General features: G+C 40.3%; 5 protein-coding genes and 1 non-coding gene across 19 annotated transcripts; 3 read left to right on the forward strand and 3 right to left on the reverse strand.

Annotated features, from left to right (window-relative positions):
• Positions 1-8,296: 8,296 nt before the first annotated feature.
• CRACD (capping protein inhibiting regulator of actin dynamics) lies at positions 8,297-166,232 on the forward strand. 5 transcript variants are annotated; one of them, XM_021670341.2, is made up of 11 exons: positions 8,297-8,443; positions 24,144-24,227; positions 100,887-101,052; positions 131,183-131,318; positions 140,604-140,768; positions 143,660-143,728; positions 146,200-146,382; positions 147,035-150,044; positions 158,483-158,673; positions 159,226-159,385; positions 162,962-166,232. In XM_021670341.2, the coding sequence occupies exons 2-11, from the start codon at positions 24,146-24,148 to the stop codon at positions 163,120-163,122; spliced, it is 4,323 nt and encodes a 1,440-aa protein (XP_021526016.2). In that variant the 5' UTR covers positions 8,297-8,443; positions 24,144-24,145; the 3' UTR covers positions 163,123-166,232. The 5 variants fall into 5 exon arrangements, with proteins under 5 accessions (XP_021526016.2, XP_021526017.2, XP_021526018.2 ...); XM_021670342.2 differs by lacking the exon at positions 24,144-24,227 and having other exon boundaries at positions 8,371-8,443; XM_012441178.2 differs by lacking the exons at positions 8,297-8,443; positions 24,144-24,227; positions 100,887-101,052 and adding an exon at positions 133,890-133,911 and having other exon boundaries at positions 131,258-131,318.
• On the reverse strand, positions 120,924-121,030 carry LOC135272076 (U6 spliceosomal RNA). The gene has a single exon (XR_010340183.1). It is a non-coding gene; the product is annotated as a U6 spliceosomal RNA (small nuclear RNA).
• AASDH (aminoadipate-semialdehyde dehydrogenase) lies at positions 165,116-209,564 on the reverse strand. Of its 5 annotated transcripts, XM_021670337.2 has the most exons (16): positions 209,447-209,562; positions 208,724-208,904; positions 206,475-206,746; positions 205,153-205,273; positions 198,498-198,814; positions 193,259-193,451; positions 184,562-184,803; positions 183,799-183,905; positions 183,137-183,309; positions 182,503-182,695; positions 180,484-180,599; positions 178,421-179,216; positions 174,315-174,478; positions 172,420-172,542; positions 171,482-171,613; positions 165,123-168,127 (listed from the first exon to the last, which is right to left on the reverse strand). In XM_021670337.2, exons 3-16 carry the CDS (start codon positions 206,702-206,704, stop codon positions 167,738-167,740), a joined length of 3,297 nt encoding a protein of 1,098 aa, XP_021526012.1. In that variant the 5' UTR covers positions 206,705-206,746; positions 208,724-208,904; positions 209,447-209,562; the 3' UTR covers positions 165,123-167,737. The 5 variants fall into 5 exon arrangements, with proteins under 5 accessions (XP_021526015.1, XP_012296483.1, XP_021526012.1 ...); XM_012441060.3 differs by lacking the exon at positions 172,420-172,542 and having other exon boundaries at positions 165,122-168,127; positions 209,447-209,564; XM_021670338.2 differs by lacking the exon at positions 206,475-206,746.
• A 9,418-nt stretch (positions 209,565-218,982) lies between these two features.
• Positions 218,983-261,790, reverse strand: PPAT (phosphoribosyl pyrophosphate amidotransferase). Of its 3 annotated transcripts, XM_012441057.2 has the most exons (12): positions 261,524-261,776; positions 240,133-240,158; positions 233,447-233,513; positions 232,602-232,808; positions 229,454-229,566; positions 229,205-229,350; positions 228,307-228,370; positions 227,525-227,676; positions 226,982-227,109; positions 225,388-225,609; positions 222,427-222,547; positions 218,983-221,369 (listed from the first exon to the last, which is right to left on the reverse strand). In XM_012441057.2, exons 1-12 carry the CDS (start codon positions 261,617-261,619, stop codon positions 221,173-221,175), a joined length of 1,539 nt encoding a protein of 512 aa, XP_012296480.1. In that variant the 5' UTR covers positions 261,620-261,776; the 3' UTR covers positions 218,983-221,172. The 3 variants fall into 3 exon arrangements, with proteins under 3 accessions (XP_012296480.1, XP_012296479.1, XP_012296481.1); XM_012441056.2 differs by lacking the exon at positions 240,133-240,158 and having other exon boundaries at positions 261,524-261,790; XM_012441058.2 differs by lacking the exons at positions 225,388-225,609; positions 240,133-240,158.
• PAICS (phosphoribosylaminoimidazole carboxylase and phosphoribosylaminoimidazolesuccinocarboxamide synthase) lies at positions 235,717-286,105 on the forward strand. Of its 4 annotated transcripts, XM_012441051.3 has the most exons (16): positions 235,717-236,098; positions 241,760-241,846; positions 244,384-244,818; positions 247,088-247,177; positions 255,063-255,128; positions 257,499-257,626; positions 262,463-262,529; positions 267,780-267,977; positions 270,433-270,611; positions 271,841-272,020; positions 272,118-272,231; positions 275,092-275,175; positions 276,032-276,212; positions 278,062-278,220; positions 283,426-283,481; positions 283,754-283,922. In XM_012441051.3, the coding sequence occupies exons 1-16, from the start codon at positions 235,717-235,719 to the stop codon at positions 283,820-283,822; spliced, it is 2,475 nt and encodes an 824-aa protein (XP_012296474.2). In that variant the 3' UTR covers positions 283,823-283,922. The 4 variants fall into 4 exon arrangements, with proteins under 4 accessions (XP_012296474.2, XP_064223436.1, XP_064223447.1 ...); XM_064367366.1 differs by lacking the exon at positions 283,426-283,481 and having other exon boundaries at positions 283,754-286,105; XM_064367377.1 differs by lacking the exon at positions 283,426-283,481 and having other exon boundaries at positions 244,441-244,818; positions 283,754-286,105.
• On the forward strand, positions 273,304-275,060 carry LOC105709237 (probable ribosome biogenesis protein RLP24). The gene has a single exon (XM_012441059.3). The coding sequence runs from the start codon at positions 273,570-273,572 to the stop codon at positions 274,059-274,061; it is 492 nt and encodes a 163-aa protein (XP_012296482.1). The 5' UTR covers positions 273,304-273,569; the 3' UTR covers positions 274,062-275,060.
• Positions 286,106-288,358: the final 2,253 nt, after the last annotated feature.

The raw sequence follows: 288,358 nt of genomic DNA on the forward strand, positions 1-288,358 counted from the left end.
CCTCCCACCTCAGCCTCCCAAGTAGCTGGGACTACAGGTGCACACCACCACACCCAACTAATTTTTGTATTTTTTTCTAAAGACAGGGTTTTGCCATGTTGCTCAGGCTAGTCTCGAACTCCTGAGCTCAAGCCATCCACCTGCCTTGGCCTCCCAAAGTGCTGGGATTACAGTCACTGCGACAAGAATGTTAAGAATATTGTTAATCATTAGCCATTTAGTCTGCAGCCAAGTATCAGGGAGATGAGTTTGTTTCCTAAGATGTGCTTGTGAACAGTTGCCTTTGAGACGTTGAAAATAAAGAAGCAGATCAGTTTACTCATCTGTAATTCAAACAACCAGGAGGGGTATTTATCTGGTGAGCTACTTTACTGAAAAGAATTGCATGAGTTCAGTTTATGATACTCAGGTTCTGTTTGTACTTTCACTGAGCAGCAGAACAACAACAACAACAACAAAAACCGTCCTTTTTCCTTCCTCCTCTTCCTCCTCTTCCTCCTCCATCCCCTGTAATGGAATCACATTCAAATGCCAACATCACAAACACAGAGGACCCTTCCTTTCTTGGCTTGCCACTCCCTGCCTGTCACATGCCTTCTGGTTTGACTGGAGTAATAGATCCTGGTAGAATCCACGTAGCTCTGAAGAGTGGGTACTCTGAAGAGTGCAGGTTATTTGAAGGGATGATACATGTTCAGTTGCTCTGTTGGGAGTGGGAACCATGAATCACAGTGGTAGTGGCAATGTTAGGTGGAAGGTCCAGGGAAAACCAAGGGTTTCCTATGCTGCTCATTGAGAATAAGGAAGCTTAGAGACCTGGGTATCATTTTGGATACTTTTGGTATCCAATATAGTAAAGACACTAATTTTTTCAGAGTAGGGAATTTGTGATGGGGGCTGGTAGGTATTGGGTATAGAGAATCTAGGCTAGGTAAAGGGGGAATGGATTGTGAGGGAACTTGAATGGCAGACTCTGTTAGAAATTTGTTCTATGAGTAGACTGAGCACAGTGGTTTGCACCTGTAATCTCAGCATTTTGGGAGGTGAAGAAGGGAGGATTGCTTGAGGCCAGGAGTTTGAGACTAGCCTTGGCAATATAGTAAAACCCTGTCTCTACAAAAAAATTAAAAATTAGCCAGGTGTAATGGTGTGTGCCTGAAGTAGTCCCAGCTTGAGGCTGAGGCGGGAGGATCACTTGAGCCCAGGAGCTCAAGTGACCTGTGATTGTGCCACTGCACTCTAGACTAAGCAACAGAATGAGACCCTATCTCTTTAAAAAATTATTATGTGAATAATGGGGAGTCATCATGTGTTTTGTAAAAAGGGAGTTATTTAACACAAGCAGAATTTGCTGAATTAATCTGGCAGTAATGTTTAGGGTTCAACAGAGTCAGATGAACTAAATAATAGGATGTTGCAGCAAGTCAGGCATGAGTAGATGAGAGTCTGGATCATGGTGGTGACAGAGATAACAGATTAAAGGGACATTCAAAGAAAGAAACAAATCAAGATTTTAAAAAATGCTAACCAGGCATGGAAAATGACAAAGAATGAAAAAGCAGAATGACAGACAGTCTCAGAAAGACTATGGTTATTGTAGCTGATGAGGAGCAGATACTTGCTTTGAATATTTATCAGTGGAGGAGAAAAAGAGCATGTAGAGTGTTAAAAGCAACCAGGAAGACACAGTACCCAACAAACTAAATAAACAGTTTCAAGTAGTGTTGTCCAGTTGGTGGCATCATAGATTAGGGGGGCTGTAGATCAGAGACTGGTGGGTATCAAAACAAATGCAAATTGAGCAATGGCTTTTATTGGTAACTTTCAAAAGTGCGATTTGAGTAGAATGAGACAAGGAGTGAGGTGGGGGGCTGAAGGAGTGAACAATGCTGAGATGGTGAAGATAACAAGTATGGACAGTTTGCCTCTGAAGTTTAACAGCGAAAGGAAGAAGATAAATAATAATGAATGGTAGTAAGCTTGCAGACCACCAACACTTGTAGCTTAGCTAAGAAATGTTCCCTGTGCACACTAATCGTAGAACATTGTAAGATCTAGGGGTGGTGGTGGGGAATTTCAACTGTATGCCTGCCTCTCTTCTGTGGTTAAGGAGCCTGTGAAGATGTTTCCATGTGCTCATGGTTTCAGATGTTCCACCTTTATAGCTCCAACCATACGGCTTTAAGGAGATCTGTTGTACCTGCATGTTCTCAGAGGTTCTGTTGGGGAAGAGGCTGGGGAAGGCAGGACATGAAGTAACAAAATTTCTTTACTCCTGCTCGGGATGGAGGTATCTTTTGGGTTTTTTTTTTCAACTTCACAATATAACTTTAAATCTAGCCAAGCCTGGAAATGGGTCTCCTGTCCCAAAGGTTAGATCATTCCTGCAGTACCTTCCTGTTAGGTTGGGAGTCTTAGAGGAATAAAAGGAATATTGTATCACTATTTACGTCCCACTGTCCACTAAAACTGCTTCTTTTGTTAATTGCTATCGAGAATGGGCTGAGAAGACACTGCTCAAAGTGACCTTGTTGTATCTGCCTGAAAAACAGAAGCCGTTTTGATAGGAACCTAATTCCGCCTGGTGGGAAACAGAAAGCAGCACAGTTACCACTGTTGGGCAAAAACCTTCTGAGTAATTCATCTATATTTTTTCTGTTACAGTCTGTTCTCAAGTGCCAGGTCACAGGCATCATGATTTGCAGAAGTAAATGAATCTTGGATATGTGGTTCTAACACCCAGCCTTTCTTTTCTTTTCTTTTTTGAGATGGACTTTCGCTCTTGTTGCCCAGGATGGAGTGCAATGGTGCAATCTCAGCTCGCTGCAACCTCTGCCTCCCAGGTTCAAGTGATTCTCCTGCATCAGCCTCCCGAGTAGCTGGGATTACGGGCATGCACCACCACGCCTGGCTAATTTTGTATTTTTTTTTTTTTGAGACGGAGTTTCGCTCTTGTTACCCAGGCTGGAGTGCAATGGCGCGATCTCGGCTCACCACAACCTCTGCCTCCTGGGTTCAGGCAATTCTCCTGCCTCAGCCTCCTGAGTAGCTGGGATTACAGGCACGCGCCACCATGCCCAGCTAATTTTTTGTATTTTTAGTAGAGACAGGGTTTCACCATGTTGACCAGGATGGTCTTGATCTCTTGACCTCGTGATCCACCCACCTCGGCCTCCCAAAGTGCTGGGATTACAGGCGTAAGCCACTGCACCGGGCTTAATTTTGTATTTTTACTAGAGATGGGGTTTCTCTTTGTTGATCAGGCTGGTCTCAAACTCCTGACCTCAGGTGACCTGCCTGCCTCGGCCTCACAAAATGCTGAGATTACAGGTGTGAGACACCATGCCCGGCCAGCACCCAGCCTTTCTGACTGCTAGACTGAAAATTTGAAATGCAGGCAACTTTCTCTTAGCACTTGTTTTTTAGGGTGACCCCACAGACAGCGTGAGCTGTGAAACATCTTATTATACACAGCCAGAGCAAATGGAAAAAGTTAAAGGAGTTTATCTTTGAGTACACATGCGCTGAGTTCACTGAGGATCACTTTCTTCCTTCTCCTGCAAAATATACATTACCTCATTCTTGCTGATTTTGTTCTTGTATTTAAAAGTACCCAGGTATAGTCATTCTTGAGTTATAGATTGTTAACATTTCAAGTGTTCTGTGAAGTTCTCCCTGAGGATATGAGAAAGGAAATGAGTAGAGATGGGTGTTAAACTCCAAATATGAGCATTCAACAGAGAACAAGTTGAAAATTGCTACCTTATCAGTAAGTTGGTTTCCATGAAGCTAGTTAAGTTTAGCTGACAGTTTGCTACCCATCATTAAATATGTTTAGAGCTTCATCAGGCCTATTTTGCCTAAATGAAAAGAAACTGAAGAAAGGAAAACCAGATTTCAGACTTGGAACCATGTATAGACATATAGTCAAAGCTCATTATTTATGGATTCTATATTTGTTAATTTACCCACTTGTTAAAATGTATTTGCAATAATTAAAATAAAAACTTATTTGCTTTCACTTCCTTTGCGTATATGCCCAGAAGTGGAATTGCTAGATCATGTGGTCATTTTATTTTAAATGTTTTTAGAGACACCATACTGTTTTTTGTGTCCACTGTGCCATTTTCCGTTTTCACCAACAGGGTACACCAAGGGCTTCATTTTGTCTGCATCCTCACCAACACTTGTTATTTTCTGTATCCTTGTCTTGTTCAGAGCTTAGAGGAAAGGCTTTCCATTTCCCCGTTCAGTGTGATGCTATCTGTGGGTTTGTCATACATGGCCTTTATTGTCTTGAGGTATGTTCCTTTTATACGCAGTTTCTTGAGGATTTTTATCATAAAGGAATGTTAAATTTCATTGAATGCTTTTGGTGGGGGGGCATCTATTGAAATCATCATATGGTTTTTGTCTTTGACTTTATCAATGTGCTTTATTGATTTGGGTATGTTGATCCATTTTTGCTTCCCTGGGATGACTCCCACCTGATCACGGTGAATAATCATTTCAATGTAATGTTGACTGGGGTTTGATAATATTTTGTTGAGGATTTTTGCATCTTTTTATGCCTTTGGTTTTTGGTATGAGGGTATGACCTTGTAGAATGAGTGTGGAAGTATTCCCGCCTTTCCAATTTGTTGGAATAGTCTGAGTAGAATCGGTATTAGTTTTTCTTTAAATGCTTGGTAGAATTTAGCACTGAACCCATGAGGTTCTGAGCTTTCTCTAATGAGAGACTTTTTATTGCTACTTCAGTCTTGTTACTTTTTTTTTTTGGTACTTTAGGTTCTGGGGTACATGTGCAAATCATGCAGGATTGTTGCATAGGTACATTCATAGCAAGGTGGTTTGTTGCCACCATTTTCCCATCACCTATACCTGACATTTCTCCCCATGTTATTCCTCCCCCACCCTCCCTCCCACTATCCCTCCCATAGCCGCCCCCAATAGACCCCAGTGTGTGATGCTCCCCTCTTTGTGTCCAAGTGTTCTCATTGTTCAATACCCACCTATGAGTGAGAACATGCGATATTTGATTTTCGGTTCTTGTGTCAGTTTGCTGAGAATGATGATTTCCAGGTTCATCCATGTCCCTGCAAAGGACACAAACTCATCGTTTTTTATGGCTGCATAGTATTTCATGGTGTATATGTGCCACATTTTGTTTGTCCAGTCTATCATTGATGGGCATTTGGGTTGGCTCCAGGTCTTTGCTATTGTAAACAGTGCCACGATGAACATACCTGTGCATGTGTCTTTTTTTTTTTTTTTTTTTTTTTTTTTGAGACGGAGTTTCGCTCTTGATACCCAGGCTGGAGTGCAATGGCGCGATCTTGGCTCACCGCAACCTCCGCCTCCTGGGTTCAGGCAATTCTCCTGCCTCAGCCTCCTGAGTAGCTGGGATTACAGGCACGCGCCACCGTGCCCAGCTAATTTTTTGTGTTAGTAGAGACGGGGTTTCACCATGTTGACCAGGATGGTCTCGATCTCTTGACCTCGTGATCCACCGGCCTCGGCCTCCCAAAGTGCTGGGATTACAGGCTTGAGCCACCGCGCCCGGCCGTGTCTTTATAATATAGAACAATTTATAGTCCTTTGGGTATATACCCAGTAATGGGATTGCTGGGTCAAATGGAATTTCTATTTCTAGATCCTTGAGGAATTACCACACTGTCTTCTACAATGGTCGAACTAATTTACACTCCCACCAACAGTGTAAAAGTGATCCTATTTCTCCACATCCTCTTCAGCATCTGTTGTCTCCAGATTTTTTAATGATCACCATTCTAACTGACATGAGATGGTATCTCAGTGTGGTTTGACTTGCATTTCTCTAGTGACTAGTGATGATGAGCATTTTTTCATATGTTTGTTGGCTTCATATATGTCTTCTTTTGAAAAGTGTTCATATCCTTTGCCCGCTTTTGGATGGGTTTGTTTTTTTCTTGTAAATCTGTTTCAGTTCTTTGTAGATTCTGATATTAGCCCTTTGTCAGATGGGTAGATTGCAAACATTTTTTCCCATTCTCTTGGTTGCCGGTTCACTCTAATGATTGTTTCTTTTGCTGTACAGAAGCTGTGAAGTTTAATTAGATCCCATTTGTCTATTTTGGCTTTTGTTGCCATTGCTTTTGGTGTTTTAGTCATGAAGTCTTTGCCCATGCCTGTGTCCTGAATGGTACTGCCTAGGTTTTCTTCTAGGGTTTTTATGATGTTAGGTCTTATATTTAAGACCTAAGGTCCATCTGGAGTTAATTTTAGTGTAAGGTGTCAGGAAGGGGTCCAGTTTCTGCTTTCTGCACATGGCTAGCCAGTTTTCCCAACACCATTTATTAAACAGGGACTCCTTTCCCCATTGCTTGTTTTTGTCAGGTTTGTCAAAGATCAGATGGTTGTAGATGTATGGTGTTGCTCTGGAGGCCTCTGTGCTGTTCCATTGGTCTGTGTCTCTGTTTTGACACCAGTACCATGCTGTTTTGATTACTGTTGCCTTGTAGTATAGCTTGAAGTCTGGCAGCGTAATGCCTCTGGCTTTGTTCTTTTTGCTTAGGATTGTCTTGGCTATGCAGGCTCTTTTTTGGTTCCATATGAAGTTTAAAATGGTTTTTTCCAGTTCTGTGAAGAAGGTCGTTGGTAGTTTGATGGGGATAGCGTTAAATCTATAAATTACTTTGGACAGTATGGCCATTTTCACAATATTGATTCTTGTTACTTTTTATTGTCTGTTCAGATTCTCTATTTTTCAATCTTGGTAGGTTGCATGGATGTAGGAGAGTAATCAGTTCATCTAGCTTTTCTGATTTATTGTTGCACAGTTGTTCAAAATAGTCTCTAATGAGCCTTTTTATTTCCATGGTACCAAGTGTAATGCCTTCTTTTCTGTCTCTGATTTTATTGATTTGAGTCTTCTCTCTTTGTTTCTTAGCTTAAATAAAAGTTTGTCAATTTTGTTTATCTTTTTAAAAAGCCAACTTTTAATTTTATTAATCTTTGGTGGTTTATTGTCTCAATGTTGTTTATTTATGCTCTGATCTTTATTATTTCTCTCCGTCTACTTATTTTCGGTTTGGTTTGTTCTTGATTTTCTAGTTCTCTAATGTGCCAATGTCAAATGTTGATGAGGTTGTGTAAATTGGAATTCTCATATATTACTGATGGGAGTATAAAATGATACAACCACTTCTGACAAATGTTTCACAGTTTCTTACAGAGTTAAACAGAGGCAGAATGTTGAGCTCATTTCCTTGCATTTTCCTTATCTCTGGGATCTCCTCAGCCTGTGAGCTGGACAAAGGTTCACTCACTTTATGTTCCTCTAAATAGCCACTTTCTGTTAGGCTTCTCAGCAGTTTCACTCTGTGCTTCCTACAAAACCAGTAGGTGTCTCAAAGGAAAAATGGTACAAAATGTCTGACTTTCCTCAATTTTATTTCCCTTCTTCCTTAAGATCATGGCCTCTCATGTCCTGGCTGCCTTGGTAGTCCTTCAAAGCCTTTAAACAGGTTTTAAAAATAACTTTTGCCAACTGTTCTAGTTGTATTCAATGGGACATTGGTCTTCTAGAAGCTAGTCCCTCATAGCCAGAACTGAGAATTCTTCTCTAAGTCCATACAGGCCAACCCCCATTAGGGCCTGACACCCATGTCCATCCTGAGATTTGGAGTGATTTCTTCCTGTATCATTGCCCCAGAATGTTGTCTTGTTTCACAGGGCTTTGCAAAGGGCCTGTGTTAATTTAAGGTTGTTTCTTGGACATTTCTTCTTCCATCCCAGCTAATATCTACATTCGTTACATCCTGGTTTTCATTCAGGCAGCTTTAGAAGGGATTGCACACTCTACCCATGGGGAGCTCATTAACCTAGTTAACTCTGTGATTTGTATTCGAGTAAAAAGGTGCCTTCACTAGGAAATAACCTAATGATTACTGCCTTCACTTGTCTGCTAAATTGGATTTATGTCTTCCAGCTTCTTGAATTTTAGCTAAATTACATGAAGAATAAGTGTGAGAATCCTGTATGTAAGCATATGGAAGTCTCAGTATTCAGGGATGTGATTCTTTTAGTCCTCTCAAAAGGGGGAACTGTTAATAATAAATGCTTTTAAAGCTCTGTAGTAAATTTTGGCTAACAATGCAAATCTAATATTACTAAACCAAATTGGAACCCTCATGGGGGGAAGAAACCTTTTTTGTACTAACTTCTGCCAAGGATTGGAAAAGAGATTCATTTTAAAGGCTTCCCAAGAGAAGATTGAAGACATAAAGTCCTTGATGTTTTGTTTTTTTCTCAACAGCTTACAAGAGCAGTGATTCCCAGGCTTCCTCAGCAATGTGCCCCGTTTCCTGACATTTACGGCTGAAGGCGAATTTTCCTTTTTGCGAGGAGAAAATTTTGGTGGAGAATTATCCAACAAGAAAAGGACTTGTGGCTATTAAAATAGGTAAGTATTTTATAGAGAGTATGGAGAGGGAAGTAGCTTATGGAAAAAATGCTAAGGAATGTTTCATCTGTTGTGAGGGGGATTCTAGGAATAGTGTGTATTTCACTGAATATCAAGAGAGATGATCTTTGTCATCAATGATCTTCTAATCCTAGATTGAGTTCCCAACTCTTCTACTTACCAGCTGAGTCAACTTGGACAAGTGACCTAAATTCTCTGGACCCCAGTTATTTTATCTATAAAAGAAAATTTCATGGGAAAAGATTTTGTAAATGAGAGGACATGTAATACAAAAATGTGGTTATCAGTCAGGTGCAGTGGCTCACACCTGAAATCCCAGCACTTTGGGAGGCTGAGGTGGGCAGATTACTTGAGGTCAGGAGTTCCAGACCAGCCTGGGTGACATGCTGAAACCCATCTCTAATAAAAATATAAGAGTTAGCCAGGTGTGGTGGTGGGCACCTGTAGTCCCAGCTACTCAGGAGACTAGGCAGGAGAATAGCTTGAACCTAGGAGGCAGAGGTTGCAGTGAGTCAAGATTGCGCCACTGCACTCCAGCCTGGGCGATAGAGCAAGATTCCGTCTCAAAAATATATATATATATTGGTTATCATTGTTCATTGTTTTGTTGCTATTAGAAAATTCTATGGAAATAGTTAGTGGCCTTGCGTCTCATGGTGCTTTGGGCCATAGAGCTTGGTCCTGTGAGTTTGGGCAACTTTGTCTTCTGAGTGCTGGGAGTGGGAGGCATTGCTCACCGCTGCCTCCCCTGAAAAATAACATCATGGCAGCCTGGTGTGGTGGCTCACGCCTGTAATGCCAGCACTTTGGGAGGCTGAAGTGGGCAGATCACAAGGTCAGGAGTTTGAGACCAGCCTGGCCAACCTGGTGAAACCCTGTCTCTACTAAAAATACAAAAAATTAGCTGGGCATGGTGGTGTGCGCCTGTAATCCCAGCTACTCAGGAGGCTGAGGCAGGAGAATTGCTTGAACACGGGAGGCGGAGGTTGCGGTGAGCCGAGATCGCACCACGACACTCAAGCCTGGGTGACAGTGTGAGACTCCCATCTAAAAAAATAATAATGATAATATCATGTCATTCTTTTGACTGCAGATATCTGCCACTTACTTTTTGTAAGTTGAGGGAAGGGATGAATGTTAAAGATAAGATGAAAAGAAATAAAATAACAACTGCCTATTAGTTGTTATGACCACTACCTATCAACAAAGACCTATTATAATAACTACCTATTAATAAAAACTACTCATTAGTTGTATTAGTTGCTGTGGTAAGCATTGTATTTAGTATTTGGTTACTTTATTTCATTAAATTCACACAGCAAGCTTTGTAAGATGAGTGTTACCCTTACCATGGGATTTCTCCTGGACTGACAGGACCCCTTAGGGAATCACTTAAAGAAGTTAAAAGTCAGTCTGATTTTTGTAATGTGAGAGGTTTGATTAGATGGTGGGAGTTTGAAGCTTTTAATTTTTTCTAATTTATTATAATGAACTCAGACAGCTTCTGTAATAAAGTGGTCATTTTAAAATGAATGATCGATTTTTAGAAAATTTTTTCTTAAGCACCTACAGTGAATGAGGTATTGTTTTAGATGTTTGTTCACATCAGTGCATGGAGCTTAGTATTGTAGCCTGGATGGAGATGATAAATAATGCACATAATAAACACATGAGTAGGATATTAGAATCCACTGAGAACATGGAGAAAAGAAAAAGTAAAGTAGAGCAAGGGGGGTTGGGAGTGCTTAGTGGGGTGGGCGTGCACATTGCAGAATGGGCCTCACTGAGGAAAGGCAGGAAGTCAGGAGCTGGCTCTAGGCATGTTCCAGGTAGAGGAACGCAGCTGGGGTGTTCCAGCCACAGCCAGGAGCCAGTGCTGGAGCAGCGTGAACAGGAAGGTCAGGTCCACAGGAAATGATGGCACTTCTTGGTTTAGATGCATAAGAAAGGTTGCCTTGTCCTTGTTTTCTTCCTGTCTACCTGATTTGTTCTGTTTCCTCTGCAGTTACAGTATACTTACTCCCCCCGCCCCCAAAACACACACAGAAGATAAATATATTAGGCCTCTAGGACCATATTAATTTGCTAGGGCTGGCATAACAAATTAGGCAAACAGAGAGAGCTTAATACAACAGAAATGTATTGTTTCACAGGTCTGTAGGCTAGAAGTCCAGAATTAAGTTAGGGCCATGCTCCCTGTGAGACACGTCAGAGGGAAACCTTCCTTGGTTCTTCCTGGCTTCTGGTGGTTATCAGCAATCCTCGGCATTCCTGGGCTGCAGCTGCCTCCCTCCAATCTCCGCCTCTGTTGTCACCTGGCATTCTCGCTGTGTGTCTGTGTCTTCACATGGCTGTCTTCCCTCTTCTTATAAGGACACCAGATATACTGGACTAAGGACCCACGCTACTTCAATGTGACCTCATCTTAAACTAATTACATCTACAACAGCCCTATTTCCAAACAAGGTCAAATTCAGTGGTACTGCAGGGTCAGGACTTCAGGTTACTTTTCGGGGGATACAATTCAAATCATCACAACTACCTTAAATAATAAGGAATAGATATTACTATTCCCATCTTACAAGTGGGGAAACAGGCTTCAGAGTCAGTTATCACAACAGCCAGGTTGGCTGGATGTGATGGCTCACACCTGTAATCTCAGCACATTGGGAGGCTGAGGCAGGCGGATCAGCCTCCCAAAGGAGACGAAGAGTTCGAAATTAGCCTGGGCAACGTGGCAAAATCCTGTGTCTTGAGCCGAAGAGTTCGAAACTAGCCTGGGGAACATGGCAAAATCTTGTCTCTATAAAAATCACAAAAAATTAGCCAGGCATGGTGGTGCGTGCCTGTGATCCCAGCTACCAGAGAGGCTGAGGTGGAAGGATCACTGGAGCTGGGGAGGTTGAAGTTGCAGTGAGCCGAAATCTTACCACTGCACTCCAGCCTGGGTGACAGAGTAACACCCTGTCTCAAAAATGAACAAACAGAAAAAGCAAAACAACAACTCCAAAACACGGAACAACAAAGAAACAAGAAAAACAGCCAGGTCTAGGCCAGGCATAGTGGCGGTACCTGCAGTCCCATCCACTCTGAAGGCTGAGGTGGGAGGATTGTCAGCTCAATTTCACCATGCTGCTTATGTGCTACTAGGGCCGTGATAACGGGCTGGAGCTGACAAGGCCCTGCCCTGACCCAGGGCAGGAGTTGCACACGTACAGCATTGCAGTCCCTGTCCAAATTGTTTAACCCCAAGGTGGCTCACAATTGATGCTCTACCTCAGCTTTCCTATCAGAAGCCACTCCTCCCTTCTATTTATCTGCAGCTATGAAGACATAGGAAATAGATGCTTTTTTCCTCTTTTAGGAAGTTTTCCAGGGAAATCATACTGTAATTTTAAAAAACATGTAGATCATTAAATGACTTTTTCTCACACAACATAGGAAAAAATAATATATATGTGTGTGTGTATATATATATGGCTCCGAGTCGTTGGCTTATTGTAGTAGAATTAGGGGATTTTGAAAGCATTGAATATACTTTGGCTTTCCATTAAGTTTAAAGATTCCCTCTGAACATGAGCCGTCTAGCCATCTGTGTCCCTTGGCCTGCAGCTGCACCGCTCCAGTCAACTCTAGAGCCTCATTTTAGGCATGGTCTTGAGGGCTGCACCCAAGGAAGAAAGGCTACACTGAAGCAGAGCTGAGCACTTTTCCATGTGTGCATAGGCACATGGCATAGAGCAACATCCTGGGCTAGGCTGAAGGTAGAAGAAGCGACCACAGGCGGTCATGCTAGAGAAATGTCTAAATCCTGGTTAAGGAAAGCAAGTACTCAAAGCTAAGTGTTAAGTCTGGGAGGCGACACAAAGCCATAGTAGGAAAACCATGCCTGACCTCAAAACCTGGAAGATTCGAGGTTTCTCAAGAAGTAGAGCATGAGGCAAGGTGTGAGTGGTGCAGAGGTTGGCTAGTGAGAGCTTCGGGGGCCTGTTTGTCCATGGCTCTGACTGTGCCGTGTGGGAGTGAAAGGGGAGGGTGTCAGGAGAGACCGGGCAGCCCCCACCTGCTTTTCCTCTGTATGCATTCAGCCATGTTTTTGTTTACATAGCCTTCAAGGTCCTTTTCTTAAACCTCTGTTCTAAATGTGTTTTTATTCGCTCTAAGCTTTTGGGCTTCTCTTTGCACTTAACAGCAGATTGCTTTGGATCTTCATCTTAGAATAAAGAAGGAAAAAGAAAGCTGCCTCTCATCTAAAGATCCTCCTGTTCTGTTAACATTTCTTCTTTTTTTTTTTCCAAGATGGAGTGTTGCTATGTCGCCCAGCCTGAAGTGCAGTGGTGCGATCTCAACTCACTGCAACATCTGCCTCCCGGGTTCAAGCAATTCTTGTGCCTCAGCCTCCCAAGTAGCTGGGACTACAGACATGCACCACCATACCCAGCTAATCTTTATATTTTAGTAGAGATGCATGTTGGTCAGGTTGGTTTCGAATTCCTGGCCTCAGGTGATCCACCCACCTCAGCCTCCCAAAGTGCTGGGTTTACATGCACGAGCCACCACGCTTGGCCAACATTTATTTTCTTTGTCCTAGAAGTATGTGGAAATAGCAAGGTGATCATATTCTTCTAGTTAATTAAAATGATCTGTAGTCTTTGTCTGATGTCACCACCACCAAATGCCACTTCCCGGGACTACCTTCGTCACACAGGTCTGGCCAGGATTCTAGAGTCTAATCAACAGAGGTCTCCTTGATTGCCTTTTGGTTATCTAGCTGGCACTTCATAGCTGCAGATAAATAGCTGCTGCTCTTGCTACTCCTGCAGCTGTTGATTTCGAAGTTAGACTACATGGGCCCGGCAAATCCGGGGTCATTGGTTTGAATTACTTTTCTGCTACCAACATTTGGGTAAGTACTAGGCTTTTCACAGGAAAGCCCCAAAGATGAGTAATACTAGAATTTAAAGACTTATTTAATCCCTCTTTTCACTATAGAATGGAAATAAGATCCTCCTTTTTCCCCAGTAGTGGTAGATTGTTGAGCAATGAGAAATAATTAGTCCTTTAATTATAACACATTTAAAAATATTCAGGTGAAATTCACATAGCATGAAATTAAACATTTTACAGTGAACAATTGAGTGGCATTTAGCATATTCACAGTTTTGCAACCATCACCTCTGTCTCTTTCTAAAACATTTTCATCACCCTAAAATAAAACACTGTACCCATTAAGCAGTTACTCCCCATCTCTCTCTCCCCTCAGCCACCGGCAACCACCAATCTTTCTGTCTATGAATTTACCTTTTCTAGATATTTTGTGTAAATGAAATTGTACAATATGTGATGTTTTGTGACTGGTAAAATGCTTAATTGTTATTACCAATTATTTATTTTTTCAATCTTCTATCATTATGCTGAGAGAGCTGGGGTGCTATCAGAATATTAATATCTTTCTAATTAGGACCTCCAAAAAGAAAACCCCTCCAGAGCACCTGCTTCACTGTAGTTGCTGGTGGGCTGCTCTTCATGAGACAGAAAGCAGTTTAGAATTTAGTTACTTAATCTGCAAGGATAGGGAGAATTATGACTTTACCTTATTTCACTTCAATCATGGGGCTCAATCCCTTTGGGTACCCTCTCTCCCCACCCCTGACTTATGTCATTGTTCTAGTGTTCTGAACTCCAGTTTATCCCATCATCCAGATGAACCTGTAATTGATATTTTGGCATTGGGATAGCTAGAGATTATATTGCTAGGCTAGGCAACAAAGCAGCCTCTCCCAAGGGAGTTAAATGATACTAGCCGTTGAAGACAAAAATTTGAGGAATACTTTACACTGTCATCTCTTGGGGAGGCTGATCACATCCATCCCTCCTTTCTTCTGTCCTTGGTGAAACAGGCTGCTCAGGGAGGGCTCTGGGATGCAGACAGCAGAGGCTTGAAATGAGATTCCTCTCTCCATCTGCCAGACGTAACCCAAGATGAGTTGCACAGATGAAGCTGGCAGAGAAACGGGAAACTGGATGGCAAACGAGGTTCTGAGGGAACCGACATTCTAGTTAAATCCTTTTGTGATAGCAAAAGAGCTCTTGCTCTAATAATAGAGAACTTAAGAATTAGGTCGGTGTAGTGCTAGTGATTCAGCAAATGCAACTTCTCTGCATGTCTCTTTTCTGTAGACTTCCTGGGAGTGTAGTGTTTGTGAACAGGTGCCATGGGACCACAGTTAAACACAGGACAAATGATGACTTGTCTCTATCAAATGTCATTATTGTATACTCTTACTATACACTAGGGAGGACTGAAGCATCAACTCTGTGCTCTAAGATATCTTTTCCCAGAGCTTGAAAACACCAACTTTAGAGTAACTAGTTTGACAAGCATAGCAGAGAGATGGGGATGGAGTAGGAGCGTTTTGTTGATTTCTTTCCTCTTCCCTCCCTCCGTTAACATTCATGGAGTTTTTTTACATGCCAGACATTGTACTGAGGGCTAAGGATATGAAGTAAGGCCATACTGTCCAGGAGTTCATGGTCACTTCCTCCTTCCTGTCATCTCTCTGCTACCTCAGGCTCTCCTGCTCTTAGCAGAGAACTGTAGGTAGTTGTATCTTGTCTGTCCTCCATGATAAAAAGTAGCTTCTAAAAGCCAGGGGGGGCCGGGCGCGGTGGCTCAAGCCTGTAATCCCAGCACTTTGGGAGGCCGAGGTGGGTGGATCACGAGGTCAAGAAATCGAGACCATCCTGGTCAACATGGTGAAACCCCATCTCTACTAAAAATACTGGGCATAGTGGCACGTGCCTGTAATCCCAGCTACTCAGGAGGCTGAGGCAGGAGAATTGCCTGAACCCAGGAGGCGGAGGTTGCGGTGAGCCGAGATCGCACCATTGCACTCCAGCCTGGGTAACAAGAGCGAAGCTCCATCTCAAAAAAAAAAAAAAAAGCCAGAGGGTCAGGCACAATGGCCCATGCTTGTAATCCCAGCACTTTGGGAGGCCATGGCAGGAGGATTGCATGAGCTCAAGAGTTCGAGAGTAGCCTGGGCAACATAGTGAGACCTCATCTCTATCAACAAGTTTTTAGAAAATTACCCAGGCATGGTGGTGTACCCCTATGGTCCCAGCTACTCACAGGGAGACTGAGGTGGGAGGATGGCTTGAGCCTGGAGTGTTGAGTCTGCAGTGAGCCGTGATTGTGCCACTGCACCACTCCAGTCTGGGCAACAGTGCAAGACCCTATCAAAAAAAAAAAAACAAAAAAAACAAACCCAGAGCTCTTGAATTTGCCGTTGAACCTTTGAATCTAGCATTGCCCTAGCAAATACTTAGGGCATTGCAATGGGAATTGAACTTTATTGAATTGAATTCAGATATGTAAACAGATAACCAGGGAAAGTGTGATTAGTGATATTTGAGAGAGTTTTGCACAGAGTGCTGGGGAACACAAAGGGCAGCGTAAACAACCGCCACAGGGAGCCAAAGGCCTCCCAGAGGTGTCATTCGAGCTGTCTTGAAAGATGAGAGGGTGTTTGCCAGACACCCGAGGGGGGCACACAATCTCCACAGGTCACACTTATGTGAACATGTTTCTTAGGAGAGGCCCTTGGATCCCCTAAATCCTGTCCTTTCTTTCTTTAATGTAACTAGAAAAATGAATGCTTGATTCACCAGCAGCTTTGGATCAAGCCTGCAGACAGTCCAGGCTTCTCTTCTAGCAGATGATCATCTTAGTACTTCTAGAGGATAAAGCCAAAAAAAACCTCCAAACCAACCAAACAAATAAAAAAAAAAGCTATTGAATTTATTACCCTTACAATCCCCATTTTAATCTTCTTTTTCCTTATTAAAATAAATACATAATTTTTTTTTTCTTCTAAATTGCCCAAGTGAAGCCAAGATTTCAGTCCCATGATCCTTTCATCATTTCAGCAGACACACACTGAATGCCTCCCACAGATAAACACTGCTCTGGACTCTAGGCTCACAAAGAACAATCAGCAAGACAGTTTCTGCTCCCACGGAGACCAAGACTAACACCAAACAGAAAGCTAAAGTCAGCACGGAAAATGTCCTCCACTACTGTTTACTGTTAAAGCATATCTGTTGTTCACATCCATGCACACAGATTAAGTTTCTTGAAATAAATGACTAATTCTGAACTGAAGTTCAGAGTTCCGAAGAACAGTGAAGAAGCCTATCCTTATGACTGGAAGATTTACCAGGAAGAGGAGAAAGCATCTTTAGCCTAAACTTCACTGGGCACATATTTTAAGAAGCCTCAGAAAGTTAATTCTATGCAGAAAAATATCCCCCAAAAGGGGCATTTAAGATAGAATTCAAATTTTATATTAAGGACTTGGTTATATATACTTATGTATTTTTAAAAATCTGTATCATTTTATTTCCATTTCTTTGTGGTAAATTTTGGTATTTTTACTATTATAGAACTAGAACGCCAATTTCTAATAATTCTTATTATTGGTCTAATAATACAAAACTTAAGAATTAGGAGACAAGGGACATAGTTTACCCAGGCTTGACATGCTTTGCCCATCCAGGAACTGCTTAGTGCTTGAGTTGGGGAGGGCCTGTGATCGATGAGATTGCTCACCCTGATGCTGCCAATTCCAAATGCCCATCTTCTCTTCTCCTTTTCTGGTCAATAGCTTAGCTGTCCTTAAAGGATAAATTTAACACCAACACAGTTTATTCTCTGATACCGGAGTGTTTTATGTTTTCCCTCCAGAATCCTACAGCAGCTCATTTATATCTGTCTAGCCATCTCTCTCCTCTCTCTCTCTCTTTCTCGCTCTCTCTCTCTCTCTCTGTCTCTCTCTCTCTCTCTCTCTCTCTCTCTCACACACACACACACACACACACCCCTTAACATTTTCTACCTGGCTTATAATTTTTGGTAAATATGTCATATCCCCTACTAAATGATCATCTCGTTGGAGTCAGTGCTATTTTGCTTCATGTCTTTATTTCTCATTTCCTCCACCCTCATCCCAATACCTATCTCAATATTAAACCATAATGGGCTGGGTGTGCTGGCTCACACTTGTAATCCCAGTAATTCAGGAGGCTGAGGCAAGTGGATCACTTAAGGACAGGAGTTCGAGACCAGCCTTGCAAACATGGTGAAACCCCACGTCTACTAAAAATGCAAAAATGAGCCAGGTATGGTGGCATGCATCTGTAGTCCCAGCTACTTGGGAGGATGAGGCATGAGAATCGCTTGAACCAGGGAGGGGAAGGTTATAGTGAGCCAAGATCATGCCATTACACTCTAGCCTAGGCAATGGGAGTAACACAACTGTCTTAAAAAAAAAAACCAAAAAACAACAAAAATCAAAAACAAAAAACAACAACCCATAATGGACACTCAGTTGTAATTCAGTGAATGACTTCAGTGATTGAGATTTCAGCTTAGATAAATGTATACAAGAATGTCTGTCTCTCTTCACACTGCCATTATCCATAGCATAACTCTTAAACCATTATTTCCCAAAGTAGATTCCGTGGAACAGTAATTCAAAGGAATATTTAAAAAGCATTTCTTAATTTTTGAGGTGGAGTCTTGCCCCGTCGCCAGGCTGGAGTGCTGTGGTGCGATCTCGGGTCACTGCAACCTCCACCTCCCGGGTTCAAGCGATTCTCCTGCCTCAGCGTCCTGAGTAGCTGGGCTGGGACTACAGGTGTGTGCCACCAGACCCAGCTAATTTTTTTGTATTTTTAGTAGAGATGGGGTTTCACCATGTTGGCCAGGATGGTCTCGATCTCCTAACCTCATGATCCTCCCACTTTGGCCTCCCGAAGTGCTGGGATTACAGGCATGAGCCACCGCGCCCGGCCTAAAAAGTATTTCTTAAAATGTTTATGGTTAAATACTTTGGGAGATTCTGAATTAAACAAAGTTAAATAGGATTTTTTAATTGCAGGATGTATTGGTCTGTTCTCACATCTAGGTCACACTGATGTAAGAGGTGGGCTTCTGTGGCTTTGGACAGCTCTGCCCCTGTGGCTTTGCAGGGTACAGCCCCCTTCCTAGCTGCTTTCACGGACTGGCGTTGAGCATCCACAGTTTTTCCAGGCACATGGTGCAAGCTGTCTGTGGATCTACCGTTCTGGGATCTGGAAGACAGTGGCCCCCTTTCCACAGCTCCACTAGGCAGTGCCCCAGTGGGGATTCTGTTGGCAGGGTGGGGGGGAATCCAACCCCACATTTCCCTTCCACACCGCCCTAGCAGAGGTGCTCCGTGAGGGCTATAAAAAAATAAATAAACATACTAAGATCCTGAGAACAGCATGGAGGAAACCACCCCCATAATCCAATCACCTCCTACCATGTCTCTCCCTGGACGTGTGGGAATTATGAGGATTACAATTCAAGATGAGATTTTCATGGGGACACAGCCAAACCATATCACCAGACTTCTCAAATTGTAGGCATTGAGGTGATAAAATGAATAATGTATCCCAAAATTATTTGACCAGAGAAATGTCGATAAATTTTCCTAGAAAGTGTATTAATTTTCTGTTGGCACTGTAACCAGTACCATAAATGTAGTGGCTTAAAACAACACAAATTGTAGTTCTAGAGATCAGAAGTCTCAAATGAGTCAACAGACCTGGCCACTCCTGGTGGCTCTAGGGGAGAATCCCTTTCCTTGTGTTTTTCAGCTTCTAGAGGCTATCTGCCTTCTTTGGCTTATGGCCCCTTCCTCATCCTTCAAAGCCAGTTGCATAGCATCCTCCAGTCTTTCTCCCTCCCTCTCTGTCTGTGATCTCTGCTTCTACCATCACATCCTCTCCTGTGATTCTGACACTTCTGCCTCTCTCTTATAAAGACCCTTGTGACCACACTGGGCCCACCCAGATAATCGAGGCTCATCTTCCCACTGCAACATCCTTAACTTCAACACATCTGATCCCTGTTCACAGTTCTAGGGATTGGAAAGTGGACTTCTTTGGAGAGCCATTATTCTACCTGCCCCAGGACATGTGTTCTGCAGCAGCACTGCCTGCAGTCAGGGTGTTCACCTCCATTCTGAGACCTGTGTGGGACACCCAACCACCACATATGACGCTATTTCTAAGGGAAAATGAATTCTGCATAGTGGAACAAAAGAAATCAACATCTGTGATACACAACTATGGATAAACTGTGAACTCTTTTTGTAGTAACCTTGGCAGCTATAATAAAATAAAGACCACTAAAGGCCTTCTTGTATGTGAATCTGCTTAAACTCCCTTTTCTCAGTCCCAGATGTAGAGCTCTTGTTTTCACAATACATCAGACAAATTGTGTGCTAGAACTGCCCAGAAGAATTGTTTTCTGTCAAAGTTAAGACCTTTTAAACTGCATGTAAATATGAACCTACTGTACATTGAAATAAGAACAAAACTCATCATTTTGTGATAAGTTTACTCTTTGTTCAAGAAGGTATACTGGTCAGGCACAGTGGCTCATGCCTATAATCCTAGCACTTTGGGAGGCTGAGGTGGGTGGATCACCTGAAGTCAGGAGTTCGAGACCAGCCTGGCCAACACGACAAAACCCCATCTCTACTAAAGATACAAAAATTAGCCGGGTGTGGTGGTGCACACCTGTAATTTCAGCTACTAGGGAGGCTGAGGTGGAAGAGTTGTTTGGACCTGGGAAGCAGATTGCAGTTAGCCAAGATCTCTCCACTGCACTCCAGCCTGAGCAGCAACAGAGTGAAAATCCATCTCAAAAAAAAAAAAAAAAAAACTATACTGTGCTGGGAATTGGAACTTTTAACCCTGTCATGGCCAGTGCCCAATAAACTTCAGCAACATATATCTAATCCTGTAGTCACTAAGAAGGGCATGATACAAATGTGAAATCTAACATGAAGACTTGTGGGAAGAGGTTCACAAAAAGTAGAGAACTGAAAAAGAAAAAGTAGAGAAATGAAATGAGAGTTGACAACTCAGACCAAGGGTTAGAGAAAGGATTAAAGTCTAACATATCATGTCATAAAAATTTTGTTTTAAAATAAGATTCAGGAAAGAGAAAAAAACATAAACATTATCGTGTGCAGAAGAAACAAAGTACTCAAAGAAAGATACTGAATTTTAAGCAGAACGAGTAGAATGAGAAGACCTTTTTCTGATCTCCAAAAGGTGAACTTTTCCCTGCAAAACAGAGGCATGAAAGATCTTTGAAATTCCACATAGGTTCATGATATCTGAAATTAAACAGAATGGGATAAGATTGATTAATATTAGCTTCTCTTCACCCCACACAGACGACACTTAACACAAGACTATGAGTTCCTCCATGGCAGGGGCAGTGTCTGATTAATCTTTGAGTGCCCTGCTGATTAGTCTGTTCTCATGATGCTAATAAAGATATAACAGAGACTGGGTAATTTATAAAGAAAAAGAGATTTAATGGACTCATAGTTCCACTTGGCTGGGGAGGCCTCGCCATCATGGTGGAAGACAAAGGAAGAGCAAAGGTACATCTTACATGGCAGCAGGCAAGACGGCCATGCAGCGTCACTCCCCTTTATAAAACCATCACATCTCACGAGAGTTATTCACTATCACGAGAACAGCATGGAAAAAACCTGCCCCCGTGATTCAGTTACCTTCCACCGGGTCCGTCCCTTGACACATGGGGGTTATTACAATTCAAGGTGAGATTTGGGGAGGGGGACATAGAGCCAAACCGTATCGCCAGCCTCATGATCCACCACATAAAACGATCAGAGTTTGTTACCATAGCACTGATCCATTTGGGGAAGACTGTTTAAAAGAAGCCGGCCAAAGAAAGGGTGTGTGAGAAGAGAAAAATTAAAAGTATGGTATATAGTAGACTGTTGAGATTTTCAGAGGACATGTCTGGAGATTTTCTTTTTTCCCAAATTGTTCATTTCACTCCAGCATATAATTTTCCCCAAAAAACATATGCAGTATGAGTAGAGAATAACAAAAGTATATTGAGATTCAGATGTTGATATTAAGTTTTGAGAATCATTCTTCAACAAAATTGCAAATTGCTACTTGTTGTATACCCGGTGTCATACACATAATCAATCTTAGAGACTCACTTACAAATAGTCAAATTTGCGTATACTCATTCAAAGAATGCTTATAGGCTACTATGTTTTATTTAGAAGATCAGGAAAAAGAGTTTCTATTTTTTTGTATTCCCAAACTGGAGCATCCTCTATCCTGCTTTTGTTGGGGTTGTAAAATCACTGAAGACAGACTATGACTTCCTTTTCTATCCTCTGTTTGTGTAGTTTGATATTGTGGGCTTTGTGGGCACTCAGTGAGTAGTTGATGACTTGGATTAAATGGAAAAATATAACAATACGAGCACTATATAAGTCAGCATGGGTAGGTATAAAATGATTAGGAATACATTCTTTTCCACAGTGAACTACATTGATATATTTTCCTATCTCTTTACTAATATTCCGTTGTTAGGTGGGTTGATTGTAAAGGACAAAGGCACAGGCATTACTTTGCAGTATACTCTGGCAAAAGATTCAGTAAAAGGAAACATGTAACTGATTTCAGACCAATCCAACAGGGGGCATTTGTAAGCCAGGCCCAGGAAATATTCAAAACCAATAATGTGCCATTCACAGCAGTATGACAGTGTAAAGAAAAAAAGTAGTGAAGTTTCAAAATACCCAGTGCTCTAGGGTGATGGGATTTAAGGTGAGCAACACGGAGTAATTAAGCCAAGGAAGCAGCTAAGAGATACATAAAAGGAATCAAAATTGAGTAAGGAACCATGAATGTTATAGCTTACGTTTCAGAGGCAAGCAAAATGAAAAGTAGAACCATGATCTGCATGTTTTTACTCCCTAAAATTCTTATGTTAAGATGTTAACCCTCAAGGTGATAGTATTACGTTGTATAGCCTTTGGGGGATGATTATGTCACAAGGGCAGAGCCTTTATAGATGGGATTAATGCCTTTATGAAGGAGACCCAAGAGAGTTCCCTTACACCTTCCGCCACACAAAGACACAGTGAGAAGGCAACATCTAAGAACCAGAAATTGGACCCTCACCAGACACCGAATCTTCTAGAGCCTTGGAATTTCCAGCCTCCAGAACAGTGAGAAATACAAAAATTTCTGTTTGCAAGCTATCCAACTTATGGCATTTTGTTATAGCAGCCCAAATGGACAGAGACACATGGGACATAGAGGTAGTTCTCTGGAAGTAGATTGACCCTCTCCAGTAGTTTGAACCTCTAGGATAGATCTGGCTAAATCCAAATGGAGACATTACATTTATGCAGAGACTGTGTTGTAGCAATAAGTTTAGTAATGTTAAGAGAGGGATGGAAGTAATAAATTTAGGACTTTTAAAAGTGAGACTTTTTGTGATATTAATAGAAAGTATTTACTTAGATCTTTTCTACCTGAAATTCTTCATGGATAATGAGAGTCCTTTAAAAGATTAAGACTTTGGGATGGAAGCGGTCAATAAAAGGATATTTTGGGTTAAGGAAATACTTTATGCTGTGATGTGCATGTAGGAGGACACATGGCTTGCTCAGTACAAACAACCAGCATTCCAGCATATGGGAGTTTCCAGGCTTGGAGGGGAGGGAAGCCAGAACATGGCTATAAATATGCAGAGAAAAGATGCATCAATGCTTCATGGCAAAATATTGTAAGAAATAGCTGTCAAAGCTGCACAAATTCTGAAGATCAAAAGTTTAAAGTTTATGGAAATGCAGAGAAATGAATGCTTCAAAAATATGGTTAGTCCTAGAAAAAGTATAAGAAAGGCTAAAAAAAAAATGATGTTAAGGTATTAAGACAATTTAGGTGATTACACATATCAAGTAGGAAGGTATGTGTCAAAGGAATCTACGGGCATATGATAGAAAAGCACATGAAATTTAATTTTTCTAAGGAAACAAAACTTAAAAATGGAAATGTTTCATAACTCACAATACAGGAGGACAAAGTTGACCTTATATAAATGTAAATGTTTCAAAAATTATTTTTGCCTTTGGTTGTGAATACAGGATACATTTTCCTAATAAACAAACAACCTCTATAAGAATGAGTATCTGTGAAAACTTTTGAGTTATTGGGAAAATAATGGTGGAATAATAGAAAACATTATTATTATCCTTTGTTATAAACCTGTTCTCTTACCCTAGGAATATTATGAGAAATTATACTGTAATAACAGAATACAAATCTTTGGATATTAGAGATCATTTTGAAATGAATAGATGCAATGTGAGAGGGTTGTAAATTTGGCAAGATATATTTTTCTTATGCATAGTTTAGGGATTAAGTAGTTTCATGTTAATACTAAAAAGGAAAATGTCCCTGAAATAACCCTACCTTTCCTTTTCAGGTAGGAGGAAGACAGTAAATTTCTCCATCAGCATAAGGGTCAGTAATTCGATGGAGACTGTAATTCAGTAGACATGCAATTTTTATAGACTGAAAAGCAAAATAATGTCAGTGTTTTATTACAGGTATCACTTTTTCCTCCATATCTTCCATTTTATTGAATATTATGTGATCACCGTGATGAAAGGTAATGTACTTTCTTTCACAGAAATGGAGGACACAGGACAGAATTGATAACTGTGGGACACTCCCCCTGCCAATTTCATAAGCTTCGTGCTCATAGATTTGCATGCTGTACTTTTTATTTCAGTGATGTTTAACAAAATCACGGCCATGGAGGAAATTAAACTTACAAAGAAGGTCCATAATGAGGCTGTGAGTGCAGATGTTTCAGGTATGGTACAAAGTGGTGACTCTGAGTTGCAAATTAAAGAGACAGAAGCCCTCTATTCTATAGATTGTTTTAGTATAGAAAAATACTTGGATTTACCAGTAGATAACTTGTACAAAACACTCATCTGTCTGGGATGCAGCAAAGCACCCAGATATAAGCAAAAGCAGCTAAAACAGATGCCATCCATCCTCTGCACTAAACTCCTCAGGGAGCTCTAAGGCTCCTGCTTAGCATCTAGTAACTCTGTCTTTACATATAATTCTATCATGCTTGATTGTCTAATTTCCTATCTCATAAGCACAAGAAGCAATAAGTTAGAAAGGAGAAGCAATTACGAGAATCAGACTCACCAAACTAATAAGAAATGACAATTGAAATGTGAAAGGAAGAGGCAGAAAACTTACTTTAAAATGGCACCAAAATACTTTAAAATAGAGGACCATTGATAGGGACAGACTATTGTATATTTAATTCAGTTTCTCCTTAAGACACCATTTTATTGCATGAAACCTTAATAGCGATGGCCCTGAAACATCCAATATTCCATTCAGTATATGATCTACTATAGAAAAATTTCCTTCCAAAATGCTTTAATTTTCAAAAATGTTGATGCTGATAGGGATGGCATTAGTTAACATCATCCTTCAATAATACCAGATAAATAAGAATTATCATAATATATTACATTGAATAAGCCCTAAAATATATATATTTTATTAGTAGTGATCAGAACATTTTGATTTTATATTCCTATTTCATTTTTTTTCTTGAAAAATTCCTTCCAGTAACTTACAGGGCTGATTGGATTTATTGCACCTTCTTGGCAGAGATAAAAAAAAATGTACATTCGAATTCATTCTTGCCAATTAATTTCCCCCATGGGGTTTATTTTTGCCTTGTTTTAGTTCATTGAAAGCAGAGTTTCTCTCCCTTTAGAAAAAATAGTAGGTTGAAAGTAGCTTATTTAGATGTTACACACTTTTCTCTTTAGGAAAGTGGAAATCAAAATTGGGAACAGGGGAGCGAGGAAGACATTCTGCAACATGCTGACACTAAACTTCTCCTCCTTCCCTCCCTCTTACCCCACACCACCAACACCCACCCTCTGGCCAATATATGACTTTACAGTGTGTTTGTAAAAGCCTAGCCCAGCATAATTTTCTATGACTCAGACAATGAGGCTTTTACCACATCTCTAGGGAGGCTACAGAGCCTTAGACCTCTCTATTTCCTTATTGTGTAGGGTGATTTCTTTTTTTAATTTAAGAAATGTATTTTATTTTTCTTGATTCCATGACTTATTTGATTACATTATTTCTTATCTTTCCTCATTAGAAATCACTAATTTACTTTGCTGTGTGATTCATCTGCACAGTTCTATGGTTACTTGTTGGTATTTAGGAGCATAAAGGAGTTGATCTCTTACTTAAATCCCAAATAAACCAGATTCCATTTTTGGAAATCAAAAATGTACATGTAAAATGGTGGTCCACCCCCCCATACATCTTAAGCTATCATTTCTTTGAAATATAAGAAAATGTGCAGCCCACTGACCATGAACTTCAAAGAGAAGGGAGAAGGGGCACTTTGTCCTGAGGGAATTTGTGGTGTTGTAGGTCTTTGACATTAGAAGTTGGCTCTAGCATTAATCAATGAAGAAGCAGACCCATAATAGTCTCATTCCTACTCTTGTATAATACAGCAAGATGCTCTACCCATCTGGTCCTGGAGTGGGGTGGGGGCTAGTGTTTAGTGTGGAAATATTAATAGGTTGGAAACAAAACGATTAGAAAGTATGCCCTGAACTACTTTGTACCTGTGAAGAAGTAGAAGCATAAAGCCTTCCAAAGAAGAGCTCTCATTCTCTACGTATGATAGTGTTATTATCTACTGTGTGCCAGGTACTATGCTCTATGTTATTTCACAAATATCATTTTTCTTAAAGTCATGGCCATGTTCCTTTAGTGTCTGTGAGATGGAAAGAGAAAATGTGTCCCTTCCTCATGCTGACTAAAAGTAAACCAAAAAAGACAATAAAAATGTGTGCTTTTAAAGTTGAAGGGGAAAATAAATGGTGTAGAAAAAATAATGTATTTTAAAATAAGACCAAAATATTGTTAGGGGACTAGTTTTTGTTTTGGTCACTCGTGATTCAGATTTCATAAAATCTGAGGAGCCATGGATTATGTAGTGTTCAGTAGTCAGTTTCCTGTTTTTCATTCATTATTTACCTCCTTACTTTTTACCAGCTTCTAGGTTTTTGTTTAGGTTTTGTGGGCTCCTTTTCACTACCTCTGGAGTGGAGTGGCATTTCAGGGGCAGTCAGCCCTGACTCCTGATGAATATGCAGCAGGCAAGCCCACGAGTTCTTTAGGTGTGGCTGTGCCTGATACATATGTGTCACAGGTGTTCCTCCTGAGTTACACTGCCATGGAAAGATGATCAGGGAAAAAGAGCCACTTAAATGAGATGTAGCCCACAAAAATACTATCAAAGTAGCATATCGAAAGTAGAAGTGCTGAAATGTTGTGGCAAATAATGTATAACGCAGGCCACTAGCTCCAACTTGCAAATCTTTGGTTATATAGATATTTTTACTCTCATAGCATCTTATTCATGCTTTTGTCAGTAAGTTAATTTAGGTGTGAGGATCAGGCTTAGTTAAAGAGAACCTAATATTTCTTTATCCCTTTAGTTTGAAATCTAACCAAATTGCTGTGCTTTATGCCTCACTCCCTAAGAACTTGTCAAATTTCCTTCCAGAAAGACATTTTCTCTTCTTTGAGCTTCCAAAGACAGATTTCACATCACTGCAAGTTAAACTTCTGACTTTTAGGATCCCAAGTTGGGGATGGTTATTTCTTTCCATAGACTAGACAATGACATAGAAATATTCTTTTGTTCCCACTTATCTGGGGAATAAAAATGGATTTCATTTTTATATTTCTTTTCAAAGAGTAGAAACTTCAAACATTCAGAAGTCTCTTATTTTTTACCAAATTCATTAGAGCAAAACAGTTTCACCTTTATCTTGGCAATCATGCTGGCTTCTCTCTGAGCATTCCAGATGCAGTATTTGTTGTAAGTTCTCGCTTTCTTTGTGGCTTAGCATGCAAATAGAAAGTTCTAATAGAATAACCAGTCCCCAGAGAGCTCTCGTCCATTACACTATGATATTGATAAATGGAATTAATTTATTCTCTGTGGCTTTTTAATTAAACTAGAACCTCATTTTTAAAATATGAAATAGTTCAACACAATGAAATCTTCATTAATCATCAGTTGGGAACCCAGAACCTGAGTCAGATTAGAAAGAAAAGGAATGGACATCTCTAACTATACTTTCTCTCTCAATATTAATACTGTTAGTTCTAATAAGCATAATGAGAGCATTAATCACTCTACACAGAGGTCTGTAAGTTGCCATAGGATATGAGTCACCCAGAAGTTTTTTAATATGTGACACTTGTTTCACTGATCCTTTAAGAAGCCACTTTCATGCTCATCAGATATCATTACCAAGAACAAGAAATTGGAAAGAGGTTTGTCCTGCTATAGCTTTTATATATTCTACTACCGTCCAGAATTTTAAATATAAAATTAATGGGAAATTTACAAAGAATACACTGTAGTATTTTTTAATAGACTTTATTTTTTAGAGCAGTTTTAGGTTCGTAGCAAAATAAGTAGAAAGCATACAGAGTTCCCCTACACCCTCTGCCCATACAGTATAGTGTTTTAACTTTTAAAATGCATTTTCAAAAGTATAGCAACTTTACTGAAATATAAAGCACATATCCTAAAATTCATCTTTTAAAAATATGCAAGTCCGTGTGTACCAGTATATTCACATATTTGTGCAACCATCACTACTAATGTCAGAATTAAAGTTTACTTTTAAAAAATGAAATTAAAATACCGTTTAGGGAGTTTAAAGAAAAGGAGAAAAAAATACTCATTTCTAAAACTCATCATTCAAACCAAACTCTTGTTATTTTTTGGTGCATTTTATTTCAGCTTTTCTTAACATCCAGATATTTTTATATATACTAATGAAAGAATTATATGTAATTATTTTTAAAATTTCTTATGAGCGTCTTTGGCTCTGTCTCTTTAAGGCTACTCATAGTGTGCTGAGGTGTGCTGTGATTTTACTGCTGTGTGTACACATGAAAACATTCAAGTGAAGAAAATAACTCCATGGCTACGTATGCAGTGGTGTGACGCTTTCCAAAATAAATTGTCTCTTTTGTACTTAAACTTTCCGGAGCACTGTTAAAGCTTTAGACTTTTGTTCATTGGTAGTTGATAAATGTCTTTTATTCCTGCATTCTGGGACATGAAAACAGTAAAAGCTTAAATTAATTCATAAAGCTGGTATGTCTTTAGATGATGCTCTCCCCTTAAACTAAGGGCAAAGTTGGCAGTGGGCATTGTGGAGTGATTTCCACTAGCATAGATGGGAGGACTGAGCAGTGAGCATGTATGAGGGAACAACAAGAGAAAGACAGTCAATGGGAAAATAGACAGTGGGTATGAAGTGCATTTACAAAAGTTTCACAGGTGGCCAAAAAATACATGAGAAGATGCTCAGGAGATGTGAATGAAAACAGTTTTTCAAGTCCACGGAAACAATTTTGAAAATTGATAATGTTGAGTGCAATGAAGGATTTGGGCAAGTGGATACCCATGCAGTAAGAGAGTGTAATTGATTGACCCTATTAAGAGGCTGATTTGGTAGCATGTATTAAGATTTAGCATTCCTAGTCTCTTAATTGAGGAATACCACTCTTAAGAACTTTGCAGAAGTAAAAGCATTTATAAAAACACATGTACAGGGTTGTTGATTGAAGCCATATTTGGAATAGTAAGAAGCTGGAAACAAATTATTGTTCAGCATTAGGAAAACTCACTAAATAAATCAAGGTACAGATGGCCGTTAAAAAGTATGTGGTACCTGTCTATGTACTGCTTGGCGCACGTGTGCATGATGTTATGTGATTGAGTGGAAATTACAATTCTCCTTTTATTTACAAAATACATTTATAGCTAAAGTTGTTTATGCATGGGAAAACTGGGATGAAAGATATTTCACTTTTTATTTTGTATGTTTTTTAAAAATTGACTAGAATATGAGTGGTTTTTACTTGTTTTCTTTTTCCTGTTTTTCAAATGACATTCTTTTTTTTTAGGCAGAGCCTTGCCTTGCTCTGTCACCAGGTTGGAGTGCAGTGACATGATCTCAGCTTTCTGGCAACCTCCACCTCCCGGGTTCAAGCAATTCTCCTGCCTCAGCCTCCGGAGTAGCTGGGACAGCAGGAGCCTGCCATCACGCCCGGCTAATTTTTCTCTTTTAATAGAGATGGGGTTTTGTCATGTTGGCCAGGCTGGTCTCGAACTCCTCACTTCAGGTGATCTGCCCACCCTGGCCTCCCAAAGTGCTGGGATTACGTGAGTCACTACACCCAGCCTCAGGCGACATTCTTAAGGTTTTCAAAGATGAGAGATTGCAACAATTTGATCTAGGCTAACAAAGTATTGCCAAGTAGAAGTCTTTGAGAAACAAACTTCAATGAATAGGTTAAAAAATTCTAATTAGTATATCAGCAGCTTATATAGAAAAAGATGTTTCTAAAGTATATGGAAATAGTTTTTATTGAGATTAAACCTTCTGAAATAACTTTTTTTTCTAATAAAAGTATTTTATGATCACTATAAAACATTTTGAAAAAAAAATAAATATTATAACAAAAATCACCTGATTTTATCACCTAGAGATAATAGTAGCTATATCTTAAGACTAACTTATGGTATCAATGTGAAATTTAAGAAGATTTTATTTTCACTACGAGAGTTTGCTTCACCCTAATCAATTTGTCTAATTGCTGAATTAGCTGGGGGGATATGTACAATATTAATGAAATTTTCTGAATGATTCCTATAGAAAAATCAGCTTTGGTAATATTGCATGTTGCAATAAGAACTAGGACAGAAATGCTGCAAGATAAAAAGAGGGAAAGAAGAAGGCAGACGAGCAGGTCAACCAAATTCCAAAACTTCACATTATTAAAGAAGACAGTCGACATGTCTGTGATCCAGCCAGCAAGTAAAGAAATTTCCTTTTGTTTCTTTCCCCTGCTGTCTTGCACTGGCAGCCAGCCATAATCAGCAAGGGGCTGGCCAGGTATGGAAGGGACCAGCTCCGACCACCTGGAGCACCTGTACTATTTTGTACCTGGAGAGTAATTCTCTGAGTGATTCCTCAAAGTATAGTCATAGCTGTAAGAGGAGCAATTGGATTACAGAGTTAACCATCAGAACCAAAGCTTCTGACCCTGGCAGTATGACTTCAGTGTTCCTCTTTTCATGATGGACCTGGATGCTCTACCATCATCAGTCCATAGATTACAGGCAGGTCTGGGCAGTAGCTTCTTAAGTTTCCTTCCTTCATTCCACTGTCCAGAATTGTGTATTGAACTGTGCTCGCAGAGGCTACAGCACTGAGTAGTTTCTAACTCCTCAACACTTTACTCTGGCATCCTCACCTTTAGGAAAGGCTACATATTTTGTGGGATCCAATGCAAAATAAAAATGTGGAGTCATTTGTTTAAAAACTAAGAACTTAACGAAAGCACAGCTTGAAAACAAGCGTGGGTTCTTTGGGACTATATAGATTGCATGCCCGTGAAGCTGGCTCTGCCCACCTTAACCTTACCTCCTGACCAGAGGTAACCTATCACCAAGAACAGGCACGTAGCTAGTACCTCCAAACCTCCTTTTCTTTGCTGAGTTCTTCTAGTATCTACCTCCATACAAGGCCACTGGCCTTTTAACCCCTGGGACAAAAACTGCTCTTTGAGAATGAGAGACATGTGTCCTCTGTAGACAGATGCAGCCCCCTGGCCCATGACTTGAAGCCTTGTGCATATTCAAAAAAGACTGCCCTTCTTTCAGATGGACACAGCCCTGTGCTGGGACATGTAGCTGGCACTTGGTGAGTGGCAGCAAAGCTGGATTCCATCTGCCTCCAGCGTTCTTGGCTGGGCATCCTCATGTAGGGAACAGCCTGCATGATCCCACACAGTCGCCTTGACCAAGGAACAACCTAACCTGGTTGGTCCATTGCCACGGAGTGACCAGATTGCTGAGCGAGTATGTCCTTTCTCGTTAATAGTTCCCACATGACAATCAAATCCCTGGATTTGGGGTCCTTGAGTACCTAGGCTTCTCTGGTTTGCACTAGGCTGTAGCTTTGCACTTTTTATTGGTTATTTTGTTCACTTATTTTTAAAATTCCTTTTCTTGTGATTAAAAATTATCTGTTATTGGGATGTGATGTTTCATCTGCCTACCTTTGCTGAATGAGTTTCTTTAGTAGCAGACACAGAGATCCATTAGACTCTTCTTCTGATTTTCCATTCCAAGTTGGTGGGTGTCCCAGTCCACTTCGGACTAAGACACTTTGGACTGCTATAACAGAATACCCGCAGACTGGATAACTTGAAAATAAATTTATTTCTTACAGTTCTGGAGGCTGGTAAATTTGAGGTCAAGGGACCTGCATCTGATGAGGGCCTTCTTGCTTCATCATCCCAAAGTAGAAGGCAGGTGGACAAGAAAGCACATGAGCAAGATAGAATGGGCAGAACTCATCCTTTTGGTCAGGAACTCTCTCAATAATGGCATTAGCCCATTCATGAGGGCTTGGCCCTTATGACCTGAGCACCTCTTAAAGATCCCACCTCTTAATGCCATCACAATGGCAATTCAAATATGAGTTTGGGAAGAAACATTTAAATCATATCAGTGGGGTTTTAGGTTTTATGCCTAAGATAATATACTTTTCAGGAAAGAAAATAACTTAATAAAAAAGAGCAAAATGGATCATTATAATCTTTCTAGTCTTGTGTAGTTCCTGGCTAGCTTTGCTTGAGAGTAAGCTGGGGAAAGGTGAGGAGTGAGGTAAGAGAAGAAAAGAAGTAAAGTCAGGTTCTTGAGAGGCTTTTAAAACTGGATTCTGATATTAAAAATTAAAAAGACACCCAGGTACAGTGGCTCATGCCTATAATCTCAGTACTTTGGTAGGCCGAGGCAGGAGGATCACTTACATTGAGTTCGAGACCAGCCTGGGCAACATAGCAAGACCTCATCTCTATAAAAAATAAAAACTTAACTGGGTGTGATGGCATCCTCCCACCCCAGCTACTTGGGAGCCTGGGGTGGGAGGATTGCTTGAGCCTGGGACTCATAGCTTCAGTAAGCTATGATCACACCACTGCACTCTAGCCTTGGCAGCAGAGTAAGACCCTGTCTCAAAAATAAATACATAAATAATTAAAAAGAGATCAAATTCCCTTGCCTTCCCATGCCCCCCCTCCAAAAAAAATAAGTAATGCACACATCCAGAAAGAGTAATGAGAGATGGAATGCTGTTCACATGGGCCCTTTAAAACCCTATACATGTTCCTACTGTGAAATTATATTAGGGTAGCAGAAGAGTCATGCTGAGTTGCTACTTGACCATCTGGCCTGATATTCAGACTTCAGTAAAGCCAAAGAATGGATTGAGGAGGGACAGGGACCATTGGGATATACCTTGAAAGAGCCACAGTTGTCAAAAACGGAATAGCAAGCCCTGATAAACTGTTCTAAGCAATTTTACAATCTGGTTAAATGTTTTGTTTATATGCATATGTGTGTGTGTGTGTGTGTGTGTGTGTGTGTGTGTGTGTGTGTGTAATTGCAAATGTGTGCATATGTGTGTATGTTGGGGAGAAGGCTGAGAGTTGAGTCTATTTTTGAAAAAAAAACTTATTTATTAAAAAAAGATAGTATTTATTGATTTATTTATTTAGAGATAGGATCTCGCCATGTTTCCCAAGCTGTTCTTGAGCTCCTGGGCTCAAGTGATCCTCTTGCTTCAGCCTCCCCAAATGCTGAGATTACAGGCATGAGCTACCATGCCTAGCCGAAAAACATACTTTATTTTATTTTATTTACTTGTTTAGGTCCTCAGATTTGTTTGTCTTTGTCTTTTTTTTTTTTTTTTTGAGATGGAGTTTCGCTCTTCTCACCCAGGCTGAAGTGCAATGGCACAACCTTGGCTCACCACAACCTCCGCCTGCCAAGTTCAAGTGATTCTCCTGCCTCAGCCTCCTGAGTAGTTGGGATTACAGGTGCGCACTACCACGCCCAGCTAATTTTTTGTGTTTTTAGTAGAGACAGGGTTTCGCCATGTTGGCCAGGCCAGTCTTGAACTCCTGACCTCAGGTGATCCACCCGCCTCGGCCTCCCAAAGCTCCAGGATTACAGGCATGAGCCACTGCGCCCAGTCTTGATTGTGATTTTTAATGGTAAAAATTTAGGATTTATGATTTTGAAACAGATTTTGGTAATCCTGTGGCTCAGTATTCTACCCATGGACTTAGAGATATTCTGTGTGAACAGATTGATATAAAAAGATAGATCTGTATGTGTGCTTGCTTCCCTTTTCTCTAGGTCCATCTGGAATTTATAGAAATAGGGGGTTCTCACCATGAGAAGTGTTTAAAGCTGACTAGAAAGATATTTTCTTTGATTTGTGTTTGGAAACGTCCTTTTACTCTTCCGTATTGCTTTGTTCCTGATAGTAGAACTAGTTCTCTAGGTTAGAATGAATTAATATGTGCCTGTTTTTCCTGTTAGGCTGTAAGCTGACCATGAAGAGCAGAGACTGAAAATAACAGTAGCATGAATAACATGATTTATTTCTCTCTCTTATAACAGCTCAGGGACAATCTGGTGGCTTCACTCCATAAGGACATTTGGGACCCAGGGTCCTCACTCATGTGGTCCAAAATGGCTTGCCACCACGTGCGTGCCCTGAGAAGCAGGATAAGGCAAGGGAGGAAAAACAGTGGATGCCTTCCCTTTAAGCATACGTCCTGGAAATTGCTTGTATCTCAGTAGTTGGAATTTAGCCATAAATGTAATGGCAGACAGCCAGGTGCCCAGCTACAAATCATGGGCATTTAACATTATTACTGTGGTCTGTCTCTGTTACACTTATCTTTGACAATATGTTCTGCTCATCACATCACTTTTTACAGGAGATGAACAAAACCTGGTCTGTTTTGAACCTATTTGCGTCCTTAAAGTTCCAGTTTGATTATGCTGCATTTAGCATGAGTCCATCTTGGTTTGGTTTTGTCTGTTAGGGCCTAGGGTACAAGCTCAGTCCAAAACAATGGCACCCCATACTTCTGTTTAAAAATTCTTTTCTTAGGTGAGAGTGTAACCCAAACTGAAGGCTTTAGTGCCACTCTCATTTATCATCATTTTGGGTTTACAGTCTCAGCACATCATTCATAAATTACTGTGTCCTCATGGTCACACATTTCTTTGTTTTTCTTGTTTCAGTCGAAAAGACACCATTTAACATTCTAGAGATGGTTACGTGCAAATATTTAAAACTTGTAAGAGAATACAGTGCACCAGAGAGACTACTGTTAAGACTGTCTGGAGGGTAATACCACGAGTTTGGAGTATGCTCCCTGGCCAAAGTTCCTGTGAACCAAACCAACTAAAATCAAATAGATCGAAGAATGAGCTAGATAAGGATTCTTCTCATTAAGAAACAAAAACAAAAACAAAAACCAGCCTGTTCAATTCCTTACAACTGAATCTCTATGATACCCAACATACTCCTCCATGCGCAACGAGAAGTATCAGCAACTGTACAGACACCTCTCTGTTTAGCCAGTAAGTAATCTAGAGTAATTCTATTATTTAGCATAACTTTAGCAAGAGAATTTAAGAGAATTTAAGATCTGTCTATAACTATAGCCTTTACAGTAGAATCTGCTATAGAGCCTATGATGAGAGGTAAATTTCTAATCATTACTTCATTTTCTTCAAATCATGGAGAAAGAGACCTAACATGATGCCTATCCAGAAAAGTGAAGGCCTCCTGGAAATGTTCTCTTTAACCTATGATGTGAGTTAGGGGAGTAGACCAGTGTTCTGTTTCTGACTGATCACGAAGCAACAAAGGTACCATTAAAGTTTCTTGGCCACAGTGGCCCTTCATCTTTCATCTATCAAAGTATAAGGTTGTCCATGTATATGACTGGCTGCAAAATCCTCCACAAATAAAAACATAATCCACAAGTACACACAAGAGATCCCTTTTTCAGATCTATTCATAGAAGCTAAGCAAGGAAAACATTGAGAGATAAGAGTTCTCGTGATATCAGAGAAGTCTTTTTTTCTTACATATTTAAAACTTTTTTCTCATATATATATATATGTTTCTTTTATTTTTTATCTTATTTTATTTTATTTTCGAGACAGGGTCTCGTTCTGTCACCCAGCCTGGAGTGCATTGGCACTATTGTGGCTCACTGCAGCCTTGACCTCCTGGGCTCAAGTGATCCTCTTGCCTCAACCTCCCTGAAGTCACTGGGACTGCAGACACATCATGCCTGGTTAATTAATTTTTTTTTTAGATAAGAGCGTCTCACTGTGTTTCCCAGGCTGATCTGTTGGCCTGAAACAATACTCCTGCCTCAGCCTCCCAAATTGCTGGAATTACAGACGTGACCTACCATGCCTGGCTGCAGAGAAGTCTTGATTCATGATCTTGGGAAAAAGCTGTTTATGTCTCAGATGCCATGTGCTTTTGGGGAGAAACTTCCTGGTTAGCTTTACCTTAAGGTCTCCAATGGACATACAGTTCCAAGCTGTGAGATTACAAACCCGAGGTTCAAGGTCCTGAAGTTTTGCTGCAGTGTGAGTGGCAAGGGCATCTTTCTCTGATGACATTCTCAGAAGACCCAATCTCCAGGTTCTAGATTGTGAAGGGGTTGATTGTTCTCAGTCAGTGGACCGTGAAAAGCTTTCTTTACCTGGTGAAAATACATTTGACATATACATTAAAGCATTCCAGCATTTAGTTATATCAGAGTTTAGTATTGGAAGGTACAGAAGGTTCTATTATTAGGTACACAGGCCTTCCAGTGACCATTTCACAAGGTGTCAACTTAAGCTTAATTTACACTGGAAGTGGATCAGATTGTCCTCAATCTACAATATCTTTGACCAAGGAAATCCAGTCAGTTCAGTTGATTTTGCCTAACGCTATTGTATCTGTAATACCTTATTTAACTGTTTTACAACTTGTCCAGTGAAGCAAGTACTTCGGTCTTTGGAAATTTCTCCAGGACATCTCATGAGGAAAACATTTCCTAATAACGTTTTATGACATATTATATGCCATGATGATGTTATAGTATCAGCCTTCTTGCATGAGAATGCTTTTATACAACCAGAAAACATACACTGAAAAAGACAATTGAATAAAATCCCTTTATAAATGTTTACATGATCCTTCAGGTAGCAGAAATGTACCTGAAGTTTTGATCATCTTCCCAGGATTAACGATTTGACAAACCAAACATTGGTTATAAACTATTTTAGCAATTTAGAACTGTCACAACACACACACACACATGCACACACACACACTCTCTTACATAATTTGTATTAAATATAAATATAAATAATATTTATATTAATATAAATAATATAGATATTTATATTAATATAAATATTTAATTGGGATTATTTTATCTCTTCTATGATGAATCATGGAATGCAGAACTTTTCATAATGGAATCTTTCAGAACTCAGGAAGGACCAGGAGGCTGTTAAGGCTCTCCATGCCTCCCTGCATAACATTGAACTACATACTCTTAAGTACCAGATTTGTTTCCCCATTTTAGATACATAGTACTGATAAGTCATGGGTTATCATAGGTGATTTGACTTGGACCCTGGAATTCATTCAAATTGCATATTTTAATAGTTTAAGTGCTGGCTGATTTAGCATGAAAATCTGGCAAAGTATTTTCTTTTTCTTAATTTATTTTTTATAATTTATTTATTATGCTTTAAGTTCTGGGGTACATGTGCAGAACATGCAGGTTTGTTACATAGGTATACACGTGCCCTGGTGGTGGTTTGCTGCATCCATCACCCTGTCATCTACGTTAGGTATTTCTCCTAATGCTATTCGTCCCCAATCTTCCCACCCCCTAACCCCCACCCCCCAGTCCCCGGTGTGTGATGTTCCCCTCCCTGTGTCCGCGTGTTCTCATCGTTCATCACCTACTTATGAGTGAGAACATGTGGTGTTTGGTTTTCTGTTCTTGTGTCAGTTTGCTGAGAGTGTTGGTTTCCAGCTTCATCCACGTCCCTGCAAAGGACACGAACTCATCTTTTTTATGGCTGCATAGTATTCCATGGTGTATATGTGCCACATTTTCTTTATCCAGTCTATCATTGATGGCCATTTGGGTTGGTTCCAAGTCTTTGCTATTGTAAACAGTGCCGCAGTGAACATACATGTGCATGTGTCTTTATAGTAGAACGATTTATAATCCTTTGGGTATATACTCAGTAATGGGATTTCTGGGTCAAATGGTATTTCTATTTCTAGATCCTTGAGGAATCGCCACACTGTCTTCCACAATGGTTGAACTAATTTACACTCCCACCAACAGTGTAAAAGTGTTCACATTTCTCCATATGCTCTCCAGCATCTGTCTCCTGATTTTTTAATGATCACCATTCTAACTGGCGTGAGATGGTATCTCAATGTAGTTTTGATTTGCATTTCTCTAATGATGATGAGCTTTTTTTCATTTGTTTGTTGGCTGCATAAATGTTTTCTTTTGAAAAGTGCCTGTTCATATCCATGGCCCACTTTTTGATGGGGTTTTTTTTTTCTTGTAAATTTGTTTAAGTTCTCTGTAGATTTTGGATATTAGCCCTTTGTCGGATGGGTAGATTATAAATTTTTTTTCCCATTCTGTTGGTTGCCAGTTCACTCTATTGATAGTTTCTTTTGCTGTGGAGAACTCTGAAGTTTAATTAGATCCCATTTGTCTGTTTTGGATTTAGTTGCCATTGCTTTTGGTATTTTAGTCGTAAGTCTTTGCCTATGCCTATGTCCTGAATTGAATGGTATTTCCTATATTTTCTTCTATGGTTTTTATGGTGTTAGGTCTCATGTTTAAATCTTTAATCCATCTAGAGTTAATTTTTATATAAGGTGTAAGGAAGAGATCCAGTTTCAGCTTTCTGCATATGGCTACCCAGTTTTCCCAACACCATTTATTAAATAGGGAATCCTTTCCCCATTGCTTGTTTTTGTCAGGTTGGTCAAAGATCAGATGGTTATAGTTGTGTGGCATTCTTTCTGAAGCCTCTGTTCTGTTCCATTGATCTATATCTCTGTTTTGGTACCAGTACCATGCTGCTTTGATTACTGTAGCCCTGTAATATAGTTTGAAGTCAGGTAGCATGATGCCTCCAGCTTTGTTTTTTTGTTTTTTGTTTAAGATTTTCTTGGCTATGCAGGCTCTTTTTTGGTTCCATATGAAGTTTAAGGTGATTTTCTCCAATTCTGAAGAAAGTCAATGTTAGCGTGATGGGGATAGCGTTGAATCTATAAATAACTTTGGGCAGTATGGCCATTTTCATGATATTGATTCTTCCTAACCATGAGCATGGAATGTTTTTCTATCTGTTTGTGTCCTCTCTTATTTCCTTGAGCTGCGGTTTGTAGTTCTTCTTGAAGATGTCCTTCACATTTCTTGTTAGTTGTATTCTATGTATTTTATTCTCTTTGAAGCAATTGTGAATGGGAGTTCACTCATGATTTGGCTCTCTCTTTGCCTATTATTGGTATATAGGAATGCTTATGATTTTTGCACATTGATTTTGTATCCTGAGACTTTGCTGAAGTTGCTAATCAGCTTAAGGAGATTTTGGGCTGAAACAATGGAGTTTTCTAAATATACAATCATGTCATCTGCAAACAGAGACAATTTGATTTCCTCTCTTCCTATTCAAATATCCTTTATTTCTTTTGCTTGCCTGATGATCCTAGTCAGAACTTCCAATACTATGTTGAATAGGAGTGGTGAGAGAGGGTATCCTTGTCTTGTGCCAGTTTTCAAAGAGAATGCTTCCAGTTTTTGCCCATTCAGTGTGATATTGGCTGTGGGTTTGTCATAAATAGCGCCTATTATTTTGAGATATGATTCATCAATACCTAGTTTATTGAGTTTTTAGCATAAAGGGCTGTTGAAAATTTTGTCAAAAAATTTTGCCTTCTCTGCATCTATTGAGATAATCCTGTGGTTTTTGTCTTTGGTTCTGTTTATGTGATGGATTAGGTTTATAGATTTGTGGATATTGAACCAGCCTTGCATCCCTGGGATGAAGCCAACTTGATTGTGATGGATAAGCTTTTTGATGTGCTGTTGGATTTGGTTTGAGTCTGCCAAAGTATTTTCTTGGTGTTCAATTAAGTTTTCTCCTGCTTGGGTTAGCAGTTTCATAAATTAGTCAGTCTCTTCATTAGAGTCCTAGGAATTCTTACCCAGTCCAAATTACGTGATCCAAAAGTTATCAGGAACCTGTATTCAAGAGTGTTTGTCAGAGTCCTTTCCATCTTTTTTGTGAACTTCCTTGAAGACACAATACTCTAGAATTTTACTTGCTTATGAAATTTTCAGAAACTGCTCCAGAATTAAGCCTTTAACTGTGGAAATGACTTAAAATTGGCATAAAGACACAGTTGGAGGCCAAGCGTGGTGTCTCATGCCTATAATCCCAGCTCTTTGAGAGGCCAAGGTGGGTGGATCACCTGAGGTCAGGAGTTTGAGACCAGCCTGGCCAGCAAGGTGAAACCCCATCTCTACTAAAAATACAAAAATTAGCTGGGCATGGTGGTGGGCACCTGTAATCCCAGCTGCTCAGGAGGCTGAGGCAGGATAATTGCTTAAATCTGGGAGGTGAAGTTTGCAGTGAGCTGAGATCAAGCCATTGCACTCCAGCCTGGGCAATAAGAACAAAACTCCATCTCAAAAAAAGAAAAAAAAAAAAAAGACACAGTTTACCAGGAAATGGGTTATTTTATGGCCTACAGTAATTTAACATAACAACCATACTTAACAACTGATAGCATATACCCAGACATACAGAATTTTAGGAATCTCATATCATTTTATAACATATATTAATAACATATTCAATAAAATACACCTTAAAGAAGGTTAAACATCATTTATTATTTGGCAATGCTTCCCATATGATTTAACATATCAATCCCGTTGTCTCTCTTATGGAGGTTTCAGGGGTTCTCTGTAGTATTCCAAAATTAGAGGTCCAAAGAGACTAAATTTTGAAGTTGAAATTAGATTTTGCGAAGCCTGACAAATGTAAAAGGTTTAAAAGACTTGATCAAAATAGGATCACAGGTCATCATAAAATAATAGTCATTTATTTAGGCAAAGTGATAAAAGATTTTAAAAAGCAAAAATGTTTACTCTCTGCTAGGGGAGACTCAGTTTTCTAACAGTCGAAAGACCTGAGAAAGACAGCATGAGGCAGGATCTGTCTCTCTCCTCTTTTTTATTTTTTGCAGTTTAATCAAAAGGTGAACAAAAATATCTTGCTATCACTTATTAATGCTATACAAAAGTTTTGTTCAAAAGAGAAATCCAATTTTACTTTTGTATTAGTGTATTATCAATAAAGCTGATTTTAATAAAAGCTTATAAAGAAACTCATTCAATCTCAGTCAGCTTTTGACCACACAGATTCCCATAACCCTTTTATAATCTCTTACAATTAAAAATTTTTTCAACTTTTTATATTTTAATTTTATCTACATTCTTTTTATTCCTTCAATTTGAAACAAGCTTTAAGTAGCATAAGTAACCTTTAACTAACTTCAAACTAGACAGAATTCAAACTAGACAACTCTAGTAACTTCACCTAGACAAAAATTTTTTAGCAAATATACATTTTATGCCTTTATAACTTCCATCATTAAAAGCACATCTTGCTTTTATGTGCTATACAGAATTGTTTTCTTACATCTAGTCATTTTAATTACGTGTATTAACTACATTAACTCTTTAACCCTAGTTTTTAGTGAAATCCCTAGGAAGTAATTTTGAACTGTTTTATATCAGTATTTGTAGATAAAAATTATTTTATAATTTTTTAGAAAGATGTTTCTTTCTATATTTTATTAACAGATGTAAATATATTTAGCTTCTCTATTTCATATAAAAATAAGATGACAAACTATATAAAGTTAAACTTAGTTTTAATAATGAATGTTTTAATATTTCAACTTACAAATGATTCCAATTTTGTGATTATTATTTAATATAACATCACTTTAAGATTTTAAATTACTGGAAAGCATTTTGAAAGTAGGACACAGGTACCCTCCCGAATGTCTTTTCCAGTCCTGGTGAGTCTCAGGTAGCCACGCAGCATCCAAAGTGGCTATGAAGGGCAGAGCTTATCTGAGTCCTGAATTTATAGGCCAGGAGGAGAGCCCAGGACAGAAGATAGGGCTATGAAGTTGATGCCCTAGAGGATCCAACCCCTCTCAGAATAGCCAGGGGCAAAGATTAGGCAGGAAGAAGGGGCCATAATGGGCTTGACTCTGACTTGTAGCTGCTGGTCAAGGCACTGAGAACATGTTTCCAGACTTCACTGTGGCTACCTATGCAGAACCCTCAATTCGGAGGCTCAAAACTACAAACACAAGATCACAGTAAAATCCAGCAAGTATAAAATTATGTTTAACTGATAATTTTGAAACCATTCCTATTTTTAAAAATGCCTTAACCTTTATTTTAGGTTCAGGGATATATGTGTAAGTTTGTTATATAGGTAAACTCTTGACTTGAGGGTTTGGTGTACAGATCCATTTCTCTGTTAGCAACAATTGAAAAACTAACTGTACTTAACCACATATTATCACATGTGCATGACACATATAGACCTAACAGACACAAAGACAGAAGCAGATCTTACAGATTTGTAAGATTCCTCATTTGCCCGTTTTCAAAGTTTCTTCCCATTGTGAATCTCTTGATTAAGTATTTTATGCCTAAAACAATTGTTAGAGAGGCAGCTCTAAATCTGCAGCTCCAAAGAGAGGACACAAGCAAAACAAGGTAGAAAGTTTACATCTGAAAGCACAGAACTCAGGTTTAAATAAAGGCAGGGTTTGTTAGACAAACATTAATCCATTGTCTTCCCCATAATTAAAGTTCCTAGTGGTTTAGGTGCAGAGACAGAGATACCTTACAAATGAAGATTTCCTTTATAGATGTAAGTTTATTTTACAAAAGGATTTGAAGATTGCCAGTTAAATGAAATAAAGGTATATGTGAGTTCTGTAAGTGGTCTCTTTAACTTAGCTGTAATTACTGAGTTTAGGGTGGTACCCATTAAGGAATAGGGCAAAGAAAGCATTCTCCATGCCTGGTCTCTGCATGGACAGATCTGAAAAAGAAGCAAACCCACTTTACCCTAAGGTTTACCTTACCCTAAGGTTTACCCTAAGGTTTGCCTTTTATGAAGAGTCTTTAAAAAACATTAAAAATATAGAAATCTTTTTAGAAGCTTCTGCATATCAGTAGCCATCCCTAGATGAGACTAATTTGGGAGCCCTCATTTTCAAATGCATTTCTTCAAGTTCAATGTTGTTCATTTGTAACAATCCATTGTAATTTTAAATGACCTTTAGTAAGATTTTGCCATTTCTAAAGCAATTACTGCTTCCAGGGCCTAATATAATACTTACATCAGAGGACTTTGAACCAGAGTAACTCAATCTTGAATAGGGGCTGAATAAAATAAGGCTGAGACTGAAAAAGGATTTTTCCCAGTCACTTTGCAAGCTGGGCCAGCAGTGCCCCTACCCAGGCCTAGCTTGATCACACTGCCTGCCACAGGAGGCAGCTTGCCCACTTGGCCTGCCCAGGCCATGCCTGCCTTGAACACCAGCTCAGCCTGTGGCTATGCCAGGTGTGCCTCAACCCATCTTTGTTATAGCCTGTATCCATCTTTGGCAGTTCCCGAGTTCTTGTCTCATGTCCAAGAAGAATGAGTATATGGTGACAACTGAGGAGTGAGGAAGTCAGAGAAGAATTTTATTGAGCAAGGAGACAGCTCTCAGTGGAGAGTGGATGCTGAGGGGGGTCATCCACTCATGGTTGGCTGGGTTCTCCCCCAGTGTGGCTTAGTCTGGGCAATTATGGGTTCAGAATTGGGGAATGAATGCTGATTGATTTGTGAGTATAGAAAAAAGGTTAAAACAAAGGGACCACTAAACATGGGCATGACAGTATAAAACACCAATTAGGGAAGGGTAGGTATATGTAAAATAGGTGAACGATAGGGACTAATTAGAGGAAATCATGCCAAGTGGGAAGACAGGTTCTCAGTCTGGTTCACGGATTTGACTTGTAACTTGGCTTTCAGGCTTTAAACTGTCTTTGGCCTGGAGGTGGGGTTTCACTGGGGACACACCCCAAAATACCTAATTTGAGTACCTTCTGCTGAAAAAAGACCTGCTGGGCTGTGTCCCCAGGAGGCTAGGCATTTTTAGTCACAGGATAAGGCAGGAGGTTGGCACAAGATACAGGTCACAAAGACCCTGCTGATGAAACAGGATGCAGTAAGGAAGCCAGCCAAAACCAGCAGAACCAAGATGACAATGAAAGTGACTTCTGGTCATCCTCACTGCTCATTATATGCTAATTATAATACATTAGCATGCTAAAAGACACTCCCACCAGCACCATGATAGTTTACAAATGCAGTGGTAACATCTGGAAGTTACCTTATATTGTCTAAAAGGGGGAGGAACTTGCAGCTCCAGGAATTTTTCATCCTTTTCCTGGAAGACACATGAATAATCCACCCCTTGGTTAGCATATAATCAAGAAATAACCATAAAAAGGGCTGCTCTGCAAAGTAGCTATTCATTTACTGCTTTACTTTTTTAATAAACTTCACTTTCACTTTATTCTGTGGACATGCCCTGAGTTCTTTCTTGTGCCAGGGGTAAGCACCCTCTCTTGGGGTCTGCATTGGGATCCCTTCCCAGTAACACTTACACGTGTAAATGTAGGCATAGCTGGACAGTGGAGTAGTTAACTCTTTCAAAATTAAGGATCTCATTTTTACCTTGAATCTTGGCTTGGGCTCTCAGATCACCTTGATCAACTTAGCCAATGATTTTCCCTATCAAAGTACACAAGAAAAAAGAAAGGGGGTAGAACACAAAAATACCTGCAAATTTGCCACCCCTGCAATATTGCCATTTACTACCAGTTTCTCTCTGACCCAGTCGGATATCCAATGCCTCCAAATGGATCCAAGCCAGTTGATTATTGGATCCAATCTCATCCTGGACTCAGTCCAGTTTCTGTCATGACTTCCAAACCCAGTTTGTGTCAAACAAACTCAGATGACTCATAACACAAATCTGTGGAGCTTTGGAATCCAAGAGAGAAGTTACCATGGCCTCTAGTTGCTGCAGGAAAGCAGTGGACACAATGGGCCTAGCAGGTAACCTGTCTTGGTCACTTGATGCTCCTGGGAGTCTCTGGAAGCTCTGCTTTAGGTCTCAGTTTAGATGCCATCTGTTAAAAGACAAACTTTAGACAAATTAGAGAGTAATTGAGCAAAGAATGATGCATGAATTGGGCATCACCCCCACTTCCCCAGACTTTACATCCCCAAACCCCAGGCCAGAGTAGATTCAGAGACTCCAGTGCAGCCACATGTTGGAAGATGTATGGACAGAAAAAGGAAAATGACATTCAGAAAATGGAAGTGAGCTGCAGAAACAGCTGGATTGGTTACAGTTCGGTGTTTGCCTTATTTCTGGGTTGGTTACAGTTTGGCATTTGCCTTATTTGAACACAGTTTGAACACTTGATCACCTTGGATTTGCCAATACTTGGTGATTAGCACAAGACTAGGTTATGCTCTGTTTACACATACAGTTAGGTTACAGTTTACTATGGAAAAACCTTTAGGCTCAACTTAAAATATGTAGGAAGGCAACTTAAGGCTAAACCTAATTTAACAACTGAAATAAACCAACTGAAATAAATTTTTAGGTGAACATTCAGTAAACCTGAAGATAATAAGAAAGTCTGAATGGTCACATTCAGGGTAGAAAGGGTGAGAAACAGGTTGGTAAGACTCAGGTAATTTTCTCCTTGCTGTGAATTTCTTGTCTTAATCCAGTCAGCTGTTTTAACAAAATACCATAGCCTGGGCAGCTTATAAACAACAGAAATTGATTTCTCACAGTTCTAAAGGCTGGAAAGTCCAAGATCAAGGCACTGTGATATTTGGTGTCTGATGAGGGCCTGCTTTATTGTAGATGACCATCTTCTCACTGTAACCCCACATGAAACAAGGGGTGAGGGGTCTCTCAGATTTTTTTTTTTTTGTAATTAAAAAAAATAACAAACCTGCACATGTATTTTTTTATTTAAAAAATATAACAAACCATTATTTTTTTTAAGAGAGTGTACTGGCTCTTTCACCCAGGCTGGAGTGCAGTGGCGCAGTCATAGCTTACTCTAACCTCAAACTCCTGGGCTCAAGCATTCTTCCCACCTCAACCTCCCAAGTAGCTGGGACCACAAGCACATACTCAGCTAATTTTTTTAATTTTAGAAATTCTTTAAAAATTTTAAAATAGTTTTTAAAGAGATGGGGTCTCACTACGTTGCCTAGGCTGGTCTTGAACTCCCTAGTCTCAAGTGATCCTCTCACCTCAGCCTTCCAATGCATCGGCATTGCAAGCATGAGTCACCGTGCCTGGCTCATATGTCTTTTTAAGGACACTAATCCCACCCATGAGAGCACTGCCCTGATGACCTAATCATTTCCCAGAGTCCCCACCATCCAATACCATCACCTTGGCAGTTAGAATTTTAGCATATTAATGCTGGGGCAATATAAATATTTAGTCCATTGTATTGTGAGTATGATTGAATTGGCAATTTATCATAATGTGTATTTACTGCCTTGTTTTACTTTATCTTTCTTTGTATCTTGTCTCTTCAACTGGACTATGAGCTCTTGAGAAATGAGTCTAAGTCTGTCACTTGTCTATGCCCTTGCGGTCTCTAGCACAATGTCACACATAGAGACAGCACAATAGATATTTGTTGATTGCTTGATTGAAACCATGGGTAATGATCTAGTTAGCTTTTTCTTTTTAATTCAAAGTGTTTGCTCACTGCGTAGTATTCTATCCTCAATTTATCTTTTGGATGCTGAGGTTGAAGGTGACTAAGAGATTGTACCATTCTTCCGGTGGTTCTAAATGCATTATTGATTAGTAACAGAATTGACTAGAGTAAATGGCAGTTCCTCTCTTTTATCTTGTGTCATTTTAGCAGAAAGTGAAGGATGATTTCTAAGCCTCCTAAAAGAACTGCATGATAAATAACTGCTGGATAAATTAATATGCTCTTGTAGGTGAGAGCAAAACAAGGGACCGGGTCTGGCTGTCCTGATTTTGCTTTCTTTGTTCAGCCCACTGACGGGAGTTGCCCTTGCTCTTGGTTCAGGTCCCAGCTCCTCCCTGGCTTGTCTGTAGCTCTGGGTGAGTCATGACAACCTTCTTGGCCCTCCCTTTTCCAATTGTAAAAGAGTAATGCATTGCCACCAGATGATGTCTTAAAGCACCTCCAACTTCTGGAATGGAAGACCCTCTGGAAACACAGAGCTGTGTGGTTGCAGAAAATGGGCTCTTTGCATGATAACTAACTCATCTTCCTCTCTCCCCCAACCAGATTTCCTGCTGAGGTCAGTAATGTGGAGTGGTTTTTTTGTTCTTTTTCTTCAGACTTCAGTTCCTTTTGTCTATATCTGGCCTTGTAAATGTGGTGAATAAATGCTATAATTATAACCCTTTTTGACAGCTCTGTAATTTAATTGTAATTCATTCTGAGCATCTGTTTAAGACAGTGATGTGTATTGAAGATACAGCTGTTCCAGTCTCATCTGCTAAACTGACAGGCATCAGTTGGAATCACAGTCCCAGCAACTGTGGGAACTTCCGATCTATTCAAGACCAAAAGTAGGGATACAGTGTGTGTGTGTGTGTGTGTGTGTGCATGTGTGAGAGAGAGAGAGAGAGAGAGAGAGAGACTAGAGAGACTATGTTCCACGTTCCATATCCTGGTTTGGCAAAAGTGGTAGTGTAGTATTTGAAGAGAACCAGCATTTAAAATTGGCCTTTGTGTAAATATGAAATTTATTTACATAAATATGAAAGTTACTCTGAAGTGGAAAATCTCTCAAGTTTATCTTTTGCAGAAAGCTAAGCTGTATTTTTTCTGTTAACATTTAGAGGGGTCCCTCTGTAAACCTGAAGTTGATTTCTGGTACCACTGGCTGGGGGTCATTGCTGATCAAATGTATGAGTGACCTAGGGATGCCCTAACAAAGTACCACAAACTGGGTGGCTTCAACAACAGACATATTGATTGTGTAAACCAAGAAGTATCTGAGACAAGTCTTAATCAATGTAGAAGTTTATTTTGCCAAGCTTAAGGACATACTCATGACACAGCCTCAGAAGGTCCTGACAACATTTGCCCAAGGTGGTTGGGCTTCAGCTTGGTTTTATACATTGTAGAGAGACATAAGATATCAATTAATATATGTAAGATGTACATTGGTTCAGTCCAGAAAGGGGGAAGTGGGGTGGGAGAGGGGAGGGCTTCCAAGTCGTAGGTGGATTCAAAGATTTTCTGGTTGGCAGTTGGTTGAAATAGTTTATTTAAAGACCTGGAATCAGTAGAAGGGAGTGTCTGGATAAAGATAAGTGTTGTGGAGATCAAAGTTCTTATGCAGATGGAGCTTCCAGGTAGCAGGCTTCAGGGAGAATAGATTGTAAATGTTTCTTATCAGACTTGAAGAGTCTATTCTGTCAGTATTCAAGTCTCTGTTTTAATGTCAATGCTGGTCAGTTGTGCCTCAATTGCAACTGGAGGAAGGTATAAATAAAGAGGCATGTTTGACCACCACTTCCCATCATGGCCTGAATTAGTTTTTCAGATTAACTTTGGAATACCCTAGGCCAAGAGGAAGGATTTGTTCAGTTGGTTGGGGGAGGGCTTAGAATTTTATTTTTTGTTTTACAATTGTGTCACCGTTGTGGAGGCTAGAAATCCAAAACCAAAGTGTTGGCAGGGTTGGCTCCTTCTGAGGGAGAATCTGCTTCCTGCCTCTGTCCTGGCTTCTGGTAGACTCAGGTGTTCCTTGGCTTGTACATGATGTTCTCCCTGTGTCTTCACATTGTCTTTCTCTAGGTGTCTTTGTCTCCAAATCTCCCCTTTTTACAAGGATATCAGCCTTATTAGATTAGGGCCACCCTAATGACCCCATTTTAACTTGATTACTTTTGTAAAGACCCTGTCTCCAAATAATGTCACATTCTGAGATAGTAGGGATTAGGACTTCAAGATATCTTTTTGCGGGGACACAATTTAACACCTAACAAATGCCTACTTAAATATTCAGGAATTTTCTTCTTTTCTTTTTTTTAACCCCTTTTTTTTTTCAAGAAAAGATGGGGTCTTACTATGTTCTCCAGGCTGGTCTCAAACTCCTGGGCTCAAGCAATCCTCCCGCTTTGGCCTCCCCAAGTCCTGGGATTACAAGAGTAGCCACCTCATCTGACCTGCTTCCTTTTTTCCCCTTCCCCTTCCCCTTTCCCTTCCTTCCTTCCTTCCCTCCCTCCCTCCCTCCCTCCCTCCCTTCCTCTTTTCTTTCTTTCAACAGGCTCTCTCTCTTTCACCCAGGCTGGAGTGCAGTGGCATGATCATAGCTCACTGTAACCTCAAACTCCTGGGCTCAAGCAGTTCTCCTGCTTCAGCCCCCGAGAAAGTGTTAGGGTTACAGTCATGAGCCACCATCCCCAGCCTAGAAATTTTCTTCCTATAATGACTGCAAATAATTTCAGTCTAAAAGGCTTTTAGATGATTGCAGGAAGAATCTCACAAGAATTCTTTATTTCATAATGATATTGTTCTTCTAATTTATTTTGGGCTATAACATAGAGCAATAAATTTACTGTCTTTCTCGATATTTGGACAAGTAGTTGCAGAGGAGCCTGTTGTGCTTTTGACCTTCGTTGCCCTGAATATGGCTTACTGAATATGAGATGTTATGAAAGAATCAGTAATGGGGAACCTCAGAACTTTCTAACTGGTAGATGGATTGAAGATAGACTAATCTAATTGAAGATTAGTAACTTGCCTCTCCCCCAAATCCCAGTTCTCTTCTTACCTCTCCTTATACTTCCTGTTGCAAGAGGGAATTTGAATATAATTCAAGAAGATGCTCCTAGTAACAGGAAAATCCTTTATTTGAGGACTCTGGTGGGCTAGACCACAGCTGGTTATGAAACAAATTTGAGAACAATATGATTAAGGAAATAAAATGGAAGGAATGGAGATAACTCAATGTGATAGAAATAACAGTGAAATGAAGTTATATTAGGGTTTTGTTTTTTTGTTTCTTGTTTTTTTTTTTGAGACAGAGTCTTGCTCTGTCGCCCAGGCTGGAATGCAGTGGCATGATCTCAGCTCACTGCAACCTCTGCCTCCTGGATTCAAGTGATTCTCATGCCTTGGCCTCACAGCTAGCTGGGATTACAGGTATGTGCCACCATGCCTGGCTAATTTTTGTATTATTAGTTGAGATGGGGTTTTGCCACATTGGCCAGGCTGGTCTTGAACTCCTGGCCTCAAGAGATCCACCTGCCTCGGCCTCCCAAAGTGTTGGGATTACAGACATGAGCCACCATGTCCAGATGAAATGAATATTAGGAAAACATCCTGGTCAAGATTGTGCAGTCAACTCGTGATCTTAGACAAAGATACTCATCTTTTTTAGTAACTGTTCACTGTGGGCATTGGATCACTCGGTGATTTCTCAGATACCTTCTAGCTTAAAGTCCTGTGGTTCCAGGGACAGTTAGATAGTAATGATTTAGGTCAATGCTTAAATGTGTGTGTTTAGTAAGAAACTTAAAAGGTGTTGGGTAAAAAATTTAACATCTGTGAAAACATAAATGACCATTTGGTGCATTCAGGCATACAGTATAATACTGCAGGCAGATAAATGGAAAAAACTAATTGGGAGTATTTGGTTGAAAGAAATACAAGAAAGGAAATAAGATTATATTAGATTGAAAGCGGGGGGGAAAGGAATAAAATCACTCAGAAACCTACCTTTGGTACCGTAGGCAGGGCACTGATCTGGAGGGCCAATTACACTAGCTCCTTCCCTACAGCTTTGATCAGCAACCATACCTGTATTCTTATTACTAATCAAGTGTTTTTCTGAAGCCAAATTCTCACTTTCACTATAAGCTGAAATACTCCTAAACATACAAGAAAAAAGTTAGACTGAAGTCATTCTGGAAGATTATCACAGGAATCTAATTAGGGGAACCAGTGATTTCCAGTCTCTGCTCTTGTAACCAATTATTGGCTTTCCATAAATAAACCTATGGAGCTTCACTTTGCTCACGAGGATATGAGATTGTGGGGTTTTCATTGGTGTATGCCCAGGGGTAAGTAGGTGTTCTTTGAAGGAGTCAGATAGCCTGCCGGGGCTTGCTGGAAGAAGGATACAATCCTCTCTGCAGCTGTTGGTGTGCTGTGTGAATAATACAAGATGTTGATTTCAGGGACCATCTGGAATGACGGCAAACCAATACATTCATTTTAGTGGACTGGTAAAATTCTTTGCAAGCCTGATTTTTGGTATTCTTTTTGGAATTCCATTATTTGAAGTTAGGATTCTTTGGGGAAGGGATTGAGTTGACCATAAGGCATGATCTTTCATTTATTCACTACTGACTAGTACAAATAATAACATGGTACATCGTGACATGTAGTGTATTATAGGCTTGAATGAAGGACTCTGTGGGCATAGTAGAAGGGAAAATTGATTTGTCCTAGTAGGGGAGCATAGTCCCTGGTAGTTCTGCTTGAGACAAGTGAGGACAGGCTTCCAAAAGGATGTGCCATATAGCTGCATCTTGAAAAATAGAAAAAAAACTCACCAGATGGAGAAGTGAAAAGAAGTTCCAGGCAGAGAGATAATCATGGACAAAGAAAGCATTTGGTGTATTCAGAATCCAGTGTCCTTGGGGTTTGGGATTTGTAGTGAGGAATGGTAAGGCAAATCCCTGGAAAAAAAAGTAGGTTAGAGCTAGATTATGAAAGATGTTGAATATTGTGCCATGCTAGGGAGTTGAACTTGATCCCGTAGTTAAGAGGGAGGCACTGTAAGTTTTTAAGCATGATCAGATCTTTATTTTAGAATGATCAACCCAACAGCCATATGAAGAATGGATTGGAAAGTACAAGAATGCAGTTAGGAAAGTGAATTTGGAAGCTATTCAAATACTTCACTGAAGAAAAGCAAGAACACAAGAGCAGTATGTTTGGCGTACATATTTGTTATTAAGGGGAAAAAAGAATATAGGTCTTCTTGTGAATGCATAAAAAGCATTGAGAGATTCACTTAAAACAGCAGTATTTTGAGGAAGAGGAAACTGGCTTGAGGATTGAGGTGGGAAGAAGAATTTATTACTTAAACCCCAAAACCAAATGCAACAAAAACCAAAATAAATAAATGAGGCTTAATTAAACTAAAAAGTTTCTGCACAGCAAAAGAAATAATCATCAGAGTAAACAGACAACCCACAGAATGGGAGAAATTATTTGCAAACTACGCATCTAAGAAAGGACTAGTATTCAGAATCTGCAAGGAATTCAAACAAATCAGCAAAAAAAAAAAAAAACCTCCAAAAGCCAAATAATCTCATCAAAAAGTGGATAAATGACATGAACAGACATTTCTCAAAAGAAGATATACAAATGGCCAACAAACGTGAGAAAATACCCAACATCACTAATTATTAGGAAAATGCAAATTAAAACCAAAGTGTACTACCTACCACCTTACCCCAGCCAGAATGGCTATTATTAAAAAGTCAAAAAAATAGTAGATATTGGCATGGATGTGGTGAATACAGAACACTTATACACTTCTGGTGGGAATGTAAATTAGTACAACCTCTGTGGAAAACAGTATGGAGATTTTTTAAAGAACTAAAAGTAGATCTACCATTCAACTCAGCAGTCCCACTACTGGCTATCTACCCAAAGGAAAAGAAGTTATTATATCAGAATGATGCCTCCATGCATATGTTTATTGCAGCACAATTCACAATTGCAAAGATACAGAGCCAATCTGAGTTCTCATCAACCAATGAGTGGATAAAGAAAATGTGGTATATATACATATCATGGAATCCTACTTAGCCATAAAAAAGAATGATACAATGTCTTTTGCAACAACTTGGATGAAGCTGGAGGCCATTATTTTAATTGAAATAACACAGGAATGGAAAATCAAATGTTGTATGTTCTCACAAGTGGGATCTAAAGTATGGGTATGCAAACACATACAGAATGGTATAATACACTTTGGAGACTCTGAAGTGGGGAGGGAGGGAGGGAAGTGAAGATTAAAAACTACATATTGGGCCGGGTACGGTGGCTCACGCCTGTAATCCCAGCACTTTGGGAGGCTAAGGTGGGCGGATCACAAGGTCAGGAGTTCAAGACTAGACTGGCCAACATGGTGAAACCCCGTCTCTACTAAAAACTACAAAAATTAGCTGGGCATGGTGGCTTGTGCCTGTAATCCCAGCTACTTGGGAGGCTGAGGTAGGAAAAATACTTGAACTAGGACCTGGGAGGTGGAGGTTGGAGTGAGCTGAAGCTGAGATCACACCACTGCACTCCAGCCTGGGCTACAGGGCGAGACTCTATCTCAAAAAAACAAAAACTATATATTGGGTACAGTGTATGCAACTTGGGTAATGGGTGCACTAAAATCTCATAATTTGCCACTATATAATTCATCCATGTAGCCAAAAACCACTTGTACCCCAACAGCAATTGAAATAAGTATATATACATATAAAATAAAAAATAATTCACTTTATGCTATTTTTAACTTTGAATTTTTCACCTATGGGAATATCTTACCTGTTTAAAAATTAAAGGGCCAGGCGCGTTGGCTCATCCCTGTAATCCCAGCACTTTAGGAGGCTGAAGAGGGTGGATCACTTGAGGTCAAAAGTTCAAGACCAACCCAGCCAACATGGTGAAACCCCATCTCTTAAGAAAAAAATAAAGAAATGAGCTGGGCATGGTGGTGGCGTGCACCTGTAATCACAGCTACCTGGGAGGCTCAGGCAGGAGAATCACTTGAACCTGGGAAGTGGTAGTTGCAGTGGACCGAAATCATGCCATTGCACTCCAGCCTGGGTGACAGAAAAAGACTCCATCTTAAAAAAAGAAAAAGAAAAAAAATTCAGGAAAGAAATGAAAATTAAGAACCAGTAAACTTAAAAAAAAAAAAAGCAGCAGGTCTTCACCTTGTAATGACCATAGTAAAATATCCTGAATAGAAAAGTTCCTGAAGAAATTGATGGCAGACAAGAGATACTAAGCACCTGAACTAAGGCAGTGTATCTTTAATCTCTTTTTAATCCAAAGGTTCATCTCTTTTTTCTTTTTTCTTGATTCTTTTCTTTTCTTTTTTTCTGATAACACCTTGAGTTTGTTCTCTTGAGTATCCCACAGACTGGATTTTGCTAGTTGTATCCCTGTGGTGTACTTCATAGATGTTCCCATGTCCTCTTTATTTTCTGTAAATTGATAGGGATTGAGGTGCTTTCAGATTTAGATTAATTTTTCCCTTTCAAGACTATTTCATAGATGGTGTGTTTTTCCATCAGGGACAGATAATGTCAGCTTGCCTCATTTTTGTGAGTCTTCTAGTACTTATGGTTTCATTTTTAAAATTTTAGTCTTTGTTACACTTGGAGTCTATTCTGGTGTCTGGTGTGAGTGTGGTTCCAACTTTTTCTTTTCCAGTTGGCTGTCCCGCTGTCCCAGAAACATTTATTGAATGATCTGCCTTTCTCCACTGACTTAAGATGCCATTTTTATCATATATTAAATTCTCAAGTATATTTGGTCTGCTTTCTGGGCCATCTGTTCTATTCCATTGATTTATGTGTCTATTCACGCAACAGTTTCACACTGTTTTGTTGTTGTTATTATTATTTTTTAATTTATTTTTTTGAGATGGAGCCTCGCTCTGTCACCCAGGCCAGAGTGCAGTGGTGTGATCTCGGCTCACTGCAACCTCCACTTTCCGGGTTCAAACTATTCTCCCGCCTCAGGCTTCTAAGTAGCTGAGACTACAAGCACACGCCACCATGCCCAGCTAATTTTTTGTATTTTTATTAGAGACAGCGTTTCACCATATTGGCCAGGATGGTCTCGAACTCCTGACCTCGTGATCTGCTTGCCTCGACCTCCCAAAGTGCCGGGATTACAGGCGTGAGCCACCATGCCCTGCCTATTTTTATTTTTTTAGACAGGGTCTTATTCTGTGCCCAGGCTGAAGTACAGTGACACAGTCTTAGCTCACTGAATCCTCGAACTTATGGGCTCAAGTGATTCTACCACCTCAGCCTTCCAAGTAGCTGGGACTACAGGCATCTGCCACCAGGCCTGGTTAATTTTTTAATTTTTGTGGAGACAGGGTCTTGCTATGTTGCCCAAGCTGGTCTTGAATTCCTGGGCTCAAGCAATCCTCCCTTCTTGGCTTTCCAGTGTTGGGATTACAGGTGTGAACCACCACGCCTGGCCTGGTTTTAATTATTAAGGTCTATAAAACATCTTAATATTTGGCAGAGCTAATTTCTTTTTATTACTCTTTTTTTCCCCCCAGAGCTTTCCTCACTATTCTTTTTTATTGGAATTGCATTTGACTTCCAGGTTAAGAAGAAATGCCATCTTTATGACGTCAGCTTTTCCTATCTGAGATCACAATGTGCTTTTCCATTTGGTCACTTGTCTGTCATTTAAAAATGACTTGAAATTTTGTTCATATGCCTCCTTCACATTCCTATTAAGTTTATGTCTAGGTCTTTTATTGTGTTGGCTCTATACTCGAGGTCTTTTCATCCATTATATCTTCTGTTTGTTATTTATGGAAGCCATTACTTCACATTCATCAGGCTTACTAAATTCTGTTGTGTTTCGGTAGTTTTTCAGGTGACGCTCTAGTTTTTCATCATATCATCTGCACATAGTGATGGTTTAATCTAATTAATTAGAAAAATGCAAATTAAAAACCACAGTGAGATGCCTACCACCTTACCCCAGCCAGAATGGCTATTACTAAAAAGTCAAAAAAAAAAAAAAAATAGATGTTGGCATGGATGTGGTAATAAGGGAATGCTTATACAGGGCTGTTGGGAGTGTAAATTAGTACAGCCTCTATATTATATAGTCTGATATTGACCTAATTTCTCTCTATTGTGTTGGCTTAACCATCTACATACTTAATTCTGCTTCTTCAAACCTGTTTTTTCTTCAGTTGCTAGTTCTAGTTTACCACATACTGTCTTTCAGCTTAAAGCCAGCTCTTCCAGCACAGGAATCCTCCTGGAAGCAGGTGACCTCACTGTCTCCTTCACCCTGAAGCTGGGAACCAACTGTCCTCAATTGGTAAAAGATCTGGAGAGGGCTGGGTGTCAGAGGATAAAAGCCTTAGGCCAGGGGCCCTTTAGACTCCACCTCAAGTCTTCACTCTTTGAGCTCCACACCCTTATTCTTGCAAGGAGATTAGCTCTTCATTTGTGATCTTCTCTGAACACGGTTATGTGTTTATTATTACTATTATTTGAGATGGAGTCTTGCTCTCTCACCCACGCTGGAGTGCAGTGGTGTGATCTTGGCTCACTGCAAGCTCCACCTCCTGGATTCAAGCGATTCTCCTGCCTCAGCCTCCCGGAGTAGCTGGGATTACAGGTATGTGCCACCACGCCTGGCCAATTTTTTGTATTTTTAGTAGAGATGGGGTTTCACAATGTTGGCCAGACTAGTCATGAACTCCTGACCTCAGGTTATCAACCTGCCTCAGCCTCCCAAAGTGCTGGAATTATAGGTGTGAGCCACCACGCCGGCCTCAACATGGTGATTTTTTTAAATAAAGACACTTTGATTGAATATTCCTCTTCTATATCTTTCTCTTCTTGATCTTTATCTTTTCTCTTTCCTCCATCTCCTCTGCCTCCCTGAACCCATTTCTTCTTACCTGCCTTCCATTTATGTCTCTCATCTTCTATTTCTCTTACATATTTTTCATTCCCCAAGTACCTCTTATTCTTTGTATTATATTTGATTTTGAGTCTAAAGCCTAAAGTTTTATTACAAAGGAAAAAAAGTCATACAGCTTGATTTGCCATGCTTGATTAGGTAGAAATATTTAGGGCTTCCTTTTCGTTCATTATTGTGAAAGTGAGACAGGAATGACCAGTTAGTGAAGCAGGATTAGCATGCCCCGTCTATCTAATGTCTTTTTGGACCTTTAGGAAGTAATTCAAGATCATAACACTAGCTGTGGAGTAATTTTTGAGATATTACTGTGTAATATAAGGAAGTCTCGATTTTTAGGTAGAACCCATTCGTGGAAGCCACATCTTCAAGTTGTTGCTGTAAGGCAGAATCCTGAGTTTGCTTTTCATCCTGCTCTTCAACTTTCTCCTTGTCCATTGAGATATTATTCAGTGTCACCAGAAAATACAATGAATGTGTGAATGGAGCCCTGAAAGTGAAATATTGGGCCCGAATAAGCAAAATAGCAAACGAAGTGGGGCCTTCTTATGTCACGTTGGGTTTTCTACCAAAGTTGGAGTCATGTTTCTTTTTCTACCTAATCAACCATGGTAAATAAAGCTGTACAATTTTTTTTTTTTTTTTTTTTTTTTGCTTTATAAGACTTTAGGTACCCCTAAGACTCAGAAACCATGTCTTAGTCATCACTGAATGTAAGACTCTGACTATCCCAGAGGAGGCATATTATAAGTATTTGATGATTTGGTGAACTAAACTAGACCAAACCATCTTATTAGACGGCACATTGTTTGAGATCTAGGAATTGTGTTGTGAGATTGGTGGTTGATTTAGATCACCTTTCAGTCCTGGTATTCCACTGCAGATCAGCTGAGAGAGGAGAAATGCAGATAAAAAACTATGAAATGAGTTTTCTTGACCCTTTTGTGTTGGCTCAATTAGCCTCTATTCCTTATGGAGGAATATGGCCCCAGAGGTCTATAGTGCAATAAATTTCATTATGATGATTCTGAGTCAGCAAAAAAGGGTAAAATTATATTCTGTATGCTCTGTTGCTAAGAGAAATTTGAGAAATCCATTAAGATAGTGCTATAGTTTGCTGTTTGTCCCCCAAACCTTATGTTGAAATTTGATCCCCAGTGTTGGAGGTGTGGACTAATGGGAGGGGTTTGGGTCAGGATAGGGGGTGAATGCCTCATGCATAGATTAATGCCCTCCCTGTGGAGCAAGGAGAGGTGAGTGAGTTCTCTCTATTTGTTCCTAGGAGCTGGTTGTTAAAAAGAGCCTAGCACCTGCCTTCCTTCCCTCTCTCCCTCCCCTTCATGCCTGTCTCTTTGTCTCTTTCTCTCTCTGTCTCTCTCTGTCTCTCGGTCTCTCTCTCTCTCTCTCTCTCTCTCTCTCTCTCTCTCTCTTTTGTTCTCTCTCTGTCTCTCCTAATCCCCAAGGTGATATTAGAAGGTGGGGCCTTTGGAAGGTGGCTCTGCCCTCATGAATGGGATTCATGCCCTTTTTGTCTAGAGCCCCTTTTGTCTTTCCATCTCTTCTGCCTTGTGAGGACACCACGTTTGTTCCTTTTTTGCCCTTCTGCTGTATGAGAAGGCAGTAAGAAGGTGTCATCTGTGAGGAAAAGGGCCCTCACCGGACACTGAATATTCTGGCACCTTGATCTTGGAATGCCCAGTTTCCAGGACTGTAAAAAATAAATGTTTATTGTTTATAAATTACACAGTCTAAGGTATTTTGTTTTAGATATCTTAGAATGGACTAAGATAAATGTGAATGAATGGAAGAGGGCCTCTACTATGCTGTGTATGGATTATCAATTGAGGAGTAACTCAGACAGTAAGAAATCCACAATTGAACTGTATTGAACATTAAACCGGATGCTTCGTAGCTGATACAAATGCCACCTTATGATCATCATTGTATACATTCTTTCTAAATGTCCTGTATGGTACCTTCTGAATAAAGGGAAGCTTGCTTTTTTGCAAACTCAGCCAGGGGTAAGGTGTATACCGGAATTCAGGAGCTCATTTCCATCTTCATTGCTTCCACTGCTACCCCTGCAGGACTCTGTGATTTACCTCTGGTTGTCTTATTACAGCTCTCCAGTACTCAGTGCCTTTATAATGATGGAAAAAGAACTAACAGGGTAAACTCTGAGTGATATTACTGCTTAGAAATTAAAAACATCGCTTGGAAAAGAAAAAGCATGTCTTTGTGTTTGCCCCTGCACTATGGATTTACTGCTTATTATTATTTCCTTGTGTCCTTTATCGCCCATTAAAGCATGAAAATAGTTCACGTCTCTCCCCCATGTGTTCACCACATTAATTGCCCTGGGCAGGAAGAACTTTCTTCAGTATAGGTCTTCTTCCTCTTTGTGGTTTTAAGTCCATTACATACCCCAGCTGCTTTACTGTTTGACATTTTAATCTTCTTATTGGTATTGGGGTATGTCCTTGGTGACAGAAGTGACCCTTAGTTCCTTTGATAAAAAGCATACAGGGCTTTTTCTGCATATAATGAACCTTGGGTGGTGATTTGGCCTTTTCAAGTTGAAAAGCAGATACATATCAATTGTTCTATTAAACAGCGTGTACTGAGCACTGCTATCTGTCTGTGGTGGCCCGGGTGGGGGACACAGAGACACAGCATTGTTCCTACTCGAAAAGTAGTGGTGTGTTAGAAAAGATGACATTGAGTCGGAAGGTCTAGTTCTGCAGCTAATTTGCCTTATACCCTTGCTTTAGCTGCTTTTTCTAGAAAATGAAGGAATTGAAAGTGAACAGTGGTTTTCGAGCAGTGTTTCTGAAAGCTTCTTGGCACGTAGGACCTGTCACAGAGGGCTAAGCTTAGGCTCCAAGGTCTTCAAAGTGCTGCAAATCTCTCTCTTGTATGTATGAGGTCTCCATATAGAATTTCAAATGAAGATTTTCAGAGCTGAAAGTATTTGTGAGCAAGTGGACTAAATGGGTCCCAGCATTTCTTTCAGTTCTCATTTTCTGTGAGCCTATGACTGCTACAAAATATAACAACATAAATAGTTACATGCAAGGTCATGTGATGTAGAATTCTGTATCAGTTGTTCCACTAGTACTGACTAACTTCCTTGTTGATTGGAGAATGGCATTGCTTCTGAACATCATAGCTGTCTTCAGGTAGGTACCTTATGGACTTGGATCAGCATATATATGTGGAATTTAATATGATTGGTTATCCTGGAAAATACAGAAAAAGTTAAAAAAAGAAAGAAAGAAAGAAGGAAAAATTGCTAACAAATTCTTTACCTAAAGAGAATTAAAGAGAATCACTCTTATACTTCTGGTTTATTTTCTTTCTAGGCTGTGTTCTTATACATCATGATATTTTAACATAGTTTTGAAATACACACACACACACACACACACACACACACACACACACACACACAGAGTTTATCCCTGGCTTTCTGTTTAGCCCTAGAATGTAGATATTTTTCTGAGTGCCACGAGGAAGAGGCAGTATCTATTGTCCAGCAGTACATTTCCAACACAGCACACAATGCCTGCACAATGATAAGTGCTCAGCGAATATTTGCTAATGAAGTTACTTGTTAAATAAATATCACAGAAATGTAAAAAAGTATGTTTCTGTCTGTTCTCTACTATTAAAAGCTTCTATTGCTTATCTTCTAAAACTGACTGTAGGCATGTGTGACCCAGCAGCTCCACTCCTGTGAGTATCCAGCAGAAATGCATTTATTCACTGAAAGACATGCTAGAGAATGTTACAGGAGCAATACTAACAATAGGAAGAATGAGAAACTACCCACATTCCTATCAACATATGTTGAGGTAAATACGTGGATTCACACAAGGAGGGCAAAGCAGCAATGGTGATGAGAAATCCACAACCATACACAAGCCAGATACAAAAGAGTGCATGCTGCCTGATTCCATTTACATAAAGTACAGGAGAAACCAAGTCAGGATAGGGAGCATGAGAAGACTTATAGATGCTGCTGTTGGATTTCTTGATCTGGATGCTGGTTTACTTGGTTGTGTCCATTTTTCAAAAACTCATCAAGTGTTAAAATGTGGCTATTCTTTGACCCAGCAATTTAGGTATTCAGACTTTATATGCAAGCAGCTATAAAATGGACCTTCCAATTATTCATTCACTAAAGAACATGTGTTGTGTATATACTAGGCACCATAAAGAAATACTTAAGGATGTACAAAAAAAATGAGTGAATAATGGTGTTTATTGCAGTTATAACAAGTTACAAACATGGAGAAAGATGAAAACCAACTCAGCTCTCTCACGGTAGGAGCATATGTGCAGTAGTCCCGCCTTCCTGCTCCCTGCCCCTTTGCGTGTCTGCTCCCCTACCCATTCCCAGGCAACCACTGATCTGCTTCCTGTCACTATAGATTAGTTTATATTTTCTGGAATTTTATATAATGGAATCATACAGTATGTTTGTTCTCTTTTTTTGCCTACTTTAACTCAACGTAATTCTGATTAACTCAGTTTCCTCTATGTTATAGCATGTAATAATGCTATAACATTCCTTTTTATTGCCAAATTAATCCCTTTTTATTGCCAAGTAGTATTCCATTGTTTGGATATACCACAATTTGTTTATCCCCTCTTAATGGACATTTGGATTGTTTCCTACTTGGGGCTTCTGTGAATATTCTAGATGTCTTTCATTTTGGTTGGGGATGTTTTCATTTCTCTTGGGTAAATACCTAGGAGTGAAATGGCTGGATCCTATGATAGATGTATGCTTAACTTTTTAAGCTATTATCCAAATGTTTTCCAAAGTTTCATTCCCATCAGCAGTATATGAGGTCCCTGTTTGCCACATCCTTGCCTATAGTTAGCATATGGAGTCTTTGTAGTTTTATCTAATATAATAGATACTTAGCAGTATAGTTTAAAACATCTCCCCTCCCCTCCCCTCTTCTCTCCTCCTGTCCCCTCCCCTCCCCTCTTCTCTCCTCCCGTCCCCTCCCCTCCCCTCCCCTCTTCTTTCCTCCCGTCCCCTCCCTTCCCCTTCCTTTCTTCTCCTCCCTCCCTCCCCTCCCCCTCCCCCCCAATCTGTTGCCCAGGCTAGAGTTCGGTGGCCTGATCTCAGCTCACTGCAACCTCTGCCTCCTGGGTTCAAGAGATTCTCCTGCTTCAGCCTCCCAAGTAGCTGGGATTACAGGTTCCCGCCACCATGCCCAGCTATTTATTTTTGTATTTTTAGTAGACATGAGGTTTCACCATATTGGCCAGGCTGCTCTCAAACTCCTGACCTCAAGTGATCCACCCACCTTGGCCTCCCAAAGTGCTGGGATTACAGGCCTAAAACATACATGTTTCTTAATAACTAGTTTTGCAGAACATTTTTTCATGTGCTTATTTACCATTTGCATATCTATTTGTGAAATGTTCAAATCTTTTCTCAGTTTTTAATTAGATGATTCATTTACTTATATTAAGTTACATGAGTTTTAAAATATATTTTGGATTCAAATGCTGAGTTAGGTGTAGAATTTATCACTGTCTTCTCCAAATCTATAACTTATAATTTCATTCTCTTAACAGTGTCTTTGGAAAGGCAGGTTTTTAAATTTTTACTTTATTTTATTTTTAGAGACAGAGTCTTGCTATATTGCCCAGGCTGAACTCCTAGGCTGAAGAGATCCGCCTGCCTCAGTCTCATGAGTAGCGGGGACTACAGTCATGTATCACTGTGCGTGGGAATAGGCGATTCTTTTTAGTATTATTTGTTGAAAAGCCTAACATTTCTTCACTAAATTGCCTTTACATCTTTGTCAAGAATCAGTTGTCAGTATATACATGAACTGGACTCAGTACTGTTTATCTTTCTTGTCTTCTTGTTTATCTTCTATCTAGTTATCTTTATGCCAATACCACATTGTATTACTTGATTCCTGCACCTTTATAAGACTTGAAGTCAGATAGTGTTATTTCTCCAGTTTTGTTTGTCTTTTAGAAACCTGTTTTGGCAACTTTGGATCATTCACAGTTTCATATGGATTTGAGAATCAGTCAACTTCAACCTAACTGCCTGATGAGAATTTCACTGGGATTGTGTTGAAACTATAGGTCAATTTGGGAAGAATTAATAACAATATTGAGTCTTCCAACCCATGTATATGGTATGTCTCTCCAGTTATTTAGGTTGTTTTTTATTTCTCCTATCATTGTTTCGTAGTTTTCAGTGTACAGGTCTTTCACATCTTTTGTCAGATTTACCCCTAAGTATGTTATATTTTACAAATGGTGTCATTTTCATAATTTTAATTTGCAGTTGTTTGTCTCTATCACATAGAAAGACAGTTGATTTTCATATATTGATATATCCTGCAATCTTTCTGGACTCACTAGATCTAGTAGACTCCATCATTTTTAAGAATAGCTTTACTGAGATATAATTCACTTATCAAAAAATTCACCCTTTTAAAGTATACAACTCAGTGTTTTTTCACTATATTCACAGTGTCATGCAACCATTACCACTATCCAATTTTAGAGTTTTCACTACCCTTGAAACAAACTGATACTCACCAGCAGTCACTCCCTGCTCCTCTCCTCTCACAGCCCCCGGCAATCACTGATCTGTTTTCTGTCCCCTACTTTTGCCTTATCAGAATAAATGGAATTATTCTGGCTTCTTCTACATAGCATAATGTGAAGGTTTATCCACATTGTAGCATGAGTAAGTACTTCATTCCTCTTTATGACTGAATAATATTTTCCATTATGTAGCTATATATCACATGTTTATTTATCAGCCAATGGATATTTATTTAGGTAGTTCCCACTTATGAACAATGATCGATAACACTGCTATGAACACTGCGTGGTGATTCCGTCATTTTTAAAACTCTGTTTGTTTTAAAACAAAAATATTATTTTTGTAAAAAGGGAAAATAATGAAACAAGGCTTAGAGAAGAATGATTAAAGAGTCCAACAAGAATGGTTAAAGAGTCAGGATTTGATAGGGTAAAGGAAAGGCAAGGAGTAGGACAGAGGTAAGCACAAGGTTTAAAAGCCTTAGTGGTACTAGAAATTGGGAAACGGTGGGGGTATTCATTGATTCGTGTCCATATGACAATGATATATGATGTGACTTGAAGTGAAAATGTTTCAGTAGACAACCATAATAGAAGTGGAAGACTAAAGCTGAAAATATAGGCTTAGAAATTAGTATAGTGGTGCTATTAAAGCCAAGGGAACTGATTTTCTGCTAAGCACAAACAAGAATTTAAGCAAGATATGCCCTCCATTCCACCTCCAATCTAATTCACAGGGTAGAGTCCTGCTGTGTTTACGGGCATGTTTTCAACAATTCATTGCATTTATGTGCATATTGTGATAGACTTTAATGTGACTACAAACTATGGATTTTAAAAGAAATAAATGCCGTACCCTGTATTCACATGATTATATCCTTAAAGATACAGTGGGAGTAGGGGAAAAAACTGTAAAAGCTCCTATTAAGTCTTATCTGACCACATGCCAAAAAGCAATACATCTTGGGGGTATTTGTCAAGTCAGAGCTTTCATCAAAGACAGATAAGACATCTAAAGCTAGAGTCACCTGGATTTGCACAAACCATTTAAGGATTCTGTTGAGGAACAGTGAAATATTATAGAACTTAGAAACTTTCATTTTGTGAGATGTCTACGGGAAGATAATTTTAGAGATTATTTTTATTTCCTTGGGGAAACAAGAAAGAAATTAGCATGCTCTGTAGTGCTACAGACTCATTAAATACCAGCTCACATCTCCATCAGTACAAGCTAAGTTCTTTGAGTAGTGGAATTGCTCTCTTTGAACAAAGGTATCAGACAAACTGTTTGTCTAGAACTCACAGTTGCACAAGTGTACAGTCCCTCAGGACAGTGGCAGCAAAGTACTAATTGAAGGTCATACACTGCATGCTCAGAGGAGAAAGTACGATCATGTCCAGATTAGTCTGTTAACTGCTTCCACATCCACAAATGCTCATTGTTGAGAGTAGATTCCGCTTTTGAAACAAAGGTTTAAGCACTATACAGGGAAAAATGAATGGGTTTGGCTATAGAAAATTTAAAACTTTTAAGATCCTGTTCACACAGGAAAAGACAAAACTACCTGTATCTATATCTGTATAGATGCACATACAAGACAAGGGTTGGGAATGGGGAGTTCAAGAGGTCATGCTTTCTCTGGCCAGAGTTCTAAGACTAGACAAGAACATATTTACCTACTGTGGGTATGCCCTGCCCACCATCTGTGCTTGAGTCTGGGCCTTCACCATGGCCTGAGTTATCTGGACTGGGCAGCTGGTGGCTGTTAAGAACTTAATTGTGTCCCTAAAAATATTGTGTTGGAATCTTCATCCCTAGGACCTCAGAATGTGACCTTATCTAATAAAAACAGGATCTTTACAGAGGTGATGCAGTTACAATAAGGTCATTATGGTGGGCCCTAATCCAGCATGACTGAAATCCTTAAAAGGGGGACTTTGGGGCTGGGCATGGTGGCTCACTCCTGTAATCCCAGCACTTTGGGAGGCCAAGGCGGGTGGATCATGAGGTCAAGAGTTCAAGAACAGCCTGGCCAACATGGTTAAACCCCATCTCTACTAAAAATACAAAAATTAGCCAGGCATGGTGGTGGGTGCCTGTAATCCCAGCTACTCAGGAGGCTGAGGCAGTAATCACTTCAACCCTGGAGGCAGAGGTTGCAGTGAGCCAAGATCGCACCACTGCACACCAGCCTGGGCGACAGAGCAAGACTCTGTCTCAAAAAAAAAGGAGGAGGGCGAGTACTTTGGAGAGAAATGTGAAGAGACTGGAGTGATGTGTCTACAAGCCAAAGAACACCAAGGATCGTCAGCCACCACCTAAAGCTGAAGAGGAAAGGCAAGATCTTCCCGTAGGGCCTTCAGAGGGAACATGGCCCTTGATCTCAGACTTCCCCTCTAAGAACTGTGAGAGAATCAGCATCTTTTGTTTAAGCCTCCCATGTTGTGGTACTTTATTGTGGCAGCCTGAGCAAACACATTGGCTGAGGAAACTAATTTCAATCAGAGATGATATTCAAAATTCAGCACTGAATATTGGCAGGAGCAGGCACTAACCAGTCAGGAGAGATGTCAGCCTTGAACTACTCACACAGTCGGGCCACTGTGGGACCCAGAGATGACGTATGGGAACTAAAAATACAAAAATTAGGCAGGCAGGCATGGTGGTGCGTGTGTGTAATCTCAGCTACTTGGGAGGCTGAGGCAGGAGAATCGCTTGAACCTGGGAGGTGGAGGTTGCAGTAAGCAGAGATGGTGCCACTGCACTCCAGCCTGCATGACAGAGCCAGACTGTCTCAGAAAATAATAATAAATAAAGCTTACACCAGCCCTTCAAATTGTAAGTAAAGACTTTGGATGTATGTGGCAGTGTTGAAAGGTAATTTGCCATTTCAGACTATGATGGAAAGGAAATAACACCTGGTAGAAAGCTTGTAGACAGGAACCCTGTTTCTGTAAAGGAGTCTTAGCTATTTAATATCTCTTAGAAAAGGTTTCAGTGCTACTTAAGAGTACATCACTGGGCTGGGTGCGGTGGCTCACGCCTGTAATCCCAGCACTTTGGGAGGTCAAGGTGGGCAGATCACTTAAGGTCAGGAGTTCAAGACTAGCCTGGCACATGGTGAAACCCCATCTCTACTAAAAATATGAAAATTATGCCGGGCATGATATCAGGTGCCTGTAGTCCCAGCTACTCAGGAGGCTGAGGCAGGAGAATCACTTGAAACATGAAGGAGAGGTTGCAGTGAGCTGAGATCGTGCCATTGCACTCCAGCCTGGGCGACAGGGCGAGACTCTGCCTCAAAAAAAAAAAAAAAAGTACATCACTGACCAAAGAATATATGCTTGTTTGTTCGTTTGTTTTTGAGGCAGGGTCTTGCCCTGCTGCTCAGGCTGGAGTACAGTGGTGTGATCATAACTCCTTGGGCCTCCTCTTAGGCCCAAATGATACTCCTGCCTTAGCCTCTTGTGTAATTGATACTATGGGTGCACCATTGTGCCTGACTAGTTTTTTAAATTTTTTATAGTGACCGGGTCTTGCTGTGTTGCCCAGGCTGGTTTCAAACTCCTGGCTTCAAGTGATCCTCCCACAGCCTCTCGAAGTGCTGGGATTATAGGCATGAACCACTGTGCCCTGCTGTATGTGATTAATAAATCATATTTTTTATGATTTTTTTTGCTTTCACTTACTCAGCAATGAGTCAAGCACTGTCTTGGGTACTGGATACACCATGGGATGCAAAACAAGTTCCTTGCCCTCAGAGATTTTTCTCTGCTGTTAGAGATGGACATCAACAAATAGTCACAAAAATAAATGTAAATCTGCAAGGTGCAATGAGAAGGAAAAGAGCAGGCTACATGAGAGGACCACGTGGAGGGGTTGTAGGCTCTTTAAATATCATTGGAAGTGACATTTAAGCCGAATCCTCAAAGATGAGTAGGAGCTATCTAGGCAAGAGTTAGGGGAAAAGTCTTCAATGAGAAGGCAAAGGCCTGAAGAAAGGAGGGGCCTTGGTGTGTTTCAGGAACTGAAGGGGAAACCAGTGTGGCCCGAGGTAAGTGATCACAAGATGTGGTTGGAGAGGCAGGCAGGGCCAGAGCAGGTGAGCCAGTCAGAAAGATTCCAGACCGTAGTGACCTACCTTGTTAAAACATCCCCTTGGCCATGATGCGGAGAAAGGGCTGGAGGTAAGTGACATGTAAATGGATTACAGTCATTCATGCAAAAAAGGAGAGGGTCTTGGACTAGGGAGGCTGATGGCAGATAGACAAAGTTGTGGACGGATCTTTTAAGGTAGAAGGTACAGACTTCTATTTCACATTTCAGTAGTAGCTTTGATTCATTACGTCCTCCAGGGTGCTTGAGCGTTTAGCCTTTATTGATAGTGTTGTCGGGAGGAAAGATTTATTTTCTCACCCATCGCTAAGTTCATGGCAGAGGCACCTATAACAAAAGGCAAATTAACAAGATAAAAGCATTCAAATTTATTGAATATAGGTTGACATGTCATGAAAGCCTTCATATTGAAATGAAGACCCAAAGAAACAGGGAAACCTGGGTATTTTTGTGCTACATTTGATGAAGCATAGGCAGTTGTAGAGAAGTATAATTGGAGAGGGTATGGACTGGGGATACTAAACTGGGGGCCTTAGCAAGGCCTGTTTATTCAGGTTCTTCTCTGTGTCCCTGTGTCTTCTGAGCTAAGGATGTTCCTTTCCTGCAGGTATAGGGAGGATGCCTCTCAAATGAGGGTCTTGCTTTAGGGGAGAAGGGGAGGGGGAGTGAAAGTGACCTTCCTGCTTCTGCTGTTTTCTCAAATGCTAGGGTGCCATATTTTGGGGTTGTATGTCCTGAACCCCATTAGTGTGCTCTTCTAAACTCATCCCTAATGTCAAGGTGACTTCAGGGGCGTCATATGGTGCTGAGGCTTCCACTCGTTGAGTGAAGCACTGTTTCCTAATTTGCTGCTCCAGTAAGGCAGAGAAAGGAAAGATGCTGGGACATGCAGCCCAGCTCCTTTTTGGCTTCTCATCATTCCTTGAAACAGTGAAGAAGTGACACGATGAAGGCAGAGGGTTTCTCAGCAGAGTAGAATTGAGTGGAGTCAGAGCAGGCAGAGGGAAATGGTAAAGACATCTGGATCTGCTTTTCAGAGACTTTATCTTCCCCACTGTTGCATCAAAATGTCCTGTTTTCTATGCTGTAATTACCTGAGAAAGAAATTCTTTGTAAGAAAACTTACCTTCCATGAGGAAAAAATAGAAGTAACTTTGGGCGAGATCCTGATTTGATTAAATGGATTCTGATCCACAGACAGGTACTGAGAACCCAGCATGCCCCAGCATTATGGTGGACCAACATCCTCCCACGTGTCCCTCACCATGGCCTTGTGAAGTGGGTGTCATCATGCTCCATTCACAGACATGGAGACTGGCCTTTAGTGTCAGAGTGTAGGTTGACATGTTTCATCCAAGAATGTTTTCATCCAAGAATGATACAGAGAGCCATCAAAACCTCCCTCTCCCTCAAGTTCAGCTAAAATGAGATGACCTAGACATCATCTCATTGCATTTAATAAGCAAGACTGAACCGGGAGCAAATTCAGGTTGTCTTTGCACCTTAAAAACAAGTGTCTAAATCTAGAACTGGGATAGATACTAAATTAAATCAACCTTTGTGATAACAAAGTTAGTCCTCTTCAGAGTCAGTTAGCACTCAGCTTCACCATATCCTGGAACCCCCACTCCCACCCGCTGCCCCAGACTCTTATGTGTTAACAACACCAGACTAACACAAAAAGCTTTATCTTATAATTATCTCAAAATAATAGACCTCTGGAATATGAACACTTTAGATAGTACAGATGAACATCTGTTCTGCCGATGTTTGTATGTGAAATGAATGAGATGAAAGGAAGAATGATTAAGCCGATGACAGGTTTTTTTAAACAGGACTTTTAAAAGGCCATTAAATCCCAGATATTTTAATTTCAATTTTTCTTTTTAAATTCATCCATCTGATATGCTCCAGACACATACTAGTCACTGATAGTAAAGAACTGTAATACATAATATTCATTTATTAAATATGTATACTTTTCATTGTTGCAAAAGGCATATGAAAAGGCTTATAATAATGACATTATTCCCCACCTCAGGAAGCAGGGACGATCGAGAAGGGCGTGGACAATAAACACCGTGGTAGAGGTATGCCAGAGGACTGCCCTGTAGCATGTGGAGGTTAGGTAGGGGGATTCCTAACACAGATTGGGGAGGGGGAGGGGGATAGTCCAGAGAGATTCCTTGGAGGAACAAATTACACAGAACTCATCAACACAGTTTTGTGTATTTTACATTTTTTCCTGTTTGCCTTTGGACCCGGCATCTGGCCTTAGGAGGCCAATCACAATTTTAGGCGGGGCTCAGTCACAGCTGCTCTTCCGTTTAGCCAACTGCATGCCTGTTCCTTTTCTTCTTCTTAATACAGGGTCTCACTTTGTCATGCAGGCTGCAGTGCAGTGGCATGATCATGACTCAATGCAGCCTCCAACTCCTGAGTTCAAGTGATCCTCCTGCCTCAGCCTCCCTAGTAGCTGGGACTAACAAGCATGCACGACCACACTTGGCTGATTTTTTTTTTTGTAGAAACAAGGTCTTGCTGTATTGCCCAGGCTTGTCTCAAACTCTGCCTCAAGCAGTCTTCCCAAAGCACTAGGATTACAGGCAAGAGCCACCACGCACACCTTGATCTTCAAAAAGAAGATTCTTAGGTTTGTTTTCTGTGACTTCAGACCATTCCTTAAACTTATTTCAGAAACTTATTCTTAATGTGTCTGTTGAGCTGTGCTGCACCCCCAAGAGTTCTACTGTGCAGCTATGATTAAGTCCATCTGCACAGCCACCAGGTTTACAGATACCCTGCCACACTGTCAGCATGATGGATGGGCCTGCATTATGGTGGCTGCAGTAGGGGAAGCAGAAAAGCAGCTCAGAGCATTGTCAGCTGTTCTGCCTACAGTCAAAGTCCATGTTACAGTAATTGCCATTTTCTTTTGTGTATCTGGTTGACATATGGAAAAGGGCAGACTATAAAGTCCTCATGAAATTTTCCTTAGCTCTCCTCTCCAGTGTGGTTACTCAGTGCAGGGCTTGTATGCTTTCTGGATCCATTAGCCATCATTTTTAACTTGGGTGGATTTCTGTTTATTGCAACCAAAGGGCCTTGAGTAAAAGAAATACTGAAAGCACGAGTTTATACTACATCTTTTTATCTGACCATCAGTCAGTGATTCAGTTCTCCAAGATAAACTTTAATTTCTGAAATTCTGTTTCACTGAGTCTTATAGACGTTTTCTGTGCTTGCTGAATTAATAAAGTCACCGAGAGAATGAGTGAATAAAAGCAACTAAGGTGAATTACCCCTCCCAATTCCTCTGCCTCTGATTTCAAGGGACTTTTGTTTCTGTTTGGAAGCCGGCATTTCTCTTATTCATTCAGTAAGTGAATACATAACTAGAGACTGCTGTGTTCCAGGCATGGTTAATAGATGCTAGGAATGTAAAGATAAGGAGGACATGGACCTTGCCCTCCAGGAGCTCATGGTTTAGTGGGGTAGACTGACAGATAAAGCAGAGATTACAGTACAGGAAATGCAGATTGAGTACCATGGAAACACAAGTGCAGCACCTGATCAGCCTTTGGAAGAGCTCTTGGAGGTCATCCGGCAATCAAGGAAAGCTCCCTGTAGGAGGCAGCACCTGAAATCAGTTTGGAAAGATGAGTAAGAGTGAGCCAGAGGGAAAAACTGAAGGGCGTGTTCTGTGTACATGGCCTCACGTGAGCAAAAATAGGAGAGTGAAGACTGTTTGGTTCTTTCATGCCAAAATATAAAGTAAGTTTTGTTCCCCAAATATATGTCAGAATAAAGAGAGTTGCCTTATATTTAGATTTTTAAAAATCTTTTCTATTATAGGCTACTCTCTGATTTACTTTATTTTGAATGACAAAGTAAGAAACAATAGCCCGACACTACCTCTGTCACTGCTAGTTGGTATGCCCACGGAGGTCATCTTAAAAGGAAGCAAAGAAATTCAGTACGGATTTAGTTAAATATTGGCGGGGGGTGGGAGGGATGACTTCACAATCGCAAGTCTTGAATATCATTGCCAATAAGCCCTTTAAATATCACTTGAAAATGAAATAGAATTAGTGGTTACTTTGTGGAGATCATGAGTATACAGCCACAGGATGAACGGAAAAATAAAACTGTCCTTATTTTAAGCAAATGGGTATTTGTGGCTTGAGATAAAATTTCCAGTGATAGCATCATATACAGATGAAAAAAATGTTCCCAGTTTCACAATAAAAGAGTAAAGCTATTTTCGCTTCCTTCTCCTCTTCCAAATCCCCTAAATAATAAAAAGAAAAAGAAACAGGCATGCAAGCTTCAGTGACACTGGGAGCCATGTGTAGCCCTGAACGAGGATTTATGAAGCCTGAACAGTGGTGTGGGAATGGCAAGAGTGTGGTAAGTTCAAACCTACGTTGCTGCAAGGATGAGCAGCTGAAGAATCCCTGAAAAGCTCAGAAATAAAGACGTCGGGGGCCACAGGAGGCAGAGGCGATGGGAGGTCAAGGACGGGGATTTTAGGGGAAAATCCATCCATGGAGAACTTGAACCCCACTTTCTGACTCCCATTCCGGACTGATAGGGAACTAAGCCTCCTTTGCCACCACATAAAACCAGAAGTTTATTCTCTTGAAAAACAAAACCAGAGGACCACCAGGCTCTGAGATAGCAGGCGAGGGAGGGTAGGAGCGAGGACACCATGTGAAAACAAGGGAGTACATGGAACACTTCACAGTGACTGTGAGCAGCCTGGGGTGCCAGGTAGGGGGTTGAGGGATGAACCCCTAGAGCGCATGAATCACCCCAGAGAAAAACCTGTAGATACTGCCATTTGAGTGTCCTGAATTTGGAGAAGATCCTAATGTCCCCCACTATCTATTTTTCCCTTTATCCTTTTTACTAATAGAACTTCCCCAAGTTTTGGCAAAGAACATGGATGCCTGGGTAGAATCTGCATCTCCCAGATTTCCCTACAGCGGGCTGTGTCCACCAGCTAAATTCTTATCAGTGGTGTGAGCAGTTTCTGCTTCACTGTCTTGTATCTGCTTGTCCTTGCTTCCCTCTCGCTCCTTTCAAGAGTAAGATGTGGATGTGGTGCCCGTGAGGGAGATTCAAACATAGATCAAGATCAGGGCCATAGGAGATGGCGATCAACCAAAGATCAAGGCCTTAGGGGACGGGGGAGCAACAAAATAGAAAGAATAGAAAGGGCCACAGCAGCCACTTGTCTTGGGCCACTCGTCAACATAAGGAATGTTAGCAGAGAGAGAAATGAACTCCTAACTTGTCTGAGTCTGTATTTTGGAGCCTCTTTTTGGTAGCAACTTAGTCTATAAACTAATATACTATATTATAAAACAAAACACCTGGCTTTTTGCTCAAATACTATATTACAGTTTTCTCCAAAATAGCATATTATCCAATGTAAAATAGCATTGGATTTTGTAAATGGCTTTTTCTTTTTAATTTTTGTGCATACATAGTAGGTGCATATATTTATGGGGTACATAAAATGTTTTGTCATAGGGGTACATAAGTCACCCTATTGACATAAGGGTATGTGGGTGTGAAATAAGCATCATAGAGAATGGGGTACCCATCCCCTCAAGCATTTATCCTTTGAGTTGCAAACAATCCAATTACACTCTTTAAGTTATTTAAAAATATGCAATTAAGTTATTGACTATAGTCACCCTATTCTAATAGTAGGTCTTATTCATTCTTTCTGTTTTTTTGTACCAATTAATCATCCCCCTCTCCCCGCAAGCCCCTTGCTACCCTTCCTGGCCTCTGGTAACCATTCTTATACTCTCTATGTCCATGAGTTCAAAGATAGTATATATTTAAATTGACCAAAAAGTCTTCCAAAAACTTCTTTTTCTTTTTTGCTAGGAGACAGGAGGATTGTCTTACTGGGGAAATGGGAGACTACCTGAGATTCAAGACCACCTTACATTGGTTTATCATCTAACGTTCTGGGAACTTGAGAAAATTCTGAAGGCAGAAGTATAGGGTGTAAAATAGAGAGTAGCCCTGGCTCCCATCAAAATTTACATAATTGAGGTTCTCTAAAGCCAGGAGGGAGGTTCATATGCTGGCAGTGATGTTATGGGCCTGATAATGATTCTCAGATTTTTGGTGTGAGCACCTGGATGACTTATGGTACCATTTGGTGAAGTAATCATAAGGTGTTACGTGTTTAGGAAAGTACATGGTGAGTTTAGTTTTAAACTTGCTGAGATACCTACGGACATCCAAGTAGAGGTCCAGGCTATAGATCCAAAACTTTTATTACCTTTCAATATAGATTTTTTTTTCTTTATTGCTAAAATTCAACCAGTGTATATCAGGGTGTCTGTATCCGTTGGTAAAATTCTGAAATACTCTGTACTTACTGGTAAATGGTCATTTCCTTCAGACCCCCAAATGCCTCCCATGCCCCACACACTAACTGTTCTAACCCTTCTTGGCATACCCCCATACCACCCTACAGTCCATGATGAAAGGGTTAATACCTGGCCCACAAATGGGCCTCCAGGACTCTGCCCAGCCCTGTGGCTGTCCTGTGTGCTCTGTTTGTTAAAGTTTTAAATATAACTTCTGCTCACAAATCATGAAGGTAGAACACATTTCCCACATAGCCATGTGCTTAGTATGTTTCACAATCTTCCATAAATGCCGTCCGAAGCTGCCCTTCCAATCTAATTGATATCTCTCCTAAGTGCCCTCTGCTGCAGGCAGTGTTAATTACCCACTGCCCTCTGATTCCCTGCATTTTCTCACCTTCATTTCTTTGTGCTCATTACTCAAACTTTTCCCTGATTTTCAAACATTCTGTGTTTTATTCATCCTTCAAGGCCATTTTCCCTTCTACAAGTAAGCTGCCTTCATCTAGAAATAATAATTCCATCCTTGAAATAACCACTCCCTTCTCATAGAGCATATCACTCCCTATCTTATTTAATATATTAGGAACCCATTACATTATCTTAGTATTTTCTGTAAAGTCTTTCTCATAGTGGATAGATAATAAATAATTGTTGAATGAATGCAAGTATGAATCTAAATCAGAAGACTGCCTACCAGTTACCATTGGTCTATAGTGCTAGCAATTTTACCCCTTCTTAAGACTGTCTAATCTCAGAATCCCTGAAAATCTCCCTGACTCTGATGCCTCTACTATCTTTTGTCCCATGCCAAAAAAAAAAACTAAACTAAACAACAATGACCAAAACCAAACATATGCAGGAATGTTTACTGGTTTTCTGAACGAAAGCCTTTGGTACTTTCAGTTGTATTTTGGTCATCTCTCTTTTTTTTTTTTTTTGAGACGGAGTTTTGCTCTCGTTACCCAGGCTGGAGTGCAATGGCACGATCTCGGCTCACCGCAACCTCCGCCTCCTGGGTTCAGGCAATTCTCCTGCCTCAGCCTCATGAGTAGCTGGGATTACAGGCACGCACCACCATGCCCAGCTAATTTTTTTGTATTAGTAGAGACGAGGTTTCACAATGTTGACCAGGATGGTCTCGATCTCTCGACTTCGTGATCCACCCACCTCGGCCTCCCAAAGTGCTGGGATTACAGGCTTGAGCCACCACGCCCAGCCGGTCATCTCTCTTTAATGCAAAATGGCAAAAGTGATTTTCCATTTCCTGCACTGACTTAATTAATCTTCCAGAAATGCTGGAGTAGAGCTTTTTTAAGGAGTGTTGCACTGTTTGCTCTACTGCAGCAAATCAAGCTCCTATTGTAATGCTGGTGGCATAGGATGAGTCATTGCTTTGGCTAGGACAAAGTGATTCCTAGTCAGATACAAGAGCAGAATACCTAATGGTACCTTAGTACCTATATTCTGTCCCAAACACTCAGTCTCTTATTGCCCTTCATTAAAGTAAAGGAAAAAATCAAACTTTCAATGTTTGGGTGAGGTAGCAAATAATTTGTGCTCAAGGTCATTGGCATGTAAACAGATTTTATTTTCCTTGCAAACATTGAATTGCTTTTTCTCTCTTCTTTTACATAAGATTCAAGCAAAATGTAGACTGTGTTATGTATTGTGCCTAGTCTGTTTTGTCAAGAAGCAATGTCTGCCTTCGTACTAGGCAGATACTGATGGGGAGGAGGATAGGCAGGAGTCATTGTCCACAGCCTGAATGGTACCTAAGGCTGTGATTTCGAGCCCCAACATGCTGACCTGAGCTCTCAGCCAGCTCTCATGAGCTGCAGTGTGCTTCTCAGCCAGTCTTTGTCAGATGTGGGGGAAGAGGCACTTCCTTGAGTTGCCATTTTTCTATCCTTTGAAAGTAAAAAAATGCTGAGACTAAAGCATCTCATGTCTGTCCTTTCATCTACCTTCCTTTTTCATTGATATCTTTTAATGGAAAGATTATATATCTTCACGTGGGGCCTTAGGTGGAAGGTGATGGCAAGTGAGGTTGCTTGATTTGTCTGTAACTGCAGGGTCGGGAGGGATGCATGCACAGCCACAGGGCAGGCAGTTGACCTGCTTCGCACAGGGGTTCTCAGAGCAACTGTCAGAGCAGAATCCTGGGTTGGATTCCCCATTGGCTGTTTTCTGCTTACTGGAATTAGCACTATGTCCAAAGCCAACCCAGGAGTACCTGCACTCACCTGACTCATACCGTAGGAGCTTTTTATCATAACATACCAAGTGCCCTACTGAGCTTCTACATGGAGCATGCTCACTCCCGTGGTGCAGTGTCTCTGAGCAGGGCTAACTTACCGGATGGAGGAATCTCATGTTTGATCGGGAAACTGTAGGCTTCAGTCAGCCCAGAAGGTAAGTGTATGGAATGTAAAGGCCCTGTACTTGCCCTCTGAAACTGGGAAATGGGGGAAGAAACTGGCATCCATTGTCACCCTAATGATATCACGGTATGGCTTCCAGCTTCCTGCCTCCATGGCAGCAGTTTTCTATGGCATGAATCCCCCAACACTGTTATTATTAGTAATACTTAGGTACTGGTATTAGTGCTAGTACTGGTATGGCTAGTACTAAGAATCGGTACCTGGGTACTGGTATTAGGACTTAGATATTCAAAAAAGTTCAATACATTCATAGTTGGCCCTCTGTAAGTCATTCTCTCCTGTACTTTTATAAGCTTTGTTAAATGTGAGACAAAGAGTTGTGATATTGCTAGGACAAGGGAGTTGCAAATAATCCAAGCCTTGTGCTCTGTGATCATCCTCTGTCATGGGACTGGGGGAGAAGCAAGGCTGAAACCCACTGTGGCACGCAACCCTTTTGCACATGACGCCCTCTCCTTCTGCCATATATGCTAAGAGTTGGGGCCCAGGGGTAGACTGTATCTTTTGAAGCTCTTGAGTCTCTCTTGCTAGATCAGTCCTACACAGTGAAGGAGTATTCTCCTGATAGTCTTTTCTTGTCCTGGCTTTATTTCTTGTGTTAGGAGTAATTGATGATATGCTAGCTACTTTTCCAGCTGCGTGATTGGCAGTGGTTGAATGGCAGCTGATAATAACTCAGGAATCTAAAGAAAGGTCCACTTTGGCTTTCAGAGTTACATAAAGGATCTCTGCCTTCCTCTCCTCCAGTAGTTGGCAGCCTTCCAATTAATAAGTAAGAGAGGAAAAACTCACCTAGAGAATCCTATTGTGAGCCAGGCATGGGGGCTCATGCCTGTTAGCCCAACACTTTGGGGGGCCAAGGCAGGTGGATCACCTGAGGTCAGGAGTTTGAGACCAGCCTGGCCAACAGAGTGAAGCCCTGTCTCTGCTCAAAATACAAAAATTAGCTGGATATAGTGGTGTGTGGCTGTAATCCCAGCTACTTGGAAGGCTAAGACAAGAGAATTGCATGAACCTGGGAGGCGCAGTGAGCCAAGATCACGCCACTGCACTCCAGCCTGGGCAACAGAGACTGTCTTAAAGGAAGAGAGAGAGAGAGAGAGAGAGAGAGAGAGAGAGAATGAATCCTATTGTGAAGCCTGGGTGTGGACTTTTCATGGGATGCGTCATACTTACAGAACTCCACAGTAGTTTATCAAGATAAATAACTTGGAAGAGTGAATACGACGAGGCTGAGGATTCTGTATGGTATATACCCAAGGAAATGAATAAAACATCACAGCGGTACCAGAATGTGGAATGAATCTTTCCAGTGGTGGGGCTGTGGGATCCCATTAGAGAATACTCAGCTTATCATTCCAATACAGGCTCTTCTTACAGACAAACTAGGAGTATTATTTGTTTCCCACTGAAGAATCAGGAGCATTGCAAAGAATAGCTCAGTGCAATTTGTTTTTAGAGAGCTTCATTCATTCAAATGGTTAGAAACTATTTCTCAAAATAATTTGTCCTGAGTCAGAGCTGACATCTTACTATGGAAAAATGCACATTTGAGGGACCTGGTGTTGCTCATACCTGGAAGACTCTGTGTTTTAAAGTTTTAGTATTAAATCTGCTCACTTTTGGTGAGCTAGAACTGAAACTCAGTCAGCTAAGTATTTATTAGGTGCCTACGTTGCTTCTCCCATAATTAGGTAGGTCATACACATAGATTTTTTTTAAATTAAAATGCAATCAAGGCTCAATACATTATTTACAGGCAATAAAATTTATCAGAATACCGGGCATCTGCCTTGGCATTTATCTTTCAGAGATTGCAAAACCCTTCATCTCCACAGAGACCCCTTGGAGTGTTTTGGAAGAAGGAAGATGCCTCCTGAGCCTATGTATTTGCTCTTTACCCCAGAGCCTTGTACACACCTGCCGAGTTTTGTGCCATTATTAGGAGATAGTTTGGTTTCTGGCCATCTTAGAAAAAAAGGAAAATTTCTTGTCTCATGGTTCTTTGAACTGTAATTTAAAATTGTATATGTGCCTATTACTGCCTTTGTATCTGATTTATTACAAACATTACTAGTTTATGTGTTTGTCCAGAATTGTAGGCAACTTGCAGGAGAGTTAACATTGTTTTCTCACTATCCAGAATATTGCCATATGCCAGTCAGGTCGAATATGTCCTGGGATTGGGGTAAAACAAGATAAAGAAACCTTATTCCATCTTCAAAGTGAATCTGAATTGCCCTGTAAAATATCTAAAGCTCGTAAACTTTCCTTCTCATTATGTACTTCCTAATATTCTTTTTCCTCTTTATGCTTTTCCTTCTTACATTTTGATTCTCTATATCCCACTCTTCTCCATTCCCTGCTTTTCCTCTTCCTAACTTCTTTTCTCTTTTTTCATAATAAGTAAGAAATGCCGTATAATGGTCAAAACATACCCATTCATTAATTGTAGAAATTTCATTTTTCTCTTGTTCCATCATTGGTGTCTAACAAAACATTTCTTAATACTAGCTAGCAATATAATAGCTAATTATTTTTGCTGGACATTCTACTAGGTGCCTTATATACCATATCTAATTTATTCCTCACAAGTCAGTAAGTTGCGTATTATTATTACTCCTGTTTTACAAACAAGAATGCAGAAACTTAAAAGACTATGGAAGTTGCCCAAAGTCTTGTAAGCTAGAAAGAGAATTGAGACTCAGAACCAATGTCTAACTCCAGAGCTCGAATGCCTTGGAAAGAATGAGCTCTCAATCTCATAGTGTCTCCAAGACATACTTTTGAAATGCAGCAAAATGGCTAAGAGCGTGGCAGTTGGAATTAGACTTGGTTTGAGTCTCAGCACTGCCAGGGATTAACTGTGTAATGCTGGGCAAATCATTTCACCTCTCTGAACTTCCATTTTCTCATCTATAAAACATGGAAAATAATACCTCATAGAGTGGTTGTGAGGTATTACATGTAAAACTTTAAGCCTGGCACATGTCCAAATTTTAATACAGTTTACTAATATTACTATTTATGGAAAAAATAGTATTTGTTCCCCTTCCAACCAACTTCATTTAATTACAAACATATTTCGAAATAGCTCTAACTGTCCTCAGTAATCATTGGGAATTTTTCCTTGATGAACGTGTCTAAAGATTCCTTGAATCCATTCATGTCTTCATCCTGCACAGCTGCTGGTGGTTAGGAACAAATTCTGAAATTTCCCACATGATGTATGAAGGAGCGTAATATAGTGCTTCCATTTAATGGTTCCTGAATAGTCTTCTTCCATCTTTTACCTAATACCCTGGTGCCATGCAATTACTTTGGATATTGGTCTAGGAAGGGAAGCCCTGAAAAACTGCTAGAGAGGAATAGAGTATGCCTTGACCGCCTGAGTCTTCAGGTCTCAGCGCCTGGCTGGCCAAGTGTCTAGACATCAGGCTCAGAGTGGAGAGGCCTGGTTTCTTCACTTACTTGGCATCTAACCTTGTTCAGTTAGCGTAACTTCTCTGGTCTCACATAGAAATCAAATAGTGACTTCACTGTCACTTCCAACTCTTTGAAACTGATATTTGAAAGGCACTCGAAAACTATCAGGTGATGCGATTCAGCAGAGATGTGTCTGGTGTGTGCAGATTTTATTTCCTTTAGCCCAGGCAGGAATTGTATATTGAAAGTGAAGCATATATGGAAAAGTAAAGCATAATACTTCCTTAAAGTTATGCTTCCCAAATTATGAGTATTTAGGTTATGCTAAAAACCAAATTCAGTGGCCACTAAGGCTCATGTTTAATAAAGCATTCTTTATTCCTTAATTGAAAAGTGGAAGATTTTGTGGAAACTGGTAGAGTTTTGGTACTTGAGAAGCAAAATGATCAAAGCTGAAGTTGAGATCTCAGCAGTGTGAACATCAGCTCTGGCTTTGGCAATGTCAGAGCGCTTAGTTAATCGCTCTGGCAGCTCTCAGCTTGTTTTTGCACGCAATGCTTTCTCTTCATTTAGGCAGAGTGACTGCCACATGTGCAATGGAGTGTAGATAAGTAGTTGTTGACTCTTGCATCTAAATGCCTAACTTACTGGGAAACGTGGCTATTTTTCTTGATCAGTATTTCTCAAATATTTTTTACCTGATCCAGAGCAGGAAATATGTTTTATATCAGAACATATATATGTATAAAGTTGTGTATACATACGCATATAAAACTGCAAACAGAATTGTCATGAAGTAGTACCAACCTTATGTTGTATTTCACTCTATTCTCTTCCTTTCTATTCTACTTAATGTTATTAAGCAATTTTGATGATGACGCACTAAATTGATTGCGAGGTTCACTAAATGGGCTATCACCCACTATTTGAAGAATGCCGGCCTTAAGATTCCTCTTAGTCCAAAAAAATGCCTTACTTCTCTGGGCTTTACATACCCTCAAGGAAAAACTCTACACTCGAACTTTCAGTTCGCTCCCAGTGCACACACATACCACCATCACAACCATCTCTAACACCACCAAACTCTTTGAACCCCTAAGTAGAGAGAACTCCATCAGCTGTTACCAGAGATTTTTTTTTTCCCTAGCAGCCTCCAACTTCTCACAGGAGGCCAGAATTAGGACAACTTGAATTGTGAAAAGCAGCATACTCTCCTCCTTTCTGCAGGTTCACTGGCATCAGGAACTCAAGAATTCTGTGCTGTGCCAGTGCCAGCTCAGGATTATAGTATTGACTATAGGACTGCCGTAAATACTCATTGGCTGGCCATAGTCCCAGATCTGGACAGAATACAGTGGAAACAGGGATCTTGTGAAGGTAGCATTGAAGAGCACTGGTGATCCATAGACAGACTAAGTTAGCCTGCAGGATGTAAAGTTCCCGGATTATTGAGTGGAGCAGGAGTCCAGGCGGAGTGCATACTCCTCAATATACACGACACCAAGAAAAGCAAACAGGCAAACACAGGTTAGCACAGTCTGGATATACTGGGGCAGAATTTGTCAATGACTGAAGCTCTCTCATTGTATCATTGGCTCATAAGTCCAAGGCTCTCTAAAGCCTGACTTTGCCCTTGAGTGTAGAACCTCAGGACCTAAAGGGAACCCTGAGTGATTTGTGTAATTCCCCGATGTCTTAGAAGTGTGTCTGAAGGCAGGTTCACATATTTTGTGCAGATTTGAGGTTCACATGTTAGTCAATCTTCTCAGAAAACCTCACTGGCCTGACCAGGGTAACAGTGAGATAACAGGGGTTGGGGATTTGGATTATAGGACTGTGACCTTATTCATTTTCCATGAGCATGTTCTTCCCTAGGAGTAGAGACCTGCATCCTGACTTAAACGACTTGGCTCTCTTTTAGCAACTTGCAGACCATACTCTGGCCTCTCCCAGGCCCTGAAGGTCATTTATTTTGCAAGATAAGCCACAATAATAACACCACCAGCAAAATTTGGTGAATAAACCAGGAGTGGAGAAAACATAATGCATATAATTAATAGGTAATTTATAAAGTTACAAGTTTTTTTGTTTTTTTAAGATGGAGTCTCACTCTGTCACCTAGGCTGGAGTGTAGTGGCATGATCTCAGCTCACTGCAACCTCTGCCACCTGGGTTCAAGCAATTCTCCTTCCTCAGCCTCCCGAGTAGTTGGGATTACAGGCACCTGCCACCACACCCAGCTAATTTTTGTAGTTTTTAGTAGAGACAGGATTTCACCATTTTGGCCAGGCTGATCTTGAACTCTTGACCTCGTGATCCATCCACCTTGGCCTCTCAGAGTGCTGGGATTACAGGCGTGAGCCACCATGCCCAGCCTAGAGTTATAAGGTTTATGAGCCAGATATGTTCTAAACTTTCTTAGTGTTTTAAAGAAACAGTTCACAGAATTTATATCTAGGAGGGACCCTTGATAGTTGATAGTTCAGTAACCTCATTTTACAAATGTGGAAACTGAGGTCCTAAGGAGCTGGAAAATGGCAGAGGTGGCCAACCCCAGATCTTTAGGACTCCAGGGCTTGTTTCCCCATGTCTCATTTTTTACTCTTCAAGTAAAAAAGATTTCTCCTCATTGTTAAGAAATGTACACAGAAATGTCGTAGTTTCAGCCACTGTTCATGGACTCAGCGATGTTAAAAGCAAAAAACAAAACAACAAAGCAAAACCAAAAAACACAGCAATCATTGCCCAAAGGGACTGCATTTAGGTCACAGAAATTTGAACCATAATGTGTGTGCTTCAGGAGATTTCATGAGATTTTCTGATGCCAGCTGTGGGGCTCCTGTGGCCCTCTTTGAGGACTTTGGACAGTGAAGCGTTGTGTAGCTAACACGTGGATTCCTAAGTTACCTGTCACCATAGAACACCGATTGTATCACAAAAGCAGTTCTTGACCATAAAAGGACAAAGGGCAGCTCTGGAGTTTTTGCCTTTACTTCTACATCACGAGTCAGTGGTCACTAGTCAAAGAGGTAACACATCCAAGATAGGGGTGGAAACTTCAGTCATTGACTCTTTGAATCTCAGAATTGGAAGGTCATCTCTTCCAGCAGTATCTGGTGCGTGAGTTAATTGAAAGATTCTGCAGAACATGTAGCAATTGTATCTTTAGTTGTCTCCCCAGAATAGGACCCTGCCAGAGGAATCTGTTACTAGTCTGAGCTATTGTCTAAGATTTAGTCTGGGAAAGAGGCATGTGGTCAGAGGACAGTGATTGTCACAGGGCTGTTTCATCCACACATAGTGCTCTCCAATGAGAGCAGAATAGGAAGCCAAAAGACATCAACTTTATGTCAGTGCAACAGAGTAAGTCTAGGATCATGGAGGAATAGCCTGACAGGACTGTCCCACCCAGTCTGGAATCCTGAGACAGACTATAGAATTTCATTTTAAAAATCCTTTAAAGCAGAGTTCCTTGGGGTTTTTTTTTCTGTTCTCAGAAATCATTTCAGTGTGGCACTACTCACAGGTAGGCACAGAGGACAAGACGACTTCTTATTCCTTTCCTCGACCATCTGAACACTAAGGATTTCATTCTCCTACCTCTTGGGTTCATACTTCATGAATTTCATCTATTCAATGAGCAATCAAGCACTCTGCCCAGTGGGTCCAGGGAAGGTTAGCGTCACATTGACCCTGGCCCACTTCCCACTGGCACCATCTAGAACTCCTGCTGAACTTATCAAGAACTGATGTTCACATAGTAGAACTAGTGACTTCTGTCCTATATCTCTAAGAGTTTTTACATACTCCAGCATGGTTTGAGAATTTGACTTTAAATTCACCTTTTAGCCAGCAGAAACTATTACTGCACCTGCCCCTAGGTTTAAAAAAATATTGGTCAACCAGGCACAGTGGCTCACTCCAGTAATCCCAGCACTTTGGGAGGCTGAGGCGGGCAGATCACAAGGTCAGGAGTTGGAGACCAACCTGACCAAAATAGTGGAACTCCATCTCTATTTGAAAAAAAAAAAAACGTGGCAGGTGCCTGTAGTCCCAGCTACTCAGGAGGCTGAGGCAGGAGAATTGCTTGAACCTGGGAGGGTGGAGGTTGCGGTGAACCAAGATTGCACCACTGTACTCTAGCCTAGGTGACAGAGCAAGACTCCGTCTCAAAAAAAAAAAAAAACTGGTCAAATTATTCTGAAATCTATAACTAGTTATTTAATTAACCTGTGTTGAGTCTCTGTTATCAATAGTTACTACAGTTTTTCTCATGATTTCCAGCTGTCTAACTGCTTAGCCCGTTAAATCTGTGATAGCCGCAAAAGTTACTAAATGTCCTCTCCTCAACAATCCTCAATAAACATTCTTTTCTTCAGGGCTCACTTCTGGTTTATCAGCACCATTTTGCTCTCAATTTAATGAAGGCACTAATGTAAAGACACAAAAACCTTTAAATTGTTAACAATTCATATTTGAAAGAGTACCAAATGGAGACACTGACTCTAAAAAAAAAAATCAGTTAGCTTGTTTTTAAAAGAAATCAGTGACACAGCAATAACATTACAGAGGCCACAAACTTGCAGACATGATGCCTGGACCTGCTGAGCAGAAAGTAGCAATCAAGTATTGGTAAGACCTGTACTGGCCAAAAGATGACAAATGAATCCCACTAAATTTCATGGGCTGTCCCCGTCAGTGAAATTTCTAAGGGTCTAGTGGCGTGAAGTATATTGAGATGTCCCTTCTAACGTGAAAGATAAGTTGTTGCATCTGACCTCTCTTTATAACCAGAAAAGAAGCATCATGTCTGGTGGCTTTTCTTTGGATTTTGGAGGCAACGTATTTCTCATTTGTGTGTGTGACTTTGGCCCATTTACCTTGTAACCCAAGAAGCTGCTCATTTTGAATAGGGCCCAGGACAAGAGAAAGTTCTGCAACAGGTCTGGACTTCTGTGCAAGTTGCTCTGCCATTTGAGCCATAAGACCCAGCAGATTCAATGTTGCCTGAAGTGTCCTGGTTGAGAGGGATGCTGTTTGGAGTACTTGGCTGGCCCCTATAGGTGATTCACAGCACATACACTTAGAATTTCAGAGCAAAACTCTGCCATCCTCTGCAGTTAACTACTGTTGTGGTTTGGCTGTGTCCCTACCCAAATCTCATCTTGAATTGTAGCACCCATAATTCCCACATGTTGTGGGAGGGACCCAGTGGGAGATAATTGAATCATGGGGGCGGGTCTTTCCTGTGCAGTTCTTGTGACGGTAAATAAGTCTCAAGAGATCTGACAGTTTTGTAAAGGGGAGTTTCCTGGTACATGCTCTCTTCTCTTGTCTGCTGCCATGTGAGACATGCCTTTCACCTTCTGCCATGATTGTGAGGCCTCCCCAGCCATGCAGAACTGTGAGTCCATTAAACCTCTTTCTTTTGTAAATTGCCCAGTCTCAGGTATGTCTTTATCAGCAACATGAAAACAAACTAATATAACTACTGTCCTTTTAAGAAACAGCTTTGGCCGGGCACGGTGGCTCACGCCTGTAATCCCAGCACTTTGGGAGGCCGAGGCGGGTGGATCACGAGGTCAAGAGATCGAGACCATCCTGGTCAACGTGGTGAAACCCTGTCTCTACTAAAAATACAAAAAATTAGCTGGACGTGGTCGCGCGTGCCTGTAATCCCAGCTACTCAGGAGGCTGAGGCGGGAGAATTGCCTGAACCCAGGAGGCGGAGGTTGCGGTGAGCCGAGATTGCGCCATTGCACTCCAGTCTGGGTAACAAGAGCGAAACTCCGTCTCAAAAAAAAAAAAAAAAGAAACAGCTTTGGCCTAGTTATGTATATTAGTCAAGACTGAATGCTTAATCATGGGCCACCAAGTTTCCATGAAGCCTGAGCCACCTACTGTGAACTGGGTGTTGTCTGACCCACCACACCATCGTATTAGGAATTCACAGTATCATCATATGGAAGTGGTGTATACATGAGATCAGGCTTGAGCAGGCCCTGAGGCCACATTTAAACTGAATAGGAAGTGGCCCAAATGCCCATGGTCCTCATTCTTGCTACATTAGTTTCTTTCTGTCAGCCCATATCTGTGGAATGTAAACCAAAAATAAAGTTCTAAGTCCCCCAACAGATTGAATGAACCTCCTCTTGGCCAAAGGCATTCCAAAGTAAACCTGAAAAACTAGTTCAGGCCATATGGAAAGGGAGGGGGGTCAGACATACCTCATTATACCCTTCTCCCTTTGGAATTCAGGCACAACTGTCCAGCATTAACATTAAAACAGAGATCTTAAGACTGACAAAACAGACTCTTTGAGGCAATAAGATGTGTTACAGAATTACAGATGGCAGGCTCTGAAAGAAATCAAATATTTTACCCTACAGTATATTTTGATGGTTTTGGTTTTTTTTGAGATAGAGTCTCCCTCTCTCACCCAGGCTGGAGTGTAGTGGTGTGATCTCCGCTCACTGCAACCTCCGCCTCCCAGGTTCAAGCAGTTCTCATGCCTCAGCCTCCCAAGTAGCTGTGATTACAAGTGCCCACCACCACGCCTGACTAATTTTTGTATTTTTAGTAGAAATGGAATTTCACCATACTGGCCAGACTGGTCTCAAACTCCTGACCTCAGGTAATCCACCTGCTTTGGCTTCCTAAAGTGCTGGGTTTGCAGGCGTGAGCTACCATGCCCAGCCTCGATGTATTTTTTAATGGCCCTGCAGGCTGGGTGCAGTGGCTAACACCTGTAGTCCCAGCACTTAGGGAGGCTAAGGCAGGAGGATTGCTTGCACCCAAGAGTTTGAGACCAGTCTGGGCAACATAATGAGACCTTGTCTCAAAAAAAAAAAAAAAAAATTAGCTGGACTCCGTAGCACACACCTGTAGTCCCAGCTACTCCAAAGGCTGAGGTGGGAGGATTGCTTGAGCTCGGGATGTCAAGGCTGCAGTGAGCTGTGACTGTACTACTGCATTCATAAAGTGGCCCATTCATAAAGCTGTCTCTTGTGGGAGAAATCTACATTCTGTATATGCTCTCCTTCACCTTCAGGTCTTGCTATGATTCAGGAGAGATTAAGAGTCTGGCACCTTTTTAAGTCTGATAAGAAACATTTCCTATCTAGTCTCCTATGAGGAGGCTTCATTTGCATAAGAAGAAACTTGGCCTCTACAACTCCTTACCTTAACCCAGACATTCCTTTCTGTTGATTCCAAGACTTTAAATAATAACTTAACTCTTTCAACCAATTGCCAGTCAGAAAAATCTTTGAATCCACCTATGACCTGAAAGCACCTCCCCACTTTGAGTTGTCCACCTTTCCAGACCAAACCAATGTGCACTTTTCATGTATTGATTGATGTCTGCTTGTAACTTCTATACCCCTAAAATGTATAAAATCAAGCTATAACCCAACCAGCTCAGGCACATGTTTTCAGCACCTCCTGAGGCTGTCATGAGCATGTTCTTAACCTTGGCAAAATAAACTTCTAAATTGATGGAGACTTGTCTCAGATACTTTTTGGTTTACAGGCCTGTGGGGAGTTCCTATGTCTAGTTAGCTAAGAAAGGGAAAACTCAGGCCTGTTTTACAGTTCTGCACAATAATGCAGGCACCAGCCAAAAGCAATAACGCTGTATCCCCATTCTGGGACAGCCCTGAAGGACAGTGGTGAAGGGGAATCCCCCCAGTAGGTAGAGCTTTGAGCAGTGCATCTGATTGTTCATTTTGCTTGGAAGGAAAAATGGCCAGAGGTACAAGTCTATACCAATTCATTGGCTGGGTGGTCAGGGATTTGGAAGGAATATAATTGAAAAATTGTGACAGAAAGGTCTTTGGGAAGAGGTATGTGGATAGATCTCTCTGACTGGGCAAAGAATTTTAAGATATTTGTGTTCATGTAGTGTTCACGAAAATATTACCCAACCATATATGCTCTAAGTCTGAGTCCAGTATATGGTGCCGTTTCTGTCATAGTCAGGATTCATGGGTCTGCAACTAAAACATAGATTCAGTCACTCACCACTTGCAGAGTTCAATTAATAAGAGCGATTCTGGTATAAAGAAAGTGACTTTATTCCAAAGCTTAGCTTAGGGGAAGAGGTACAAGCTCCTGCCTTTAAGGGTACTGCTTGGCTTTTGGGGCAAAAAGCAGGGGCTTTTAAAGGGGGACTTGGCGTGACTGGCATTCAGGGGAGGGAGCAAGCAGATGTGGGGTCTGCATGATTCATGTACCTACCAGGTGGTCAAGCTGGCACCATCGTGGGCAGAGGTAGGTTGTAAGAGGACTATTGTCTTGAGATCCTCCTGGGTGGGAGAGAATTCTGTTCAGGACACACTTCAGGTTGTAAATGGCCTGTTGTCTCTTGAGGCCATCTCCTGGTGGGAGCATTCCAGTTCTGGAGCTTCTAAGTAAGCACAGATAAGCTTGCCCTGTAGAGAGTGCCTGGTGAGGGGAAGGTAAAGGTTGTAACTGCATTTCTAAAGCACTAAGTAGAAGGTGGGGAATGGGGAAAGGAAGAAAGAGAAAAGAAGTTATTTGAAAACATAACTCATTCTCTTTCTCTTAGAAAAATAGAGTACTTGGTTATAAGTCCAGGAATCAAGGAGTAGAAACAGGATTGGCTTCCTTTCCTATCACTCCTGGTGATCCACTGTGAAAATTGTTGTTTTCTATCCCTAGAGACTTAGTTCCAAAGGGAGGGACAGTGCTTCCCTTGAACTGGAAGCTGAGACTGTCATCCGACCCCTTTGCGCTCCTGCCTCTCAGTCAACAGGCAAAGCTGGACTGGCTGGGGTGATTGGTCCTGATTACCAAGGGTAAGCTGCTGCTATACGATGGAGGTGAGGTAGAGCATGTCTGGAATACAGGAGATCCCTTAGAACCTTTTAGCACTCACAAGTCCTGTGACAAAAGGCAATGGGAAACCGCAACGATCAGAACCCAATTGAGGATGACTAATGGCCCAGATTCCTCGGGGATGCACGCTTCAGTTTTCCCACCAAGCTAAGAATCATAACCAGCGGAGGTTTTTGCTGAGGGATAGGGAATGTAGAATGGTTAGCAGAGGAAGATAGCTATAAAGATAGCTATAAAGTCATGACCACATGACTGGTTGTAGAAGCAAGGACTCTGACAGAAGTGTTTCTTCCTTATTTTGTTATGAATGTGTTTGCATATTTATTAACCAAACATTTTTGTTTTATTCCGTCTCTTGTCCACTTATCATCTAACATAAGATATGATAATGATAGGTAACTTTCTCTCTCAGTATTTAAGTTGCAGAATATCAGAGAAGTGTGAACACCACCCAAGGACTTTGCATCCTCTTCTAGGGGAACAGGTTAGTGTGATTTCAGATGTAGGTGGGATACTTGTATCACGTTAGTGAAAGGATGACTTTCTTATTGGCTTTATGAAAAACTTGGAGATTAAGTATGCTTAAGGACATGCGTATGGGTGCCAAGTTGACAAAGGGTGGAGTGTGATGATCTTTTCAATGTATCCACTTGGCTAGGAGATAGTCCCCAGTTATTTAGTCAGACTGTAACGTTGTTTAATTGAGCTCTTGTAAATGTATATTATAGGTGTAATTAAAGTCCACAGTTAGTTGACTTTAAGTAAGGGAGATTACTTGAGATAATCTGGGTGGACCTGATTCAATAAATTGAAAGGTTTTAAAAGCAGAGCAGAGGCTTTCCTGAGAGAATAAATTCCGCCTTTGGACAGCAGCTTTAGTCCATGGCTGTGAATCCAGCCTGTTCTTCCTGATAACTTTGCTCTATGGAGTTCAGATCTGCCTAGCCTGCTCCTGGTATGAGCCAACTCCTTGCAATATATCATCTATCTGTCTGTCTGTCTGTCTATCCACCCCTCTCTACCCTGCTGTTGGTTCTGTTTCTCTGATTGAAGCCCCTCAGATATTCTTGAAAGTTTTGTTTTGTCCATCAGTGTAGCCAAACAGGACTCAGCACTGATCCTGCAGGTGTTGGGTGTTCAACACTGTGTGTGGAACTGACATGATTTTAATGTGTTCAGCCTTCGTATAGAGGTATCCTTTGCTTGAGGTAGGTTGCTACTGCACAGATTCTGCAAGGCCAGGTAGCAGGCAGCTCCCCTGCCAGTGTTTTCCACCCAAAGTCAGTCACTGATTCATGGCACCCTCTGAAACTCAAGTGACGGAAACCAGCATTGGAAGGAAGCACAACCCACATATCTTCTAGCATGTGGGAGAAATGTGGCCAAACACTGAGGCTTCACAGTAAAAATATCTCCGCCTCTGCTACTGCTTCTTTTTTTTATTTTTTTGAGACGGAGTCTCTCTCTGTCATCCAGCCTGCAATCTCGGCTCACTGCAACCTCTGCCTCCCAGGTTCAAGTGATTCTCCTGTGTCAGCCTCCTGAGGCAGGAAGCTTGTGCAACCTGTGGGCTGGAGGCCTCATGCAGCCCAGAACGCTTTAAATGCAGCCCCATACAAATTCTCAAATCCTTCTGAGTAGCTGAGATTACAGATGTGCGCCACCACAGCCAGCTAATTTTTTTTTTTTTAGTAGAGACGGGGTTTCTCTATGTTGGTCAAGCTGGTCTCAAACTCCTGACCTCAGGTGATCTGCCCACGTTGGCCTCGCAAAGTGCTGGGATTACAGGTGTGAGCCACCGCACCCAGCCAATTTTTGTATTTTTAATAGAGATGGGGTTTTACCATGTTGACCAGGCTGGTCTCGAACTCCTGACCCCAAGTGATCCACCCGCCTCAGCCTCCCAAAGTGCTGGGATTATAGGCATGAGCCACTGCGCCTGGCCCTCTGTTACTTGTTTCTAAATATTATTTTATTTCTGCTGTGAATTGTGAAACATATGTAAAAGGAGGTTCTAATAGACCAGTGGAATAAACTAGAAAAATTAAAAATTGACGTGGTTTTAAGAGATAGGGGAGGAAAGGATAAGAAACAGCCAAAGAGTTGTTATTTTTATTGATACATTCTTGCCTAAACCTAGATAAGTACAAGCCTATTTCAGGAGATTCTATTTAGGTGCATATAGTCAGCTCTGCTATAAAGCCATATATGCATTACTAAAAATCCACATACTTTGCAGACTCATGAAACAAAAACCACAGGGCTTATGGAGAAATGGGAAATGTAGCATTGTACCCAAAAGAGTCATCAATGACATAGTAAAAAGGATAGGAACCTAGTGAAAAATGTAGCTCAGCTTTGTACATGTCAGATGGTTAAGAAATACATCAATACAGGGCTGGGCGCGGTGGCTCACGCCTATAATCCCAGCACTTTGGGAGGCCGAGGTGGGTGGATCACGAGGTCAAGAGATCGAGACCATCCTGGTCAACAAGGTGAAACCCCGTCTCTACTAAAAAATGCAAAAATTAGCTGGGCATGGTGGCACACGCCTGTAGTCCCAGCTACTTGAGAGGCTGAGGCAGGAGAATTGCCTGACCCCAGGAGATGGAGGTTGCAGTGAGCCGAGATCGCGCCATTGCACTCCAGCCTGGGTAACAAAAGCAAAACTCCGTCTCAAAAAAAAAAAAAAAAAAAAAAAAAATCAATACAATAAATATGACACTTTGCCTTGAAAAAGTCCTGAAATTTGCCTGTGGACTTGGGTGTCGGAAGGGTTGCAGCTTGTGCGATATTGTGAGGTGATGGAAGGAGAGTCATCTGAAATTGGATAGAAACCTGTTACACCACACGTTGATGGCCATAGGCATATTTCATAATCGCTGGATACCTCAGCGATCTGAGGTATCCAGAAGATATTTGGGGTTAGGTATGTGTGTGTTTTGTCTTATTTCTATACACTTCAGTTCAACTGGGTGCAGTTTTCTACATTCTCCTAGTGTAAGCTTGTGCAACCTGTGGCCTGGAGGCCTCACGCAGCCCAGAATGGCTTTGAATGCAGCCCCACACAAATTCTCAAACTATCTTAAAACATTATGAGATTTTGTGTGTGATTTTTTTTTTAAATAGCTTGTCAGCTATCGTTAGCGTTATGTATTTTACGTGTGGCCGAACACAATTCTTCTTTCAGTGTAGTCCAGGGAAGCCAAAAGATTGGACACTCCTGGCTTACTGTTTCTGACAGGGTGAGATATCATATATCAATCACATTGAAACAAGTTTGCATTTTCAGAACAAGGGTGATTGCAGGACTGACTGTAGAGCGCTAAAAGATCACTGTCCTTTATCTGTACTTTCAAAATCCCAAAAGTTCTTTGTAAGTTTAGCACAAAGTCATTTGTTAGCAAAGGTTAATGTGAATATTGATGTTTTCCTAAAATATTGCATTTTGATTATTAAAGTGCTGTCACAGACCCCATGAGGGTCTGAATATACCTTATAGAGTTTGAAAAATTCCAATTTCCAAAACACATCTGGCCCTAAGGGAAGGGGGAATGGTAGGTCTGTGTTGTTGAGCATCTGCATTGTTTCTGGCATCACAACGGGTGCTGCAGATGCCGAGACACAAAAGGCACAGTCCCTGGGAGACCCAGGGAACTTGAGGTCTAGGAGAGGCTACCACACTCTTTGTGCTGTTGCAGTAGATGTCTGTACTGTGCACTAGCAGAGAACAGAAGAAGGAGGCATTCTTTCTAGCTAGAGTGTTCAAAGCAGGCTTTCTAGAGAATGTGACACCTAGACTGGGTTTGCAGGGAGTGGTTAGGAATTCTCTAAGCAAAGGAGAAAGTCATTCCAGGTAGAAGAAAATGTGTAAAGGTGCAAAGGCACAGTTACAAAACAGCGGGTCCAAGGTGATCTCTTTAATGTCACACAACTATAACATCACAAGGGCTGCCATAAAAAAGTACAACAGACTAGGTGGCTTAACCAACACAAATTTATTTCTTTGTAGTTCTGGAGGCAAAAGTTCAAGATCAAGGTATTGGCAGCAATGATTCCTTCCAAGGCCTCTTTCCTTAGTTTGTAGGTGGCCATCTTATCCTGTGTCTTCATATTGCCTTCCCTTGGTGTGTGTCTGTGCCCTAATCTCCTCCTCTTATGAGAGCACCTGTCATACTGGAGTAGGGCCCACCCTACCTAGCTTATTTAACCTAATTACCTTTTAAAGACCCTGTCTCCAAATACTCACATTTGGAGGTGCTGGGAGTTAGGACTTCAAATATGAATTTTGGAGGGACACAGTTCAGCCCATCATACGTGGGCTGGAACAAGAGAAGCATGAGCAAAGCACACAGAAGCTGGAGGAAGGTGTGATAAATTATCACTGGGCTTGGGGACTTGGGAAAACTTTAAGGATAGAGGTCTTGAAGAATGAGTAGAATTTCATCATGTTGAGTTGTGCCTAATTCTCTCTGTATTAGTCTCTTCTCATACTGCTATAAAGACATACCTGAGACTGGGTAATTTATGGAGAAAAGAGGGGTAATTGATTCACAGTTTTGTAGGCTGTACAGAAGGCATGGCTAGGGCGGCCTCAGGAAACTTACAATCATGGCAGAAGGTGAGGGGGAAGCAGGCACAAATTCACATAGTAGCAGGAGAGAGCGAGCGAAGAGGGAGGTGCTACACGCTTTTAAACAACCAGATCTTATGAGAACTCAATCTATCACGAGAACAGCAAGGGAGAAATCCACCCCCATGATTCAGTCACCTCCCACCAGGCCCCACATCCAACACTTGGGATCACAATTCAACATGAAATTTGGATGGGGACAGAGCTAAACCGTATCACTCCCCTACTACAAAACCCCATTATAGTAGTCCTCCTGAGTAAAGTCTATCTTATCATCCTAAAAAAAAAAAGAGAGAGAGAGAGAAAATTTCATCACATTGAGAAGGAAGCAAATCCAAGTTTTAGGCTTGCGTTAGAAGCCTAACCACATATACCACATACACCAAATATACCATAGCCTGTGTACCTAAATGTCCAGGACCTGGTATTCCCTGAAAGGGGCTCGTCACCACTTTCTCTGCTTCTGACCCCTGATTTGTGCAAGCCACAGTCTCTGCTGCTCCTGGGCCTCTCACCATCTGTTCCAGAGACCCCCTATCCCTTCTAAAAGAATAATGATGTTGTCTCTTCATTTCTGAATCAGCACAGCAGCAAATACCAAATACCTTCTTTCCTCCATGCTTCCCCCAGAAAAAGAGAAAACTGTTTCTTCTTTCCTCTTGTCACTGGACAAGCTGCCATGCTCACCTTCCCTCATGCCTCCTGGAAGCAGAGTCTCAGTCCTCAGCCTTACCATATCATGGCCCTGGGGAGCACAGCCCATCTGAATGTGGCCAGCTCCTCCATCATATCAGAAATATGCTGGGACTATGGGGCCCAGCGAAACTATGACAACCACAGAGGACTTGTGCATGCCAGTGTATGTCTAGTAATTTTTCTTAGCAGTTTCTTCTCAGAAGTATTCAGATACTCCAGAGCTAAGAAAAGGATCACAGAATTATCCTTATCTTAGTAAAATTATAGGATTCAGGCCATTGTTGTGTACATGTGTGAAATCAGAAGTTGAAATAAACATTAAGTTTATTTAACCAAAGTAGCCCAAGGTGCTTGTCAACTCACTCATCTTTACTGAGCAGTGTGCTCTGGGGTATGGAGGAGGCGCACGCACGCTTGTGTGTGTGTGTGTGTGTGTAACATATGGTATCAAATAAATGAAAAGATGTTTGAAAGAAAAAATGAAGGCTGCTTCCCAAAGTGTGTTCAGAGGAACTCTAGTCCTACTGGTTTTTGAGAAAGTCAAGTTTCCACGGCCAAACAAGGCTTCCAAAGCTGAAATTCCAAACGAGTTTAGGAAGCCCTGTGTATCCTCTGCTCTTTTGGAGAGCAAATGTGGTAATAGCATATTAAAAACTCTGAAAGGTCACATAGTAAACCAACAGATTTAACTTTATTTTGCCTGGATTCTCAAAAACGTACTGGTACCAACCCATAGGGCACATTCTGAGAAATCTCAGACTAAGACATTTATGATGCTTTAAAGGGACTGTCAGAGCATATTTCTGTTTCTCACTTGGAAGCATATCCTAGAAATCCAATGCAGAGGAATTGGATGCTTTTATTATTTTAGGTTTAGAGATGAAAATGTAGGAATCGCATCCTTATGACAAATGGAAAATGAATCAGATTTGCTTGACTTGCCTAGTGATTTTTAATTTTTAGAATCTTCTATATAAACTGGTAATTACGATGATGCAGCCATCAAATAGTATGTAATTATACCCTTGAAATAATGGATAATGAGCACTTTTTTAAATGAAAAAAAAAACCCTAAAGTAATTATTGGATGATGAAAATAAATTAATTCAATTCAGGGCTTAAAAAATGAAAATTACTGTGATCCCTGAAGCAGTATAGATGCACATATAAGTTCTTTCATATGGAAAATTACAACAGAAAAATGCTGAAATATTAAGAAAATGTGGCACCCACTGCCTTTTTTCCTATAAATTCAGTCTTACAGCTTAAGATGGCAAATTTCTAGTGAGGCTGGTAAGCAGATGTTTCATAGCTAATAAAAGATGGGATCAGGATTTGAGGCAAGTCCTCATGTTTCTGGGGCCCACATACTTAACCCTTAACTAGAGCTGCAGTGAGGAAAAATAAATTGATAGTAACATTTCTTCCCTCCTGTCCTGTCCTTCTCACTGCCCAACCACCCAATAAAAGTCAATTTTGTGTTGTAAAAGTCTAAAACGCCATCTAAAGTACTACAGTGTTGGAGAATACTTTGCTAAACTATACTTCTATATGGCAGTTGTTCTGGAATATTTCCCATTAGCATTGCAGAAGTGCTGTGTTTCACTACATTGTTAAAATTGCTTCCGTCTTTTAGGCCCCATCTGTGTACCACAAAAACATCTGCATCAGCAGTTGTTATTTGTCAAGACAATAGCTACTACTGACCACCATGCACTTAATCCAGTTGATTCTGTGGAGACAGACTGCTAATACTGCCCCAGTATCATAAACTGGTCATAATATAGTTTACGTAATGGTTGCTAATAGACACATGCTCAGGTTTTCATAACGGTCATTTGACGTGGGATTGTAAAGCTTTGGGAACTTGTCTTTTTGACATGAAAGATCTTATATTTGAGAATATCAATTGGAGAATCAAATTGGAATATAATTCCTTCCCTAGTTTATAAAGTTGTTTTTCCTATTAACGTCACTTAAGTTTTGCTGTCTGAATGTCGGGTGGGCTGAAATGTAATTTCTGAGTCTTTTCATGAAGTCAATGCTAGAAAATTAATCAAGTGCCACAGTCAGTTATAAAAAAACCCATAAAATATACTTGAAAAACTTTTTAAGATTTAAAGATATTTCTGATGGAAAGTACATTATTAATTTTTTAAATGAGGAAGGGGAAATTATTTTTCATAACTTTGATGTCACCAAACACTCATAAGACTTTGGAGCAGACTTTTAATGATAGCATCTATGTTCTGAGTCCTCCTTTGGAGGGAATTGGTGTTTGTAGGACTTAGAACCTTTTATTTCTCATGGTAGAAGGATTGGTTGTTGGGTGGAGAATTCAATTAGGTTTTACTGTTCTTTTTCCTTCCTGGTAATAGCTAAGGCATTGCTGAAACAGTGTTCCCATGTGACCCATAAGTACGCTCTCTCACACTTGAACTTTGTTCCATCTTCCAGGGTGATGCATGTGTACTTGTGTCAAGTTATTTTGCCCATAGTAAGTGTGGCACAGAATGACAGAGTACTCACCTTTTTGATAAGCAGTCTTCAAGTGGGCTGGCTCTATAAATGGGCCACCTCAAGGAGGCCATTCTCTGATGCCAAAACCTTCCCAGTTCTCAGAAATAAGGCTTCTAAATGATGATATCTTCTCCCAGCCGTTTTCTCATCCCATTCAGCTCCTCCCGGGGCCTGTTAACTTTCTGTTTTCCCCAACAATATGACCAGTACAGCAAATTATTTATATAGTAGATGCCAGCGTTCACAACAGTGAGGTGACACAGAGGAGCTCATCAACCCTCTTAGCTGATGTGCAGAGAAGATCACCGGTTGGTTAAATAGATGAGTAACCTGTTTAGAAAACTATAATTTAATATCTTTAATTAGAGTTTACTCTGATTAAACCTCAACTGAACATTACCAAATCCACCTTTTTTTAAAATGGCAGTAATGAATTATTTTTCTAATCAATAAATTCTAACATTATCTACAATTCCCTGCTTATCTCGAAAGCTAAGTCTGTGGACCCAGGCTAGGTTAATGATGTCATAATTGATATTCTTATAATGTTGCTATTGTATTTTGTAATATTTCTGATTAGAAATTTTGGGGATATAGTCAAGGAGCAGTGTTGGGTAAAAAAGAGAAGCAATTGTAAAAAAATTTTTTAAAAAAAGAAATTTGGGGGTTCGATATTTAGTGGGGTAAAGACAACTGATATAAAAGGAAAAAAGAATCTTACTTTGGAAATAAGTGAAATATAATATAAATAGCCATTTGACCACTTACTGTCATGCTGCCAAACTAGAACTCAGGCATTGTTTATATATTTTCACCCTTGGACAGTCGTAGAGAAAGTTTTCACTTATTACATCAGTCATTGCCAAAGATCATTTATAGAAGAGTGTAATAATGATAACTGTGGTGCCTTACAGAATGTTTTCAAATTTAAATTAAAAAAAATAAACCTATGTAAGGGCATTATTTTAACACATGCCCAATGCTCTTGGATTGTCTTCAGAAACTACTTATTATAGTTCTTAAATATTATTCACTGGAGATTTTACTCATAAGAACCTAAAGTAGGTGTCATGAAAATCACTGGCCTATATTCATTCCTGAATAAATAACCACTGAAAAGATACTAATATTCTAAAATCAAACCCTCCATTTTTTTAACCATTTTTAAATGATATGATCTCAGTTGTATTACATGATGTGTTAGGCCATTCTTGCATTGTTATAAAGAAATTTCTGAAACTGGGTAATTTATAAAGAAAAGAGGTGGCCGGGTATGGTGGCTCATGCCTGAAATCCCAGCACTTTGGGAGGGCAAGGTGGGCAGATTAATTGAGGTCAGGAGTTGGAGATCAGCCTGGCCAATACAGTGATACCCTGTCTCCACTAAAAATACAAAAATTAGCTGGGAGCAGTGGTATGTGCCTGTAATCCCAGCTACTCCAGAGGCTGAGGTACAATAATTGCTTGAACCTGGGAAGTGGAGGTTATAATGAGCCGAGATTGCACCCTGGCACTCCAACCTGGGCAATAGAGCGAGACCCTATCGCTAGAGAAAAAAAAGAGGCTTAATTAACCCACAGTTCTGCAGATTGTACAGGAAGCATGGCGCCGGCATCTGTTGCCTTCTGGGGAGGCTTCAGGGAGCTCTACAGGGTGAAAGGCAAAGCAGGAGCAGGCAGGACACATGGTGAAGGCAGGAGCAAGGTTAGGGGCTAATGATAAAAACGGTTAGGAAGCCTTCTTTTTTTTTTTTTTTTTTTGAGACAGAGTCTCACTCTGTCACCCAGGCTGGAATGCAGTGGCACGATCTCAGCTTACTGCAACCTTCGCCTCCTGGGTTCCAGTGATTCTCCTGCCTTAGCCTCCTGAGTAGCTGGGATTACAGGCACAGCTACCACGCCCTGCTAATTTTGTAAGTACTACACTTTTAAGCAACCAGATCTCACAAGCACTCAGTCACTATCACAAGGACAGCACCAGATCATGAGGGATCCACCCCCATGATCCAGTGATCCAAGCCCCACTTCCAGCACTGGGGATTACAGTTCAACATGAAATCTAGAGGGAACAACATCCAAACTGTATCACACACTTTCCTGTCTTTCAAATAATACACAGTAAAAATAATTTAATTCTTTTTTGTACCTAGCACAGTGCCTATGTGTAGCAAGCATCCGGTATGTTTTAAATATCCTTTCCTGCTAAATGTGATCTGACACAGGATCGTTTCAGGGGAGCACTGATGCTGGAGGCTGTTTGCACCTGTCCTATGCTCCTAGATGACTGTCTTTTTGTAATGGGTTATTATTCTGTCTGCATCCTCAACGTCTTATGCCACTGCTTAGGATGAAGTAGTTTGAAGCACTTCTTCTCTTCAAATTTTCTTTTTCTTTTTCTTTTTAATTAATTAATTAATTAATTTGAGATGGAGTCTCACTCTGTCATCCAGGCTGGAATACAGTGGCATGATCTCTGCTCATTGCAACCTCCGTCCCCCGGGTTCAAGCAATTCTCCTGCCTCAGCCTGCCGAGTAGCTGGGATTACAGGCACCTGCCACCACACCTGGCTAATTTTTCTGTTTTCAGTAGAGATGGGATTTCAACATCTTGGCCAGGCTGGTCTTGATCTCATGACCTCATGATCCTCCACCTTGGCCTTCCAAAGTTCTGGGATTACAGGCATGAGCCATTGCGCCTGGCCTACTTTTAAAAAATTTTTTAGAAATGGGAACTCATGTTGCCCCGGCTGGTCTTGAACTCCTGGGATCAAATGATCCTCCCACCTCAACCTCCCAAGTAGCTGAGATTACAGGCATGAGCCACCACACCTGGCTGCACTTCAGATTTTCTGTGACATCTCAGTAAAGCTAGAATTGAAGATCACAGAGGAAATGAGATATCTGGCTTGTTTCCTCATTAACCTCATTTGTGTACCTGGATTCCTCTATGGATTCTGGCCAGCAGAGCTCAGGGGCCTCTGATAGCTGGGTGGAAGGTGAGGGTGATTGTGTCTGTATTTTGTGCAGGTGTTTTACAGTTCACGTTGCGAGCTTCTATTTTTACTTCTCTCTCAAAACTTCTGACTCCCTCTTCAAAGATATGTTTCCTGTGATGTAGGCATGCTATTTTATCTCTTCATGTCTCAGCTTCCTCATGTGTAAAATGGAGATGTTAATAGTATCAACGTAATAGGATTGTTGTGAGGATTAACTGGGTTAATATTTATAAAGTTCTTAGAGCTGTGGTACATAGTAAGGGTTAAAACATTTTTTTAGGCCAGGCATGGTGGCTCACACCTGTAATTCCAGCACTTTGGGAGGCTGAGGCAGGCAGATCATTTGAGGTCTGGAGTTCAAAACCAGCCTGGCCAACATGCTGAAACACTATCTTTACTAAAAAAAATCTATCTATCTATCTATCTATCTATCTATCTATCTATCTATCTATCTATCTCCAGGCATGGTGGCAGGTGCCTGTGATCCCAGCTACTTGGGAGGCTGAGGCAGGAGAATCGCTTGAACCTGGAAAGTGGAGGTTGCAGGGAGCCAAGATCATGCCATTGCACTCCAGCTTGGGTAACAAGAGTGAAACTCCATCTCAAAAAAAAAAAGTTTCTTAAAATGGTTGTCAGACCACTAGAAAAGTGGCTCTTTAAGCTTCTTAAGGAAAAAGGAAAGATCCAAGAAGATGCTGCTTTCGGTAGAGAGTGACTTACACTTTCTTTTCTAAGGAAAGAGTGGAGTAATATGAAGGAATTCGTATCCAAAGGCAGAGGACTGAAAGGTATTACCTAAAATAGCTCCTAGCAAATGTTGGCAGCAAGCCTAGGTTCTGACTAATGAAGTAGTATATGGGAAGATGTTCATAGTAACTCCTTTGGGGCTCTTCATAGTAGATTTTAAAAAGAGACAAGAAAAATAAACTGGAAATATATGGGGATAGAGGGAATTAGGGGGCAAAGCTTATGCCAAGAGTTGGCAGTTATCTTCTATATCTAATAAAGGCCAAAATGGAATGATCCTCAAACTGGAGACATGTATAGATAGAGATAAAAATATTTTTAAAAACACTTGTTTGACTTATGTGTTTTTCTCAGCTTCTTCCGTGGAGAGGGGCATTTAGCCATCTGCTTGGTTAAAGAAAGCAGGCACTGCCTTATTGCATGTGCTGGCCACCAAGAAGCTTGAAATCCATTTCTTTTCTTTTTCTACTCCTCTCCTCTTCTCTTCTCTTCTCTTCTCTCTTCTCTCCTTCCTTCCTTCTTTCCTTCCTTGCTTCCCTCCCTCCCTTCTTTCCTTTCTTTCATCTCACTCTGTTGCTTAGACTGCAGTGCAATGGTATGGTCACAGCTCACTGCAGCCTCAACCTCCAGGGCATAATCAATCCTCCAGCCTCACCTTCCCAAGTCACTGAGACTAAAGGTGTGTACCACCACCCTGACTAGTTTTCTTATATTTAAAGAGATGGGATCTCACTGTGTTGCCCAAGCTAGTCTCAAACTCCTGGGCTTAAATGCTCCTTCCTGCTCAGCCTCCCAACGTCTGGGATTACAGGCGTGAGCCACTGTGCCCTGGCCACTTGGAACCTCTTCTTGTCCTTCCCAGATGTTTCTTGGGAGCCTGGGAACAGAAGACTCACTGTGCCTTTGGCTCGTGCTCTGCCTCACTGTGCATGGATTGCACTGGGGCTGTTCCTGACATTCCTGGCACAGGGATTGGTCGCTCATTCAGGCTGATGCCTGCCCTTTGCCCTGTCTCCTTGGCCAGAGGCAGCTCAGTTGTAATTTGCTCTTAGGCTCGGAAGTGCAGCCCTGCCACACTGCAGCTTGTGTTTATTTTATAATCCACAGACAAGAAGAAAAAATTTCAGCCTTTTAAGAAGTTGTTTGGCAAAAGGAAAAAGAAAGACACTTCATTGTTCCAGGCTCAATCAGTGGGGAAGAAGAGTTATTCTCATCAGAGTGTCAGCAATGGGACCTTCTCTTCGGATGAGGAAACCCTGGAAGACGATCTAAGGTAATGACTTGCACTTTCTTTTCACATGCTTGGTGGAGTCCCAGGTGGGGAATGGTATCCCAAAGAAGGTAGGTGCTGTTTTTGGTTCCAGCAGACAAGAACAGAATCACAAATGGGCAGGGCGTGGTGGCTCACTCCTGTAATCGCAACACTTTGGGAGGCTGAGGCAGCCAGATCACTTGAGGTCAGGAGTTTGAGACCAGCCTAGGCAACATGGGGAAACCCCGTTTCTACTAAAAACATATGAAAAAATTAGCCAAGCGTGGTGGTGTGCACCTGTAATCCCAGCTACTGAGGAGACTGAGGCACAAGAATCACTTGAACCCGGGAGGAGAAGGTTGCAGTGAGCAGAGATGGCACCACTGCACTCCAGCCTGGGTGACAGAGTGAGACTCTGCCTCAAAAAAAAAAAAAAAAAAGAGTCACAAGTGGGTTGCATCTCTGGGAAAGTGGGTGCATTCTGCATGGAGAAGTCACCCTGAGGAGTTAGCAAATGAGTCTGACCTCATTTTCTGGGAGTGCACAGGAATTGGGCATTCATTTTGCTGCTCTTGATTGTGAAAGGAGGCAACACTTCACTGGCTGGGCTCGCCAGGGTTCCTCAGATTGAAGAAGACTGTGTTCCCTTATGCCATTGCTTTACAAAGAGAAAGGGTATCCTAGGGTAGACGTGACGCCATTGTTGAGGACGCAGGTTGCTCAGGCACAAGTGGTCACCCTTCATGTACCTGGCCATCTCTAGCAACTTCTGGAGCCTGTCTATGTTTCTTTCGTCCGCCCTCCCTCCCTCTCTTTCTTCCTCCCTCCCTCCCTCCCTTACTTATTTCCTTCTTTCTTCCCTCCCTCCCTTCTCCCTTTCTTCCCTTCCTTCCTTGTTTTCTTCCTTTCCTTGCCTCTTAGAACACAGACACTAAATCTAGCTGTGACAGTGTCAGGAACTCAGAAAAGTGGGGTCAGGAAGTACTTTGTCACCTGAGTGCTGGGAATTGAAGTCAGAGTCAGAGCTGGTTAAACTCTGATACTGACAGCTTAGAAACCAGCTCCTTTGAGAAACCTTTTCCGACAACCCCATCTGATTTATTTGCCCTTGTCTGTGTTCTTCTAGCATCGTATGCCTGATTTCTGCAGAGAACTTGTCACTTTCTATGGAAATTATTGATTTGCTTGTCTGTCTTTCTCACTGGACTGTCACTTTCATGAAGTCAGAGACTAGGTTTCATTCAGCCTTGTACTGCATGCTCAAAAAAATGTTTCCCATGAATGCCTGACACTGCGTAAGCTAAGCGGAAGGAATAGATGGTATCATCTGTGATATTCTCACCGTGCTTCAAGGACAGAGACAAAAATATCCTCTATGGTGTGTGTCAGTAAGTAAATTCTAATGAACACTGCTGTTGTGTCCAAATTACAAAAACCCTCAGACCAGAGGTGCACATTAAGTTTTACAGCAAATATTCAGCAACAGCATTTGTTAGTCCCGATATTGACTCTTTTCCTTGACAGCCCTGTGTTTATTTTCTGTTGTCTTTATAGGGTAAGAATGTGACTTAATTTGATCGCAGGGAAGGATGTGACTGAAAGGAGAGCACAGCTAGCACTAAGTCACTCAGCTGTTGGAATGTTGTCCCAGCGGATGGGCAAGGAGTGTCCAGTGTGAATCCATTTCGATTTTACTTCAGTTTTTCAGTTGTAAAATAAGGGTGTGAACGTTTTGGCCTCATGGTATCAGGATGAGGAACAGATAGTAAAATGACACTAAGTGGCAGTTTAACACAAAATGGGGTCGAGTCTGGAAAGTTCTCCCTTAGAAGGCCAGTTCTGTGGAAACACAACCCACCGTTTTTGTAGTATAGTAGCACAGTTTTGCCGGGTCTGATTTCATACTGAGCTGTGTTGGGCTCTTACTGGAGTCTTGGACCTGGACCCTGGAGGTTCTCTTCCCATTTAAATCTTTTATTCTATTTACCTCTTGGGGCTTTCCTTAAGGTTTTAGGTTTTACAAAGCCTTGGAAAATTCCACTTTGGATCAAATAGCTACATTTCTAATAATGTAACTGGTCCTCATTATTGACTCTTGTCTACAAACCCACATTTATGAGACATGTACTATATTTTCTTTCTTTTCTTTTCTTTTTTTTTGAGACAGAGTTTTGCTCTTGTTGCCCAGGCTGGAATGCAATGGCACAATCCTGGCTCACTGCAACCTCCGCCTCCCGGGTTCAAGCTATTCTCCTGCCTCAGCCTCCAGGGTAGCTGGGATTACAGGCATGTGCCACCATGGTCAGCTAATTTTGTACTTTCAGTAGAGACGGGGTTTATCCATGTTGGTCAGGCTGGTCTCAAACTCCCGACCTCAATTTATCTGCCTGCCTTGGCCTCCCAAAGTGCTGGGATTACAGGCATTAGCCACCGTACCCAGCCAAGACATGTACTATATTTTAATTAAACACTTCTTTTTATAATAAATTCATCTCATAAGTAATGATGTAAAAGAATAAGCTTTGAACTATTAATTTTTAAAATATCACTTAAATATTTAAAAAATTCGTGGGTATATACCCAGAGGAGTATAAATCATTTTACCATAAAGCCACACTCATACAAATGTTTATTGCAGCACTGTTCACAATAGCAAAGACATGGAATCAACCCGAACACCCATCAGTGACAGATTGGATAAAGAAAATGTGGTGAATATGCACCATGGAATACTATGCAGCCATAAAAAAGAACGAGATCTTGTCTTTTGCAGGAACATGGATGGAGCTGGAGGCCATTATCCTCAGCAAACTACTGCAGGAACAGAAAGATAATACTGCATGTTCTCACTTAATGATAAGAACTCATGAACACAAAGAGGGGAACAGCAGACACTGGAGTCTACTTGAGTGTGGAGGGTGAGAGGAGCAGAAAAGATAATTTCCTGGGCTTAATACCTGGGTGATGAAATAATCTGTGCCGCAAACCCCCGTGACATGAGTTTACCTACGTAACGAGCCTTTGTATGTACCCCTGAACGTAAAATAAAAGTTAAAAAAAATTAGGATAGAAACACAGCCAGGTGTGGTGATATGTACCTTTTTTTTTTAATATATATTTTATTGCATTTTAGGTTTTGGGGTACATGTGAAGAACATGCAAGATTGTTGCATAGGTACATACATGGCAATGTGGTTTGCTGCCTTCCTCCCCATCACCTATATCTGGCATTTCTCCCCACGTTATCCCTCCCCAACTCCCCACCCGCCACTGTCCTAATTCCCCCCTACAGACCCCGGTGTGTGATGCTCCCCTCCCTGTGTCCATGTGTTCTTATTGTTCATCACCCTCCTATGAGTGAGAACATGCGGTGTTTGATTTTCTGTTCTTGTGTCAGTTTGCTGAGAATGATGGTTTCCAGCTTCATCCATGTCCCTACAAAGGACACGAACTCATCGTTTTTTATGGCTGCATAGTATTCTATGGTGTATATGTGCCACATTTTCCCTGTCCAGTCTATCGTCAGTGGGCATTTGGGTTGGTTCCAGGTCTTTGCTATTGTAAACAGTATTGCAATGAACATTCATGTGCATGTGTCCTTATAATAGAACGATTTGTAGTCTTTTGGGTATATACCCAGTAATGGGATTGCTGGGTCAAATGGAATTTCTATTTCTAGATCCTTCAGGAATCGCCACAGTGTCTTCCACAATGGTTGAACTAATTTGCACTCCCACCAACAGTGTAAAAGTGTTCCTATTTCTCCACATCCTTTCCAGCATCTGTTGTCTCCAGATTTTAGTGATCACCATTCTAACTGGCATGAGATGGTATCTCAATGTAGTTTTAATTTGCATTTCTCTAATGACCAGTGATGATGAGCATTTTTTCATATGTTTGTTTGCGGCCTTATATATGTCTTCTTTTGTAAAATGTCTGTTCATATCCTTCACCCACTTTTGAATGGGCTTGTTTGTTTTTTTCTTGTAAATCTGTTTTAGTTCTTTGTAGATTCTGGATATTAGCCCTTTATCAGATGGGTAGCTTGCAAAAAATTTTTCCCATTCTGTTGGTTGCTGATTCACTCTAATGACTGTTTCTTTTGCTGTGCAGAAGCTGTGGAGTTTAAGTCCCATTTGTCTATTTAACTTTTGTTGCCAATGCTTTTGGTGTTTTAGTCATGAAGTCCTTGCCTACGCCTATGTCCTTAATGGTTTTGCCTAGATTTTCTTCTATGGTTTTTATGGTGTTAGGTCTTATGTTTAAGTCTTTAATCCATCTGGAGTTAATTTTAGTGTAAGGTGTCAAGAAGGGGTCCAGTTTCTGCTTTCTGCACATGGCTAACCAGTTTTCCCAACACCATTTATTAAACAGGGACTCCTTTCCCCATTGCTTGTTTTTGTCAGGTTTGTCAAAGATCAGATGGTTGTAGATGTGTGGTGTTGCCTCCAAGGCCTCTGTTCTGTTCCATTGGTCTATATCTCTGTTTTGGTACCAGTACCATGCTGTTTTGATTACTGTAGCCTTGTAGTGTTGTTTGAAGTCAGGTAGTGTGATGCCTCCCACTTTGTTCTTTTTGCTTATGATTGACTTGGCTATGCGGGCTCTCTTTTGGTTCCATATGAAGTTTAAGGTGTTTTTTTCCAGTTCTGTGAAGAATGTCATTGGTAGCTTGATGGGGATAGCATTGAATCTATAAATTACTTTGGGCAGTATGGCCATTTTCACGATATTGATTCTTCCTAACGATGAGCATGCAATGTTTCTCCATCTGTGTCCTCTCTTATTTCGTTGAGCAGTGGTTTGTAGTTCTCCTTGAAGAGATCCTTTACATTCTTTGTTAGTTGTATTCCTAGGTATTTTATTTTCTTTGTAGCAATTGTGAATGGCAGTTCGTTCTTGATTTGGCTCTCTTTAAGTCTGTTATCGGTGTATAGGAATGCTTGTGATTTCTGCATTTTGATTTTGTATCTTGAGACTTTGCTGAAGTTGCTTATCAGTTTCAGGAGATTTTGGGCTGAGACAGTGGGGTCTTCTAAATATACAATCATGTCATCTGCAAATAGAGACAATTTGACTTCCTCTTTTCCTAATTGAATACCCTTTATATCTTTTTCTTGCCTGATTGCTCTGGCTAGAACTTCCAATACTATATTGAATAGGAGTGGTAAGAGAGGGCATCCTTGTCTAGTGCCACATCTCAAAGAGAATGCTTCCAGGTTTTGCCCATTCAGTATGATATTGGCTGTTGGTTTGTCATAAATAGCTTTTATTATTTTGAGATACGTTCCGTCAATACCTAGTTTCTTGAGAGTTTTTAGCATAAAGCACTGTTGAATTTTGTCAAAGGCCTTCTCTGCATCTATTGAGATAATCATATGGTTTTTGTCTTTGGTTCTGTTTATGTGGTGAATTATGTTTATAGACTTGGCTATGTTGAACCAGTCTTGCATCCCCGGGATGAAGCCTACTTGATCGTAATGGATAAGCTTTTTGATGTGCTGTTGTAATCAGTTTGCCAGTATTTTATTGAAGATTTTTGAATCTATGTTCATCATGGATATTGGACTGAAGTTTTCTTTTCTTTTTGAGTCTCTGTCAGGTTTTGCTATTAGGATGATGTTGGTCTCATAAAATGACTTGGGAAGGATTCCCTCTTTTTGGATTGTTTGGAAGTTTCAGAAGGAGTGGTACCAGCTCCTCTTTGTATGTCTGGTAGAATTCGGCTGTGAACCCATCTGGACTTGGGCTTTTTTTGGTTGGTAGGCTATTAATTGCTGCCTCAACTTCAGCCCTTGTTATTGGTCTATTCAGGGTTTCAACTTCTTCCTGGTTTAGGCTTTGGAGGATGCAAGTGTCCAGGAATTTATCCATTTCTTCCAGGTTTACTGGTTTATGTGCATAGAGTTGTTTGTAGTAATCACTGATGGTGGTTTGTATTTCTGTGGAGTCTGTGGTGGTATCCCCTTTATTGTTTTTTATTGTATCTATTTGATTCTTTTTTCTTTTTTATTAATCTGGCTAGTGGTCTATTTTGTTGATCTTTTCAAAAAACCAGCTCCTGGATTTATTGATTTTTTGAAGGGTTTTTGGTGTCTCTCTCTCCTTCAGTTCTGCTCTGATCTTAGTTATTTCTTGTCTTCTGCTAGCTTTTGAGTTGTTTTGATCTTGCTCCTCTAGCTCTTTCAATTTTGACGATAGGGTGTCAATTTTAGATCTCTCCTTGCTTCTCTTGTGGGTATTTATTGCTATAAATTTCCCTCTAGACACTGCTTTAAATGTGTCCCAGAGATTCTGGTACATTGTATATTCATTCTCATTGGTTTTGAAGAATATCTTTATTTCTGCCTTCATTTCATTGTTTATCCAGTCAACATTCAAGAGCCAGTTGTTCAGTTTCCATGAAACTGTGTGGTTCTGAGTTAGTTTCTGAATTCTGAGTTCTAACTTGGTTGCACTGTGGTCTGAGAGACTGTTATGATTTCCCAGCTGCTCGGGAGGCTAAGGTGGGAGGATCATTTGAGCCAGGATTTCAAGGCTGTAGTGTGCTATGATCATGTCTATGAAGAGCTACTGCACTCTAGCCTGGACAATGTAGGAAAAAAAAAAAAAAAGAAACACAGGAAAATAGAAGTAATTAAAAAGTAATGTATTTCTCTTTTCTAAGGAATTGACAATTACAAAGTAATTTCACCTACAGAGTAAATCCTACATATGTTGTATACCTGAGTTTCTAGTTATTTGCCCTATTTACAGATGGAGAAAATGAAAAATGTTGTTTTTAGAAATTCTTATTTTTAGTTCATTGTTCAATTAACAATTACTTTACACTATGTAATGATTCAAAAAATTTTCTGTACATTTTATTTGCTATCTCCAAAATGGACAAAAGCACCAAACTCAAAGCTCCATTAACATAACTTTGGGTAGAGGTTCCAAGGAGGTAGATTTCAGCCCAGTGTGAGGAAGAATTTCCTAATTAGAGCTGCCTAAAAATGGGAGGCTGGGCATGTGCCCACAAGGATTGAGGCCAATGAAGGTGGGGTTTCTGAACTGGGTGGGAATTTAGGGAACTGAACTTTAATATCCTGTCAAACTCCCAAGAATCTGTAATTCTAGAAATGTTTCTATGACCAAGAATAGCTCCTTATTGATCTGCTCCTTCTGCCTGAAAATTTCCATTTCCTTTGGGTTTTTAAAGTGTTCTTTTCTTTCTCTAGCTTAGAAGCCTCTATCTCTCCTAGGCTGCTGCTTTTAAATTATACATTCCTTGGGAAAAGCAAAGCAATAAAACATGATCTGTTTTTAACAATCTAATGTGATTTCTTTTCTTAATTAAACACAACTAATATTATGTTTCCAAAGGTGTGTTAAAACAGTTGTCAAATTTTAAAAGTGAGAGAGGGTCATCTTGGTAAATAGGTTTGGGGAATTCTGAACAAAAACAAATTAAATGGGATTCTTTACGTGGGAGTCAACAGAGCTTTTACTATGCTAATGTGTCCTGTGAATCCCTAAGAAGAAGTATGTAGTATGCAGTATTTCAATATTCTTTTGACCACAGACCCTTTTTTCACTGAGAATATCCAATGGCAGGTATTAAAGCTACCATTAATTGAAGTTAATGCAATGTATATTGTATAGGTGAACTCATATAAAATTTACAACTTTTTAAGACTTATATTACTATCAGCAGTTCAAAGTTGAGAAAACTAAGGCTAGCAAGTGATTTGTCTAAGGTCATACAGCGTATAAATCCCTGAGCCACCATTCAAGCAATAAAGAGTGCAGTCTTAAGCATCCACTACTCTGCCTCTCAAGGAGGCTGCAGGCTCAGTAGGGAGCTACTCATGTGGCCCTGAATCGTCATACTGGTCCTGAGTCACAAGGCTCAGATGTCTGCCTACCTCCAACAGCCTGATTGAGGCTCTGATACTTACTAGGACACTCCCTTGTCCTGCTTCCAGTTTTTACTGAACACCCATTGCTTGTTACATCATGCGTAACTACAACACTTTATATTAAGTGCCAGATGTAAGCACAATGAGATGTGAAGGGGTTCTGGAGAGGATGAGCTCACTCAAACTGGAACAGTCAGAAAAGGGTTCAGGAAGGAGGAGGCCTTAAGCTGACTCCAAATGATGGGCAGGATGTAAAGTCACTGAGAGGGAAGGCATGAGCCTGTCAGATAATGGCATAAGCAGAAATTTTCATGGAAGAAGGAATATGACAAATAGCATAGGAGAGAACTTTCCAACTCTGTGAGGCCCATGGTATCCTCATATTAAAATCAGGCAAAGATATCATAAGAAAAAAACCCCACAGACCAATATCCTTTATGACAATAGACACAAAAATCCTTAAGAAAAACCTAGCAGCCTGAATCCAACAACATGTAAGAATGATTAAATACCATGACCAAATGGGATTTATCCCAGGAGTGCAAGATTGGTTTAACATACAAAACCAGTCAATGTAATATACCATATTAATAAATTAAAGGATAAAAACCACATGACCATCTCAATAAATGCAGAAAAACTATTTGACAAGATCCAACATCCTTTCATGATTTATAAATAAAAAATATACTCAACACTGCAAATTAGAAGGAAACTCCTTCAACTTGATAAAGAGCATCTGAAAAATCCACAGCTAATGTCGTATTTAATGGTGAAAAATGAATGTGTTCCCCTTAAAATCAGGAACAAAACAAGAGTTTCTTCTCTCATTCCTTCTATTCAATACTGTATTGTACAGTACTATACTGTTGGCTATAGCTGGGACAATTAGAAAGAAAAATAAATAAAAGGCATTAATCTTAAAAAGGAAGAAGTAAAACTGTACTTGCAGATGCCATGATTATATATATAGAAAGTCCTAAGGAATACACACACAGAAAGGTATTAGTCTAATAAACAAGACTGAGCAACGTTGCAGGATGCAAGATTGGAGTTTTTGTATCTCAGTTATATTTCTGTACTCTAGCAATATATGATCTGAAAATGACCTTAGGAAAACAATTCCATTTACATAGCATCAAAAAGAATAAACTACTTAGGAATAAGTTTAACCAAGGAAGTGTAAGACTTGTACACAAAGAATGACAAAATATTATTGAAAGAAATTAAAGAAGATTGAAATGATGGAAAGACATCCCATGTTCATGGTTTGGCAAATATAGTATTGTTAAGATGGCAATACTCCGCAAATTGATCTGCACATTCAGTGTGGTCCCTGTCAAAATCCCATCTGTCTTTTTCCCCCAGAAATTAGAAAGTGAATCCTAAATTCATATGGAAATGCAGGGGACCCAAAATAGCCAAAACAGTATTGAAAAAGAAGAACAAAGATGGAAGACTCACACTTTCCAATTAAAAAAAAAACATACCACGAAGCTATAGTAATCTAAACAGTGCAGTATTGGTATAAGGATAGATGTATAGATCAATGAAATGGAATTGAATTGAGAGTCTAGAGATTAACTCTTACATTTGTGGTCAATTGATTTTCAATAAGAGTGATAAGACAATTCAATAGGCAAAGAAGAATTTTTCAACAAATATTTCTGGAACAATTGGGTAGCGACATGCAGAAGAATGAAATTGGACCCCTTTTTACAGAATATACAAAAATGAACTCAAAACGGATCACAGACCTAAATGTAAGAATTAAAATTATAAAACTCTTAAAGGAAAAAGTAAATTTCCATGACCTTGAATTAGGCAGTGGTTTCTTTTTCTTTTTTTCTTTTTATTTATTTTTATTTTTATTTTTATTTTTTTATTGCATTTTAGGTTTTGGGGTACATGTGAAAAACATGCAAGATTGTTGCATAGGTACATACGTGGCAGTGTGATTTGCTGCCTTCCTCCCCTTCACCTATATGTGGCATTTCTCCCCATGCTATCTCTCCCCAACTCCCCACCCCCCGCTGTTCCCCCCACTCCCCCCCAACAGACCCCAGTGTATAGTGCTCCCCTCCCTGTGTCCATGTGTTCCCATTGTTCAACACCTGTCTATGAGTGAGAACATGTGATGTTTGATTTTGTGTTCTTGTGTCAGTTTGCTGAGAATGATGGTTTCCAGGTTCATCCATGTCCCTACAAAGGACGTGAACTCATCGTTTTTGATGGCTGCATAATATTCCATGGTGTATATGTGCCACATTTTTCCTGTCCAGTCTATCATCGATGGGCATTTGGGTTGGTTCCAGGTCTTTGCTATTGTAAACTGTGCTGCAATGAACATTCGTGTGCATGTGTCCTTATAGTAGAATGATTTATAATCCTTTGGATATATACCCAGTAATGGGATTGCTGGGTCAAATGGAATTTCTATTTCTAGGTCCTTGAGGAATCGCCACACTGTCTTCCACAATGGTTGAACTAATTTACACTCCCACCAACAGTGTAAAAGTGTTCCTATTTCTCCACATCCTCTCCAGCATCTGTTGTCTCCAGATTTTTTAATGATCGCCATTCTAACTGGCGTGAGATGGTATCTCAATGTAGTTTTGATTTGCATTTCTCTAATGACCAGTGATGATAAGCATTTTTTCATATGCTTGTTGGCCTCATGTATGTCTTCTTTTGTAAAGTATCTGTTCATATCCTTCGCCCATTTTTGAATGGGCTTGTTTTTTTCTTGTAAATCTGTTTTAGTTCATTGTAAATTCTGGATATCAGCCCTTTGTCAGATGGGTAGGCTGCAGAAATTTTTTCCCATTCTGTTGGTTGCCGATTCACTCTATTGACTGTTTCTTTTGCCGTGCAGAAGCTGTGGAGTTTGATTAGGTCCCATTTGTCTATTTTGGCTTTTGTTGCCAATGCTTTTGGTGTTTTGGTCATGAAGTCCTTGCCTACGCCTATGTCCTGAATGGTTTTGCCTAGGTTTTCTTCTAGGGTTTTTATGGTGTTAGGTCTTATATTTAAGTCTTTAATCCATCTGGGGTTAATTTTAGTGTAAGGTGTCAGGAAGGGGTTCAATTTCTAGGCAGCGGTTTCTTAGGTACCAAAAGCACAAGTGACAAAAGGAAAAACAGAAAAGTTGTCAAAATTTTATTTCGAAACTTTATTTATTTATGTCGAAATTAAATTTCATGTTATAAATGATACCATCAAGAAAGTTATAAAACAGTCCACAGAATGGAAGGAAATATTTGTAAATCATATTCAGAATAGGTAAAAATAAAAAACAAAAAAAAAAAATTCCCATAACGCAATAATAAAATGACCCCCCCAAATTTTTTTAATGGGCAAAGGATTTGAATAGACATCACTACAAAAAGTTATAAAAATATCAACACGTAAACCATACTTGCTTAATATCATTAGCCACCAGGGAGATGCAAATCAAAACCACAAATGAGGTATCATTTCACACCCATTAGGAAGGCTACAACCAGAAAAGATAAACAATAACAAGTGTTGATGAAGATACGTAGGGACTGGAACTCTCCTCACACATTGCTGGTGGGAACACAAAATATTAAAGGTTTAGGGTAATTTTTAGTCCTGATCCCATACCTTCACTTTATAAATGGGGAAACAGGCTCAACGAGATGACAGTGCTGTTAGTGTTAGAGGTGTGACTACAATCCAAGCCTGCCCATTTTGCACACGGTAGTGCTTTTTTCTTGAATAGCCCCATCCCACATCTCCACCTCCTTCCTTTGTCTAATTCCTCTCCATCTTTGAGTTTTCTGCACAAATGTGCCTTTCTTAGGAGAGCAAGCTTTCTCTGATTCCCTCAGTCTACATCAGGCCCCTCCTCCCAACAGTGTTCTCACAGCTTCCTTGACCTTTCCTTAGAAGCAAGCCTTGTGACTTGCCATTCATTGTATTTCCAGCCTCTAATGCTGGGCTTGGCACATAGCAGGCATTCAGTAAGCATTTATTCAATGAATGAATGCATGATTATTGCTCTTTGCCACACTGACTTTTCCCATTGGACAAGTCAACATTCATCTAATGTGTCCTCCAGTTTCCCACCTTGGTAAAGAGTATCACTGTCCCTCTGACCTGCTGGAAAAGGAAGAATCCACATTTCATATCATGAGATGTCATGTCACCAATGAAATGATAGTGAAGTGCAGACTCTTTGCTTACCATTGTGTGCATCAATTCACTTGGCCTTGCTGCTTTTCAGAGGATGAAGTCAGGACCTCTTTTACTTGATTGTTCATCCTCTATCCTTAGGAAGCTGGGATGTGCTGAACTTGAATAGGGAATGGTGAAGAGGTGCAAAATCCACTAAATAAAAATTAGGGACTAAGCAGGAAAATTAACAGAGCTGAGTTGAGTAAGTCTAGAGGAAAAGAAGGTTTATGAATCAGTTATAGCAGGGGTCCCCAACCCCCAGGCAGAGGATCACTACCGTCTGTGGCCTGGTGGGAACCAGGCCGCACAGTAGGAGGTAAGTGGGGGGCAAGGGAGCATTATCACCTGAGCTCCACCTCCTGTCAGATCAGCAGCAGCATTATATTCTCGTAGGAGCATGAACCCTGTTGTGAACTGTGCACACAAGGGATATAGGTTGCATGTTTTTTATGAGAATCTAATGCCTGATGATCTGAGGTGGAGCAGTTTCATCCTGAAACCATCCTTCCACCCGCTGTCCGTGAAAAAATTGTCTTCCACAAAACCAGTTCCTGGTGCTGAAAAGGTTGGGGACTGCTGAGGTATAGCAATTCTTAGAGGTACAGTATGTGGGGAATAGAACAGCAGCAGAACAGGAGCTAGAGACCTCTCGTGAAGCCAGGTGTATCAGTCGAGAGCTATGTGACCCTAACCTAGCTAGCCCCTTCATCTGTTAACTGGATATGCTATCTCCCAGGATTATTAGAAGGACAAAAATTTGTATGACATTGCATGATGTGCAATAAAGTACTTTATTTATTTATTTATTTTTGATTTTTTTTTCTTCTTCCTTTTTAAAAAATTTTTTTTGTTATTATTTATTTATTTTTGAGACAGAGTCTCGCTCTGTTGCCTAGGCTGGAGTACAGTGGCGTGATCTTGACTCACTGCAGCCTCTGCCTCCGGAGTTCAAGCAATTCTCTGCCTCAGCCTCCTGAGTCGCTGGGATTGCAGGTGCCCACCACCATGCTCAGCTAACCTTTTTGTATTTTTAGTAGAGACATGGTTTCACTGTCTTGGCCAGGTTGGTCTGGAACTCCTGACCTCGTGATCCACCCACCTCAGCCTCCCAAAGTGTTGGGACTACAGGTGTGAGCCACCACGCACTGCCAATAAAGCACTTTAAAAAGCAGGGTAATGTTAGTATTGAGATAAAGAGGGTGTTGATGTTTACTATTTCCAGAGCATGAACCAAAAGGAAAATTGGTTCAAAAGACAGCTACAGAGGTTCATGAAAAGATCTTTCTCCACATGGGGAAATGGAGGAGTGGAATAAATAGCCTGGAAGCCTGTGAAGTGGACTTTAGAGGCAAGTTAGAGGATCGCTTGTTCTAGGTGGTATAGACACAGGACTGAGCCTACAGACTGGAGTGGATGACCCGCTGACTTCCAATTCTAAGATTCTCCATTTGAGATTCCAAATTTTCCTCCTCTTCCTTGAATTTGTATGGCATACCCTGTTTCTCTTGTAATTAACAGATAATTTGGTACACTATAGCCTGTCGAGTGCCATGTATTTTGATAAAATACCTGAGTTCAGGATGAGCCTCTAAGTCAGATAATCTGACTCCAGTCTCTTCCAGCAACTCTAGTTTGCTTGATGAGGATATTTAATTGCTCTTTAACATTTCATTTGAATGAGACTCACGGATCTGTTTAGGAAGAAAACTGCTGATCAATTGCAGTTGCCCCTGTTGTCATGGAAACAAGCTGAAATGGAACTATAATTATATTTCCTTATTCCCGAAGTGAATCCCTAATCATTGCCATAGTAATTACCCAATATCTATGGTCCCAAATTACATGATTCTTGTCCAAAAAAGACAAAGGATAAGGAATAGGAGGGCTGGCCTGAGGCATGCATTCACTGTGCAGCTGCAGAAAGCCTTCTACTTTTTTGAATGGGGAGAATTTCCCTTTGTAGGCTCGCACTCCACAGTTGGATGATGTCAGCAGGTCTTAGATTGTGCCCAGTGCTTAGAAGAGTGGCTAGAAGGCTGTATTGGGAAGGATGATTTCAGTTGTAAGGGAAATCAGAACTACTCTCATCTTCAACAGGAATGAAGTATATTGTCTGATGGACCAGAAAGTCTGGAAGACTTTCCAAGTTCCAAGGTTGGTTGATGCAACACCCCAGCAACATCATTAAGATCCAGTCTGAGTCCCTTTTTCTCTGGCATCCTCAGAGAGTGGGCTTTTGTCTTCAGGCTTGTTCCCTCATAGTCACAAGATGGCTGTCACAGTTCCAGGTGTCACAGGCAGATGACAAAGACCATGGACAGAAAGAGGGCAGTCCCTGTCTTATATCATGGTAAATGAGGAGAGCGTTCTCAGAAATGACTCTGCCTAGCAAACTGCCCCTTGCTTTTCATTGTTCCTTTCACATAGGTGCTGTTGCAGATAGTGGCTCTAGACAGAGCTTAAAATGAAGATAGCTCTTCCTGACACCTCTCTGCTCTCCTTAGCGCTAAGTGCCCAGTGGGTGAGAGATGGAGTAGTATGGCTGCAGGGCTAACTTAGTTTGTTTTACTTTTTTTTGCAACCTCTCTCTGCTCTGACCTTCCAGTGTGCTGAGCTCCAGGCCGCAGTCCCAGCATGCACCTTCTGTCTCATCTCTCCCATTCCTCCAGATAGATATGAGCATAGAGCACTGGACCTGCTGGATTTCAGCATCCCAGGACCATGGGCTGTGACATCCTTTGCTCTCAGGCAGCAACACTTGCCGCCAAGAAAGAAGGGCAGCCTCCTGGGGAGAAGCAGAATCATGATACAGGTAGTTGTGCAAGTGAGTCATCCATCCAGGTGGACTAGACTAAAAGACAGAATCCAGACACAAACCCAGAAGCATAGTGTGGTGGCTGATTTTTGGTTACTTAGCCATTAGCATCCAGTTCCCCTTCTCGAGTCAAGGCAACTCCCTGAAAGCTCCTTCCCTTTCAGGGAGTTGCCTTTACCTTGCTGTGTGTAGCTCTGATAGGACATAATGCCTGCTTCCTAGGACAGAGGCCAAAAGGGTCAGATCTTACACTTCCCCTCCCACTGCAGCCTGGCATGAGCCTGCAACCCAGCCTGGCCAATCAGATGTTCTCCCGTAGTACTTTAACTTGGCAGCTGAATCAAAGATGTAAGGAACACAACTTCTAGGAGCAGTAGTTACTGGCTCTCTCTGCGGCCTAATGGTGGCTGTGGCTCCCAATGCCTAGGCTCTAGAGCTCTCCTACCCAACTCCAGTGGTTTTCCAAGCCTGCAGTCTGGCTTCTTTTTGTTCTGTGAGCCTCCACTATACTTCTAGTACATTTTCTTTAGATTGAGTGAGACAAAGTCATTTTCTGTTGCCTACATCCAAGTATGGTAACTGACACATGTAGACACCAGGAAAACTAGGTGAGAGAGAGAAGCTTTGATATAGAAAGTGGTAAGCAAAGCGGGGAGCATTTCCCTGGTTTAAGTTGAAAAGAAGGCTCAAAAGAAACCTTGAGAGAGGCTGAACAGCCTCCTGACTTGCCCACCCACTGGCTTCTTAGAGATTTCTGCAGTGACCTCCTGGAAAATACCCATGATCTGAGCATATTCTGCATTTTCCTGTAACAAATCTGTGTCATGCTTTCCATCACCTCAGTGACCTCTCTACAGAAAACCCACCTGGTAAACCAGCTCACCCCACAGTAGTAATCATTTTCTCATCCACTGAAAATGTTTGATGGAGCACAGTGGCTCACACCTGTAATCCTAGCACTTTGGGAAGCTGAGGTGGGAGGATTTCTTAAGCCCAGGAGTTTCAGACCAGCCTGGTCAACATAGTAAGAACCCATTCTAAATTTTTTTTAAATGCTGACAAATTTTATCATAGAAAGGCACTATGGGAAAAACAAAGATAATAGATGTGGCCCCTGAACTCATGCCACACATAGTTATGGGGTAGAGACAAGATAGTATCACTACTGATTGTCAGTAAAATCACATTGGCAGTGGCTCACCCCTGTAATCCCAGCCCTTTGGGAGACAGGTGAATGGATCACCTGAGGTCAGGAGTTTGAGACCAGCCTGGACAACATGGTGAAACCCTGTCTCTACTAAAAATATAAAAATTAGCCCGGCGTGGTGGTGGGTGCCTGTAATCCCAGCTACTTGAGAAGCTGAGGCAGGAGAATTGCTTGAACCCAGGAGACAGAGGTTACAGTGAGCCAATACGGTGCCACTGCACTCCAGCCGGGATGACAGAGTGAGACTCTGTCTCAAAAAAAAAAAAAAAATCATATCTGTGTCATACTTTACAACATGCGAAGTGTTTTTATTTTCCCTCTCCTGAAAGGCTTGATTATAGTAACTGTAACATCAAACAGCATGAGATTCATGCAGAAGGATTCCTGAGGGACAAAAGGGAGCAACAAAAGATGTGTGGGGTTAATTTATGGGAATTTATGAAGAAAAGAGGTTTAATTGACTCATAGTTCCACAAGCTTAACAGGAAGCATGGTTGGGAGGCCTCAGGAAACTTACAGTCATGGTGGAAAGTGAAGGGGAAGCAAGCACGTCTTACCAGGCAGAGCAGAAGAGACAGAGAGCGAAGGGGGAAGTGCCACCCACTTTTAAACCATCAGATCTCACGAGAACTCACTCACTATCATAAGAACAGCAAGGCGGAAATCTGCCCCCATATCTAATCACCTTCCACCAGGCCCCTCCTCCAATTCAACATGAGATTTGGATGGGGACACAAATCCAAAGCACATCAATGGGTAAGAACCAAATTGTGAGACTGGCACTGGGCAGTCCTTGCAGCAGAAGAGCTCATGCTGTGATAGAGCCCAGTGATGATATCTGAGGACTGACAGGTCAGGTTTGCCTCACGGGTGCTTGAAGTAGAGTGACATTAAATAACAACCTTTTTTTTTTTTTAAGAGACAGGGTCTTGCTCTGTCACAAAGTCTGGAGTGCAGTGGTGGGATCACAGCTCACTGGAGCCTCAAACTCCTGAATTCAAGCAGTCCTCCCACCTCAGCCTTCTGAGTAGCTGGGATCACAAACACGGGCCACCATGCCCCATGAATTTTTTTATTTTTTATTTTTAGAGACAGGACTGGCTCAGACTCCTGGCCTCAAGCCATCCTCCTGCCTTGGTCTCCCAAAGCACTAGGGTTATAGGTGTGAGCCACCATGCCCAGCACTGCTTACACCATTTTAGTGTTTTACGTATCATAAATATAATTCTAATGAAAGCTCAGCAAGGTAGGTCCTATTATTATCCCCATTTAACAGTTAAGGAAACTGAGGCACCTGGAGGTTTAGAGACTTGCTGAAGGCCACACAGCTGGTACATGGTAGAACTAGGTTTCAGAGGTAAGCACTAAAATCTCTACGCTACACAACCTCCGTTTCATAAAGCCAGAGTACTTTAGGGCTCTGGCATGAAAAGCCTTAAGTGCCAAGCAACCACTGCAGCTTTATATGGGAGGATTTTGGCACAGAGAAACATCAATGGTTTCTGAGCTGGCAAATTAACTCCTTTAAGATTAATGTAGGGGGCTAGGTGCAGTGGCTCACAACTATAATCCCAGCACTTTGGGAGGCTAAGGAGGGCAGATCACTTGAGGCCAGGAGTTTGAGATCAGCCTGGCCAACACGGCAAAATCCCGTCTCTACTAGAAATACCAAAATTAGGTGAGTGGCATGCATCTGTAATCCCAACTACTCGGGAGGCTGAGGCATGAGAATCGCTGGAACCCCAGGGGTGGGAGTTACAGTGAGCAGAGATTGTGCCACTGCATTGCAGCCTGGGCGACAGAGCAACATTCTGTCTTAAAAAAAAGGAAAAGATTACTGTTGGGTTTCAGAGAAAGCTGAATTGGAAAAGATGTAACTTGGAGATCATTTACAGATGTCAATTGCATTGCAATAGGGTGGAAGTGAAACCAGGGCAACAATGACAGTTATACACTCATTGATTTTTCAGCTGCCCTCCTGGTTCCTGCATTTATTTCTGCAGGTCCCCATGAACATCTTATTGTGTGTTCAACAGCAAGTCCTCTGGCCCCACTGCCTGCCCTGGTCAGGGTGATGAGCATCATGCCACTGACTTCCTCTCAAATGGTCTAGGAAAACAAAGTCTGCCCTGGCTTCAACAGAAAAAGTAATAATAAAAATAAAAGCTTCACCTGAGCCAAGGTTGCAGTGTGTGAACCCTAACCATTGCTGCTAGCATGGTATTAGCATAATCATCCTATCCATATACGGTTCCAGCAGATTACAATGACCCATCTAGGCTTCCACTGAGTTTCTTAAGCTCTTGACAACTTTAAGCACAGAAACAGGCCCTTCAAAATGCACTGTATTTTGATGTATTTGCTGCAAAAGTGAGTTTGACAGTAGTATGTTATTTATTCTAAAATAGCCTTTTATTTTCTTTCATTTTTAGAGGCAAGGTCTCTGTCATCTAGGCTGGAGTGCAGTGACGTGATCATAACTCACTGCTGCCTTGAATTCCTGGGCTCCAGCCTCCTGAGTAGCAGGGACTGCAGATGTGCTGCACTATGCTTGGCGAATTTTTTTTTTTTGAACAGAGTCTTACTGTGTCACCCAGGCTGGAGTGCAGTGGCACAAGTTCAACTCACTGCAACCTCTGTCTCCTGGGTTCAAATGAACCTCCTGTCTCAGCTTCCTGAGTAGTTGGGATTATAGGCGTGAACCACTATGCCAAGTTAATTTTTTAGATTTTTAGTAGAGAGGGTTTTGCCATGTTGGCCAAGCTGGTGTTGAACTCCTGACCTCAGGTGATCTGCCCACCTCAGCCTCCCAAAGTGCTGGGATTATAGGCAAGAGCCACCACACCCAGCCAACCTGGCTAATTTTTAAAATTATTTTTTTGTAGAGATGGGCTCTTGCTTTGGTTCCCAGGCTAATCTTGAACTCCTGGGTTCAAACTGTTCTTCCCGCTCAAAGCATTGGGATTATAGACATTAGCCAACATGCCTGGCCCTAAAGTAGCTGTTTAGAGCCTCTAGGTAGAATCTTAGAGTTAATTCATCTGACTCTGGGTAAATGAAAGGAAAGAGGAGGTAGAGTAAAGGAGAAACAGCAATGTGTGTTTCCTGCTGTCTTTCTAAACCCATAATGAGTTAGATCAAAGGGCTTAAATGTCATAAGATGTAGGTAGAACAGGACTCTGTGAACCTCTGTGAGTTTTTCTTAGTGCTAAATGCATCTTGCCTTAGAATTGACTCAGCCTATTTAAAGCCTTTAGTCTCTAGCTAATAGTTCCTGGAGTGGGTTCGTGGTATTTGAACCTTCTTGGGTAGGAATAGCAGGGATGGACCCAAGGGCTAATGTTCTGTGCATTAGATACCAGGATCCATTTTTACAAGAACTGACTTCAAAATTTCCCATGATTTTAGGCAAATGTCAAGGATTTTTCCTCGTCTTCTCCTCCTTTCTTCCCCTTTTCTTAATTTCCTCCTCCTCTTCCTACCTTCCTCCTCCTACTTTTATTTTTTCTTAATTTCCATTTCAGATTCAGAGAACACATGTATAGGTTTGTTACAAGGGTATATTGCATGATGCTGAGGTTTGAGCTTAATTTAATCCTGCCACCCAGATAGTGAGCAAAGTACCCAACAGGAAATTTAACAGCTCTTGCCCCTGCTCCCTCCCTCCCTCTTATTGGAGTCCCCAGTGTCTGTTGTTCCCATCATTATGTCTGTGTGTTTCCAAGACTTGGCTCTCACTTATAAGTGAGAACATGTGATATTTGATTTTCTGTTTCTGCATTAATTCACTTAATTGCGTGTCATCTTCGCACAGGGACCATGATAAACTTCTCCATATGGTTCCAGTTTTAGTGTCTGTGCTGGTGAAGTGAGCACCCTCCTACTCCTCTTCTTCCTCCTCTTTCTTTTACTTCTTTGGTCTTATGAGGTCTCTACTGATCTTTACAGATACTGACAGTTTAATCTAGGTGGAGGATATCAAGATGATGTAGATCTTCTGTGTGGAATGCAGACTTTGGTGCACCTATTTACTCTTTCAGCTATGTCTACACATAGTTATGAGTTATAAGGTTGCATTCCTGTATTTTTAAAGTCTTCATCAGCACACCCATGTTCATTACAGTGCTACTTAACAATAGCCAAAAGGGAGAAATGACCCAAATGCCCATTGATGGATGAATGTATAAACATAGTATATATGTTCAATGGAATTATTCATTCTTATAAAGGAAGGAAATTCTGACACATGCTACATTGTCGATGAACTTTCAAAACATTATGCTAAGTGAAATAAGCCAGGCACAAAAGGACAGATATTATATGATTCCATTTAAAGGAAGTACCTGGAATAGTAAAATTCAGAGACAGAAAGTACAATAATAGTTCCCAGGGGCTGCAGGGAGAGGAGAATGGGGAGTTATTGTTACATGGATATGAAGTTTCAGTTTGAGATGATGATAAAGTTCTAGAAGGTGATAGTGGTGATGGTTTCATTATCATATGAATATATTTAATGCCACTGAACTGTATACTAAAAAAATGTTAAAATGAGGCTGGTGCGGTGACTCATGCCTGTAATCCCAGCACTTTGAAAGGCTGAGGCAGGCAGATCACCTAAGGTTGGGAGTTCAAGACCAGCCTGACCAACATGGAGAAACCCCATCTCTACTAAAATTACAAAATTAGCTCTGTATGGTGGCAGGTGCCTGTAATCCCAGCTATTTGGGAGGCTGAGGCAAGGGAATTGCTTGAATCTGGGAGGCAGAGGTTGCAGTGAGCCGAGATTGCATCATTGCACTCCAGCCTGGGCAACAAGAGTGAAACTCCATCTCAAAAACAAACAAACAAAAAATGCTAATGGTAAATTTTATGTTATATTTTATCATAATAAAACCTTAATCAATAGTGAAACTCCATCTCAAAAACAAACAAACAAAAAATGCTAATGGTAAATTTTATGTTATATTTTATCATAATAAAACCTTAATATTACATAAATATGAAAAAATTTATGGATGCTGGGATCTGATTTGGTATTGACAGATTTTGTATTTAAGAAGTAAAACTGAGCTGGGCATAGTGGTTCACACCTGTAATACCAGCACTTTGGGAGGCCAAAGTGGGAGGATCACTTGAGCCCAGGAGTTCGAGACCAGCCTGGGCAACATGGCAAGATCCCATCTCTATGAAAAATTTAAAAAATTAGCCAGGCATGGTGGTGCACACCTGTATTTCCAGCTACTTGGGTGGCTAAGGTAGGAGGATGCCTTGCGCCTGGAGAGTTCAAGGCTGCAGTGAGCAGAAAGACCACTGCACTCTAGCCTGGGCAACAGAGTGAGACTCTGTCTCAAAAACAAAAGAAACAAAGTAAAACTGGTATATCCTCTTTTGCATAAGATTTGTAATTGTGGGTGAACTAGGACCCTCTAAATTAATGCTCCTTTCTTGTCATGATCCAGCAGCCACCATTCGTACAATGTCTTTGTTCTCTAAGAAATCCAAACATCTGTAAACACTGTACTAAGCCCTGTCAACAGTGAGCCAGGAGGCTGAGTTCCAGTTTCAGTTCTGTTTTGATTGAGTCTCTCTCTTCACATTGCTGGGCCTCAGCTTTTCCATCCATAAAGATTTGGGTCTTGGACTCCATGAGCACAGAGGGGCCCTTTATGCAGTGACTGTTGGCTGTGTGAGGGCTGTCCCTGTCATCGCTGATAGAGCACACTGTCTTTTGCTGCTGGCAGCTTACTCATAGAGAATCACTAGAGATGTGAAGAGCAGTGCGCCAGGCCTCCAAACACAGGTGCGGAGGAATACTGGCAGGCACAGTGGAATGCAGGCTCAGAATGGATGTGCGGGCTCAGGATTTCCAGTCTTCTGCATTGATTTTTACATTGTCTTTGAAGGATTTCTGATAGTGAAAGCACAGGCGATGTTACCTGTTAAGGATTTTGTACTTTATCTTCCTCCTAATCTGGACCTTACCTCACTTAGAAAATAATATAGCACAGAGTATGGAGGAATGAGAGTAACAAAGATATAGGAGAGACAGGAGTTCCATAGGAGAATTGATTATCTCATGTTGAGTTTGCAGAGACAGCAGAAGAGGCACATAGCAGGGTCCACTACAGCTGGAGACACATATGGAGAAGAGAGTATTGGAGTTAGGCAGTTATTAAAGGTAAAGCCAGAAGAGCAGCCTCAGGCTGTTCTCATCAATGTCTTTGGAGAGATAACTGCAGGAGGCAGTGAAAAGTAGAGGGGCAAGACCAGAAGCTGGTATCTTTAAGCTGATTAGAAACCCCTGATGAAATGTTTCAAAGCCAAACCTCTCTGTAAATAAAAATAATATCAATGACAACAGCAAATCAGGACAGAAATGGAGAAATGACAGTTAGGACATCCCAGCTGTGCTTCTTTCTGTTCATAGGAGAGCTGACTACCTTCTAGAGCCCCAGGAACTTCTGCTGTTTGGATGTCCAATCCAAAGGGACCATTTTTCTGGCCTCTATAAGTCAGGGCTGTGATTCTTCTCTGGGCTTATGAAACTGTTCCTCAGAGATCAGTGCTGTTCTGAACTTCCCAGCTGGGCCTTTCTTCCTTTTTTTGTAGAGTTGGCTTTTGCCATGTGTGCTTTGCATTTGACTTCAAATCTTGTTGAAATTAAAATGATTGCTAAATAACTATATTGACAATCCTCCAGTTCAAGGTTTAAAATCTGTGGAGTTTTAGAGGTCTTTATACCGCTCTTCTCACAAGCAAGAGGCTGCTCTGTGTTCTCAGTAGCAGAAGAGAAGGTTCCCACACAGCAAGTCCATTTTCTATCATTTGAGCAGAGAGAGAGTGAGGAGGGAAAGTTGCAGCATTGAGGCTGAAAGGCCCCTCAGTCTTGGTTCTCTCTTAAAAGGAAACAAGGAGAAGTGCACTTGGCCTGCTTCACAATCAACTGTGAACAATCTTTAAATGTCAAGAATAAAGAAATCCAGATGAACTCTGCTAAGGTACAATTTGTGGTAAATTGCCCCTCCACCTCCCAATCATGTAATTTGCAGTTCCCAGCTGGTTAAGGACAATGGTTCCACCAAGCTCTCTGTTCATTAGAACATAGTTTCAAGCTGAGATCTCCATGCCTAGGCTATTAAGTTTCAATTCCAACCGTGCCTCAAATTTTGGAACTTTGGGCAATATTTTTATCCATGCGTTGCCTCAGCTTCCCCTTCAGAGAAAAGGAAATAATCTACCTTGTAGAGTTGTTTGGAGCTGGAACTGGTAACCATGCTTACCAAATATTTAATATTAGATTTAATATTATACAAGCTGCTGCCCTCTTGCTCCTGCTCTCACCATGTGCCTGCTCCCATTGTGCCTTCTACTATGATTGTAAGCTTCGAGGGGCCCTCACTAGGAGACAAGCGGATAATTGGTGCTGTGCTTGTACAGCCTGCAGAACCATGAGCCAGTTAAACCTCTTTTCTTTATCAATTACCCAGCATCGGGTGTTTCTATGCAGTAACGCAAAAATGACCTAATGTAGAAAACTGGTACCAAAGAATGGGACATTGCCATAAAGATACCTGAAAATGTCAAAGCAGCCTTGGAACTGGGTAACAGGCAAAGGTTGGAAGAGTTTGGAGGGCTCAGAAGAAGACAGGAAGATAAGGGAAAGTTTGGAACTTCTTAAGAGACTGGTTAAATACTTGTGACTAAAAATACTGATACTGATATGGACAGTGAAAGCTAGGCTGATGAAGTCTCAGATGGAAATAAGGAACTTACTGAGAACTGGAGCCAAGGTCTCCTTTGTGATACCATAGCCAATAACTTGGCTGCATTGTGTTCACTCCCTAGGGATTTGTGGTAGTTTGAACTCAAGAGTGATGACTTAGGGCATCTGTTGGAAGAAATTTTTAAGCAGCAAAGCATTTAAGATGTGGTGCAGCTGCTTCTAACAGTTTACACTCAGATGTGCCAAGGAGGAGAACCTTAGGAAATAACCCAGGCTCTCAGTTGAGACTCTGGGAGTACTATACCCTAGAAGTGGAGACAAAACAGAGGTAGTCTAAGCCTTACAAAGATTGCTAACCAGCAGTGAGTCAGCTCAGTCTTTGATTGGATTGAAGTAATGTGCTTCTTTGCTGCTTGCAGTCTTCAAGAAGATCAGGTGAGTTCTCTCTGGAAGGAGGGAAGGAGAGAACCCAGTCTCTAAAATTTTGGGGGCATGATGTTTGAAGTTTAATTAAAAATTAACAGGCATCTAAGAAACAGACTACAAGAAAAACAAGATAATAGAAATAGACCTAAAGGTGACCAAGATGTTAGAGTTTCAGACAGACTTTCAAATAATTGTGATTAATATATTCAAGAATATAGTTCACAAGATGGAGAATTTCAGCAGAGAATTTAAATTTATTAAATAGAATTAAGTGGAAATTTGAGATCCAAAATATATTTCTGAAATTAAGAACTCAACAGATAGGTTTCAACAGCAGATTGGACTTAGCTAAAGAGAAAATTAGTGAGTTGGAAGCAGGTCCATAGAAATATCCAGTCTAGATCATTTTGAGTAAAAAGAATGGTAGCTACAATAATGACAATAAAAGATGTGTGGCTTGTAGTTAAAAGGGTTTAACATGGGAGGATCAGAGAGAGATTAGAGGAAAAATGGGGCAGAAACAATGTTTAAGAGATAAAGACTGAGAATTTTCTAAAACTGATGAAAGACATCAAGCCACAGATTTAAGAAGCACTGTGTAACCCAAGCTGAATAAATTAAAAGAAGCTCACACTCTGCTATACCAGAGTAAAACTGCTAAAAACCAAAGATAGACTAATTTTAAAATCAGCTATAAATAAAAGATAGCTGTATTTGTCTGTTCTTGCACTGCTCTAAAGAAATACCTGAGACTGAATAATTTATAAAGAAAAGAGGTTTAATTGACCATGGTTCTGCAGGCTATACAGGAAGCATAGTGGCTTCTACTTCTAAGGAGACCTCAAGAAGCTTCCAATCACAGCAGAAGGCAAAGAGGGAGTGAGGTGTTTCACATGGCAGGAGCAAGAGACAAAGGCTGGAGGTGCTGCATGCTTTTAAACAAGATCTTGCAAGAACTCACTACTACCATGAAAACAGCACCAAGGGGATTATGCTGAACCATTCATGAGAAATCCATCCCCATGTCCAGCCACCTCCCACCTCCCAGTGGGGACTACAATTTGACATGAGATTTCGGGACACAGGTCCAAACCACATCAATAGATCATGTGTCTTTTCAAAGATGCAGTAATACAAGCATATGTACAAAAATTCTATGCATCAGGTGTGGTTGCTTATGCCTGTAATTCTAGCACTTTGGAAGGCCACGGTGGGAGGATGGCTTGAGGCAGGAGTTCCAAACCAGCCTGGAAAACATGGCAAGACCTCATCTCTACAAAAATTTTAAAAGCCAGATATGCTGGCATGAGCCTGAAGTCCCAGCTACTTGGGAGGCTAAGGCAGGAGGATCCCCTGAACCCAGGATTTCAAGGTTGCCCAGGAGCTATGATTGAGCCATTGCACTACAGCCTTCGTGACTGAGTGAGACTCTGTCTTTAAAAAAAATAAATAAATCAGCAGTCACATTATTATAATTAATAAATAAACTTAGCAAAGTCTCTGGTTATAAAAAGCAATATACAAAAACAAGTTATAAAATTAGAAAATAGAAATTTTAGTCTATACCATTTACAATAAATTCAGAAACATCAAATATATAAGAATAAACCTATCAAAATATGTACAAGACCTCTATACAGAAAACTTAAACACATTTGTTAAGAGGAATTAAAAGTAATATAAATATGTAAGAAGTTAGCCCATGTTCATGAATTAAAAGAAATATTGTAAAAGCATCAGCTAAAAAATATATAGATTTAATGCCATCTAAAAGCAATCTCAATACTATATTCATGTATGTGTATATGTCTAAATTTATGTAGAGGCCGGGTGCAGTGGCTCACGCCTGTAATCCCAGCACTTTGGGGGGCCAAGGTGGGCAGATCACTTGAGGCCAGGAGTTTGAGACCAGTCTGGCCAACATGGCAAAACCCCATCTCTACTAAAAATACAAAAGCTAACCAGGTGTGGTGGCAGGCACCTGTAATCCCAGCTACTCAGGAGGCTGAGGTAGGAGAATTGCTTGAACACGGGAAGCAGAGGTTACAGTAGCCAAGATCGTGCTACTGCATTCCAGCCTGGGTGACAGACCAAGACCTTGTCTCAAAAAAAAAAAAAAAAAAAAAAAAAAAAAAAAAAATTATGTAGAAATACAAAGAGACCAGAATAGCCACCTTAAAAAATAAATAAATACATTTTTAAAACTCAGAAAACCAAAGCTGAAAAACTTAACCTACTAGATATCAAGACTCCTTAAAAAGCTACAGCAATTAAGATAGTGTGGTATTATTGGTATAAAAAAGACAAGTTAAAAAAAAAGTAAAAACAAAACAAAAACACAGACAAGTAGACCAATGGAAGAGAGGCCAGAAAAGAATTATCATATAGACAGTTACTTAATTTATGGCGAATTGCTCATTGTCTTCAAACCTTAGTTTCCTTGCCCATAAAACAGGCTTACTAACAGTGCCTACCACATAAGGTTTAAATATTCTGTATCAAAAAGATTCTGATATTATGTTAAAGAGGTTAGCATACATGCAAGATACATCACAAGTGTCCAAAAAATTTAGCTAGGATAAATATTACCACTGTGACCACCACTATTATAATTACTACTACTACTATTATTACTCTTCATTTTCTCTGTTTTTCAATATGATCATCTGGAAGTGGGTAATGGATGGACATCAGATCTTTGCCGGCAACAGGAATGTTTGGAGTCAACACCAAAGTGCAGGAAGAGGGCCAATTCTTAGCCTATGTGGAAAGAAATAATGGGATCGGGGATAAACATCATGACTCAGTCAAGGTTGACTTAGAGACTGGAATGGAACTTAACCTAGCACTGGTGGATTCTATACACACAACTGTGAGAAATTAGGAGACATTTATTGAGCATCTAAGATGGACTTATACATGGGCATATATGTGTTTACATGAATGGGAACCTGTATGTGTGTGTGTGTGTGTGTGTGTATATATATATATGTGTGTGTATATATATATATATATGTATGTATATATGTATGTTTGGGAATGTGTGTGTGTGTGTGTGTGTGTGTGTGTGTATGCCCTTTGCAAAAATATGGTATAGAAATGAAGTCATTTACCCCTTCTCTCATCTGAGTCATAACCAGGGGTCTGAAAAAGAAGTTTAGACAGAATGTTCAGAAGTTCGATTCCACAACTTCAAATGGAAAGTTTATTTCATAACATTTTTAGGTGAATGTGGAAGCTCAGTTTGTGACATAGGTCCCAGATTCTCTGAGGACAGGGAGAGCATGACATACTAATCTCCCTGCATGTTTCCTCAAAGAGTGCCTCATATTTCACAAAGGGAATTGCTGCTATATGGTGCCCTGTGTCATTTAGCTGAAGACTTATGCATTATTCTAGCTATTTAGTATCTTCAGCCTTCTCATATTCCAGCCCCTGTGGCATCTGCACCGTCTCCCATACCCTGTGTCACTCACGGGTGGCAATACTGTAAGACCTTCTACCACTTTAAAATGTGGCAGCTGGCTGGCATGGGATTATTCTTAGAAGATCTGAATTCAGTTTCTCACCCTACTGTTTCATTGTGGACATCTTTATATAAGTTATTCACTCACTGAGTTTCATCTGTCACAAGGTGGTGATGATGGGGCTTAAATGAGATAATGAAAGTAAAACTGCACACAGATTTTTTTTTTAAATCAAAGTAAGGGTTGATGTTTATAATAATTATTATTGTTGCCTAAGATCACATATCCAGGAGGCTCATATCCAAGTCTTTTGTTTGTAAACCTCGCACACTTCTACACCATGTTGTCTGTAATTTAGCACACTAGATGGTAAAATTTGGTAATTAGTGTTCCCAACAGGGTCTAGATGTGGGCAGATAACAAGTACAGCTGCCCCAGGACCTTGCCCACTGCATTCTGTAATTCAGGTCAGAGGCAGCACCTGGAACACCTGCCCCTGGTGCTGGCTATTCTCTCATGCAGCACCTGGAACACTGCCCCTGGTGCTGGCTATTCTCTCATGCACTTGGTCACTGAGGAAACCCCAGTGGGCCCTCTCCCTGGGGAGGGGAAGGGGGAGGTGATGCTCTCTCTCCCCTCCAAGTGCCACCTGTTTTGCCTGGCATCGTGGGAATGTGCCTGCCTTGCTGCTCTTCCTGCCCCTGTGAGGAGCTGGCAGCCTCAGTGTGCACTCTTTCCCAGAGATGTTAGTTTCCAAGATCAAGTAAGGAACAGTTTGCTTCTGCTCCTTCCTCTTTGTGCATTTCCTTTTTTTTTTTTAAGATGGAGTCTCACTCTGTCTTGCCTAAACTGGAGTGCAGTGGTGCAATCTTGGCTCACTGAAACCTCTGCCTCCCAGGTTCAAGTGATTCTCCCATCTCAGTCTCCCAAGTAGCTGGGATTACATGTGCCTGCCATCATGCCTGGCTAATTTTTTTTGTACTTTTAGTGGAGATGGGGTTTCACTATATTGGCCAGGCTGATCTCAAACTCTTGACCTCAGATGATTCACCTGTCTCCGCCTCCCAAAGTACTGGGCTTAGAGGCGTGAGCCACTGCACCCAGCCCTCTTCGTGCTTTTCACATGGCTTATTCCTCGTTGTCAGGTAGATGTCCAGACTTCTTCCAAGTCCCGCCCTTCAACTAAAGTGTTTTAGCTGGACTTAGTGGCTCATGCCTGTAATCCCAGTGCTTTGTGAGGAAGCCAGGAGTTCAAAACCAGCCTTGGCAACATAGCAAGATCCCATTCCTACAAAAAATAAAATAAATTAGCTGGATGTGGGAGCAGATGACTGTATTCCTAGTCTCTCTGCAGGATCCCTTGAGCCCAGGAGTTTGAGGCTACAATGAGCCATGATCACACCACTGCACTCCAGCCTGGGCAACAGAACGAAACCCTGTCTCTAAAAAATATAAATAAATAGCCGGGCGTGGTGGCTCACGCCTGTAATCCCAGCGCTTTGGGAGGCCGAGGCGGGTGGATCACGAGGTCAAGAGATCGAGATCATCCTGGTCAACATGGTGAAACCCCGTCTCTACTAAAAATACAAAAAATTAGCTGGGCATGGTGGTGCGTGCCTGTAATCCCAGCTACTCAGGAGGCTGAGGCAGGAGAATTGCCTGAACCCAGGAGGCGGAGGTTGCGGTGAGCCGAGATCGCGCCATTGCATTCCAGCCTGGGTAACAAGAGCGAAACTCCGTCTCAAAAAAAAATAAATAAATAAAATAAAATAAATAAATAAAAATAAAAACTTTAAAACTTTTCCTTAAAAGCACCAGCCACCTATAAGGTGTTCCATATTTGCAAAGCTGTCAGAATGGCCCTAACACAAATGTCTCCCATTTTCTTGAAATTCCTAAAGCATTTATCGTCTCTATCAATAATTCTCTAATCCTCTTCCAAAGTCTTTGTTTGGGATGTATATATCTTCTTTCAGTTTGGTTATAATCCAAAAGAAAGAAATCCTTGGCTCTTACTTCTAGGTTTGCATGTTACTTAATAAATTCTGGTTGGCAAGACTTACTGGGACAAAACTGATAGTGACAGCTCAGCTGGAGAAACGCTTTTCCAATTAAAAGTTCTGCAGGGCCTTCTGTCCTGGATCCTATACAAATAAGTAACTGTCTTTGTGTTCTCACAGTGAGTAGCTCTGAACCAGGATTGTGTAAGAGATGTGCCCCCCTGTGCCTGTGGGACCCTTTCGTCTATCCAACTCCTTGGCTGACCCCCAGCAGAAAGGGACACAACGCTGGAAGTGCTTGCTGAGTGAGACAGGGAATGTGGGTGGAGTCCCTCCAATCAGGAAAACGGAAAACTGAATTGCCACAAGAAATTTTATCCTAATAAAATGAAGCACATGATTTGCATTCCAGGTCCTTCAACTATTCTATGGGATCCCGGGCATTTTCCCATGACAGTATTTTTATCCCTGATGGGGGAGCAGAAAGTGAGCAGACAGTTCAAGCAATGTCACAGGACAACATCCTGGGCAAAGTCAAAACTCTTCAGGTAAGACAGCTTGAGAGTGGAAGGTCAGAGCTGTAGGAGGGGCCCAGCTATGGAGGGAAGTGGGAAAAGTCCTGAGCTTGGCCTTGAGTAATGGATTGGGAGGTCCAGGGGTCACTCCTGGCAAGAATTGTTGCTGTCTTGAATTCGACTCTATTCCCTGGAAACCTCCTGTCTACCTGCAAAAGCTACACTGTCACCATTGCAGCCACCTGCATGACACACCCTCTCCTTTTCTTTCAAATTGTCCCCTCATATTTTACTGGACGTGAGAACAAGTACCTGAGAGAAGCCGCAGGACTTGGGGCCAGGCATAGTGGCTCAGGCCTGTAATCCTAGCACTTTGGGAGGCCAAGGCGGGTGGACAGCTTGAGCTCAGGAGTTCAAGACCAACCTGGGCAACATGGCGAAACACTGTCTCTACTAAAAATGCAAAAATTAACTGGATGTGGTGGTGCACACCTGTAATCCCAGTTACAAGGGAGGCTAAGGCAGGAGAATCACTTGAATCCAGAAGGTGGAGGTTGCAGTGAGGCGAGATCATGCCACTGCATTCCAGCCTAGGTGACAGAGCGAGACTCCATCTAAAAAAAAAAAGCTATAGGACTTGGATGTGAGGAAGAATTCCTAACCGTTAAGCATTGCCCATAATCTCTGAATCGGGGCTGTCAACTGAGAGTGTATACAACACATATCCACTTTCCGAGTCTCTATAATTGGACAGTGAATATGACTCCATTTTTCTGTTGTGTTTGTAAATCTCGCTACCCTGAGCCACCTTGTCTCAGAAGAAAATCACAAAGCTTGTAAGCCTCCTTCCAGTTCACTCTGCACAGTGGGGCAGTTTTCCTACCTAAAATTTACTCAGGTGGTACCTCCCTAACAATGAAAATATAATAAAGAATTCTTCACTAAATATGATTGAAATGACAGGCAATACAGGAAAAGCAAGAAGAGCAAAGATACTGAGAGCCTGACTATGAGGTCTGCCTAGTTGCTTGGCAGATAATTCTCTCACCTGGCTAGGCATGGTGGCCCACGCCTGTAATCCCAGCACTTTGGGAGGCTGAGGCAGGTGGATTGCTTGAGCTCAGAAGTTCAAGACCAGCCTGGTTAACATGGTGAAACCCCGTCTCTGCCAAAAATACAAAAGTTAGCCGGGCATGGCCTGTATTCCCAGCTTCTCAGGAAGCTGAGGCGGGAAGATGGCTTGAGCCTGGGAGGTGGAAGTTGCAGTGAACTGAGATCACACCACCAGACTCCAGCCTGGGTGATAGAGTGAGAGCTTGTCAAAAAAAACTTCTCTTACCCAAGAGAAAGGCCCAAGCAAGCACTTCTCTGAGGCTCTCCAGCTAGCTGCTTGGAGGCTCTCCAGGTTATGAACAGAGAACCCTGGGCTGCTGATTGCCACCTGTCTGTAAGTCTACAACAATGGATTAATAAATGAATGAATCAATGAACGAGCAAAAAAAAAAAAAAGAACAACTGCCCTCAGTAGCTACTGATACACTGAAGGATTGTACTCAGTAGAAAATTTTCATCCTGAATGTGTGACCAGGAACATGTGACTGGTCACATATTCCACATAACACCCAGCTGAATGTAACATGTGGCAGACGGGGACGTGATTAACACCCGGGAACCACACCCAACTTGCCTAATCTTGATGCCTGCTGCCACCACTGCCCAAAGCCGTAGTCCCACCCTCAGGGCCAACCTCAGGCATGTCCTTCATAGCTCAGCATTTCTTAACTAGCTTCCATTCTTGGTTCTAGCTGGCTGTGCTCTTACACTTTTTGTAGAAAAAGCAAGCTGTGACTTCTTGCGGGTTGAAGAAGAGGGAAGGATGGCGATGGCCAAAGAAAACCTTGACCCTCCTCCTCTTTACCTTTCCTTCTTCAAGTCTTTTGATTCTTGCAATATTATTCTTAAGAAGTTGTGAACTTCTGGTTCATCATATCCCCGTTCTAAGAGGAATGACTTACAGATTTCAGTTCACAAATCAGCTGTATTTTATGAGAGCTCTTTAGGAGTTTTTTTTAAAAAATCAGATAAAAATCTCTTGTCTTCAATGTTATCTGCTGTGTCAGATCACACCACATGCCACTGCCACACCAAGAAGTGGATTTCGTGTTGTAAAAAATATACTGTATAGTTCTGCAATATTGGAAAGATGGAAAATAAAAATATATGAGTGCCTGGTATTTCTGTTAACAGTAAGGCATGATTTTAAAGAATCTGATGTCATAATTAATAAAATGTAAAATGACTAACTTTCCTGAAGCAACAATTGTATAAATGCAGGAAGAAAAATGTGAGTAAAGCAGAATAACTATTTAATTTGTGTGCGCTCATTTTGACAATAACTATTCATACGAGGTCTGCCTAGTTTTGCTTCTGCTGCATGGATTCACAAGCTTCCTTTCAGCTCTGTAGTTATATTTTTGAAAACATAAAAGGCTTTGTTCGCTGTTTGCGGAGGGAAATGGGGACTATTTTCAATGAAAATGTAGTTTTTTGGAGTGACTTGCGATATAACTGTATGACCCCCAAAAAGACTGCTTTATTTTTCAGTTGACTAAGCAGTATGTTCCTGGTAAGTCGTAGAAATGATAGTAACTTTATTAACTTGCATGAATGCTTTGCATTTTTCCATGACGGCGTGATGCTGGTATTGATGCTTAGTAAGCAGCCTAAGAGACTACTCCCTTGTAGATGCCAGCATGGAATGAGAGAATTTAATTGTATCTGAGGCATGTATGTTTTTATGTCTGGAATTGTCTTTGTGTACATGTGTGTGTTTATTTTTAAAAAGAGAGAAGTAATGGAAAACACCTATTTGACAGTATATGTCCTGGCAAGCTGATTAGCCACCATTACTAAGACATTCTTCTGAGATGAGATGTCTATTGGAATGCCATTTTTCTCTGTGGCTTAAGAAACTTCCAGCCCTTGGAGCCCCTGGAGACCCACGGGAGGGTGTCTGCAATGCCTGCATTTGGAAAGGTTGCCCTCTAGTGTCCGCACATGGTCAGCTCACCGAGAACTGTCCTAGGTTGCCAGCTGATATCTCACCACTGAGTACAGAAGAACTGAATACAGCATAAATGAGCTTCCCCTTTCCTGAGTAACGTGAATCTACCATCTGCCACAATTTCTGTGGCAAAAGATTGAACTTTTTAAGAGAAAAATCACCACTTTTTTCTAAATATAAAAATAGTACCTGTGCATAGTGAAAATAAATATATAGAGCAGTTATCGGGACAACACCAACAGTGATGACTCTGTACATAACGGAGTTGCTCCATGGCTGGTAATATGAATACCATTTGAATGAGTGACAGAATGTGGTGAAATACAAAGCCGGCCCCACCTGGCTGTGTGTCTTTGGGTGAAGTCGTTTAACCTCACTGACAATTTTTCCTTCTGAAAACTAAGGGGCACGCACACAAGGGGTGATCAGAGGGTCCCTCCTGCTCTTAGGATCTGTGATCTCTATAAAATCACCGTTGTAGCACAGAGCGGCTTCAGAAGCTTTGCACTTTGTTGCATTTCAGCTACAATGACCTTAACATTCCCTACAGCTGCCCACTAGCATGGATCAGGGAGGGTGCCTGTTTGTTTAAGATCAGGCCAGGCTGTCAGGTATGTACCAACTGGTGATAAACCTCAGGGGTACCACAGTCTAAGTCTGCAGGTAATTTTTAGGATTATACCATATCTTTGTCAGGAAATGCTTAGTCTGTTTGTACCATGGATTATCTGGTGTAGGAGGGAGAATTTCCATCCTGAGTAGCTTGTATCTCCCACCAAGCTGGATTTCACTTACAAATACCAAAGTCATACATTCGGGGATTTTGACACCTTAATGCAGCTGTCAAGGACACAAAGAATAAATACCCACTCTTAGCCACTTCTTCCTAGAGCAGGATGTCTTTAATTCTGTATGGTTTTTTTTTATTTTTCATTTTAACTATGGAGATACCTGTAGTTTGCTGAAGAAGACAGCAACTTCATTTATTTATTTTTTTTCTGCTTTGCTCTTCAGACATAGTCTGAAGCATGGGAAAATCTAGACACTGGCAGAGAGCTGCAGAATACGGTGTGCTCGGCATTTCCACACTGTAGGAATAAGCCTTATAAATATGGATGTGCATTCCTATAACGTCATTCTCCAGCATTCCACATTTCAACAAAATGGTCCAATTTGAATGAATAAAATATAGTTTCTTGTAGCTCACATTCCAGTCTCAACAGTAACTCTATTCATGGCCACCAGCAACATGGAGTATTCGTAGAGGCACGAGTTTCCACTCTCCCTTCTGCTTATACTTCCCGTGTGTATGAAGAAGGAGCCTGGGGGCTGGGCATGGTGGCTCACGCCTGTAATTTCTGTACTTTGGGAGGCCGGGGTGGATGGATCACTTGAGGCCAGGAGATGGAGACCATTCTGGCCAACATGGTGAAACTCTGTGTCTACTAAAAATACAAAAATTAGCTGGGTGTGGTGGCGGCTGCCTGTAATCCCAGCTACTCAGGAGGCTGAGGCAGGAGAATCACTTGAACCCAGGAGGTGGAGGTTGCAGTGAGCCGAGATCGTGCCATTGGCACTCCAGCCTGGGTGACAGAGCGAGACTCCATCTCAAAAAAAAAAAAAAAGAGAAAAAAAAATACAAGTAGGAATGAGTTTCAAACCTGAGGAAAATAATAAAACAAATTAAACAAACAAACAAAAAAGCAAGAAGGAGACTAGGGACATATGTATATATATATTTAAAGATGGGAGGAGTGGTAGTTTATCTCTCTGAAAACTTAAAGGCCAGTTTATCTCAGCCTGGTTTTCAGTCATTGTTTATGTCATAGTTCCTCTCATGACAATGCCTGAATAGTCGGCAGAATTAAAGTAAAAAAAAGACACATTTATTCACATAGTCAACTCACGTAACACCTGAGATTGCCAAATAGGTGTGAGTAGTAAACTTTTAATTGTTGATATAATAAATATCAGCCAGTCTCCTCTGAGTCGGCTGAAGGAAGCATTCAGAGGATATATCGCAGGGAGAGCCTGTAGGGGTGAGGCCTTGGCCTTGAGTACCTGAGGATTGAGCACCATGCCTTGGACCCTGAGTCCTGTCCTGGCCTGGGTCCACCGTCTCATCCCTGACAGCTGTAGGGCATGTCTTTGAGGACAGTCCTTCGTCTGGACATAGAAACTGTAGCCCTCCTCTTCGTCACGGCCACATTCCCCTCTTTCATCTCAGTTTCTCTTCTAAGTTCCCCAGCCACCAGCCTGAGCTTGTTTTCTTTGGGGGGACTTCAAGTCAGCTTCTTTACTAAGATGCACACTTTCATTCTAAAAGACAGCAGCAGGATGCTGATTTTGACAGGATGAACATATCTGTGACTACATGATAGATACATTCTGCTACCCGCCCTCCCTCCGCCTCTTCTCCCTCTGCCCTCTCCTGCCAATGTCCCCCAGCTGTTGCAGCTGCTGCTGGTCTCCTGCTCTTCCTGGCCCCTTCTCCCTCTTCTTCCCTATGCATTTTTTCTGTTCCCTGTCCCTTCCTCTCGATTTGTCTCTTTTCTTTAATTCTCTTTTTTTTCTTTCTTTTTTTTTTTTTTAGGTCTAGCATAGCCGCGGATTTCCATCTTTTCCTTAATTCTCAACTTCACTTCTGAACATTACTCTTTTAATTTCCCTGCTTTGTACCAGGCACCTTCTTTTTCCTGTACTTACTCCATTTTTTTTTTCTTTCTATGTTCTTTTTTCTATTTGTAGATATAATAGTCATTCCATCTTTGGACATTATTTCAATTCAGACTGTGATTACATTTCGCCATACTCTTTTTTTGTCTTGTAAGCATCAGAATGGACCAACATGAGTATTATAAAAGGGGCCCTAATGAAGTAAAGTAGGCCAGGTGCAATGGCTCATGCCTGTGATGTCCTCACTTTGGGAAGCTGAGGCAGGAGGATTGCTTGAGTCCAGGAGTTCCAGACTAGCCTAGGCAACATAGCAAGGCCCCACCCAACTCTACAAAAATTTTAAAAAATAGGCATGGTGGTATGCACCTGTAATCCCACCTACTTAGGAGGGTGAAGTGGGAGGATTACTTGAGTCCAGGAGTTTGAGACTGCAGTGAGCTATGATGGCACCACTGCACTTTAGCCTGGGCAACAGGAGACCCTGACTAAAAAATATAATTAAATTTAAAAAATTTAAAATGAAATGAAGTTTAAGTATATTTGTTCTTTTTTGTGATGATGGCAAAAATCCTAATTAAATGGTATTAGTGTGTTAGATCAGGTACTCCTTGGAAGTTCATTAAATAATTATCCTTTCTGGCTGGATGCAGTGGCTCATACCTGTAATCCCAGCACTTTGGGTGCCTAATGCAGGAGGATCACTTGAGCCCAGGAGTTTGAGACAAGCCTGAGCATCATGGCAAGACCCTGTCTCTACAAGAAAATCTTAAAATTAGCCGGGTGTGGTAGTTGATGCATGTGGTCCTAGCTACTTAGTCCTAACTATTTAGTCCTATGCTAAGGCAGAAGGATCGCTTGAGCCCAGGAGATCGAGGCTGCAGGGAGCTATGATCATGCACTCTAGCCTATGTGACAGAATGAGACTCTCTGTCAAAAAAAAAAAAAAAAAAAAAGGAATTCTCCTTTCCACTGAAAGCACAAGAAATGTCCTCATCTCAGCATTGGTAAAGAGCAGACCCTCCCAACAGGAGATGTCTCAATCTTAGGGGATTTAGAACAGTTTCCAGCTCGTGGCCAACACTCCTCGAGAAGGCTGGGCTGGGAGGACAAAGAAACCATTCCCACCTCTTCTGCATGGGTCCCCACCCCTCTCCCAAGGCTGCAGGGTGAGATGGGCCTGTGACCTTGTTATTCCATGTCCTCTTGTCCAACTCCATCCATCGGCTGTTCTAACCGTGCCTGCTTATTGATTCACTTAGAGTAGATACTACCTGCTGCTTCCTGTTGGACTTGTTTTTAAAAGACACCCTTTTCAGGCTTCTCCTCCCCACAACCCTTCCAGGCTGCTGATGCTGTACTTCCCTAGCTGAGCTTGGCTTTTCATGTGTGCTCCTTTCCTGTGAGGCTGGGAGAGCCAGGCTCAGGCTGAAATACCAGCGGATCCAATACAAGCCCTTGCCTGGCTGTGCTCCTGACTTGGCATGCTGGGGTCCCCGGGGCGTGGGGACGGAGCCTTGGGCTCATCGCTGTTATGTCTCTGCAGTCTCACTGCCCACTGTGCAAGGCTGAGGGGCAGCTGGGCAAAGGTGGGTGGATTTGGTACCACTGAGTTCAAAGGGAGAGAAGACATTTCCCTCAAGGGATTCTTCTACCAGGGAACATCAGTGAAGTGTTAGAAATACTCCATCTCTTTATTTCTGCCCCTGGAAGAAAGAAGTACAATGTCAAATTTATGAACATCCGTGTAGTACAATGAAAACAACACTGGATGTTATTTTTTAAAGATCTAGGCTGGGCGCGGTGGCTCACACCTGTAATCCCAACACTTTGGGAGGCCGAGGCAGGCGGATCACGAGGTCAGAAGTTCAAGACCAGCCTAGCTAACGTGGTGAAACCCCATCTCTACCAAAAACACAAAAATTAGCTGGGCATGGTGGCACACGTTTGTAATCCCAGCTACTTGGGAGGCTGAGGCAGGAGAATCGCTTGAATCCAGGAGGCAGAGGTTGCAGTGAGCCGAGATCGTGCCATTGCACTCTAGCCTGGGCGACAAAGCAAGACTCCATCTCAAAAAATTAAATAAATAAATAAATAAATAAAATACAAGACCTGAGTTCAGATTCCTTTGGAGCCACTCATTATTTCCATAAGCTTGGACCAGTCACCTCTCTCCACCAGGCCTCAGACTTTTTTTTTGCAAAGGGAGGGGTTTTGAGTAGGTGATTGCTATGGCTCTTTGCAGTCCTGTGGGATTAAATATTAGCCAGATTAGAGATAAATATCAGGCCAGGTGTGGTGGTTCACACCTGTAATCCCAGCACTTTGGGAGGCCGAGGTGGGTGGATTGCTGGAGCCCAGGAGTTTGAGACCAGCCTGGGCAACTTGGTGAAACCCCATCTCTACAAAAAATGCAAAAATTAGCTGGCCATGGTGGTATATGCCTGTAATCCCAGCTACCTGGGAGGCTGAGGTAGGAGGATCACCCGAGCATGGGAGAATCACCTGAGCCTGGGAAGTCAAGGTTGCAATGAGCCGAAATTGTGCCACTGCACTCCAGCCTGGGCAACAGAGCCAGACCCTGTCTCAAACAAACAAACAAACAAAAGATGAACATCAGAAAATAACTGTTTTGAGGCATATAATGACTATGAAACCCAAGGACCTAGGTCTACAGCAGTGGTTCTCAGCTGGGGGCAATTGTACCCCCAGGGGACTTTGGGCAACTTCTAAAGACATTTTCCTTTTCGAACCTGACCTTCCTCTACTTGCAAACACTATTTAACCATCCTAATTTTGACCTCACTTCCCCCTCCCTTCTCCCTGTCCTTTTAGCTTCCATTCACCAGTAATCAGGCCCTCCTTGGCTTTTCCCCACTTGGTTCCTCTGTCCCCTTTATCATGGTTAGGTGGCCACAGCAAGGCAAAGAAGACATCCCAATTGTTCTATCCTTTCCAGGGTTTCAGTATTGATCATGGAAAGACTTGCTGGTCCTGGGGCCTTCTTTGCCTTGGCAGTGACCCAGTGCGGCAGAATGCAATGTTCTGGTTTGGGCTCTCGAGCTAAGGGCTGGTGAAGGAGGCTGCAGAAGTATAGATCTTCAAAGGGAATATGTCCCAAAGGGTCTGGAGAGTTGCACCAACCTTAAGGGTCTTGATTTCCTCCAGTGGTTCCTACATTTCATGTAACTGTTTTCTATAATTTTTTTTCACTTTTAAAAAACCTTTTATATAAATGAATTTATAGGTTAATCAAACATTTTTGTCATAACATATATCTCAACATTTGGTTCAAAAAATGTGGCCACCATGCCCACTGGGAAATGTTGGGATCTCCGTGAAAGAGGTGGCTGGACGAAAAAGCTCATGGCTTGAAGGTGGGAAAGAAAAAAAGAAAAGAAAGTGGAAAACAAATTAACTTATTACAGGGTGGCGGCCTGGTTCTCTGGCATGCTGTTGAGTCTAGAATCAGTGGTGCACAAGGTACGCCTCAGTGCTCACTAGATATGCCGGAGAACCTGGTCGTGGTGCTTGTGAACTGCTTCACTGCTTCAGAATGTCTTTCTTCTGTTTCTCTCCAGCAACAGTTGGGCAAGAATATCAAGTTTGGGCAGCGGCCACCCAATGCCATTCCCATGAAGAAGGCAAACAGTGGAGAGGCTAGCTTAGAAGAGGATCTGTTCCTGACCAGTCCCATGGAAATTGTGACTCAGCAGGACATCATCCTCTCAGACGCTGAGAACAAGGTAAGTCTCCTCCAGGGAATGACTTGATTGCTCAGAAACCAGGGCAGGACATTGGGCCTCCAGTAACCCTGGGGTCTGCAGTGGGGCAATTGGGGAGAGGAGCTTTTCTGATTGGTAGCTCAGGGCACCTGGGTAGGTCCTGACCTGGAACCTGCAATGAGGAGGGGGAGGAAGAGGAGACATGCCTTTTGCAGGTGCTCTTCCCAGTGTCTTTCACTTATCCTTCAAGGCTTATACCCACCTCCTCTGGGAAGCTGTACCTGGCCTCACCCCAAGCTGTACTGTCTTCACCATGTTTTACACATCTGCACTCCCTATCTATGTCCATGTAACTGTTTTCTCTCCATCTCTAAACTTGGGGTTCCTTGAGGACAAACTGGGTCTGACACATCTATGTCTCCTAGGACTAAGCCACTGCCTGCTTTGCAGCACTGCATAATTATTTGTCCAACTGGACTAATTTAAAGCGAAATGGAAAAAGAAATGTGTAGGGGCTCAATGAAACAGGAGACATCAAACAGGTGAACTTGAAGAGGGCCTAGTCTGGAAAGAAAGTCACATTCCAGCACCTTCCTGTCTAAATTTGGTCTCTTGACACTGTGAGCATATCCTGAAATGAGAGTTCCTCCACAGCAGCAGCAAAGATGCCCTTAGACCTCTTAGGGATAAAGGAGCAAAGTCCAACCAGTAGCAAGTCAGCAAGTCTAGGTGAGGCACTGAGGTTTCAGTTTAAAAAAAAAAAAAAGCATTCTCTAGGCTCTGCCTATCAAGACCCCTGGAATTTTGTTGGGTGTTATTAAAATGGGTGTGCCTCAGAAGAAATCATGCATTATCAATTGATGCATCAAAGAGTAGTGAGAAAGACAAGCGACTTGCAGAGGAAAGTGAGGAAGGATATGAAGAATATTCCTTCCCTGCTGCCCATTGTGACACCTGGCACCCACTCATCGACACCCTTTGTGTGGTAGGTCAAGCAGGGATGGCCCATCTCTCCCGCCAGGTCTAATATCGCTCTTCCCAACCTCTCTAGTGCTAGGCAGCAGCAACAGCCATCACCTTGGTGCAGGGCTATCCTGAGGACGAAGCAAATGTCCTCACTGTTACTGATGACCTCAAAAGTGCTGGGCACTGTGGCCTGGAGGACTGTTTGTTCAGCAGGCTCTGTCTCAGCTGTGGGTGTTTTAGAGATGAGCCAGATCCTACAAGGGGTCTGTAGTTTACACCCTAATGATGAGAGGAGTCACTCAACAAACAGGTCAACAAATATATAAATAGAACCATTTCGGATCAAGAAAAATGCTGGCTGCACAGAAAATAAAACAAGCTAATGGAAAAGTGAGTAACTTGGTGGTGGAGAAGTCTCTTCTTTGGATGAGAAGTGTAGCAGGACTCTGGTGGGGACAAGGGGAGGGCAGAGCAAGGTGCCAAGCTGGATTGTATAGACCACAGGAAAAGCGTAAATTATATTTTGAAGATAACAGGAAGCCTCTGAGTAATTTTAAGCAGAGCAGTGACGTAATCTGATTTGTATTTTCTGAAGATCCTTCTAAGTGTGGTGTGGAGAATGGACAGAGGTAGGGCGAGCTGACATGATTGCTCTGGAAGGGAAGGAAAGATTCTTTTGTAGGAAATGGCAATACAGGATAGATGGTATCGCAGGGCCCAGGCACTATGGCTCATACTTGTAATGCCATCACTTTGGGAGGCCGAGGTGGGAGGATCACTTGATGCCAGGAGTTTGAGAACAGCCTGGGCAATATTTTGTAAAGACCTCATCTCTACAAAAATTATAAAATAAAAAATTAGCCAGGTGTGGTGGCACATGCCTCTAGTCCCAGCTACCTGAGAGGCTGAGGCTTGAGCCCAGGAGTTCTAGGCTGCAGTGAGCTGTGATTGTGCAACTGTACTCCAGCCTGGGTGACAAAGTGAGACCCTGTCTTTAAAAAAAAGAAAAAGGGGCCAGGTACTGTGGCTTACGCCTGTAATCCCAGCACTTTGGGAGGCTGAGGCCGGTGGATCACGAGGTCAGGAGTTCAAGACCAGCTTGGCCAAGATGGTGAAACCCCATCTCTACTAAAGATACAAGCTAGCTGGGTGTGGTGGCAGTGGGGGGGGGGCACCTGCAATCTCAGCTACTTGGGAGGCTGAGGCAGAGAATTGCTTGAACCCGGGAGGCACAGTTTGCAGTGAGCCAAGATTGCACCACTGCGCTCTAGCCTGGGCGACAGAGTGAGACTCCATCTCAAAAAAAAAGAAAAGAAAAGAAAGAAAAGAAAAAGAAGATAATAGTGGGCCATATGAAAGGTACAAATGACCTCTGAGGGTCTCCTGATCATGCCTAGGACATGGGGGTATCAATCTTTAGCCTTTTTCTTCTCTCTTTCTGCTGGTTTTTTGGCCCCTCCCTGGTCTTTCCCCTTCTCAGCCCAGCTCTTCGCATGTGGCGTTGGTAGGCCTTCTTTCTTCTCATTCCTTTCTGAGATGAGGGAGGTCTGGCCAGAGAAGAGGCAGAGGCAGCCAGCAAGGCCAAAAGCATTGAGGTTGGAGGTCATGTATGTGACACAGCCCTGCACCCCAAGGAAAGTGGCTGTTCAGCTACTCACAATCTCTCAGGCAGTGGAGAAAAACACAAAGGACCAAGACTGGGGACCACCCAGGTGGGAAACACGTTGAGCTCGGGGACAGGCTGCTGCACCCTCTGTGCCTCAGGTAGTGCTCGTGGAGTTTGGATATTAGCATAGTCCCTGCTGGGACTCCTGCTGGCTCTCTGAGGCCAGCTGCACCCCTGTGTGGAGGAGGGGGCGGCCCTACCCAGGCACAGACAGTGTCTGGTTATTTGCCCAGAACTTCCTGTTCAGGCCTTTGACTTGAATGCTCTCTTACTGTTCCAGTCCAGTGATACGCCAAGTTCTCTAAGTCCTCTGAATCTCCCTGGAGCTGGAAGTGAGATGGAAGAGAAGGTAATATGATTTGAACTTATTTATATAGCTTCTTTCCTTACTTAACTTTGATCTTCCTTTTTTTTTTTTGCAACCTGCTGCCTCATTTTCCATTCATAACTGTTGCCTTCATATATTTAAATTCCTTCAAAATGCCACTAGTGATAGATGTTGGAGTATCTGTTTCCATGGCAAGGCAACTGCTGGAACTGAACCCTGCTCTGGAAACTAGCCATACTCCCAGCATGCCTGCGTTTGGGGTCCTAGAAGTTGGTAGCTTTCCTTAAAGGATCATGTACTTCAAGACCCTGTTAATAGATTGAGAAAGGCATTCCAGAATATTCACTCCAACTCCAGTCTATAAGGAAAAGAGTCCTCTTATATCTAGAGAGACAAAACAAAATAGAACTTCAGGATCTCTCTACTTTTATGTTTGTTTTTTTAAACTTTTCTGTGTCCTTTTTTTAAACCTGAGACTTTACCTGCAGGAGTGTAAGAACCCTGCAGACCCTTCTCCCCCGGGCACCTCTTCTGTAGGAGCTGATCTGCTCCAGTGAGGACCTTTCATCTGCACAAGGGGCCAGGCAGCCTCCCAAGGCCTGGCAGACAGTATAGGAAGCAGGATCTGCTCCCGAAGAAGGGGATGGCTCAAGACAGTGCTGCCGCCCAGATAATGAGGAAGCCAGCTGGGAGAACTAGAAACAAAGCACAGCACTTAAATCTCAGTGTCAAGTGCTTATCTGCATCTTCAATCTGTCACATTTGGCTCTGACTCCTTTTTCTCATGCATCTATTAGGGGATGGAAACATATGTTTAATTCAGCAATAGTTCAAAATTTGATACCTATTATAAAGATAACCATAAATAAATGAAAGCTAGTAGGCCAAAGGCTGAGTTTTCTGTGCTTCTTGTCATAAATTAATATGTACTGAGCATCTATTTTGCTGTTAGAGCTAGCTGCTTGGTCTTTCATCTTTCGTGCATCAATATAGAAGATAATTGCAAAAAGGGAGCCCTTCCGCTAAACCTCACCACTCCATACTTACAGCAGGAACAGATACACCCTGGCCACAGCCGAGCTGCTGGCGTCGCTCCCGCTGCCTCACTCTGGCATTGTATGGCCAGCAGCCCTTTGCTTGCCGCCAGCCTGTGAATTCTCTGTAGGTCTACAGGCGTGGCTTCCTACATTCTGATTAGTGTGGTCTCTGGGTTTGGGCTGCGTCACACTCTCTCTGATCTTTCCAAATCTACACTTCCTCTGAGGTTGTGTTTTTTTAGTGATTGCATCTGTATTCTAGAGCTGCAGGCCATTCCACAATTCATCCTTTGAAGGACCGCACTTGTCCCTGTGGCAGATTTTTGCCATTCATTTTTCTCATCAGGTCCCTCTTCCTTTTATCTTCTCGGTGCACTCAGTACCCTGAGACTTCTTTGGAGTGATTGTATCAAAACTTTTTTTTTTTTTCTTTGAGACAGAGTCTTGCTCTGTGGGCTAGGCTGGAGTGCAGCCTAGTGATCTCGGCTCACTGCAACCTCTGCATGCCGGGTTCAAGCAATTCACATGCCTCAGCCTCCACAACTGGGATTACAGGTGTGCACCACTGTGCCAAGCTGATTTATTATTTTAAAAATTTTTAGTAGAGAAGGGGTTTTGCCATGTTGGCCAGACTGGTCTTGAACTCCTGACCTCAAGTGATCTGCCCTTTTGGCCTCCCAAAGTGCTGGGATTACAGGTGTGAGCCATCCCACCCAGCCATACCAAAACATTTTTGCTGATCGGGAATTTCATGTTTGAGGCATACATATTATATTTTATTTTCCTTCATTCCTTCAACAAATATTTATTGAGCACTGACCAAATGAGGTTTGCTACGTGGGCATAAAGGGGACCCATGCAAAAATGAAAAAAAGACACATTCCCGGTCTCAAAGGGACTGAGGTCCTGTGTAGGAGCCAAGGCATGTATACAGTGTCTGAGAGTTCAACAGTTCTTAGCACAGAGGTGATCTAGTGCACGGGTCAGCAAACTGCTCGTTATTTTAGGCTTTGTGACATGAAGCCACAAGTACTCTCCTTTGTGACACTCTTTCTTCATAGCACACAAAGCCACCAAAGACAATGGGTGTGGCCGTGGCCCGGTAAAACTCTTGATTTTCCAAAACAGGCTGTGGGCAGGATTTGGCCTCCTGGCTATGTTTTGCTAATCTCTGAGCTACTCTGAACTCATACTAGTCAAAGCAGGAAAATTAGTTCCTAAAGGTTAAATGACTTTTACAAGTTAACACCAGTGGATGTTGGTGGAACAAATAGTCAGTGTCCTTTGGTTCCAAAACAAGTGTTCATTTATTTTTCTGAGGAGTTCCCTCTGCTCACCTGCATTCCCTGGGCCAGGCTGGGCGAGGCAGGGACTGGAATGAGTGCTGCCGTTCTGGGATTCCCTGCAGATTGTCTTCCGATCCCAACTGACTTTCTATTTTAATCTCCCCTCTAGGTTGCTCCTGTTAAACCGTCTCGGCCAAAAAGGCACTTCTCTTCTGCTGGCACCATCGAAAGTGTCAACTTAGATGCCATCCCCCTGGCCATCGCTCGCCTGGACAACAGCGCGGCCAAGCACAAGCTGGCTGTGAAGCCAAAAAACCAGAGGGTGTCAAAGAAGCACAGGCGCCTTGCCCAGGTGGGTAAAGCCTGCCTGGGCTGATCAGGAAGGTGCCCTTGCTCACTGGGTGCTAATTCTACAAGTGGGTTGGCATTGGGGTGGAGCCATGGAAAGACCTGGGTGTCTCCCCATCGGAAACTTGAGTGTGTGGCGGTGTTGTGGGACACGCAGGCCTGTTTACTTTCCTCGCCCTTTCTGGCATGAGCCCGGTGGACTTCAGAGGGAGAGATTGCCTTTTGAGGGGCTCCAGACCCGTTGTGTTTGCTCTGCAGTGGAAAGTGGTTTAGCCAACACTCCCTCAGTTTGACTAGGGTAGGCTTCCAAGTCACAGGCTTCAGGGGACAATGATGAAGTCGAAGTCTCTTTTTGCTCATCTATCTAATGCTGGAATATTGGTTTTCCTCGTTTGTTCATATTAAGAAAAGGAATTAGGGAACGACAAATAAAGGAGCTGGAGGGGAAAACAGAATACCCGCCCTTTCCTCCATTCCCACGACGGACTCTTGCGTGGGGTGACCGATGCCTGAGTTTCACTATTCCTGAACTTGAGAACACCTGCTTCCAAGTGTTCTTGAGAAATTAAGAGGGCCGCTGGCGCTGTGACTAGGAAGAGGAACAGATGTGGGTGGAGAAAGCAAAAAGCTAATTGTGTTTCCCTTCCCAATGCTAGGATCCACAGCATGAGCAAGGGGGCCTTGAGAGTCGGCCTTCCCTGGACCAGAACGGACACCCAGGCGAGGACAAGCCAACGTGGCACGAAGAGGCACCCAATCCGATGGATTCCGAGGAAGAGAGAAGACGCCAAGAAGACTACTGGCGAGAACTGGAGGCCAAGTGCAAGCGGCAAAAAGCGGAAGCCGCCGAGAAGAGACGCCGGGAGGAGCAGCGGCTGCAGGCGCTGGAGAGCAGGCTTTGGGAAGAGAACAGAAGGCAGGAGCTCTTGGAGGAGGAGGGCGAGGGGCAGGAGCCGCCGCTAGAGTTGGAAAGGGCGCCGCGGGAAGAGCAGCGGCGGAGCCTGGAAGCGCCAGGTTGGGAGGACGCCGAGCGGAGGGAGCGGGAGGAGCGTGAGCGCCTGGAGGCTGAGGAGGAGCGGAGGCGTCTGCAGGCCCAGGCCGAGGAGAGGCGGCGGCTGGAGGAGGACGCCAGGCTGGAGGAGCGGAGGTGTCTGCAGACCCAGGCCGAGGAGAGGCGGAAGCTACAGGAGGACGCCAGGCTGGAGGAGCGGAGGCGTCCGCAGGCCCAGGCCGAGGAGAGGCGGCGGCTGGAGGAGGACGCCAGGCTGGAGGAGCGGAGGTGTCTGCAGACCCAGGCCGAGGAGAGGCGGAAGCTACAGGAGGACGCCAGGCTGGAGGATCGGAGGCGTCCGCAGGCCCAGGCCGAGGAGAGGCGGCGGCTGGAGGAGGACGCCAGGCTGGAGGAGCGGAGGTGTCTGCAGACCCAGGCCGAGGAGAGGCGGAAGCTACAGGAGGACGCCAGGCTGGAGGAGCGGAGGCGGCAGGAGGAGGAGGAGGAAGGAAGGCACGCAGAGGAGCTCAGAAGGCAAGAAGAGGAGGAGGCCGAGCGAAGGGAAGAGCTGGAACAGCAGGAAGAGGTACAGGGGCCGCCCGAGGCAGTGGAGGAGCTCGGGGAGGCCCGGCAGGGCCCGGAAGAGGAGGATCTGGAAGGAGAGGAGGAGCAGGGCCAGGCGCACCTGGAGGACGAAAGGGGCCAGCTCAGCGCACTTCTGAGCGACTTTGAGGAGAGCCCAGAAGAACAGGAACACCCGAAACCCGAAAGACAGAGAGAGCACTCCGAGGACCCAAGCATCTGCGAGGAGCAGAACCCAGAGGCCGAGCGGGCAAGAGAGCAGCAGCAGGAAAGGAGCGGGGATGTCCAGGGGCCTGATCATCCTGGGCCCGAGGAAGAGAGAGAAGAAGGGGACACAGAGTCTCCTTCGAAACCAGAGGGGACCGTGGAAGCCGCACAGCCTCCAGTGGAGAGGAAAGAAGCCGCCCTCCCTGAACAAGGCCGCAAGGTGGAGGAGCTGCGGTGGCAGGAGGTGGACGAGAGGCAGAGCATGCCCCGGCCCTACACGTTCCAGGTGTCCTCCGGGGGGAAGCAGATTCTCTTCCCCAAAGTCAACCTGAGCCCCGTAACGCCCGCAAAGGACATGGGGCTCACCAATGCCCCCCAGGAACCAAAGGCCCCCAAAGCCAGCCCGGTTGCGCACGCCCTGCCCTCGTCCCTGAGCGTCCCCCACACCGCCATTCTGGTCACTGGCGCGCAGCTCTGCGGCCCGGCCGTCAACCTGAGCCAGATCAAGGACACCGCATGCAAGTCGCTCCTGGGCTTGTCAGAGGAGAAGAGGCACGCGGACACCCCCGCTGCGGAGAACCTTCCCCGAGGCCCCGGCGACGCGCGGACGGGCAGCGGGAAGGCCAAGCCCCCCCAGGAGCCTCCCAGCAGCGCGGCCGCGCTCGCAGAATGGGCTTCCATTCGGTCCAGAATCCTGAAGAACACAGAGAGTGACCCGCGCAGCAGCGAGAAGGACCCATCTAGGCCCGGAGAGGAGCCCACTCCCAGGGGCCGGTGTGATTCCCGCGGGAACCTCCGGAAGACCCCGCCAGTCAATGCAAAGTTCTCTATTAAGCCTGCCTGGCAGAAGTTCTCCGATGGTGGCACGGAGACCTCCAGACAGAACACGGAAGCGGAAGGCATTCGAAAAAAACCCCTGCTGGGACCCGGCGAAGAGACAGCCCCCCAGCCTCCTCCTGCTGGTGTTCGCGAGCTCGGGAAGGGTCCGGAGAAGTCGGAGTTGCACCGGGAGCCCGCAGACGCCACCGAGGGATGCAAATTTGCCAAAGACCTCCCGTCTTTCCTTGTCCCAAGCCTTCCTTACTCTCCGCAGAAAGTGGTGGCCCACACAGAGTCCGCGACCTCATCGGACAGCGAGACCACAAACGTGATAGCAAAGCCAGACCCTGTGATGCCAGGTGGGGAGGAAAAAACCTCCCCGTTTGGAATAAAACTGAGAAGGACCAACTACTCCTTGCGCTTCAACTGCGACCAACAGGCCGAACAGAAGAAAAAGAAGAGGCACAGCAGCACCGGAGACAGCGTGGATGCAGGGCCGCCCGCAGTGGGGAGCGCCGGTGGAGAGAAAGAGACGGAGCGGGCAGCCCGTGGAGAGAAAGAGACGGAGGGTGTGTCCCTCAAGCATGGCCCATCCCTTCCCCAGGAGCGGAAGCAAGCCCCCTCCATCCGAAGGGACTCCGCTGAACCTCCCAGCAGCCGCTCTCCGCCTGTGGCCCAGCCTGGGCCCCCACCGGCTAGCAGCCAGACCCCGGCTCCAGAGCACGACAAGACGACAAACAAAATGCCATTGGCACAGAAGCCAGCACTGGCTCCCAAGCCCACCAGTCAGACCCCACCGGCATCCCCACTTTCCAAACTGAGCAGGCCCTACTTGGTAGAGCTGCTGTCTCGCAGAGCGGGGAGGCCGGACCCAGAGCCAAGTGAGCCGTCCAAGGAGGGCCAGGAGAGCAGTGATCGCCGGCCACCCTCACCCCCAGGCCCCGAGGAAAGGAAGGGACAGAAGAGGGACGAGGAGGAAGAGGCTACAAAGAGGAAACCTGCTTCTCCACCTCTGCCTGCCGCTCAACAAGTGAAACCTTCCCAAACACCCGAGGCCGGGAGGAAAGGTAGGTAGCTGCAGGGTGGGAAACTGCTGCCGGGCGAGTTGTCAGAGCAGGGCATCAAGAAGAGGTCCAGCCGGGCGTTGTGGCTCACGCCTGTAATCCCAGCACTTTGGGAGGCTGAGGCGGGCGGATCACGAGGTCAGGAGTTCTAGACCAGTCTGGCCAACATAGTGAAACCCCCGTCTCTACTAGATATACAAAACTTAGCTGGGCGCGGTGGCACATGCCTATAATCCCAGCTGTTCGGGAGGCTAAGGCAGGAGAATTGCTTGATCCAGGGAGGCGGAAGTTTCAGTGAGCCGAGATTGCGCCATTGCACTCCAGCCCGTGCAACAGTGCGAGACTCCGTTTCAAAAAAAAAAAAAAAAAAGAGGTCCACACGAGCGTTGGTGAGAATAATTATCCGACAACAATACAGGTTTGAAAAAGGAAAGTTTTATTAGTAAAGCAATGTAACGCCTCAGTGAGAGGACTGAGCGCCCTGGTGGATTTTCCTTAGGAGCGTTTATGAACCTTAAGTCGGGAGCTTAAGGGTAATTGGAAGGGTAATTTGGGCCACATTGGCCACGAAAGGCATGCTAAATGATTACTTTTATAGACATTTTGGCGCCTTAATATCAGCAAGGGTTGCAAAATGAGTTTTGGCATGGCATTCCAGAGATGTCTAGAGATTCTAGTTATAAAAGTTGAAAGGCCTGGAACCAAATGCCTGTGTTAGATACAAGGAAAGTTTCGTTGTGAATTCTCCAGATAAGGAGATTTGCCTCTGGATGGTCTGTTTGATGGTCACCAGGTGGTCTTTGCTCTCCTTGTCTGTCTCAGCTCATTGTCTGTGTCACTGCTAGAACCAGAAGTGCCCAATGCCAGAGGTAGCCAGTGGAGCTGGTGTTGGACACACCTTCATTAATGACAGGCTGGTGTGGGATTCCCAAAAGACACTCACTCATGAGTCATAGTAAGGCTCTTTACCTTTCACCCATTCTTTCAAATTTAGGAAATGCTGACCGACTCTGTAGTGTGACTGCAATTCACTCTTGATAATGATACTTATTTACACAAGGTGCCAACACTTAGGTGAATGCCTTTTCAATTGGCAGTAGAAATTGAGATAATAGTCCCTATGACTGAAGATGTCATTAACTATTTTGAAGGGGTCCTTGCAGTGATGACAAAACTGGAATATCCCCGACCAGTGTCCTTGCTGTGTCTCTGGGCAATAGTGACACCATGGTGGCAGGTTAGGGGTCGTTAGATGTCTCCATCAGGCCTATGGATCCTCTCCATGGGATAATTGACTGTCTCCATTTTATATAAAATGCTCTGCAGATGCAGCCTTGTGTCCCTCCATTCCCCCAGCTGTCACTGCAGAGCCCTCCTACAAAGAAATTTTGGAACAAGCCTTATCCCTGGAGGACCCTAATGTTTCTTCAGATTAAATGTTTGGGCCAGCAAAGCTGTCAGTTGGATTAGCTTTTGTGCCCCCAGAGAACCTTCATCTACTAGTTTTTCTTTTCTGTTATGCAGAGTATAGGAGGTAAAGTATGGGTCAAAGCCAAAAGTTATTCACATTTCCCAGAGAAATTGTCCCCTGAGGTTTCCTTGGGAGGGATCGTTTTCTCCTTTGTTCAAGTGTTTAGATTTGGGGTGATTTTTGCAGAGAAATGATTTGTTTCCTGCAGAGTGTTGGTCTGGTTACTTGCCTTTACAAAAGACCACACACATTCTTTTCATTTTATTATTTATTTATTATTATTATTATCTAGAGACAGGGACTTCCTACGTTGCCCAGGCTGGTCTGGAACTCCTGGGATCATGTATCCCTCCTGACTCAGCCTCCTGGTAGGTGAAACTGCAGGCTTGAGCCGCCGCACCCAGCTTGTTGTCCTTTTTAAATGGTCCGCCGCCTGACCCGGTTTCCTGGACAGACATGTAGATCAGCAATCTCTAGACCATTTCTCCCGAATGATTTCTCTTTGTCCTGCTGGATGAGGGGCCCATTTCTGGTTTTGCCATTAGCTATTGTGGCACTGGCTTTCATGGCATCGACAGATTCTCACAGCCTGGTCTGCTCTGTCACTTGCGTTCTCCAAAGAAGTCAGGCTTCTGCTCACTTCTTTCTCTTAGGGTTGTCCCCTTGATTATTATAATTTTCTCCCCAAATCTATTACTGTCCCTGTTTTCCTTCCCAGTATTCAGATTCTGGTCTGCCACACTCTGCTATTTGAATTTTTCTTGATTCCATAAAGAAAAAGCATGAAAGCAAGGATCACTGCCTCCATTCACTGGGGTTTTGTTATGCAGCTTGCTGCTGTTGGACAGGGCTGACCAAATTTGTTTGAACACCCCATCAGGATAAACATGTTGAGCATGGACCTCCAATTTATTTGTTGATTATATACATGTAGTACCATTGTTAGCTAAAACCCCGGAGCACCAGCTACACTTAGACTTAACAACAGTGGATCTAAATCTGCAGTTGCAAATCATGGTGCTATTTTTTATTCTCTTTGGCCAATTGCTTGTTGGATCTGATTTCTTCTTTAAGTGGCAGGCAAAGAGCTCATCAGCTCTGCTCTTTTCTCATACTTGAATTAGTAGTAGTATATTGTCTGCAGGACTCTCTTTATGCCATATGCCATTTGTCCATTGTGTAAGGGATCATTTAGTTAAAAGGAGACATAAACTCACCAAACTGCTAAATGCAAGAACTACTGAAAACAAAAAGCCCCCACCGCATGCAGCCCCACATAGCCTTCCCAGCTTCCCTGGAGATTCTTTAAACATAGCATTTGTTATACATGGCTTTTGAATATATGGGCTAAGGGGTCACTGCCAGATGGGGTATTAAGTATTAGAAAAGCTTGATTTTTGGCCAGGTGCGGTGGTTCATGCCTTTAATCCCAGGACTTTGGGAGGCCAAGGTGGGCAGATTGTTTGAGCCAACCAGGAGGTCAGGACCAGACTGGCAACGTGGCAAAACCCCGACTCTACCAAAAATACAAAAATTAGCTGGGCATGACACACACCTGTGGTCCCAGCTGTTTGGGAGGCTGAGATGGAGGATTGCTTTAGCCTACTAGGTCGAGGCTGCAGTGAGCTGTGATCTCACCATTGCACTCCAGCCTGGGTGGCAGAGTGAGACCCTGTCTCAAAGAAAAAAAAAAGAAAGAAAAGCTTGATTTTGTTTTTATCTTTATATTTAAAAATAGAGAAATAGAAATTCTAATCTTTATTTTTTCACTCCGGTGAATTGCCTTGAACATTTCCTTTGACATACACAACCTTTTTTGGAGACCAGTGCTTTATAAAGAGGTCTGTATTCACAAGGCTGGAGCCAGTGAGGACAAATACATAGGCTTGGAGATTGTTGACTCTGAATTTACCTAGTGGGATTAAAACAGCAATGATAATCTCTGTGTGCCTGTGCTATAAACGCTTTCGGGCCAGGCATGGTGGCTTACACCTATAGTCCCAGCACTTTGGGAGGCCAAGGTGGGCAGATCACTTGATGCCAGGAGTTCAAGACCAGCCTGGCCAACATGGTGAAACCCTGTCTCTACTAAAAATACAAAAATTAGCCAGGTGTGGTGGTGGGTGCCTATAATCCCAGCTACTCGGAGGCTGAGGCAGGAGGATTGCTTGAACCCAGGATGCAGAGGTTGCAGTGTGCCGAGACTGTGCCACTGCACTCTAGCTCTAGCCTGGGTGATAGAGCAAGACTCCATCTCAAAAAACAAAAACAACAACAAAACAAAAAACAAACCTTTCATTACACATAGCATCTCATTCTGAAATTCTAACCTACTTATGGTGCATAGAACAGAAACATAGTACCTCTTTCTCCAAGGAATGCCCTTTGGGAATAGTGACTAGAACCCTGTGATCCTTGCTCATTTCCCCAGAATTTGAAGAAGGCAACTTGGTGGACTATGATTCTCCTGTCCACTGAGTTTAGAATGAAAGAGAATGGGTTTCTATTGCAGCAAAATACATTTTTAATTAGGAATTTTGAACTCCTCAACTAGGTTATGCAATTGACTTCATCTTTCAAAACCTTGACTGTAATAAGAGATTTTACTGTGTTTGGATGATTTAAACACTAGTCATCCTTTGTGCTTCATCATTTACAAAGTTATGTATATCGTCTCCTTCAGTCCTCGTAGCACAGGTATAGGTAGGTAGTCTTGGCTCCATTTTACAGACATGGACAGCAGTATCTAAAAAGCTGAGTGACTTGCCCATTCCCCACAGTGGTAATGCCAGCACATGGAGTTCTTCCCTCGGTTAAATGGTTTTCCATCATCACAGCCCCATCATAGTGTGAGTGATGGTCCAGTGTTGAAGCTTCTGAATGTATACTCTTTGGTACGGGTGACTTCGCCGCCTTTGGTGCCTCACATGGAGATGGGGACGTCCTTCCATCAACTTCACAAAATAATGGCAGTAAACCTTCATGATCCCAAAGCAACCTTTGCCTTGGTAGCAGAAACCTGTCAGGCACTAGCCTCCCCGTGAGGTGGACTCAGTTATATATAAATTGGATCTGAATTCCACATTGTGGTCTCTCACTGCCAAGTCTTGTGTTTCTAAAAGAACCTCTTTAATAATTTGGGTCCCTTTTTGTTGCTGAATCCCAGTTGAGCTAAGCTTGGTCAGTGGACATTTCTCATACCAATTTTGCCAAATACCACATCTTGTCTGCTGTCTTTTAGTTTTCTTTGGTATTGGTAGATTTCTGCTGGTCTCTGAGGTTCTCTAGGCAATTGTGGAGGATAAACAGTTTTATTCTTCTTCTCCTATTTTTGAGAAATGTTAAGAGGAAGCATTCCTGTGGACCTGGGATTGGGGTAAAACACTGAGATGAAGGAGACCCCCAAAGCCACCTCAGCTTCTGCGTCCACACTGCACCTAGCTTTTCCAGTACTGCAACTGCCATCTTCCCACCTCCTCCTCCCCAGAGATTTCTTTTTTCAAATTAGCCAATTATAAATTTAATTAATAATACTTTAAAGGCATTTTGACCCTTGCAGTAAATAATAGTCTAAGTTGTTGGCAGGAAACTGGCTGTTTTTTTTTTTTTTTTTTTTACAATTTTTTTTTTTATTGCATTTTAGGTTTTGGGGTACATGTGAAGAACATGCAAGATTGTTGCATAGGTGCATACGTGGCAGTGTGATTTGCTGCCTTCCTCCCCTTCCCCTATATGTGGCATTTCTCCCCATGCTATCTCTCCCCAACTCCCCACCCCCACTGTCCCTCCCCTATTTCCCCCCAACAGACCCCAGTGTGTAGTGCTCCCCTCCCTGTGTCCATGTGTTCTCATTGTTCAACACCCGCCTATGAGTGAGAACATGTGGTGTTTGATTTTGTGTTCTTGTGTCAGTTTGCTGAGAATGATGGTTTCCAGATTCATCCATGTCCCTACAAAGGACGTGAACTCATTGTTTTTGATGGCTGCATAATATTCCATGTTGTATATGTGCCACATTTTCCCTGTCCGGTCTATCATTGATGGGCATTTGGGTTGGTTCCAGGTCTTTGCTGTTGTAAACTGTGCTGCTATGAACATTCGTGTGCATGTGTCCTTATAATAGAACGATTTATAATCCTTTGGATATATACCCAGTAATGGGATTGCTGGGTCAAATGGAATTTCTATTTCTAGGTCCTTGAGGAATCACCACACTGTCTTCCACAATGGTTGAACTAATTTACACTCCCACCAACAGTGTAAAAGTGTTCCTATTTCTCCACATCCTCTCCAGCATCTGTTGTCTCCAGATTTTTTAATGATCGCCATTCTAACTGGCGTAAGATGGTATCTCAATGTAGTTTTGATTTGCATTTCTCTAATGACCAGTGATGATGAGCATTTTTTCATCTGTTTGTTGGCCTCATGTATGTCTTCTTTTGTAAAGTATCTGTTCATATCCTTCGCCCACTTTTGAATGGGCTTGTTTGTTTTTTTCTTGTAAATCTGTTTTAGTTCTTTGTAAATTCTGGATATCACACCTTTGTCAGATGGGTAAGCTGCAAAAATTTTTTCCCATTCTGTTGGTTGCCGATTCACTCTAATGACTGTTTCTTTTGCTGTGCAGAAGCTGTGGAGTTTGATTAGGTCCCATTTGTCTATTTTGGCTTTTGTTGCCAATGCTTTTGGTGTTTTGGTCATGAAGTCCTTGCCTATGCCTATATCCTGAATGGTTTTGCCTAGATTTTCTTCTATGGTTTTTATGGTGTTAGGTCTTATGTTTAAGTCTTTAATCCATCTGGAGTTAATTTTAGTGTAAGGTGTCAGGAAGGGGTCCAGTTTCTGCTTTCTGCATATGGCTAGCCAGTTTTCCCAACACCACTTATTAAACAGGGAATCCTTTCCCCATTGCTTGTTTTTTCCGGTTTGTCAAAGATCGGATGGTTGTAGATATGTTGTGTTGCCTCTGAGGCCTCTGTTCTGTTCCATTGGTCTATATCTCTGTTTTGGTACCAGTACCATGCTGTTTTGATACTGGCTGGTTATTTTAGTGACCTTCCCAAGCAAGTTCAGATTGAATGTTTAGCCAGAATCAGAACTCCTTTTGGTATAATAGCTTTCCATAGAAATCATTTAGATCTTGGCAACTTGGTTTTTAGAAGTTTTCCAAAGAAGTGTTACAGGGCCCTTGAGTAAAACACAGGAACTCATGAAATTTCAGTGTAAAGCAGAATGTGTGAGATGATGAATTCTTTTTGATTTTCTGGTTAACTAAAGATGAATAAAAAACCCTTTCAATTTCAGTTTTGTTTTAAAATACTTCTAAAGTGTGTCAGTTTTCATTTCTGTGTTAGATCATAACTGAATCTTTATTTGATGATTTAGGGATATTGCAATGCCCCAGGCTCATTATGAATATGAATTCTCTTTATATAGTGTTGTAGATCTAAAGGATATAGAAAAATAAGCAGAATCTGCCCCCTGGTCCTTTTTGCTTGAATTCCTAATTAGAATTTATTTTGTCATCATCGGTCTTTCTTCTCATCTTGGAGTACAATATAAACTCCAGTTGACTGAGAGCCCTGGCATGAAGTTCTAGACTACCAAAGTGTAAACTTCTGTTGGATTTCAAAAACAATACTATAGTGAGCCCCTTTCCTTTGAGATAGTATGAGATTCAATACCAGAATGATTATCTCTGAACATACATAGTTTTACTTGAAGGAAAAGGAGATTCTTATCTCATAGGCATATAAGAACAGCTCACTTTTGTAGAGTGACTAGGATTTGCCAAGAACTGTTGTAAATGTTCTGGTTCCCAGGATCTCTTTTAATTTTCATGGCTAGCAAATAAGGCATGTGCCAATATCATCTCTACTTTTTAGATTAGAAAACTAAAGCTTAGAGAAGTTAAGTAGTTTTTGTAAGATCACCGAAGATCAAATCCAGGTCTGCTCAGTTTCAGAGCCTAGTACTCAACCTGTGACACCAACCTGCTCTGAGGTGTTTACCCCCAGTTACATAGGTGAGACTGTCAACCACAAGAAAAACCAAGACTGAAGTCAGAAGACCTATGTTCTAGCTTCAGCTGTGTACTAATTGTGAGTGACCATGGGCATGGCCTTTGGTGGCTGGAGTACTCACATCTATCAAATGAGCATAGTGGACCAAAATCATGGGCTTCCTACAGTGTTCCTCAGCTCTCCCATTAGGCAGAATGGTGCCCCTTTTTCATCTTTCCGGGAGTTCCACATAGTATATTCTTTGATTAAGGGGGAATAATGGTTCCATGGCTGAGAATAAATTTCATTTAAAGCAGTGAATTAGGGCCAGGCGCAGTGGCTCACGTCTGTAATCATAGCACTTTGGGTGGCCGAGGTGGGTGGATCACTTAAGGTCAGGAGTTTGAGACCAGCCTGGCCAACATAGTGAAACCCCATCTCTACTATAATTATAAAAATTATCCAGGTGTGGTGGTGGGTGCCTGTAGTCCCAGCTACTCAGAAGGCTGAGGTAGGAGAATCGCTTGAATTCAGGATGCGGAGGTTGCAGTGAGCCAAGATTGCACCACTGCTCCAGCCTGGGTGGCAGTGAAAGACTCTGCCTCAAAAAAAAAAAAAAGGAATGAATTAAAAAAAGAACAACAATGAACCAAAAATGAACCAAATACCTATCTGGATCCGCTAGAGGCCTGAGCTTTTATGACCCTGGAGATTTATTTTAGTTTTTTCTAACAGAGTAACTTCTTTCATTTCTAAGGAAGACAAATGCCCTCGCTTTTCCGGTGATGACACATATTACCTTCCCACCCAGTGGAGCCACTCAGGCATCAGCGCAGAGCTTGTGCTAGTAAGGGACCAGCTGAATATGCCATAGGCTTATTAATATGTCACAAGTTTTAGGGGTGCGGAACTGAGATAAGTCAGCAATTAAGTTCACTGCAAACCGGCCTTTGTCTTTTTCCACACAGAAAAGCCGATGCTTCAGAGCAGGCACTCTTTAGATGGCTCCAAACTTACAGAGAAAGTGGAAACTGCGCAGCCGCTGTGGATAACATTAGCACTGCAAAAGCAAAAGGGGTTTCGGGAGCAGCAGGCAACGCGGGAGGAGAGGAAGCAAGCCAGAGAGACCAAACAGGCAGAAAAGTTCTCCAAAGAAAATGTGAGTAGCCTGGGCTTCAGCTGTGATTCTGCCTTCTTGTGCTTGACTCTCTTTTCGGTCACAGGGATACAAAACAAAAGGCTAGCTGGGGTGGTGGAAAATACTTAGAGAGGGCCGAGCAGTAAATAAACTGACCACCATTAAACCAGGGAAGCGTTTTCAGTGTGAAATTGGGTTTGGTTTCTTTACGCTCTTAGGTTAACCTGATTTGCCATAATCCATGATGTGCTCACAGCAGTGATATACAACAGTTATATGAGAAACACAAACATTTCGCAAGGAAACCATGGGCCTCGTTCTGTGGCCTGACGTTATAGTCAGTTTGATGGGGCTCTTCTGGGAAAGTAACTTCCCCTGTTAGGCACACTGGCTCTGAGTTGCTCCCTCACTGGTAGCCAGGGTTGAACATACATGGCTCATAAGTGTAATCCAGCCCACTGTTGGGAGCAGAGGTCAGGGGCTGGCAGGCAGAAGCCCCGAAGGCCTGCAGGGTCAGTCTTTCCATGTCTTAGGTTGAAAACATGCTTTCCATGACTGTCTCTGCGCACGCAGGTCAGTGTCAGCCCACAGCCTGGAAGCAGCAGTGTCAGCAGAGCAGGTTCCCTGCACAAGTCTGCTCCACCGGAAGAGAAGAGGCCCGAGACTGCAGTGTCCAGGCTTGAGCGCAGAGAACAGCTGAAAAAGGCCAACACGCTTCCTACATCTGTGACAGGTAGAGAGCAGGTCCATTGCTTTTTAACTGTAGTTCCAGGTTTCTCTTTGTAGAGCGTGCTTTCTATCCTACAGTATAATGACTGGCAGAGCACCTCAGGCATTTCAAAGCACAGGCTGTCTCATAACCTCATTCATAAATGTTGACACTGATTAAGCTCATCTGATAAAGACCACCAGGAACCCACTATCAGTGGCGAGTTGGTGAATACTTAACAGTTAGCTCTTCAGGGGATAGAGAGACTTCTGTTTAGAGGATCTTCAGTTTTTCATAGTGTAAATACTCCCACCATGGCTCACTACATTTGTGAACATTTAGCACAGCAGCATGAGCATCTCCAGCACCCACTGCCTATATTCTGACAAAGTTGGGTTTATTAACTTACAGAAGAACCTTCTAAACAAGGGAGGAGACAAAATTATAGTAGGACTTGGGGTAAAGAGTGAAGTTTAGGTAAAATTTAAATGGAGTAGCATTTTAATAAGCTCAAAGCAAAGTCAGGGTGTACATAAACATAAAGGAGATAATACCAAGACTGAGCTGAAAAGTATGCTCAGGGTCCTGCTTCCTTTAAAACTACAAAGTTAAGATAAATGTGTGAAATGTTTGAGGTCATGGATATCCCACTTACCCTAATTGATCATTACACATTATTTACATATATCAAAATACCACTTGCACCCCCAAAATATATACAAGTATGATCATATATGTATATATCTCTCTCTATATATATATAATACAGGAAAGAAAGATAAATATGGGCCAGGTGTGGTGGCTCACGCCTGTAATCCCAACACTTTGGGAGGCCAAGGCAGGCAGGTTGCTTGAGTCCAGGAGTTGAAGACTAGCCTGGGCAACATGGTAAAACCCCGTGTCAGCTAAAAATACAAAAATTAGCCAGGTGTGGTGGTGCACACCTGTAGTCCCACCTACTTGGGAGGCTGAGGTGGAAAGATTGCTTGAGCCCAGGAAGTGGAGGTTGCAGTGAGCTGAGATCATGCCACTGTGCTCCAGCCTGAGCGACAGAGTATCTGAAAAACAGAAAAGAGGAATGTGTAAAATGTTGTATCTGAAAACTGCTACCCGGAGCTCCGTACCCAGGTTGGAAATGGAAACTGCATCTCTGTGTCATGGTGACATGTGGCTCAGATGCTCCAGTTTAAAGTGAGATGGTCTCTTCTCACTGATGTGATTTCACACAGCAGGTTTCTGATAGTCTGTGGCTTTACAGAGTAAGGTTTCTCAGAACAGCATCCTTGATATTAATTAACAACAGCAATTTTTATATGTTCATAACATGTAAGAGGTGCACATTTAGAAAATATTCTTTATTGGGTTAAAAGGTAAAATGATCTGATAGTATCCAGCTATCTCCTTATTACCAATCACTTGGAGGATGGATGACTCTGAACAAGCTCCCTCCCAGGGGTTAATAGGGCATCTGTTTTTCCCCCCAGGCTACACTGTTCCCCAAAGGGCATCTAATCTCTAGACCTAGGTTTTTCTATGCCTTGGCTGTCTGAGGTCAGGAAATATTAAGAGGTCTCACTATTAAAGATATATTTACCAGCCAGATGCAGTGGCTCACGCCTGTAATCCCAGCACTTTGGGAGGCCGAGGCAGGTGGATCACAAGGTCAGGAGTTCAAGACCAGCCTGGCCAAACATTGTGAAACCCCATCTGTACTAAAAAAAAAAAAAAATACAAAAATTAGCCTGGCACAGTGGCTTATGCCTGTAGTCCCAGCTACTTGGGAGGCTGAGACAGGAGAATCACATGAACCTGAGAGGTGGAGGTTACAGTGAGCTGAGATTGCACCACTGCACTCCAGCCTGGGCAACAGAGCAAGACTCCATCTCAAAAAAAAAAAAAAAAAAAAAGGTATATTTACTACTGGTGAAGTGAGGAAGCTTTATATTTGTTTTTTTGTTTTGTTTTTTTGGGACAGAATCTATCTCACTCTGTTGCCCAGGCTGGAGTGCAGTGGTGCAATCTCAGCTCACTGCAACCTCAACCTCCAAAGTAGCTAGGATTACAGGCACACGCCACCACACCCGGCTAATTTTTGTATTTTTAGCAGAGACAGGGTTTCATCACGTTGGCCAGGCTGATCTGGAACTCCTGACCTCAAGTGATCCACCCACCTCAGCCTCCCAAAGTGCTGGGATTACAGACATGAGCCACTGTGCTTGGCCCAAAGCTTTATATTTGAAAACCACTTCAGAATACTGTGTAATTTCTTAAGAACCTCATAGGCATTTTGTCATTTGATTTTACTCATAGGAATTAAGAGTTCTGCCTTTTAGAACTAGAGAAAGAGAGAGAGAATGAATTTCTTTCAAAATACAGTGAAAGTCCCAAAGTCAAAGAGGTCACATCTTTCTCTGCCTGATTTCTCAGAAGTATTAAAGGGTTAATGCAACTCGGAGTGGCTCCAGCTTAATAAAGCAAGTTTTTGTTCTGAAGTATTTGTCTTCTCAGTATTTCCTGAGTTCTAGAAGCATATGTGTAAGGCGTTGCCATAGGCACTAAATATGACCCAAAGATAAGACAAGCACCTTCTCAATAAAGAAAGTGATACAGTACAAAGGAACTGTGAGACAAGGATGAAAGTCATGGGAGCTCGCAGCATCTGTGAGACTCAGAGGTAGAGCCACCCAGTGGATGCTTTTGTGGGGAAGGTAGCTTTTTTTTTTTTTTTTGAAATGGAGTCTCACTCTCAGCTGGGCTGGAGTGCAGAGGCGCAACCTTGGTTCACTGCAACCTCCATCTCCAGGGATCAAGTGATTCTCCTGCCTCAGCCTCCTGAGTAGCTGGGGTTACAGGTACCTGCCACCAAGCTTGGCTACTTTTTTATTTTTAGTAGAGATGGGGTTTCACCATGTTGGCCAGGCTGGTCTCAAATTCCTGACCTCAAGTGATCCTCCCACCTTGACCTCCCAAAGTACTGGGATTATAGGATTTACATGAGCCACCGTGCCCAGCCAGGAAGGTAGCTATTAACCTTACCAGCTTGATAGATCCAGACTGCTGGGTTGATATTTTTCTTCATGGAATTGACTGGTTATCATGCAGGCATAGCTTCTGTATACAGATTAGGCCTCTGGAAATTCTTTGAAATTAGAACTGACTACATCTTGGTTGTTGTAATTCTGCGTGCAAGAGTTATAACCACATAGCTTGCTTTCCTTCATTCTCACTGAGGAGGTCCAGGAACTTGCCTCTCTGTGTTTCACTGGATTTTCTTTTTTCACTCTCACACTTACGATAAATCAGAATATGACTGGGGTAGGGGGTGTTGGAGAGATGTTCATCAGAGGATACAAAATTTCAGTTAAATAAGAGGAATAAGTTCAAGAGACCTAAGAGAGTAGATTTTAAATGCTCTCACTGCAAAAATGATAACTGTGAGGTTTTGTATATTTTAGTTAGCTAGATTTAGCCATTTCACAGTGTATATGTATTTCAAAACATAATGTTATACGTGACAAATACAGTTTATTAATTTTTAAAAAGTTTGTAGTGTGGCTGTGAACTTACTCTCTTTTCCTTTTTCTTCAAAACAAAACCCAGTGGAGATATCTGATTCGGCTCCCCCAGCACCACTGGTGAAAGAAGTCACCAAGAGGTTCTCCACCCCGGATGCTGCCCCTGTGTCAACAGAACCAGCCTGGCTGGCTTTGGCCAAAAGGAAAGCAAAGGCTTGGAGCGACTGCCCACAGATCATTAAGTAAAGAGTGACTCTCACCTATCCCTACTGCCAGTTCTTGGCTCCTCTCTTGCCCTTTTTTTAATTTATTTTTTATATGGGGTAACAAAATAAAGCTAGGGAAAAGCAGCATGTTGTTTTATAGGCTCTAAAATAATGTTGAGACACTGAACTGGTGGTGTTCATTGTAAAGAGTGGATTTGCACAACCCTAGGTCCTGGTGCCTTGAGCTCCTCCTAGTTCTCAAGAGAAAATTCCGTCCACAGGACCACATGAAGCAAAATCTCTAAGCTAAGAACTCCTCATGAGAGCCTGCCATGCCCATTCTATGGCCTTGCACACACACTCACCCACACACCATTCAGAACATGTACTTTTGCCAACCTTTTGTAATGGTTTTTTTGATTCTATGCACTAATTTTCTTTGTCCAAAACATTTACTCTACCCTATGTTTGGGCATGTTTATCCTTTCTGCAGTAGTGGTGAAAGGATCATATATAGCTAAAAGCAAGAATGTCCATTCTCCTGAATGCAGTGAGTAACTGGGAATCACAAGGAACATTCTGGCTCCCAACTGTGCCCATGTTAGTTTTCATGAGTTTTCCCTACTCTGAAGCTGTAACACAGAAGGCACATCCATTCACACTGGTACCGCACTGTGGATTCACAGTGTGAGGCCCCATTATTCCAATACCCTCCTTAAGGACATGTGAAGCATTTGGCCCAGTTGACTCCTAGAGAACATTTTAATTTAATGTAGTGAAGAAAGGAAATTCTAGATCAGAGCTTCAAGTTCCCTTTCTGTCTCTTGAGAATCTCCATGTAGGGCAGTGGTTCTTATGATGTGTAGGCTCTCTCCGAGGCCTACTGAATCAGAGCCTGTGGGGACTGGGCCAGGAATATATATTCTGGCAAAATCTCTTCAGATAAATTCTGATAGATCCCAAAGGTTAAGAACTTTGGGAAACACTGATCCTAATGTAATCTAGTTTTTCAGACTCTGAAGGGGAGGCTCATTCCCTTAAAAAGCAACAGTGAGATAGGAAAAATAGTAACGCCCCAAGCCAGCCATTTATTACAAGAAACAACAGGTTATTGGCATTACATGTTTGAAAATTCCCTTTGGTCTTCAGGGAAAATTAACAGAAAGCCAAGATTTGGAGACTTTATAATAAGGACTTCCTGCAGAAAGTCTTTTCTTTACTGTTATAGTTGAGTAATTCATATTTAGAGTCAAATGTCCAGTAGCATTTCTAATTTTGAGCATTCACCTTGCTACCTTTAAAAAACATCTGAGTTTTGGCCGGGCGCGGTGGCTCACGCCTGTAATCCCAGCACTTTGGGAGGCCGAGGCGGGTGGATCACGAGGTCAAGAGCTCGAGACCATCCTGGTCAACATGGTGAAACCCCGTCTGTACTAAAAATACAAAAAATTAGCTGGGCATGGTGGCGCGTGCCTGTAGTCCCAGCTACTCAGGAGGCTGAGGTAGGAGAATTGCCTAAACCCAGGAGGCGGAGGTTGCGGTGAGCTGAGATCGCACCATTGCACTCCAGCCTGGGTAAGGAGCGAAACTCCGTCTCAAAAAAAAAAAAAAAAAATCTGAGTTTTAAGTGGCCTTTTTATCATACACATGTACATTCAAAGAAGGGACTTGGCAGTTTAAAAGCCACATATATTTACTTTTAGTTCCCTAAATTTACTTTACATGAAACATAGACATACCAGCAAACTCATACATTGCTAGTGCTAACCTTCTATTTCATGATGTTGGCATATTCCCCTTTTCTTAGATTCTTACTCCAAAATATAGGTACAAATCCTTTGCAGTGTGCAGAGAAAATTACATCCTTTTTCCTCTCCTACAAAAACATGCTTTATTAGTATCCATCATTACTTTCCTTTATGCTCACTCAATATGCAGTATGCTGTTATTCTACCATGTACCTTAAATAAAGGATGACAGCAAAGTTATTTACCATATAGAAACTGTTTTCTTTCTAGAAATGATGGCTCAGCCCCACTGTAGCAGCTGGCATGTGTGGTCAAGTGGATAGTTGTACTCTTGCAAGTGGATTTAATATTATATATACTGGACCTTCAGACTGTTAAAAATCAATGTAACTTTTTTTTATTGCTATGGCAAGCAATTAGTATTTCACTGCACGTCTTCCACACTAATGTTCATTTCTAAGTCTTATATGTAGGCATTTGTTAGTTCCAATGATTTCCTCACTAATATAACACTTTTTAATAGGAATCTTTCCACCTAGAGCCCTGGAATGATAATGCTACAGTAATTCTTCTGAATTGACTTTTTCTTTCATCCTGTCAGCTTGACATTATCCCAGTAATGGCAGGGAACAGGTGAAGTAAGATCAGTGACAAAGAATGGTAGATGTGTCAGCTTTGTATTGGCTCGGCTATCACTGTGCCCATACAAAGTAGGCGAAATACCTCAGTTAAAATTTTTCCACCAAAGTCTTTAAAAGAAGAGTATACTAAAGGGCAGTCACAGTACTTCTAACAGCTTCTAAAGAGTACATGTTTAACATTTCATTTCAAAATCATCCCAAATTTGCACTAAATACCAAGGAAGTGTTATTTTGCTTTAGTTGTGTTGCAGTTTTCTGAGCAACGAACTATGGGGAAATTCTGTAAAAACATATAAAAAGTTAAAGACTTTTTTTTAAATGAATGATTACTATGTTAAATGCAAGCTTTTTTTTTTTTTAAACAAACATACACTTCTCCTGGCAAGGTTATAGATGATTAACCTCTGTTCATAGACTTACATATAGAACTAGAGGATTTTTTGTTTACTTTTTTAATTTTTCAAGTGCAATTGTTTCTTACACAAACATTATTAATTACTATTATCATTTAGCCAGTTATCTGCAAATGTATAGTATGTATTGTCTCTTCTTGTGACGTTTAGTTTAATTGCTTATTTTAAAGCAGAAACATTAGTTACAAGTGTCTTACAATATTTTTACTGACAGTAAAGTTGTAGAGACTTAATGAAAATACCTTAGTGTGATTTTAATATAATTTGGATATTTCGGTTGTATAAAGTTTAATGTAAAATGTCCATTATTGAAGGGAAAAGATCTTTCAATAAAAGATACCCACGAGATCTTCGGCACTGCTGGAATTTGATTTCGATGACCATCTACAAAACAGTCTCATATTTACATAGCGTTTTTTGAACAAGAACATCTTGAAGGTGATATTTATTATATTTTTTGCTAGATATTTGTAGCGAAAAATAATGAAGAGGGGCAAATAAAATGTTCGTCTCAATCCTAAATTGGAGTTGAATAGTCTGGGTCTCAGACAAAAGGATTGTACGGCCTCCTCACAGCATGGGCTACGCAGCAGCAGCAACAGCAGCAGCAGCAACTGAGAACACGTGAGAATTGCAGCTTATGACCACACACCAGACACACTGACTCACAGGGCCAGACCCTGGTGAAATGAAAAGTGAGTTAGGCATGTGAGCACTTGCCTTGGCTTCCAGAAAACCCAGTGATCAAGAGAAATACTATTTTAATGCAGTGTTTTTTAAAAATCAATATTAATGCAAAATAAACATCAAACCCATTCCATGATGAGCAAAAGATCAAAATTTTAAGGAAAGGGCATTGCTAGGAACAATGAATCCATGAAATCACCACATATAAACAAACATGAAATTGTACTGTGTGGCGGGGGGAGGGGACATGTGTGTATTTTGGTCTACATTAGTACTTCATTTAAAAATATTAAATAAGGAATGTAATTCGATAACTAGATCCTACCTTTGAAAACCTTTTGCCATGAAAGGCAAATTCATGTAATGACGTATTATATAAAGACTGTTTTTAACCCGCTAAGTACATGCTGATCCTTTTTTCCCCCACAGGTATCTTGTTTTTTTTAAAGAAAAAAAACATAAAATTAGCTTAATGTATTAGGGTTCCCCATAGAAACAGAGTGATTGATGAGGAGAGATGTATTATGGAAATTGGCTTAAGTGATTATGGAGGCTGAGAAGTACCACCATCTGCCATTTGCAGGCTGAAGACCCAGGAAAGTGGTCCAAAGGCTTCAGAACCAGGAGCTGTGATGTCCAAGGGCAGGAGCAGATGGATACATCTCAGCAAGAAGAGAACATCTGCCCCTCCTCTACCTTTTCGTTCTATTCAGGCCCTCATCAAATTGAACGATGCCACCCACACTGGCACACTGGTGAGGGAGGGTCTTCTTCTTTACTCAGTCTACTGATGATTTAAATTTAAATGCTAATCTTTTCCAGAAACAGCCTTACAGACACACCCAGAAATAATGTTTTACCAGCTATCCAGACATCCCTTAGCCAGTCAAGCTGACACATAAAGTTAACCATCACACCTAATTAAACAAAAGTCCTGCTAAAACTAAATATATTAATGATGTGTTTTGCTCTCTGACTCCTTGTAAAAGCTTCTGTTGTTCCTATGGGATGGAAAACACTGTTCTCCAATCAAGTGTAGTAGACAAATTTCTGTTTCTTAGCCAAAATATAATCTTTAATATAAAATAAGTCTACCCAGATGCTCTATCATCATAAAATATTTTCAAACAGCTCATATTTGTTATATAAATAAGGACCGTATTTGATTATTTTTGATTGCCACCCAATAAATCCAGACAATAAACATAATTATTTCTACACCCAATAATGAGCATTGATTCCAGGACCACAGGAGAAGAGAATACTTCTCCAGGAAGTTCATAAACACTTTGCAATTGTCCACTCTGAGATTCCAAGATCCATAGTTTCCCATCAGTAGATGCTGCTGCCAGCAACATTTCATTGCTGCCATTGTAGCTATGGAAAGCAAACGGTGTTGCATAGACCCTTGAAGTAGTTTCAAATTTCCACTGCAGGTGACCTTTCATGTTACAACAGTAGATAAAGCAATCATGGGAACCAAAAAATATTTTTTGCTCTGATGGTGAGGTACACGGGGATGAAAAGATTGGTCCACTGGTAGAGAACTGCCAAACCTATAAAGAGAAATAAAAATAAATATAATTCATTCATCTAATTGCACCAATTCTCCCTTAAAGCTCTATGAGGTTCTTAATGCAAATCTAAGAGACATCATAGGCTATTTGAATGGTAACTATACACAGAAAAAAATGGCTTTTTCTGAAAAGCAGCAATCTCATACTAGACCTCTGTCTCAGTAGTAAAATCCAAGACAAAATGTACTAGAGTGTTATTATTATGATTCACTGATGTGCATAATAAGTAAAATTAATTTTGAACCCCATTCAAGAGTTAGCATTATTCAGAGACACTGAGTTCAAAGTTAACACTACATTGAGTTTTCAGTGTATCTTAAAAGCTGAGCCAGGCATGGTGGCTCACGCATGTAATCCTGACATTTTGGGAGGCCACAGCAGGCAGATCACCTGCAATCAGGAGTTCAAAACCAGCCTGGCCAACATGGTGAAACCTTGTGTCTATTAAACATAAAAAAAAATTAGCCAGGCAAGGTGGCACCCACCTGTAGTCCCAGCTACTGGGCAAGCTGAGGTGGGAGAATCACTTGAACATGGGAAGTGGAGGTTGCAGTGAGTCAAGATCATGCTACTACACTCTACCCTGGGCAACAGAGTGAGACCCTGTCTCAAAAAAAAATAAAAATTTGAGACCACTTTTCAATGTATCTTATCACACACAAACTGTATATTCTTTTTTCCAAATGCAGGAAAAAAGATTTAATTGGGCTGAAAGGAAGAGTTTATGTGCAATGATAAAAAGTTATGAGTTGTGGCTGGGCACAGTGGCTCACACCTGTAATCCCAGCACTTTGGGAGGCTGAGGCGGGTGGATCACCTGAGGTCAGGAGTTCAAGACCAGCCTGGCCAATATGGTGAAATCCCATCTCTACTAAAAAGACAAAACTTAGCTGGGCATGGTGGTGCACACCTGTAATCCCAGCTACTCAGGAGGCTGAGGCAGAAGAATGGCTTAAACTCAGGAGGCAGAGGTTTCAGGGAGCCCAAATTGTGCCAGTGCACTCCAGCCTGGGAATCAGAGCAAGACCCCATCTCTAAAAATAAAAATAAAATTCATATGGAATCAAAAAAGGCCCAGAATAGCCAAAGCAATATTGGGTAAAAAGTACAAAGCTGGACACATCACAGTAACTGACTTCAAAATACAGCTAAAGTAGCCAAAACGGCACTGTAGTGGTATAAAAATAGATCAATGTAATAGCATGGAGAACCTAGAAATAAATCCACATAGTTACATCCAACTGAGTTTTGACAAAGGTGTCAAAAACGCATAATGGGGAAAGGACACCCTCTTCAATAAATGGTGCTGGGAAAACTGGATCTCTACATGTAGAAGAATAAACTGGAACTCTCTCTCTTACTGTATATAAAAATAAACTCAAGATAGATTAAAGACTTAAATAGAAGACCCAAAACTAGTTAAAACTACTAGAAGAAAACATAAGGGAATCACTTCAGGACATTGGTCTAAGCAAAACTTTTATGGCTAAGACCTAAAAAGTATAGGCATCAAAAACAAAAACAGTTAAGTGAGACTAAATTAAGCTAAAAAGCTTCTGCCCAGCAAAGGAAACAGCAGAGTGAAGAGACAGTCTGTAGAATGGGAGAAAATATTTGCAAACTATTCATTGAGCAAGGGACTAATATCTAGAATATAAGGAACTCAACACAGCAGTAAACAAATATAAAATCCTATTAAAAAGTGGGCAAAGGAGATGAATAGACATATCTCAAAAGAAGACATACAGATGGCTAACAGGTATATGAAAATAACAAGCAACATCACTAATGATCAGGGAAATGCAAATCAAAACCACAATGAGATATCATCTTACCCAGTTAAAATGGCTATTATTAAAAGAACGTAACATGCTGGCAACGATGTGGAGAAAAAGGAACTTAACAGTGCTGGTGGGAATGTAAATTAGTGCAGCCATTATGGAAAACAGTATGGAGATTTCTCAAAAAACTAAGAAGAAAACTCATGTGATCCAACAATCCTACTACTTTTTACCCAAACGACAAGATATCAGTTTATCAAAGCACCCATCTCCCATGTTTACTGCAGCACTACTCACAATAGCAAAGATATGGAATGAACTTAAGTGTCCACCAATGGATGAGTGGATAAAGAAAATGTAGTATATATAGATGCAGTGAAATACTATTAGGCCATAAAAAAACAATGAAATCATGTCATCTGCAGCAACATGGATGGATAACATGGGTCATAAAGACAAATATTGCATGTTCTCACTCATGTGAGAGCAAAAAAGTTGATCTCATGAAGGAATAGAATAGAATAATAGAAGTTGGGGCCGGGTGTGGTGGCTCATGCCTGTAATCTTTTTGGGAGGCTGAGGCAGGTGGATCACTTGAGGTCAGGAGTTTGAGACCAGCCCGGGCAATATAGTGAAACCCCATCTCTACTAAAAATACAAAAATTAGCCAGGCGTGGCAGCACACACCTGTAGTCCCAGCTACTTGGGAGGCTGAGGCAGGAGAACTGCTTGAACCTGGGAGGCAGAGGTTGCAGTGAGCCAAGATTGCACCACTGCACTCCAGCCTGGTGATAGAGTGAGACTGTGTCTCAAAAGGAAAAAAAAAGAAGTTGGGGTGGGTTGGGTAATAAAAAAATTTAAAAACAGGTAATAGGTAAAAACATACCATAAGAAAAAATAAGTTCTAATGTTCAATAGCAGAGTAGGATGACTAGAGCCAACAACAATGTGTTGTCTATTTCAGAATAGCTAAAAGAAATGATCCCAACACATAGAAATGATAAGTTCTCAAGGTGATGGACACCACAAACACCCTTAATCATTATACAGTCTATGCATGTAACAAAATATCACATATGTACCCCATAAATAGGTACAAATATCTGTATCAATTAAAAGAAACCAGGGGTTTATTTAAGCTTTCATAATCTCAATAGAAGTTACAATGAAACAGGCTAAAAACTGGTAATATTTTAAAAATTGGGGGAAAGAGATGGCAAAAGAAGTGTAACAATGTTTAGGTAGCTACCTTTTAAATCTATGCCTTCATTAAAAAATTAAGAAATCCATGGCTTCACAATGAAAACAGAACTACTTCTCAACATCATGAGTTGAATAATGATGTTTAAAATGTTACTTCAGTTGTCACCATCTGCTTTGCCTTTGGGAAAGACATATATAAATATATATAAAATAGAACTAGATATAGACATATGAAATATATCTATATTTTATAGAGATATACAAAATTTCTAGTTCTATTTTATATATATATGATTTTTATATGTATAAAATTTTATTGTTCTAGAAAAAAAGTTTGTTATATTATTACCTGTTCTCCAAAGTGAGTAAAGCAGAGTAAATTCCCATCTACACAGCCAATACAAATATACTGTGAGCAACATCGTGGGGAAGAGAAGAGTGGTTTTCCACAGGAATGTTTCCAAATAACATTCCCAGTAGCCTGTCACAGGAAAAAGCAATTCACAGCATTTTACATCATCCTACTAATCAGATACCCTTTATAAAACAAACTTACACATCTCCAGTGGTAGAGCTAAAATATCAGAAAACGCTATATTGGTATGTGGACATTATAAATGAAGCTTGTATACACAGATAAAATTAATCAATGCTATTTATGAGAACTAGGAAAAAGGCTTAGTAAAACAAGCAAAGAAATAACTAGCACCTAAGACATATCCCTATGATGGACATAAAGTTCTTAATATGATGAAAAACATTCTGTCAATTTAAAAAGTAGAGAAAAGATATATAGAGGAGCTGGGCATGGTGACTCACACCTATAATCCCAGCACTTCAGGAGGCTGAGGTGGGCAGATCACAAGGTCAGGAGTTCAAAACTAGCCTGACCAACATGGTGAAACCCCATCTCTACTAAAAATACAAAAATTAGCTGGGAGTGGTGGTACATGCCTGTAATCCCAGCTACTTAGGAGGCTGAGGCAGGAGAATCGCTTGAACCCGGGAGGCAGAAGTTGCAGTGAGCTGAGATTGTACCACTGCACTCCAGCCTGGATGACAGAGTGAGACTCCATCTCAAAAAAAAAAAAAAAAACCATACAGGAACTTAAATTTTCTTATCTTTCTAGATTTCATGTCAATCATTTTTAATGAATTCTAGTTTGGTGTATGTGGACCACTATAATTAACTGAAAACTATTCAAACTCTCAGAGCTCAAAGGAAAAATTTTTAAAATTTAAAGAAAAGATAGGAAATAAAATCAATGTGTATTATTTTATGCCTACAGGATTTACAGCCAGTAAAAGTCCTCCCAATGTAGCACAATACAAATGATGTGGAATCAGGTTCAAACACGGAGAGGAAAAGACAGTTCCTCCACATTTTGACTTCCAAACACAATTCTTTCTCTGCAAATAAGAAAATAAATTAATTTGGTTTTGCTGATGGTTAACAAATCCATATATTCAACCCTTCATGATACTGTATCTGTTAATATGTTTTTATCTTTAGTTTAAAACACATGCCTATTGTGAAAAATCAGCTTAGTATAAAGAAGACAAAGGACACCACCCAGAGACAACCAAGGTTAATATTTTAGCATTTTCTCATTTGATCTTTTTGGCATATGGGGGTGTGTGTGTGTCTGTTCATATACATCTGAGAATATGTGTGTGTGTGTGTATATTTATACACACACACACACATATGATTTAATATAGTTGAGATCATTCTGAATATACAACTTGGTATCATGTTTTGCTCATTGATTCTGTAAAATGATTTAAATATAATTTTAATGCATAGTATCCCACATGAACATAATTTCTCTCTCTACCTTACTGAACATTTTTTTGGAATTTCTTGGTATTATAAACAACTTAGAAATTGGCATCTTATTGCATATATTTGACTTGTGTTTCTGATTATTTTGCCAGGATTTCTAAAAAAAGAATTTTATTGGATCAAAGTATATAATATTGTTACCTATGGTCAAATCGTTTTCATTAGAGGCCTCACCAGTTACAACTTCTTACCACTCTCATCAGCATTTAATGTTATGACAAATATGTTTTCTAATCTAATACCATTTGTTTCTCTATCTCATAGATTTTAATTTTCATTCCTTTGATTATTAAATTTATGAAATATTTATATACATTTACTAGCCGTCTCTTCTTTGGGGTCCTGTGTATTTATGTCCCTTGTTTATTTTTCTATCTATCTGGGTCTTTATATTTGTCTTATTAATTTTATATTTGATCTTAATTTTCTTTATACTTATAAATGAATTTCTGCTTTTTTTACATTTATTTCAAAATTTTACCCAGCTTAATTTCATAATTCTTTTTTTTTTTTTTTTTTTTGAGACTGAGTTTCGCTCTTGTTACCCAGGCTGGAGTGCAATGGCGTGATCTCGGCTCACCGCAACCTCCGCCTCCTGGGTCCACACAATTCTCCTGCCTCAGCCTCCTGAGTAGCTGGGATTACAGGCACACGCCACCATGCCCAGCTAATTTTTTGTATTTTTAGTAGAGACGGGGTTTCACCATGTTGACCAGGATGGTCTCGATTTCTTGACCTTGTGATCCACCCACCTCAGCCTCCCAAAGTGCTGGGATTACAGGCGTGAGCCACTGCACCCGGCCTAATTTCATAATTCTTATATAACATTTTAATTTTTATGTAATCAGATCTTAAAATATCTTGTTATCTTCCCTTGTGATTTTATTTCTGTTGTCAAGATGATAATCCTAAATTCTTTGCATTCCAAAACTCTGAGTAGCACACTTATTTGTGGTAAATTTGGTAATGAAGTTAAAAAGGTCTTAAGATATTAAGACTTAATTAATGCTTTATTCTTCCCAGACCACAATGATAAGCTTGGGAAATAGTTAATACCTATTCCAAGACTTAACTGTACCTGACAGTTACTCACTCTTCTTCTAAGTATTAGAAATTTAATGCTTCTATGCTTATGGTATTAAGACTAATAAGGTGAATTTTTTTTTTTTTTTGGAGACAGAGTCTCTGCCACCCAGGCCGGAGTACAGTGTCACGATCTTGGCTCACTGTAACCTCCGCCTCCCAGGTTCAAGCAGCCCTCCCACCTCAGCCTCCTGAGTAGCTACCATTACAGGCGTGTAACATCATGCCCAGCTAATTTGAGGTGAATTCTTACATAAATATCTAAAGCATATGCATGCTGGTCATGAGATCCAATGTAAATGAGTCCTGTGGTTGGATCCATGGTTGGCGAGCTTTTGACAGCATCTCCAGTAGTAAACATCCAGTATTTTTCTCCACTATTACTTTTCAGAACATAAACTAATCCATTATAACAGCCTGCAGAGAAATAAAACATAAAACATTTGATATAGACATATTACTGGAAAATAATTCTTTAGCCTAAATCATGCAATTTATATTCAGTCCTCCTCTATACATAGGCTCTATGATCAGCTCATCTGGCTTACATTTTAGCAATGTAAAGCAGGAACTGAATAGTAATCACTTGTGTAAAATACCTATTTAGTAGGTGTATCATCTTTTAAAAGCACTTCACTAATTTTTTTACATCTTTTTAAAAAGTGCTTCACTATTTTTGACACATCTGTATTCAGATTTCATCATGACTATCACTGGGCAAATTACGCAGTGTTGCTAAGCCCCAAATTATTCAACTGCAGAATGTGGATTCACCTATTTCCAGGGTCATTGTGACAATTCAGATGATGTGAATAAATGCCCAGTGCACAAAAGGTGTTTAAGAAGTGCTAACATTAATAGTCAATGTTCATTGAGCATTTACTATGTGTCAGGTGTTATTCTAAATATGGTACATCTATTAATTCATTTAATCCTCACAGTGAAGTAAGTACTATTATAACCACATTTTTTACATGGCAAAATTGAAGCACAGAGAGACTAAATTACTAGGGAAAAATTACACAGCTCATATGTGGCAGAACCAAGATTTCAATCTAAGAAGTTAAGCTCTAGAGCCTGTGCTCTTAACAAGTAAACTGCTTTTCCCAAATTGCTGCTATGGATGAGACGACAGGGCAGGAGTCCTTGACTTTGTTGTAGCCAAAATAACGTAGCTGGAAATAGAGCTGGTTCAAATCTCCAAAGTGAAGGTCACTCAAGTTCCCTGGAGATCATGATAATCAGAAGTAGACTTTGGGGACAGCTATTTAGGGCAGTTTCATTGATGCCTACTCTCTAGATGGCTATGCCTATGACCACTGCCACTCACTTGAGGCCCAATTCCCACTGTACTTTTTTATGCTTTTTTTTCCTGGCAGTTATCACTTAGTAGCAACAGAGTAGTGGCCAGCTCAGAGATGACAAAGAGAAATGTCCTACATAGCAGAGCACCCCAGAACTCAGCTGGGTAAAGATTTCTGTCAATTCAGTTTAATTCCAAAAGAAAATACAGAAGAGTATCTTTTTGACCTTGAATTAGGCACAGATTGCTAAGATATGATACCAAAAAAGCATGACCTATTAAAAAAAAAATAAATTGGACTTCATCAAAATAAAGAACTCCTCTTCAAAAGACACTATGTTATTATTCTAAGAGAATAAAAAGCTCCAGACTGAGAGAAAACATGCAAACTACATGCAGAAATTCTATCTCCATAAACATTACAAACATTAGCCAGGTGTGGTGGTACATGTCTGTAGTCCCAGCTACTCCAGGGGCTGAGGTGGGAGAATCACCTGAGCCCGGGAGTTCAAGGGTGTAGTGACCCATGTTCACGCCACTACACTCCAGCCTGGGTGAAAGAGCAAAACCCTGTCTCAAAAAAAAAAAAAAATGCTCAACATCACTGGTCACTATGTAAAGGCAAATTAAAACCACAATAAAATACCACTCATGATTATTTCAATGGCTGTAACAAAAAAAAGTTAAAGCTAACAATACCAAGAACTAGCAAGAATGTGGTGCAACTGGACCTTTCACACATTGATGGTGGAAATGCAAAAACGGTTTAGTCACTTTGGGAAACAATTTGGCAGTTTCTTATCATTCAGGTGTATAACTGAAAGTATCCTGTAGTATAATTTTCAAAATGCTGTTGTTAAAGGGGTGAGACGCCACCCACTACCTGTAGAAGTCTGGCCTGCAGACCCTGACTCAACCACAGATGAATGAATGCACTCTCACACCATTACAGTGATGCAAGTGGGCTAGGGATGGCCGTTGGCTGCTTTCAGAGGGCAAAATGCAACCAATTGACCAATACCCTCTGTCCATCCACACATTTATTCCATCCAGATTTTACAACAGAGGTTCTAAGTTAACACACTTGTGGATAATTAACATGGTTAAGAGTGGTTATACGAATGATAAAAGCTGTAGGTGCCAGGCCCAGAGTGAACACTATTAACAGGTAATTCCCCTTTGATCTCCCACAGAGAGGGCTATTCAGTACAAAGTTTACATGAGTAAACAGACTGGAGATAAAGTGATGCAGGGTAAGCAGACTTAAACTGGGAAGGCCTTTGATTCTCTCTATCTCTTTCCTATGCTAATGTTAATGAGGCAGCTACCTTCAACCTGCCTCAGTAAAACCTTTGGCCTTCCAAAAAGTTTGAGACTAATCTATAACTTTTCCTAATACATCTTTAATATTTTGCCAACCACCCCGACTGAATATCAACAAAGGGGAAGAAGGGAAGAATCAAATTCAGATTCAGGTAGACTGCTGCTAGGATAGCATAAGTAGGGAAAGCTATTCGTAAGCCTTTAGTCTGAAAAGCTTTGATGAAGATTCCATGAGCATGTAAAATGAGACCTAACATATTTGGCAGAGCAAAAAGAGAGTTGTAGTCAGGGGGAGATATTATAACCAGGACCCCCATATTCCTAATAAAGTAAAAGTCACCTATACCTTAATAAAACTCAGCAGCAGGTAGTAGCTAACACTTAGTGAGCATTTATGAAAAAATGCTCGCCGGACACAGTGGCTCATGCCTGTAATCTCAGTACTTTGGGAGGCTGAGGTGGGCAGATCGCTTGAGCCCAGGAGTTTGAGGCCAGCCTGGGCAACATCCAGAAACTCTAACTCTACAGAAAAATTCAAACATAAGCCAGGTGTGGTGGCACATCCTTAGCAATGCACCAATGGATTCATAAACAATTATCTCATTTAATCCTCCCAAAAGCTTGATAAAGATTCTGGTGGTTCTAAAATATGTCCATGAATTCTTTGATGCACTTCCTTTCAAGAGGTGGAGCCTGGTTCTCTTCCCCTTGAGTGTGGTTTGAACTTATACACTTTTTAATTTTTTGAGACAGAGTCCTTCTCTGTTTTCCCAGGCCAGAGTGCAGTAGCACAATCACCACTAACAGCAGCTTCAACCTACTGGGCTCTAGTGATCCTCCCACCTTAGTCTTCTGAGTAGCTGGGACTACAGGCATGTACTACCATGCCTGGATGATGTTTGTATTTTTTGTAGAGACAGAGTTTTTGCATGTTGCCCAGGCTGGTCTTGAACTCCTGGGCTCAAGCAATCTATCCGCGTCGGCCTGTCAAAGTGTTGATATTACAGGTGTGAACCACCACACCCAGCCGAGTTACACACTTCTAATTAACAGAAGAAAACAAAAATGATGGTGTGGAATTTGGAAGTCTAGGTCATAAAAGGTACTCTCTTCCTCCTTACTTGCTCTCTCCTGGATGACTCACTCTAAGGAATGTTTGCTGCCATGTTGTCAGGGCAGACAAGCAGCCTAGAGAAGGCTCACGTGGCAAGAATTGAAGCTTCCTGCCAAGAACCAGCAAAGAACTGAGGCTTTCTGCTAATAGTGATGCAAATGAGCTATCTTGGCAGATTTTCCAGCCCAAATCAAGCTTTCAGATGGCTATAGCCACGTGAAAGCCCCGAGCAGAACTGCCAGCTAAGCTGCTAGTAAACTGCTGACCCATAGAAACTCTGAGACAATAAATTTGTGTTGTTCTAGGTTGTTGAGTTTTGGGGTATTTGTGATGCAGCAACAGATTTATGATTCCTTTTTACCCACAAGGAAAGTGAAGTTCTAAGAGGTTCAATAACTTGCTAAAGGTCACAGAGCCTGTAACAGCTATAGAACTAGGTTCAAATCCAGGGACTCTCGACCCCAAGGCCCACATTGTTAATCAGCACATGATTAACATACCTTTTGACAGCAACCAAACCCATCATACATAGATTTTTAAAAAAATTTAACTTGAACCTATGAAGATTATTGTATGGTAATTCAATTTAACTCCACAAACCTCAAATTCAAAAACTTACCCACCACAATAAAGTTTCCACACTTAGATACACAGGCTGAGGATTCAATTCGATCTCCCAAACTCTGTTCCCATTTCATCTTCCCAGAGTAAAAGTCAACTGCCTTCATTTTATGAGAATGGGAACCAATGTACACAGTTGTAGATGACTCATCAAAAGCAGGTATTACAACCAGCGGTGAAGCATCTACGCATTTGCCTGTGTCTGACCTCCACCTCATACGTAACTCCATTTTCTGAGTCCCTATGGCAGGTTTCCCCTCTTCAGGAACTTTTGCAAAACAGGACGGATCTTTTGACTTCCCAATAAGAACTGGAGAATTTAGGCCTTTTAAATTTTGAGTGTTGGTCTGTGAAACTGAATCAGAAGGATAGGCTGAAGAGCAATGTCCTAACTTTGGTAAAAACCTAGTAGTATTCAGAGACAAAATTTGACTCCCTCTGCTCAGTGCAACGAAAGCATTAATCTCGTTGTGGCAACTTAAAGTCATGATGGCTTTCTGATGTAAAGATGTTCCACTGGCTTCCTCTTGATTAATGTTGCTGAGTTTCCTTTTTGTGGCACAACTCTTCCTGAATGTCACATCTTCATCTGGAAACACTGTTTGAAGGATGTGATTATAAATCTCTAAAATGGAACTGCTGAGAATCATTTCCAGAAGCCCAGGTACTGATGTCCCAACAAGTTTTTCAATCTCACTGAGGAGCCGCATGGACTTTAGTGAATCTCCACCACTATTTAAGAATCGTGACTCATCAGGAACCTTCAGAAGATCTTCTGGGAGATTCAGAGTAGACTACAGAGGAGAGAAGAGAGAAATATGGTGAGGTAAAGGTCTAAAACCAAAAGACTTCAACATTTACAGGTAATATATAGAGATGAGAGTAAATACATTAATAATTAGAAATATAAGCCAGGTGTGGTGCCTCACACCTGTAATCCCAGCACTTTGGGAGGCCGAGGCAGGCAGATCACCTGAGGTCGGGAGTTCGAGACCATCCCGGGTAACATGGTGAAACCCCAACTCCACTAAAAACACAAAAATTAGCTGGGCATAGTGGTAGGTGCCTGTAATCTCAGCTATTCGGAAGGTTGAGGCAGGAGAATTGCTTGAACCGGGTGGGCGGAGGTTGCAGTGAGCCAAGACTGCGCCACTGCACTCTGGCCTGGGTGACAGAGTGAAACTCCATCTCAAAAATAATAATAATAATAACAATTAGAAATAAAAAATAAATACTTTTAATAAAAATAAAGTTTTAAATTGTTTTATTTATGTTAAAGGAGATCACTGTGCTACCAATTTTGTCACAAATTCATCTAACAGTACAAAAGATACATCCCTTTACAGCAGTTTTCTTACCCATAAAATTGGGACAAAAACATTTGATTTATAAGTATAAAGCCCACAAGATACCAACAGCCAATATTTCTATAATATGGGAATAATTTATCTTTGGCTGCTTCATATAAATCAAAATTACTTTCCAATAATCTAAAAATGAAGTAGATGAGACTTTTATCTTAGATAACCTCTATTTTTAGACAAGGTTACACAATTACATCCTCCTTTTAGAACCCTCTAGAAAAGAAATATCTACATTTTATTTAAGAAAAATTATTAACTTATTGAGATATATATGTATTTTTAAAATTCTATCTAAAAGAACTTTGAGTTCTTTTAGAATAATGACATAAGCCCTAAGTATAACAAACAACACACTGTGCTATAGCAAGATTTGGCTATTTTCGCAGCTCTGACAAGAGTGTTACTACATTCCACCGATTCTCTTAGAGAACAGTTATGTCAAAACAGGTTTTGTCTACTTATACCTTTTATGACTACTTCACTTTCAATACATTTCTTTGTGGGGAACTTAATCTAATCTTACAGTAGAGAACCTAACCTTCATTTTAATACAAATTGGATAAATGAAGCTATACTACCTAACATCTGGATAGCAGCAACATTGTCAGAAAATTTTATGTAACTTGTTAGGGTATCATTCCTTGAAGACATAAAATAACTTCTTTATAATAATAATTTTGTAACTTAAAAATTGTACCTTCCACAAATACTGTAATTCGTCCCAAAGGTCCTCTTTCCCACTGAGCTTGTTCTCAGACTTCAAGTTTACATAGTTTAAATATATCTTGTTTAACTCAGAAACATCAATTTTGCCTTAATATAGAAAAGAAATAACAAATGTTTTAAAATAACATTTTAAAATTCACTCAAAGCCTTTATATCTTCATTAGCCATATACATTTTTCTTTGTACAACACAGAAATCATGTAAATAGTTTGTTGTCGACAATCAGTTCTAAAAAGTAGTTTGATGCTACCAAGACTGTAGAGAGAAACAGGTAAGAAGAAGGCCAGGCATAGTGACTCACTCCTATAATTCCAACACTTTGGGAGGCTAGGTGTTTAAGACCAGCCTGGGCAATATAGCAAGATCCTGTCTCTACAGAACATTTAAAAATTGCCCTGTAGTCCTAGCTACTCGGGATGCTAAGATGAGAGGATCACTTGAACCAGGCAGTTGAGGCTGCAGCAGTGAGCCCTGATTGCACCATTGCACTCCAGCTTGGGTAAAGAAGTGAGAACCTGTCTCAAAAAAAAAAAAAAAAGGAGCTAATATTTATCCAATTTATCTCAATTTCAAGAGTTAAAGAAATAGTTCCATTAAATGAGCGACCACTGCATTTTAAAGTGTATAGTATATAAAAATGAAATTGGGAAGGCAATATAATATGGTGACTAAGATTATACATTTTTAAGTCAAATGGTCCTAGACAGACAAAACAGACAATAATAAAATTAAAATTAAAAAGTCCCAGATCGGATATCAGTTCTATCACTGCAATAGGTTAACTGTATGTGTCAATGTGGGTGGGCCACAGGGTGCCCGGATTGAACATTTTTCTGGGTGGGTCTGTGAGGGTGCTTCTGGATGAGATTAGTATATGAATCTAACTAAGGTCTCAGTAAAGTAGATTGGGCATCATCCAATCTGTTGAGGGCCAAAACAGAAAAAAGGCAGAGAAAGAAAGAATTTGCACCCTTTTTCTTTTTTTTGAGACAGGGTCTCACTCTGTTGCCCAGGCTGGAGTGCAGTGACGCAACCTCAGCTTATTGCAACCTCTCCCTCCCGGGTTCCAGTGATCCTCCCATCTCAGCCTCCCAAGTAGCTGGGACTACAGGCATGCACCACCATGCTCAGCTACTTTTTTTGTATTTTTAGTAGACAGGGTTTCACCATTTTGGCCAGGCTGGTCTCAAACTCACAACATCAAGTGATCCCCCACCTTGGCCTCCCAAAGTGCTGGGATTACAGGCATGAGTCACTGCGCCTGGCCTGCACCCTTTTTCTTGCGTCACTGTTTAAGCTAGGACATCTCATCTCCTCCTGTCCTCAAAGCAGGATTTACATCATCAGCTCCCCTGATTCTCAGGCCTTAGGACTCAGACTGAATATACCACTGACTTTCCTAAGTCTCTAGCTTGTCAAAGGCAGATTATTAGACTTCTTAGCTTCCATAACTGCATGGGTCAATTCCTGACAATAAATCTTTTGTATATCTATACATTGGTTCTGTTTCTCTGGAGAACCCTGACTACTATACTAATATAATCACTAACTAGCAAAATTATTTTTGGAAAATTACTTAACCTCTTTTTTATTTTTTTTTTGAGATGGGGATCTTGCTAAGTTGCCAAGGCTGGAGTACAGTGGTTATTTACAGGTACAAATATAGCACACTGTACCCTCAAACTCTGGCCTCAAGCAATCCTCCACTTTAGCTTCCCGGCTGAAACTGCAGGCGCTCACCACCATGCCCCACCTAATTACTTAATCTCTTTAAGCCCTATTTTCCTCATCTGTATATAGGAATAATATCACCTATCCACAGGGTTTTCTGAAAATAAAGTGAACTAATTATATAAAGCATTCAAAAGAGGGTCTATCACAATAAATACTAGTACCATTTATAAAAATAATAAAGATTTATGTGACCATTAAGCTAGTTATGAATACAATAAGTATTATTTGGCACTGAAACATATCTGCTTTAAATTACCGTGGGATGTAAATGGTAGAGTATCAATCAATACGAGCTCATCCGGGATTGCATGACTTGGAAGATGTTTCTGCAGTTCTTTAAAGATGTAATCTTTTACTAAAGCATCTTTAGATACCATGAAGAGAATTAATTTTTCCTGATTATACCATGTAACTGCACAAGACTCCACTTGCTGAAGCTCTTCAGCAACCTATAAGAGAGATTATCCCAATTTGCCAATGAGGATATTTACAAACAAGCTTCCTAAAAGCTTACTTTTTTATGTCTGAAATCACAACAGTTGGATTAAGTTTTGGAATATACTGGAGATTTTTTAAAAATTATTTTTTACTGTTACTATTACTTGCACATAGGGTTCACAATATTTTTCAAAATAATAGGTCCTAAAGCAAAATAAGCCAGTTCAATTTCACAAATATCAAAATACAAGTTGTCACTTATTTAAAGTATAACTATCTCTTCATGCTGGGGATAAGGGGCACACTGAATTATTAATACCTTTTATTGTAATTTAACACTAACACAAAAATGACAGGTATAAATAATACAGACCCCTGGCACAGAAAATTGGTGGTGGCTGCTTCTAATACCTACATATATGAATAGATACTTAATATTTAAATAGTTTTACCTGTTGTACAAGTTCAATGTTAAGACGTTTGCCATGACGTTTGATCTGACTATCCTTTCGTCCCAGAAAAAATATCTCTCCATCTTTCACAGTCACAAAGTCTCCTGTGGCTCGCATTGTGCCAAGTGGTACTGTCACTTCATCGTCAAGAAAACACACTCTGTTTCTGCCACCTTCCCAAGATATAAACACAATGTCATAAAAATCCAAGGGAAATATATTAAAAACCATCAAATCAACAACATCTCCCAAAGTTCAGTGACTAAACTTCAAAATTTAAATATTAAAAGGAGGCTCATTTTAAAATGTTATCTGATAAAATCAGACATAAAAAGTTCAGTAAATAAGCAAAGAGATAAAATGAAATGCATTTCTTAAAATTTATGGAATTAAAAAATTCTTAGACTACTGATTAAATTTTGCTTATAAATATAAATATGAAGGTCCAAGTTACAGTTTCTAAATTACCTTTATTAGTGTATTACAAATTATCTGAAATAATTATTGTAACTTATTTGATATTTCATGACTATGAATGAGATTAAAAACTATCACTGAAAAGCAAGAGATAGACATATGAAAAACAGGAAAATAATAAAATTAACACATCAGATCTTTTTTCTTGAAAAAAATAAATTCCCAATCAACAAATATAAAACAACCTAAAAATACTTGGCCACTGCCTTCTTGAATTGTGAAGCCATTAGTATCTCTAACTTCAACTACTGTTCCAAGAAGTGGAAATCCCAGGTGTACAGGCAATTCACATCTATGAAAATAAGACCCAGAGCAGATTTGAAAGTTTTCATTTGAATATTTTCCAATATATTTAAATCATACTGTATCAAATAAAGAAAAAAAGTTTGTTATGCTATAATTCAAAGACTGACAAGAGGAAAAGGTTAGGTGGAAAGGTTATCATGTTATTCATTACTATTTAGTACAAAATGTTGTAGCAGTATCTTGGCACTAGCTATAGTAAGGAAGGTTCTGGATTCCCAACTTAAAATATTAGATACAATCAGCCGGGCACAGTGGCTCACGCCTGTAATCCCAGCACTTTGGGAGGTCAAGAAGGGCGGATCACAAGGTCAAGAGATCGAGACCATCCTGTCCAACATGGTGAAACCCAATCTCTACTAAAAATACATAAATTAGCCAGGTGTGGTGGTGAACACCTGTAGTCCCAGCTACTCAGGATGCTGAGGCAGGAGAACAGCTTGAACCCAGGGAGCGGAGGCTGCAGTGACCTGAGATTGCGCCACTGTACTCCAGCCTGGACAACAGAGCAAGACTCAAAAAAAAAATTAGATACAATCGTGTTTCTAAAGTTATTACCCCAGTGCTTATCAAAAACACTGTCAATGTTAAGATCCTGGAAATATACAGTCTCTCTTCTCTATACAGTATAATGAAAACCCTTACTTTAAAGTAGAGTTAAGAATCTTCTCTGGAATCCTATAAATAGTCGCCCAACTTGATACCTCTGTGATACCATAAACATTAAATATTTGTGTTTTATTGCCTTCTCCTCTCCAGCTTCTGAGAACTGTCAATGATGGAAACACTTCACCACCAAGGGCTAATACTCGAAGAGAAGTAGTGGCTGACAAAACAGTTGACTTGATAAGCTGAGATCCAAATCTTCTAAGCAATGTTGGTGTTGCCTGTAAATACATTAAAAATAATTTATTTATTTCCCTTCACTTCTTAAGTAAGCATTGTAGTTATTATTTCAAAGTTAACATTTAGAGCCCACATGGAAATTAAGGCTGTGTTTAATAAATGGGAAATCCCATTTGGAAAACTACTGGTGCAACATTATCTTCATTAAAAAAAAATTTTTTTTGAGACAGGGTCTCACTCTGTTGCCCAGGCTGGAGTGCAGTGGCATGATCACCACTCAACGCAGCCTCAACCTCCCAGGCCCAAATGATCCTCCAACCTCAGCCTCCTGAATAGCTGGGACTATAGGAACGTACCACCACACCTAGCTAATTTTTTAAATTTTTTGTACAGATGGGGCCTGTGTTCCCCAGGCTGGTCTTGAATTCCTGGGCTCAAACAATTCTCCTACTTTGGCCTCCCAAAGCACTAGGATTACAGATGTGAGCCACCATGACTGGCCCAACATTATCTTCCTAATATGGATATCAGTTATGCTTTAGAAAAAAACTTAAGCAAAAATATTACTTATGTTTCATCATACAGTTTACACAAAAAGATTTAAGGATAAAAAAACAAAATCTATAAAATCAATTTATATTTCCTTTCTAACTCTGTATAAAAAGTATATAAAAGGGTTTAAAAATGTGCCTAAGCAAAACAATAATGAATAAGGATTTATAACAACAGCTTTATTGAGGTATAACTGACATATAATAAACTATTTTATGTATACAATTTAATATGTTTTGATATATGTATATACTAGTAAAACCATCACCACAATCAAAATAATGAACATAACTGTCTTTGTCAATTCAGATTACTGTAACAAAAATACTGTAGGCTGGGTAAGAAATGCAGTGCTCATGGTTCTGGAGACAGGGAAGTCCAGATCAAGGTGTGGGCAGACTTACTGTCTGGTGAGCACTCTACTTCATAGATGGTACCTTCTTGCTGTGTTCTCACATGGTAGAAGCGACTAATACACAACCTCAGGTTTCTTTTATAAGAGCACGAATCTCATTAATGAGGTTTCCACCCTCCTAAAGGCCCCACATCTTAATACCAACAGATTGGGGATTGGATTTCAACATGAATTCTGGAGAGACACAAACATTCAGATGACAGCAATATTCATCACTCTCAAAATTACCTGTGTACCACTGTAAGTCTTCTCTCCAACTGGACCCCTTTATCTAGACAACCACTGATCTATTTTCTGTCACTATAGATCAGAATAATCTTGTATAATTCCATTAATATAAATTATATATAATTATACATAATTACAAATGGAAATCATATATTCCATTTATATAATGGAATCATAAAATAGTCTGTTTTCACCTGGCTTCTTTCATTCAACATAATAGATACAATTCATCTATGCTGCTAAGTATATCAACAGTTCATTCCTTTTTATTGCTAAGTGGTATTTTATCATATGGATCAGGACTGGGTTTCACAGTTCCATATAAAATTTAAGATCAACTTACTCATTTCTACCAAAAAAGCCCACTGCACTTTGCTAGGAAGTGTGTTTAATTTACAGATCAATTTGGGGAGAAACGCAATCTCAAAAATATTAAAACTTCTAATTTATAAAGACAAAATGTTATTTAGGTCTCTAATTTCTATCAACAATGTTTTATAGTTTTCAGTGTACAAATCTTGCTCTTTAGCTTTATTCCTATTTTATTGTTTTTGATTCTAGTATAAATATTATCTTAATTTTACTTTTAGATATTTCTTTTATATACATATACTAAATATGCATGTACAAATATATATATAGAAATACAAATGATTTTTGTATATTGATCTTCTATCCTCCAACCTGACTAAATTTTATTATTGCTAGCAGTCCTCCTCACCACCCCCACCAACAAAATTTTCTATATACAAGATCACACCACCTACATATAAAGAGAGTTGTACTTCCTCCTGTCCAACACAAGTACCTTTAATATTTTTCCTTCTTGCCTTATTGTACTGGCAAGAACCACTAGAATGTTAAAGTGGCAAAGGCAAACATGCTTGCCTTGTTTCCAATCTTAGGGTCAAAGCATTCAGTCTTTTATCAAGTATGGTATCATATTAGCTGTGGTTCTATTGCTGGAGCCCCTCTTCATACTGGAGAACTTCCCTTTTATGCCTAGTTGTTGGGAGCTTTTTAAAAAATCATAAATGGGTGTTAGATTTTGCCAAATTCTTTCTCTGCATATATTAAGATAGGCATGTGCTTTTTGTTCATTATTATTTATGCTGTATATATCATCGATAATTTTGGATGTTAAACCAAACATGCATTCCTGGGATAAATCCCACATGGTCACCTTTAAATTTATTGAGACTTGATTTGTGGCTTAGCATGTGACTTATCCTATGAAATGTGCCAATGTGCTTAAAAAGTATTCTGCAATCACTGGATAGAATGTTCTGTATATGGCATTTGGTTGGTAATGTTGTTCAAGTCTTCGATATCATACTTGCTGATTTATGTCTAGTTTTTCAACCAATTATTGAAAGTGGGGTATTAAAATCTCCAACTACTGAGTCGTCTATTTATGTTTTCAATTTTGTCCATTTTTGTTTCAGGTATTTGGAAGCTCTATTTTTAGGTGGATATACATGTATAATTGTTACATCTTACTGATATAACAATGTACTTACTGATGTACTGACAATCTTATCCTTATAAAATTGTTATTGTTGCTTGTTTTTTTTTTTTTATTGCCAGTACATTTCTTTGTTAGTAACCTGCCTGGACTAAATCCATGAAATCTGTCTCCTCTAGTATATTTGGCCACTGATGTTGTTACTTAGTTGTTTATTAAAAAATATGTATTCGTATTCTTTTTAGTTGGAGTTTCTATGGGTCATCCCATGTGTAGAGAGCAAGTGATCAATCAATGATCACTAGACAGACTGCCCAAATGTGGACTGTCCAAATGCAGACAGTCTATCAAGTCATTGGTTGGCCAGACAACTTGAATTTTAATTCAGAAAAAATGATTTAAGGTCATGGCTTGTAAAATATTTACAAAGTAGAATGACTCTACATCCCAGTAGGTACTTACTATCCCAAATCTGTATGTGAATAGGGGAGCTCAGTCAAAGTTCAGGTCATTTTCAAGCCTGATCCATCTTTTATTTTCTATGGGCCCTTTTGTATCTCTTATGTGCATGCACACAGTCTCAGGTTCAGTCAGGAGTTGCATCTGCCCTCTGGTCTCTGATTCCCACGAGTGCAACCTCAGCCAGGAATATGCTTATCCCACCACCCTTGCAATCTCAGGCTAGAGGAGCTGTTGACCTCTCAGGCTAGGGAGCTGTAGGGCTCCCTACTGGCCTACTTTAAGATCATCATTTCCATAATGCTGCTGCTGGTCATGGGCATTACTATTATAAATTAAGTGAGCCCCTTCAAACAGAAAGAATCTGTGTGATGACTGAATTGAGACAGGGATGACAGGAGCAGACCCATACCAGAATGCCACGAAGTTCCACTATTTTCACATAAAATTCAGCAGTTTTAAAAAACATAAACATTTCTAAGATTGCTATATGTCTTTGGTTGATTTCCAAATGTTGAAATGCTTGGGTTTTTTCCCATTTTGTCCAGCTTTATAGTTGCTTTTTTGGGAAAGAGGATCTGTTAATCTCTTCACTTAGCCAGAGCGAAAAAATTTCTTGGAAATAAAGATTTTTAAAGTATTTCTTTCAATGAAATCTAAGGAGTCATAACAGACAACTTGAATTTTTTTTTTTTTTTTTTTTTTGAGACTGAGTTTCGCTCTTGTTACCCAGGCTGGAGTGCAATGGCGCGATCTCGGCTTACCGCAACCTCCGCCTCCTGGGTTCAGGCAATTCTCCTGCCTCAGCCTCCTGAGTAGCTGGGATTACAGGCACAAGCCACCATGCTCAGCTAATTTTTTTGTATTTTTAGTAGAGACGGGGTTTCACCATGTTGACCAGGATGGTCTCGATCTCTTGACCTTGCGATCCACCCGCCTCGGCCTCCCAAAGTGCTGGGACTACAGCCGTGAGCCACAGCGCCCGGCCTGACAACTTGAATTTTAATTCAGAAAAATGATTTAAGGTCATGGCTTGTCAAAACCTTTACATAGTAGAATGATTCTACACCCTCGTAGGTACTTATGTCCCAGTTAAGATTCTGGTTTTTAGTAATAAATTATGATGACAACACTGTAAAGCATTCTAAATCATGCTCTTAACTGTTATGCCAAGAGGTTTATTGTACTGAAAATCTCTTGTCAAAATAAAGGCTGAAATGGTCCTGGCTCTTCAGTTTCACTAAGCCAAATTTCAATGTTCTGGCCTAACTTCTGTTAGGACAATATCAACTTTGAACTCAACAAAGAAATGCACATCTATGATACTCAGCAAGATTAAAAAAAAAAAAAAATGGAGGCCAGGTGCAGTGGCTCATGCCTATAATCCCAGCAATTTGGAAGGCTGAAGCGGGTGTATCACTTGAGGTCAGGAGTTTGAGACCAGCCTAGTCGACATAGTGAAATCCTGTCTGTACTAAAAATACAAAAATTAGCCGGGTGTGGTGGCACATGCCTGTATTCCCAACTACTCGGGAGGCTGAGGCAGGAGAATCACTTGAACCCAGGAGGTGGAGGTTGCAGTGAGCTGAGATCACAACACTGTACTCCAGCCTAGGTGACAGAGTGAGATTTTGTCTCAAAAAAATAAAAAAATGGAAATACTTTTCAGACACTCATAAACTGAAATGATAAACTGAGGGGCAGAATACAAGTCAGCATCCTTTGCTAGTAAATCATTCTAGACATACAAAAATGAGAATTAGCAGATAACAGAAAAAACAGGAAATGTTAAAGCTTCTTCCAAGTTTTTTCAGGAAAAACTCAGGAAAAATGGAAAACATTATTATGCTGACCTATTCCTAGGTACCAACCTAATATTTTACTCTAACATGTTTTACTTTTAGACCATACATGGTGACTTATGCCTATGGTAATCCTAGCACTTTAAGAGGCTGAGGTGGGAGGATCACTTGAGCCCAGGAGTTCAAGACCAGCCTGGGAAACACAGGGAAACTCTGTCTCTATAAAAGATTTTAAAAATTAGCATGATGGTATGCACCTGTGGTCCCAGCTACTTGGAAGGCTGAGGTGAGAGGATCACTTGAGCCCCAGATGTCAAGGTTGCAGTGAGCCGTGAGCGCACCACTACTGCACTCCAGCCTGGGTGATAAAGCAAGACCCTGTCTCAAAAAACAAAGTTTTAAAGGGCATCAAGTTTAAATAATATAACTTTGTTACCCAGAGTATATAAATAAAAAATGTCCAAATATATTTTAGGTTTGTAATAAACCAAAAATCAATCCTTTCTTTCCCAAGAAACCCCTTATTCCTGAAACAAATAAAAGAGGTCTTTAATTTTCTCCAAAGCTTAGTCTATTTCACTTTGGGGCCTTTTCCCCCCATAGTAGCTCAAGATATTCTAATCTTTTCAATTTTCAAAGCTTTAGTAGTATGTGTTTGACAGCTTTTTCTTTCTTTTTTTGAGACTGAGTCTTGCTCTGTTGTCCAGGCTGGAGTGCAGTGGCATAAGCTGGGCTCACTGCAACCTCCACCTTCTGGATTCAAGAGATTCCCCTGCCTTGGCCTCCTGGGTAGCTGGGATTACAGGCATGCACCACATGATCGCTAATTTTTGTATTTTTAGTAGAGATGGTGTTGTGCCATGTTGGCCAGGCTAGTATGGAACTCCTGACGTCAGGTGATCTGTCCACCTCGGCCTTCCAAAGTTCTGGGATTACAGGCGTGAGCCACCGCGCCTGGCCTTGACAGCTTTTAAGATCTCTGCTTCATGTCCAATTAGGTCTGGGTAAGGTTTTTATTTGTAAATAAAATCTGTCTAAGGAGCGCTTTAGTAAATAAAAACTGTATATATATTAAATCAAAAATCCTTGATGACTTATACATCATTTGAAAGAAACCGGATTTAGGAGAGAGAAGATAAACCCTGACAACACAGCTAAAATTCAGTATAAGAAAAGGCATGTGCCTTACACAAAGGAAAGGACAGCCTGTCAGCTTCTATACCTCTCCTCCTTACTCCAACCAAGTCAAATGTGATCTGCTGATAATATTCCCAATAATTATTGTTAGCTAAATAAAATCACCATGAAACTATATGAAAAATTTGTCACGTTCTTATAACAATAAGTTTCTATCAGTTTCTCAGAAAAATCTGATCTCAAAAAGGTTAAAAACAACTGCTAAAGTAAATTTATCTGAGATTGTGCTAAAACATCAAACAAGAGGATGAGACTTAAAGAGGTAGAATTCATTGACCTAACATAGAAGGAAAGTCTCCTTCCCTTTTAGTAACTATCAACCAAATCTATCAAGGAACTTTGCAAACATTCCCTGAGAAACATGCTGCTTGAATTTTACAGGTAGATAAAACAGTTACAGTAATATCTTACCCAGATCCACAGAATTCACAGAATGACTCACTAACAGATGAGAATTTTTATCCACTGACACCAACAAGCCACACTGTTGTGTTCAATTTATATATATACATGCATTAGGATGAAAAACACATTGCCTTAAAAAAGTTTAAAGTATCAAATTTTGTTTTTGGAGCAGAAATTTAATATCCTCTCAATTCTCATTATCCTGGATAAAAACCTGGTAACTGTAGTTTATCAAAATAGAAAGTGGAGGCCGGGCGTGGTGGCTCATACCTGTAATCCCAGGACTTTCGGAGTCCAAGACAGGCGGATTGAGGAGTTCGAGACCAGGAAGCCAGGAGTTTGAGACCAGCCTGGCCATCATTGCGAAATACCGTCTCTACGATACAAAAATTAGCTGGGCATGGTGGTACATGCCTGTAATCCCAGCTACTCGGGAGGCCAAGGCACAAGAACCTCTTAAACCCAAAAGACAGAGATTGCAGTGAGCTGAAGTCACACCACTGCACTCCAATATAAGTGAGACTCCGTCTCAAAAAAAAAAAAAAAAAAAAAAGACAATGGACTCTAATAATTAAGATGCACATACATATGCACATAGCTACACACTATGGTCTGAATGTTCGTGTCTCCCCCTCAAATTTGTATGCTGAAATCCTAACTCTCAAGCCAGGCACAATGGCTCACGCCTGTAATCCCAGAACTTCAGACGCTGAGGCAGGAGGATCACTTAAGGCCAGGAGTTTGAGACGAGCCTGGCCAACATGGTGAAACCCTGTCTCTACTAAAAATACAAAAATTAGCTGGGTGTGGTGGTGGGCACCTACAATCCCAACTACTCAGGAGACTGAGGCACAAGAATCGCTTGAACTGGGAGGCAGAGTGAGCCAAGATCATGCCACTTAACTCCAGCCTGAATGACACAGTGAGACTCTGTCCAAAAAAAAAAAGCAAGCAAGCAGGTAAGCAATCCTAACTCTCAAGGCAATGGTATTAGTATTAGGAGGTGGGGGCTTTGTGAAGTGATTAGGTCCTGCAGGTAGAGGCCTCATGAATGAGATTAGCACCCTTATAAAACCTTCTCTATCATGTGAACCCAGTAAAAAGACAGCAGTCTAATGAATCAACGAGCAGACCCTCACCAGAGATCAAATCTCCTGATGACTTAATCTTTGACTTCCCACCTCCAGAACTGCAAGAAATAAAAATCTGTTGTTTATAAGCTACCCAGTTTATGGTATTTTATTACAGCAGCCTGAATGGACTCACATACACACACAGTGAGGAACTAAGCTACACCATCTCATTTAATTCTACTTGAGGTGGGTATTATTTCCATTTACAGATAAAACCTAAGGTTCACAGCAGTTAAACACTTAACTAAGATATCTACATACTAGGATATGCATATAACATAGCTAATTCTCTAGTACCTTTAACTACATACAATGTAGTAACTTAAGACTTGTGTACCAGTCATATACTTGTGTACCTGTATGACCTAATCACCAGTCAGATACACATTTAAATAACATTTTAAAAGTCCAAATTTCGAAAATACTTGTTTCTGTAGGTTAATGTAAAGTATATTGATGTAAAAATAAGAAAATCTATATTCCTAACTTGATTATATTTTAATTTACTTATACTAGCTTTTCATGAGAAACACAATATACACAGATTTTAAGACAGAAGAAGCAGCCTGTCCTTCTCAAATCCAACAAATTTGAGTCAAAGTAAAGGTCCTCTGGTTATTACAGTATGCACAAAATACATAGTAAAATAATTTTCTAGGCAGAATTCACTTCTCTCTTTTCATTTTCAAATTTAAAAAAGTCACATCAGGAGGAGACAGCCCTTGATAATCTAACCAGATTATATTAAACCATTGTAAAGAACTACAGGAATAAAAAATATTCTCTAAAACACTTAAAATATTGAAAAATGATAAAACATTCACTGCTACTAAAATGTACCTGCAAAACAGTCACTCTATGATGGGAAAAGAGAACAGTGGCTAATTTTGATGGAAGCAACTTGATGGAAGTTGGTACAATAAGCAGAGAGGCACCACTTGATAGAGCGAGAAATATTTCCACAACAGAAGGATCAAAGGTCAGAGGTGAAGCCAGAAACAAAACATCTTCTTCTGTGATGTCAAAAAGTAACCTAAGGCAAAACAGAATGCAGTTATGAGAAATGTCAAACATTCAGTAAGCACATACCCTAAAAAATTGTTTATGGTATTCAGGTTTCTAAATGTTGGCCAGATTTTATTCTCTTAGATTAGCCAAAATGGTGCTATCAAAATTCAGGAAATCTTCTTAATAAAAGAAAGAATTAACAGCCATTTAAAGCAATATCCATGTTTTACCAGACATATTTTATCATTTGTGCCGACTTTCGATGTGTCAACTTGATTGAACTACTGTCCCCAGAATTCCCTCTCTAGTATGTTTCTTGTTAGGGAAGGAGACAAGGGATATTCTCTTGAGAGCCGAAGAATAGAAGGGAGGCTGCTGCTTAGGAGCACACATGTCTTCTTCAAGCAGTTATTGAAGCAAACCCTATAGTCTCTAATCAGCTGATTTACTTAATCAAAGGGGAGATTATTCAGGGTTGGCTGGATTTACTTGGAAGGCCTTTAGGAGAGGTTTTAGGCATTCTCTGAAGAAGAAACTCAAAGAGCAGCTGGGTCTCCAATTAAACTCCCTTCCCCCAAATCTGATTTCACCTGGGGTCAGTCTCGTGACCACAGGATTCCAGCCTGCTTGGAATCACCTCTTCCTGACTGATCCCTACGGACTTTAGACTTGCTTAGCCAGCTCCCACAATTGTGTAAACCAATTTCCTATAATCAATCCCTGATCTAATCCTGGTTCTGCTTGTCTGATAGAATTCTTATTCTGTCGTACTTATTCAGTGATTCTTAATAGAAACTTCTGACTCCCCTTTCTCATTATTTAACATTTTCTCTCAGAATCTGAACAAAAAGCAGAATAAGAATATATGTGGTTAGGCTATTATAGAGCATGGACAGTCATTGTTAGGCCTATGGCACTATTTTAATTTGAACACACAAACCCTACTATACCTAAGAGCAGGGATTACCTTAATTTCAAAAGAGCTTCAAATATGGTATAAAGATTTTTAAACTCTCTGTTTATGGTGTCAAGGGTAAAATTAAAAATTCATTTTATGTTAAAGGTATAGGGGCCAAAAGGCTGTGATACTTTTCCTCCCCATTGTAAGGCTCACAGTCAACACTCCTATAAATACAAGTTTAAGAAAAGCATGACAAATTTATTTAATCAAAGTTTTATGAAACATGGGAGGCTTCGGAATAAAGACCCAAAAACGCAAGTGAAAAGTTCCACTTTAATGCTTAGATTCAATAGAGTGGACAGCTGTGTAGAAATGTGATTGGACAAAAAGGGAATGAGTAATAAACTGAGTGGGGAAATCCAGCAAGGCCTGTCCTTTTAAATCCTTGGCCTCTCTGTGTGGCATTTCTTCCTCCTAGGTATAGGGCAGGACCCCTTCTGGAATGAGTCTTATGTTCTACTTTCAGACAAAGTAAGAGCAGTTTCTCTACAGCCAACTGTTACATATAAAGGTTGGAGTAATATTTCTATATTTATAGTTTTTTAGGTTTTATTTTTTTTTGAGACAGTCTCACTCTGTCACCCAGGCTGTAGTGGTGCGATCTTGGCTCACTGCAACCTCTGCCTCCCGGGTTCAAGTGACTCTTCTACCTCAGCCTCCAGAGTAGCTGGGACTATAGGCATGTGCCACCATACCTGGCTAATTTTTTTTGAATTTTCAATAGAGACGGGGTTTCAACCATGTTGGTCAGGCTGGTCTCGAATTCCTGACCTCAAATGATCCACCCACCTTCGCCTCCCAAAGTGCTGGGATTACAGGCGTGAGCCACTGTGCCCGGCCTCTAGGTTTTATGACTATCTTTGAGGGAGAGGGGTTCGGTTTCTATGGCCTTCCTTGGGGAGAAAGGGAAGCAAGAGAAAGAAGAGGAGGAGAAGGTCTGAAAGAGACTTTACTTCTGAAGTGCTTCCAATATCCTTCAGTTCAAAGTACTTAGCATGCCAAAGTGCCATACACTGGGGTATCATTTTCTGAGCCCAACACCTCAAACTTCAAGTTTTAGAGGAATTATTCTTCACATATATTATCTAGCTTCCTACTTAGGTATTCAGAGGAGAGCAAACTTTCTAACTTGCTTCCAGTGAAACTGAAATTCTGAGAATATTTTTAGTTTCTCAATTCTATGAACAAAAATGGGCAAGGTTACGCATGCAATGAAGGATAAATGCTCCAGGTAGTTCATTTCAAGAAAGCAGCTTAAGATGCATTCACTATAAGAAAAGTTGGAAAAAAAAAAGAGAGAGACATTTTAAAGGAAGAAAAAAGGTGGAATGCAACACATATTTAAACATATTACTTGTGAAGCTTAGGCTGGGTATCTCACATATTGTTTCTCATTTTCCCAACCACCATATGAAGCAGGTATGATTATGTGGGAACGTAACTCAGAACCCAAGTTAGTATGAAGATTATTTTAAGGTAAAGACATTTGAGGTAAGGCGCAGTGGCTCACGCCGGTAATCCCAGCACTTTGGGAAGCTGAGGCAGGCGGATCACCTGAGGTCAGGAGTTTGAGACCAGCTTGGCCGACATGGTGAAAACCCACCTCTATTAAAACTATAAAAAATTAGCTAGGCATGATGGCGAGTGCCTGTAATCTCAGCTACTAGAGAGGCCGAGGCAGGAGAATCACTTCAACCCAGGAGACGGAGGTTATAGTAAACTGAGATCATACCATTGCACTCCAGCGGCAGTGTGAGACTCGGTCTCAAAAAAAAAAAAGCAAACCAAAAGGGATTTCTAACAGGCAAATCAACTGAATTAAGTTGAAGCACAAAATAGGTATCAAGAAATTTGTATACTTTAGTCATAAATCAACTCTTCAATCCTCATTAAGCAAATGTTTGCTCCCATTTCATAGACCATTCTTACCACTGCTGGGTCAGTGACTCTTAGTTGGCTGTCTCTCCACCTCCCCCAGATTCCTCATCTGCTTCATTCTCTTCAAGTTCTTCCCTACATCCCCAACCCCACCTCATCTCCCACACTCTTAGGTATGACTTGGCCTTCTGCTTCATACAAAAGTTAAAACCTACTGGTTTCCTCTAACACCAAGAAATGTATGTACTTTTAAATGTATGTACTTTGAAGGTATCAAAAAAGAGGCATTCCACTCAGTATTTTAAATAATGTCATTCCCTCCCATATCAATGTATCTTATTCCTTTGTTAATACTTCTACTACTAATTCATTATTCAAACAAACCTTCTCTACCAATTCCCTACCCTCAGCCTATAAACTGCTCTTTGTTTTTGTTTTTAAAGATGGGGTCTCGCTCTGTCACCAAGGCTGGAGTACAGTGGTGCGATCACGGATCACTGCAGTCTTGACCTCCTGGGCTCAATCAATCCTCCCACCTTAACCTTCCAAGTTGCTAGGACTACAGGCACATACCACCATGCCCAGGTAATTTTTTTCATGTTTCTTAGAGACAGAGTCCCACTATGTTACCTACGCTAGTTTTGAACTCCTGGACACAAGTAATTCTCCTGCCTTAGCCTCCCAAAGTGTGGGATTACAGGCATGAGCCACTGTGCCCAGCCAACCTCTCCCATCTTAAAGACAAAACACCTATGTCCATCCCAGAATTCCTTCTTTTCCATTAAAACCAGTTTCTAGAAAATAATGCTTGACTTTTGTTACCTCTATTTTGTTATCTCCTATTCACTTATCGCCAGCCTAATGTAATCTAGCTGCAACCTTGGGTACTTAAGAAGTCACTAAAGACCATATTGTCAATCACAATAGCCATCTTTTTCTACCAGCATTTAACCATTTCTTCTTTCCAGGCCTACATGTGCCATCCAATACCATAGGTCCACTGAGCACTAAAAATGTGGCTAGTCCACACTGAGATGTGTAAGTATAAAATATATGCCAGATTTTGATGATGATTAACATAAAAATAATTTTTATATTGATTACATATTGAAGTAATGTTTTGGAATATAAGGAATTAAATAAAATATATTGTTAAAATTAACTTCATTTGATTCATTTTTCTTCCCTTTTCATTTATTCCATTTTACTTTCAAATACTGCTTAAAAACTTAAAATTACATAAAACTTAAAATGACATAAAATTATATATGTGTCTCATGAGGTTTCTATTTCTGTTTCCTCCTTTGATTTCCTAGGACTACATCCCTAAGGTTCATTTCCTCCAGTCTTTCTTGGCAAATGAAGAATGGCAACTTTGGAGTTTTCTTATCTCTTGACCACATCAGCAAGTCAAACTCCACAATACTACTATAAGAGTGAACTTAATAAAATGAGAATATTTGAATGGTTCCCCATCATCTACTGGATTAAGTTCAGACTTCAACCAGGCATACCATGCTCCTGATCTTTCACTGTTTCTTCGGCCCTGCTCTGACATGTTCTAGCAGGACAAACTCCTTCTTTCTCATATAACTCTGCTAGTACTTCTGCTAGGAAAAGCTTTCCTCCCTTTTTATTAATAATTAAGATGCAAAGCTTCTAACCATATCATTTGTTTGTTCTGTGTCTGGCCCTAGGCTTGGATGAAACAGGTGAAGGGCCTAGTCTGCAGAGAACTAAAGTTCAGATAGAGCCGAAACAAAAAATACTTAATTACTTCTTAGGACTATCAATTTAGGAACAAGAGTTATAAAAACAAATGTTTTAAAATTCTTTTTTTCCCTTTAAAATACAAGGTTTTTTTGTTTGGGGTATTTTGTTTTTGTTTTTGTTTTGTTTTGTTTTGGAGACAGAGTCTCATTCTTTCACTCAGGCTGGAGTACAGTAGCATATTCTCAGCTCACCCCAACCTGCATCTCCTGGGTTCAAGCAATTCTCCTGCCTCAGCCTCTCAAGTAGCTGGGATTACAGGCACCTGCCAACACATCTGGCTAATTTTTGTATTTTTTTTAGTAGAGACAGGTTTCACCATGTTGGCCAGGCTGGTCTCAAACTCCTGACCTCAAGTGATCTGCCCACCTCAGACTCCAAAAGTGTTAGGATGAGAGGGGTGAGCCACTGCACCTAGCCTAAAATATAGGTTCTAAGAAAGAGTCAAAGAATAGAACTTACCGAAAATGCTGGATATTGGGTACTATACACTGATGAGGCACTCTGACAATCTTTGGTATTCCTGTAGTCCCTGATGTATGTAGAACATAGGCTAAGCAATGCTCTAGCCTCAGATCCATGTGTTCTTCTGCTTTTTCTTCATTGACATGCTCAGAACTTATGCTGTTTCTTATTTTTTCTTTTTCATATTTCTCTTTTCCATCACTTAGCATCAAGTCCACCTCAGTATTTTTCCAGTGAAGTCTGAAGAGCACTAGGTCATTATGTTCTACTGTAAATGTATCATAGTTCAATGTTTCATGAAAAGATTTAAATTTCTGTGTGAAATGGGGGACAAAGTTTACATATTAGTATGTTAAAAAACACTTTTTTTTATATAGAAATAATATGAAATACAGTCATCCTTCAGTATCCACTGGGGAATTGGTTCCAGGATCATCTCAGATACCAAAATCTGAAGATGAACAAGTCTCTCATATAAAATGGTGCTGTATTTGCATATAACCCATGCACATCCTCCTATATACTTTAAATCATCTCTAGATTACTTATCACCAATACAAAACAAATGCTATGTAAATAGTTGCTATATCTTAAAATTTGTATTAGCTTTTAACTGTTGCATTGTTTTTTGTTGTTTTTTCTGAATACTTTCTCTTTTTTTTTCTTGAGACAGAGTCTCACTCTTTTGCCCAGGCTAAAGTGCAGAAATATCATCTTAACTGACTGCAACCTTGAACTGCTGGGCTTAAGTGAACTTCCTGCTTCAGCCTCTTGAGTAGCTGGAACTACAGGTGTGCACCACCACACCCAGCTAGTTTTTTTATTTTTAGCAGAGACAAAATCTCACTATGTTACCCAAGCTGGTCTCAAACTCCTGGCCTCAAGTGATCTCCTGCCTCAGTCTCCCAAAGTGCTGGAATTACAGGTGTGGGTCCCAAATGTTTTAAATCTACAGTTGGTTGAATCCTTGGATGGGAAACCACCAGATACAGAGGGCCAAGTGTACTCATTTACTCTTTCAACATGACTTTTTTGCAGAGTACTTGCTATATACCCAGAGATAAAAAGACAAATGAAACTCCAAGAGCAAAGTGCTGTACTTACTTTCAAAAACACCAGACATATAAAAGCAATTATAATGCAACATTGTATGATAATGAAACAGGCCTGAAATGTTAATGGGAACAGAGAATGCTGAATTTCACTCTGCCTAGAAGGTTAGAGATTGCTTCACAGGTAATATTTGTTATAAGTAGCTATTCTGCAAATAATGAAAATCGGCACGTCAGGCCAACAGCCAACGTTGAGGATCTGACCTGCGAAAGCTGGTAGGTGAACATTAAGCATTTCAATTAAGGTAAATAAAGGGCTCTCTTCCCCCTTCTCTGGTCATGTAAGAGATGCTTAAGATGGCCAATTAGCAACAGCTCCAGATTGCAGCTCCCAGTGAAAGCACAGAGAGTGAGTGGACGCCACATTCCCAGATGAATTTTTGTTGCCCACGGACCAGGAGATTCCCAATAGAGGAGCCCCACGGGTCGCCAGCACTACTCTTTTGGCCGGCGAGGCTGTTTTGTCGGCGCTCCGGCGCGGTGGTTCTCAGTGCGGAGTATAGGGGACTGGGTGCCTTTTAGTTGGCGTTTGGAGCTCCGGGAAGGCAGAGTCGCCCATTCAGCTGATTGAAAAGGGGACTGAAACAGGGAGTATACGGGACTGGGTGCCTTTTAGTTGGCGTTTGGAGCTCCGGGAAGGCAGAGTCGCCCATTCAGCTGATTGAAAAGGGGACTGAAACAGGGAGCCAGACCAGGAGATTCCTGGGCAAAAAAGCGTCACGAATCTCAACGCCGCTGTTTCAGCTGGCGCAGTGGGTCTCTGCAAGGGAAATTACACAGATTCCGGCACCCTTTCAACAGGCGACTGGAACACCTGGGAGAGAATCCACCGTTCAACAACAACAACAACAACAAAAAAAACACTCTGAGGCAGGGAGCCAGGTGATCTGGCTCAGCTGGTCCCACCCCCACAAAAAAACAGCAATTGGAAACGCTGAGGATTGAGAGTTTCACAGGAAGCACAGCTGAACCCGGGAAGGTCCAGCTCTGTGGGGGAGGGGCATCCACCGAAGGAAAACTAAGAAACAGAAAAAACTTCATCACCAACAAGCTGGACATCCACTCAGAGACCCAATCTGAAAGTCAGCAATTACAAAGACGACAGGTGGATAAATCCACAAAGATGGGAAGAAACCAGCGCAAAAAGGCTGAAAACACCCAAGATCAGAATGCCTCTCCTCCTACAGGGGATCGCAGCTCCTCATCAGCAAGGGAACAAGGCCTGATGGAGAATGAGTGTGATGAATTGACAGAATCAGGCTTCAGAAGGTGGATAATAAGAAACTTCTGTGAGCTAAAAGAACATGTTCTAACCCAATGCAAAGAAACTAAGAACCTTGAAAAAAGGTTTGACAAAATGCTAACGAGAATAGACAATTTAGAGAAGAATATAAGTGAATTAATGGAGCTGAAAAACACAATACGAGAACTTCACGAAGTATGCACAAGTTTTAATAGTCGAATTGATTAAGCAATTGATCAAGAAGAAAGGATATCAGAGGTCGAAGACCAACTCAATGAAATAAAACGAGAAGACAAGATTAGAGAAAAAAGGGTAAAAAGGAATGAGCAAAGTCTCCAAGAAATATGGGACTATGTGAAAAGACCTAATCTACGTTTGATAGGTGTACCTGAATGTGATGAAGAGAATGAATCCAAGTTGGAAAATACTCTTCAGGATATAATTCAGGAAAACTTTCCCAACCTAGCAAGACAGGACAACACTCAACTCCAGGTAATACAGAGAACACCACAAAAATATTCCTCAAGAAGAGCAACCCCAAGGCACATAATCGTTAAATTCACCAGGGTTGAAATGAAGGAGAAAATACTAAGGGCAGCCAGAGAGAAAGGTCAGGTTACCCACAAAGGGAAGCCTATCAGACTCACAATAGATCTCTCAGCAGAAACCCTACAAGCCAGAAGAGAGTGGGGGCCAATACTCAACATCCTTAAAGAAAAGAATTTTCAACCCAGAATTTCATATCCAGCCAAACTAAGCTTCATAAGTGAAGGAAAAATAAAATTTTTCGTGAACAAGCAAGTACTCAGAGATTTCATCACCACCAGGCCTGCTTTACAAGAGCTTCTGAAAGAAGCACTACACATAGAAAGGAACAACCAGTATCAGCCATTCCAAAAACATACCGAAAGGTAAAAAGCATCACTATAATGAAGAATCTACATCAATTAATGGACAAAACAGCCAGCTAGCATTAAATGGCAGTATTAAACTCACATATATCAATATTAATCCTAAATTTAAATGGACTAAATGTCCCAATCAAAAGACACAGACAGGCAAATTGGATAAAAAGCCAAAACCCATTGGTATGCTGCATCCAGACCCATCTCACATGCAAGGATACACAAAGACTCAAAACAAAGGGATGGAGGAAGATTTACCAACCAAATGAAGAGAAAAAAAGAAAAAAAAGCAGGAGTTGCAATTCTCGCCTCTGATAAAAGAGACTTTAAAGCAACAAAGACCAAAAAAGACAAAGAAGGACATTACATAATGGTAAAAGGATCAATGCAACAAGAAGAGCTAACGATCCTAAATATATATGCATCCAATACAGGAGCACCCAGATACATAAGGCAAGTTCTTAATGACTCATAAAGAGACTTAGACTCCCACACAATAATAGTGGGAGACTTTAACACCACATTGTCAATATTAGAGACAGATCAACGAGATAGAAAATTAACAAGGATATCCAAGACTTGAACTCAGACCTGGAACAAGTAAACTTAATAAACATTTACAGAACTCTCCACCCTAAATCCACAAAACATACATTCTTCTAAGTATCACATCACACCTATTCTAAAAGTGACCACATAATTGGAAGTAAATCACTCCTCAGCAATTGCATAGCATTTCATAGGTTTAAATGAAATATTGGTTGGTTGGTTGGTTGTTATTTTCCTCCCTTATTCCTTCCTGTCTCCATTGTTAAGCACAATTATTGGCATAAAAGAGGTTTTTAATACCCATTTTTAGACTGCACTCTAGCCTGGGCAATAGAGCAAGATTCCTGTTCTCTCTCCTTCTTTCTCTTCCTCTTTCTTTTTCTTTTTTTCTTTCTTCTCTTTCTAAAACAAAAAAGAAAAAAAAAAGAAAAGGGGGGTGGGGCGGGGGGGAGGGCGAGTTGCATTGTTGATAGATGAGATGCAAATCCTTAATAACGTTGTACACTCAGCACTAAGGAGTTTAGATCTTAACCCGTAACTGACAGGATCCAACTGAAGGTGGCAATAGCATAGATTAGACTCTGTCAAGGACAGAATAATAGATAAGTAATAAGTGAGAACCACTTAATGAGTCTTTTGCAATAATTCAGATATACTATATGGTCCTGAACTACTATTCTATTGCAAGAGGAGTGGTTAGAAAGGGTCTATCAGCAAAGAACAAATAAGACAAGGTGACTTTCTGGATATGGAGTGAGTCTAAGAAAATTGTTAGGTTTCTGGCTCAGGTGATTTGGTGGATGAAGACGAATTAATGCAGAAGTGAGTTGGAAGAGATGATAAACTGAATTTGTACATGTTGAAAGTAAGGTTTCTTTAAATATATCTTTTTAGGTTGACAAAAACAGCTTAATGAAATATAATCTAAGTTTTCACATTAAATAAATCAACATAAATAATGAGAAAAAGGTTACAACCCAGAAGCCTACAGTGTTTTCTTTGTGTGTTTAGTATATGTGTATGTATTGAGTAGGGGATGTGGAATGGCCTGTAATATTGAAAAAATTAAAGACCTACATATTCTTCAGATCTAGCTCAAAACCATCCTTCCCCACTAAAATTCTACTATATCTATTAAGCTATGTTTACTTAGGACAATTATCACACCACGTAGATGTTATAGGTTCAGGAGTATTAACTTTTCTCTCCAACTACAATACAAAAAGGTGGCAGGCTTACATACCAATGCCCTCCCAATCACCCTGTCCTACTGCAAGGTTTCTCAGCTTCAACACTACTGATATTTTGGACCAGATAATTCTTTATGGAGTGCTGTCTTATACATGTAGGAGTTTTAGCAGTATCCCTGGCCTCTACCCACTAGATGCCAGTAGCACCCTACTTCCATCATTACAATAAAAAATTTGTCTAGACATCGCCAGTTGGCCCCAGTTGACAACTACTACTTTAGTGGATGCTGGGTATACATACAGTAGATGCTTAAAAATACTTACTAATTGGTCCTGTGCTAAATGAAGGAAGAACACTTATACTATCATCAAAATCATGGGATAGGAAGCAAAGTTTTGCTATGCCCAACTTCTTACTAGTCATAAAGAATACCTTGATACTGACAATTAATACTGATACTCAGATACCTCTAATAAAATTTTCACTAAGGTTGCTAAAAAAAAAAGAAATATCACATCCTCATTTCAGTTTCGCTTACTTATGTACAATGGAATAACCAATTTGAGTAGTAGAGGAAACTTTGGCTACATACTAATAAATGTTTATTTTTTAAATATTTATTGACCAGGCCAGGCATGGTGGCTCACGCCTGTACTCCCAGCACTTTGGGAGGTTGAGGCAGGTAGATCACTTGAGGTCAGGAGTTCAAGACCAGCCTGGCCAACATGGTGAAATCCTGTCTCTATTTAAAAAAATATGTACAAAAATTAGCTGGGTGTGGTGGCACACACCTGTAATTCCAGCTAGTTGAGAGGCTGAGGCACAAGAACTGCTTGAACCTGGGAAGCAGAGGCTGCAGTGAGCTGAGATCACACTACTGCCCACTGTACTTCAGCCTGGGTAACAGAGTGACACTCTGGCTCAAAACAAACAAATAAACAAAAACAAAACAAAACAAAACAAAAAAAGCTTTGATTCTCTAGAAAGTCCCCCATATATCTCAAGTTCTTGATACTTCTTACACACACACACAGTGGGGGGCGGGCAGGGAGGGGGAATGCATTTAAGTTACCCCAATACAAATTGGCTCATATAGAAAATGGGCAAAAACAGGCTACATTGAATATATTTTTATAATGTTCTTCCTCTTTAGTAAAAATGTTTTATAAATAAATTAATAATGAAGCATGGGCTGCATCTTGCCAAACATATAATACCAATCGTTGGCCCAAAAGCAGTATTTCTTGGTTATATCTTTGGTTGGCAATCATTAAAAAATAAAAAACAAGGCGGGGCGTGGTGGCTCACGCCTGTAATCCCAGTACTTTGGGAGGCCGAGGTGGGCAGATCACCTGAGGTCGGGAGTTCAAGACCAGCCTGACCAACATGGAGAAACCCTGTCTCTACTAAAAACACAAAAAATATTTTTATTTTGCTCTTTAGTGACTGGAGATCAAAGATATTGCTAAATATCCCATAATGTATGGAACACTCCTCACAACAATTACTCAACCCTAAATGTCATAGTGCAAAGATTGAGAAACCCTGCCACATTTAGCAGACTTAGGAATCCAGATGGGAGAAAGAAGGAATGCTTCAATTGAGAGATAAATGTAATACACACAAAAAACAATTGACACTCCCAGACTTACATTAATTTGCTTTTTCTCAACAAGAATATACTTTAGATTACATTTTTTCATAAAATGAGTTGATAATGATGGTGGTGAATCTGGATCAACAGGTACATAAGCAGCTGGGACTTGGAGAATTCTAAAGAAACAAGCACATAGTCAGCATAGAATGTCTGTTAATTTAATATTTGTTTAAGCATTTCTATTTCTCTACGTCTTTTTTTTTTGTAGCAGCATAAAAATGGTTTCTGGAGCACTTTATTGCTGATATGAAATTTCCAATGTTTTCATTGACATATAATTGGTTATAAACACTGTCATTTTATCTTTTCTTAATGAAAATTCTGAGTATTTACTATGTTAAATTCTTATCACTTAATACAGAGAAATATAAGATTTTTTAAAGTTAAGCATTTTAAGTAGTTTCAGGTATACTTTAAGGATGCTAGATCTTTGCACATAGTAAATTGTCAATAAATTTTGTCAATAATTGAGTGAAAGTAAATTTTTGTTGTTGTTTGTTTTTGTTTATTTGTTTTACAGAGATGGGATCTTGTTAAGTCACCAGGGTGGCCTCGAACTCCTGGCCTTAAATAATACTCCAGCCTCAGCCTCCCAAAGTGCTGGGATTTAGGGCCATGAGCCACTGGGCCCAGCTGAAAGTAAATTTTTGAACATCTTTTGCTTTATACTTAATTTACTAAGTATATAAATAATTAAATTAAATTACTAAATAATTAATTTACTAAGACATATTATAGAATGAATAAACTTCCCTATTTCTTTGGCAGTTTATATTTATTGAAGAATTCTAATATAGAAATCACTATATGAGGATAATATTCTAGAACAATTTAAATGATTGAACATTTTGCAAATATTTTTGGAATAATGCCTTCCAATGGGTTCATATTTCAATCTATATCAACTATTTTCCAAAACTCTAATTTGCTGATTTATTGAATACCTCAGTGCCTAAAATTTCAGCTGCAGACAAAAAAAGATAGTCATGTTGTCTGTGAAATCCTTGTTTTCTTTTATCTAACAGCAAAGTGTTATAATTGTTTTCCTTTAACAGATTAATGAAGCCCTTATATTTTGGAGATACTAAAATGTTCTATTAGTGAAAACTTCTAGTCTCTCCTAAATAAGCTCAGAATAATTAATTTAAATAATTTAAATAATTTAAAATAATACTAGGGGAAACGTGAACTCTTTTAGCCTCTCTATAATTGACCAAACAATATAGAAAAATCCAATAGTAAATAGAACAGTATACTCTATTTAAAAATTATGTTAGCTTAGAGTAACATCAAATGTATAGTTATAAAATATATTACCCTAAAATCCAAGAGGGTAAGTCTATCCCAGGTTGGCAGTAGAGACCAATTTCCCGAATTCCTTGAAAGTCACAGTGTAACAGCAGAAAATTCGATAATTCTGAAGCAGCATTAACCACAGTCTTGTAGGTGTAATAAACTGGAAGCTGGTTGCTGCATTCATCAAAACATACAGCTACTCTGTCCATATAACAGGAGGCAGCCTTATGCACCAATTCCTGAAGAGTCATTTCACTGAAGTTTATCTAAATACCAGTTTGTAGCAGAGAACCCTGTGTAAGTAGTAGGGGGAGAGGGAGTTTTAGAGAGCTCGGTGAAAGGACAGGGAGAAACTTCTCTACAATCACGTCTCACAAAAATAATTATATCTTATATCAAAGATACACAAATGAAGAATCTCTGAATTTATGAAATGTCTATGGTAACTTTAGTGAGAACAATGAGGCTGAAAATTAACTTGATATGTCAACCTATGCTGGATCACAGCTTGAAAAATCTTTGGGAGGGGAGTGGTATACACAGATGAGAATAAAGCAGGTAAAAATGGAGACTTCTCTCTCAACTGACCACAATGTAAATATGAAATATATAAAAAATTATAAAATAAAATAAAATTTAAAAGACCCCGCACTTAATTTTTTCACTTTCCTTCAGCAACTGTTATAGATTGGTTAAGATAAAGTAGTGAAAATCTTGTATGGTGACTTTAAAATTACTAATGTAGCCAGGTGCAGTGGCTCACGCCTGTAGTTCCAACACTTTGGGAAGTCAAGGTGGGTGGATCACTTGAGGTCAGGAGTTCAAGACCAGCCTGGCCAACTTGGTGAAACCCTATCTCTACTAAAAATACAAAAATTAGCTGGAGGTGGTGGCATGCGCCTATAATCCCAGCTACTCTGGAGGCTGAGGCAGGAGAATGGCTTGAAACTAGGAGGCAAAGGCTGCAGTGAGCTGAGATGGCACCACTGCACTCCAGCCTGGGTGACAGGGCAAGACTCCATCTCAAAATAAATAAATAAAATAAAATGACTTAAGGTAAATAAAGTTTGCTTTTAGATTCCAGTGGGAACTAAACTCAGATGAAAGCAAAATCAATCTTTGACAGAAGAAAGTAAAAAATCCTATTCCTATTCATTCAGTTCTAGACCACTATACATAAAAACACTGCTTATTACTATTACAATATTAATATTTTGCTAAAGTCATATTGTATAATTAAGAAGTAAACTCTTCATATTGTATAGTTTATTTGATTTTTAAATTCCCAATAAATTCATTTAGACTCTAAATATAGTATTACAACTCAATAAAGCATTATATCAATGCAATGTTCTCTGGGTTTCTTAATGCAGATTATACTAAAAGAAGATTTGAAACAGTATTTCAAGAAAGAAACACTCGAAATCAATGGTAAAAAAAACTCACAGTGTTTCCTTGAAGGTAAAGGTGATTTTTTTTCCTTCTCTGAACTCTATTTTCCATACTTTAAAGCAAATAAGACTTATTAAGTAGACTACTTTAGTAAAGTTTTTGTTTGTTTGCTTGTTTGTTTCAGACAGAGTCTCTCATTCTGTTCCCCAGGCTGGAGTGCAGTGGCACGATCTTGGCTCACTGCAACCTCTGCCTCCCTGGTTCAAGCGATTGTCCCACTTCAAGCTCCCGAGTAGCTGGGATTACAAGTGTGTGCCACCATGGCCAGCTAATTTTTGTTTTTGTTATTTTTTTTTTAATAGAGACAGGGTTTCTGTGTTGGCCAGGTTGGTCTTGAACTCCTGACCTCAAGTGATCCATCTGCCTTGGCTTCCCAAAATGCTGGGATTACAAGCGTGAGCCACCGCACCCGGCCTAGTCAAGTTTTGTTTTGTTTTGTTTTGTTTAATTTGTTCACACCTGTTTGATTTCCTGACTCAAAATTTTCATTCATATCAACTAATTAACATCAGTTAGAAAAAAAAGAATCCTAAATAGAGTAAAATGAACCAATAACTGCCGAGATCCGTAAGTTTGAAAATGCTGTGATTTCTAAAGTTTAAACATATAAGGCAACTTTAGTACTTACATTATTTATTTTGGTAAGCATTTCTATAAATACTAGCTCTTTTCTATGCACAAGATACAATTTTTAAGCTTTCCTCAGACATACAAATGATCAGTATATAAATATAAAGAAGACCTTCTACAGCATGAGCTCAAATTATGAGGAATGAGTTTATTTGGCAACATACAAGGTAGTGCAGAAGGATACCTACACATCTATACGATAATTAAGATGCTTCTCTTCTTTTAATTTCCAGTTTCCCAATGGTTGCTACAGAGATTTACGGTAAAATCCATTCTTACTGTCTCAGGTTTTCATTTTCATTCATTGAATCAAATAACATTCTCTCCAGTAGAGAATACTATACTTATTCATGCCCAAATGTTTGAGACCTTAAAAAGGAAAAAAAAAAAAAAAAAAGCAAACTTAGGTAAGATTTTATATGTAATAGGAATAAATTTAAGATATTTGCTACTTTACAACTGTAGAAGCTGCTATTTAGTCACCAGAGATCTTAAGAGCGTCAACAAATTCTATTGCTATGGAGACTCTCTCTAGGTCACTGGCTGTTTTAAAGATGAATAAATAATCTAGAAACTTTATTTTCTCAATCCACTTGCTTCTTAATTTACGGTATGCAACGAGTAACAATGCACTTTAGAGCTTCCTAAACATTCTTTCTTGGCTCTTCGAAACCACTTTATTTCCATTTGAATAGAGTGGCAGAGGGTCGGAGGTTCGTGACTCAGGAGTGTACACAAAGGTCAGGGTTAATCTGAACCGCACCAGCACGCCAGACTCCAATATATCAAATCCGAGACCAGCCAGTGGTCCTGAAGATGAGCAAATCGTGTGGAAGCAGCCTCAGGCCTCGCGGCATTTCGCCTCCCTCACACAGACCCCCCGCCGGACACCGCGTCCTGCCGCGACTCACTTAGCAAATCTCGTGGATTAGGTTTAATCGCATTCGGATCTTTCCTCAACAGCTCCTCGCGGACGCTTGTCACCTCGAAACAGCCGCTCCCCGAAGCCGTAAAGCTACCCCAGAGCGGGGCCCCTCACGTAAATCTTTCGCGTCGCCGCGTGACGTCAGTGCGAGGCGCCAACCTGAGAGAAGAGTTCGGTAGGCTTTTTAACTTTTGGTTTTCCGCTCCGTCGCTTCCTAGGGTCGCGCCTGGTCTCGGACCGGGTTTGCAAGGACTTTGGAGCTGACCAGCTTGGAGCCATAACCCTTTTCGTACTTGCCAAAAAGCTCTGGGCAAGACTCTTGAATTTTGAGCCACAGTATTCTCGTTCATAAGGTGAAAATAAAAGCATCGCCTAGAGTTGATGTGAAGAGAGATGAAATCATTGTGAAATAAGAGAGTTATTGGCCTTCAACCAATGACATTTTCTGAAAACCTGCTGGAGATATGGCTGCAGCAGTGACGCCTGCAAACGAAGTTCCTGTTACCATGATGCTGACATTTTAATTGAGAAGCAGATTGAAACGATAACAAAGGAATTTGGAGGTTTTACTAGGACCTGTAAAGAAATTAAAGCAGGTCCGAGGTGGAGTTTTGTAAACTAGTTTTGTGCTAGAATAGACGTTTTTGTTTCCAAGGGAATTGTTAACAGTTGGAGACATGTCAATTATTACAATCAGTATCAAGGGCAATAACAGTGGTGTTTTAAAGCTACTGCCTGATGGCAGAATAACCGGGATTTTTTGTTCGGAGGGGGTTAGCCAGGGGAAGGACTGCGAGGACAGCTCTGCATCAAAACACTGCGTGAAAAAAAAAGCATAGGACGCTCTCGCAGCCATAGTTGTTGGTGACAAGAAAACTGTGGGACTAATCTAAGCAAAAAATATCTCCACTTGCCAACTATACTTTTCCAAGATGTACCATGGACTACTCAAACTAACACAGCCTTATTTATTTATGTATTTAGTTTGGAAGCGGGCAAACGTATCTTGTCTATGTTTCTATATTGGGATAACACTATCATCCACCCAGCCAGCCAGTTAACAACCTTCCCACTTTCTTACCTTCTTACATCCAATTAGACCCTATGTTCTCTGGTTACAAGCCTCGAGACCATCACCCAGCTTGCCAGGGGTGATGTTTTAAAAGATTCCAGATTCCTGGACTCCGTCCCCAAAGGTTCATCCCCTAGTTTTCTAGTGAGGGGCCTAGAACCTGCGTTTTTTAAATGTCATGCATCGCCATTACTGCTACTTCAGTTCAGGTCTTCTTGGTCAGCTTTTTCTTAAAACGTTTTCAGTTTTGTTTGCCTCTAATTAACTCAAAATTGCTGCCAAAATGATTGTTTTATTCAGTATCATCTTCCAACTCTCTGATATTGATATCTTTTTAAAATCTTTCTTCCCTTGCAGTATCTATTTTCCTCGTTTCCTCTTTTTCTTTCTTCTGTTGCTTTTGTGATCTATCTTTCATATTAAAGGCTTTTCTAGGATGTCTGGTGGTCCTTATCTGCTCGTATTTAAGTGAGGGGATATTTAAAAGTTGATGGGAAGCTCTTGAGTCCGTGGGACATTTGTTGAAAATCAAATGGGAGAAGAAGAGGGGTATGGAGGGTGGGGTATGTCTCAGAATTTAGTACAATTTTCACTTAATTCTCTTATTTCAGGTGCTTGGTGTCCTCCAATAGAGACCTCATTTTACTTCTGAACAACAATTTTAAAAAAGCCTTCAGAATAAGGCTGGGGGTGGCATAAAGCATGTAACACTCTCCTAAAAGAACTTCCAGTGCTTTTAGTTACCCTCTTGACTTCTACTTCCAGAAACCAGTTTCTGAGCTTTTTAGGGACTTCTGTGATACAAATAGAATTGCTTGTTGGTTTCGCTCACTGGGGGTTTAGAGTTCAACTTTTTCAAGTCAACTGAGCCCTTTGCTATTGATTCCAGAATTTTATTTTTTTTTCTATTTCTGTTACCCAAAATCGCATCCTGAATAGAATTTTATTTTCATTATTCCTTTTATTTAACCCTCAAGGGTTTATGACTCTTTAAAATTCCTGTTAATCATTTTGAGGGAGTCTTAGGGAGCAAATGTAGAACACTATGTTTAAGACAGCATTTTTACGTGATAATCCAGGGTGATCATTCTTTTTTTTTTTTTTTTTTAACAGCCAACCAATATTTAATTTAAACCTATGAAATGCTATGCGATTACTGAGGAGTGATTTACTTCCAATTATATAGTCACCTTTGGAATAGGTGTGAGGTGGTAATGTATGTTTTGTGTATTTGAAGTGGAGAGTACTATAAATATTTATTAAGTTTACTTGTTCCGGGTCTGAGTTCAAGTTCTGAATATCCTTGTTAATTTTCTATCTCGTTGATCTATAGAATCGTTAGCTCTTCTTGTTGCATTGATCCTTTTGCCATTATGTAATGTCATTCCTCGCCTCTTTTGATCTTTGTTGCTTTAAAGTCTACTTTATCAGAGGTGAGAATTGCATCTCCTGCTTTTTGTTTATTAGTTTATTTTTACTCTCTGTTCGATTGGTAAATCTTCCTCCTTCTCTCTGAGTCTTTGTGTATTGTTTCATGTAAGATAGGCCCGGATGCAGCATACCGATGGGTTTTGGCTTTTTATCCAATTAAAATATATATAAGTTTAATACCAGCATTTGATGCTAGCTGGCTGTTTTGCCCATTAGTTGATGTGAATTTTTTATTGTGTTAAAGTTCTTTGCTTTTTGATATATTTTTGGAAAGGCTGATATTGGTTGTTCCTTTATATGTATAGTGCTTCTTTCAGAAGCTCTTGTAAAGCAGGCCTGGTGGTGGTGAACTCTCTAAGTACTTGTTTGTTCGCAAAAGATTTAATTTTTCCTTCGCACATAAAGCTTAGTTTGGCTGGATAGGAAATTCTGGGTTGAAAGTTCTTTTCTTTAAGGATGTTAAATATTGGTCCCCACTCTTTTCTGGCTTGTAGGGTTTCTGCTGAGAGATCTGCTGTAAGTCTGATAGGTTTCCCTTTATGGGTAACCTGAACTTTCTCTCTAGCTGCCCTTAGTATTTTCTCCTTCATTTCAACCCTAATAAATCTGGCAATTATGTGCCTTGGGGTTGGTCTTCTTGAAGAATATCTTTGTGGTGTTCTCTGTATTACCTGGAGTTGAATATTACCCTGCCTTGCCAGGTTGGGAAAATTTTCCTGAATGATATCCTGAAGAGTATTTTCCAACTTGGATTCATTCTCTTCATCACATTCAGGTACACCTATCAAACGTAAATTAGGTCTTTTCACATAGTCCCATATTTCCTGGAGACTTTGCTCATTCCTTTTCATCCTTTTTTCTGCATTCTTGTCTTCTCGTTTCATTTCACTGAGCTGGTCCTCGACTTCTGATATCCTTCCTTCTGCATGATCAATTCGACTGTTTAAACTTGTGCATGCTTCGCGAAGTTCTCGTGTTGTGTTTTTCAGCTCCATCAATTCACTTATATTCTTCTCTAAATTGTCCATTCTCATTAACATTTCGTCAAACCTTTTTTCAAGGTTCTTAGTTTCTTTACATTGGGTTAGAATAAGTTCTTTTAATTCACAGAAGTTTCTTATCACCCACGTTTGGAAACCTGCTTCTGTTATTGGAACACCCGTGTAATCTATTAAGCCTTGTTCCGTTACTGATGAGGAATTGCAATCCCCTGTAGAGGGAGAGGCATTCTGATTTTGAGTATTCTCTACCTTTTTACGCTGGTTTCTTCCCTTCATTATATATTTGTCCGTCTGTCGTCTTTATAATTACCGGCTTTCTAACTGGGTCTCTGACGTCCAACTTGTTGATTCCCTGCGCCGAAATCTGAGCAATCCACTGAGCCGGCCAAAACAGCGGTGTTAAGATTGATGGTGCTTTTCTGCCCGGGAATATCCGGACTCTGCACCAAGAACTGGCGTGCTAAGGCACCAGCAAAACCGCCACGCCAGCCACAAGAGTCGCCCTGGCGACCCGTGGAGCTCCTCCACTGGGAATCTCGTGGTCCGTGAGCAACTAATATTCGTCTGAAAGTGTGGCGTCCTCTCGTTCTTTGCGCTTTCACTGGGAGGTACGTGCCCGAGCTGCTAATCATCAGCCATCTTGGATCTCTCTCTCGTTCTAAAACATACCAAAACAGTCATAGCATTCTTCTGCTATGAAATAAGAAGCTTCAATGATCCCTCATTGCCTGCATAACATTCAGACTCTTCAGCAAGGTAAACAAGATAGTTCATTTTCTTTCTAGCCTGATCTCTCTCTCACAGCAGGCCACTTATCTTCCACATTCCCTACACCTGTTACTGTAAACTCTAGTCATATTGAGAGGCTAGTAAGAGTTCTGAGCATACAAAGTCCTTATCTTGTTTCCACACCTGTTTTGGCTGGGCTCAGGCTGAAATACCCTTCTCTCCCTATGCCTGCTTGATGAAAATACAGCTTAAACATCACTTCCTCCGTGATGCCTTTCTTCAAGCCCTAAAGAATAATTTATCCAAACTCCCCCAAACTCCATCCCATGAACCCACCATACTATCGGGAGGGGTCATTTGTCATGGGACCTGCAAATTCTTGCTGGGTTTGCCAAGAAGGAAAGGTCCTAACTGCTCTTTACCCAGGTCATTTTTCAGGATTGTTTGGGATGATCAGTTTCATAGCTGAAGTATTCTTCCCGAAGAGTAGGCTTCCTTCCACTTAAATACAAAATTAGTAAACTCAGTGTTCCTCTCCTGTAATATAACCCACTGACTGCATGTGCAGACATCCATGGAGGCCCATCTTCATCATCCCAGTGGGACTTGGGGGACATGGAAAACTGGCATCCACATGAAGTTCTGGCTTCTGCTTTTGCCATGAGTTACAAAGTTCTTTGTCACTGACCCAGAAATCCAGGGCTACTGCCATAAAACAGCTAACAGTCTTTCTTATTAACTTTGAAATAGGTTTCAATTCCAGACCCTTCCCAGACAGCAACATATATATTTACAGCATCAGTTGTTACTATTGCTTCATTATTTCCAAATCTGACCTCCTATACTAAATAGTAAATACCTTTATAGCAGGGATTCATGTCTTAGACACTTGTTTCCCAAACTTTTTACTCTTCTCCATCCACTTACATTGTTCCAGTTGCAGGGAAATATCAAATGTCTACCCTGCACCCTGCTGATACTTTGTACCTTGACTGGCACACTCTACATATTTAAGGGCTTGTCTCTCAGTTGTCAATGTCATTGTTTCCTTAAAAAAAAAAGTTCGGCCGGGCGCGGTGGCTCATGCCTGTAATCCCAGCACTTTGGGAGGCCGAGGCGGGTGGATCACGAGGTCAAGAGATCGAGACCATCCTGGTCAACATGGTGAAACCCCGTCTCTTCTAAAAATACAAAAATTGGCGCGTGCTTCTCAGGAGGCTGAGGCAGGAGAATTGCCTGAACCCAGGAGGCGGAGGCTGCAGTGAGCCGAGATCGCGCCATTGCACTCCAGCCTGGGTAACAAGAGCGAAACTCAGTCTCAAAAAAAAAAAAAAAAAAAATTCAAAAATAATTTGGAAAATCCTTGACCCTACATGAAAACAAGGTTAAGTCCTCCTGTTATGTGCTCTTGTAGCACATAATTGGGATAATGATGCATTGTGTGATTCACTCTAAGTGTTCAGTTGCTCAGGAGAAGGCGGAGAGCAAATTAGTGGTTGGGTTTTTCAGGCTTGGTGTTTTGACAGGTGTTATTAGTCCAGTCTCACATTGCTTAAAGGAAAATACCTGAGACTGGGTAATTTATAAAGAAAAGAGGTTTAATTGACTCACGGTTCTACATGGCTGGGGACGCCTCAGGAAACTTAAAGTCATGGTGGAAGGCGCCTCTTCACAGGGCAGCAGCAAAGGACAGGTAATTGTGAAAGTAGAATGGAAGACTGGGCGTGGTGGCTCATGCCTATAATCCCAGGGCTTTTGGAGGCTCAGGCGGGTGGATTACTTGAGGTTAGGCATTCGAGACCAGCCTGGCCAACATGGTAAAACCGTCTCTAATAAAACTCAAAAATTAGCTGGCGTGGTGGTATGCCCCTGTAGCCCCAGCTACTGGGGAGGCTGAGATAGGAGAATTGCTTAAACCCAGGAGGCCACTGCACTCCAGCCTGGGTGACAGAGTGAGACTCCATCTCCAAAAAAAAAAAAAAAAAAAAAAATGTAAAATGGAAGGATGAGAAAGTTTACAAGAAAATTAGCCTGTTGAATTAGGGTTCTACAGAGAAACAGAACCAACAGGATATAAATATTTGGAAAGAGACTGATTTTTTTCATGGGGGCTGACAAGTCAGAAATCTATAGAGCAGGCCTGCAGGCTGGAAAGCTCAAGGCAAGGTTCTTAAAGTTTCGGCATGGTGGCTCACAACTGTAATCCCAGCACTTTGGGAAGCCAAGGCAGGTTGATCATGAGGTCAAGAGATTGAGACCATCCTAGCCAACATGGTGAAACCCCGCCTCTACTAAAAATACAAATTAGCTGGTCATGGTGGCGCACACCTGTAGTCCCAGCTACTCAGGAGGCTGAGGCAAGAGAATCACTTTAACTTGGGAGGCAGAGGTTGCAGTGAGCTGAGATCATGCCATTGCACTCCAGCCTAGTGACAGAGCAATAAAAAAAAGAAACCTCACTCTTTGCTCTAACAGTAACAAGAGTGATGTCAGCTCAAACTTAGATAAGCAGTTGCTAGGCAGATGTCCTTGCAGATGTATGTGTGTGTGGTTTGTGGTATGTTGTGTGTATGAGTGTGTTGTGTTTAAGGTTGTGGTGGCCTTTGTGCAGGTTGTAAATTTTTGTAGTCTTTTGATAGTTCTTATCAACCATATGTGAATGAGAACCCTTCCCCTTCATGGCCTTTCCTGGCTCCATCTGTCAGGGTTTTAACACAAGCGACTCCATTTTGAATCTGACAACTTTCCCATTTCCCCTTTTGATCAAGGTCTTTCTCAAAAGCATCACTGATCAGTAATCCTGTATTTAGGTTTTGATGTCCCTTGGTGCCAGTCTGCCCCCATGTTGAAGGGAGTCATTGGTAACTAGGAATTAGCATCAAAAGCCTTTAGCCACATTTGAGCAACAAAAGAGGTTTGGAGGGAGTGGATCTCAGGATAAATCTACCTGGAGTCCATTGCTAAGTTCAATTTTGTCTGTTCCATAGGCACTGGCTATCATCTTAAAGTGCTGGTGAAGAAGGATATTAATAACAATGGTAGTCTGTGATTGCTGCATAATAAAGTTTACTATGTTGTGTTCAATATAAAACCTAACCCCCAGCTCTGCTTAAAATTAACTAATTCCCTATAAAACCTACCTTATCTTTTCTTCCACATTCTTAGCAAAGTTCTCAGGCATCTCAAGACTCCTACTTTTCTTACTGACCAGCTGCCAGGTCACAGGGCAAAATAACACCCAAAGAATGTATAATGTGTTTCTCAAAATGATATTTTTCAAATGTAACATATATCACAAGACAGTTTACAAATTAATTGTTCTGGCTTCTGTAAACCTGTTAGCTGCTACATCATCCTAGATGTATAAAAGTACCCCATTTTCTTTGTCCTGGGCTCAGCCTTGGGATGCTAATCTGCTGAGCTGGTGGCCACCTTAATAAAATCCTCGTTTCACCCATTGGTCTCTCTGATCTCCTGAATATTCTGCAATACTGGGACAACGTTATTCTGTAAACAGGTATAAAGGTCTTAAAAAAAAAAAAAAAAAAAGAAGAAGAAGGGCCAGGCGCAGTGGCTCATGCCTGTAATCCAGCACTTTGGAATGAAGCAGGCGAATCACCCGAGGTTGGGAGTTCAGTTGGTGAAACCCTGTCTCTACTAAAAATACAAAAATTAGCCAGGCATGATGGCACATGCCTGTAATCCCAACTACTTGGGAGTCTGAGGCAAGAGAATCGCTCAAACCAGGGAGGTGGGGGTTGTGGTGAGCTGAGATTGCATCACTGCACTCCAGGCTGGACAACAAGAGGGAAACTCTGTCTCAAAAAAAAAAAAAAAAAAAAAGGAAATACAAAGTAAAATTAATAGTAATATGACCAGTTATAATTAATAGTAGCAATCTCAGCATAATGGTTTTGAGCCATGAACCTAGGCTTAAAGGCAACCAACTGAATAAATCAAATGACTATGAGGAATTAGGTGAGACCTGTTATACCATGTGGCCTATATTCGTATTTGATGTACATAAATTCCCCAAAGGAATTTATCCAGGTACAGCATGTAGCATGAGCAAAAGCACAGACATCTCTTTGTTTAGCTGGTAGGCAGCAATCCTATTATTTAGCATTCCATGACTGGTTTGAATTAAAGTAGAGAGAGCTAACTCTGTTTTAAAAAAGACCATTAGTACAATTTGAACAAAAAGTTTACTGGGGATGCTGCCAATGTTATGGTGGACTAAAAGATTTGTTATGTCAGATTCTGTCAAGTCACTCGCAATATCTATTGATTGTGAAATTTCAATTACACCATTATCCTGCCAAATGAAAGAGGTATGCATAAACAAGGAAAAATTAAGAGGGGCAGGAGAGTCATTATCATGGGGAGTTATGTTCCATTATTTGGAAAAAGTTGCCCATAGCATGAAGATGTTTTGCTTTTCTTTTTTGAGACAGAGTCTCACTCTGTCACCAGGCTGGGGTGCAATGGCATGATACCGGCTGACTGAGATCGCCACCTCCCAGTTTCAAGCGAGTCTCCTGCCTCAGCCTCCCAAGTAGCTGGGACTACAGGTGCGCACCATCATGCCAAGCTAATTTTTGTATTTCTAGTAGAGACAGGGTTTCACTATGTTGGCCAGGATGGTCTCCATCTCTTGACCTCATGATCTGCCCGCCGCGGCCTCCCAAAGTGCTGGGATTACAGGCGTGAGCCACCATGCTCGGCCAATGTTAACTTTTCATTCTGGTTTACAGCTTGAATGTCTCTTGTTATAGCACTGGGCAGTTTTGTGAACCTTTGGGTGTGAGATTTCTCCCTTTTGAGCTTAGGCTTTAAGAACATAACAGGTCTCATTTTTAGTAATTCCATGGAAGAAAGCTGGATTGGAGGAACCTAAAGAATTAAAGATCCACTCCAGTGACCAGGGTTTACCTAGCTGCACAGAAATTTTCTTAACACTGGGAGGTGCCCTACTAGTAATCTTTCCTGTCTGTGACCAGTTTATCCTGAGCATGGGAGACTTTTTCTTTGGATACCTTCAATATGAAGTATGCAGTATTTTCAGAGTGGCACCTTTCACTTAGTTAATACCCATTTACATTCCTTCCATGTCACTGAATGGCCTGATTGCTCATTTCTTTTAAGCACTGAATAATATTCTATTGTCTGTATGTGCTACAGTTTATTCATTTACCTACCCAACTCCACACTTTGAAAATCTAACCCTCCTCTTCCATGACACTCTCTTTCCCCACAGTGCTTCCAAAGAACTTGCCACTACTGTGGTGCTTACTTAGTATTGCATTTCTTATTACTTTATTTGTCCCTCATTGTCAACGAGCAGTTTTGCCTGGTTCATAAGAGATGGCCTATTTATTGAAACGCCTGGATCAGAGAAATAAGATATGACTAGCTGGTGCCAAGAACAGCCTGGAAGTTGTCTTCATGCTGTTTACCATAATGCACTAAGTAAAAGTCACTATGAAAAAAAAAAGCATACACATATATTTAAACATACTTATTACACATATTTGTCCACAAGGCATCACAAAGAAGTCACAAAAAGGAGGCTTAGTATAGTTCACAATATAAATCCCATGAAAACACATTTTTCATCTCTGCAGTTTATAATACTCTACTTACATCAATTTAAAGCAGTTAAACAACATTTGAAATTAAATTGGTAAAAAACAAAAAACAAAAAAAACTTCAGAAAATTGTGAAGTAAAAGGCCATGATGAAGAATTATTAAGAAATCTGTAGAATTATCAAACTGTCCCAGTATTATTTTCCTTTACAAAAGCATCTCAGTAAAACAAAATAAAAACTACAGAAAACACAAAAGTAAAATCAGAGATTTTGGTTTAATACTTTCCCTGAGTCTCTTGTTTTAAAAATCAAAGTAAGGCCAGTTCAAGATTGACCCACAGGTCTTGCCTCCTCCATGCTGCCATGGGGAATACATTTCAGACAAGAGGCTACACATGCTGAGGTGGTCCCAGGGCTTTATTCAAATACCAATTTGCCCGTGTCACTGCCACAGGGTTATCTGACCCACTGCTGCACGTGGACTTAAAGAGCTGTCAAGATTTTGTCTTGGCCTGCTATAATATAACATGTGAGACTATATACCAAAGGAAGACAACAGTTTCAGTTACTAATAAATATTAGATGTCTAAATGGATCTGGACACTATATACATCAAATTGCGGTAACATAACAGAAACAAACACTTTTATGTTTAAAAGTTCTTACATAAACAGGAGTTTGGGGTCAAGTCATCTTACAACTTCTAAATCTCAGATGTTACATGAAAAAGCTTCCAAAAAGAAATCAGTTTCATTAGATCTTAATAAAGTAGAAAGAAATGATTATGATACTTGGACTTGGATTATAAATTGATACTTCCCCAAAGTGGTTGTCACTTTGACCCTTAAACAAAATTGGCCCCTATTGTGTCTCTACTTGATCACTTAATTGCAATATGTATGTGTACATCTACATGTATATATGCTTGCAAGTGATCAAGTACTTCATTAAAAAAGCATATGATAATTAATTAAATTAAGGATAAAAGGTTTGTTTGAATCTAAAAATTTGGTTTTTGTTTCAAATGTACCAGGTTACTTGTTGAGCTTATACTATCAGGGCACTAAATACTATGGATCACATTTTCTAGTCAAATGTAGGAAAAACTTTTTCACAGATTTTTACAACCCTTTTTAGGACATTTCAAAGAGAGATGGCAAAGATCTGCCAATTTATATTTCCTTCCGTTATAATGAAATCTTAATTGTAAACCAGTTTCAAAAAAGTCAATAATTATTAGTTTTTCAAACACTAACAAGCATGAGCTGCCCTAAAATTAGAGGTGAAATGATGGCTCTACTCACTTATTCACATTTCTATTAACTATGTAATTTAATAATATAAGTATCCCATTGCACATGTGGGGAAACTGAGGCACCACAGCTTATGTTTTGTTTTTTTGTTTGTTTTTCTAAAGATATGTCTACAGTTAAGGAAGCCAAGGTCATAACTACAGACAGAACTGTAGAGGCTAGACACCTATGAGGTATAATGTATTCTATTCAAATTTTGTGTGAAATGTTACATTTAACTCACCTGTCTTCTTGGCGTCACCTCTCCTATCTTAACTTTAACTTCTTGCAAACCCGTTAAAGCATGGACTTGGCAAATGTCAATGACTACCTCCCTTCTCTGACCAGGTTAAAAGGGCTAGCCAATGCTTGTGTAAAAAAAGAACACCACATGTTGTTGTATTATATGCAATTAGAAATGTTCAGTTATTGCACTTTGGTATCCTTTTCAGAAAAAAAAATCTCAAAACTTATAAAGGTAAACATAAGCATGGCATTTTACATTGTACCAACTGAGTAACAGTCAATAAATGAGGTGTGACCACTATAACTTCTTGACCAACTTTCTATATTGAAATAACACATCCAACCCTACCAGCTACCATTCCAATTCTACAGGATATTTTCCAGTGAGACAAGCTGTACAATGACCACTCTTTTCAAAACATTCCACACCATTTCCATTTTCTTGGATCATAATGTCATGCTTCTTCTCTTTTTGTTTTTTAAATTTTATCCCTTCTTGTACAGATGAAACCAGTCCTTCTACTGAAAGATACACAACACTGTTTGCTCCTAAAGGGAAAAAGAGGGAAAAATTAAAATGTAATGAGAATTCCTTTAGAAAGGAAGAAATGCTTCAAAAGAGAATGGTTACAAACAGAATAAGCTAGGATAAAAATTTCTCCTTAAGCCTTTCTTTAAAAAAAAAGAAAAAATAAATCAATAAAACTCAGTTCCTTTATTTTTAAAATTTTAAATTGGAATCTAAGGGATAACAGTCTGAAACAGCAGAGGAGGCTTCAAGTCTAGAATGGAATTAGAGGGCTTTGGGCATAATTTTCTTAATTGAGAAAATGGAATTCAAAGTCAGAAAGATCTAGGCTCAAATTTAAGCTTAAGTGAACTTACTTTTTCTAAGTCTATTTTTGCATCTATGTAAGATGTGGGAAACATTGCCTAAATGTAGAATTTTTGTGATGTTATCATGATTATATAGATGATATAAGCAGCATAGTTTCTGGCAAAGTGTGAGTGCTCATAACATGTATGACACCCATCAGGCTGATATTTAAAAATATCTAACCAGTAAGGCACATGCATGACAAGTCAAAAGAAATACCAGCCACAAACAAATGGTGTGGAGGTACCCAGGCACAATGAAGAAATAGCATGTGTTATTTACACAGTTTATACATCACCTGATTTTGAAAGTAAGGTGTCTTATCCAGGATAACTTAGATCTCGAAGTCTCCTTATCTCATTATTGAATATGAGCCTACACAAAATTTTACTTTGTGATTTGTATCCAAATCCAAATTACTCTGTTAGAATCTGATTAAATTATTTGGCTTTTCTTGGGATCTGACTTTTGGGAGGTTTTAAGTGATATGCTTGCACTTTCCTCCACCTGGAAACCACTTCTTCCTTGTCTCATCTCTCCAACACAGGACTTTCTATAGTGTCTGCCCATGCCCACTATTCTCACTGTTGAGAATAACATTCAGTATCTGCTTAACATATATAAATACTTTTAACAAACATTGAATACTCCTTTTTACTAATGTGTAAAGACTGTCAAGCTTTGGATTTTCTGTTAATAATCAAAGTTTATAGAAATTTTAATACCTACCTAGATATTCTGCAAGGTGATCAAATTCTGGTTTATTGGCAATGAGCTCTTCTTTTGTAGGAATGTTTATTCCCATGAAGCATGGATATTTAATTGGTGGTGAAGCTACTCGAATGTGTACCTTGGAAAGAAATCATTGCACACAAGTTTTGTAATAAGACTATGCAAAATTCTCTTTCATTATGCAAATACAATATAAAATTGTTTTGCAGAATATTCAGTAACAACATATGGGTAAAAAAGAACATACTATAGAATTTGTTTCACTGAGTAACACATGAAAAGGAATCCTGGAAAATCATGTGGTAAACACAGAACAGCAGTGTTCAGTCAGAACTACTCAGAGAAATCAAATCATTATCAGAGAATCCTACTTGGTGCAGCCTTGCTACAGATTCCAAAGTATCCTGAACAAGAATTTCACCATGTCAGCCACTAATAAAGGGTTCTTTCTACAAAGCTGCTTCTTGTTTTTCTGTCACCTAATCATGAGGAATTTTCTTTCTCTAGATATCCTACTTCTCGTTTGATGTCTTTACATTCCTAGAGCCACTTAGATTTTCTCTTGTAATACCTAGTACTTCTGCCTATCCCTTATCTTACCATTTTAAAAAGAAAAATACTATTTACCAGGTTATAACAAAGACTTTACTACTACAACAGAGCTGTCTTTGTCTATTATTTTTTGCCTTTCATCAGGCACATTTATATGGCTATACTCCATGTCCACATTTACTTTTTCTTTATTATTTTATATTATTTTATTTATTTATTTATTTATTTATTTTAAATAGAGATGGGGTGTCACCATGTTGACCAGGCTGGTCTCGAACTCCTGACCTCAGGTGATCCACTCATCTAGGCCTCCCAAAGTGCTGGGATTACAGGTGTGAGCCACCACGCCAGGCCGCACATTTACTTTTTACATTTTCTTTATTTCCCATGCTATGCAGTCTTCTTAGTATTTAATGGCTGCATCATATTTCATCACACTGATATATCAATTTACTAAATTATATTCTCCAACAAGGAGATATTTAAGCCATTTCCAAGTTCTTTGACTTTATCTTTTTCACTACTGCAATCAATGTGGAACTTATGTTAAATCCCTGTATCTATTACATAATTTTCACAGACTTCCAGAGTGAGATTATCATAAACCTAAACACAGGTATAAAAAAGGCTGGAAAATCATAATCACAATTATCTTGGAAATTTTCTAAATAAATTGGCATGCTTCCTTTCAACCCACTTTTTTCAACAGATTTTATTTTTCATTTTTCAGAGATGGGGGTCTTACTATGTTGCTTAGGCTGAGATTTTATTTTTAAATTTATTCAACTGTTAGTTGTAAATGGCATCTCACTTCTATAGTATGAGCTACTGAAATAGAATAAGCTTTGGAATCTTAAAATATAACAATCTATCTATCTATATATATACATATCAAAACTTCATGTTATACATATATACATTTGTCAATTTAAAAAATAAAAATTACAAATTTTTCAAGACATAAAGTGAGGCTGGGTGTGGGTGGTTCACACCTGTAATCTCAGCACTTTGGGACACTGAGGTGGGTGGATGGCCTGACCTCAGGAGTTTTAAACCAGCCTGGGCAACACGGTGAAACCCTGCCTCTACTAAAAAATACAAAAAATTAGCCAGGCATGGTATTGTGTGCCTATGGTCCTAGCTACTTGGGAGGCTACAGTGGGAGGATCTCTTGAGCTCAGGAGGCGGAGATACAGTGAGCTGAGATCGAACCACTGCATTCCAACCAGGTGGCACAGTGAGTCCTGCTATCAAGGAAAAAAAAAAAGACATAAAGTGATATTAAAAAATAACTTGGCCAGGCACGGTGGCTCATGCCTGTAATCCTAACACTTTAGGAGGCCAAGGCAGGCAGATCACTTGAGCCCAGGAGCTTCAGACCAGCTTGGGCAACATGGTGAAACCTCATCTCTACTAAAAATACCGAAAATTATTCTGGCTGTAATGGTGAATGCCTGTAGTCCCAGCTACTCAGGAGGCTGAGGTGAGAAGATTGCTTGAGCCCTGGAAGCAGAGGTTGCAGTGAGCTGAGATGGTGCCACGGCACTCCAGCCTGGGCAACAGAGCCAAACACTGTCTTAAAAAAAAAATTAAAAAAAAATAAGTCAAAGGCATTACAATGGGATTGGCTGTATGTCTTCAAGCAGAGAAGGCAATTAATACTCCATTGGTTTTAGAAAGCATTCTATATTGTATTTTTAGTCTTTTTTTCTTGAGATCGATTCGGCTCACTGCAACCTCCACCTCCTGGACTCAAGCCATCCTCCCACCTCAGCCAGATTACAGGCGTGTGCACCACGACCCAGCCATTTTTTGTATTTTTAGGAGAGGCGGGGTTTCACTATGTCACCCAGACTGGTCTTGAACTCCTGGACTAAAGCCCACCTTAGCCTCCCAAAAGTGTTGGAATCATAGGCATGAGTCACTGTGCCCAGCGTATTTTGTGTTGCTAATCTTTTAATTAATTATGTAAAAAATTTTAGGTTTTTTAAAATTTAATTTTATTATCTTTTATTTTTGTAAAGACAGGGTCTCACTATATTGCCCAGGCTGTTCTCAACCTCCTGAGCTCAAGCAACCCTCTTGCCTCAGACTCCCAAAGTACTGGAATTTCAGGCGTAAGCTACCTCACCCAGCTTTTTAATATTTAAATTAAAATACTACATTTTAAAAATCAAATTCAATATTTTATATTGAGCTTTTTAATCTATTAAGGATTAAATTTAATATAAGTGTGGCTGTTACATGTTCTCCAAGTTGCTACACAGCTATTCCTAAACCAAACTGATATAAAAAAGTCAATTTATTATATTAAACATCCATTTTGATTCAGTACCCTGAATTGCAATTTTATGCCAGTATCTTAATGTTAATTGATGCTTTAGAATATGTCTTAATATTACTTACCTCTTTTGCACCAGATTCTTTGAGCAGTTTTATTATAGGTGAGATGGTATTGCCTCTCACAATTGAATCATCTACAAGAACAATTCTTTTGCCTTTAAAGTTGTCTGACAATACTCCAAATTTTTTTGCAACACCAAGCTGTCTTAACCTCATGTTTGGCTGAATAAAGGTTCTCCCTACATATCGGTTTTTACACAGCACCTCCACATATGGAAGTCCACACTGATAGAGAAGAAATGAAAGGACAATGAGGAGCAATACACAGAATAGGTGACTATTTTCTCTAGAGTGTGTTGCCACCACAATATTCAAGTAAAATTTCAAAATAATTTTCCTTTGATATTTGGAAAAAAAGGCAAACAGAAAAACCACTAAACATAATATACTTGGTGGAAAAACCAATTCGTTTTGCTAGGTCTCATAATGTTTTTGTCTTAAACATTATTCCTCTGTTTTGGAAGACAGCATTAAGTATATGAAGATATAACAAAGATTAAATCACTGTCAGAAAAATTCATTATCAAAATAATTTTTAAAGAAATGAATTAAAACCAGTAGACCAATGAGATACTTTTTAGGAACAGGAGGTAATTAACTCATTTCTTAAGGTAACCTTTTCTACAATGTATGCATACTAATTCTTTTAGAAGTTAATAAAGTATCCAAAGTAGTGAATATTAGATGTTATACCCCAGGATTACTATAGTTACACAATCTACCTGGTTATGAAAATAAAGCATAATACCAACAGCATTATGCTAAATGAATATAAACAGCTTTATTATTACCCATACTTAGTACCAAGGAAATATTCCAGTGAGTTGTGAAGATAATTCAAGAAGTTTATTTTAATATTAAGTAAATTTTTCCACTGACTTCTATATATAGTTGATGAACAGCATGGGTTTGATGTGCATGAGTCTACTTATAGGTAGATTTTCTTCCATCTCTGCCACCTCTGAGACAGCAAGACCAGCCCCTTCTTTTCCTCTTCCCTCCTCACCCTACTCAACATGAAGGCAACAATGGGGATGAAGACATTTATGAAGATCCACTTCTTAAGGAATAGTAAATATATTTTCGCCTTCTTATGATTTTCTTCATAGCATTTACTTTTCTCTAGCTTATGTTATTGCAAGAATACAGTATATAATACATATAACATACAAAATATGTGTTAATCAACTGTTTATTTTATTGGTGAGGCTTCCAGTCAACAGTAGGTTATCAGCAGTTAAGTTTTGGGGCATTAAAACATATACACAGATTTGACTGTGCAGGGGGTTGGCACCTTTAACCTCCATGTTGTTCAAGGGTCAACTGCATATTCATGATGTTAACTTTTTAAAAAGAAGGGGGCAAATTTCTGAACTCTTTGGTGACCCTTTTTCTTTTCAGTGAACTTTTTGGTGATTTTCACTAAAATAGTGCCATTGGGTAAAAAGGCTGGAAAATAACACCTGTAAACAAACCAACATAACCACCAAACCTTCCTTTCTCCTTAGAAATGTTGATGAGTTTCTCTTTATAGGCAAGGATTTCTTATTCCATAGCTAGGAGAGCAATTCACTGCATGTTAATTAAGAGAAAATACCTTTGCTGCGTAAGCAAGAGCAGCAGGCGTAGCAGATTCTGGAACAGTGCTAACCAAATCTGCATCCACAGGTGCTTCAATTGCTAGCTGCTGGCCACAACGGTATCTTACTGTATAAACCATTTGGTCTGGTGTGTTTGGAAAAGGAGAGAGAGTATTTTTACTTAGCATAATATAACAGTGTTATTCTAAAAAACTAGTGCTAGAATTCTATAGATTGAGTATAAAAAGGAAAGCAATATATAAAAAATACGAATGTGGAAATACATAAACTGAGGAATTCAACTGTGTGGTTTTTAAAAAATTTGATCTTCATATAGATCTAAAAATCATAGTCTTTACTCCTAAACAATAAACAACATCCAAGAGTCAAACGGAAGGGGAAAATAGTGATTTCATGACTTGTGGGCTCAGTCCTATATCCATAACATATAACTATATGCCTTCAAAGAGCCAGGTAAGACTTTGAGCCAAGAACTGCCATGTTTCAACGAGATAGCTAAAACATTTATATGAATATTCAAAGAAAAGAAATCTATTTACCTTCAAACATACTGTCTGGTCTTGCAAAATAAACATATTCAAAGATACAAAAAGCCATTGGGTTTCCTTCAGATCTTGATATGATATCAAGAGTCTGGACATTATGTCTGGATATTTCCACGATTTCTCCAGGCAAGACTTCACGGTAATATCTTGGGAAACAATGTTAAAAAAAGAAGACTTTTAATAAACTAGTCCTTAAGGCTGATGAAAACTTAAATTATAAAGCACACAGAGTGCCTTCCCTTAGAGAAACAATTGATTCATTCAATATAAAATCTAGAAGTGACTTTTTAAAAAGTGGTATGTCTCCAAGCAATGATTTCTGTATATCTTTCTGCTATCACAAAGTTCTAGTATAGAATTCAAAAATTAAGGGCCCTAAGTGGAACTGAATTTTAAAAGAATAAAGTATAAAAAAAAAAAATTTTTATCCTGACTTACATTTTTCTATCATAACTCATTGAGGAAGTTCTTCCTTTCTAAAATAAGTCTCTATGTTCATATTGTACCATAAAAAGAGAAAAATATGAAAAATAATAAAGAAATTAAAAATAAAATAAGTTTCATAATATATTGAAAGAATACCAGCTTCAGAATAAGGTGTTACTAGAACATTAAAGTCAGTGCAACTGCTGAGCATAACATGCATAAGAAAACCCACTTGTAAATTTTTTTCTTGCAGATATCAGAAAGAAAACTTTCATGTAAATAAAAAACTGTGTCTAAAAAATTCTTTTCAACGTTGGAAAAGATAATATGCCAAATAAGGTAAAACTTACCTTGCACCAATAGATAAGAAGCTACAAGATTCTGAAGACACCACCCATCCTTCTGTTTCTTTCTCTGTAAATCACAAATCAATTCAGTTAACGAATGGACTCAAGAAATTTTAAGAGGCTATTTCAACAGAACAGCTAACACCAAATAAATAAGTAAATAAAACTCATAGAATAGCCATTTCTATGACTTTAAGAGCACATGGATCCTCATTTGACTTGAGCCAAAGGTAAAATAAATGATCTTTTAAGATTCCTTCTAACATTATGATTTCATGGCTAGAAACCACTAAAATCACACTGCAGAAATGTCAAAGCTAGGCAAAGGACATGAATAGGCAATTGAGACAGGAAAAAAACAGGAACATCCATTACACACATTAAAAAGGACTCATCACCTGGTCAGGCACAGTGGCTCACACCTATAATTCCAGCACTTTGGGAGGCCTAGCCAGGCGGATCACCTGAGGTCAAGAGTTCGAGACTAGCCTGACCAACATGGAGAAGCCCTGTCTCTACTAAAAATACAAAATTTAGCTAGGCATGGTAGCACATGCCTGTAATCCCAGCTATCCGGGAGGCTGAGGCAGGAGAATCGCTTGAACTCAGGAGGTGGAGATTGCAGTGAGCTGAGATTGCGCCATTGCATTCCAGCCTGGGCAACAAGAGCAAAACTCTGTCTAAAAAAAATAAGAAAGAAAGAAAGAAAAGGGACTTATCCTCAGAAGTACTCAAAGAAATGTACTTTAAAAATGAAGAATACAATTTTTCTTTTTTTTTTTTTTTAACCTAGCTCCCTCCCATCTGTCAATTTTCTGTAACTAAAGAGTTCAGGGCTTGACGGTAGTAGGACAATAACTGAAAAACATTATGAAATGATATTCCTTCTGAAGTTCATTACCTTTGTCATTTATATCAGACACTGGAATAAGACGACCAATGCATAACGGACGATTTCCATAAGGATCTCGTACTGCATAAATAACATCTCTGTGCATTATAAGCAGGGAGTATGCTGTGGGTGCTTCCTTCATCAAATTTTTAATCCTGGAATTAATTAAATAATTGAAGGAATAACTTCAGTTGTAAACATATGCAAGGCAAAACTCTCCGCACTAGAGCTCTAAGTTTAGTCCGGTTCTCTGTTTACCTTGCTACCCAGTCTGGGGTGTCATCTTGTTCCTGAGGAGGAGTATACGCCAGTAACTGGGTAATCATTTCACTATCAGAACTTGTGGACAGACCAATACCATGACGCAGAAGCTATACAGAAAAAAAGAGAAGTTTAATCATCACAGGGGAAGTTCCACCGCATCCCTAACCCAGTAGCCAACTATAATGGAAAGAAATCAAGCATTCTGTGGATGCCTAGTTATGAAAATCCTGCATTCCACTAACACAGCAGACCCCAACCTTTTTGGCACCAGGCACTGGTTTTGTGGAAGACAATTTTTCCATGGACTGAGGACAGGGGATGGTTTTGGGATGATTCAAGTGCATTACATTTATTGTGTACCTTATTTCTATTATTACTACACTGTAATATAATGAAATAATTATACAACTCACCATAATCTAGAATCAGTGGGAGCCCTGAGCTTATTTTCCTGCAACTAGACAGTCCCATCTGGGGTTGATGGGAGACAGTGACAGATCATCAGGCATTATACATTAGCTTCTCACAAGGAGTGCACAACCTAGATCCCTTGCATATACAGCTTACAACAGGGTTCGTGCTCCTATGAGGATCTAATGCCGCTGCTGATCTAACAGGAGGCAAAGCTCAGGTGGTAACAGTGAGTGATGGGGAGCAGCTATAAATACAGATGAAGCTTCACTTGCTGCTCACCTCCTGCTGTGTGGCCTGGTTCCTAACAAGCCATAGACTGGTACCAGTCCCTGACACGGGGGTTGGGGACTCCTGCACTAATGGTATGTGTATACTAATAACGGGTGATCATGGCTGGAGGCAGTAGGAAATCCAAAAGGTTTTCAAGCAGAAAAAAAGAGTGCTTTATGAGACGTATACAAAAGCTTTCGAACACTAAATTTGAAGGTATGCAGACCTGAAAGAGGGTAGGGGGTCTTGAAAATTTGGTTTGTGGGTCTGACCTTTTCCACCCTCTACACTCTTGATGAACTTGGGTATATTCCTATAGAAACAGTACACTACAGTGATAACTTCCAAGCTGGGTTTGTTGGTGGTAGTGATGGTGGCTACCCATCCTCATTGATTATTACTGATAGAAGAAAGAAATCAACTATACTGAACAATGGAATGCAGCAGATGTAATAAATATTGCTTGAGTGTACTCTATGATAATTACAAAGTTCTGAGAAGGACTGACCAGGACAAGGGCAGCCCCATGGACATGCACAGACTGAGTCTAAATGGGCATTATAGAACATTTTCAGTAGGGAGCTAAACATGTAGAGATGAAGTTTAGCATCTGGGTAAGGGGTTATGTCAGGAAACAGTGAGTTAGTGGTTATCTCTAAGTGGTGAATTTTTAAGAAATTTTACTTCATATTTATACTTTGGTGATTGTCTGAATTTTTAAATGAACCATGCAGTCTTTTCATTTGGGGACAGAAAAGCACAATACAGTCATTATACTACAAATAAAGGTGGACAAAGCTCTAGGAAATGCCCAAAAACAGAACTGAAAACAAAATGACAATGAGTGGTACAAAAGCCCGGGTTCTAGATATTTTTGACCCGCAGTTCATTATTATTCAGCTTCTGTAACTGTTCCATCATATGTGAATTGCCCAGCTCTAGAATGCTAAAAGGATGTTGGGGTGTGCGTGTAACCATCTATTATTGGGAGTTAATAAACTGAAGAATCAGCAATCATGAATGAATGGCCTGAATGGATAAAAGGAAGCTACTAGGAATATAAAGATACCAAGTACTTTTTTAAAAAAAGAAAGATGAAATGATGAATGAAAGCATAGGCACAAATTTGACATCATTAGCACAGAGAGCTCTAAACAATATGCTGTGAACCAAAGTTTAAGTAAACACTCTGTCCCTTTTTACAGACTCTAGTTTCCTGTCATTGTTTCCAATTGATTTTTTTCATGTCATCTTCAAGTTTATACTCCATTCTATTTTTATGCTTTATGTAATAAATAAGAATTAATATGTATGTTGGTTTTTATCCTGCTCTTTCCTGGTACACAGCTCCTAAAACCCTTAGAATTGCCAAAATGATAGATGTCCTTTTGTATGCTATTGAGATGACTGGTAGCTAGGGGCTCCTGCATAGCATCAGTATGAGGGCTAGTTGCCAGGGGAATCAAGCAGATGGTCGAACTTCCAGCTTCATCTCTGGACCCCCAGGGAAGGGGAGAAGGGCTAAAGGTTGAGCTGATCACCACTGGCTGATGATTTAATCAATTGTGCCTACTTCATGAAGCCTCCATAAAAACCCACAATGACTGGGTTGAGAGAGGTTCTGGATATCTGAACACTTGGAGATGCCTGGAGGGTGGTGGCCCTGGGAAGGGTATGGAAGCTCCATGCTCCTTCCCACATACCCTGCCCTTTCCATCCTTTCACCAGACTGTTCTTCTGTAGCCTCTGTAATATCCTTTATAATAAACTGGTAAATGTAAATAAAGCACTTTCTTCCATTTTGTGACATTTGAAGCCAAAGGCAGGGCTGAGGCTGTTGCAGAACTCCCAATTTATAACTGGCTGTCAGATGTACCAGAGGCCTGAACTTGCAACTGGCATCTGAAGTGGGGGACAGTCTTGTGGGACTGAGCCCTTAAATTCTGGAACCAGACTTTACCTCCAGGTACTATCAGAATACAACTGAATTATAGGATACCTATTTGGTGTCCTCTGGAAAACTGGCTGGTATAAGAGACCCCCTTGTTTGGTCACAGAAGTGTGCTGTGTTGAGTCTGAGAGTAGGAAAAACAGCTTGGTTTTTCTTATCTCATACAAGTTTTGAACACAGCAACAGAGTTAAAGAGATAGCGAGTTCATCAACTCTAATTTCTCTATGCTTCCAACCATAAATCAACTCTCCCAAATCTCTCCTCTAAAGCAGTGCGTTCAAAAAGTGAGTCTAAAATGCATATTCTCACCCTTGTCTCCAACTCTAGAGGATATCTTACAGTCTGGAATTCTAATGAGTCCTCCAGATAATTCTGATGCAATTGTTTGTTGCAGTTAAGTAATAGGTAGCAACAATTAGAAAATGCCCTTTACAAAGATGCTCAGCTTTTATGCATTAACCCATCCTAATCATTTAAAAAGGCTTAGGAAAAACAAACCAACGTACCTTTTTCCTTAATCGAGCAGCATTTACCAATTCACCATTATGTGCCACAGCTATCTTCCCATGAAGCGTTTCAACAACAAAGGGCTGACAATTTTCTAATTCACACTTTCCTGTAGTGGCATACCTTGTGTGTCCAATTCCAAGATTTGAAACATACAATTTTTTCAAATTGTCTTCAGTAAAGACGTGATTTACAAGACCCATTCCCTTGAGAAATCAAAAAGTGCAACTTAGAAAAAAAACAGACTAGTACTGCTAGTGAGTAATAAAAGCCTCTCTTCTCTGCTCAGCCAATCCAAATAAGACAATGAAGTACATTTAATTTCTCTGTTTCAGAATTCTAATCTAAAAAAAAGCCAAAAATAAACTTAATCTAACTGCAAGAATTGTGAAGCACTTACGTTAAAAAAAATTATATTGAGGCCAAAGTCACGTAACATAAAATTAACCATTCTTAAGAGAACAGTGGCATTTAGTACCTTAACAATACTGAAGTGCTGTGTTTCATAAGATGCTTTTCATTAAAACATTTAAGAACAGATGTACTAAGCAATAAAATTTATCAAGTATAAAAACTAAAATTTGCATTAAAAAAGTCAAAGTATCTTAAAGTATTTGAATAGATAACTCCCTATTTGAGTGAGTCGGTCTTAGGCAAAAAATTGTCATTGGGAAAGAAATACATCCTGTTTGACAAATGTTAGTATATAAAGTTGAAAGTGGCTGATCCAAAGAATATTACTTTCGACTGCAGATTATTTATTCAACTCCTCCCTCCTCATATATTATTGATCATCTGTCTTTTGTTATCTTTGTCATCAACATTTCCTAATGTTCAAATTTACCTTGTGTGATTTGAATGTTGGCACTGAACTGCCGTCACTAGTCACAATACCAGCACTCTCCTGACCCCTGTGAATATAAAAAGATATTGGCTGTTAAATCTGCTGATGGATAAGCTACTTGAAGAACTTTACAAGCATACTTTCTCAACAAGCATCTATGAACTTAGTGTGACAACACATTAAATGCTACTTGTACTACTTCTATTGATGATGCTGATGCTGATTAGCAATCGCAGATGACAATGTAACAATTAGATATCTTATCTAATTCTAACATGCCAGGTAGTCTGTCCTAAGCATTTCACGTTGTAAAAATAAATAAAAGCTGCTGGAAACCCAAATATACTTTTAAGCCTTCAGAGAGATGACTGTGATCCGAGTCACATATTGTTACAACTTGTTTCTCAGATTATAGATTAACTCACTTTCTTATTTTTCTTGTTCTATACAGTGACTAGAGAGAATTAAAACACACCAGAGACAATAAACTCCTGCCTTCTCAATTGATGACCTTTGTGAAAGATTAACTTCTACTTTGTTGTCCTGCTTTGCTTAAACCAAATGAAAGAAAACCCATTCACAATTACATCCTCTGTAAAAAATATTAAAGGTACCCTTCCCAAAAGAAACACTGTCTATAACCAATCAAACTGCTGTAACTGTGTGCTAACCTTGTATGAAAAATGTTGTGATTCTGCTAAAAACTCCTCTGTCTCTACCTACGAAACGAAACCTTAACTTTCCTACTTGGCAATGCTGACTCCATTCCTTGGAGTTGGTGTTTCCAGGTGGGTCATCCTCAAACTTGGTGCTTGAATAAACTCTCTTTAAAGTAGATTCTGATCCTTTTAATTATTTAGGTTGATGACATGAGTGATCTGATTTGGCTTTCACAACAATCTTATGAAGTAGGTACTATGATTACCATACCCATTTTATAGATAAACACACTAAAGCAATAGAAAGGAAGTTACTTTCCCATTGTCACACAGACAATGGTACAGCCAGGATTAGAACTCAGATGATCCAGCTCTGGCTTCTAACCCCTATATTTTTTCACCTCTAAATAGGGTTTCAACAGGATAAGTATGTAGATGTAAATGAAAATCTCCATATATAATAGAGGCATAGTTGGTACTGAAACTGTAACCATTTTTTTGTGCTTTTCTGCATTTTCCAAATGTTTTCCAATAAATAGCACTTTTGTTATCAGAAAAAAATTAATGTCGCTTCTGAAAAACCTCTACCGACCAGGCACCCTTTCCCAGGTCTGTGTCTGATTTCCTGCCTCAGTGTTTTTAAGTGGTAATACACAGAAAAAAGCCAAAATTAGACTGCAGGTAGGGCAAGACATAGTAAAGACTAAAAGCATCCGCACCACTGTGCAGTACACTCTTATCAAGGTTCCAACTGCTTTACAATTTTTAATAGTTCTGAACAAGTGCTGTAAATTGTAGATGTTTATTGACCAATGTTTGTTCCAAAGAGTATGTATCAGTGTAGAAACAAAAAGTAATCCTCTTCCATATGTGCCTGTAGACTTTAGTAGCTGTTAATACATTGATTTATTTGTAAAAAGAAACCTTTTTCAAAATTATATATTGCAACTGTTGCAGCGTTTTATTAACTCGAAAAACTACAACATTAAATATGTTTGCCAAGAAAAACTCTTAAAAAAAAAGTGGCACGATCATGGCTCACAGAAGCCTCAAGAAATGATTTTGTTAAATGCACTAAATACTGAAAATAGATGTGCATAATACTATATATCATAGGGAACTAAATAAATTGTGACTTAGAATGTCTTTTATTTAGTGAAATGCTGTGGGGTCTGTAAGTTAACCAATGTTAGAGGACTAAGTGATTCATGTCAGAGGAAATATTATTAACATTGGCTATAAACCTCTGGGCAAAAAGAACCTCTGCCAACCATGTTCAAAACAATTTTTAAAAATCAACAATCATTTGCTAAAACAGTAAATTATGTAAGAAAAGAAATAAACAAAAAAATGGTTTTCTTTCCCTTTTGTCTCAAGGGTAGTTTTTCCTTCAAGCTGAAATGAGTATGGTTAAGAATCATTTAGGTTCAGTCTTCTTTAATTACAAAGCCTGCTTATTTGGCAGTTTCTCAAGTTACTCCCTCAGGCAGCTTGAACCAGTTAAACTAGATCCTTTCAGCTCTTTGGAGCTTATTGACAACCAGCCGTCTGGTTTCCTAGGAAACAAAACCTTGGCTAGAAATAGTGAATCATTTCCAGGTCACTTTCAACATGGAGAGTGGAGCAGGAAAGCACTGGACTAAGGAGGAGGTTAAAGCTTTGCTAAGTGTCTGGGCAGAAAAAAATATACGAAAACAACTTTATGGAACACTAAGAAATAAAGGAATATTTATTTACATTGCTAAAAGGCTGCAATCATTAGGAGTACACAGAGATTGGAAACAGTGCCGGGCTAAGTACAAAAATCTCAAATATGAATATAGAACAGTTAAATATGCCCATAAATCTGGAGACAGCTCTAAAACTATGAAGTTCTTCCATGATTTGGATGCAATCCTGCAATATGAACCTACCACACAATTTACAGAGGAAGATGCAAATGGCAGGTGCCTGGAAACGCTCAGCCCAAGTACAGCCCCAGAGACCACTGAAGGTAAAAAGAAAAAGTACTCTTTTGTTTTTCTTTTGTTTTACAGTTTTACCAACTGTAAAAGTTCAGGACTTCTAAGGCCATATGATAAATATAGACTGAAATATCAAGATTGAGAAAAACAACCCATATATTATGCTATTTTCCACAAGGTTAAGAATAAAAAGAGGTTAAATATTACATCTTTAAAAAAATCTGTATAAAATACAGAAAAAAAGCACATTAAAATGGCACTGCTAGTGCCAACTGCATGTGATATGTTTTTGAAATATGGATTGGGTTCTAAAAACAGTTTGTTTTAATTTTATAAGAGTGGCAGAAAAGGGTTAAAATATCAAAAACATTGCTCAACTGATGTTTTCCCACAGCTCGAAACAAGAGAACTTTTCTCCTTTATTTTAATGTTTCCATTTTCCTAAATTTATAAATAAAAGCACATTTAAAATAACTGTTCAACACTATTTCATTACTTCTTTAGAAGAACAGCTCAGTTTTAACAACGAAGTAAAATAAAGATTTAATAGATGAAATGATCTGAGACTAAATGATTTAGAGGGGTTTCATGACCTACTGTGTTAAACCCAACACTATTTACATAGAATCTGCTCATTGTCTTTAGAAGCATTAATAGGCAAAGGGAAGGAAATCAATGACAGTAATGAGATTTCTACCACAATAGAAATTATAGATGCTATTTTTAAGAGCAGAATTATTCAAGTATCCGTAATACCCACTATCTGTGTGTACTATGGGCAAAGCACTCCTCAAAAAGGATGGAACTGCAAATAAATTTAACACCTGAGAGAAAATAGTAAATAGTAATAATAAAAGTACCAAACGTGAATGGGGTTAAGAGGACAAAGATTACAACTGGTTAACTTAAGTTAGCTAATTTTCATACTTACAGCTCAGTAACAAATCATTTTGTTAAAAGAAGAATCCACCCTGCCTACACTCTTTCCATTTCTGAGATGACACTAAATTCTGAGAAAGCTTTGCAGTTATTACCATGTTCAACAGCAATTACATTATTTTATTCAGCTAAACATCCCCAGCTCTTCATCATTTAAGTGCTTTAAATATTAATTAATAAATAAGTAAATCACTTAGCTTCTGAAAGTCCCCAATTTTAACCAGGAGTTGGTCTGATGAAGATGTGGATGCCAGTATCTCCACTTCTTAAAAGCAGTCTTCAGCCCTTTCATGTACTCCCTTGGCTCCAAACTCCTTCACTCATAAACAGAGGGACTATACTTGCAGTTTAACTATGTATGTTTAGGTACCTCAAACCCCCAATTCCAAAATCAAACTCTCTCATCTCCCATCAAATTTTTTAAAGAGAGAATGTTTTACTCCTGTCACCCAAGCTGGAGTGCAGTGGCGCAATCTCGGCTCACTGCTGCCTCAACTTCCAGGACTCAAGTGATTCTCCCAACTCAGCCTCCTGAAAAGCTGGGACTATATGGGCATGAGCCACCATGTCCAGCTACTTTTTTGTATTTTTAGTAGAGATGTGGTTTAACCATGTTGCCCTACCTGGTCTTGAACTCCTAGGCTCAAGAGATTATCCCACTTCAGCCTCCCAAAGTGCTGGGATTACAGGTATGATCCACCATGTCTAGCCAGATTTGATCCTCATACAAATTGCTTCCACCTTAGCATCACTATATTTCTAATCATTTATATAGAAACGTTTGAGATATCCTTGATTTCTGGTCAGTCACTAAGTCTTTAAAAAATCTGGTGACATACTACATAAAATTTTCTCTCTGCTCTATTCTCATTATGACTAACCAGAACTTCATTATCTCTCATATGGAATACTAATGTAACCTCTTTACTGGGCTCCCTAGTTTTCAACCTCTTCCCACATACTTTCCACAATGCCTGTAGTTGTTATTTACATTTTTCAATTATAAAATTACAGGCACATTAACATCTTGGTTGCATTTAAAATAATCTTTATACCCATGATTAATCATGATTTAAAACTAAATATGAAAAACAATGGTTCCATAATATTTAACTGAGTTTAGGTCTTCACCCCACCTCATGCAAATGATACTGCAATTAACAACTTCTGTCAATTTTTAGCATTATTACCCTAGGATACAAGTTCTAATACTGATTCGGGGGGGTATAATTACTTTGGGTTTTTTGTTTTGTTTTGTTTTGTTTTGTTTTTTTTTGCTTTGTTGAGATGGAGTCTCACTCTGTCACCCAAGCTGGAATACAGTGGTGGGATCTCAGCCCACCACAACCTCTGCCTCCCAGTTTCAAGTAGTTCTCCTACCTCAGCCTCCCAAGCTGGGATTAGAGAGGTACAAGCCATCGCACCCAGACAGTTTTTCTATTTTTAGTAGAGACAGGCTTTCACCATGTTGACCAGGCTGGTCTTGAACTCCTGTCCTCAAGTGATCCTCCCACCCTGGCCTCCCAAAGTGCTGGGATTACAGGCCTGAGGCACCACACCCGGACATTACTTTGAAACAAACATTATTTCTAAAATAACTGCTTTCCAAAAGAACTGTACTTCATTAGCCATGGAAAGAAGGGACTTTCCAAATTTAATAAATAAGGTTTTAGGCCAGGTGTGGTGGCTCATGCCTGTAATCCCTGCACTTTGGGAGGCCAAGGCCGGTGGATCACCTAAGGTCAGGAGTTCGAGACCAGCCTGACCAACATGGTAAAACCCATCTCTACTAAAAATACAAAAACTTAGCCGGGCATGGTGGTGGGCACCTATAATCCCAGCTGCTCAGGAGGCTGAGGCAGGAGAATTGCTGAATCCAGGAGGCAGAGGTTGCTGTGAGCTGAGATCTCGCCATTGCACTCCAGCATGGGCAACAAGAGCAAAACTCCATCTCTAAATAAATAAATTAGGCTAATTTAAGAAACAACGGCCTATAATGACACACAAATTGTTAACTTTTAATTTGCATTTGTTTAATTACCAGTAAGGTGGAACACTTTTGTATACATTTATTCACTTTTACAAACTGACTGTTCATGTCGATTGGGGTTCTTAGAAATCTGTATGACTTCTCTTGCCTTATGATTTATTTGACCTGTAGAATCCAAAAATTTTTAAGGTAATCAAAGTTTTCTCCCTAAAGCTCAGGAAGCCCTCCTTGCACCAGGTTTGACTCATTATATAATGTCTTCTGGTTTTTCCTACGGTGGAACCAGCAGAATTTTTAATAGTGTGTGATAAACTGAAGAAGGGAAGAAAATGTGAGTGCCTTTTCCACTGTTGGGATCAACCTCATGCAAGTGGTAAGGAGAAGCTACTTGTTAGGCAGCAAGTAGCCAGAGCCAAAGCCAGAACCATGGCAAAGGACCCAAATACACTTTTGATAAATTCTAGGAGGCTTCATGTTCTGCTAAATTTGATCATCCTCAGCCTCAGGATTCCTTTGGTCTATGCTGCCAAGCCACATTTCTTCAGTGGTCAAGTTTCCCCTCCATTTCACTCCTCTTATTTTATACAAATGCACTGCAAGTAATGATTTAAGTGTTTCAGTTTAAAATCCCCAGAGCCTCTGCCTACAGTTTTAGGATTCATGCTACAGAATAAGCAACTTAAGAAAAAATTCTCTGAAGAGGTTGGAGAGAGAGCTTTTCTGTTTCGCTATCATCCGTATGTTTGGTCCAAGACTCTTTTCTATGGTGGTAAATCTAGACTTTAAACCAGGTAAGAGAAGAAAAACCTTGCCTTTTTCACTGCTGTCATAGTCAAGCTCGGGTGTTAAATAACCTGAGCATATTAGCATTTTCCCCTGTTTCTGTAAGATAATTCTTACATAACTCCAGATTTTAATTTTCCCTATTTTCAACCAAATCTAAAACATTCCTCAACTACATTTTAGCCTCATGCAATTATAAAACCTGGTTTAAAATTTTTGAAAATTTTTACCTTATGAGTTTATAAAAATATTGAAAGCCGTGAGGTCTTCTTGTACTTATGTTTATTTTTCATGTTTTCCTACTTTAACATAGAAACCCTAATAGACTTTTTAAGATGATAAATAGCCTACCTTTTCTTTTTCTTCAATGGGAATGCCTGTAAACATAACGGAGAATCATGATTTTAAATGAATGTTTATACCATTAAAATCACACTAATGTGATCTATTAATGCAAAATACAATGCTACTTTTGTTATTCAGTGAAACAGAAATGGAAAAACATTTGGAATTGAGATGACTAATGAGATGAGTAAATTTTTAATTGAAACATTACAAAAAGCAATCGAAAGATACTTATCCACCATCCGGTTAGTCTGCAACTTCACTGTAATTATAATTCATCCTCATGTGTCAATTGAGTTGAAAATCATGTAAGTTGGGTTCCTTTCTAAGATGTACTTCATCCTCCTCATTTGATCACTTTAAAATATATATATATATATATATATATATATATATATTTTAAAGTGATCAAATGAGGAGGATGAAGATATATATATATATATTTTAAAGTGATCAAATGAGGAGGATGAAGTACATCTTAGAAAGGAACCCAACTTACATGATTGGGTTCAATCATGTAAATATAAATTCAATATAAATTCATATATATATATATTTTTTTTAAGATGGGGTTTCACCATGATGGCCAGGCTGGTCTTGAACTCCTGACTTCAGGTGATCCACCCACCTCGGCCTCCCAAAGTGCTAGGATTACAGGCGTGAGCCACCGCACCCAGCCTATTGATCACTTTTAAAAGTAGCCTCATTTTATGAAAGCCTATATAAAAGCATCCAAACCATAAAACAAGGAAATCAAAGAAGGACTTCATTTTTTATGGTTGCCATGGTTCTTTTAAATGACATATTCCTTAGTCTATTTAAATATAATTTACATTAACTTCTTGAAAATTAGTATGTTTCAATCAAATTACATAAGGTACTTATGAACTCTAAGCTATTTGATTATATGCACCAATAAAACTGCATTTTCTAATTATCTATCTCATTGCAGGACCCCTCTTTTACACTACTGGTATTATTTAGCAAGTGCCTACTCTGTTAAAGCACCCAAGATACAATTAAAAATAAAATGGCACATTTTATTTTATTTTATTTTTTTCTTGAGACGGAGTTTCGCTGTTGTTACCCAGACTGGAGTGCAATGGCGCGATCTCGGCTCACCGCAACCTCCGCCTCCTGGGTTCAAGCAATTCTCCTGCCTCAGCCTCTAGAGTAGCTGGGATTACAGGCGCGCACCACCATGCCCAGCTAATTTTTGTATTTTTAGTAGAGATGAGGTATCACCTTGTTGACCAGGATGGTCTCGATCTCTTGACCTCGTGATCCACCCGTCTCGGCCTCCCAAAGTGCTGGGATTATAGGCGTAAGCCACCGCGCCTGGCCTAAAATGCCACATTTTAAAAATGTAATTTAACTTGAAAATTAACTACAACCATCTCTAAAAACTTACAGAATTATCAAACAATTCTAGTAGAAGCCCAAAATAGACTATGTCAATGGGATGGAAAAAATTAGATTTCTCTTTAAATACATAAATATTTAAACCATATTATACAACTCTGTTACAAAATGTCTATCACAAATCTATTTTCAAGAATATGATCACAATTAGCTAAAGCTATTAACATTATGAGTCATGTTATTTCTAAGGGGAATTCTGTTATATTTCCAGGTAAAATGTCAATTGCATCAGAAGATAAGGAAGACGTCTCAGGAAATCCTTTACTTTTGGTTTCTCATGTCAGACCAATGGAACTAGGTACAGTATATGGGTGAAATAGAGTGAAGTTGATCTAATTTCAAACTGGAAGATAAGATTGGTTTCTAATCTGAGAAAATGAACAATTTTTCCTGGAAGAAACACTCAGAATTAATGTATGTTTTCCTCCCTTTTTACCAACCCATACTGAAAAAAATTATTTCTAAAGCAAATTATTTCTTTACCAAATTTAAGTTTCCTAGAAATATTGGTTCTCTAATTTCTAAACTTTACTCTTTAAATATTATAAGAAATCTGATGGCTAAACTTACACATAGTAATGAGCATGATTACTTTAGTGTTGAGGCAAGGGATTAAGACAAACAGAATTTTATGTTTGAAAGTAAACATCAGAGCCACAACCAGATCAAAGATAATTTTAATCACCCAACGAATTAAATTCAATGTAAATTCGTCTTTGCTTCTAATTTCGTATTGAAGCTAGAAGCAAAAACTTTACTTCTAACTCAAATAATAGAAAAACTTACTTGTCACCCAAGTAAGAAAAAAAAAATTCAGAAAAGCATTTCAAAGCAAAGACATTAAATACACCACAAAATATCCCAAGTAAATGCTATCAAGTTTTTTTTTCAATGACTTAAACTCATTATAGATGCTGGGATCTAAACTACTTCTTTAGTGAACCTGACAAAAGATATTAATTACAATACCATTTCAATGATGGGGGCCAAAACCTAAACTCAATTAAATATTACTGAACCATTAATTGTAATATTTAATTTTAAATTATGGCCAAGCACAGTGACTCACATCTGTAACCCCAATACTTTGGGAGGCCAAGGTCGGGGATCGCTTGAGGCCGGGAGTTTGAGACCAGCCTGGGCAACATAGTGAGACCCCCATGCCTATAAAAAGTGTTAAAAATAGACCAGGTGCAGTGGCTCATGCCTGTAGTCCCAGCTACTTGTGAGGCTGAGGCAGGAGGCTCATTTGAGCCCAGAAGTTCAAGGCTGCAGTGAGCCATGACTGTGCTACTGCACTCCAGCTTGTGCAACAGAGTCTCAGGGAAAAAAAGAAACAAAATAAATTATGATTAATCTTCAAGATTATTTTTAATGCAAACAAAATGTTAATGTCAGGTATGGTAGCGTGTGCCTGTCGTCCCAGCTACTCTGGAAGCTCGCTTGAGCCTGGGAGTTTCAGGCTGCAATGAGCTGTGATCTCACCACTACACTCTAGCCTTGGTGAAAGAAAATTACTTTCTTTTTTTAAAAAAATTTATTTTATTTTATCTTATTTTGAGACACGGTCTCACTCTTTCGCCCAGGTTGGAGTGTAGTGGCATATTCTCGGCCCACTGCAACCTCCACCTCCCGGGCTCCAGCAATCCTCTCACCTCAGCCTCCTGAATGGCTAATTTGCATTTTTTGTAGAGATAGGTTTCACCCTGTTGCCCAGGATGGTCTCCAACTCCTGAGCTCAGGTGATCTACCTGCCTTGGCCTCCAAAAGTGCTGGGACTACAGGCCTAAGCCACCATGCCCAGCCAAAAATTCTCTTCTTTAATAATATTGCATCCAATTTGAAACCCTGTCTCAAAAAAAAACAAAAAACAAACAAACAAAAAAAACCAAAGTTAATATGCTTGTAATTTTGTAATTCAAAAAATGAACCTACTTATTTTATGAACATGAAATCTGAGAAAAACACAAGATAATGTGGTTGTTCAAAATATCTACAATATAATGTCAAGTACTGTCAGGAATGTAAATGAAGTGTAAAACTGTGCCAGAAACCTAATACACAGCATGGCATATTAAAGGATTTATAACTAAGTGGAGACATACTGCCTAGGAGCAAGGCATTATAAAATTTCTGACATATTTCCCTACCATTAAAAGAACATACTTCATTTAAAATGGCTTTAGTTTCTTTAATTTTCCAAGGCATAAGCACTGAAGAACAGAGTTACACTGTTCTGTGTGACTCTTCCAAGCCCTCAACTCATGAGTAGCCTCAGTTCTCAACCCTGACTACACATTAGATTCACTATCTGGGGACGAGGGATGAGGCAGGTACCAGAGTGGTGGTTTTTAAATGCTTCCCAGTAGACTGATATATAGCCAAAGGAAATCATAAGATAAAGAAAAAAGGAAGGAGTTAAATTGTTTGTACCTGTCCTATTTCAAAACAAATTATCTACAATGAGCCATTTTCTTATATAATGATTACTTTCTACAGTAAATACTACATATTTATATACTGAACTTTCACTATACACTGATATATACCCTATATACTAAAGGAGTGGTATGGAAGAGAAAGAAATGGTATGAAGGAAAGATGATCAAAATGTGACTAAAAAAACACAACTTTATTAAAGCCAGTAACTGGCATAATAATGAACAGACTTAGGTTCTGTATTTTGTTTCCCCACTGTTTAACAGAAAAGCTAAGCTATGATTTGTTACTCCATCTCCTATGGAGGAAATTGCTTTCTTTAATAATGTTGCATCCAATTATTTACCTTGCTGATGTATATAATACATATTTCTTTTACCTCTCCGCCTAATGCAGGTATCTCTACGTCAGTATTGGAACCCTCTAATAACACAACTTTTATCCCAACTGTAGCAAATGAAGGAGGAAAGCACTGGACTGTACCAGAAGTCAGGGCTCTAATAGACATCTGGTCTGATAAAAGCATACAACGACAACTAGAGGGAACAGTGAGAAATAAAAGGATATTTGAACAAATTGCTGCCAAGCTTCAGAAATTTGGAATAGAGAGAGACTGGAAGCAATGCAGAACAAAGTACAAAAACCTAAAACATGAATATAAGATCGTAAGAACAGCACAAGACCTAGGCATGACTAAGAGTATGAAATTTTTTACTGAGTTGGATGCCATTCTGGGACACAATAAAACAGAAAAATCACAAGACCAGGAATCCCAAGATGGAGAACCTGTCACAGAATGTGCCAACATAAAAATGGGAGAGGACCAGACAGGTAGGAAGGTGAAGAAAGTAATCTTAACATCATGTTACATCATACAGGTTCAAGGATCCCTTTTCCAAAATGCCTAGGATCAGAAGTGTTTTAGATTTAGAATTTTTTCAGATTTTAGAATATTTGCATATACGTAGTGAGGTATCTTAGAAAGGACACCCAAGTCCAAACATGTAATTCATGTGTGTTTCATATATATAGCTTGAAGCTAATGTTATGCAGTATTTTTAAAAATTTTGTGCATGAAACAAAGTTTGGACTGTACCCATCACATGAGGTCAAGTGTATGATTTTCCACATGTGGTATCATGTTGGTGCTCAAAATGTTTCAGATTTTGTAGCATTTCAGATTTCAGATTAGAGATGTTCAACCTGTATTGAGAATGTTCAGTAGCATAAGAAGAATATTATATATGTAAGTTATGTAGGTTTCATTACATGCTATTTGACGAGCTAGCTGAATTTACTATGCAACAGATTTAGCACATATTTGATCTCCCCCAGAACAGAAACAGTATATACTAAAAGGAAGAAATAAAACTGGATTCCCCAAATAAAGTTTAAAATAGATCAATTTTAATAAAGCAAATATGCAAACCCAGATGGCAGAAGTTAAAGTAAATTTTCATACTAATTGTGGTAAAACTGAGTAGAATAGAAAAAGGGCACTGAAGAACTTAGAAAACTATAAAATACATGAGACTTTCTTAGAAGTAGTAAGTTTCTCTGGGACCCATCATAAATGTCTTTAAAATATATTTAAACCAAAGGATTGAGATACAGTACATACACACAAAGACATGATAGCATGAAATAAACTGAACAAGTTGTAGACCAGGATTCAGGAAATCAAAGTTCTAAGGCTCTGTGGAACCTCAAGTAACCAAATGTCTCCTCTGGACCAGGGGTCCCCAAACCCGGACCGATACCGGTCCGTGGCCTGTTACAAACTGGGCTGCACAGCCAGAGGTGAGTGGTGGGTGAACTTCATCTGTATTTACAGACACTCCCCATCATGCATATTACTACCTGAGTGTCGCCTCCTGTCGGATCAACAGCAACATCAAATTCTCACATTAGATTAGAACACTGGAGAAGCGAAGACTGTTGTGAACTGTGCAAGAGAGGGATCTAGGTTCTCTGTTCCTTATGAGAATCTAATGCCTGATGATCTGTCACTGCCTCCCATCACTCCCAGATGAGACCATCTAGTTTCAGGAAAACAAGCTCAGAGCTCCCATTGATTCTAGAGATTTGTATAATTATTTTATTATATATTATAATGTCATAATAATAGAAATAAAGTGCACAATAAATGTAATGCATTTGAATCATCCCCAAACCACAGCCCCTGCACTCCCTGGTTCATGGAAAAATTGTCTTCCATGAAACCAGTCCCTGGTGCCAAAAAACGCTGGAGACCGCTGCTCTAGACCTAACTCCAAAATGGGAAAGAGTGACCAAGATGGTCTTAAAGACCTCTACTAACCACAGTGTCTCCAGATTCTATTATCTGGCTTAAATGATGAGAGTGTGTGTCCAGGGAATAGACAGTTAAGAATGGAAATGCTGGTGAGAAATTTCAAAATATTTCACTGGTGGACAAGAAAGAAACTGGTCTGCTAGAGAACTATACATTTCCCCTAGTAAGATGACTACAGATAAAGCAACCCAACAGCAGGGACATGGTATCTTCAGTCATTGCTGAAGATGCAGCTAAAGATGATTCCATTAGTTATGTCAGAAGATCTAGTTAGAGACTAGATACATACCCAATATTTACAGTGACAAAAAGATGCTTAAGGGTAGGGAATCTAACCTATGGAAAAGCAAATATTTAGTATTAGAGTCCCTTTATAAATGAAAATACTACATTAGGATTTAAAGCATGATTCCGGGCCTGGAGCTGTGGCTCACGCCTATAAACGCCGAGGTGGGTGGATCACTTGAGGCCAGAAGCTGGAGACCAGCCTGGCCAGCATGGCAAAACCCCATCTCTACTAAAAAATGCACAAAAAAATTAGCTAGGCGTGGTGGCGCATGCCTGTAATCCCAGCTACTCGGGAGGCTGAGGCATGAGAATCCCTGGAACCTGGGAGGCAGAGGCTGCAGTAAGCTGAGATTGCACCACTGCACTACAGCCTGGGCAACAGAGTGTAACTGGGCAACTCCACCTCAAAAACAAACAAATAAATAATCTAAATAAATAAAACATGATTCTGAAGTACATTTAAAAAGCTGATATATATATCCCCTTATGTTCATACAGCCATTGCTGGAGATGTAGCTGAAGGTGATTCGGTCAGTAATAAGTCAGAAGACATAAGAGATACAGATACAAAACAAAGTCCTGACACAGGTAAAAGAATATTCTGATTTTTATTTGGTTTTTGTTTGTTTTGTTTTTGTATGTGACAAAATAGATACATAAAATGCTATTATAAGACAGACACTGCTATGGCCTGAGCTGTGTTCCTCCCACCAATATTCATATGTTGAAGCCTTGACCCCCAATGTGATATACTGGGAGACAGGGCCTTTGAAGGATAACTAGCTTTCCATCAATGAGGTCATGAGAGTGGTGCCTCATGGTGGGTTTTAGATTTCATATCTATATATTAATAGATGCTACCATACCTAAGAAATTATGTTATAACATTGTATGAATTACTGCTGGATCACAACTCAAAACACATAAATGGAAGGTGAAAATAATTAATGGAAGTAATGTTCCCCATGGCTGTTTTTCTCCAAGTGTAGCAGCATCAGCATTAACTGAGAACCTATTTAAAAGGCAAATTCTTGGGCCCCATCCAGAATCAGAAACTTTGGTGTTGGGGCCTAGCAATCTGTTTTAACAAGTCTTCCAGGTGATAATGATGCAAGCAAGTTTGAGAACCATTACCCTCTGGTATATGGCACTAAGGGTGTGGAGGTGAGATTGTGTGCTTGCTGATAGTTTACGTCTTCTACACAAACCCACACTGGGGAGGAGATTACCAAGCCTCCAAGCTGAAGCTTATCTATTAAAAAGACGTGTACCTAGCCTTTCAGTCCAAAGCTTCATATAACCTTACAAAGAGTAAAGCTCAATGTTAATTCAACAAACTAGTTAATAAAATTTTCCTATACTCCTGGCAAACTTATTTGTTTGATTTACCAGATAGGACAGATTCTTTAGTTTCACAGCAATGACTTTTGTCATTAAGAGTTAAAAATCTAATTATGCCAGGTGCAGTGGTGCTCGCCTGTATAATTCCAGCTTCTTGAGATGCTAAGATTGAAGCATCACTTGAGCCCAGGAGTTTGAATCTAGCCTGGGCAACACAGCAAGAACCCATCTCTATTTTTTTTTTAACCCATAAAAATAAGATTAAAAATAGGAAGAAAATAAAATAAAATTAAAAATAGGAAGAAAATCAGATTACTACACTGTTTAATAAGAAAAAAAGATTTTAAAAGTTAAGAGCTGTAGTATTAAGAAGATTTTAGCTTGTTAGTCCTCTGGAAACTTAAGTACAACATCAAGATAATTTTTTTTTCTTTTTTTTTTGAGACGGAATCTCGCACTGTCGCCTAGGCTGTAGTGCAGTGGCGTGATCTCCGTCTCCTGGGTTCAAGCAATTCTCCTGCCTCAGCCTCCGGAGTAGCTGGGACTACAGGCGTGCGCCACCACGCCCAGCTAATTTTTTTGTATTTTTAGTAGAGACGGGGTTTCACCATGGTGGCTAGGATGATCTCGATCTCCTGATCTCGTGATCCGCCCTCCTTGGCTTCCCAAAGTGCTGAGATTACAGGCATGAGCCACTGCGCCCAGTCGATAATTTTTTATATGTAAAAGGAAAAGATCAAGTCAGAAGTACAAGGTTTTTTTTTTTTAAACATGCCAAATATGAAATATTTGGAATATATTTAGAAAATATGAAACAGGACAAATAGTTATTCTAGAAATTATATTAAACTGTCACATGAAAATACAAAGCAAAGATATAAATCCACAAGAATCTCAGCAGCTAAATACATATGAAAAAAAACTTCAACAGGCAAGGATTTTAGGTACACCTGCAATAGATACCTATTGATTCACAAATTGCCACTCTCCTATTAGGAAGAATGTAGAATGTAGTATTGAGGTATAAAACTATGGATTATTTATCTTCAGGGAAAAAAATTCACATGAAATAGTCTTTGTTTAAAACAACAACATGTATTTACATGTAAAAACAGAGGTCACTTCATTTTTATTTATTTCACTGATGAAATTTTGAAATTGGAGTTGCTATTATTAATAGCTCCATACTGTTAACTTTGACATCTGGCCAAAAATCTGGTCCCCCAAAAGTATTCTTTTTGCTATCTCAAATGTAGGCTATAAGCTATAAGCTTCTCCTTCCTTCAAATGAAAATCCAGCTAGAGCTGTAGACCCCTTGGATTCTGAATATCTAGATCGGTTCCCAATTTGGAACTTCTGGAAATTTAGATCCAATAGGTTGGTGTCAGTTCAGGCACCCGTACTTTTCGACGATTCTTAAGCACTGGAAGCCAGAGCTAGGTTCTCATGCTTGGACCAGCAGAGGTCTGATTAACACAGAAGTTTCAATTTGATTCCATTCAGGGAAAAAAAATTGCTAATGCCAATAAATTATCACTTAAAAATTAATGACTAATGGAATATGAAGGAAATTAATCACGGAGAAGAATCATAGACTCTCCAGACTATTCCTACTACATTAAGTAAAAAGAAATGGCCCAAGAAAACTGAATTAACTAGTTCTTTGGATCTAAAACATAATTGATTTTCCTCCCCGGTCTGAGGCACAAGCAAGAGAGGATAAAAGGAATCAAGACTAAATGAAAGTTGCCAGGAGAATTTAAAAAAAAAAAAAAAAAAAAGGAATCAAGAAGTTATCAAAGGAGAAAGGACTCTGCCAAAAGACAAAATTTGTGTTTGACAATCTTATCACCTACCTGTCTCTTCTGAGTCAGAGAAACAAAATTGACTTAATTCATCTCCAATATCACTGCCATTTATATGAGATGGAATGCCTCTTTATCTGTGCATTCTCACAAGCCACTGCTTTCTAGTATAGGACGGTCACAGTTAAACCATTTTAGATCAGAGGAGTGGAGCCAGGCACACTAAAATAAGCACCGAAGTTCCATGGTAGTAAAATATAGCCTACTAGAGGAGGTCACACTGATCTTGAGCCTAAAAATCACAAGTGAAATACCTCAATGTTTACCTAAGAATAACCCTAAAAATGCCCATTTTTCTTTTGGTTGTAATAAAACGTATTTCCAAAATTAAAATCTTATACTATTTCCATAATTCAAAAAATTCACAATGAGATGGCCAGCAGGGGGCATTAAGGAACCTACTGTTAGCATCTCAAAGGGTATGCCAGGAATTACGTTTTCTTCAAATTCATTTATCTCTTCCAAAAGAAAGAAATTGGAAATAATTTTCCTTAAACATGGAATATTTAAACACTTTTATATATTTTGCATGCATTATAATTTGTATAATCTTAGCAGGAAAATTGTTACATAAATTAACGTACTTTAGTCATATGAGACACAATATTACTGAGAACTTTTCATTTTAATCTAATAGTAGATCCAGATAGAGAACAACTGATTTCTAAAACTTCAGAAAACCCAAGACTTATAAATGAAAAAAGAAAGCTCAGACATAGGTATGCTGCTAAACTTAAATATAGGCAACTTGTTAATTATGAAGGCATGATTTTTCTAATTTGTACTGTTGATAATATTCAATAAACTTTTAAGAAGCTGTGGCATAATAAAGAATATATCTAGTTTTGGTCTCCTGTTCCAGGCACAAAGCATCAACAACCTTTGGAATTTCCAGAGACATAAGCATCTTTGTTATGTTAATGAGGGTATTGTAGGTGGGTTCCCAGATAGCTTCAGGATGGAGGCTAGTCACTGAAGACCAACCATGTGATGAGGGTTGGAGCTTTCTGCCAGTGCAACCTCCACGGAGGAGAGTGAGGCTGGAGGTTGACTTAATCATATCATAAAAACTCTGGCTCAGAGGAAGATTTGGAAGCTCGGTGCAATGCAGTTCATGTTTCCTTAGTTTCCTTGTAACTTCCCAAAGTCATCACTGCATTAACCTGTACACTTGACCTGTCTTTACTTTTCTATTCTCAAACCTCAGCAACTCTTCTTTTTTGATATGTAATTTATGTAAAATCAAATTCACCCAATTAAAGCATATAACCCTGTGGTTTTTAGTATATTCACAATTATACAATAATCGCCAGTATCCCATTTTAGAACATTTTGATCACCCCACAAAGAAATCCCATATTCATTAGTAGTTTAACTGCTTGTCCACACCTCAGTAAACCCTGGCAACCACTAACCTACTTTCTGTTTCTATGGATTTGCCTATTCTGGACATAAGTTGTACCCTCCAATATACAGTTTTTTGTGTCTGGCTTCTTTTGTTTCATAGTTCATCCATGTTGTAGCATATATCAATATTCCATTCCTTTTTATGGCTGAATAATATTCCAATTTATGAATATACCTTATTTTGTTTTCCCATTCATCAGATGACATATATTTGAGTTGCTGCCATTTTCTGGCTCTTATGAATACTGTTGCTATAAACATTCTGAAACAATTATTTTTCCATTTTGGTAAAATACACATAAAATTTACCATTATACCCATAAGCACATTCACATTGTTGTGCAAACATCACCCCTCTCCATCTCCAGAACTTTTTCATTGTTCCAAACTGAAACTTCTTTTTTTTTTTTTTTGAGACGGAGTTTCGCTTTTTGTTACCCAGGCTGGAGTGCAATGGCGCGATCTCGGCTCACTGCAACCTCCTCCTCCTGGGTTCAGGCAATTCTCCTGCCTCAGCCTCCTGAGTAGCTGGGATTACAGGCACGCACCACCATGCCCAGCTAATTTTTTGTATTTTTAGTAGAGACGGGGTTTCACCATGTTGACCAGGATGATCTCGATCTCTTGACCTCGTGATCCACCCGCCTCAGCCTCCCAAAGTGCTGGGATTACAGGCTTGAGCCACCGCGCCCGGCTCAAACTGAAACTTCTATAGCCGTTAAACAATAACACCCCTATCCCAATTGTCCTTAGCTAGTGGTAACCACTATTCTCCTTTCTGTCTCTGTGAATTTGACTATTCTAGGTACCCCATAGAAATGGAATCATACACTATTTGTCCATTTGTGCCTGGCTTATTTCACTTATCTTCAAGGTTCTTCCATATTGTAGCATTTATCAGAATTTCCTTCCTTTTTAAGGCTAAATAATATTCCATTGTATAGATACACCATTTTATTTATCTATTCATCCATTGATAGTCATCTGGGTTGTTTCTGCCTTTGGCTATTTTGAATAGTGCTGTTATGAATGTGGGTGTATAAATATCTGCTTGAGTCCCTGCTTTCAATTCTTTTGGGTATATACCCAGAAGTGGAATTGCTGATCATATGGTAATTTGTTTTTAATTTTTTCAGGACCAGCCATACTGTTTTTCCACAGCAGGTACATGTTTTTATGTGAACATGTTTTCAATTCTCCTGGGTTTATATGTAGGAGTGGAAATGCCTTGTCATATAGCATATGCCTAAACATTCTGAGAAACTACCTGTTTTCCACCATGACTTCATTTTACATTTCTCTCACCATCTTTTAAAAATTATACCCAACAAGAGTGACTTAAACACATTTTCAAATTTCCATGAGGCACTAGGAATGGTGGTGTGCACCTGTAGTCCTAGCTATTCGGGAGGCTGAGGCAGGAAGATCTTGAGCCCAGGAGGTCCAGGCCAGCCTCAGCAACATAGTGAGAGCCTATCTCTTAAAAAGAAAAAAAATTTCATAAGGCCTGAAAAATTATTCAGAATTGAAACCTAGTAGAATTTAAGATGAGAGGAACTGACTGTTGGAAAGCTTTGTGGAGCAGACCCTCCCCCTGCCACCCCCTGCTGTACATCATCAGTTGCCATGCCCACTTACTGGCTGTAGTTTTCGTAAGGTATCCCAGAGTAATGCTCTTTCTCTTCTTCTGATCTTTTATATGTAAACAATTTTTAAATTTAAGTTTTTCCCACAGGCCATAGAGTATTTTAAAATAATAATAATAATAATAATAATAATGTCCCAGTATGTAGGAAAGTACAGCCAGGATGAGTACTATATCACACATTAAAGAGGTTTCCACTCGGAAATCCAAGGTATCATTTGCTGTGGTGTTTCCCCCCAGTTCACTTGTTAGCATCCTATACATATACTGGTATACCAGAATAAATTAATATTATATTTATTGGGCTAAGCATCTAAGTTCCCTTAGCTGTTTATATCCTGTCTGGTTGTCTTAATTGACCTGGTCAAACTCTTACGCTAATGTCTCAATGTGAAAACTGCTAAGACCAGTAAATCTTTAGTCTTTTATTTCTTTATATGTATTGTAATAAGGATCATTCTTAGTTACAGTGAGGCTCATATGAGAACTGACATAAGAGCTTTTAGTCAAGCATTAAAGTGTCACAATAAACAAATGTTACCAAACTGGGTCTAAAAGTGCCATCATACTCCCAAGTGCAGCATACTTCTTTGTGATGTTAAAACAGGATACTCTAAGATTTTTAAGGAGATAAACCTACAGTGCCATTCATTCATTCATTCAGACAGGGTCTCACTGTCACCAAGGCTGGAGTGCAGTGGTGTAATAATAGCTCACAGCCTCAATCTCCTGGACTCAAGTGATCCTCCTGCCTCAGCCTCTGAGAAGCGGAGACTAGAGACACATGCCACCACAACCTGGTTAAGGCTATTTTGAAATATGTTTAAAGATGGCAAAGGTTCTGGGCTTTAAGGCTACAGCTTTCATGCTGGAATCCAGCCCTACTGCTTTTTCAGCATAATCTCCAATTGCAAAAGTAGATTATAGTTTTGTAAACATCAAACTTAAATTGCTATTGTGCTTATTTTCTGGCAGAGAAAGACTCCTTATGTATTGCTTCAGAAGTGGTGGACAGCCCCACTACACCCCAAAATAACACTGGGTCCAGTGCAGGGTCTAAATTGGTAAATTTTAAATGTCATTTTGACATGTGAAATCTAGTATATACCATTTTAAGTAGTAATAAAGAATATCTCTATTGTGTATTACCTAAAAATGCTTCCTCATACCTGAGTTGGTAGAGAATATGGCAGAGGAAGAAAGAAAATGTCTATATCCACTTCTCACTAAAAGAAATTAAGTAAACATTGGGACTCTCCATATTCATAAATATCCAATGAAGATCACCTATGATGAAAAGCAGCTAAATTATTCTAATAATGGGGAACAGTCTATCTTATAATTTTTAGAATATACTGTTTGAGTATGTACACAAAATTTCTTTTGACTCATATTGAAGTTATTATTGTTTCCTTATGTTATTCTTGGTTCTTTTTGCCATTCCAGTTGCTTTAAATGAATGATATTCAAATCCGCGATTTATCTATGTTTGAATAATTATAGATCATGTTGATTTGTAGGTAATCCTTTAGAAGTTGCTAAAAGTCATTTACAGATTATAACAGTAAGTAATACAGAGGCTGGAAAATACTGGTGTGACAATGAGGTCAGAGCATTGATACAAATATGGTCTGATGAAAAAATTAAGCAAATGCTTGAAGGGGCCACAAGAAACAAGAAAATATTTGAGGAAATTGCCAGAAGATGAATGCAGTTTGGGATAGACAGAGACCGGAAACAGTATCATACCAAATATAAAAATTTAAAATATGAATATAGCACTTTACAAAGAAAAAACGATAACCCTCAAAGAAAAATGAGATTTTATGAAGAAGTTGAATGCATTCTAAGAAAACCAACTCTCAGAACTGCCAAATGGAAACATGGTAACCTTGGAATTGACATTAACAAAGAAAAAAATCCAGATATTCCTCTTTGCATTTTCATTTAGCAAGAAAAAAACTCTTTAAAAATAAAATCCTAACACTATCGTATGATCAAATGACCCTTTAAAAATCATTAGAAATAGGTATCTAATTTAAGCCAAGTTTCAACTTTTTTCTAAACCTTGTACCAAAATATTCCTAATTCTTAACTCATTCTTTATCTGTCCAACTGCTTCAGTGTTCTTATTTTAGCATACTTGAACGCTTGAAAACTAATGTATTTCAGATGATGTCATATAATGATTCTTTTCCTGTGTTTTTATTTAAGAATTATTTGAAGGTCATAACAAAAGCCAAGGAACTTTGAGCTTCAAGAGAAAAGCGCATGAAGATGGTAAGAGCCTGAGAAATGCCAAGTTCTTCCACACAGTGAAAAACTTGTTGCTTTTTCCTGACAACAGAGATATTTATTCCTGTCCTTGATAAGTTAGACTAAATATATTGTTTATGAACTGTATTAGAGCAGAGAATGCTGAGAAATAATTTCTTTCATAGCTCATTGAGTGAAAGTTCCTGCAGGAGCTAGATTTTATATTTTAAAAGAAGAAAGAAGAAAAAGAGTGAGAGTAACACTGAAAGCAAATGAAAACTTGCCCAGAGTTAGATAACTATTCATTTACTGTGGTCCTTTAAATTGTACTTTGCAGTGATTGTTACAATGATTGTTAACAGATGTAAAAAGAAAAAAATCCACAGTTCCCCAAAGGTAGTCAATAATGAATATAACATTTTACTAAATCTGAAAGTAAGTCAAACTCAGAAGCCAACCTAATAATGGGAGCTGTAATTCCAAACGGATCCATCACAGACATCAGAAAAGATAATATAATGCAATATACCATGTAGAAGAAAGAAAATGCTCACAATACTGTTAACAGGAAAACCTGAGTTCCAGTCTTGCTTTGACCCTAATTCCTCAACACAGAGCTAATCACTGCATTTCTCTGGATCTCTAAAATAATCCAGCTTTAGTGTTTTATAGATTTATAATTTATGAAATTGTTTTTTAGTAAACACAAAAAAATTGAAGAGTAAAACAAAATTTTACAAAGTAAACACCCCAAACCCACCACTCAGCACATAAAACTTACTAGCACCCTAAAAGCCTCCCAGTCATTAATCACCTTCCAGCCCCAGTAAACATTAGTCTCACTTCTTTCACCATAGATTAGTTTGGGATTCACACAGTATGTACTTTTCTTTCATTCAACATTATTTATGAGATTTACCCACAATTTTACTCAGTAGTCTGTTATTTTTTATTGCTGTAGAATAATCCATTATAAAAAATATACATCCCAGCCAGGTGCAGTCAATGGCTCAGATCTATAATCCCAGCACTTTGGGAGGCTGAGGCAGGAGGATCACTTGAACCCAGGAGTTCAAGAACAGTCTGGGCAACATAGTGAGACCCCCATCTCAATATTAAATTAATAAATAAATAAACATACATCCCATAACTTTTTCAAATCTATTTCACTGTTGGGCATTCCAGTTATTTCCAGATTGGAGTTTTTATGAATAATTGCATGCCTCTCAATGGACATATGTATGCATTTCTGTTGAGTATAATACCCAGAAATGGAAGGCAGGGTCATAGGACATGCATATATCCAGGCACTGTTGGAAGCACTTTACATATTTTAACATATTTAGTCCCAACCACAACCCTATAATGTAGGTGCTATCAATATACCCAATTTACAGATGAGGAAACTGAGGCATAGAGAAGTCCGTGCTCTTGAACCAATGAGGCCTCTCTGCGAGGGCAGGAACCACATCTGCCCTGTATGGTACAGTATTTCCAGTGTCTACCACAGTGCCTTAGAGGTACATTATAGGAGTTCAACAAATTCATCTTCCCCTTATAACCTGTAATCTCAAATGAACTGAAAAGTGTATTTTTCCACTCTTGGATATGAATGCAAATCAGATAAAACTCTGTGTGATTAACCCTTAGCAGTTTTCCTGAAAGAAGTGGTTAAAGGTTAACCGCACAAGAGTAACATTCTGAGCCCATTGAATTTGAGCATTAGCCCTTACAATACACAAGCCTAGGCCAACAAATGAGGAAACAGACTCAGAAGTTAGGACACCTGCCCAAGATTAAACTGGTGTTACTGGAAAACCTGGGGCTAGATTTCAGGTTGTATGTTAAGGAGCTCTTCTCAATATTGACCAGAATGACCAAGCAGTGGTACCTGGAGACTTCTGGGGGCAGGTAAATTCTGCTTCAGACTAATGCCAAAAGCAAAGTTTTAAAAAAAATAGTTATAAATGGAAGAATCAAAAATACTTATTTTGAATCAAGAATCACTGAATTATAAAATAATTAGAAGTCTCTCAAAATCAAAGACTGGAACAATCTGAAAGAACACTTTTAAAATAAGTCACTTCCTCAAACCAAAAAATACTTTACTTGACTTAGATACAGGTTATAGATTAAGGGAGTGTAAAAGTAAAACACTATAGCAGTGTTACATATTTGGCCATTTTCAATCAAACATGAAAATCAAAATTAAGTTAAGATATCCCCTGCCTTAATTTGGCAGCCCAAAATAAGTTCTCTGGCAATCAAATCCTGTGTTCTCCACAAAACTAAATGAAGATTAATTGAGAACTAGGTCCACAGACATTTGACTGAATGCATCTCTCATGCTCACAAGTGCCTTTCTAGTGGTAATGTTCTGTACTCTGTTTGCAGAAACAGTGTCTCTATCTCTTAAGAAAAGTGCTCCTGAGATCATTACAAATCAGTTTCCTCAAAGCATAATAACAGAACCAAAAGATTCTACAGAATGTTTCTGCAAACAGGAAACCCAACTTCATCAGGTAAATCTTATAAATTTTTAGAAGTAGTATGAAAATGTTTGTCATTGTAAGGTTCAAATCCTAACCCAGAGAAGTGATAATTCACTGAAGGGAAGGGTATGCTTATTTCATAATGAATCAAGGAAAGGCTAACTAGCTGATTCATGGGATAAATCTAAGGAATCTTCAAATATGTCCAGGCCATTCTAGTCTCCATAAAATGTGACTGTGTTTTAAAAATGAATATGTTTACTCTAAGAAGGGATGTCTCGTTTGTTCAGAACTCTGCAAACTACTGAGATGATATTTTCAGGACCAAAACAGCATGTGATTATATGAATCTGACGTGAACATACCCACAACACATGCATGCACAGTTTACAGCTAAAAGGACATTTGAAAATTCCCCTCCAGAAAGCAAAGCTACAGAATAACTCTGAAGATAGCCAGAATTACTAAAAAGGGGTAGTACATCTGGATGAACCCATCTCAGTTAAATATCCAGTGCATGGCTGTTTACTAATTGATACTCTATTTTTATATGAAATAGGTTAATATACCTTCCAGGTATTCTGTTAACTCCAGGACTAAATATTTTAGATTAGATTATGCCCAAGACAAAAAACTGAACCAAATACAAAGCAAAAGTAGAAGAAATCTCACCTTCTAGATTCCACCTTCTTAAAGATAAAGTTGCCCAGGCATGGTGGCTCACACCTGTAATCCTAGCACTTTAGGAGGCTGAGGTGGGTGGATCACTTAGGCCAGGAGTTTGAGACCAGACTAGTCAAGATGGTGAAACCCCATCTCTACTAAAAATACAAAAATTAGCCAAGTGTGGCAGTAGGTGCCTGTAATCCCAGCTACTCAGGAGGCTGAGGCACGAGAATCGCTTGAACCTGGGAAGTGGAGGTTGCAGTGAGCTGAGATCATGCCACTGCACTCCAGCCTAGGTGACAAAGTGAGACCCTGTCTAAAAAAAAAAAAAAAAAAGAAGATAATGTATAAAAAATAAATTCCTTCATCAAAAAGGAAAAATAACCCAATTAAACCTTTTTGCAGTTGTTTTAAAACTAACCAGTAAGTGAATGAGGGTGAGAAAGTGGAAACAGCTTTCTGCAACAGACCACCACCTCTCAGGGTACACTATATATATATACACACACACACACACACACACACACACACACACACACACACACATATATGTAACTAAACTACTATTAAGCTATGACAACCTAACTAGGCTCTAGTTTTGACGTTCCTAGATTCAATGCCATACAAAAATGTTAGTTCTGGCGGGGTGACATGGCTCACGCCCGTAATCCCAGCACTTCGGGAGGCCTAGGTGGGAGGATCACTTGAGGCCAGCAGTTAGAGACCAGCCTGGCCAACAAGGCGAAACCCAGTCTTTACTACAAATATTAGCCAGGTGTGGTGGAACACGCCTTAAATTCCAGCTACTCGGGAGACTGAGGCACAAGAATAGCTTGAACCCAGGAGGTGGAGGTTGCAGTGAGCCAAGGTGGCACCACTGGACTCCAGCCTGCACAACAGAGCAAGGCCCTGTCTCAAAAAAAGAAACAAAAGGTTAGTTCTTAGTTTTATTCTGGCCCTTATCCATCAGTTTAGAGCAGCAGATAATTGTGTTTCCAAGATACAAGGGAGTTTCATTGTTCTTCCAATCAGAATCAGTCTTCCCAAAGGATGAACACTTTAGCTCATGTAAAATTTTGAATTGAATTGGATTATGGGTGAGAACCAGCCCTCTTTGCACACCTTAATGATTCTAAGCCTACACAAGAAAAATTTTAAATTGTTTTTCAGTAATACATTTGTTCCTCAAAACCATTTTTGTCCTTATCTGGTATTACTTAATCTTGTAATTCTTTCACAGAAAAGTAACTGTAGAAAACAGATACAGGTAACCAGGAATCAAATTGTATTCATTAAAAAAAAAAACCCAACCGGGCATGGTAGCTCATGCCTGTAATCCCAGCACTTTGGGAAATCCAGGCAGGCAGATCACGAGGTCAGCAGTTCGAGACCAGCCTGACATGATGAAACTCTGTCTCTACTAAAAATGCAAAAATGAGCCAAGCGTGGTGGTGCATAATCCCAGCAAGTCAGGAGGCTGAGGCAGGACAATCCCTTGAACCCAGGAGGCAGAGGTTGCGGTGAGCCAAGATTGCCACACTGCACTCCAGCCTGGGCAACAGAGTGAGACTTGGTCTCAAAAACAAAAAAAGCCTCTTTTTCTTCAGGCACATATTTAAAGGGGAGAAGAAAGGGGGATGAAAACTTCCTGAATAACTTTGGCAAAAAAGTAAATATAGTGGAGAACAGTTCATATATATTTTCGATAGACCACCAAGCAACCCTAAAGACCTATAGATTCTCCCCCACTTCCATGACAGAATATCCAAAAACACTACAAGCTAATTTTCATATTTTTAGTAGAGACGGGATTTTACCATGTTGGTGAGGATGGTCTTGATCTCTTGACCTCATGATCCGCGCCCGCCTTAGCCTCCCAAAGTGCTGGGATTACAGGCGTGAGCCACCACCACAGGCGATAACTTCTAAGAATCTTACAAACTAATGTTGCTCAGAACTACCATGTAATCAAGAGTTTACTTTCTCCTTGGATTATGTAACTAATCCTCTCATTGTATGTGTGTGTGGTTTTTTTAAAGAAATCTATTATGGTCAACCCATAATTATCCAAGATTGGAGTTATGCAAGTTAAAAATATTCTTTTTGATGCATCCTAGATTCTCAGTTCTACAGTAAACATAAAATGTGAAACTGAAATTCAAGTATTTAGGACAAGGAAAGTAGCAAAAAGTACTTCTAATTTAAGTTTGGTTGAAGGAAAGCTAATCATTTGGAATGCATTTATACATGTTGCACCCATTTTGCTGTTAAGTGTTATTGCCAAGTTCCTTAACTGTACTAGATGTTGTTATTACTGTATTACCTTATGGAAACTTTGTAATACTTTCAGTGAGAGTATCAAACCCAGGTTTGTGTCTCTTACCCTAGAGTAATAATTTATATTAACTTCCAGTTAAGTCAGGGAGTAAGAAAAGGAAAGATCCCAGAGTAAACTTTTTTTTTTTTAACTAAAAGGGATCTCTCAATTTTTCAAAATCAAGTGTATGGATCTTGTCAGAGACACTACTCCCCTTTTGAAGAAGGGAGTTACTTTTTGTCATCTTATTACTAACGTTTTCATTCATTAGGTAAAACGTCTACCAATGAATCTTTTCCAGATGCACTATTCCCTATGGTTGGTTTATTTTCACTTAATTTATTTGACATCTACTACCGGTAGTCCTTTTCAACATCAACTAGTCATCTTTCCATGGGTCTTAAGTCTAGGATCCTCAAGTTCCCATAGCGATAACTACTTTCAAATCCATCATCTGCTCAATAGCTCTGCCACTGCAAACAAAAGCTTGTGGTGGTTGGAGGCCCCGCGCGAAAACCTTTAGGTGTTGTAGGACCTGGACCGGCCACCACGCCACACTAACCTGTTACAGGAGCAGCCACAGGCTCGGGGAGATTAGAACCCGCAAGCAGTGGGGAAGGAGCCCTGACCCAGCTAGACCAAGCAAACCACAGCCTTACAAGCTGGGCAGCCTCTGGAGGGATGCACAGACCGGGGGGCGGGGAAGGAGAGAGCCCCTGAAGGGCATGAGAGGCTGGAAAGGTGGGTAGGACAGGCTAAAGTTCCTGAAAACGAGGCGCCCCACGTGCCCACCTAGGCAACCAGGTCGATGCCACAGCCGGCTACAAGTTCAGGTCAGAGAGGTAGGTCCTCCCAGCCCTCGACGCTCACGAGAACGCCGACTGCGGGAAGCGGTTCCAAAAGATGAAGACTCACGCCCCCACCACCCCTACCCTGTTGCTCACCGGTGCTGCAGCCCCACGAGTCCCAGAGTGATCACATGCGGTACATCCAGCTGCGTGGGCCACTCTCCTGAGGCGATACACCCAAACACGCCACATTCCTCTCGGATCCCCAACTCTTCTAGCTCCATGTCGCCGCCGAAAGCACGTGGAGAGATCTGCCGCTGCGGCCAAGGTTAAAGGACCAACCAGCTGCCAGGTCGGCCCGCGGGGCTCAGAAGCTCGCGCTCACGACGGGTGCTTCCTTTCCCGAGGCTGGCTCCAGCAACTGCGGCGGCGCGCTCTGTCCCTAGGTGGGTGTGGCCAGCTCGGCCCTGCCACGCCCCCTCCGAGCCCACCAACGGGCGAGGGCGGAGGGGCGGCCCCGCGGCTGAGGGGCGGGGCCACGGATGCTGTAGGGTGGAGCTAGCCCTCCCCTAAGAGCTGTCTGGAAAGCCGTATTAGCTGCACGTGGAAATCTCCGTTATTTTCCAGCACCGAAGACTAGCGTAATGGGAATAACGGATTTAACGTCACTTCTCTTTCAGAGCATTTAGCTTTCATATGCCCTTCCCCACATGCCTCCCCCAGGCAATCACGACTTGGTACGCTCCAACCTCTGAGCCGCTCCCGCAGCCGAGAAAGGGCCAGGGTATGCGAGCTTCCGCCGAGTGGGGAGGGGCCGCCAGTGCGCGCCACTTTTCGCCTGTCGGGGCACTGCGCCAGCGCGGGGCGGCCCGGAGGCGGGGTTGAGTCGCTGCGCCTGCGCGGCGGGAAGCCTGCGGGTAGTGCTTTCTTCAGAGGTCCACGTTCCAGTCTTTGCTTAGACCCCTCTGGGTTCGGCAATTGTCGCGGTGCTGGAAGAGAGTGGCGCAGGGTCGCGCGTCCCCGCTAGGGGGCGTGTCTGTGGGCCGCCCCTCCTTCTCCTCCCCGCGAGCCTCTCTGACCACCCCTCTTTTCTAGAGTTCTGCCTCGCTTCCCGGCGCGGTCGCAGCCCTCAGCCCACTCAGGATAATGGCGACAGCTGAGGGTAAGTAACAGGGGTCCCGGCCCTCCATGGTCTCCTTGACCCCCCGGCCGTGAGCTGGGCGTGAGCTCGCGGCCACTTGCGAGCCCCGGAGCTCTGTCCGGACTCCCTGCGGCTGCGCCTCCAGGCCTCCGTGCGGGCGCTCACATGGCCCAGGCGGTCCTGGGCCTCCCTGAACTTACTCTGCTGCCTAGGAGCAACAAAGCAGAGGAGAACGAGAAATAGCGGGGTTGGAAAAGTGCCTGGAAGTATTATTGATAATCAATAGCTATTGCAAAATAGAAGCAAATCTGGTGTTGATTCGTCAAACCTGAGTCTTGCTTTGCCCGTTAGGTTAATGACGTTTCTAAGAAGGTTAATAATTGAAACTTTTGAAAAACCTATCTAGAGGCCAGGAGCGGTGACTCACGCCTGTAATCCCAGCACTTTGGGAGGCCGAGGCGGGCGGATCAGCTGAGGTCAAGGAGTTCGAGATCAGCGTAGCCAACATGGCGAAACCCCGTCTCTATTAAAAATACAAAAAATTCGCCGGGCATGGTGGCGGGTGCCTGTAATCCCAGCTACTTGGGAGGCTGAGGCAAGAGAATCGCTTGAACCCGGAGGCAGAGGTTGCACTGAACCGAGATGGCACTACTGCACTCCAGCCTGGGCAACAAAGCGAGACTCCGCCTCAAAAAAAGAAAAATAAAAAACGAGAGAGAGAGTGTGTGCATGTGCGCGTGTGTGTAAGTAGTCTGATGCCATGGAGGTGTGTGTGTGTGCGTGCGCGCGCGCTGAGGTCTTTGATGCCACGAGAGCTTGGGGGTTGTGTGTGTAAGTAGTGTGTGTGTGTGTGTGTGTGTGTGTGTGTGTGTGGGCGCGCGCGTTTAAGTAGTCTTTGCTGTCAGGGATGTGTGTGCGCACGTGTGCGTGCGCGTTGACGTAGGCTTTGATGCCATGATGGCTTTGGAGAACTCCAAAACCCTCAGGCAAAGGAAGTTTGCTTGCTTCGACTTTGGATTGATCAAATTTACAAAGTTTCGCTATCAGTTTGTCCCGAGGTGGTCAGATCCTCAGGAAAGATTGTTCTTGCTATTAATGCTGGAAAAACAAAACAAACAAACAAAAAACGTTGGTTTGTTCCACACACCCAATTACCATAAATGTAGTGAACCAAATTGCTTGTGTTGGCTGGTCGGTACATTCTTTTCCACATAGAAAGTAACTGAATTTAGACTTTCAAAAGTTGTAGACTCAGCAAAAAAGATTCAGATGATATTATTAACTCCCTAAAATCAAGGCATTGGACCCAGAGTGTTTCTTGCAATCATGGTCCTGTACCTCTAAACTGGCAAATCTCTAAAATCTTTGCTCTTCTACTTCTTTCCATTTTGCATACTATTGGCAGGTTGATTTTTCTAAAATGTCACTTTTATGGTCTCTAAAAGGTAAAAGTGTTTCATGGCGTCTCTAGAGATGTTAAATCCAGTCTGAAATGCCTTTTCTTTCAAATCCTGAATATTGCTGTCCTTTCTACCTCTTCACCCCTAACATTCATTTTTCTCTAACGTGAATCCTTAGCTTATGTTCCAGTCAGGTTAATTCATCAAAGTTTGCTTTTCGTTATATACATTTTATTTATGTTTTCCCCAGAGCATTGCTGGCTAATGGAAATATAATGTAAATTTATCTTAGGAGCCACATTTTAAAAACCAAAAAAAAAAAAAAAAAAACTGGTGTAATGCGTTTGTGTGTGTCTATATATATAGACACACACACACATATATATACATATATGTGTTCTTTGTGGGTTTTTTTTGGCGGAGGGCAGAGTCTTACTCTGTGGCCCAGGCTGGAGTACAGTGGTATGATCTTGGCTCACTGCAACCTCTGCCTCCCTGGTTCAAGCAATTTCCTACCTCAGCTTCCGGAGTAGCTGGGATTACAGGCGCACACCACCACACCCTGCTAATTTTTGTATTTTAAGTAGAGAAGGGGTTTTGCCTTGTTGGCCAAGCTGGTCTCGAACTCCCGACCTCAAGTGATCTGCCCGCCTCGGCCTCCCAAAGTGCTGGGATTACAGACGTGAGCCAGTTTTAATATATTTAACCCTATATACACAAGATACATTTCAGCATGTAGTCAAGATGAAAAACTTTAGGTATTTTGCATTTTTTTCATATCAAATGTAGGATATATTTTAACACTTAAATCACATCTCAACTTGTAATAGCCTCATTTCTAGCGACTGGCCTTATTGGACAGCAGAGTCCTAGAATTTTCTGAATGCTTTTTGCTTTTACAGACTCTTAAATTTCAATTCCATGAACCATTTTTAGTCCTCATCAATCTTTTCTGAATTCATCTACAAATTTGTAGCCATCATTTTGGCACTGGTAGCATATGTCACATATAATCTTATGTTGCTTCCACCTGTTAATTAAAATTCCTACCCTATTTAATGGCTAAGTAATACAGATTCAACTAAATTAAGGGGAGGGGCATTCGATACAAACTTTGCCAGGCTTATTTTATATTAATTTATATAAATGTTAATTTCTTTATCTGCCCTGGGTACTTTTATTTTTCCTTGAGACAGAGTCTCACTCTCTAGCCCAGGTTAGAGTGCTGTGGCACGATCTTCGCTCACTGCAACCTCCACCTCCTGGGTTCAAGCAATTCTCTTGCCTCAGCCTCCTGAGTAGCTGGGATTACAGGCACACAGCATGGCATCTGGCTATTTTTTGTATTTTTAGTAGAGACAGGGTTTCACCATGTTGATCAGGTTGGTCTTAAACTCTTAACCTCAAGTGATCCGCCCACCTCAGCCTCCCAAAGTGCTGGAATCGCAGGCGTAAGCCACTGCGCATGGCTCACTGCTCTATACTCTTCCCTCTCTTTTATCCTCCATGCTGAATTCTCAAAGCTACTACCTTAAATATCTTGCATCTTTGCCCAGTACTCTTTCCTTAAACCAAGACATTTCTTTTTTTTTTTTTTTTTTGACAGGGTCTCACTCTGTTACCCAGATTTGAGTGAAATAGCGCAATCTTGGCCCACTGCAGCCTTGACCTCCCCAAGTAGCTGGGACTACAGGCACGCACCACCATGCTGGGCTAATTTCTGTATTTTTGGTAGAGATGGGGTTTTGCCATGTTGCCCAGGCTGGTCTTGAACTCTTGAGCTAAAGTAGTCTGCCCACCTGGGCTTCCTAACGTGCTGAGATTCCAGATATGAGCCACTGCACCTGGCCAGGACCTTTCTTGTTCAAGTTACTGCAACAGCATCCTAACTGGTCTCCCAGGCTCTAATTTTTGTTCACCCAACCCTTCCTCCCTTCATTGTCCTTACAGAAGGCATAATGATCTTTCCAAATACCATTTTGCTTCAGCACTTAAAAGCCTTATAGCTCTTCTTAGGTTCAAGTCTAAACTCAATCAGCATGGCTTGTGAAACCAGAAGGATGTGTAGCAAAATGGAGGGAAGTTTTCCAGGCCTGGGAAAGAAGAAATTGTCAGAAGCCCTAGGAGGAAGGTTCTGTAAGAATTAAAGATGTTGGAGTTCTAGATAGGAAATAGACAAATAAGAGTTTGGAGCAGTAAGCCAGGGCTGTATCTTGAAGGGACTTTTTAACCATGTCAGTGAGTCTAGGCATTACATTAGGGAGAGTAGGGATTCATCCTCTAGGTTAGGTGCCCTATAGTGGCAACTGTTAACTAAATTATAACTATTTAATGGTTACCTCCACTAGCTGGTGATGTGGCCCCTGTCCAATTCCTAAGTCTTGTCTCCTGCCATTCTTTTCTACAACTTAGTTGCAGTCCCCACCCCTTCCCTGCTCAACAGCAATGTACATATACCCAGAGCTCCAGCTCCAATCAGACTGAAGTTCTGCAATCCACTTTGACCACCTTGTATTTATTATTCATCAACACTACCCACCCCTTTTTCTCTTTTGGCTAAATTTTGATCATTCTTCAGGTCGCAACATGTCACTTTCTTGTAGACTTCCTTTTCTAATGTCTAGACTAGTCCCGTAGTCTGTATTTATTGCATTCTGTTATTATGATGTCTTGTTTAATATCAACTTCCCTCAGACTCAGGTCTCTTGAGAGCAGGGATTCTTATTTACTGGCATATCCCTTGGCACATGGATACATTGGGGAAATGTTGTTACTGAGAGTGTTCTGAGGGCATGAGGGCTGATTTCTCCCTTTGGAAATTTTAAGTTCCAAAACATCTATTATTTTATTTTTTTTTTTTTTGAGGCGGAGTTTCGCTCGTTACCCAGGCTGGAGTGCAATGGCGCGATCACGGCTCACCGCAACCTCCGCCTCCTGGGTTCAGGCAATTCTCCTGCCTCAGCCTCCTGAGTAGCTGGGATTACAGGCACGCGCCACCATGCCCAGCTAATTTTTTGTATTAGTAGAGACGGGGTTTCACCATGTTGACCAGAACGGTCTCAATCTCTTGACCTCGTGATCCACCCGTCTCGGCCTCCCAAAGTGCTGGGATTACAGGCTTGAGCCACCGCGCCCGGCCACATCTATTATTTTTAATCTTTCTCTAAATCATCCTTTCATGTACTTCTTAGTTCTTGTGATCAGCATCAACATTGGATTCCTTTGTGCTCACTTCCTCACAATTTCTTAAAACTGTTAGTGAAGAGAAAGGGTTAATGGGGGCATTAAGAAATAGAGAGTGGTGCTTCCAAATGGGCTAACTTCAATGGAATGGTATGCCTCCTTGAATATTAACTTGAAATCAAGAAACCCATCTGGCTGAATGTTCCCATTTTGCCTGCAAAAAAGCAAGTATCAGCGAAAATCACATTTTTTTTCCTGCAAGCTACTCAAAACTATATTGTGAGTGTGTCTATGAAAATACTGGTATATTTACGTTACTTTTAATGTGTCTTAATTTTAATTCTAGTTCGGTTCTGCCATTAGAGGTAGGTTAATAGTGGAAAGAGGACAGGATTTGATGTCAGAGGAGTTAGAATTTTATCTAGCTCTTATATTTCCTAACTACATGACCCTCAGCCTTTTTGGTTTCTGCTTTACTAATTTCTATAATTATTTACATAATTAAAATTCTTCACAAAATTATGTGAATCAAATGTAATGATATATGAGAAATACATTGCGGATGATTTAATTTTTAATATTACTTAATCACTGTATATTTAATGAATCATCATTCTAGATGACTTAGTCTTCAGTATTTAGGAAATTTCTTTCTGAATTGTGATCTATTTCCATTTTATTTCCACAGTACTGAACATTGGTAAAAAACTGTATGAGGGTAAAACAAAAGAAGTCTACGAATTGTTAGATAGTCCAGGAAAAGTCCTCCTGCAGTCCAAGGACCAGATTACAGCAGGAAATGCAGCTAGAAAGAATCACCTGGAAGGAAAAGCTGCAATCTCAAATAAAATCACCAGTTGTATTTTTCAGTTGTTACAGGAAACAGGTAAGCAGCTCCCTCACAGTCACCCCTCCCACCTTCTCTGGTAAGCACATTGATGTTTTTCACAGGAAGTTGGCTTTAAGGTTAACAACATGTTTGCAGATGTCTCACAAGCTAAGTGAATTTAAATCAAACTAAGAACTCAAACTTCACAACCACACTTTATTTGGTTTGGAATTATTAGTGTTATTGAATTAAAACGAATCTTAACAAGTTTGCTGTAATCTTTATTGGCACATACGCTCTCTATGCAGCTTACCTCTCCAAGGCCATCTTCAGTCTTAAGGAATTTAACTGTGAAGGAAACCCATTTTAATGTTAAGCAGTTCTAACAGATGAACTGAAATTTACCCCCTGCAGTTCTATACAAATGATCTTTGTTCTGCCTCTGGGAGATAATACAGAATTTCAAATTTCTCTTCCACTTGAAAGCCCTGAAAAGTATTTGAAGACAGCAACCAAACCTTCTCCTGCCATTCCCCAAGTGAGAGATTTGAACTAAAATTCCAGAGTGCCCTCCTGTTCAAAAGCCAAATAAAGGCTCTATTTTCAGTAGAGAAATAGATTCTAAAGACCAAATGAAGATCAGAACATTGTGTGGTGTGTATTTGGAGCAAAGCAAAGGAAATTAGGATAAAGGGTTTTTCTGCAGGGATTCATTCAGTGGCTGGTTGGTCTGTAGTATATGAAATTTCAACTAGGAAAAGATTTGAACTCTTTCCCCACAGTGTAAACAGCCTCATTGCTTTGGATCATTCAACCAAATGATTTTTTGAAGCCTTACCTATGAAATAAAAGCTTTGTTCTTTATCATTCTTGCCAGTTGTAATTTCATAATAACTTTCCTTACTTTTAATTTCAATATTCCCAGTTGCCCTTTCATTTCTTTTTTTTTTTTTTTTGAGACGGAGTTTTGCTCGTTACCCAGGCTGGAGTGCAATGGCGCGATCTCGGCTCACCGCAACCTCCGCCTCCTGGGTTCAGGCAATTCTCCTGCCTCAGCCTCCTGAGTAGCTGGGATTACAGGCACGCGCCACCATGCCCAGCTAATTTTTTGTATTAGTAGAGACGGGGTTTCACCATGTTGACCAGGATGGTCTGGATCTCTCGACCTCGTGATCCACCCGCCTCAGCCTCCCAAAGTGCTGGGATTACAGGCTTGAGCCACCGTGCCTGGCCTGCCCTTTCATTTCTTAGAGTTTCTAGCAGCACTAATCTTTCTTAAATTCAAAAGGGCATTTAATGCTTTTGCTTTCAGTTAAGTTAGCTGTACCTGCCTTCCACAATATAGCAAGGTAATGCAATTTAAATTCATTGTCAGTGCATTCCTGGAGTAGTTTTGTCTATTCCAGAGTATCCTATTTCACAATTTTGGTTAATGTGAAAAAAATTTAATTGCAAACCTGGATTGTCACCTACATCATAAATCCCTCTATGATGTGAAAGTGAGTGTATTACTATAAATTTAAAGGATCTTCCAGAGTTCCTAAGTCACAGAATCTAAGATTTTTATCTCAAGGTTTCTTGGTTGATGGTTTCCCAATGAATGATGTAATTTCTAAAGAGAGCATCAAATTAATTTTAGGTTTCTTTTGCAATACAGATAAGTGTTCAATTGATTGATTGATTGATTGATTCTTGCTTTGTTGCCCAGGCTGGAGTGCATTGGCACAATCTTGGCTCACTGCAATCTCTGTTTCCTGGGTTCAAGTGATTCTCATACCTCAGCCTCCCCAGTAGCTGGGATTACAGGTGTGTGCTACCATGCCCAGCTAATTTTTGTATTTTTAGTAGAGACGGGGTTTCACTGTATTGGCCATGCTGGTCTCAAACTGCTGACCTAGGTGATCCACCCACCTTGGCCTACCAAAGTGCTGAGATTACAGGTGTGAGCCACCTCACCTGGTCTGTTCTACCAATCTTTTGCTTCCCAAGTTTTATCTCTCTCCATCCACTTAAACTTTTAGAGTGCTTAACCCTTTAAAATGTTAGCAGTCAGAAGATTAGTTTCTGGGTACCGCTGGTAGTTCCACATAGCTACAGGATTATATTAAGTAATGGGAGATAAAGCCCAAATTTTTGTTTGCTTATTCAATGTATTTTCACAATGTACTTACACTCATCCCATTATCCATTTCCAGAACTTTATAACAAGTAAATTAGAGTGACTTAGTTGTGTTATATTTGTCCAGGACTTTATCTGTTTTAACTCTGAGAGTCCTGTGCCCAGGTGAACAGGGAAGGATGGTTACCTAAATGAAATACTCCAATAATTATCTTTAAACTACTTTATTTGGCATTTAACATAGCTAAAACTTAATTGGTTCACAGGAAATGTTGAAAGATACTTTCCAGATTTTATGTCTAGTACTGTGAAACTAATTAAATTTCTAAATAGACTAGTTTTAGGGTACATATTAGGAATTCCATTAAACCTTATGTAATTATCAATATATAGGTATTAAAACTGCCTTCACCAGAAAATGTGGGGAGACAGCTTTCATTGCACCCCAGTGTGAAATGATTCCAATTGAATGGGTTTGCAGAAGAATAGCAACTGGTTCTTTTCTCAAAAGAAATCCTGGTGTCAAGGAAGGATATAAGTTTTACCCACCTAAAGTGGAGTTGTTTTTCAAGGTAATTATCTTATGCCTCTATTTTATGTCTTACTATAACACAGCAATAAATTTATAATAAGAAAATCTAATGTTTAAATATTAAAGCAAAGTTTTTGATATTTTGGTATTGCCAATGTCATTCCAAAATGTATATTGTATCTAGTTGCTAATATGTCAATAATGTACACTTCCATTAGCAGTGATAAATCAAATTTTAAAAGAAAGCATCTGAAAATCTACTTACCTTTGAACCAAGAAGAGACAGGAAGAAGAGACAACATTTAACTAATTTTTTTTAATTTAGTTGAAATCACTTTATATTCTAATACAGGAAAACTATACTAACAATGTCTCTTTTAAGTGAAAATATATAAAGGTTGTAGGAATCAGTGGTTATGAATTTTTATAGGCTTTACTGCTTTAACCATCTTGATTTATATTAAGCATAGATCTGCTTGAGAAGCAATATCAGTGTTGCTTTTTAATCAATAAGTTACATAACGTGTGTATTTTGATTATATAGATCAAGAATTTATTAAAGATATGGTCATATAAAGTTGGGACACTGCTTAGAATAAAATGAAATTATTTCATTTTTTCACTTACCTCTTTACTTTGTCTGAGGTCTCTTGAATTATCAAATAATGTCCCTAAAAAATTGTAGTCCTGTGTAAATTCTAATAAAAAGTGAGGTCAGGAGGTTATGAGAACTGCGGTTTTGGAAAGATCTGATCGATTAAAATGTGCTTTGGCCTTCCTGTCATGTCTGATGACTGCTACTAAGGGAAATCAAAAATCACGAATTTAAATTCTGTTTCAATTGGTTTATAGAGAGAGGTCAAATTCTTTAAAATACTTTGTGACCTGGAATACGTTACTCACCTAAATACTTTGAATTTTAAAGTATTATTGAGAGTAGACAAATTAACAGTAATAGTTTTTTCTGCTTGCAGGAGCTAACTAGGGAAAAAAAAAAAGAAGAGTAATAATTGCTTTGAATTAAAGGGTATCGTAAACAAAAAATTTCTTTAGGTGTCTCACTTTGTGGCCTAGGCTGCTCTTGAACTCATAGGCTGAAGTGATCCTCCTGCCTCAGCCTCCTAAATTATTGGGATTACAGTGTGAGCCATTGCACTTGGCTGAAAATTTCTAAGGAGTTCATGCTTAAGGTGAAAAAGATGTTAGTTTTTCTGAAAAGTTTAAAAATTTTAGAGTTAAGTTAATTGTACTACTATACTTTATTCACAGGATGATGCCAATAATGACCCACAGTGGTCTGAGCAACAGCTGATTGCTGCAAAATTTTGCTTTGCTGGACTTGTTATAGGCCAAACTGAAGTGGATATCATGAGTCATGCTACACAGGCTATTTTTGAAATACTGGAGAAATCCTGGTTGCCCCAGAATTGTACTCTGGTTGATATGAAGGTACAGATAAAATAATGGGATTTGAAAGTAAAGGTTATAGTTGAGAAATGTTTTCATAGAATAGGTTTTGAAAACTTTGTTGATATACTGTTTCCAGATTGAATTTGGTGTTGATGTAACCACCAAAGAAATTGTTCTTGCTGATGTTATCGATAATGATTCCTGGAGACTCTGGCCATCAGGAGATCGAAGCCAACAGAAAGACAAACAGGTAGATAATGCTTCAGGTCTTTTATCCTTTTTGAGATCAAGCTGAGACAGAGGAGAAAGGAGAAAAGCAAATTATTATTCCAAATGATAAGAACCTGATTTGTTGATTGATGTTTATTTTTAAAGATAAATATCTCTGGTATCCTAATATAAGAATAATAGGAATAATAATTTACATTTATGAAGCAAATGTCTCATTTATTATCTTAATTAAATTCTCACAATAACAGCAAGTACTACCTTTGGCTAAATGAAAACTAAGTATCTTAAGAAGATGGGTATCTTCGTCATTATTTAGAGTCAGGGACAGATCTGGACTCTATCCCAAGTCTCCTGAATGTTACCAGGCTCCATTTCTGCTCCTATAAAAAACAAAAGACACTTCTCAAAAGAAGACATTTATGCAGCCAACAAACATGAAAAAAAGTTCATCACCACTGATCATTAGAGAAATGCAAATCAAAACCACAATGAGATACCATCTCACGCCAGTCAGAATGGCTATTATTAAAAAGTCAGGAAACAGTAGATGCTGGTGAGGCTGTGGAGAAATAGAAAAGCTTTTACACTGTTGGTGGGAATGCAAATTAGTTCAGCCATTGTGGAAGACAGTGTGGTAATTCCTCAAGGATCTAGAACCAGAAATACCATTTGACCCAGCAATCCCTTTACTGGGTATATACCCAAAGGAATATAAATCATTCTATGAAAACGTAGTTTATTGCAGCACTGTTTACAATAGCAAAGGCATAAAACCAACTCAAATGCCCATCAATGATAGGCTGGATAATGAAAATGTGGTACATGCACACCATAGAATACTATGCAACCATAAAGAAGAATGAAATAATGTCCTTTCCAAGGACGTGGGTGAAGCTGGAGCCATCATCCTCAGCAAACTAACACAGGAACAGAAAACCAAACACTGCATATTCTCACTCATAAGTGGGAGTTGAATAATGAAAACACATAGACACAGGGAAGGAAACAACACACACTGGGGCCTGTCAGGGGGTGGGGAGCAAGGGGAGGGAGAGCATTAGGACAAATAACCTAATGCATATGGGGCTTAAAACCTAGATGATGGGTTGATAGGTGCAGCAAACTATCATGGCACATGTATACCTATGTAACAAACCTGCACATTCTGCACATGTATCTAGAACTTAAAGTAAAATAAAATTTAAAAAATTAGAGCAAGACCCTTTCTATACTTTATAAGAATTATCAAGGCAATTAATTGTACTTACCAGTACAGAAAACACTTAAATGAAAATAAAAGTAGGTCACTTCCCCCGAAGCTTGGCGTTTGGTCAGTGGGGACCCACGCGGGTTCAAAATGCGTATCGAGAAGTGTTATTTCTGTTCCGGGCCCATCTACCCTGGCCACGGGATGATGTTCGTACGCAACGATTGCAAGGTGTTCAGATTTTGTAAATCTAAATGTCATAAAAACTTTAAAAAGAAGCGCAATCCTCGCAAACTTAGGTGGACCAAAGCATTCCGGAAAGCAGCTGGTAAAGAGCTTACAGTGGATAATTCATTTGAATTTGAAAAGCGTAGAAATGAACCTATCAAATACCAGCGAGAGCTATGGAATAAAACTATTGATGCAATGAAGAGAGTTGAAGAGATCAAACAGAAACGCCAAGCTAAATTTATAATGAACAGACTGAAGAAAAATAAAGAGCTACAGAAAGTTCAGGATATCAAAGAAGTCAAGCAAAACATCCATCTCATCCGAGCCCCTCTTGCAGGCAAAGGGAAACATTTGGAAGAGAAAATGGTACAGCAGTTGCAAGAGGATGTGGATATGGAAGACGCTTCTTAAAAATCTCTGTAACCATTTCTTTTATGTGCATTTGAAAATACCCTTTGGACACTTGGAACTGCTAAATTATTAGTTTATTTTTTACATAAGGTCACTTAAATGAAAAGTGATTAAAATATATCTTTTCTACATTGCCATCTATAAAACATCAGATATTACTGATGTTACATTGCATCTCAGTGTTAAATCTTCACTGACAGATGTACTTACGTAAATCATGAAAATTCTGCTTATAACTGTAGAAGTGAATTGTGGATGTAAAATGCTGATTCCATTTGGATAATGGTACAGGGCAGCCTTTGTATAATAAGTAATGGCAAAAATTCATGGTTAGTGATGTATAAAATAAAATATTCTTTGCATTAAAATACTCCCTTTATTAATGTTATAGAAGAGGGGATATGACAAGGAAATAACAATTTGTTTGACAGTGTCAAATACTATTTTGATTTTAGTATTTCCTGTTTTGGTTTATTTGCATCTCAGAAGAGCATAATGATATTGTTTGATGAAGCCGAATTGTGCTGGACTGTTTTGACCTGGTTTAACCCTTCTCATAGGTAGTTTTGGATGTTGGGGATGAGAACTGAATACTCTTTGCCTGGAGTGACACTACACTCTAGAATTTCCACTTTGGAGAATACTCAGTTCCAACTTGTGATTCTAGTAGAACAAACTTTATTTTTCTAGCCTACCAATGATCTAGAAGCAGAGAAATCCCAATGCCTTTTAAAAGTTACGTGGTTTTCTTTTAAAAAGCTCCTGTTTTTGGAAAGTAGAATTTATGGGTACAACATCTGTTCATTATTTGCACATAAAATAAAACCATTCAAAAAGTTAAAAAAAAGAAAATAAAAGTATACTTTACTATGGAACTTCCTCTAGTTTAATTCAGGAAGTGAAAAGATGCATTTTCAGAAGTAACCCTTGCTATACAAAACTCTTTAAATCCCTCCCCAAAACTCAGAAACTAAATAGTTTCAGGTAGCAAGAGATACTTGTTTTCTAAACTTTCTGTCTTATTTTCCAGTCTTATCGGGACCTCAAAGAAGTAACTCCTGAAGGGCTCCAAATGGTAAAGAAAAATTTTGAGTGGGTTGCCGAGAGAGTAGAGGTAAACCTTCTATAATAAAACTATACTGTGTGTTTTTCTTCTAAGAAAATCTTACTTCAAAAGCAAAAAAGTGAGATAGTATAGTGCTTTTCTTTTCAGTGACTTTGAAAGTGAGGAACACTTTTAGGAAATGTATCAGCACGGCTATCCTTACTAGTATACTGGAACTCCCTGCTGTTAAGCTGGCCAATACACACCTCCCAGATCCTGTTGGGGAAACCTGGAATCTGTCTCCTTCCTGCCCCATAGGAGAAACCTTGTATTTCCTACTCACCTCCACTGCTAGGCAAAGTTCCATTAGCATGGGATGGATGGAAATGGAACTCTGTGTGACTTTAAATGTTACTTTAACTTTTATGGTATTACTATAATTCTGGGAGTTAAATAGGGTTTGTGATTATGCAAGGGTCATAATCACATTTGAGAACACTATTCTCATAGGAAGATATATTTTTAGTTCCAAGCAATTAACTTACAAAGACTTAAAACATGATTTCTGATTTGGCTGATCATACCTTAAAGCTTTCAGTAAACAAAGTGCACTAAAGGTCTTTGGATGAAATGTTTTGTATTATAATTTCCTGAATATTAATTGAAAGATTTTGAGTATCCTTTTTAAGTAAACATAATTTGTCTGATAAAAATTGAGTTCCTTAGATCTTAATGATGACCATTTTCCTTTATATATTGAGATTATTTTAAAAACTAAATCCTGTCTTTTTTGTTCTGTCTCTATCTTAAATTTGATTGTTAAGAAAGAAAATATTGTGCCCAGATATAATTTTAATACAAACTGTAGCTCATTGATGCATTTTTGTTTTTGTGTTCTTTTCATATCCATGTATTTTTTCTCCAGTTGCTTTTGAAATCAGAAAGTCAGTGCAGGGTTGTAGTGTTGATGGGCTCTACTTCTGATCTTGGTCACTGTGAAAAAATCAAGAAGGCCTGTGGAAATTTTGGCATTCCATGTGAACTTCGAGTAACATCTGCACATAAAGGACCAGATGAAACCCTGAGGATTAAAGCTGAGTATGAAGGTAAACCACAAGTAATATGGACATTTCAGGTATTTCTGATTTTGCTAAAAGTAATTACACACTTTAGACTAATAATGCTGAAAAAGAGCTTTGTCACCTTTCTAAAGGAAAACATGATATACTAGGCTTCCCCCCCCCACCCCCGCCAGAAAGAGTCTTGTTTTGTCACCCAGGCTAGAGTACGGTGACACGATCTTGGCTCACTGCAACCTCTACCTCCTGGGTTCAAGCAATTCTTCTGCCTTAGCCTCCCGAGTAGCTGGGATTACAGGCATGTGCCACCATGCCCGGCTAATTGTTGTATTTTTAGGAGAGATGGGGTTTCACCCTGGGCCAGGCTGGTCTCGAACTCCTGACCCCATGATCCGCCCACCTCAACCTCCCAGAGTGCTGGGATTACAGGTGTGAGCCACCACGCTCAGCCTGGGCTTTCTTAATACTCACCTCCAAAGAGCTTAAGGTACTCTAGGCACTTAGAAAAGAAAGAAGCAGGGAGAAAGATTTTAAAATGCAAGCATGAAAAGAAAACAAAGACTAGAATAATGAGAACCTCTGGCATCCTTACCTGGGAAGAAGCCCCTAGAGCACTGCTTCTGATATACTCCAATACAAAATAGGCTCCCACAGTTACAGGAGGCCAAGGTTGAAACAGCAGGTTGTCCCAGGCATCTTTAATTGCCACCCTTTCCTGGGAGGCAGTCAGATGGGAAATTAAGGAACAGTTTCAGAATTCAGTATGTAAAAAATAATGGGATAGCATTGATAATGGAGCCCTGGGTTTACAACCAAATGTTTCTCAGCTGGAAAAAAATGATGATTGAGTATTCCGTCTAAAGGTTGTCGCTATGGGAGTGTAGTTACTAATTATGGGGGAGTGGGAGGTTGGGGGAACTCAGACTCCTTTGATAAGCTAATGAATTCTACAACTCTTTTCAGAAAATTGCAAATACATAAAATTTTGGATTCTAGGTTACAAATCTCTGCTTTAGGAAACAGAAGGATAATTTATAAATTTAACAAAGAATGAGTTGCTTAAGAGATTATGTTAAAAATATATCAAAGGGGCTGGGCGCGGTGGCCTGTAATCCCAGCACTTTGGGATGCGGAGGCAGGTGATCACCTGAGGCCAGGAGTTTGAGACCAGCATGACCAACATGGAGAAACCCTATCTCTACTAAAATTAGCCAGGTGTGGTGGCGCATACCTGTAATCCCAGCTACTCAAGAGGCTGAGGCAGGAGAATCGCTTAAACCTGGGAGGTGGAGGTTGCGGTGAGCCAAGATTGCACCATTGCACTCCAGCCTGGGCAACAAGAGCAAAACTCCATCTTAAAAATGTGTGTGTGTGTGTGTGTGTGTGTGTGTGTGTGTGTGTTTGTGTGTATCTCAAAGGGCCTTGAAAGTTTAGGGTACTATATTATTTAAACTTTCCTTCAACTCTTATTTCAACACAGGCCCTAATCCCCTAGTCTATATTAACTGGGTCTCCCTGCACCCTGTTGGTTGAAGGACCACCCAATCAGGAAAGATACCTGTTCAGTTGGTGTCATTCTTCACTTTGGTCAGCCTACGCAGCAATAGTAGAAGAGGCCTATGAGCTGTTCCCTCACTAACACCCTGCTATCCCCTTTATAATGTAGATCTCAAAAACAACCAACCCTATACAGTAAGTGGCAGAGTAACCTGATATTTTGAATATATGTGTAATAATAGTGTCTTTTATGTTTTTTCAGAGAAGACTACTCAAGGACCTCAAGTAATTAAAACATAAAGGCCTTAAACCAAAAAAACCCATGTCTTTAAATCTCTTTTAAATGTTTAGCATAATTATAAACTTGTTATTTCCCTAGGGGATGGCATTCCTACTGTTTTTGTGGCAGTGGCAGGCAGAAGTAATGGTTTGGGACCAGTGGTGTCTGGGAACACTGCATATCCAGTTATCAACTGTCCTCCCCTCACACCAGACTGGGGAGCTCAGGATGTGTGGTCTTCTCTTCGACTACCCAGTGGTAAGATACATTGAATTTTTAAAAACTATTCATTACAAAGATTTAACAGATACACAACAGTAGACAGACTAGTATAATAAAAGCTCATGTACCCATGACCTAGCTTGAGCAATTAACATCTTGTGTCTACAGCCATCTCTTGCTGGCTTATTTTAAAGCAGATCTTAGACATTATAGTAATTTATACTTATTTACCTTTAAGCAATGCTGGCTCTAGTTTTTAAATCATAATCATAAATTGTTACAGAACAAAAGGGGCCCACTATCTGATGCACAAGAAACCAATACTATCTAAGCCACCAGGTTTTTGAGAAAGAAAGGCATCCTTTTTCAAGTCGATCAACAAGGAGACATGAGTCCAGCTCAAATCTGACTCCCTATGCTGACTTGAAGGCAGTAATTTTATTAGAAAAAGTTTAGGGGATGGATTCTGGGATTAGTAGGTGATTGGTGGAAGGAAAGGGGAGGTCTAGAAAGTCCTTGGGCATGCACAGTTATCTCTTCATGTTATCTTATGGATCACATGTGTAAATTTGGGGGAGTTAGTATGAAACGTGGTGGAAATTGGGCCTGTGACATCAGTAAGCTGGTTCTGTGTAGTCTCTAGTTGGCCATATTGTTTAATCTATCATCCTTGCAAACTGAAGAATTTCTGTTAGTTGTTGTCTTTTAACTCTTAGGGACACAGTTTCAATACCGTATTCACACCTAAGAAAGAGTAGTAGTAATTTCTTAAAGATATAATTTTTAGTTGGTGTCCAAGTTTTCTAAATGTCTCATCTGTTTATAGAGTTGGTTTGTTCAGCTCCACCACAGTCCTTATACTGCATTTAGTTGATAGTCTCTTACTTTTTTTTAATGTATAATAATTCATCCTCCCTTTTTCCCTTTCATTTTTTCTACAGAATTTTCTACATTTTGGATTTAGCTTATTACATTTCTAGGTGGTGGTAAACATGCTGTTCCATTCCCTATGTTTTCAATAAACTGATGGTGAGATCTGTAGTAAAATCAAGTTTGGATATTTTTTTCCCCAAGAATTCATGGTATTGAGTTTTTTTAAGTATATGTGATAATGTTATTTCTGTAGAGAGAATAAAATTTTATCCTTAATTATAGGGGATAAAGCTGGGCACAATGGCTCATGTCTGTCATCCTAGCACTTTGGGAGGCTGAAGTGGGCAGATCTCTTGAGGTCAGGAGTTCAAGACAAGCCTGGCCAACTTGGTGAAACCCCATCTCTACTAAAAATACAAAAAATTATCTGGGCATGGTGGGGAGCACCTGTAATCCCAGCTACTCAGAGGCTGAGGTAGGAGAATCACTTGAACCTGAGAGGCGGAGGTTGCATTAAGTCAGGATTGCACCACTGCACTCCAGCCTGGGCGACAGAGCAAGACTCCATCTCAAAAAGGAAAATTGGGGATAAAAAATAACAACATAAAAATTGGGGATAAAAAAATAATCCTTTGGCTGATGGAACTAGATCACGTAACAGTGTTATGGTTTGTTCATCATAGTCCGGAATATGACTGATGTTCTGCAATTTATGAGGGTCAATATTGTTTCAGTAGGAGCAGATTTGCTTTATTACTAAAACCCCTAATTTTTCTCATAGATGTATATATCAACTCTTGATACCTGTCAATTATATTAAGTCCTTGAGCCCTCCAACCTGGTCCAGTATGGACTGCTGTTGTCTTAGGATCCCCCTTTACCATCATTTTGGAGACTCATTTTGCCTTTCTCTAGGCTTGGACCTCCCATGTTTTCCCCTTACTTGGTTTATTTATTTTGTTGGAGTACATTCTTGAACTTAGTGGCAAAAGAATACAAAAGGTAGCCGGGCGCAGTGGCTCACGCCTGTAATCCCAGCACTTTGGGAGGCCGCGGCAGGTGGATCATGAGGTCAAGAGATCGAGACCATCCTGGTCAACATGGTGAAACCCCGTCTCTACTAAAAATACAAAAAATTAGCTGGGCATGGTGGCGCGTGCCTGTAATCCCAGCTACTCAGGAGGCTGAGGCAGGAGAATTGCCTGAACCCAGGAGGCGGAGGTTGCGGTGAGCCGAGATCGTGCCATTGCACTCCAGCCTGGGTAACAAGAGCGAAACTCCATCTCAAAAAAAAAAAAAAAGAATACAAAAGGTAAATTTTGATACCAAGGTATCAAATTGTTTATATTGAAGCCCTACACTTGATAGTTTAGAAATAGAATCCTATGCCGAAAATCATTTTGCCTTCTAATATGGGGAGCATTATTACTCCAGTTATCTCCTAGCATCCAGTTGTTGAGGACTCCATTGCTTTTCCACCAGTCTGATTCAAGGTTTCTTACGAATTTTGTTTCTCTCTGGAAACTTTCAGGATCTTTTGTCTGTTTTCATTGTTCTTAAATTTTACACAGACGTGATGTGCTGAGTCTGTTTTCATTATGGACTTTGGTGGGCTCTTTTAATCTGAAATTCTGATTTCTTAGTCCCCATTTTTCTTGAATTATTTAATTTTCTTACCCCTGTGTATTCTCTCTTCAAACATTTTTGAATTTATTCAAATTTGGGCCTCCCTATTTTATTCTATTTGTTTATTCTATTTGTTTGTCTTGTTGCTATACTTTCTGGAATATTTCCTCAATTTTACATTCCAACTCTTCTAATGAGTTTTTCTTTTTGAGGTGGAGTCATGTCTGTCACCCAGGCTGGAGTGCAGTGGTGTGATCTCAGCATACTGCAGCCTCTGCCTCCTAGGTTCAAATGATTCTTGTGCTTCAACCTCCTAAGTAGCTGGGATTATAGGTATGCACCACCACACGAACCTAATTTTTGTATCTTTAGTTGGATACTTGGTTTCACCATGTTGGCCAGGCTGGTCTCAAACTCTTGACCTCAGGTGATCTGCCTGCCTTAGCCTCCCAAAGTGTTGGGATTACAGGTGTGAGCCATTGTGCCCAGCCTTCATTTTGGATACAGGTGTGTGGGTTTTCTTTTTTTTTTTTTTTTTTTTGAGACAGGGTTTTGCTCTGTTGCCCAGGTGGGAGCGTGGAGGCGTGATCATATCTCATTGCACCCTTGAACTCCTAGGCTCATGTGATCCTCCTGCCTCAGCCTCCCAAGTAACTACAACTACAGGTCCACACCATCATACCTGGCTAATTTTTTTACTTTTTGTAGAGATGGGCACTTCGCATGTTGCCCAGGCTTGTCCTGAACTCCTGGGTTAAGAAATCCTCCCATCTCAGCCTCCCAAAGTGTTGGGATTGGGTAGGAACCACTGCCTCTGGCTTCTTTTGACACAATGTTTTTATATTTCTTTTGGTTTTTGTTTTCTGGGTTGTTGTTTTTTGTGTTTTTTTAAATTTCCAAGAGCTCTTTTTTGTGCTCTGGAGAAGATGATTATAGTCTGTTGTATATAGTTACTTTCTTCAGCTGTCTGGTAGTCCTTGGCTGTTTGCTCTTTTAAGAGTGGAACACTATAAAAAAAAAACAATTGGAAGCTTCAAGTGGGTGGTGCATGTCAAAATTGGGCTTCACTATGGGGTGACGTGGTAGGGATTGTTCTTCCAATAATCCCTTACATTAGTGTCTAGGTGTTAAGTGTTGACCAGAAAAAGAGAACTAAAGTTGTCTGTGCTTGGTGTCCCCTAGTCCAAAGAAGCCTAGACTGAAGTCTGTTTTACCTTCAGAAAAATTAAAGGCCTGGTGTGGTGGCTCATACCTATAATCCCAACACTTTTGAAGGCAGACATTGGTGGCTTGCTTGAACTTACAAGTTTGAGACTAACCTAGGCAACATGATGAAACCCTATCTCTACCATAAATATAAAAATTAGCTGGGCATGGTGGCACACACCTGTGGTCCCAGCTAGTAGGGAGGCAAAGGTGGGAGGATCACTGGAGCCTGGGAAGTTGAGGCTACAGTGAGCCGTGATCATACCACTGCACTCCAACCTGGATGACAGAGCATGATGAGCAAAACATTTGCAATTTTTATGGTATGCTGTTTCAGGAGAGACAAATAATCTGGAGGACTTGTACATAATGATCACTAGAATTGGGAATAATCTTTCGAGGAGTGGTTTTACAGTAACCTGTGTAAAATCCTGAACACTGCCCATATTTCTCTTTCTCTGATGTCATGCTCACTGGATAACCTTTTTTTTTTTTTTTAAACAATTTAAGCTATTCTTTTACCAGAAAGGGAGTCCTGGGCAAGAGGCATAGGTATTTCAAATATTAGAGTAAAAAACACTACCCAATGTGCCAAAAATAATGGTTGACATTCTTGGAACATGTATTGTATACCAAGCAATGCTCTAAACACTTAACCTGTATTAACAACTCATTGAAATGTCACATCCAGTAGCTACTAGTTACAATTCACTTATAGAAGAGGACAATAAATTAACATGAGGTAACTTGACCAGTACCACATAGTAAGTGGTAGAGCTGCATAAAATAACATACTAATACAAATTAGGAAATTGGCCTTGTGGGGTTTTTTTTCTTTTCTTTTTTTGAGACAGAGTCTTGCTCTGTTGCCTAGGCTAGAGTGCAGTGGCACAACATCAGCTCACCACAACCTCCACCTTGCTGGTTCAAGCGATTCTTCTGCCTCAGCCTCCCAAGTAACTGGGTTTTACAGGCACCCGCCATCATGCCAGGCTGATTTTTGTATTTTCAGTAAAGACGGGGTTTCATTGTGTTGGTCAGACTGGTCTCAAAACTCCTGCCCTTGTGATCCACCCGCTTCATCCTCCCAAAGTGCTAGAATTACAGGAATGAGCCACCACGCCTGGCCATGATTTGTATTTTACTCTGTTCTTGTTGGGGATAATGGAAGTCAAAGAGCCTGATGAATTCCAAGAATACTGGGCAAATGGAGCTCTTGGAACTATAAGCTGCCTAGTGCCTGATTCTAGCAAACACTAGACATAATTGTACTACCTCAAGACACTGCCTCAACAGACATGTGGCCCCTAGGATGTTATTTTCTTATTCTCCTGTTTTGGATCTTACTACTATTTATTTAAAACTTGACATTTCTTAAAATTATTCTGTGGATTTGACTTTTTTTATTGCTTAAAAATGTTAATAGTTCAAGTGCAGACAGAAAGATTAGCCAGAAAATTATCAAAACAGCATAGCTCAAGTTTGTCTGAGAACAGGTATTTCTCTCCATTTACCTTGACCCTTGTTTTACTTCAGTTGTTCTTCACCAGGGATTGAAAGGGATAGTATATGTGAACAGAAGTTTCAAAAAGGTAAGTTTCTTTGTAAGTGAATTCTATAAGAAGGGTGATAGATGATATATATAAAATATCTCTTCATAGGAGATAATACTGCTTTTCCTCTTATAATCACTTTACCACTCTGGTATTAAAGAAAGTTCTACAGATCCTACTTTTGGTCAGAATAATGCAGTAGCTTTTTATTTTCTGTGGCAGTACTGCTCCAAGTATAAAATGTTTTGTGAGGTTGTATTTTCATTATTAATTGAGCTCAATTTTCTGACTTTTCCTTTCTGAACCAATAGGTCTTGGCTGTTCAACCATACTTTCTCCAGAAGGATCAGCTCAGTTTGCTGCTCAGATATTTGGATTAAACAACCATTTGGTATGGGGCAAACTGCGAGCAAGCATTTTGAACACATGGATTTCCTTGAAGCAAGCTGACAAGAAAATCAGAGAATGTAATTTATAAGAAAAGAACGTCATTGAATATTTTAGGGGGAAAACTACAAATTTCTAATTTAGCTGAAGGAAAATCAAGCAAGATGAAAGGTGATTTTATATTAGAGAATACAAACAAAATGTATTAGTGAATAAATGCTTCTCTATATCCATATTAATAAACATGAACACCTAACCCATCCTTACTTAGGCTAGAGACCAAGATATTTCAGCCAGCCTTCATTTAATTTGTCTTATTTCACCCTTTTTCCTTAAGTATTGATGGTCTCTGCTACTGAGTTTCTTCCTTAGTACTGAATGAATCATCTTAACTCCCTCAGCTAAAACTAGTATTACTGACGCCCAGCCATGTGTCTCTTTTTGTTTTGGTTTTTTTTTTTTGAACTGGAGTTTCACTCTTGTTGCTCAGGCAGGAGTGCAATGGCGCAATCTCAGCTCACCACAGCCTCTGTCTCCCAGGTTCAAGTGATTCTCCTGCCTCAGCCTTCCAAATAGCTGAGATTACAGGAGCCCGCAATGATGCCCAGCTAATTTTGCATTTTTAGTCGAGACAGGGTTTCCTCTATGTTGGTCAGGCTGGTCTCGAACTCCTGACCTCAGGTGATCCACCCGCCTCAGCCTGCCAAAGTACTGGGATTACAGGCATGAGACACCCAGCCAGCTATGTGTCTCTAGACTTGTATTTTCTCTTTTTTTTGAGACAGAGTCTCACTGTTGCCTAGGCTGTAGTGGCATGATCTCAGCTCACTGCTGCCTTGCCTCCTGGGCTCAAGCAGTTATCCCACCTCAGTCTCTCGAGTAACAGGGACTAACTATAATCTTGCAGCACCATGCCCAGCTAATTTTATTTTTTGTAGAGACAGGGTCTCACTGTGTCACCCAGGTTGGTCTCAAACTCCTGGACTCAAGTAATTCTACCTCAGCCTCCCAGAGTGCTAGGGTTACAAGCATGAGCCACTGTGCCTGGCTAGACTTGTATTTTCAACTCTCCACTTCTCCCTGTACGTCCCATGGGCACTCTAATAAAAACCAGAATGCTTCCAATTTTATTCCTCTTCCAAGCCTGTAACTCTCGATATACTCACTGTTGCAAGTCAGAACCTTGATTTCATCATTGATGTTTTTCTCATGTTTCACATTTCATTCATCACCAAGTCATGTTGGTGTTAATTTCTGATTAACCCTTAAATTTACCATCTTCTCTTCCTCTGTACAAAAAGCCTCAAGTGAGGGTCAGATTAAACAATTATTTTGATCTAGACTGTCCTCATTCTCAATCCACCGTTTTCTAAATTGATTCCCCAAGGACTTCTAACATAATAAACTCTTTACAAACTCTTGCACCACAGACTTCTTTGAAAATATGTATGCTGTTGACCCTCTGTAGAAAACAGCACAAATAAAACCAACAGATTTCATTGATTCCTGGGTTCTCCTGAAGCCTATTCATGGTTTATAGATTAAGAATTGATGACGTAGCTGGGCACAGTGGCTCACGCCTATAATCACAGCACTTTGGGAGGCTGAAACAAGCAGACCACTTGAGGTCAGGAGTTTCAGACCAGCCTGGCCAACATGGTGAAACCCTGTCTATTAAAAATACAAAAATTAGCCAGCCATGGTGGTGGGTACCTGTAATCCCAGCTATTCCAGAGGCTGAGGCATGAGAATTGCAGCACCTTGAACTCAGGAGGTGGGAGTTGCAGTGAGCCGAGATCATGCCACTGCATTCCAACCGGGGCAACAGAGTGAGACTCTGTCTCAAAAGGAAAAAAAACAAATTGCTGATGTGACCCATGAAGGGAACTCATTTTCCTCATAATTTTTGGACTGCCACACATTGGTACCTTTAGTTCTTTGAAGGCCCATATTTTTATCATTAAGACCTATTTGTAAGAAACAAACAAAAAAACACAAAAAAGACCTATTTGTTAGTTAGTAGAGCTTTATCTTCACTGTCTCCATGAAACCTTTTGTAACCACAATGACCACAAGTAGTTCTTTCTCTGTTGAATTATTAGGTCCAGAATAGAAGATGTCATTGTATACTTTATTTCCCTCACACTGTGTTATGCCCTGATGTGCTATGCTTAGCTATCTGCCAGAGATGGGTAAATTATAAAACTCATGTGTGCTACTTAGGTTTATATCTTATGCTAGTTTATAAAAACAATTAAAAGGACTTAAAAGATTAACTTTGGTTTCATGGTCTCTGAAATCACCGGCTGCTATTTTAGCTTGTTTACCCTTACCTAGCATTAAGATTCCACCTACTTCTATGCAGTATATGAAAATTTTTAAGCATTCATTTAGATTGGTAGATAGGACTATTATAAGTTATCAATTTATTTTTCCCTTTTTTTTTTTTTTTAAATAAGAGCCAAGTTCGCACTATCTCCCAGGCTGGAATGCAGTGGCATGATCGTAGTTCCCTGCAGCTTCTCAAGTAGCTGGGTGCATGTGTCACCATACCCAATTATGAATTTCATCATTAGTTTCTTAGAGTGCGCATGTCCTCAGCAGTAAGTTCATCAGTGCTATAGTAAATACTTGAAGGTATTTCTACTGTTTTGTAAAAGTAACTTAAGCTTACCTGATTTGCCACCTTTTGAGTATACTTCTACGAGCTTGTAGGTAAACGTAAATAAAAAAAAAATTATCCAAATAATACAGTTTTTAACTTTTTATCATAAAGACATGCTTAGAATTGCCGTTAAGCCTTACCAGTGAAACCAAGAAAAAGACAAAGATAAGCTCCTAGGTAAAGCTTCCTTAAGGATCCATTCACCCATTACTGGTAGGGCCTAGGAAAGTAGGACTGAACAAAGCCCTTGTCCACATGGAACTTAAGTTTTAGTGGGGAAAACAAACCATCAAAAGGTAAATAGTATAAAATCAGGAAAGGATAAATGCATATGAAGAATCAAAATGAGGACAGTGATGGGGATAAGAGGGGAAAGCTTTTGAGGAAAGCAGAGCAATGATACAAAAAAGCAGTATGTGCAGAGATGGGGAAATAACTTTCTATACCAAGGGAATGGGAAAGCTGAGTTTCACCTTGAGGACCTCCAAACATGAGAATTGCTGGAACTCTGTGAACAAGAGAGTGGAAGACAATATAAGCAAAGGATAGATCACTTAGGGCCTATAGGCCACACTCAAGTGTGACAGGAAAAACCACAGTTTGAGCAGAGGCCTGACATACTTAACATATTTAAAGGTTCTCTGGCTGTTGTGTGGACAAGAGGAGAAGCAGAGATTGGTTAAGAGGCTATTATAGCCCAGGTGAGAGATGATGTGTGATCTTCAACATGTCTAATTTTTTTGTGCCTCAGTTTCATGAAGTTTGAAAATGGGACTAATACCACTTTATAAAGTTAAGAGAATTAAATGAGTCAATATATGTAAGCCCTATCATGGCACACAAATGTGTTATGTAATACCCATTTGGCAGACTGAAGAACAGTATGAATGGAATTCATTTACCATGAAAATTACTTGCACGCTGGCTCACGCCTGTAATCATAGCACTTTGGGAGGCTGAGGTGGATGGACCACCTGAGGTTGGGAGTTTGAGACCAGCCTGACCAACATGGAGAAACCCCATCTCTACTAAAAATACAAAATTAACCAGGCGTGGTGGTGCATTCCTGTAATCCCAGCTACTCCAGAAGCTGAGGCAGGAGAATTGCTTGAACCCGAGAGGCAGAGGGTACGGTGAGCTGAGATCACACCATTGCACTCCAGCCTGGGCAACAAGAGTGAAACGCTGTCTCAAAAAAAAAAAAGAAAAAATTAGCTGGAATTAAATATTCCCATCAGCTGATTTAATTTCTAAAAATATGAAGGGGCAGTGTGATGTGCCATGGAGCAGCCACAAACTGCCATTTCAGCCCAGCTGACCTTAGCCACTGAAGAGACTTGTTTTTAATGGTGTTTTTGCATCCAGCTTCCCACACCTCAAGTTAGAAAATTGAGCTAGATATTATTTCTTTTGCTTGCCTCAGAGTTGACAAGATACCATAAGAAACTGTACATGGAAGCTTCTCAAATCATAAATGGCTAAATCCATTAATATAAAAATATGTTGTGGATACTGACGTGATGGCTAATCTGTCAACTTGACTGGGCTAAGGGATGCCCTGATAGCTGCTCAAACATCATTTCTAGGTGATCTGTGACGGTGTTTCAAGAGACTAACATTTGAATCAGTAGACTGAATAAAGAAGACTGCCTTCACCCATGTGAGTGGGCATCATCTAATCCATTGAAGGCCTGAACATAAAAGGGGAGGAAGGGTGAACTGCTGGGACATTCATTTTGTGCCCCTAGACACTGGTGCTCCTGGGCCTCAGACCTTCAGACTAGGACTTACATTATTGCCTCCCCTGATTCTCAAGCCTTTGGGTTTGGAACTAAACTGGCTTTCCTGGGCCTTGAACCTGCAG

This window comes from Aotus nancymaae, unplaced genomic scaffold, assembly GCF_030222135.1.
Source record: "Aotus nancymaae isolate 86718 unplaced genomic scaffold, 86718_ANA_hifiasm-v0.15.2.pri h1tg000006l, whole genome shotgun sequence".
Classification (NCBI taxonomy): domain Eukaryota; kingdom Metazoa; phylum Chordata; class Mammalia; order Primates; family Aotidae; genus Aotus; species Aotus nancymaae.

Excerpts from the sequence above, each read along its gene's own strand:
- CRACD (XM_021670341.2), top strand. The coding sequence starts at position 24,146 with ATGTTTAACAAAATCACGGCCATGGAGGAAATTAAACTTACAAAGAAG. Across the intron at positions 150,045-158,482 it reads ACCCGAGGCCGGGAGGAAAG|AAAAGCCGATGCTTCAGAGC; the intron begins GTAGGTAGCTGC and ends TTTTCCACACAG. Across the intron at positions 159,386-162,961 it reads GCTTCCTACATCTGTGACAG|TGGAGATATCTGATTCGGCT; the intron begins GTAGAGAGCAGG and ends AACAAAACCCAG.
- AASDH (XM_021670337.2), bottom strand. The coding sequence starts at position 206,704 with ATGACTCTTCAGGAATTGGTGCATAAGGCTGCCTCCTGTTATATGGAC. Across the intron at positions 184,804-193,258 it reads ATAGAGTGACTGTTTTGCAG|GCAACACCAACATTGCTTAG; the intron begins GTACATTTTAGT and ends ATGTATTTACAG. Across the intron at positions 183,906-184,561 it reads ATTCTTAACTCTACTTTAAA|ATGTGAATTGCCTGTACACC; the intron begins GTAAGGGTTTTC and ends TTATTTTCATAG.
- PAICS (XM_064367366.1), top strand. The coding sequence starts at position 235,717 with ATGGAGAGTGGAGCAGGAAAGCACTGGACTAAGGAGGAGGTTAAAGCT. Across the intron at positions 247,178-255,062 it reads AAAACAAAGTCCTGACACAG|AATTATTTGAAGGTCATAAC; the intron begins GTAAAAGAATAT and ends TTTTTATTTAAG. Across the intron at positions 257,627-262,462 it reads AGGAAACCCAACTTCATCAG|AGTTCTGCCTCGCTTCCCGG; the intron begins GTAAATCTTATA and ends CCTCTTTTCTAG.
- PPAT (XM_012441056.2), bottom strand. The coding sequence starts at position 261,651 with ATGGAGCTAGAAGAGTTGGGGATCCGAGAGGAATGTGGCGTGTTTGGG. Across the intron at positions 232,809-233,446 it reads CAACATTCAAATCACACAAG|GGAATGGGTCTTGTAAATCA; the intron begins GTAAATTTGAAC and ends TGATTTCTCAAG. Across the intron at positions 229,567-232,601 it reads CTGCTCGATTAAGGAAAAAG|CTTCTGCGTCATGGTATTGG; the intron begins GTACGTTGGTTT and ends TTTTCTGTATAG.
- LOC105709237 (XM_012441059.3), top strand. The coding sequence starts at position 273,570 with ATGCGTATCGAGAAGTGTTATTTCTGTTCCGGGCCCATCTACCCTGGC.